A 288,358-nucleotide genomic window follows, 5' to 3' on the forward strand; every position below is an offset into this window, starting at 1 on the left:
GGAAAGAATTCTTGATCCACAGGAAGCTGCAAAGAAACGCACCGGGTCGCGCCCACCCTTCCTCTCCCCTTCCAATTAGAAATCTGGAATCACCAGGCCTATAGCGACACCAGGCCGCTGACCTTGTCCCCCAGACCCAGCAGCCCCTCTCGGGTATCCGCGCGCAGCTCGCGTCTTGAGTAGCCAGATTAATCCGAGTCCCACTCCTCACCAAACGCCAATTGCAGGTTTTATTTGTGAACTTCACTTTTGCTGAGCAATGCGCTCCCAGTCCCCGGGCCCTCCAGCCTCCCCCCTTTCGCCTCCCGCCTCCCCATCTTCTGGGCTTGGGTGCAGCGACGCGGATGACCGGCCAGTGCGTCCCCAGGGAGAAGTCAGCCTGGGTCCCACCCCAGGGTCACCCCGGGCGCGGAGGGGGCGTGGGCACCTCCCCAGAGCCGCCCCTGCCCTAGACGGCTGGAGTCGCCCGCACGCCCACGTCTCCGGCTACTGAGATGGGTAGCGGCGGCTGCGGAGCCTGCGCGAAGGTGACGCCCCTAGCCCCGCGGCTCGGTGGGGGCGGGGAGAGGCGTGACCACGCCCAGGCTGCTTCTGCCCGCCCCATCAGCGCGTACGCGGCTACCTAGGTGGAGCAGGCGGCTGGCGCGAGACCAGGAATACTCAGGACCCCCTGGCTCGCGCACCCAGAGCCAGGGCCGCGGCCCCCGCCTTTCCCGCAGCCTTCTGGCATTCGATGCCGGCCCCGCGAGGCCAGCGGCTGCTCGCTCCGGGGTCGTTGCTGTTTGTGCAGTGAGCGCCGCCCCACCATTGTCCCGGTCGCTCTGTCAACAGCGCCGGGCCGCGCACCAGGAGGCTAGGGCGCGCATGGGGAGCCTGCGTTGATGCTGTCGCCGCGCGGCCCTCCTAGGCTGCGTCTCGGGAAGCCCGGCTACCCGAGCACTCCGGCCTGGCTCGGCGTCCCGGACCTGAGTGCGTTCCCATGGAGGCGCGCGGGCTAGGCCAGGAGGCCGCAGCGGCGAACATCGCCCGAGAGGTGGCGGAGGAGACCCCCGACTGGGTGCCCGCGCTCTGCCCTAGCTCCGAGGCGCGGTCGCTGGAGCCGCCTGCCTACCGCCTGCAGGACTTCGACACGCTGGTCACCGTGGGTGAGCGAGTGCGCGCGGAGACTTGGCCCATAAGGGCGCGCGGCGCGGCCGGGACGCTATAGTCAGACAAAGGGCCCCGGGTGCTGGCCTCCTGGGTAGGGCCCTACCCCGCCGCTCTGGCTCAGGGTCCCCGCGCGGGGTTGCCCCTGCCACTGGGTCTCCTAGAGGGCCACTCAGAGAACTGGAGCGTACCCACACCCCCAGCCCCGGCGAGTCCCCCAGACCGGCCCGGCCGGGTGCGTTCCCTGGAACACCGACGGCTCCTGTCTGAGACCACCCTGCATCCACCGCACACACAGCAGTCTGGGGCTGGGTGGTCCGACGTCACCAAACTTCCTGTGGGTCCCCTCGCCTCGGCAACCTCGTGCGCCTCCCATACGGCGGCTCCAGGGTCTCGGGCGCGAGTTCTGAAGGCCCCTGCGGGTCTCCTCCAGGCCAGCCTCCCTGTTTGCCTAGTGGCAGGGTCCTCGGCGGGGAGTGTACAGGTTTCTCCACGGGCTGCGGGAGCAACTGGGCTCCAGGGAACAGGTATTCCGTGGCTTTGTGGGGATGGGGACGGCGGAGTTGGGAAAGGATCCTAACATGTCCTGACACTGCCTGTGCTTTTCGTCTTGTTCGTCTGAAGTGGATAATTATTGTATTGGGCGCTTTCTTCGTTTCCTTTGTCCTCTGTCTTTGAACTTAACCCCGAATGGGCAGCTTGACAGAGATTTCGAGTTCTCGGTGCGCTTGGATCCGGACACGCGCTGGTTTATGGGACAGCCCTGAGTGGGTCAGAATATCCCAACCGAACATGGGAGCTGAGTTTAAACAGTTGTCACCAGCCCGCCTGTGCCTCTTAGGGACTCTGTGTGGCTAAGTGGGGTGTTGGTTGTCAAGAAAATAAACGGGAGAACAGAGGGGGTGTCCTGGGTGTGTTGATGAGGCGGGGGCTCTCAGGCCCTCTAACTCCTGTTTGTCCTCACATTTTGGAAAGGAGGAAGCTGGGCTGGGAATCCCAAGGGCTCAAGGTCATACTTTATGGCATAGGAAGACCCGCGGGCATAGCCAGTGGGCCTTCAGAACCGCTGAGGAAGAGGGGACTTAGCTTCCTTCAGTGAGTTCTTTGCCACTTAGACCTTGAAGGAAGGGCCCACGAATAAAGCCTGAGTTTGGAAAGACAGTGTGGGACGAGGCTCTCTCTCTCGCTCCCTCCCTCCTCCTATCTCATTCTCTATCTCTTTCTCTGTTTTTCTTCTCTCTCCCTTTCTGTGACCCTGTTCGTGTATTTGCATTTCTCCTCCTCTGTCTATGCCTCTCTCCCTGTCCCCTTACTGTCTTGGTCTCTCTGCTCTGTTTCTGACTCCCTCCCTTCTCTCTTTCTGCTTTCCCTCTTCTCCTGGTCCTCCCCCCCGAAGGCTGTCGTGATCTAATCTTAATGCTGTGTGTGTTTTGCGGGGAGGAAGGGTGGGGCAGGAACCCTGACTGCTTCAGCTGCCACAATCGGTGGAAATACAACTCGACAATGGAAAATTGATGAGATCCAGCCTTTCCTTGGCACTCAGCACCAGAGTTTGTCATTCTTTGGGGCACCCACATGGGTCTCTTGGGAAGGAAGGGTGGAGCTGGAGCTGGAGGCCGGGGCAGAGAGCAGGAAGCGGGCCCCAGGGCGGCAGAGGTGAGGAGCTCTGGTGTGACAGGGGGCCACTCAGTTTGACATCAAGTTAGCTTAGGGTGCCCAGCGGGTAACCTCATTTTAAAAAATAGAGTGTCATTTCCTCTGGGGACCAAGCTGGCTGGGTGGGGAGGTCAGCTGTTTTTTTTTCAGTCCAGTCAGTGCTCTCTTAATGAGGATGATGCTCTTTTCTCAAGTATAACTTCCCGTGGGCTCCAAGGGTGTGACAGGAGAGGTAGGTATCCCATATTCATTGGACAGCAGGGGACCAGGACCCAGGCGGGGTGTGTGTGTGTGTGTGTGTGTGTGTGTGTGTGTGTGTGTGTGTGTCTGGAACACTCTCTCATGACAGCTTCACAGCTACCAAAGCTGTGACATTAACTGCAGCATTTTATCCGAGCCCTTTTCTTTATTGTTGATTAAAGAGCAGTCTAAGTGTGATTCACCTAAAAGAATTAGAATAAATTCTAAAATATACTAAGCGTTGTAGAGCCTTCACGATTGTATCTCTGAGCCACAATCTACAGCAGCTTTGGACTCTTTTCCAAGGCTTGATGAAGAGTGAGGAACGAGCTCGAGTCTCAGTCTGGAGTTGACACCCAGTCTGGCTGGGTGTGACCTCTCTTCATCCTAGGCTGTCCCTGCAGGAACATAAGTTTGCTTTTCAGTGCTCTTTTCCACTCATTCCTAATTCTCTCAGGCCCCAGACAAGCACCCCCAGGAGTACTGAACTTTTTGGGGGGTGGGCGGAGGGGATCTACATGCAGATTGCCAGTTGAACAATCCTATTTTCTATGACTTAAAGCCAATCACAGGCTGGGTGTGGTGGCTCTTGCCTGTAGTCCCAGCACTTTGGGAGGCCGAGGCAGGCAGATCTCTTGCACTCGGGAGTTCCAGACCAGCCAGGCCAACATGGCAAAACCCTGTCTCTACTGAGAAAATATAAAAATCAGCCGGGCGTGGTGGGAGGTGCCTGTAATCCCTGCTTCACAGGAGGCTGAGGCAAAGGAATTGCTTGCACCCAAAAGGCAGAGGTTGCAGTGAGCCAAGATCACACCGCTGCACTCCAGCCTGGGTGGCGGAGGGAAAAAGAAAAGAAAGTGTCAGTGTCCTAGATTGACCAGTTTCCTCCAGTTCAGGTAGTTAGGAAAAAGAGTGCAGTTTGCACTTGTGAAAAATCTGATAATGGATTTTTTTTTCTTCTTTGTGCATAAAGGGATTCTGTAGTACGTCTTGTTTAAAGGCTGATTTAATAGTTTTAGGAACTTTGTATCAGAACAGCCATACTACTCCTTAGAGAAAAAAATGGGTTTCAATCTGGTTCTTCACATTTCTGTTCATATAACCAAGCTGTGCTTATTTCTATGAGGGAAAACAATTGTGCTTTAAAAAAGGAAAATCTGGACCGGGTACAGTGGTACGTGCCTGTAGTCCCCGCTATTTGGGAGGTTGTGGTGGGAGGATGGCTTGAGGCCATGAGTTCCAGACTAGCCTAGGCAATACAGAGCGACCCTCATCTCTTAAAAAAAATAGTAATAATAGCTAGTTGGGCATGTTGGTGCGTACCTGTACTCTTAGTCACCTGGGAAGTTGAGGCAAGAGGATCACTTGAGCCCAGGAGGTCAAGGCTGCAGTCAACCATAGTCATGTTACTCTACTTCATCCTGGGTGATAGAGTGAGATCCTCTGTCTAAAAAATGAAACAAAATCAAATAAATATATGTTATGGAAGTGAAAAACTTACACTACATAGAGAGGATGACTCTCTGTGCAGCAGTCTACCAGCCTTATTTTATCAATCTTCCCACTTAAAATGATTACTTGAGAATTACTTTCTCTATATATCAGATAAAAAATACTTAGGTGTGGATGGGCATGATGGCTCATGCCTGTAATCCCAGCACTTTGGGAGGCTGAGGCAGATGGATCATGAGGTCAGGAGATTAAGACCATCCCAACCAGGGAGTCTGAGGTTACAATGAGCCGAAATCACACCACCACATTTCAGCTTGGGTGACAGAGCAAGACTCCATCTCAACAACAACAACAACAACAACAACAACAACAACAACAACAAAACTCAAAAAGCTTAGGTTTTTTCCCGAAAGTGTTTTTATTGAATCATTTGGCATCTACGACCCAGTGCTTGTTTCTGTGGGCACCCCGAGTGTTAACCTGTCAGGAAGGAGGTAATTCAGCAGGTAAACCGGTGGCCAGGCTTTGGGTCCACATTTCGTTTTCCTTTGCTCAACCTAGTTCGCATTTGCTTATTTAAAAAAAAGGGAAGTAATAACAGAACCTATCCTACATGGTTACTGTGAGGAAGACTTCAAAGTTCCTAGACCAATATTAAAAATGTGTGTATTTTGAAATACAGACTTCATAGGAGATTTCAAAAACAGTACCTGGAGTCTCACGGACCTTTCAGCCAGCTTCGCCATAGTGACGTCTTCATATCTGTGGGACAATATCAGAACCATGTCATTGATGTTGGTATATCCCTATTAAAGAGAACACATACCTCATTCAACTTTTTTTTTTTTTTTTTTTTGAGACAGGATCTCACTCTGTTGGCCAGTCTGGAGGACAGTGGTGTGATCTCAGCTCACTCCAGCCTTGAATTCCTGGGCTCAAGTGATCCTCTCAACTCAGCCTCCCGAGTAGCTGGAACTAAAGGCATGCACCATACCCGGCTAATTTTTGTATGTTTTGTAGAGGCAGAGTCTTGTTATGTTGCCAAGTCTTGATCTCCTGGTGTCTCAAGCAATCTTCCCACTTCAGCCTCCCAAAGTACTGGGATTGTATACAAGCATGAGCCATCGTGCCCGGCTTGTTCAGCCTTTGTTAGTTTTCAGAAGGTGCCCATTTGTGTTTGCAAGTGTGTGTATAGAGTTCTGTGCAGTTTTACCCAGTGTGTGGATTTGGGCAGCTACCACCCTCCAAACCATGGTGCAGAATGAATTCCCTCACCACAGACTACTTGGTCTTCCTCAACACATTTTTTTTTTTTAACTTTCACGTGGTATACTATCTGAAAATACTGTATATTTTTAAGAGCTAGTAGATCTTCATAATTAATGATACATGGTTCTGAAATCTGAAGTGTTTAATACTGGTAGTTTTTAATCCCGTCCTTGGTTTTTAGAAATAAAGCTTGGAGCTGTAAGGAAAACGAGCCCTTAGACAAAGGATTTCTCAGCAAAACAAATTTACTGCTGCACATGAGGGTGCCCTCCCATATGGCTGATTGCCCCAAGAGCACCCCGAACAAAGGAGAGTAGAAGTTTTTATTCGTAAGGCAATTCCTGTCCCTATGTCCTTTCCCCGTTGGCTGGGGTCAGACTGCACAATCTAAACTAGACCCGATTGGCTTAACATTTAAACTTTCTTTAATGATAAGGTGGGCACATGATGGGAGAGAGGGGAGAGGAGGAAGCGGTCGTCTGTGGTGAACTAGAGAGCCAGTCTTTTCCCAAATAAGGGAAGGAATGTGAGCTGGTGCTGATAATGCCACTGGTACTGTGGGCATGCCTGGTCATGTAGTAAAGTCAGAAAGAAGAAAAGGAGAAGAAAGAGATGCAGGGGTGGATACTGGGAATTAAAGAATAAAAGGTTCTCCTAAACTGGGCAGAATTTTCCTTTCCTCTCCTCGTTGCTGGGGTCTTATTAATACCATAAGATAGTTCATTCAGGCTGTTGTACAAAACACCACCGACTGAGTGGCTTTTTTGTTTTTTTTTTGAGACAGAGTCTCACTCTGTTGCCCAGGCTAGAGTGTGGCGGTGCAATCTAGGCTCATTGCAAGCTCCGCCTCCTGGGTTCATGCCATTCTTCTGCCTCAGCCTCCTGACTAGCAAACCACAGACATTTATTCCCAGTTCGGGAGGCTGGAGGTCCAAGATCAAGACATGGCAGATTGGGTGTCTGGTGGGGACCTGCTTCCTTGTTCATAGATGGTGCCTTTTTGCTGTGTCCTTACATGGTGGAAGGGGTGAGGGAGCTCTCTGGGGTCCCTTTATAAGGGCACTGATCCCATTCATGAGGCTCCATCCTCATGACCTTGTCACCTCCCTAGGGCCTCACCCCCTGACACCATTACCTTGCAGGTGAAGATTTCAACACAGGAATTTTAGGGGCACACAGACATTGAGTCCGTGGCATCTCCACCCTGTCTGTCACACCAGCATGCTGCCGGCACGAATGGCATCTGAACTGGTGAGATTTACTGTGTGCATAAATCAGCAGCCTTGTGGGCAGTGTTGACATAGCAATTAGGAGTGTTGTTTGTGGCCTAACAATACACAGAAAGTGGAGCTCAGCCCTTTAATCTTGTTTATCTTGTGTGGTTGCCCCGTGTGAAACCGGCTCATGCATGTGGGAATGACAGTTTCCATTTAAGTGCATCACACAAATGCCAAGAGATGAGATAAAATATTACACATCAGAGAACATTTCCAAGGATAGAAGTCCTGCCGGTTTCTCCTCTTCATTGTTTATTTCATTTTATTTTTTAAATTTAATTTAGTTTTAAGTTAAAATGCATGTTACATTAAATTTAAGTTAAATTAAGATACATGTGCAGGACTTATTTTAAGAAAGGAGACGGGGTCTCACTGTGTTGCCCAGGCTCGTCTTGAACTCCTGGGCTCAAGCATTCCGCCTGCCTCCGCTGCTGGAACATAGATGCCAAGAGTGCCGGGACCTCTGTGTGTTGGAGTCACTTTCATCTCCCACATTCAGAGAACAGACCCGGCACTTAGTGCGTGCCCAAGACCATCCACTGCATGGATAGAGAGATCAACCCTCCTCATGTGCCAGGGGTTTCCCGAGGTGGGAAACCTTCAGTGCTAGCCAGGAAAGTCGCAGTCAGAGACAGGGACAAGCTGGTCACTCTGTGTGTGAATAAAGAAATGAATGGATGATGGCACTATCGACAGTTGTTCTTATGACACTCACTGATGCCAAGTACTGGACGGGTACACTATGTACTTTAGTTTCTCTATGGGCAGAAGCTCCACCATGACAACATTAGCGTTATTTTCTTTTTTCTCTCTTTTTTTTTTTTTGAGACAGAGTCTTGCTCTGTTGCCCAGGCTGGAGTGCACCGGTGCAATCTTGGCTCACTACAAGCTCTGCCTCCCAGGTTCACATTGTTCTCCTGCCTCAGCCTCCCAAGTAGCTAGGACTACAGGCGCCTGCCACCATGCCTGGCTAATTTTTTGTATTTTTAGTAGAGATGGGGTTTCACCATATTAACCAGAATGGTCTTGATCTCCTGACCTCGTGATCCACCTGCCTCGGACTCCCAAAGTGCTGGGATTACAGGCATGAGCCACCACCTCTTTTTTCTTTGTTTTAAAGACAGAGTCTCACTCTGTAGTGCAGTTTAGGGTATAGTCGTGCAGCCATAGCTCACTGCAGCCTCCACTTCCCTGGCTCAAGCAATCCTGCCACTTCAGCCTCCCAAGTAGCTGGAACTACAGACATGCACTGCCACACTCAGTTAGTTTATTTATTTATTTTTGTAGGGATGGGTGTTGCTATGTTGCCCATGCTGGTCTCGAACTCCTGGGCTCAAGTGATCCTCCCACCTCAGCCAACCAAGTAGCTGGGACTACAGTTCATGGGCACGCTGCAAAGAAGGGAGACGTTAAAGTGTTGAAAGCAGCAGACAGCCCCCTCCAGGAAGAGACATGGTTTGTGAAAATCAAACGAGGGCGAAGGCATGACAATCGCGAGCTCAGGAGATTGACGCTGCAGTGGGCTGAGATCATGCTACTGCACTCCAGCCTGGATGGCAGAGACCTTGTCTCAAAAAATAAAAATTCATGGGAGGCCAGTTGTGGAGGCTTGCGCCTGTAATCCCAGTATTTTAGGATGCTGAGGTGGCAGCATTGCTTAGCCCATGAGCTCATCTGTCTGGGCAATGTAGTAGGACCCCATCTCAATTTTTTTTTTTTTTTTTTTTTTTGAGAACCTGGAGAACGATTCTCCAGGTTCAAGTGATTCTCCTGCCTCTGCCTCCCAGGTAGCTGGGATTACAGGCTCCTGCCACCGTGCCTGGCTAATTTTTGTAGTTTTTAGTAGAGACATGGTTTCACCGTTTTGGCCAGGCTGGTCTTGAACTCCTGACCTTGTGATCCACCTACCTCAGCCTCCCAAACTGCTGGGATTATATGCATGAGCCACCACGTCTGGCCAAAAAAAATTTTTTTAAAGTAGCTGAGTGTGGTGGCATGCACTTGTATGTAGTCCCAACTACTAGGGAAGCTGAGACAGGAGGATTGCTTGAGCCCAGGAGGTAGAGACTGCAGTGACCCATGATGGTGCTTCTGTGCTCCAGCCTGGGCAACAGAGCAAGACCCTATGTCAAAAATAAAGAAAAGGAAGTATCAAGGCACATGATTACACAATGCCTGCTACACTTAGGGTCTCCAAAAAGTGAACCTTTTCTGTCCATCAGTTTCCTCTTCTCCCCAGTGTGAAACTGCATATGCCTTCCTGGTGGCCAGGTCTTGCAGAGCTTGGTGGCAGACTTTTTTTTTCCCTGAGATGGAGTTTAGCTCTGTCACCCAGGCTGGAGTGCAGTGGCAGTCTCGGCTCACTGCAACCTTGACTGCCCAGTTCAAGTGTTTCTTTTGCTTCAGTCTCCTGAGCAGCAGGGACTACAGGTGCCTGCCACCATGCCCAGGTAAGTTTTGTCCTTTTAGTAGAGACGGGGTTTCACCACTGAGATAATAAGTTGCAGGTTTCTTGGTCTGTTTTGGAGGTTGAAGCCACAGGAGTCCTTTTGAGAATGAATGCAGGGTGTAATTGTGTTAGTTTGCTCTGACTGTCATAACAAAATACCGCAGACTGAGTGGCTTATTTAATAGAAATTAATTTTCCCACAGTCCTGGTGACTAGAAGTCTGAGATCACGGTGTGGGCAGGGCTGGTTCCTTCTGATGCCTCTCTCCTAGATAGACGCTGTCTTCTCCCTGTGTCCTCACAGGGCCATCCCTCTCTGTGTCCTCATCTCCTCTTTTTTTATTTTTGTTTTTTTAGAGATAGGATGTTGCTCTGGCCCAGGCCAGAATTCAGTGGTGCTATCATAGCTTCCTGCGGTCTTGGCTTCCTGGGCCCACGCAACACTCCATACCTCAGCCTCTTGAGTAAGCTGGGACCACAAGTGTGCACTACCATGCTCAGCTTATATATACACATTTTTCCTAGAGATGGAGTCTCCTTATGTTTCCCAGACTGGTCTCAAATTCCGGCCTCAGTCAATCCTCCTGCCTCAGTCTCCCAAAGTGCTGTGGTTACGGTATGAACCACCACACCCAACCTCCTCTTCTTACCAGGATAGCAGTCCAATTGGATCAGGGCCCACCCTAATGACCTCATTTTACCTTAATTAACTCCTCAAGGGCCCCATTTCCAAATAGCCACATGCTAAAGTCTGGGGATTAGGGCATCAATATACGATTTTTCGGGGGACATAATTCAGATCATAGCCCCTATGCAAATTGTAATGCATCCAGGGATATGTTGGAAATTCTCCTGAAGCAATATTGTAGTGTCACCGCAATTAAAACTGACTTCTTAGAAGATTCCCCTTTTTGGTTGACTTCTGATATCTCTCTCATGTTCCTTCATACTGTCTTAGTCTTGCATGGTTGCTGGAATGAAGGACCATAAATATAGTAGCTTAAAATCACATACGATGAAGAGATACCTGCACTCTCAGGTTCACTGCAGCACAAGTCACAACAACCAAGATAGGGCAACAACCCATGTGCCCGTCAGCGTCTGTACACAATGGAGTACTATTCAGCCTGTAAAGAGAATAAAGTCCTCTCATTTGCAACAGTGTGGATGCAACTGGAGGTCATTATGCTCTGAGAAATAAGCCAGGCACAGAGAGATAAATACTGCACAGAGAGATAAATACCATTATCTCCTTTTTTTGGACAGGGTCTCACTCGGATGCCCAGGCTGGAGTGCAGTGACATGGTGTCACTGTAGCATCGATGTCCGAGGCCCAACGGATCCTCTCACCTCAGCCTCCTGAGTAGCTGGGACTACAGCATGTGTCACCACACCAGGCTATTGTTTTGATTTTTTTGTAGAGATAGAGTCTTGTCATGTTGCCCAGGCTGGTCTTGAACTCTTGACCTCAAGTGATCCTCCTAGTTTATCCTCCCAGAGTCCTGGGATGAGAGGCGTGAGCCACTGCACCCTGCCTGACCTATGCACTTTAGAATCCTAGAAGCAAATCTTGTATCCTATTGGAGGAGCAAGACAGAAACACAGGTGCAGGTGCTAGAGGGAGATTGTTTGCACAGAAACCTGGGCATGTGGATGAATTTGGTAATACCCACGTGTGTGTGGGTAAACTTGGCCAGCCCCTTTTTTTCCAAGGTTCCCTTGTGCAAGAAGAATGAAACCAGTGCAACCAGTACTTTGAAGAAACTCCTCCTTTCTGGAGCGTTTTCACGCTGTGTTTCTCACGTGGGCATGTTTTCCCAGTATCTCTGATTCTGTGCTGTGTTGGTTGAGACAGGATGATGGACATTTTGTTTCCCCATTAGGATCTTAAGTGAAAGTCCATTTGGCATTTACATTGATCTGAGTAGGAGAAAACATGATAAACAGCCATTAGAGGCCAGGCCGTGGGGGCTCATGCTTGTAATCCCAGCACTTTGGGATTACTGCATCTTGAGATCAGGAGTTCGAAACCAGCCTGGCAAACATGATGAAATCCTGTTTGTATCCAAAAATTAGCGGGGCGTGGTAGTGGGTGCCTGTCATCCCAGCTACTCAGAAGGCTGAGGCAAGAGAATCACTTGAACCCAAGAGACAGAGGTTGCAGTGAGTCTGTGCCACTGCACTCCAGCCTAGGTGATAGAGTGAGACTCCATCTCAAAAAAACAAAAAACCCAAAACACATTAGATGTATTTGAAGCCGCCCAGCAGTTCTCCCATGATGGTGGAATAGGCATCCAGGAGACTCACCCTACCCTGTCTGAACACCTTTAGCGAAGATGTAAATGACTTGCAGAGGAAGGAGGCGCAGGTTCGAGGATGGAAATTCCTTCCCCTCCAGCACTGGTGGCGTCCACCTCCACCTTCCTGTGGTCTAAGGAGACCGCACAGAGACTGTCAGTGTGGGAGGCGGTTGCCGATTTGGTGAGTCTCCCTACGGAGGAATTTCCTGTGGGACGCCTCTGGGCAGTTCTTCCAGCCTTTCATGTCTTCTGTCAGATGATATAGTGGCCAAGTCAAGGGATTATGATTTTGTTTGTTTTTTGTTTTTTAGAGACAAGGTGTTGCTCTGTCGCCCAGGCTGGAGTGCAATCAATCATAGCTCAGCTGCAGCCTCAAACTACAGGGCTCAAGTGATCCTCCTACCTCAGTCTCCCAAGTAGCTGGGACTGCGGGGACACACCACCATGCTCAGCTCATTCTCTCAGAAGGTGGAGAGAAGAGAAGAGAAGAGGACAGAAAACTGTCCATATGACTAGTTTGGGTCTTTCCATCCTGCTTAATCCAGAACTGTCAAGGTTACATCCTAGTCATTTCTCTAATATGTTTGAAAAATAGGGCTGGGCACAGTGGCTCATACTTGTAGTCCCAGGACTTTCGAAGGCCAGGGTGAAAGGATCACTCGAGTCCAGGCGTTTGAGACCAGCCTGGGCAGCATAAGAAGACCCTATTTCTACAAATGGAGAAAAAAAATTAGGCAGGGGGACGCATGCCTGTGTTGCCAGCTATTTGAGGGGCTGAGATGGGAGGATTGCTTGAGCTCAGGAGGTAGATGCTTCAGTGAGCTGTGATTGTGCTACGACACTCTAGCTTGTGTGATGGAGTGAGACCCTGCCTCAATTAAAAAAAAAAAAAGAAAAATAGACCTTCCTTCTGTACAGTGTCTTCCCTGCAGGCCTCCATGCCCTTGTACCTGTTTAAAAATACTTAGCATTTTTCACCAGGACATAGAAAAAGGAAGTTGTCTCACATGGTGTCCCGTCCCGCGGGATCGTCAACGTAGACCCTAGAAGAGGGAGTGGCAACTCGGGCAGACAAGAGACACGAGAAATGGAGACAAGACAGTATCCTGATCAAGTCTGGTTTATTGGTGGCAGCGTAATGCCTTATATAGACCAGCAGGGGCGGAGGTTGGGCCAGGGCGATGACGTGGCCCTGCGGTGGGCGTGGCCAGGTAGGTTTCGGTTTCTTCGATGGGACGTCATGTTGCGCCTGCGCCGTCCGTTGGTAATTTTCCGTGGTGCGGAATGGCGCCTGCGCTGTAAGTTGATCATCTTCCCGGGTGCAGGAAGATGGGTGGTGAAGAACCCAGAAGAGTGCCATTTTGTACTGGCGTATGAGACAGCAGAACAGGGAAGAAAGTAAATCTAGGAAGGAGGCATAGAGTAGAAACTTATAGAGCTCAGGCATCAGTTGTCAATTATTATCGCTATGGCCGGGCCACGCGGCTCCGGACAGGTCCCCCTTTTTTATTATTTCACGATGAGAGATAGCCCCTCGGGAACTGCACCTGTCTTAGGTTGGGTCAACTCATCCCCACCTTTTAAGCCCGTCATGGGATTAGGCAGCGGCAGGGGTGGCCCTCCTGTCTTAGGCTCGATTGGGGGTGGTGTTCTCTTACCCGTCATTGACTGTCCAGTTCAGCTCACAGGGGAGGTGGTCTTATAAGGACAGATAAGACTCACCATGTTCAGACATCTCAAGGCGATGATAATGGACCTGTATAGGCTTGGCCTGGAAGGCCTCAATTTGTTGTCTGACGAATGCCATAAGCTTATTAAAGATTATAGGCCCAAGAGTGAGAAAGAGTAGAAGGGTAAGTAAAGGGCCCAAAAATGGTAGGAGATAAGGGAGAAGTCCGTGGAGTCCAGTCCAAAGCGGATTGGCGGCCAGGTCTTTTCTGCATGTTTCTAGCTCTTCTTGTAAGGTCTTTATCTTATCTCTGACGATTCCGGATTTGTTGGCATAAAAACAGCATCTTTCCTGTAAAGCCAAACAGATCCCTCCCTGTTCTGCCATTAACAAATCTAGACCTCTTCTATTCTGGAGAACTACTTCAGCTAACGAGTCTACTTGGTCTTGTAAATCTTGTATAGTACTGGATAAGGTTTGTACATCTGAGATTAATTGATTGGATAATTTAGTATATTGGGTTAGTGAGACTCCTAGGCCTGTGGCTCCTGTAGTAAAAGCAGTGGTGATTCCTAGTCCAACCAACAAGGGAATAAATTGTATGGCTCGTTTCGGTCTATAAATAAAATGTTCAATAGCGGGGATGGGGATAGGTTCATCTCCAGGGATGATATCAATGTCGGGGAGAAGAGTGGCCAGAACACAAAGCCCTGTCCAATTTGTAGGTAGATACGTATATGCCATGTTGTTTCCACAAACGAAAACCGAGCCATTTATAGCACACAAAGGGTTGGTGGCATTGATTATGGAAGTACAGTTGCCAAACACAACATAGCCTAAATCAATTTCTTTAGTGTTATTTTATGATGGTGAAAAGAGGCAAGTGGAATTAGAAAATATCATCGGTTGAACTAAGTGGGGGGCGGGTAATAGGACAGGAATTATTTACTAAGGATTCATTTGAGTAATTGACATAGGGCAATGAAAGGTTAGGTATGGCTAGAGGAATAGGGGGGCCCATTTTAAGATAAAGCCAACAATCGTGGGCAAGGCTTGTATTGGACGTTTGGAGTAAGTTGTAAGTAGCATTAAGGATATCAAAAGTTTGCGCATTGATCATAAGGTTATCTCTAACCTTAGGCAGGGCCAAAGGGTGATATTGAATTTCAGGATATAGGGCTTTATGAATTTCTTCTAGTTTTTTCTGAACAGTTTTAATTCTTGTGGTGTCTAATGGACCTCCCGCATCAGAGCCCGTGGTAGTGCTCCAGCAAACAGGCTGTCCTTTTTGGCCGTTACAAGGAGATTGTACAAGTTTAGTGGTGGATCCTAATACTTGTACATCACTGGTACCTCCAGTTTGTGTTTTTAATAATGTAGCCGTATAGTATGTTTTATTGCCTGATTTGCATTGTTGATATGAGGTGTAGCAAGAACTGTGTACAGAGGACTGGAAAGAACTACAGGGGCATTCTTGGAGCGGCCGGCTAGGGGAGGTATCTCTTGGGGTTGACTTACATTTCCATTGTTGGTTTGGCATTAAATAAGCTGTCTTGCCTGAGCAGGTCACTTGGGAAATCCTGTCTGACGGAGGTTCAGATGCTTGTCCCCCGCTGCAGTCACAAGGCTGGCCGTGTTGCTTTTGTGTTAGTTCTATTGCTCTACGAGGGTCATCAAAACCTGCATAGACTGTCACTATGTTCTATAAAAAGATTATTTTCCAAAGGAATCTCATATTGGGCTTCATTTTCTGAAAAACAAAAGGGAAGAAACTTCTCAGGGAGGATTGTTTTCCCTGGACTGACAATGGTTATGGTTTATTTGTCTTACCAATCTTTCAGGCAGCCATCTGGCTGCATCATTTTTTTGTGAGAAAATACATACTGAGCCCCTTCCCCAAATTAAAACTGGGTCAGGGCCATGCCATGAATTATCGAGTGGATCTTTCCATTTTACCATTGCAAACTGTTTTTGAGATTCAGGATGCCAGAACGGTCGGCAGCAGATTTTCCGTGACTGTCCAAATTTAAAAAATTAAGGATAAAGAGGGCATGATTAAGTATGTTTCTGGGGGTACCCTTCACAGGGTACCAGCTCCCCCCTTTCATTTTTTCAATAGTAGTTTTTAATGACAGATGGGCCCTTTCAACTATTCCTTGTCCTTGGGGATTGTAGGGAATGCCTGTGATATGTTTAATTTGTAGGGTGTTGCAGAATTGTAGGAAAGTTTTGGCTATGTAACCAGGGCTGTTGTCTGTCTTAATTTGTTTGGGTATACCTAAGATGGAAAAGCAATGTAATAAGTGAGCTATGACATGTTTGGTGGTTTCTCCTGTCTGGAGAGTTGCAATAATGAACCCACTATAGGTGTCTGTGCATACATGAATATATTTTAGTCGGCCAAATTCTGAGTGATGTGTAACGTCCATTTGCCAAATTTCGTTGGGGATGAGTCCTCGAGGGTTAACTCCTAGATGAGGAACGGGTAAATAAGTTATGCAGTTGGCACATTGTTTAACTATTTTTCGGGCTTGTTCTCTAGTAATTTTAAACATAAGTCTTAAGATCTGGGCGTTTAAATGATGTAGGGCATGTGCTTTTTGTGCTTGTTGTAAATTGTCTGTAGTGACTGTGGCTGTGGTTTTTGTTGCCATGTCAGCTGTTGAATTACCTTGTACTAAAGGTCCCGGTAATCCTGAATGTGCTCTAATATGTCCAAGGAAAAAGGGAGTAGTCCTTTTTTGAATAAGTTGTTGACATTGTAGAAATAGGTTAGCTGTGTCTGAAATATGTTTAATTTGCGGCACGGTCTCTAAGAGGGGTATTGAATGAGCCAGGTAGGCGCTGTCTGTGTAAATATTAAGTGGCTGACAAGGGAAAGCTGATAATGCTGCAATTATGGCTTGTAATTCGACTAGCTGAGCTGATGTATAAGTGGTTTGGAATTTGACAATTGTATTATTTTAGGTGTAAGCAGTGAGTCCTGTGGAAGATCCATCAGTGAAAATTAGTAATACGTCATTGAGAGGTTCTTTACTGGTAATATGAGGAAATACAAACGCATGAAGTTTGCAAAATTGAATGAGTTTGTTAGGTGGGTAATGGATGTCAATTGTGCCAGTGTAAGAAGCGCAAGCAATTGGCGAGGCTTCTGTATTTTGTAACAGCCAATGGATGTGTGATTGAGTGTAGGGCTGTATAATGGTAGAGGGTTCTATTCCAAAGTGTTTTCTACTGTTTTCTCTTCCCACGATAATTAGATCAGCTATGGCATCATAATAAGGCAACAAAACCTTTTTGGGGGAGGAGGACAAGTGTACCCACATAATGGGATTGTTTTGCCAGAATAAACCAGTAGGGTCATTGCTGTGTTAAAAATAATGAATATTAATGGCTGAGAATAATCAATACTGGTAACAAATTGTGTTGTAATGGCATCTTCTACCCGTTGGAGTGCCGTTAATGCTTCATTTGAAATGGACCTGGGGGATTTTGGATTAGAGTCTCCTTTTAATATATTGAAAAGAGGTTTTAACTCTCCTGTGGTAAGTTTTAAGTATGGTCGAAGCCAATTTATGTCTCCCAGTAATTTTTGGAAATCATTTAAAGTTTTTAGATGGTCACGGCGTATAACAGCCTTTTGATTAATGATTTTGGGTCCATTAATTTGAAAACCAAGATAGGTATATGGATTTTGTAGTTGTATTTTTTCTGGGGCTATTTGCAGTCCGGCTGTTGTCAACTCTTGTTTGAGTTGGGCAAAGCACTGTAAGACTTGTTCACCAATTTGTCCTGCTATTAAAATATCCATATAATGTATAATATACATTTGTGTCCATATTTTTCTGACTGGTTCTATAGCAGCGGCTACATATTTTTGACATAAGGTAGGACTATTGGCCATACCCTGAGGTAAGACTTTCCATTAACGTTTCATTGGCTGCTTAAAATTTGTGGATGGAAGACTAAAGGCAAACCTTTTCTGATCAGCAGGATGAAGGGGGATTGTAAAGAAGCAATCTTTAAGGTCAATAATGATTTTAAAATATTTTTGAGGAATCGCAACTGGTGAGGGCAGTCCCGGTTGTAAGGCACCCATAAGGACCATAGTGATATTTACTGCTCTTAAATCTTGTAAGAGTCTCCATTTGCCAGACTTTTTCTTAATGACAAAGATAGGTGTATTCCAAGGGGAATTACTTTCTGTAATATGTCCTGCTAGCAGTTGTTCCTGCACTAACTGTTGGGCAGCACTTAGCTTATCATTAAGTAAAGGCCACTGATCAACCCAAACGGGCTCATCTGACTTCCAAGTAATGGGGTCAGCGCACTTTTGGGGTGCAGGTATGTCAGTGGCCTGAGCTAAAAATTTCCAAACCCCTTTTTATCAAGTTGTCCTGAGACTGGTATAGGCTGTCGAATACCATCTTCTTTTCTCCCAAGACCTTTACCAGGGGTGTATCCCTGAGTTAGCATTTGTGCAGTAACTATATCATTTGGGCTGCACATTATAATTTTCATTTGGGAGAGCAGGTCTCGTCCCCAAAGATTAACAGGTAAGTGAGGGATGATAAATGGCTTAATGAGGCCTGAATTGTTTTCTTTATCTGTCCATGTTAGGTATTTAGAACTTTGTTTAGGATTACTGCTTTGTCCAATTCCTCTCAAGTGAGTTAAGTTTCTGTGGTAGGCCAATGAGAGGGCCAATCTTCCTGTTTAATGATCGTTACATCAGCCCCTGTGTCTATTAGTCCTGTAAATGCTTTTCCATCTAACCACAAGGTTAGAGAGGGTTTTTGGTTAGTAATTAGTTGTACCCAATATATATCTGAGGAACCAAAACCTTTTGTATTTCTATTAGAGTGTTGGATATAGTTAGCTGTTTTAACTAATGGCAACAAAATTAACTGTGCTATTCTAACCCCTTGAGTGATAGTAATAATGTTGTTAATAGCCCTGACCATAATTTTAATTTCTCCTTCATAATCATTATCGATAACTCCAGGGAGGACTTGTAAACCTTTCATGGTGACACTACTTCTTCCCAAGAGTAGCCCAAAGGTGTCAGGAGGTAAAGGCCCATATATTCCTGTATTTAAGGTTTGTGGTCCCATCTTAGGTGTTAATACTGTGTGGGAGGTGGAACTGAGGTCCAGTCCTGCACTTCCTGGGGTTGCTCTACTAAGTTTTGAAATGGATTGTTGCTGCTGGCTGGAACAAAGCTGACCGCCCCATATGCTTGTTTTGGGGCCTGGGGCTGGCCCCTCATCCAGTTTCCCTGTTGAGGTGATAAAGGGTTTCCTTGACTATCAGTTTTAGACTTACATTCATTAGCCCAATGCTTTCCTCTCTTACACCTTGGGCAAAGGCCTGGAACTTTTGTTCGGGGTTTTTGTTTTGGTTTTCTAGGCAATCTTTTGCAAAGTGTCCTTTCTTACCGCATTTAAAGCACCCCCCTTTATCTTTGCCTTTGTTATTGAGGAAGTCTTTTACTGTTTGACCGCTAAAGGCGGCGGCCATTGCTAGACCCTGTTGGTATGAGGGCCCAATATCTGAACAAAGGCGAATATATCCTGTTAAATCTGTTTCGTTTCGATAAGGTCTGATTGCCGCTTGACAGGCAGGGTCGGCGTTTTCATATGCCAACTGTTTAACATAATCTACACCCGTTTCTGCATTTCCAAAAATTCTACCTGCTGTGGTCATGAGTCTATGTATAAAATCTGAGAACGGCTCATCTGGTCCTTGTTTGACTGCCGTGAGTGAGGCCCCTGGGTCTCCTTTAACAGGGAGTTTCCTCTAGGCTTTTGTAGCAGCTGCCTGGATTTGTGAAAACAAGCCAGGATCATATTGCATTTGGGCCTCAGTGTCTGCATAGTTTCCTGAACCAGTTAACGTATCAAAATCCCAGCCGTTTCCTGCCTGTTGGTTTCTTTTAGCTGTGTCTCTGCAATTTTCAAAAAACTCTGACTTCCAAATCAAATGATCTCCCCCAGAGAGAACTGCCCTAACTAAGGTGTTCCAATCTGTAGGGGTGAGCCAGTTATCGGCTACAGATTCCACTATTGCGAGAGTATATGGAGCAGTAGCCCCATATTGAGAAGCAGCAGTTTTTAACTCTTTTATGATAGTGAAATCAAACCCAGTATGATGTCTCCAAGCCTGTCCTTGCCCATCTGTAGTTTCAGTAACTGGGAAGATGTCTTTGGGGGAGGAGTCTTCTCTATGTCGGCTAGCAACTAACCCCCCTCTTGGGACATGCTGTCCGGGCCACTGAGGTGGGCGCAGGGAACCCCCCATAACATCCGGGTTAGGTACCTTTTCATTTCCTGTTTTTAATTTTTGGAGCCTAATTATCAATGATTGATGCAACTCCTCAAGTTTAATTTGTTCTTCTAGTTGAGCAATTTTTTGTTTTAATTCTTCTTTGGGATCTACTACTGCCATAACAGTGGGTGCAGAAGCCCCATTACGTGTCCCATTATATTGGGGCGGGCGTGAAGTAAAGGGAGGCCAGTCGGGGTTATGATATTTAGCCGCCTCTTCCTCTAAGTCATCCCAATTTATGTCTGATTGATCAGGCTCATTAGTTTCTTCCTCTTTTTGAGGTTTTTGTAAAACCGGTATTTTTTCTGTTTGTTTTTGTGTAATATTTCTTTATCTGTTATAGAAGAAGACTTGACTCCCTCATCATCGCTCTCAAGGGAAATGAGGTCCTCCTCGGTATCTTGCGGAGGCTTTGTGAGGTCAGAGCGGGAACTAACCTTTAGAAGTTCTGTTTGAGCGACCGCGGCCATGACTTGTGGATCGATCTCCTTTTTATCTATCAAATCTTTAATGAGATTCCAATAAGAGAAGGCGGTCACAGGAATTTTTTCTGGCCCAAAAGTATTATAATAATCTTGAAAACAATCTCCTACTCTACGCCATCTTTTAATATCGATAGTTCCTTCCTGTGGGAACCAAGGGCAGGTGTCTTTTACAAAGTAAAAAAATTTAAACAAATCATTACCTTTAACCTTTACTCCTCGTATCTTTAAAGCCTCTTTTAATTGTCCTACATAGATTTGATGTTGACTTAATTCTTGTCCCATTTCGGACGCGTCACTTACCTTCGATTCTGACGCGGCAGGTTCCCGCGGTGATCGGAGGAGTTTAGTTTCAGCTTGACGGTCGACCGTTCTTTTGCATCCTCTTCCTCATGGAATCCCTCGTTTCCAGGCTCCACATTGAGGCGCCAGGTGTCCCGTCCCGCGGGATCGTCAAGGTAGACCCTAGAAGAGGGAGTGGGAACTCCGGGGGACAAGAGTCATGAGAAATGGAGACAAGACAGTATCCTGATCAAGTCTGGTTTATTGGTGGCAGCGTAATGCCTTATATAGACCAGCAGGGGCGGTCTATAGGTTGGGCCAGGGTGATGACGGTGGCCCTGCGGTGGGCGTGGCCAGGTAGGTTTCGGTTTCTTCCGTGGGAAGCCTGCGCGGTAGGTTGGTAATTTTCCGTGGCGCGGAATGGCGCCTGCGCTGTAAGTTGATAATTTTCCTGGGCGCGGGAAGATGGGTGGTGAAGAACCCGGAAGAGTGCCATTTTGTACTGGCGTATGAGACAGCAGAACAGGGAAGAAAGTAAATCTAGGGAGGAGGCATAGAGTAGAAACTTATACAGCTCAGGCATCAGTTGTCAATTATTATCGCTATGGCCGGGCCACGCGGGGCTCCGGACAACACGGTTCCTGTTAAATTGTGCAAGTCTACACAGATCCTTGCAACATGTGCTACCATTTACTTAGCATGCATTGTGTGTGGGCATTACATGATTCTCTGAGGTAGTTATATTGGGGAGGCACCCCATCAAAGAGATTTGGAGGGCAACCTGTGGAGGGTTCTTTTAAAATCGTTGACAACTAATTTGGTGGATGTTTTCACCTTGGTGAATCATTCCCTTGGGAGTCATTTTGCAGAACAAAGGGGTTGCATGCAGGTGTGGCCAGAGAAACCTTGGCACAGAAGAAACAAGTGCTTTGTAATGCTTAGGGCACCTGGGATCTCTTCGGATGGGCGGGCCTAGGGGGACCCTGTGCGAGCCTGCCTACATTTATTTGGGTATGCAAGCTTATATTGGAATCTTGGCAATGAGAGGACAAGAGTGGAGGGAACAGAGCTGTTAACAGAAAGGGGTCCATATCCAAAGAGCGTTCTTGGATCTTGTGCAAGAAAAAATTCAGGGCAAATCCATAAAGTGAAAGAAAGCAAGTTTATTGAGAAAGTAGAGGAATAGAAGAATGGCCACTCCATAGGCAGAGCAGCCTTGAGGGCTGCTGGTTGCCCATTTTTATGGCTATTTCTTGATTATATGGTAAATGAAAGGTGGATTATTCTTGCCTCCACTTTTTAGACCATATAGGGTAACTTCGTGATGTTGCCATGGCATTTGTAAACTGTCATGGCACTGGTGGGAGTGCAGCAGTGAGGACAACCAGAGGCCACTCTTGTTGCCATCTTGGTTTCGGTGGGATGTGGCTGGCTTCTTTACTGCAGCCTGTTTTATCAGGAAACTCTTTATGACCTGCATCTTGTGCTGGCCTCCTATCTCATCTCGTGACTTAGAATGCCTTAACCGTCTGGGCATGTGGCCCAGCAGGCTTCATCCTCATTTTATCCAGCCCTTCTTCAAGATGGAGTTGTTCTGGTTCAGATGCCACTGACAGAGCTAGCTTATGGTTGGAGACAATGTCATAGGGAATTATTCTTCAAAGACTGCAAAATTCAGCTTGGATGAGATTCCAAAAGTCAAAAGGGTGTTGAGAAAACAACTTGTCTAGAATTTCCTCTTCATGGGCTATTGATTCTCTTTATAATAACACCTTAAGAAAAAAATAGACCAGGGTGCGGTGGCTTGCACCTGTAATCCCAGCACTTTGGGAGGCTCAGCCACAAGGTCAGGAGTTTGAGACTTAACCTGGCCAACATGGTGAAACCTCGTCTCTACAAAAAAAAAACAAAAATTAACCAGGCATGGTGGTGCTTGCCTGTGGGAGAATTCCCTCAATCCAGGAGGCAGAGGTTGCAGTGCGCTGAGAGTCTTGCCACTGCACTCTAGCCTGGGCGACAGAGCAAGACTCTGTCTCAACAAGAACAACAACAAAAAGAGAAAATAGGTGACACGTAGTGGCTCACGCCTGTAATCCTGGTGCTTTGGGAGGTCAAGGAGGGAGAATCATTTGAGGCTGGCACTTCTAGACTAGCCTGTACAACATAGTGAGACCCTGTCTTTACAAAAAATAAAAAAAAAATTAGCTGTGTGTGGTGGGTCTCATACCTGTAGTCCTAACTATTCAGGAGGCTAAGGCAGGAGAATCACTTAAACCCAAGAGTTGGAGGCTGCAGTGAGCTATGATGGTGCCACTTCTCTCTAGCCTTAGCAAAAGAGCAAGATGCTGGAAGAAAAGAAAGAAAAAAAGAAAGGAATATAAAACATAAAAAAAAGAAAATAGAAGAAAATAGAAAAATAATAATTTATATAGAAAAAAATTCATAATGATGCAAAACGTTCCATGGACACAAATATAAATAGTTGTTGTGCATGATTTTGTTTATTAAAGCTTTTTTTAGTTCTTCTGTAAACAGTTTAGTATTTTCTTTTGAGAACAAATTCTGTCTTGTCAACTATATTGATTTTCAGACTGGGTGTGGTTGCTCAATAACCTATAATTCCAGAACTTTGGGAGGTTGAGGTGGGAGGAGCACTTGAGGCCAGGGGTTCGAGACTAGCCTTGGCAACATGGTGAAACCCTATCTCTACAAAAAACCAAACAACAATTACCCGCTCATGGTGGCACATGCCTGCAGTCTCAGGAACTTGGGAGGCTGAGGTGGGAGGATCACTTGAGTCTGGGAGGTTGAGGCTGAAGTGAGCTATGATTGTGCCATTGTACTCCAGCCTGGGTAACAGAGTGAAACTATGAAAGAAAAGAAAGAAAAGAAAAAAAGAAAAAGAGAAAGGAAGGAGGAAAAGAAAAAAAGAAAAAAGTAAAAGAAAAAAATATGTAGTAAAAGTCAGTAATGTCTGGAAATATTCCCTAGATGGTTGAATACAAACTGTTGTTGGATGTGATTTTATCTATTAAGGCTCTTGTTTAGTTCATTGTTAAACGGTTTAGTATTTTATTTTGAGAATAGATTCTGGTTTATCAGTTGCATCAGTCTTTGCAAAGAAACCGCTTTGGGTTTCTTTAATGTTTCTCTGTTGATTTCCTGTTTTCAGTTTCATTACATTTTGCTCTGGTTTTTCTTTTTTCTTTTCTTTTTTTTCCACTCATTTTAGGTTTCTGGAATTTTCCTGAAGCATTGTATTTTGATACAGATTCTGAGCTGGTGCTTTGGCTGTCCAAGCCAGAGGGTCCTAGAAGAAGTAGAATCATAACCGAGGAAAATTTAGGAAACCCCGCCCCTTCTGACCTTCAAAGGTCTTCAGGGCAGCGCCACAATGCACCGCCTGATTTTGGTGTTTCATAGTCTGATGTGTTCACAGTTTGTGACTATTAGACTCTGATTGAGCTCTGCTTTTTTTAAAGTTTCTGTTACCCAGCTGGTGCTGTTTTAGCTCCAGCTTCCTACTGTGTGTAATTGGCACGCTAGTTGCCTCTTTACTCAAAAAGTCACAGAAATAACTGCAGAGAAAACAAGTTAGCTGCCACCTGCTATAGAAGCATGTCATTAAATGTGTTCCTGGTCCCGTGGCTGCATCACTCTGGTCTCTGCCTCCGTCTCCACATGGGGACTTCTCCTCTGTGTCTCTGTCTCGTCTTCTGTGTCTTTTTATTTATTTATTTATTTATTTATTTATTTATTTATTTATTTTCAGTTGGAGTTTCACTCTTTTGCCTAGTATGGAGTGCAGCGGTGTGATCTCGACTCACTGCACAATCTGCCTCCTGGGTTCAAGTGATTCTCCTGCTTCATCCTCCCGAGTAGCTGGGATTATAGGCACCTGCCCCCGGGTTATTTTTCCATTTTTAATAGAGACAGGATTTCACTGTGTGGCTCAGGCTGGTCTCAAACTCATGTCCTCAGGTGATCCACCTGTCTTGACTTCCCAGAGTGCTGGGATTACAGGCATAAGCCACCATGCCTGGCCATTTTTTATTCATTCTCTTCTGTATCTTAGAAGGACACCTGTTGTTGGATTTAGCTCCCACCCTAAATCCAGGATGGCCGCATCTGGAGACTGTTTACTTAATAGAAACTACAGTGACCTTCTTTTCTTTTTTTTTCTTTTTTTTTCTTTTTTTTTTTTTTTTTGAGACGGAGTGTCGCTCTGTTGCCCAGGCTGGAGTGCAGTGGCACTATCTTGGCTCACTGCAAGCTCTGCCACCTGGGTTCACGCTATTCTCCTGCTTCAGCCTCCTGAGTAGCTGGGACTATAGGCGCCGGCCACCATGCCTGGCTAATTTTTTTGTATTTTTAGTAGAGAAGGGATTTCACCATGTTAGCCAGGATGGTCTTGATCTCCTGACCTCGTGATCCACCTGCCTCAGCCTCCCGAAGTCCTGGGATTATAGGGTGTGAGCCACCTTGCCCAGCCATGACCCTATTTTCAAGTAAGGCTCTATGCACAGGTACCAGGGGTTAGGACGTATTTTTGGGGAGCACCATTCAACCTAATCCACCCCTCAACCTAAATATGTCCACTGGGTTCAACATGAACTGTGTCCACTTCTCCCAAAGAGAACAACTTAAGAGACCCCTGTGCACCTGTACACCTTGCCTGAGTCATCAGCACTCACTGCTTAGATGCCTAAATCCTAAGCCGTGATCATCTCCACCCTCCCTCTTGCAGCCCAGTTGAGCCCATTCTCTGCCCAAGCACCTTATAAACAGGCTTTTAACCCTGCATCTCCACATGTTTCACACACTGATTTCATACATTATAGTATTTAATGTTCTTTTACTGACTTTTCCCAGTGGGGAAAATGTCAAGGAAAGTAACTGAGTTTGACAGTTTTAAATTCATACATTGTGATTCAACATTACTTTGAAACAGTTATTTAATGCAGTGCATCGGTTTCGTTTATCAATTTAACATAAATTGAACCTATGTAGATGAAATATTTCGATAGTCACATTTTAAAAGGTGAGAAAGTTATGCAGTGAAATGCATCTCTGTTTTTGTGCCTCACCTGTAGAATTTGCCCTCTCCTCCCTCCCAGGTTCCCATATTAATGTGTCTTGTATATTTCTCCAAAGTCCTTTCTCCATGTAGAAGCAAATATCACTTACGGAGAAGAGCCTCACTTTTTTTTTTTTTAAACAGATTGGGGTCCCACTCTGTTGCTTAGGCTGTAATGCAGTGGTACTATCATATTTCACTGCAGCCTCCAACTCCCGGGCTCAGGCAATTCTCCCATTTCTGCATTATGAGTAGCTGGGACTACAGGCACATACCACCACACCCTGTACATTAAAAAAAATTTTTTTGTAGAGATGGTGTCTGGCTCTGTTGCCCAACCTAGTCTTGATCTCCTGGACTTAAGTGATCCTTCTGCTTCAGACTTCTAAAGTGCTGGGTTTACAGGCATGAACCACTGCTCCCGGCCTCCACCCATCTACAGGTGTGGAACAAGAGCATGTTCTCTCCCAAGCTAATGTGGCATGTACTGGCCTCCCAGGCTGTAGACAAGATTGATGGGGACTGTGCCCACTTCCTGATTTACTTTTTTGTTTTTTTTGGAGACAGAGTCTCACTATGTCAGTCAGGCTGGAATGCAGAGATGCGATCTTGGCCTATTGTAGCTTCTGCCTCCCAGCATTCAGCATTTCTTCCACCTCAACTTTCTGAGTAGCTGGGATTACAGGAGCCTGGCACCATGTGCAGCTAATTGTTGTGTTTTTCATAGAGATGGGGTTACACCATGTTGGCCGGGCTGGTCTCGAACTCTGGCCTCAAGTGATCTGCCCTCCTCTGACTCCCAAAATGCTGAGATTACAGGTGTGAGCCAGTGTGCCCAGCTGGGTTATAACTTTTTCTTTTTTTTTTTTTGAAACGACCTTTTATTTTTTTTGAACAGCCTGTTGCCCAGGCTGAAGTGCAATGGTGCAATCTTGGCTCACTGCAATCTCAGCCTCCTGGGTTCAAGTGTTTCTCCTGCATTGGCCTTCTGAGTAGGTGGGATTACAGGCGTGCACAATGCCTGGCTAATTTTGTATTTTTAGTAGAGATGGGATTTCTCCATGTTGGTCAGGCTGGTTTCTAATGCCTGACGTCAGGCGATCCACCCACCTTGGTCTCCCAAAGTTTTGGGATTACAGGCATGACTCAGTGCACCTGGCCGGTTTTAACTTTTTTGAAGTGCATTTTCCACATAGGCATCTCTCTTGGAGTGTCCATGAGGAACACGATACTGTCCTTTTTGGTGTCTCTGCAGGGCCACTGTGACACTGTCTTCTTTCAAAGATTTCTGTCCATAATGTCTCAACATTGACTGTTTGGGTTTTTTTCTCTTGCATTTTAGGGAGAATTGGGGCTCATCCATCCTCGTCTCTCTCCCATTGAATTGGTGCATCCTGTTTTGTTAGCACCTGGGATGCCCATGTTCAAGGTTCCTTAAGCGCCTCAGTTTAAGGAAAGAAATGCACATATTTAAAATATGTGAGGTAAGTGTGCAGGGTGACAATGGACAATGCATGTGTTTACTTTGGGGACTGTTGTGTCAGCTGTTTTTGAGCCGTAGTTATTCTTTTAGGAATTTTTTTTTTTTTTTTTCTTTTTGAGACAGAGTCTCATTCTGTTGCCCAGGCTGGAGAGTATGCAGTGGTGTGAGTCTCGGCTCACTGCAAGCCCTGCCTCCCGGGTTCATGCCATTCTCCTGCCTCAGCCTCCCAAGAAGCTGGGACTATGGGCGCCTGCCACCATGTCGGCCTATTTTTTTGGATTTTTAGTAGAGACAAGGTTTTGCCGTGTTAGCCAGGATGGTCTCAGTCTCCTGACCTCGTGATCCACGTGCCTTGGCCTCCCAAAGTGCTGGGATTACAGGCATGAGCCACCGCGCCCTCCTGAGGCTTAGGAATTCTTATAGTTGATTGGCATTTACAATTTATTAAGGGACTTTTTAAGTGTATAATCCTCAAAACTTCTAAAAAAAAATGGTGATGTTTTGTTATCCAAGTTACTTTGACATCAACCATTTGCTGTCCCACCACATAATTTCTCATTATGTTACCTTATTACTGGCTGAGTTAATATGCTTACTGGGGACCTGTATATGACTTCTCCCATTAAAAGTAAGTTAAGTCTGGGCGCAATTGCTCAAGCCTGTAATCCCAGCACTTTGGGATGCTGAGGTGGGAGGATCACTTGCGCCCAGGAATTTGAGACCATCTCGGGCAACAAAGAGATCTCAAAAAACAAAATTAGCCAAACATGGTGTACATGCCTGTAGTGTCAGCTGCTTGGGAGGCTGAAGCGGGCTGATGGCTTGAGCCCAGCAGTTTGTGTTGCAGTGAGCCGAGATTGTATCACTGTGCTGTAGCCTGTGGGTCAGAGTGAGACTTGTCTCTAAAAAAAAAAAAATTATTTAATTACTTAAAAATAAATAAAAGCAAGTCCAAATGGAGATGGTTGGTGGTGTTGGTTGGAATGGATGACATTATGAATGTATTTAACACCACTAATCTGTACACTTAAAGATGGTTAAGATGGTAAATTTTATGTTGTACATATCTTACCATAATTAACAAATAATAGATTTAAAACAAACAAATTAAGTATATTCAATGCCAGGTGTAGTGGCTCACGCTTGCAATCTTAGCATTTTGGGGCGTTGAGGTGGGCAGATTGCCTAAAGCCAGGAGTTCAAGACCAGCCCTGTCTCGAGTAAAAAAAAAAATTGACTTTCATTCTGGATCGTAAATAGAGACATTCTTTCCTAGAGCTGGCACTTGAGGGAACCTGCCTACATGTCTTCAATGGACATCTTAAGACTTATGTTTTGGACATATTAGACTATTGGAATAAAGGAGCTGAGTTGGGAGTACAGACTCCTTTTCTTATCCATTTCCTTGTGTGGCAGGAGATTTTGCTCCTAGCCCGCACTTACTGCTGTGAGATCGTTGATGCTGCAAGGTGAGCTGTGCTGTTCAGGTCCTCATGAATGCCCATGTTCCGTGTCATGCAGAATAAGAAGAAAGGAATACCAGCTCTATTTCTATGAAGCTTTGCTTTTGTTGTTGTTGTTGTCGTCGAGAGGGGGTTTTGCTCTGCCACGCAGGCTGGAGTGCAGTGGTGCAGTCATGGCACTCATTGCAGCCTCTACCTGCTGGGATCAATAGATCCTCCCTGCTAAGCCTCCTGCATAGATGGGACTGCAGATATGCTCCACTACACCCAACTAATTTTTAAAGTTTTGTGGAGACACGGTTTTGCAACGTTGCCTACCCTGGTCTTGAACCCCTGGGCTCCAGTGACCCACCTGCTTTGGCCTTCCAAAGTGTTGGGATTATAGATGTGTGCTACTGAGCCTGGTCTTGCTGAATTATTATTTATTTTATTTTTTTTAAATTCCTCTTAGCCTATCTTGGGGGAGGTGAGTCAGTGTTATTCAGGTGTACTTATAGCAAAATCACCCATTTTAAGTGCACCCTGGAAGGAGTCTTTGCCAAATGGATAGGGCTTGGTAACCACCACCACTTGGGACATTTGAGGAGCCGATGTTGGAATGTTTTCACACGGATGCATTCATTTACTATGTTTATTATTCTATGTGATTTGCTTTCTGTGTGTTATTTCACTTAAACCCAGTAGGGGTAAAGATTATGATCCCTATTTTGCAGATGAATTTTAAACAGGTTAGGGGGCTTGTCAAGGTCATGCAGCTTTTAATCGTGATGGGATGATGCCTCTTGAATGAGGCTTAGAGTAGTAAGATGGCTGAGGAAGGAAAAAAGTAGAAAGGAGAGAAAAAGAAGGAGGGAAGGAGGAAAGTAGGCAGAAAGGAAGGAAAGAAGAGGGAAGGAAGGAGAAAGGAGCAAGGAAAGAAGAGGAAGGAAAGAAGAAGGCAGAAAGGAAGGATGGAAAGAAAGAATGAAAGGAAAGAAGGAAGGAAACAGATGAAAGAAGAAGGGAAGGGCTGAAGGAAGGAACAGGTCCCTTGTTCAGGTGGGTTTATTCCCAGGAACGATCTGGGAAATAGTGTGTATGTAAAGATGGAAAGTGTGTATGTAAGAGCTGTTTTAGGCCAGGCGTTGTGGCTCATGTCTGTCATCCCAGCACTTTGGGAGGCTGAGGCAGGAGGATTGCTTGAGGCCAGGAGTTGAAGACTGCCCTGGGCAACATAGCAGGACCCTGTCACTATAAAAAATAAAGAAATTAGCTGAGTGTGGTGGCTTATACCTGTAGTCCCATCTACTCAGGAGATTGACACAACAGGTTTAGGGAAAAAGAAAAACAAAATAAAAAACAGGCCGGGTGCAGTAGCTCATACCTGTAATCCTAGCACTTTGGGAGGCCAAGGTGGGTGTATCACGAGGCCAGGAGTTTGAGACCAGCCTGACCAAGATGGTGAAACCCCGTCTCTACTAAAAATACAAAAAAATTATCCAGGTGTGGTGGTGGGCACCTATAATCCCAGCTACTTGGGAGGGTAACGCAGAAAATTGCTTCAACCGGGGAGGCATAAGTTGCAGTGAGCCAAGATAGTGCCACTGTACTCCAGCCTGGGCGACAGAGTGAGACTGTCTCAAAAAAAAAAAAAAAAAAAATTAGCTGGTTGTGGCGCATGCTTGTAAATCCTAGCTACTTGGGAGTCTGAGGCTGGAGGATCGCTTGAACACAGCAAATGGTGGTGGCAGTGAGCTGTGATCGTGCCACTGTGCTCTAGTCTGGGCCACAGAGCAGAACTCCATCTCACAAAATAAAAATAAAAATAAAAACATACAAACAGAGATGAGGACACAGACAGACACAGAGGATGGCCCTGTGAGGACACAGGGAGAAGACGGCATCTCCAAGCCAAGAGAGAGGCCTCAGGAGGAACCAGCCCTGCCCACATCTGGGTCTCTGACTTCCAGCCTCCAGGCCTGTGGGAGAAGAAAGTTCTCTTTAAGTCCCCCAGTCTGTGTTATGTTATTACAGTAGTTCAAGCAAAGTACTTTATTTACATAGAAGTCTGCCAGAATTATGGGCCCTGAAATGCTTTCCAGGATGAGTTGAGGTCAGATGGAGCGTAATTTATAGGTTCTTTTTTTACATTTACTATTAGCCACTGTGTTTTTTTTTTTCAGCAGAGTAGTGAATACGGCAGAAACTGAATTAGTTGACAGCTTAAGTCAGATCTTTATGCATCTCAGAATATTTGTACTGATTAAAAGAAATAATCAGCACTTGATAGGTTGGAAGATTGAGACCCAGAAAGTAATCTCTCCCTGTGACGACCAAATTCTTGCTTGACTACCTTGTTTTTTTTTGGATGAAAATGTGTTTCTTATATCAGTAGAGATTATGAAGGTATTTAGGTACCAGTGACTAAAATATCAGCCATGGGTTTCCTGTTTGTTGTTGTTGTTGTTGTTGTTTTTGGTGGGTTTTTTTTTTTTTTTGAGACAGGGTCTTCCTCTGTTGGCCAGGCTGGAGGGCATGATGTGATCATAGCTCACTGCAACCTCAGCCTCCCAGGCTCAGGCAATCCTCCCACCTCAGGCTCCCAAGTAGCTGGGACTACGGCTGTGCACCACCACACCTGGGTAATTTTTTATTTTATTTTTCTAGCTGGCATCTTTCTATGTTGCCAAGGCGGGTCTTGAACTCCTGGCCTCAAGTGATCCCACCATTTTGGCCTCCCAAAGTGCTGGAATTACAAGCGTGAGCCACCCCACCCTGCCTAGTTTACAATTTGAACTTGGTTTTTCATCTCAGCTCCTTTGAAGACTTCTGCCTTCTCCCATGTTTGGGCTCTGCGTTGTGGACATTCCTTAGCGATCGGCCTGGGAAGGCTCAGACATGTCTAGGCTGCCTTCGTAGGAATAGGGATTAGTAGCTCTTTAGCCCCTTTCTTTCCTGGGTTGTTGCTGTTTGCTGAGGTCTGCACAGTTCAGACCACCCTGGAAGCCTCTCTCAGGTTCTCAGAGACAGTGGAATTATACCTTTGACTCTGAGCTCGCAGCATTGCTAGGGAATGTGCTTGGCTGAATTTGGTACTGATTGGTTGAATTTGTACTCCCTGGGCATATTTGCTTTGGTAACAGATACTACAGACTGGGTGCCTTGAAATAACAGAAGTTAATTGTCTCACAGTCCTGGAGACCACAAATCTAAAGCCCAGATGTGGCATGGCTGTGCTCCCTCTGGAGCCTCTAGGGGAGGCTCCTTCCTGTCCCTCCCAGTTCCTGGGGGCACCAGGCGTCCCTGGGCTTGTGGCTGTGATGTGGTCTCTGCCTCCGTCTCCACATGGCCTTCTCCTCTGTCTCTTTTTCCTGTTTTGACTCTTATGAGAACACCTGTCATTGTGTTTAGGGTCCACTCCAATCTTGGATGACCTCACATTGGGATCCTTAACTTAATTACACCTGCAAAGACCCTTTTTCCAAATGAGGTCTCATTTACAGGTTCTGTGGGTCAAGACATGACATATCTTTCTGGGAGAGCATAGTTCAGTCCACTACAGTTGTATCCAGTTCTTTCTGGAGGCTCCAGGGGAGGCTCCTTCCGGCCTTTTCCAGATCCTGGGGGCTCCAGGTTTCCCTGGACCTGTGGCCGCATCACTGCACTCTCTGCCTCTGTCTTCACGTGGCCTTCCCTCTGTCTGTGTCTCCTTATTAGTTTCACCACTCATACTGGACTGCCTCCAGGATCACCTCACCTTAATATATATCTTTTTTTTTTTTTTTAAATTTCATTTTTTAAAAGTGGAGATGGGGTCTTGCTGTCTTTCCCCGGCTGATGTTGAATGCCTGTGCTGGGATTACAGGTGTGAGCCATTGTGCCCAGCCTTTGTGTATATCTTAATTACCTCTGCAAAGACCCTATTTCCAAATAAGGTCTCATTCACAGGTACCAAGGATTAGAACATCAATGTGGCTTTTCCAGGGCACCCAATTCAACCCACACAAATGGGGAGAGGGGAGATTGGCTGTATTTAGGTGACCCATGAAAGGCTGAGCTAGCTGTGGGGTGTTGCTCTTGCAGCACAGAGGAAGAACTGGGCTCAGATGGTGTCAGCTGTTAGTGTCTGAGATTGTCCGTGAATCTACTCTCAGGGGTGTCCTGTAGCGAGACACAGTCCTTCTCTGTACCCTCCTGACCCCGTCCCATCTACCCACGGACCGCAAGGGAAAGTACTCAGGGTTGGTTGGTTTCTTTTCCCTTTTGTGACCGCGTGAAATCATGTCACAGTCCCTGTGTTTATTCCATACAGATCTCCTGAAGTGTTTTGAGTTCTAGCAAAATTTAAAAATATAACCAAAAGAGACTTAAATCCATGTTTCTCCTTTTTCTGGGCACTTCTTTAGTATGAATGGGCTTCGTGATGATTAACACGGTGGCCTGCTGTCTTCCCTTCTGTCTCTGCTGGCCATCTCTTTCCTTCCCTCCGAAGTCACAGGCAGGCGGAATTTTGGGTTTGTTGGGCTTGAGGAAAAGAGGAAAAGGGCATCTCTTTTCACAGTGAGAAACGTGTTTTTTGCGCTTTCTCATACCTCACTTTGTAAATTTTAAAATTTTATTTATTTTTCTTTAGATTTCTGAACCAAGATATTTATTTATTTATTTATTTATTTATTTTTGAGACAAAATCTCCTTCTGTTGCCCAGGCTGCAGTGCGGTGGTGCAGTCTCAGCTCTCTGCAACCTCCACCTCCCGGGTTCAAGAGATTCTCGTGCCTCAGCCTCTGGAGTAGCTGGTATTACAGGTACCTGCCACTGTGCCTGGCTAATTGGTTTTGTATTTTTAGTACAGAAGTGGTCTCACTAAAATTAAAAGAAAAGACATAAACTCCACATAGATTTTCCTCCTGAGTAACGCTGCTACTTAGCTTGGGGAAAGATGGAGGGGATTTCTAGGGCGGGGAATGGACCACTTACCTTCAAGATCTGTCTTATCAGGAAGGAAAGATCTGACCTACCTAGAAACACTTGAAAAGACTATTTTTTTATGTCTTATTGGGCAAAGCTGGGTCAGATGGCCACCCTTAGCTGCAGAGTAGGCTAAAAATAGACATTTTCTACTCAAGTGGGATAATGGTAACTGGGGAATGTGTACTGGAGAGCCTCCGAACACCAAGCAGGGAAAATCTACCAGCACCATTAAGTCTTCTGTGCACTTAAGCTACTAAACTTTAAACATTACAGCATGCCACTTCTGTCTGCTTTGAATAAAGTTGTTTACCAATACAATTCTGCAGTCTGATTGTGGCATTGGCGGCGCTGACCACATCTCCCAGGGTAGCACAAAGATCTGCTGCAGTGCACGAATAACATGTTTTGAGTTTTGTGTATTTATAACTCACACAGCTCAGAGAAAGGTTTAAAGAAGTCACGGAAGTGTAAAAAAAATGTGTCGAGTCAAAGATGTTGTTCTTAAAGTAGGCATGGAGAATTATCTCCATTGATGGTCAAATATAAGTGCTAAGAAGACCGAATGTTATGCAGTAAACACAGCCAAGTAATAAATGGGTTCCCTGGAGTGGTGATAGAGAAAGGTAAGTAAGGAGGAAGGAACCAGACAGAGGAAGAAAAGTCAAGGACCATATTCATTGCCTTACTAGAATTTTAGGGTGTGGCAAGAATTTAATGTTTCCCAGTAATCTGTATGTTCTGTTGGAAAGAAGAGCAACAGGAGACTAAAAGGTTACTCTGTTGCCCATTTCATAGGTCCAATCCCAGGCAAAGCTTGGGTAGGATGCCAGTGTTCCTGATTCCTGATTGTGTTTTATCCAGTTGAAACATCAGTGGCCATAGTCAAACACCTAAACTGGATCAGTTCACAGTCCTCAAAGCCCTTCTCCCACTTCCTGTCTTTGACCTCATTCCACCTAATTTTGTCCACACCATGTCGTACTGTAATAAAACCTATTTTATTTCCAAATTAACTAAGAGAATATACTTTAAAAATTTGTTACTATTTCATTATTTGTTTACTTTAAAAAAAAATTTAACACTTGTCGGCTATTGACATTGTTTAACTTCTTACACTTTTTCTTTATTTTGTAGTTCACTTTCTGTTTCTACCGTAATAAAATATTCATTATTAGGAACTTCTTTTAATAGCCAAGGTTACTTCTCCACCCTTCCCAGTCTGCCCTATAAGCTAGTAAATTCATCATTCATTAGCTTATATGTTTTAAAACACGGAGATTTTAGTTTATAGCAAATACTTTAAAAAATTATTTTCATGTTACCATGTACAATTAGTGGTGTTCCAGATTCTTGGAAGGAAATCCATTATATGGTTGTGGTCTTTTTTTTCTTCTCAACCCAATCAAGAATACCCAGTCACAATTTAAAAAATTATTCGCCCTTAGTGGTGCACAGCGCATAGTTCCAACTACTTGGGCTGAGGTGGGAGGATTGCTTGAGGCTGGCAAGTCAAGGCTGCAGTGAGCTATGATTGTGCCACTCTGCACTCCAGCCTGGGCAACAGAGAGAGACCCTGTCTCAAAAAAACAGACAAAACAACATAATGTGATCTACCTTCTAAGCAAATTTTCATATATACAGTTTCACTATTGTATATGTGAGATTTTTATATATAGAACTTCACATATCAATTCAGTTTTGTTAACTATAAGAACTGGGTGTATGGTAGATCTCTATGGTTTACATATCTTGCTCATCCTTTAATCAATATGTTTCCCCTTCCCCCTCAAGTCCTATCTTTTGATAACAGTCGCTCTACTTCTATGAGTTTGACTATTTTAGATTCTGCATTAGTCCATTCTCATGCTGCTAATAAAGACATACCTGAGACTGGTTAATTTATAAAGGAAAGAGGTTTAATGAACTCACAGTTCCACATGACTGTGGAGGTCCCACAGTCATGGTGGAAGATAAAAGGAGGAGCAAAGTCACATCTTACATAGCAGCAACCAAGAAGAGAGCACAAGCAGGGGAACTCCCATTTATTAAAACATCTGATCTTGTGAGACTTACTCACTATGGGAAAAACCCACCCCCATGATTCAGGTACCTCCCACCTGGTCTCTCCCATGACTCGTGGGGATTATGGGAGCCACAATTCAAGATCAGACTTGGGTGGGGACACAGCCAAACCATGTCAGATTCCTTGTATAAGTGAGATCATGCGATATTTAATGTTTGTTTTTCTGTGCCTAGCTTATTTCACTGAACATAAAGGCCTCCAATTCCATCCATGTTGCCGCAAATGACAGAGTTTCCTTGTTTTTTAAGGCTGAATGGTATTCCATCATGTATATGTACCATGTTTTCTATATCCATCTGCCCTTGGACGGACACTGAGGTGGTTTCCATGTCTTGGCTGTTGTGCATAGTGCTGCCATAAACATAGCAGTGCAGGTGTCTGGAAGATCCTGGTTCTCTTGAGTTTTGCAATCTAGCATAAAGCAGGCACAGGAGTATCAGCAAATGAATGGATAGGTAAATGGATTAATATTGATTAGTGAGCTTTGCTCGTCAACAGATGCTGGTTCCTCAGAAGGATACACTTCCAAACCGTCCTTTGTCTGAATGTCAGTTTCTGAGAAGCCTGCTCTGCTGTCTGGGGTGAATGTGATCACATAATATGGGAGGGCAGTTTTGTTTTAGTTGCTCATCTCTGTCTGAAGCTGTGAATGGGTTGTTTAAAAATATTGCTGAGGAATGACTTGCATGTCAGTAAGGGGCTGCTAACGCTGGAATCAAGGTAGATCAAAGGCAATTTAGTGATACACTAGAAATCCTGCATCAGTCGCAGTGGCTCATGCCTGTAGTCTCAGGACTTTGGGAGGCTGAGGCAGGAGGATCGCTTGAGCCCAGGAGTTCAAGGCTAGCCTGAGTAACGTAGTGTGATCCCCTTCTACAAAAAGTACAAAAATTAACCGGGTAGGCTGAGGCAGGAAGATTGCTTGAGCCCAGGAGGTGGAGGCTGCAGTGAGCTGTGATGGCGCCACTGCACTCCAGCTTGGGCGACAGAGTAAACTCGTTTGTTCCCAACCCAAGAACATTTATGCTACGTGGAGAATATTTCAATATGCGCGTGAACATATATGCACACCTTGTAGGATCAGTGTGTTACAGGAAGAAGAGGAGGATGAAGAGGAAGAAGAGGAGAAGGAGGAGGAGATAGAAGGAGGAGGAATAAGCATAGCTTGTTTAGAGATTCTGAGTTTCTTTTATATCTCATTGTCTATTAGATTTCTTCATTTAGATGCACCCCAGTGAGAGGAGGACGGTGAGGAGGAGGAGATGGAGAAGGAGGAAGAAATAGAAAAGAAAAGGAAATAGAAGAGGAGGAGGAGGTGAAAGAGAAGGAGGAGAAGATTGAGGAAGAGAAAAAAGAAAAGGAAGAGGTAGAGGAGGGGAAGGAGGAGAAGAGAGTGTTGGGATTGAAACTGTCCCAGCAGAATACTGTAGAGCTGTTGGTTTTCTCTGGTATTTGTAGTGGTTGCCGTTGTTGTTGTTGTTTTCTGTTTGTGGGCACCTACAGCACTTCATGCCAATCCACAGCAGATTGTAGAATACGGACTCCGTGCTTTGAGCAAGCCTTCGTGTGCGTTAAGGAAACAGCCGTGTTGAGGAGGGCTGTGTTTTACACCCTGTCTGGATTTCTGATGAAACCAGAGAGCCTGAAGAGAAAAAGGCATGTTGCACAAGTCCATTTACTGTTACTCTAATGCGTCTCCATGTGGGTGTGTGGGGCGTGTGGGTGTGCTGTCTGCAAAGACTGATCTGCAGATATTGTGGCCAGTTTGTCTCCAAATTGAAGAACCATTCAGAGGCAGATGGCTCTCTCTGTTTCCCTCTCTCCCTCTTTCTCTCTCTGCAATTTCTGTATTCAGTGGAAAATTCCAGGTGAGCGCCTCTCACTAAATGCCATCAGCCCACGTGTGCCGTGACACTCAGTCTCTGAAAGTTTCGCTTGGGGTCTGTGTTTGCTGTCCTGGTGCAGCCCCCCGCTGATTGCGTGGCTGCGGTGGTTTCTCCCTTTGTCAGGAGACTTAATGGCCTCTGTCAGTTTCTTTTCTCTCTAGGCACTGGGACGTTCGGGCGGGTGCACCTGGTGAAGGAGAAGACAGCCAAGCATTTCTTCGCTCTCAAGGTGATGAGCATTCCCGATGTCATCCGCCTGAAGCAGGAGCAGCACGTGCACAATGAGAAGTCTGTCCTGAAGGAAGTCAGTCACCCGTTTCTCATCAGGCTGTGAGTCCCCTCCTGAGGCCTCTCCCCACACACCCTCCCTAGGCCCCTGTGTGTCTCTTCTTGTAAGAAGCAGGGTGGGCCGAGACCGTGGCCTGCGTGCAAAGCCTCAGGCCACAGCAGTCTCCACCTGTCAGGTCTTATCAGCCTCTGATCTCGGAGCTGGAAAACCTCCAGGGCTCCTGACCTCCATGGCTGACCAGGTCCAAAAAGAAATGCTCTGTGTTCAGAAGTCCATGCCCAAGGCCCCTAGCTCCTCTCCTGGGTGAGCCAAGTATCTCTGCCTGGAAAAGGATGCAAGAATCTTTGTCTCCTCACCTCCTTGGGTTCTGCTTCTATAGCTCTCTGGAGAACTGGTTAAGTTGATTTTTAAGGGACCACAGTCTTTTGGACGGGGCTGGGCTTCAGGTTTCGTGGGTTTCTGGTTGACTGTGGATGAGAAATATCCCATTTAGATGCAGCCCACACCCTTCCAGCTGATGGTACACAGCAGTCTTATGTCCTAGGGTAGGTGTGTGAGTCCATTCGGGCTGCTATAACAAAGGATCTTAGACTCGGTAATTTACAAATAACAGACATTTGCTTCATGGTTCTGGAGGCTGGAAAGTCCAAGATCAAGACATGGCAGATTCAGTGTCTGGTGAGGACCCGCTCCCTGGTTCATAGATGGTGCCTTTTTGCTGTGTCCTCATATGGTGGAAGGGGCGAGGGATCTCTCTGGGGTCCCTTTTATAAGGGCACTCATCCCATTCATGAGACTCCACCCTCATGACCTCCCAAAGGACCCACCATCTAACACCATCACCGTGGCAGTGAGGATCCAACATAGGGATTTGGGAGGACACAAGATATTCAGACCATTCCAGCAGGGTAATTCCGTTTCCAGCCAGGTGTCTTAGACAAGGATGTCCTGCGTGTCTCTCCTTTCCCTCCATGGGTGCCTTCCATCCAATTCCCCAAGTCTTCCCTCTGCCGTCTTATTGCCACGCCTCTCCTGTCCACCTATCCATCTTCTGCTTTATCTGGGTCCCGTCTCTCTGCCCTGATTTTCTGTACTGGCGTCCCTCCTACCTGATCTTTCTCTCCCAGCCTTGCTCCCCTTGAAGACATTCCTCACTTTATAGCCTCACTAGTCCTCCCAGGTACCTCTGCAATGACCTGCCTCTCTCTGGTCATTCTCAGGGAACTCCTGAAGTATCCCATATAAAGCCCCAGCAATGCGGCATCCTCCTACCAATATCCTCATGGACTGGCTTTCTGCCAGCACCTCCCTGCAGGGGAAGGTAGAAGGTGCTGTTTACACGCTCACTATGGGGCTTCTCCTAGACCATCCCTGCTTGACAGACCTCCTTCTTTGTCTTTATTATCGTGCTTCACTTCCCCCACCTAAGAAACACACTTGTTTTCCCTCACTTACTTGCTGTCCCCGGGACACAGGGTGCCTCCTATGATGTTCTTGAAGCACCTTATGTGTAGTGGAACAAGTACACCTGCCTTCTCTAGACCCAAGGTGGCCTGAGCTCCAAACAATATCACATGCAGAGGATGGGTGCAGTGGCTCATACCCGTAATCCCAGCACTTTGGGAGGCCAAGGGAGGTGGATCACCTGAGGTCAGGAGTTCCAGACCAGCCTGGCCAAGACGGCAAAACCCTGTCTCTACTATAAATGCAAAAATTAGCCCAGTGTGGTGGCATGCACCTGTAATCCCAGTACTCAGGAGGCTGAGGCAGGAGAATTGCTTGAACCTGGGAGGCAGAGGTTACAGTGAGCCAAGATCTCGCCACTGCACTCCAGCTGGGGCAACAGAGCAAGGCTCTGTCTAAAAAAAAAAGACCAACCAACCAACTGAACAAACAAACAAAACCACAGTTCTTTCAAAGGCTGGGCTTGCAGGTGGGACCCTTCCCTTTCTTGTTTGCTTCATTGCATCTTTCTGTGGCTTGCAGGTGTCCTAAGCATGGTACTGTGGGGTATGCGTGAAATCTTGAGTGAGGGGCTCCAATTCCGGGAATTCCTTCCTGTTGAAGGTCAAATTGTGTCTCCTGAAAAGATATGTTGAAATCCTCACCCTGGCTCCTGTGAATGAAATTGGAATGCTGTTTGCAAAAAGGGTCTTTGCAGATGTAATTAAAATGCAGTTGGGCAGGCACAATGGCTCACGCCTGTAATTGTAGCACTTTGGGAGGCTGAGGGGGAAGGATCACTTGAGCCCAGGTCTCACTTGAGACCAGCATGGGCAACATAGCAAGACTCAGTTTCTACAGAAAATTAAACAATTAGTCAGGTGTTGGGTGCACACCTGTGCTCCCAGCTACCAGGAAGGGTGAGGCAAGAGGATTGCTTAAGGCCAGGAGCTTGAGGCTGCATGGAGCTGTGATGGCACCACTGCACTCAAGACGCTGTTTGTAAAAACAAAACGAAAAATGAAATGCAAGTAGGTTGGGCTCATGCTGCTGTACAGTGTGCTTTTAACTTTGTGTGACTGGTGTCCTTAAAAGAAAAGGAAGGAGACGCAGACACAAAGACGGCCGAACACCGAGAGAAGGACACCTTATGAGGATAGTTAGAGGTTGGAGGAATGGTGCATCTCCAAGCCAGGGGACTCCAAGGATTGCCGGCTACTCCCAGAACCTGGGAGAGAGGCCAGGGGCAGATTCTCCATCAGAGCCTGCAGAAGAACCAACCCCACCAACACCATCATGCTGAACTTTGGATTTGGGGTGCCAAAGTCATGAGAGAATACATTTCTTTCTTCCTTTTCCTGCTTTTTTTGTTTGTTTGTTTTTTGAGACAGAGTCTAGCCCTGTTGCCCAGATTGTGCAATGGTGCGATCTACTGCAGCCTCTGCCTCCTGGGTTGAAGCAATTCTCCTGCCTCATCCTCCCGGAGTAGCTGGGACTATAGGTGTGTACCACCACACTCGAGTTACTTTTGTATATTTAGTAGAGTTGGGCTCTCACTATTCTTTCTTTCTCTTTTGTATTCTCTCCTCCCTCCCCCTCCCCTCCCCTCCCCCTCACCCCTCCCCCTCCCCCTCTCCCTCCCCCTCCCCCCTCTCCCTCTCCCTCCCTTCCCCCCTCCCCCTCCCCTCCCCTTCTCCCTTTCTCCCTCCCCTTCCTTTTCCCTCCCCCTCTCCCTTCCCTTTCCTCCTCCTTTCCCCTTCCTCCTTTTCTTTCTTTTCTTTCTTTTGAGACAGGGTCTCACTCTGTTGCCCAGGCTCACTGCAGCCTCTACCTCCTGAGCTCAAGTGGGGTCTTCTACCTCAGCCTCCCAAATAGCTGAGACCATAGATATATGCCGCCATGCCTGGCTAATTTTTAAAAACTTTTGAGGGATGAGGTCTTGCTCTGTTGCCCAGGCTGGTCTCAAACTCTTGGCCTGAAGCAATCCTCTGGCCTCAGCCTCCCAAAGTGCCGGGTCTGTAGGTGTCAGCCACTGTACCTGAACTGAGAATACACATCTGTTGTCTGCCACCCCACTCCCCAGTTTGTGAAACTTTGTTAATGATAGTCCTGAGGAACTCATGCACACCCATTGTACTTCCTGGAGCAGGAGAGCAGCCTGCAGGATGGGCTCCCAGGTGTTTTAAAATCTAAAAGCCTACAGAAGAATTGCATAGACATGGGGGTGGTTGGAGTGCGCAAGTGAGAGAATTCCCTGAAATAGCATCCTTGAGCTCCTGCAAGTTAAAAAATAGGGAGGAGCTTGCAGAACAGAGCTTTAGTTAGATAGTTCTCCTTTCTTCAAGCCAGGATAGCTCACAGCTGTTTTCCTTAGCAGATAAGGTGGATTCCTGCAGGGACGTGGATTATGATTGTGATGTTCCCCGATTTCTTTTTTTGAGACGGAGTCTCACTTTGTCACCCAGGCTGGAGTGCAGTGGTGCAATCTCGGTTCACTGCAACCTCTGCCTCCTGAGTTCAAATGATTCTCCTACCTCAGCGTCCTTAGTAGAGTAGGTGGGACTCCAGGTGCGTGTCATCATGCCTAGCTAATTTTTGTACTTTTAGTAGAGATGGGGTTTTGCCACGTTGGCCAGGCCGATCTTGAACTCCTGACTTCAAATTATCCACCCACCTTGGCCTCCTTAGTGTGCTGGGATTACAGGCATAAGCCACTGCACTGAGCCTGCCCATTTTCAATTTTAAGGAACAAAGTCGTTTATGTTCTTTAAGTCTCATTTAAGCCCTAGAGACTTTAGATATTCTATCCAAAGTTATTTATTTGGTTTATTTTTATCTTTTTATATAAAAAAGTATATATATATATTTTTAATTTAGAGACAAGGTCTTGCTGTGTGGCTCAGGCTGGACTTCAGTGGAGCAATCAGTGCTTACTGCAGCTCCTAATCTCCCAGGCTCAAGCCGTCCTCGTGTTTCAGCCTCCAGAGTAGCTGGGACTACTGGCATGCACCACTACACCGTGCTAATGTTTTTAGTTATTTTTAATGAAAAAAAAAGTATTTTTCACAACCTCTTTGGTGAAGATAATGTTTTTGTTTTTTTAATAAACAGAGTCTTGCTGTACTGCCCAGGCTGGGCTTGAACTTTTGGCTTCAAGCAGTCCACTTGCCTTGGCCTCTCAGTGTGCTGGGATTACAGGTGTGTACCACCATACCTGCCTCTTTTTAAAATTTTTTGTAGGAACCAGGTCTCACTTTGCTGCCCAGGCTAGTTTCAAACTCCTGGGCTCAAATGATCTTCCCACCTTGGCTTCCCATGCTGAAATTACGGATGTGAGCCATTGTACCTGGTCTATTTTTGTTTCTTAAGGAGCGAAATTTGTCTGCATCATGATAGCTTTCTGAGAGGACAGTTTGGATGCTTTGTGGGTTGTCCTTTGCCAGTACAGCTCCTCCAACTACTGGTTACAGTCGAAAGTGAGCTGTTATTTGTATGTTTAGTCTGCCTGGTGGTGTTGCCGAAAAGCATGAATTCTTCCTCATCATTTAAAGTCTGCATGGAATTTAAGGCCACTTGCAATATTATTCTTGGGAGGATTATATCCAGTGTTTTGGGAAAACATGGCAGGAGCTCATTTCACAATTCTCTGATTTGGGACTGAGCTGAGTGGCTAACACCTGTAATCCCTGCATTTTTGGAGGCCAAGGCAGGAGGATTGCTTGAGATCAGGAGTTCCAAACCAGCCTGGGCAACATAGTGAAATCTCATCTCTTAAGAAAAATATTAAAAAGAAATTTTAGCCTGGCCAACATGGCAAAACCCTGCCTCTGCTAAAAATAGAAAAATTTGCTGGGCATGGTTGTGCACGCTGGTGATCTCAACTACTTGGGAGACTGAGGCACTAGAATCTCTTGAGCTTGGGAGGCAGAGGTTGCAGTGAGCCAACATTGCACCACTGCACTCCAGCTTGGGTGACAGAGTGAGACTTCATCTTAAAAACAAAACAAAACAAACAAACAAAAAACACCAGAGAAAAATAAATAAAATTATTCAGTTTTGAAATAGTGCAGAAAACAAGGCAGGCTCTGAAGTCTGCAGCTCTTGTTAATGTTTTGGATCTAGGGAAATGATTGTCAACAATGAGCCTTTAAAGACTTAAGGGTGATAGCAATTTATAGGTGACTTTTAACAGTGATAGCAATTTACAGGTGACTTTTAACAGTGATAGCAATTTACAGGTGACTTTTTCCAAAATTTACAGAAAACATGTTTGCCACTTGGGCACGTTGACTCACACCTATAATGTCAGCATGTTAGGAAGCCAAGGAGGGAGGATTCCTTGTGCTCAGGGGTTTGAGACCAGCCTGGGCAACATGGCCAGACCCTGTCTCTACAAAAAGTACAAAAATTAGCTGAGTGTGGTGGTGGGTGCCTATAGTCTCAGCTACTTGGGAGGCTGAAGTGCAAGGATCACCTGAGCCTGGGAGGTGGAGGTTGCAGTGAGCCGTGATTGTGCCACTGTACTGCAGCCTGGGCGACAGAGTGAGACCTTGTCTCAAAAAAAGAATCCAAAAACCAATATGCACTTGGAGAGGGTGACGTAACTTAGCCCATGAGACCTCCTTAGTGACTTGCTGAGAATTGATTTTTCAGTGCCCTGCAGTATTATGATAACCCGCTATAGCATTTTGCTTTTTCTGTGCATGAATGCTTGAGAGACCAAGTGGCTTTAAGAAGTGCATTAAAGTTGATCCAGGGTATCCAGGCACTTGACATTCCCTATACGTAACACGAGAGAGAATGCTTGATCTGGCTAGCTCCGTGGATAAGACGCTCAAGGGTGTCCAGCATATCCCTGTGGATAAGATGCTGGAGGGTGTCCATTGTTGCATGATGAGGAGCATGTCTTAGAGGAGAATCCTAGATCCTCTGTGAGGAATTAATTTCATCCTTCCAGCTGTGCAGCTTCTCTTCTAAATGTATGTTGCCTTGTTTAACATCTGCTTCCCTACTGGCAGTTTTAGGTCTCAGATTTCTTGATGAAAGTATAAAACAAGGACTTTCAGTGGAGGTGCTTCACAATTACGGCTGGATGAGTTTCTGTGGTGGGGACTCCCTGCACACTGTAGGGTGTTGGACAGTGTCCTTGGGCTCCACTCAGCATATACCAGGGCAACAATCCCAGTTACAAAAACTAGAAATGTCTCCAGACATCACCAGGTATTCCTTGGGGTAGGAAGGGCACAGTTATCTCCACTGGTGAACCACTGTGATAGACAGATAATCAACAAATAGAGAGATGATAGGTAGGTATGTGTTGAGATGGATAGGTGATAAGTAATAGATATTAAGATAGGTCTAAATGATAGGTGATTGATAGGTGAATAGATGATGGGTAGCTAATATTAAGATAGATATTAAGATAGGTGATAGATAATACATATTAATACAGACAGATAGCTACAGATGATGGATATTGAGATACATATTGAGATGGATATGTGATTGATAGATTGATGACATTGCAAATAGAGCTGTCATGTTATGGAAAAACATGGAGTAGGTTTTGCTTGCATTTCTGGAAGTTGCATGGAGTGCTGCTTATGACAAGAATCAAGTTGAACAGTGACTGTTTGGAGTTCAGAGTTCCAGTTGAACAACATGGTGGGTTTGCAAATGGCGTTATCAGCATGTGGTTTTTGAATAGCTGCAGGTAGTAAGTTTGAAAAGACACCAGGGAATTTGTATAGGGCACACGAAGGACCACATTCTGTTCAGTGATAATTCCATTTCCCAAGGCCATCTCAGACTCTCACAAGAGCCAAGTAACTCAGTGTCCAAGGTGCAGAAGAAATGCAACAAAGTCAGTTTCCCAGAGAGGAAGTTTTGTGCTCCTCCCAGAGACCATGACCCTTCAGCCTTGATGCATACAGGAATTTCTGACATTTAGATCCAGAAAAGGGTTTCTCAGCCTGAGCACTGCTGACATCTGGGGCTGGGTGATTCTCTGTGGTGGGGCATGCTATGTGCACTGTAGGGTGTTGAGTAATGTGCCTGCGCCCAGCCTACAGATACATTTTGCTACCTGCCATGAGGGAGAATCTGTATTCAGTTTAAAATCATCATCATCCTGGGGAGACAACGTGCCTTAGCATGGCTGAGGCCTGGCTGCTGGTCCTTTTGAATGGGGCTTCCCACTGTGCTGTTGTTCTGGGTGGCCCCGTTGCAATGCTGACTGGACTTGCATCAAGTCAGTACAGAATGGATGGGATTTGCTAAAGGTGCCCACCTGCCTCCACCTCTTACTGGCAGTTTCAGGTATTGGACTTTTTCTTGATGAACGTGTAAAGCAAGGATTTTCAGTGGAAGTGCCTCACATTTACAGCTGGATGAGTCTCTGTGGTGGGGCCATCCTGCACAAAGTAGGGTGTTGGACAGCATCCCTGGGCTCCCCCAACCAGGGGACAGAAGCAGCAACCCCAGTTCTGAAAGCCAGGAATGTCTCCAGATGTCACCAATATCCCTTCCAGGAGGGAGGGCAAAGTTATCTCCACTAGTGAATCACTGTGATAGACGACCAACAGAGAGATGACAGATGGATATGATAGTAGGTATATGTTGAGATGGATAGGTGGTAGATAATAGATATTAATATAGGACTAAATGATGGGTGATGGATAGGTGAATAGATGTTGGGTAGCGGATGTACAGACAGATAACTACCTGTGCATGTGGAGTCCCTTATTCCCTTTTCTGCCCCAGCCCCTGAGCCTGTAGCCCTACTCTTTTGTCATGATTGATTGGCTTATGGGCCAACCAGTGGTTCCAGTGCCATATTATTTATGGCACAGCAGCCAAGCCAAGCCAGTGGGTTTGGTCTGTGGTTGGCAGGGCTTAACCAGCTTTCTTCTACGGAACTTGGAAGGCAAGAGGTCTCTCCACTCCAGGCCACATCCTTCTAGTTTCTGGATGACCACTCGTTTCTCTATGCAAAGGAGTTCATGCCAGAACCTCTTCTTTGGGGAGAGTGGATGCATCTCTTGGAGACATCATTTTTATTTGTTTGTTTTTGTTTTGATTTTTGAGATAGAGTCTTGCTCTGGCGCCAGGCTGGAGTGCACTGGCGCGATCTTGGCCCACTGCAACCTCCGCTTCCCGAGTTCAAGTGGTTCTGCCTCAGCCGCCTGAGTAACTGGGACTACAGGTGTGCGCCACCACGTCCAGATAATTTTTGTATTTTTAGTACAGATGGGGTTTCCTCATTTTGGCCAGGATGGTCTCAATCTCTTGACCTTGTGATATGGCTGGAAACGTTGTTTTCTAAGTCTACAGATTTGAGTGTGGTTGCCATCTTCATTGGTACTTGGGGTAGGAGTAAAACCATTCCTTTGTTTCCTCAGAGTTCAAGAAGAAAGAACACTGTATCCTCTCCTTTTATATTATTTTTGCTCTCTATTTGAATTTTGAAAACAAAAATCTGGAGGTACTGCTTCTTTCTCTCTTATCACTGCCTGCAAAGAACAGAGACCACCGAGTAAAGGCAGGCACCCAGATCTTCTTGTTCTCTTCTGTATCCGAAACTGATACATTGCATTTTTACTATTTGAGGGCAAAGCAGGTGCTTCGAAAAGGGAGGCTTATTTTATTATCTGTAATTTTCTTTTATATTATTTTTTTACCTTCATTCCCTTTTTCTTTGTATGAAAAGGGAGGTTTAAATTCTTTCTAGAGAATACAATTGTAGCGTCTTCTGAATAGAGTTTTCTGTTTGATGCCGTGTCTTCCGGTGCCTTAGTCTAAGGAGAACTGCGTAGGTTGGGAAGAGTCCTAGTGATATGTGGAAAAGGGGCCTTACCAGCTTTGGAAGGCAAGAGGTAGGGGGTGAAGATGAAATGGACACCTAAGGAGAATTTTGCACGAGGAGTAGGGGTTTATTGACTGAAAGGGGTAGGTGGTGGAAAATCATTCTAGACAGGGAGTGACACGGAAGCCATGAGTCACTACGGGGGCAGGAGGGACATGGGGGAGAAATTCAAATCTGGGTTCATCCAGGAGGTGGACACAGGAATGCAGTGAGCTCAGATGTGTAGAAGACTGCCGTGGGGACTGGGATGTGAAGAAGGACTGGCTCTGGCTCAGCTGTGCATTTGGGCTGCTGGACATTGAGGAAATCCAAGGAGGGAGAGTGCATTCCAATTTGGGAAACTGAGGGCAAAACATCTGCAGGCAACTGTCTCAGAAGAGCGCCTGAGGCAGGGTCCTTGGAGGGAGGAAGCCACAGGTGGACGGAGCCACCTAGGGCTGCTAGGTCCCCTTGTTTAAGGGCTAGTTGCAGTGGAGCCAGGTCGGAAAGTAGAACCGTTCCGGAGCCTTGCATGGCATAGAGAGATGTTGGAGGAGATGGGATGACGACGGCTCATTTTCTTCTTCTCATGACAAAAGCCCAGCTTTATGGCAGCCTCTGGAGGGAGGAGGACCAACTTCTGTATTAGGCGTCTCCAAATTAGTGAGGCTGATTTTCCTGTTCATAAAAACAAAAGCAAAAGCGAAAAAATCCCTTAGAGGAGAAGCCATCCCCACAGACCCTGCAAATAAAAGACAGCAGATCAGCTTTGCAGATGGAAGGTGCTGCTGTCAGCTAAAGATGAGGACAGAGCAGCTCAGCCGAGGTCACTGGCGAGGAGGGGGAGGGGACTGGGAAACCTCCCTTGTCTCAGTCATTGTTGATGACATTGACCCTTTCTTTATGTTGACTTTCCCCCCTGTTCATAGATGCATAGATTGCACTCTATGCTGGAAAACATTGTTTAAAATTTAATTTTTTTATTTTGCTAACATATATCACATAACATTTTACATTTTACTATTTTAACTTCCTTTTTTTTTTTTTTTTTTTTAAGAAATGAGTTCTTGCTGTGTTGCCCAGGCCGCAGTGCACTGGTGCAATCATGGCCCACTGCAGCCTCAACCTCCTCAGCCTCCCAAGTAACTGGGACTATGGGTGCGCACTACCATGCCTGGCTAATTTTTAAATTTTCGGTAGAGACAGGGTCTTGTTGTGTTGCACAGGCTGGTCTCCAACTGCCAGGCTCAAGTAGTCCTCCTCCCTCAGGCTCCCAAGTAAAGCTGGGACTACAGGCACATGCCACCAGGCCCAGTTAATTTTTTAATTTTTGGCAAAGATGTGATCTTGCTTTGTTGCCCAGGCTGTTCTCAAACTCCTGATCTCGTTCAATCCTCCTGCTTTGGCCTCTCAAAGTGCTGAGATTACAGGCATGAGAGTCCATGCCAGCCTCATTTTAACCATTTTTGAAATGTGCAGTTCACGGCCAGCACAGTGGCTCACACCTGTAATCCCAGCACTTTGGGAGGCTGAGGTGGGCAGATCACGAGGTCAGGATATCGAGACCATCCTGGCTAACATGGTGAAACCTCGTCTACTAAAAATACCAAAAATTAGCCGGGCATGGTGGCGGGCACCTATAGTCCCAGCTACTTGGGAGGCTGAGGCAGGTGAATGGTGTGAACCTGGGAAGTGAAGCTTGCAGTGAGCCGAGATCGCACCACTGCACTCCAGCCTGGGCGACAGAGCGAGACTCCATCTCAGGAAAAAGAAAAAAAAAAGTGTACAGTTCACTACTTGGGAGGCTGAAGCAGGAAGGCAGAGGTTGTAGTGAGCTGAGATTGTGTCGCTGCACTTTATCCTGGGCAACGGAGTAAGACTGTGTCTCAAAAAAAAAAAAAAAAAAGCACGGTTTAGTGGCATGGAGCACATTCATGTTTCTATGCAACTGCCCCCCCATCCCCATCCATCTCCAGAACTCCTTTTCATCTTCCCCAGCTGAAACTCTGTCCTCATGAGACACGCCCTAGTGCCCCTCCCTCCAGCCCCGCCCTGGCAACCTCCCTTGTACTCTCTGCTCTGTGAATTTGGTGATCTAGGAACCTTATATAGGCAGAATCCTACAGCGTTTGTCCTTTTGTGGCTGGCTTCTTTCAGTTACTGTAATGTCCTTCAGATTCCCCCATCCTGTAGAAAGGAATTTCCCTGCTTTCTAAGCCTGGGTAGTAGCCCATCGTGTAGAGGATACAGCATGTTGTGTTCATCCATTCATTCATCCATGGACACTGGGGTGCCTTCCACCTCTTGGCTGTAGTGAATAATGCTGCTCTGAACACCATTCCGCAAATATCTGTTCCATTGCCTGCTTTCAGCTGCTTGGATACATTGTTTTAATTTTGTTGTTGTTTGAGATGGAGTCTCCCTCTGTCACCCAGGATGGAGGGCAGCGGTGCAATCTTGGGTCACTGCAACCTCTGCCTCCTGGGTTCAAGCGATTCTCCCACCTCATCCTCCTAACTAGCTGCGATTACAGGCATGCACCACCACCCCCAGCTAATTTTGTATTTTTAGTAAATACAGGTTTTTGCCTAGTTGACCGGGCTGATCTGGAATTTCTGACCTCAAGTGATCTACCCACCTGGGCCTCCCAAAGTGCTGGGATTACAGGCGTGAGCCACCACCTGGGCCCCTCAAATACATTTTTAGTATTATAATTAGATGCCTTTCCCACTGATGCAGGGCGCCTGTGCAGTGTTTTTAGTTATGGATTGTTTTTGAGGCTTGCCTCAAGTTTTCCTTTCTTCCACTCACCCTTCCTCATTGCCAGGTAATTATTTGACAGCCTGGTGTGGGTCCTTCTGTACTTTTCTTTGTGTTAAAAAAGCCCCCACATGCACACACACAAGCACACACACACGTGCACATGCACACACACATATATGCATGCATGCACACACGCACACGTGCCCCATGCAGTTTTGGCCTCATGCCACTAGAGTATGCATCATTTTTGTCTCTTGTTTTCTTGGAGATCCCTCTGGGGTATTTTGAGGAAGAGAAGTTGTAGTATTACTGTTGTTGTTGATTTTTAGACATTCAGGGACACACGTGGACATTTGGTACATGGGTGTATCGTGTCATGGTAAGCTTTGGACTTCTCGTGTACCCCTTACCCAAATAATGAACATTGTACCCGATAGGTAATTTCTCGGCCCTCAACCCCTTCCCAACGTTTCCCTTTTGGGAGTCCCCGTATCTGTTATTTCCATTTCTATGTCCATGTGGACCTACTGTTGAGTTCCCACTTTTGAGCGAGACTATGTGGTATTTGACTTTGTGTCTCAGTTATTTTACTTAGGATAGTGGTTTCCAGTTCCATCCCTGTTGTTGCCAAAGACATGATATTATTTTTGATGGTGGTGTTGATATACTACATTTTATGTGGCTTTTATATACTAAATTTTCTTTATCCAGTCATCTATTGGAATGGCGGTTATAAAAACTCAAAAAAATCCAGGCATGGTGGCCCACGCCTATAATCCCAGCACTTTGAGAGATCCAGGCAGGAGGATCGCTTGAGCCCAGGAGTTTTAGACCAGCCTGGGCAATATAGTGAGACCCTGTCTCTACAGAAAGCTCAAAGAAATAGCGAGGGGTGGTGTTGCATGCCTGTAGTCACAGGTCTTCAGGAGGCTGAGGTGGGAGAATTGCTGGAGCTCAGGAGTTGAAGGCTGCAGTGACCTATGATCGCACCGCCGCACTCCATCCTGTGCAACAACAGAGTGAGACCCTATCCAGGAAAAAAACAAAACAATAAGAAAACAACAGATGGTGTGGAAGTGGAGGAAAGGGGCCGTGGATGTGCTTCTGGTGCGGAGGAGGCCTTCCAGTGCATGCGGCAGGGGGGTGACCTCACTTTCTCCTCGAGAGGAGCTCCTGTGAAGGCAGAGTTGCAGAGGATGGGAGGGTGGATGTGACCCTAGGAGCAAGGCTGTGTGCCTGTGGGCACGCACTTCCTGGTGACGTTTCCTTGGACCCTGCGGTGGGAAACAGGAGCGCCTCTGCCCTCTCATTCCTCTTGCTCTGTATTTGCATTCGCTATCTTGCTGGTCTCCAGATTCCCAAGCGCTGCTGCCAACCCACGACTTCAGCCTGCCAAGCTACACGTGTATGCCCACTTCACCATTCCCTGAGCCTTCTGCTCAGATACCTCTCACCAAAAATAAGTTCCTGCTCTTCCTCCTTGCCCCTCAGCCCTAGTCAGTTCCTCATTTGCACTTCCCCATTTCGGAAGCGGTCCTTCCAGCTCTTGGGGCTCACCTAGGAACCATTTTTTTATTTCTTTCACTTTGTATTCACACTAATCCTGAGTCCTGTCCTTTTCTTTTCTTTTCTTTTTTAAAGAGATGTAATCTTGCTCTCTCATCGAGTCTGAAGTGCAATGGTGTAGTCATGGCTGACTGTATTCTTGACATCCTGGACTCAAGGGATCCTCCCACCTCAGCCTCCCAAGAAACTGGGACCACAAGTACACACCACTATGCCCAGGGAATTAACATTTTTTTTGTGTGTGAACAGGATCTCATTATGTTGCTCAGGCTAGTCTCAAACTTGTGGTTTCAAGCGGTTCCCCTGCCTAAGTAGCTAGGATTACAGGTGCACACCACCATGCCTTGCCCCTTTCCAACTCTAAAACCCATCTCCAGAGCCCGTCCACATCAATGCTGTCTTCACAGAAGCCACCATAGCTTATCTAGATGCCTTCCCCTGCTCTCCATTGATCTCCCATCTCTGCTGGACTCACCCCTTCCTCCCGTATCAGCCCAAACCTTTCTAATGTGAAAATAGGCAGGGCGCGGTGGCTCATGCCTGTAATCTCACCACTGTCAGAGGCTGAGGCGAGAGGATTGCTTGAGGCCAGGAGTTTGAGACCAACCTGGGCATTTTAGTGAGACCCCATCTCTAATTTTTTTTTTGTAAAGACAGGGCCTTTCTCTGTTGCCCAGGATGGAGTGCAGTGGTGTCTTCATAGTTCACTGCAGCCTCATTCTCCTGGGCTCAAGTGATCCTGCCACCTCCCATGTAGCTGGGACTATAGCACCAGTACCACCAAACCTGGCTAATTTTTAAATTTTGGGAGTCTTGCTATGTTGTACAGGCTGATTTTGAACTCTTGAACACAAGTGATTTTCCTACCTCAGTCTCTGAAGTAGCTAGGAGTACAGGTACACACCACCATGCCTACCTAATTTTTAATTTTTTTGTAGAGACGTGGTCTTGATTTGTGCCTAGGCTGGTTTTGAGCTCTTGGGCTCAAGTGGTCTGCCACCTTGGCCCCACAAAGTGTTGGGGCATTTTGGCCTCCAACCTTCTTTTATGTCCTTCCGCAGTCTTCCTTTGGCCTTTATCTGTGGGGACAGAGATGCCTTCTGCCTCTCTGTCTCCACCTTCTACCTGGCCTTGCAAGACTCCCTGCAGCCATCCTTCCAAGTTTACTGTGTAATGTCTGTTCCTCATTAAGCCTGCAGAGCTCATGACAGTCACAAGATCTGCCCTTCCTGAGGACATTATGTACCGAGGACATTGCTTGGCACATAAGGGGCCCTTGTCCAAAACATCTGGAAACCAATAAAGAATGTGGCTGTTGAGTAACTGATTAATGTGTTGACAAATTCATTGATTCCTGAGGCTAGTACTTACCGTAAGGGTTAGATCTTGAACATGCTTCTCATATCCGTTGTGACAAACCCTGTTATCTTCTATTGCTTTTGAACTTTTATAGACTTGATGTCAGGGGCAGAGTCCCGCAGTTAACTGGAATCATTGAACTGATGCATCGGTTTCTAATTTTCTAAACTCAGATGTGAAATTACCTGTGGTCACTAAACTCCGTCCCATTCCATAGTCCCTGCACATGATGACTTAAGTTGTGTAAATGATTTTTGGAGATAGTAAAGTCAGCATCTCTTTTAACATTTTGTTCCTTATCTTTAGTGATACCCAGCTCTGTCCAAATTCTGTCCACGTAAGCAGTCTTTTTTTTTTTTTTTTTTTTCAGATAGGGTCTTGCTGTGTCACTGAGGCTGGAGTACAGAGGTTCAGTCATAGTTCACTGCAGGCTTCTACTCCTGGGCTCAGGCTGTCTTCCCACCTCAGCCTCTTAAGTACCTGGGACTACAGGCATGCACAACCACATCTGCCTAATCTTTTTATTTTTTTCCGGAAACAGAGTCTCCCTATGTTGCCCAGGCTAGTCTCAAACTTCTTAGTCTTAAGTGATTCTCCTGCCTCAGCCTTCCAAAGTGCTGGGATTACAGGTGTGAGCCACCACACTCGTCTGCAAAGTCTTACTGATAAAAGATTTGAAGGAAGGATGTCTCAGAGAACTTTTGTTTTTCTTCTAATATTTATTTAATCTTACTGAGCTGGGGAAAGGCAAGGGAATCCCAGTTTTCCAGATTTTTTTCCTTATAGGAATATGTTCTTACTTGGCTACCTCTCTTTATAAACTGTTACTTCTTAAAGATGCTGAAGGGTGATCCCGCATTAGTGTATAGGTAAAAATGATGTGTTCACTTCATATATACTGATTAGATGATGTTGTTAAATCTTGTAGTTTGTTGATGTTGATTTTACCAAGACACTTGTGGAACAAATATATTTTCATACAACCTTACACATCTCAGTAGTTTTCCCCACTCATGCAGTAACTTTTTCTCCCCTGCTTTCCCTCCTCCTTTCCCCACCTCTTCTTCCCTCCCCTCGTCCCCTCTTCCCTTCCCTCCTCTTCTCATTTGATACAAAGCCCTAACTCTCTTCCTCTACAGATCATCCTACCTGTGGTTGAAATTGCAACTTCCAGCTGGGCGCAGTGGCTCAAGCCTGTAATCCCAGCACTTTGGGAGGCCGAGACGGGCGGATCACAAGGTCAGGAGATCGAGACCATCCTGGCTAACATGGTGAAACCCCGTCTCTACTAAAAAAATACAAAAAACTAGCCGAGCGCGGTGGCGGGCGCCTGTAGTCCCAACTACTCGGGAGGCTGAGGCAGGAGAATGGCATGAACCCGGGAGGCGGAGCTTGCAGTGAGCTGAGATCCGGCCACTGCACTCCAGCCTGGGCGGCAGAGCGAGACTCTGTCTCAAAAAAAAAAAAAAAAAAAAAAAGAAATTGCAACTTCCACTGCAAGCCAGCAGGTGACCGAACCTGAGATCTTTGTATTGTCAGGGCTTGCGTATTGTACATGCCTGCTAAATCCTGAAAGTTCTTTCATTCCTCCCTTCTAACCTACCCAAATCCTTCTAATCTCCCACTATGGTTAATTATCTCTGATGCTCCTGAAGGGTGACCTTCATTCATTTATCTCTGATGCTCCTGAAGGATTCTCCTACATTGTGACAAGGTGATGCATTGTTCCTAAGAGGATCTGTGCAGATTATTATCCCAGACTGGGGTAGATGGGGGAGGATAGAGGATATATCCAAAGAATGTGTTGATGTGTTGCAAACTAATTGACAGGAGAGAGAGAGAGAGACTTTCAGGATTTAGCAGGCATATAGAATATGCAAGCCCTGACAATACAAAGATCTCAGGTTCAGTCACCTGGCTTGCAGGGGAAGTTGCAATTTCAACCACGGGTAGGATGATCTGTAGAGGATGAGAATTAGGACTTTGTATCAAATGAGAGAGAGAGAGAATGCATCTTTTTCTTGCATATGTCAACCATTCTCTTCAACTAAATTAATTGTTGTACACAGTGGTCTTGCTATTGCTTTGACCGTTTTTGTGGCCTGAAGAAATTTAAAAAGTCACTAGCTGATAAAAAGTCACGAGCTGACACAGAAGTTTATTGTAGAAGTTCAGCAGTATGATAGTATTTGGACCTTGGAAAATATTTTGCCATCAGAACAGTGAAATTGTGGTTGTCTTCTAAGCTCATCCACAAAAGTACAGTTTGACTGTCATGCATTTGAGATCCCGTGTGCTTAATCATGAAATAGTACTGAGAGTAACACTCCTGCCCAACCAGTAATGGTGCAGAGCACAACATTAGGTCATTTAGCTAGGAGAAAATGACTTGAGACGTCAACTGTAAGATGAAAGGAGCATGGGTGTGTGGTCGGTCTTTATAACTCCAACAGATTGCTCTGGAAAACAGTCACTACATACCAAATTTTAGCCAGTCGTAGTGCCATGTGCCTGTAATCAGCTACTCAGGAGGCTGAGGCAGTACAATCACGTGAACCCAGGAGGCGGAAGTTGCAGTGAGCCAAGATCATGCCATTGCACTCCAAGCCTGGGCGACGGAGAGAGACTCTGTCTCAAAACAAACAAGCAAACAAACAAAACAAAACAAAAAACCACTCCAACAAATACCTCTCCCTCCCCAGATACTCTTCCTGGATCCCTTTTGCCTCAAGACCCTAAATTTTGAACTTGCTGAGCTGTAAGAAGTCAGTGGAGAGGTAGGACACAGGTGCACAGCCTTCAGTAACTGAAGGGAAGAAAACAAAAGAAATTTCTAGGCTGGGTGCGGTGGCTCAAGCCTGTAATCCCAGCACTTTGGGAGGCTGAGACGGGCAGATCACGAGGTCAGGAGATCGAGACCATCCTGGCTAACATGGTGAAACCCCGTCTCTACTGAAAAAAAAAAAAAAAAAATACTAGCTGGGCGAGGTGGCAGGCGCCTGTAGTCCCAGCTGCTCGGGAGGCTGAGGCAGGAGAATGGTGTAAACCCGGGAGGTGGAGCTTGCATTGAGCTGAGATCCGGCCACTGCACTCCGGCCTGGGCGACAGAGTGAGACTCCGTCTCCAAAAAAAAAAAAAAAGGAAATTTCTAACCCTGAGCTCCCTTCAGCCACCCAGCTGCTGAGGGGCAGGAATCTAGCAGCAAGGAGGACAGAGGAAGGCATTCCTACAGCCTGAATTTGTGGGTCATTAGTCCCCCAACTCCAGCATTGTTGCAGAATCTGCAAATTTTAAAGTGCATTAGGTAATTTTATGTAAGAGGCCTATATTTTGCTAATACATATAAACTCTGTTTATATGTATTGTGTTTAGTCAAATAAATGTTTATTTAAAATTGACAGTAGCATGTTGTTTTATTTATTTATTTTTTTCTTTTAGAGACAGGATCTTGCTGTGTTACCCAGGTTGAAGTGCAGTGATGTTGTGATCATAGCTCATTGCAGCCTCCAATTCCTGGGCTCAAGGGATCCTCCCACCTTAGCCTCCTGAATTGCTGGACGCCACCATGCCTGGCTGATTCTTTTATTGTAGAGATGGGATCTTGCTGTGTTGCTCACGCTGCTGTCGAACACCTGGCCTCAAGTGATCCTCCTGCCTCGGCTTCCCAAAGTGCTGGGATGACAGGCATTGAGCCTCTGTGCCTGGCCTATGATTTTCCTATCATTAATCTCTGTGTCGTTGTAAGCTGTCTCCCATGTCTTTGCTTTCATTCTACATTGTTTTGGTGGCGTGGCCTGTGCTGGCAGATGAGACTGTCTGGTCGACCTTGTGCATCGCTCCGTATCCTCAGGAAAGGTTTCCTGGGCATTGTTTTTGTTTTCTTCATACACTGACTGGCTGCAACTCATTGGAATGACATTGCAAGGGAGCATCCATGATAGTGTCATGATCAGATGAAACATAACAGTATGTTTCCTGGTCATGGTTAAGGTTGTCCTTTATGCTTCTGATTCTTTTGGGTGCCATCTCCTGGTGGCCCTCTCATGTGCTCATGGAAACACGGGCATGCTGGTGTCTTCTAGGTCTCCAAAAACAAAGCCCAGGTTAGGCACAGTGTCTCACGTCTGTAATCCCAGCAATTTGGGAGAACGAGTTGTGAGGATGACTTCAGCCCTGGAGTTCAAGACCAGCCTGGGCAACACGGTGAGATCCTGTCTGTACAAATAATAATAAAAAAATGAGCCAGATGTGGTGGCATGCACCTGTAGTGCCAGTTATGAGGCTGAGGTGGGAGGATTGCTTGAGCCCAGGAAGTTGAAGCTGCATGAGTCATGATTGTACCATTGCACTTCAGCCTGGTGGACAGAATAAGAACCTGTTTCAAAAACAAACAACACCCCAAACAAAATCCCAAAGCCCTTGGTTCCAAATCTGCCTCATTTTCCCCCACCTCTTCTTTAGGCACAAACCTTCTTTCATTATCTGTGCAAATTGTACTTATATTTGTGCTGAGATGTTGAATGCACAGATGCACCTCAGTATCTTCTGTACCTACTTTCATCCCTACCTCTTCCTCTTCCTTGATCTCTCTTTGCTGCATTTTCTTCCACTGATCAACACCTTTTTAAGAAGGCACCTCGGGCAAGCTCCCACAAGCAAGTGCTTAGGAATACCTCCTTTGGGGATTTTTAAAAGGGCTATCTTTTCCCAGCAGGTTTGGGATGCAGTCTGCTAGTTTATTGTTAATTCCCAAGCTTAGTGATAGTTCCAGGTTACTGAATCGGGTGTGATCTCTGAAGATCTGTGTGTTGTTGGTTAGTAGGTTAGGGCTGCCATAACAAAGTAGCATAGATTGGGTGGATTAAACAACAGTGGTTTATTTTTTTACCATTCTTGAAGCTAGAATTTTGAAAAGAATATTAACATGTGAGACCATGATATTTACTCTTCATTCATGCCAAGACAATGAGACATTTACCCATGTCCCAGGAGACACATATCTTAACATCTGCTGTTGTCTGAAAGCATCTCTCAAATTCATATAATGAGACAGTAACCCCAAAAGCTATGGAATTAAAAGATGGAGCATTGGGGGGAAGCAATTAGATCGTGAGGGTGAAGCCAATGAAGAGGACCAGTGTCCTTGGTGAAGGGGCCCAAGGGAGCCCGTTCCCCTTGGGTCCATGGGAGGACATCACGAGAAGCACTCTTCCCTCAGGAATGGGCCCTTACCACGCAGTTCATCAGCGGGCGCCCTGGACTTCCAGCCTCCAGAACTGAGAATAATACATGTTTCTTGTTTGTAAGGCCTCCTAGTATATGGTATTTTTGTGATAGCAGCCAGAATGTACTAAGACAACATGTATGTAAAATCTGTGCAACTTGTGCTTTAAAATCCATCTGTATGCTTCTCCCAGTATCTGGTTATACACCTGTCTTAACATCTACACACATCTTAGCATCTACCTATACTGATGAATTACACCTATCTGTATACATTAGCACCTGTCTGTACCCAGAGTCACATCTACAGACATGCAGATCCTAACATCTGTCTGTATACGCACCTTAGCATCTATCACATATATTAGCATCTGTGGACCTTGAGAGCTTGTTTGGCATTTCTAGCAGGGGAGCGCAGCTACTCGTATACCCTTGACCGAAGACTAGTCCTCCTCTATTGGGGATGGTCATACTCTTTGACTGAACAGGCATGTTTGGGAGGGATGCACACAGAGCCATGAAGGAGGAAGAGGACAACCGCCTAGCCAGTCAGATCAGCTGAATCAACCTTGGCAATCAGTGATGAGCAGACGTCGCAGCCAGATTGCCCTCACATCCATATATTAGCATCTGTCTATACCCATATCCTAATATGTGTCTACACACACAGAGTGACACCAGTATACATCCATCTACACCCATATCCTAACGTTTCTCTATACCTCTGTTAATATCTATCTATGTTCATAGTCTAACATCTGTCTTTATGTGTATATTAACGTCTGTCTATAACCATATCCTAGTATGTGTCTACACCCACAGAGCAACACCAGTCTACTTCCGCCTCCACCCATATCCTAATGTCTCTCTATACCTCTGTTAATATCTATGTTTGCAGTCTAACATTGGTCTTGACATGTATATTAACATCTGTCTACACGCATATCCTAGCATCTGTCTACACCCATATTATAAATCTGTTTCCTCCTATATGTTAACATCTCTCTACACCCATATTCTAACATTTGTATCTATCTATATTGTAACACCTATCTACATCTATATCCTAACATCTATCTCTACCTACATATTAACGTCTGTCTGCACCTATATTCTAACATTATCTATATCCATATTCTAATATTTGTCTACACCCATATATTAACATATGTCTACAGCCATGTCCTAACATCTGTAGCCATATGTTAACATTTATCTACACCTATATCCTAACATCCATCTACACCTATATGGTAACACCTGGTTATATGCATCTACACCCATATCCTAAAATCTCTCTATGCCTACATATTAACATCTGTCTACACCTGTATTCAACATTTATCTATATCCGTATTGTAATATCTTATCTACACCCGTATAATTAATATCCATCTACACCTGTATCCTAACACCTATCTGTAACTACATATTAACATCTTTATATATCTGTATGCTAACATATATCTATATCCGTATTCTATACCATATTGTAACACTGTTTACACCCATATATTAGCACCCATCTGCACCCATATACTAATGTCTGTCTCTGAGCACATAGTAATATCTGTGTGTAGATGCATTCTAACACCTATCTGTACCCATATGTAAGGACAGATGTCTTTACCCATATGCTCATACCTCCATGTCCCAGCATCTGTCCCCAGCTATTATTGCCTGTCTGCACACAACATTTTGGCATCTAACTGCATCTGTACCCCAACACCTAGCGTACGGCATATCCCGTCCCCTCTTGAGGCAGGGCCCTGAGTGTGTGCTGATGCCTAGCTCATGGCGAACCCCCGCCCTGCCGTGGTAGGGCCCTGAGCGTGTACTGACACCTAGCTGACGGTATATCCCCTCCCTTCCTGTGGCAGGGCCCTGAGTGTGTGCTGACACCTAGCTGCATCTGTACCCCAACACCTAGCTGACAATGTACCCCTGCCCTGCCCTGGCAGGGCCCTGAGCGTGTGCTGTCCCCGCAGGTTCTGGACGTGGCATGACGAGCGCTTCCTCTACATGCTCATGGAGTACGTGCCGGGCGGGGAGCTCTTCAGCTACCTGCGCAACCGGGGGCGCTTCTCCAGCACCACAGGGCTCTTCTACTCTGCGGAGATCATCTGTGCCATCGAGTACCTGCACTTCAAGGAGATCGTCTACAGAGACTTGAAGCCGGAGAACATCCTGCTGGATAGGGATGGCCACATCAAGCTCACGGACTTTGGATTTGCCAAGAAGCTGGTAGACAGGTAAGAGGAATGTGAGCTCAGACGGGATCTACGCTGCTTGGCAATAAGAAAGATCATGGTAGTTGTGGCAGGTCAGCAGGGAAAGACTGGGAACCAGAGTTTAACTTTCATGTGTGGGAGACACTTGCAGCCAGGGATGAGAGAGCCAGGTTGACCTTGTTTAAGTGGGCTGTGATTGCTGGCAACTTCAGTTGGACTGGAGGCCATTATCCTAAGTGAAGTAACTCAGAAATGGAAAACCAAATAGGATGTGTTCTTATAGGTGGGAGTTAAGCTGTGGGTGTGCAGGGCATACAGAGGAGTGTAATAGACACTGGAGAATCAGAAGTGGGAAGGGTGGGAGGAGCCAGTTACAGAGGTAATTTCCTGATGACAGATTGAGGAGGCAGTTGTATCTGTGTGTGTGTGTGTGTGTGTGTGTGTGTGTGTTTGTTTGTTTGTTTGTTTTTAAACAAAACAGTCTGGGAACCCTCTGTGTTGCAATTATTCTCACTTTTCCCCTGACAAAACTGACAAGAACTGTCTATACTCTCCTACTCCCAAGTTCCCATTAATTACTGTTTTACTGCCTCAGAATGATGCCTTGAGGGATGAGGTGTGGAGTTTTGGTGAAGTGTTGAAGTTGGCAGGAAAAACCTGTTATTGCCAAATTTGGTGACAGTGACTTCATTTTACTGTGTCAGAATAATGAAGAGTGAATTTCAGTAAAGTATTTAAATTACCAGGAAAGACTGAAGATGGATATAGTAAGAAATGAGATTTGATCAAAAGCAAGACATAGGTTGGGCGTGATGATTGCAGCATTTTGGGAGGCTGAAGCAGGAGGATCACTTGAGCCCAGGAGTTCAAGACCAGCTTGTGCAACATAGCAAGACTCCCTCTCTACAAAAAATGAGCCAGGTATAACTATAGTCCTAGCTGTTTGGGAGGCTGAGGTGGCAGGATGGGAAGTTGGGGCTATGGGTGAGCTGTGATTGCACCATTGCACTTCAGCCGGGATGACAGAGTGAGACTCCATCTCAAAAAAATAAAAAATAAAAAAGGCAAGATGTGTTCCTATCAAGATTTTGATACCATCCTCATTAATTAAAGAGTTTGATAAAAGCAAAAAAGGAAGAAGAGAGATGTGGAGTCTGTTTGCAGTTGGTGGTGTTACTTTCCCTTGAGCCCTGTTTAATTTTGCTGTACTTCGTACTAGGAAGTGTGTATTACTGTGCTGAGGTTGGTGACAGGCACCCTTCTCCCTGCTGGTCAGTGGTGTCTAGGAGCCATTGTCACAGAGGAAACCCCTCCCAGTGCCTGGGCTGGCTATTGGAAGCTGTCCCATGCTTGCAGACGTGCACCTTCTCCCTTCACGGGCCTGAAATTCTCAACTGTTTGTTTCCATCAGGCAGTTCTAGGAACTGTGATTGTGTCCCCATAAAAAACAACAATGATAAAAAATTTTCCTTTTTCTGAAAAACCCCCACACCCCACTTCTTGATTGTAACCCATGATCCTACAAGAAAAGGTGTGTAGTATTTTCCCTGTGAGTACTGACTAGCATCTATTTCCTGCATTATCAAACCTAGAGAAAACACTGTCTCATACTTTTCTGATAAAAAGGAAAAACATGCATTTGTTTCTGAAATCAAGAGTAAAAGCTCTCATCAGCTGTCCATATTCTTCCTGAGCCCCACTGTGCCCATTAGGTGAGTGACATGCTCACCACGTCATACACAAAGCCGTGAGGAGAGACAGAGAGTGAGGCTGGTGATGCCACATGTTAGGACGTAAAGGGACTGGACTGAAACTCAACTTAGAGATGTCATCCATTTCCCTCTCTTTTTCTCTTTTTATTGTGGTAAAATGCCTTTAAAATGTACCATAGTAACTGTCTTTGTTTATTTACTTTTAAAAAATTTTTTGAAACACGGTCTTGCTCTCTCAGCCAGGCTGGAGTGCAGTGGTGCAATCACAGCTCACTGTAGCCTCCAACTCCTGGGTTGAAATAATCCTGTTGCCTCAGCCTCCTGAGTACCTGGGACTAGAGGTGTGAACCACTAGGCCAGGCTAATTTTTAAATATTTTTGTACAGACAGGGTCTTGCTGTGTTGCCCAGGCTGGTCTGGAACCCTGAAGCTCAAGTGATCCTCCTACCTTGGCCTCACAAAGTGTTGAGATTATAGGCTTGAGCCATTGTACCCAGCGCATTTGAACCATCTTAATGTGCACAATCCTGTGGCATTTATTGCATTTATCATGTCGTGCAACCATCACCTCTCTCTAGTTCCAGAACATTTCGTCATCCCAAAAGAGAACCTGTACCTGTTAAGCAATTATTCCCCATCCTAAGCCAGGATGATCTCTTTTTAACTTGACTGCAGCTACAAAGATCCTGTTTGCACATGAGGTCCCACTCACAAATACTGGGGTTTAGGACTTTTTGGGGTGCACAGTTCAACCAATGCAGGTGTGGTGGAAGGTGTGGGCATTCAGAACACAGGAGTTATTGGATATCTATACTTTACAGAGAATCCTATCCTTAGCTCTGTTTCTGCTTCATTAAAATGGCCTCCTCCCTCCCCTCCCCCAGACATAATGAAACTAAGAACAGTGAGAAAACAGAACAGCAGGTGTCATCTTCCTTCTACCGAAAAGGCAGGTGAGCAAAAGGAGATAGGAACAGGGAAGTGGATAATTCACTGCCCAGACCAGTGGTGTCGACATAACACTCAGACTGTCTCATCTCATACTCACGCAGTCGACATCTCTCTATAGCAGTGTATGTCTCTTTGTACATCTAGTGAGGCATTGGGGTTATTGCAGGAAGGAGTGACTCTAATGGGGCCAAAGTCTTCCTGAGGCAAGTTAGAACCTGGAAACTTACACAACCTTAGCTGTGTGTCCTTACCCTAACATGGAGCCAAAAAGAGCCTCATCTTTCAAAAGGTAAGTGGAAGTTGCAGCTAATGCCTGTAGGATGACTTCTGGCCACCTCTGCTTGGGCTTCATGTCAGCTAAGTTCTGTGTGTTTGGCTACATTCAGGCAATTTTGGATGGACTCGCCAGGTGAAAATACAAAATTAGTAGGCCAATAAGTCAGTTGTCTTGTAGAGTAACAGAAGTGTTGTGCATCGAATCAACTAGGGTATACTTGGAGTTGTTTCTGCTGGGAGGGGCAGGGGAGAGGACATTTCTAAAATAGTGTGCATTGTACTTTCCATTTGTAGATTTAAGTCTAATGGGTGAGAAGCACTTAATAGGACCACAAGGCGATCTTTGTTCCATGCTTAGATCTAGTGTGCAGAGACCTGCACATAAAGTAAGCCTCTTCCCATATTCCTCCATGGGAAGGTAACTTAATTTCTCTCCTTATCTTCTTTGTTGACTTGTATCTGCCAGAGCCTGCAGTAATTTTTGTTTTTTTTTTCTTTGAGACAGGGTCTTGCTGTGTTGTCCAGTCTGTAGTGCAGTGGCACTGTCATGCTCCCTGCAGCCTTGAACTCCTGGGTTCAAGTGATCCTGTCATCTCAGCCTCCTGACTAGCTGAGACTACAGACACCTGTCAGCATGCCTGGCTTTTTTTTTGAGATGGAGTTTTGCTCTTGTTGCCCAGGGTGGAGTGCAGTGGCGCAGTTTTGGCTCACTGCAACTTCCACCTCCCGGGTTCAAGTGATTCTCCTGCTTCACCCTCCCATGTAGCTGAGATTTTAGGTGGTCACCACCATGTCCAGCTAATTTTTGTATTTTTAGTAGAGTCAGAGTTTCACCATGTTGACCAGGCTGGTCTCGTTGACCTCCTGACCTCAGGTGATCCACCTGCTTCTGCCTCCCCAAGTGCTGGGATGACAGGGATGACACCGTTCCTGGCCTTTTTTTAGTAAAGAAGAGGTCTTGCTATGTTGCCCAAGCTGGTCTGAGACTTCCAGCCTCAAGCAATCCTCCTGCCTCAGCCTCCCAAAGTACTGAGATTACAGGTATGAACCACCATGCCTGGCTTTGTGGTACTTTTATTTCATGGATGGCCAAGAGAATTTGAAATTTGTATGGCAACCAGTTGTTATCCCAAGGGCTTACAGATTAATGTGGAAAAGTCTGTTGTCTGAAAAGAATTGGGGTATGGAGGTGTGGTGGGGAAGGGAGGAAAAGATAACAGTAACAACATTTTGGGTGGGTTCCTGCAAGCAGGAAGCTGAGGAGCTGAAGCCAAGATACATGCCCACACCACTGCAAACAGGGCGGACTCAGGCAACATGTGCTGGATATAAAATAGGCTTTGCACGTGCTTGATATATTGTGCAAAGAACTTGAGAGTGGATAAACGTGTACATTACTAGACTCCATGGAACTTGCTTTTTGTTCGGTTTACATTCAAATTACAAAGTAGAGTTTCTTCTTTCTTTGATGTGCCTGGGGGAGGGAAAGGTCTTTTGCAAAGCCTCTGTATTTTTTTCCCCTCAAAGGATGTTGCTTCTTTCTGCCTGTCTACAGACGGGCCCCACACACCAGGACAGCAAGCACGTGTCAGGAAGGGTGGATGTGGCTTGGAGGTGTGCTACGGGTCTGAATTGCTGAAAGCCTAAAGCAAAATTCTACCCAGCAGTAGAACGCTAATGGGATATGGCCTAGACATGCCCCCCTCTCTGGGGTTAATGATACTCAGCTCCTTTCTAGCCCATGAGGCTTCCATCTTCTGCTGCAGTCCTTGTTATCTTGTCCTGACTTTGTTTAGCAGATGCTTCTGTAACCAAAACACAGGTTCAGCTGCTCACCATTTGCAGGGTGCAGTTAGCAAGAGGTATGATATAAAGAAAGTGATTTTTTATTCCAGAGCTTTCTTAGGGGAAGAAGTACAGACTTTTTGCTTGAGGCCACCAGTTTGTTTTCGGAGCACAAAGCAGGCACTTTTAAAATGGCATGCAGGGGAGGAAGTATATTTCTGTCTTTACACTTGTTTCCAGCGGGCAATAAATATTTTTTTTTTTTTGCAGAAGGTCAAGAGTGAAAGAACACATATATAAGCTCTGCAGACCATCCAGTCTGTTACAAGTATGGACTCTTCTCTTGCACTTTTTGTGTTTTTTTTTTTTTGGAAAGAGTCTCCCTGTGTCACTCAGGCTGGAGTGTAGTGGTGTGATCTCGGCTTACTGCATCCTCTGCCTCCCAGGTTCAACTGAGTCTGCTGCCTCAGCGTCCCGAGTAGGTGGGATTACAGACATGCATCACAATTCCCAGATAATTTTGTATGTTTAGTAGAGATGAGGTTTTGTTATGTTGGCCAGGCTGGTGTCAAACTCCTGGTGATCCACCTGCCTTGGCCTCCCAAAGTGCTGGGATTATAGGAATGAGCTCCTGCACTAGCCTGAATGAGTTCTTGAATTATTCTTTTCAGTGCCACACTTTTTTGTTTGTTTGAGGGATAAAGGATTTTTAAAAAACATTTTATTTATTTATTTGTATATTCATTTTAAGAACTTCTGTTTCAGGTTCAGGGGTACATGTGCAGGTTTGTTATATGGGTAAACTGCATGCCACTTGGTTTACCAATTATTTTGTCACCCAGGTAATACACATCATACCTGACAGGTTATTTTCCCATCCTCATTCTCCTCCCACCCTCCATCTTCAGGCAGGCCCAGGTATCTGTGTGTCCTCCTCTCCGTGTAAGTGTGTAGCCAGTGTTTAGCTCCCACATATAAGTGAGAACGTGGCGTATTTGCTGTGTGATGTGAGTCCACTTAGGAGAATGTCCTGTTCACCTCCATCCATGCTGCTGCAGAGGACATGATCTCATTCTTTTTCCTTTAGTTTAATTCGTTATGATTTATACTGAGACAGGTATAAATAACTCATAAAAAGTCTGAGTTTTTTTGCTTCTGAGTAACAGTGGTAACAGTACCAGCAACAGTAGCAAGGATGATAAAACCAATTCTTTAGTTTCCAAGCCAGTTAAGAAATGTTACTATGGAAAGGAATCAGCAAAAACAATGTTACTGTCTTGACACAGTAAAATGTGTGCACAGGAGGGTAAAGGGAGCGTGGTTTTACTCAACTAAGTTATTGTAACAATCAGAGCTTCTAAGGTGACTGCATTAGCCAAGCACCACTGAGTTTTGTGGGGGTCTGTCTCTGTCGCCCACACAGGACTTGGACCCTCTGTGGAACACCCGAGTACCTGGCCCCGGAAGTCATTCAGAGCAAGGGCCACGGAAGGGCCGTGGACTGGTGGGCCCTCGGCATCCTGATATTCGAGATGCTCTCGGGGTAAGTGGATTCTCCGTAGAGAATCTTCATCTTACAGGCCAGCACCCCCTTCCCCCACCCATTCATCCCCTCGGCGTTTCTGTAACCTTGAAAACAGTACGTGACTATCACAGACACACGGTGTGGCTGCACACACATCTGCTGCCCTGCTGAGGTTGGCAGTGTGAATTAGCAGTTGAGCTTGTTTGAATAAGAGGCAAAAAACCTAAACTTGTGAAGGAACCACCATGCATGCCCATTGAGATTTTTATATTGAAATATCCATATCTTCCTTAAATATAAAATTAACGTTCTGGGCTGCTCCAAAGGTGGTGAGTTATCTCAGTTGGTTTTCACAGTTAGCTACAGATTGAACTCCTTGCTCTCCTCTTTTCCCCCTTATCACTTCTGTGTTTAATTAGTCTTAAAAAGAATTTAGAAATTAAAGTAAAAATGAATCTTCTGCACTGACCCTTGCTGAAGTAACCTGCGGAGCTCAGGAGGGCACAGGTTGGGTCAAGGTAAATCAGCCAAATGCAATTGAGTGGCTTCTGCATGAACAGCCGGTGAGGAAGGTGAGAATATGTTCTCTCCTAAAACCACACACCTGTGGCACAGGAAAGGGGTGCCGACCCAGACCCCAACACAGGGTTCTTGGATCTCTTGCTAGAAAGAATTCGGGTAAAGTCCATAAAGTGAAAGCAAGTGTATTAACACAGTAAAAGAATAAAAGTGTGGTTACTGCTTAGGCAGAGCAGGCCCGAGGGCTGCTGGTTGGCTATTTTGATGGTTATTTCTTTACTATACGCTAAACAGGGGGTGGATTTTTCATGAGTTTTCCTGGAAAGGGGTGGGCAAGTCCTGTAGCTGAGGAGTTCCTCCCCTTTTTAGAGCTTATAGGGTAACATCCTGATGTTGTCGTGGCATTTGTAAACTGTCATGGCGCTGGCGGGAGTGTCTTTTAGTACCTAATGCATTATAATTAATGTATAATGAGCCGTGAGGACGATCAGAGGTCACTGTTGTCGCCCTCTTGATTTTGGAGGGATTTGGCCAGCTTAGTAGCAGCCTGTTTTATCAGCAGGGTCTTTGTGTGCCGACCTCCTATCTCGTCCTGTGACTTAGAATGCCTTAACCGTCTGAGAATGCAGCCCAGTAGGTCTCAGCCTCATTTTACCCGGCCCCTGTTCAAGATGGAGTTGCTCTGGTTCCAGCGCCTGTGATCCCTGTGTTGGGTGACATTTGGAAGTCAGGGGAGGTGCCATCCTCCCTGCCACCACATAACAGAGGGGTCGGTCATTTGTTGGGATGTCAGCATGATTGAGTGTTCGAGTCTAGCATGTGCCTGGGACAACTCCACTATGACTTGACCAGAAACGCAAAGGAAGCATGCAACACTTGGAAACCCAGGACGTGGGCGTCATCCTCATTCCGTTGTTAGTACCCAGCATGTCCATTAATTCCCTAAGACGACTCAGTAGCGTGGCACTTTTCCAGAAAGGAACCTGTAGGAAGGAGTGAGCTACGTGTGTGCAGAGGAACTGTTGCACTGTGTGGCTCTGCACGAAAGGCTCTCCTCTCTGGGATGAAGACGAGAGGAAGCCCAGCCTGCGAGGGCCCAGAACACCGGTTGGGGGATCCTCTGCCGTGCTTTGCCACAGCCGATGCTCTGCCTTCTATGTTCTCTCTTTTCCTGTTTCCTTCTTTTTTCTGCTTGCCCCTGAGTCTCAAAGACAGACACCAGCATATCCTTCCGTTGTCGCAAAAGCCAGATCCTTGCTCACATCTCTCTGATTCCCTGCAGGGGGTCAAGACCAGAGATTTTTACTGGGAAACCTTCCCTTTCAGTTGGAAACAAAGGAGGGAAGGAGGAGAGGCATTCTCCTGCCTGGAAGGCGGGTCTCAGCCAGATCCTGCTGGCGGGAGCATCCAGACCCAGCGCTTGTTCCTGGGGGTGTGGAGCATGTGACATTCTAACATCCACCTTAGGAAATCCAGGCAGTCACTGACTTTTGTTTGGGGAGCAGACAGGGGTCATAGTCCCATGTGCTTATCTCTGCCGCCTTTTTTGAAGAAAGTGCATCCGTTAATTTCCCCACTAGCTTAGGGATTGGAACGATGTCAAACAAGCACTATCAAAGAATTCCATGATGAGAAGCAAAAGGAGAAGAATGGAACCTGCGAAAACTTGTATTTCATTGTGTCTGGCTATCTGTGTATATTTATCATCCATCAATCTACCCACCTGTCTTTTTATCTAAGTCTGCATACTTGTCCGTCCATCCACACACCCACCCATTCATCCATCCATCCATCCACCCACCCACTCCTTTGTCCATCTGTCTGTCCACCCAACAATCCATCCATTTGTCCATCCATCCATCCATCCATCCATCCATCCATCCATCCATCCATCCATCCATCCATCCATCCCTGTCTATATGGTCTACCTTTTATGTATGTATATAAATATCTGTTTTTCCATTTAGCCTTATCTATCATCTGTCCAAGCTCTCATTTAGATATTTATATATCCATCTCTCTATCCATCTCTTTATGATCTTTTTATCTATCTGCCTACCTACCATGTAGTTACCTGTCATCTGTCATTCATGTATCAGTGTATCTACCTACTTCCTATTCATCTATCTTTCTGCCTATCCATCTGTTAATCATCTATCTTTCTGTGTAACTGAATACCTACTTACCTGTCCATCTGTCAATCATCTGTCTACCTATTCATCTTCCTGGTTTTCTGTGTATCTACCTACCTATTTATCTGTCAGTCATCTATTCACCTACCTACGTACCTATCCATCTGTCTCTAGCTTTCTGTCTGTCTAGCTATCAAACACCTATACCTACTTACCTACCCGTTGGTCTGTTGAATTTTCCATCACTCTTTGCTGAGACATGCCTACAAATCAGATAGAATCAAACTTCTCAATATGCACCCAAACCCATGATGTCCTAGGCAAACCCAAAAGGTTAAAAATAACTTAGGCAGGCCGGGTGTAGTGGCTCAAGACTATAATCCCAGCACTTTGAGAGGCCAAGGTGAGCGGATCACCTGAGGTTGGGAGTTTGAGACCAGCCTGACCAATATAGAGAAACCCTGTTCTTACTAAAAATACAAAATTAGCTGGGCATGGTGGCACATGTTTGTAATCCCAGCTACTCAGGAGGCAGAGGCAGGAGAATTGCTTGGGAGGCGGAGGCTGCAGTGAGCTGAGATTGCACTGCACCATTGCACTTACTATCCTGGGCAACAAGAGTGAAACTCCCATCTCAAAAAAAAAAAATAAATAAAACCACGCATATTGATTGGCATCCACCCAGGGAAAGGCACCACATTTTCCCTCTGTGATGACACTGACCACACGAGGGCAGCATTGCCTAAGGAGTGTTCATTGTATCCGATTGGGTAGAGTAGCGTATTATTAGAATAGAATATACTATTAGAACATAATATTGTTAGAATATAACAAAATTATTAGAATATAGTTAAAACAATGTTAATCTCAGTATGCTGAAGTTAAAATACATGAAAATAAATTTAAAAAGAAAAGAATATTATAATTATAGAATTGCTGTATTAGAATTGTTATATAAAGTTATGAGAATTGTTAATGGGCTATAGTATATTAGAATATTTAAATATATTAGAATACAATAGAATGAAAAATAACCTAATTATAATATATCATTAGGCTAACTGAAAATTAATAATTAGTCCTGGTGTGGTGGTTCATGCATATAGTCCCAGCACTTTGGGAGGTCGAGGCTGGCAGATCAACTGAGGTCAGGGGTTCAAGACAAGCCTGGCCAACATGGTGAAAACCTGTCTATACTAAAAATATCAAGAAATACTAGCCAGGCATGGTAGTAGAAGCCTGTAATACCAGCCACTTGGGAGGCTGCAGCAGGAGAATCGCTTGAACCTCGGAGTGGGATGTTGCAGTGAGCCGAGATCGTGCCAATACACTCCAGCCTGGGCAACAGAATGACACATGTGTCTCAAAAAAAAGAATAATTAAATGAATAACCATCTCCTAATCCAGACCCCAATCTGCTGACTGTGCCTTTCATGAGACAGGGAGCTGTTGATTCAGAGTAAACCTATTTTTATTCTCGGTTTTCCTAATTAGAGTCTATTTCTGAGTGTGTTTTTCTTCCCCGTTTCTCAGCAACCTGTGTCTCTTCGCACCAGTGGGTTTCTTGAGAGTGGCCAGCCTTGCGACCCCAACTCTCCCCAGGCATTTCTGGGCTCTCCCTCTGCTCTGACTGGCCTGAGCTCTTGCTTCGACAGACATGCAGGAGGCAGCTTTCTCACGGACTTCTGCATCCCCTTCTGCCTTCAGTACCTTTTCCTTGAAGCAGCTGCAGGCGTCCTGTCTACCTGTGTCCTTCTTCTCTTGAGAGCCCACATGTGGCTTCCTGGATGACTGGAGTAGAATTGGAAGCTCGTTATCATATGAGGTTCTGAGATGATCTGACTGTGGGTGGTCCACCCGCTTTAGACAACAGCCTGGCCCCTCCTTGTCTCCCCCCAGTTTTTTAAACATGCCTGGAAGCCCGGCCTATCCCCCTGCCTACAGGCATCCCTGGGGCTGGCCCTTTCTCTTCCACTGCACATGCAGCAGGCTCACCTGTCACCTGCTCCCACAGCCCTCTGGGGCCTCCCTGTTCTCCTGGGCCATGCCCTGTCCGATCAGCCCATCTGTTTTCTTTATACTGCTTAGCAGCTCTGAAACCATCTTGATTTTGTATGTATTGCCTGCCTCTGAGATCAATGCTTTCAAGCTGCTCTCCTCACCTCCTCCAACCCAGAAACTTCTGGTGACTAGAGGGAGGGCGTTGCTGCACACATAAGTGGAGCCGGCCTGCAGTCAGAGTCCTCCTGCTCCCTTCACAGCCCGTGTCTGCACCTTCCCTATTCCAGCTCCATTTGATGGATTCCCACTCTTAGCAGGATCAAGTGAGGCTGTGCCTTGTCTGTTTTATTGCTTTTACTGATTGAATTTTCCACTAAGAACAGGGAAAACATCTGTTTGGTAAAATCTGCCATGTGATTAGGAAGGAGATCATATCATGATGCAGATTTTATTTTCATGGAATGAGGCGTGTTTAGATCAGATGAAAATTGTGTGGCACATTGTGAAATAAAATCACTTATGCACTTTCCAGGGCCTGAGCTCAGCTCTGATTTCTCCCACCATGTTCTCTTTTCTTATCCATTTCCATGTTTTTATTCTCCCACAGTGTTTAACTAAAAAGTTAGGTAAAGGCTGGACATAGTGGCTCAAACGCCTGTCACCCCAGCACTTTGGGAAGCTGAGATAGAAGGATTGCTTGAGGCCAAGACTTCGAGATCAGCCTGGGTCACATAGTGAGGCCCTACTGGTACAAAAAATAAAAATAAAACTAGCCAGGTGTGGTTGTATGTCCCTGTAGTCCCGGCTACTCAGGAGGCTGAGGGGGAGGACTGTTTCACCCAGGAAGTCAGTGCTGCAGTGAGCTGAGACTGCACTAGTGCACATCAGCTTGGGAGACAGAGCAAGATCCTGTGTCAGGAAAAGGAAAAAAGGAAAAAAAAAAAAAAAACAGCTAAAGCATCAAGAACAAAACACAGGCACACAAGGCATAGAGCAGAGTTTAGGGTAAGAAAAAGCCTCCATGGCATCTTGTCTTAGTTATGACAGTAGGGATTCTCAAAGTGGCATCCCAGAGGAATGTGGGGTTTCTGAAGTGTGTTTTAGCAGATGAGTGAGATCATTTTTCCAAAGATAAATCTGAATAGTGATGAATTTTCTTCACAGGTGTCAACTAAGACAATACGGCATAGCAGACAGGGTGCAGAAGATTCTAGAGAAGGTGGAATCTGTCTGCAGTGGAGCCTCTTCCATGGGGAGCATTAGGCATTGTGCAGTGGTTCTCAAACATGCAGGCCTCGGGAACCCTTCATCACACACCTCAGTTATTAACAACCCGCAGAAATTTCGTTTCTGTGTGTTACAGCTGTCCACGCTGACTACATTTGAAATTAAAGTGGGACTGAAATATAAATAAACAGAATACATAAATAATATATATGAGAAGTTAATAATCACAGAGGTGAACATAAATGGCATTTTTTAATGAAAAATGTGTGTAACCACACTTTTCTAGAGTTGAAACCGTTCAGGCTGGGCACGGTGGCTCACACATCTGTAATCCTAGAACTTCAGGAGGCTGAGGTGGAAGGATCACTTGAGCCCAGGAGTTGGAGGCCAGCCTGGGTGACATAGTGAGACCCCATCTCTACAAAAAATAAAATGAAATAAACCAATTGCCCGGGCTTGGTGGTGCACACCTGTGGTCCCAGTACTTTGGGAGGCTGAGGCGGGAGGATCACTGAGGCTGGGAGGTCAAGGCTGCAGTGAGCTGTGGTCTCGCCACCGCACTCCAGCCTGGGTGACAGAGAGAAAACGTTCATGAGGAGGTTGGCCGTGTTTTGTGGGTTTTGCGAATCTCTTAGTGTCCAACTTTCACCAGGACTGCTGGCCTCTCCTCCCTTCATCTGCAGACTGTCTGCTGTGCTGCATAGCGTGTTGCTGAGTTGAGGCATAGGAAGAAAATTCATCACTATTCAAAGCTGGAGTCAGAAAAACGACCTCACCCATCCCTAAATTGGGGTCGGGAAGCCACCCTGGGACTGCACTTTGAGAGCCACTGCTGTGATGCCCACGCGAACGCGCCCGGGGCTATATTTTCAAACTCTCCGCTCAGCCCCAACCCTCACACACCCCAGTGCTTGCTCCTTCCGCTTTATCCGGCCCTTGAATTCCCCTGTCTCATCTCCCACCTCACCCACCCTGGTTCATCTGAGGAGCACAGATTTTATATGTATTTATTATTATTATTATTATTTTCTTTAGAGGGACTCTCTGTCTGCCACCCAGGCTGGAGCGCAGTGTGTGATATCAGCTCACTGCAGCCTCTGCCTCCTGGGTTCAAGCAGTTCTCCTGCCTCAGCCTGCCAAGTAGCTGGGGTTACAGGTGCGCACCACCATGCATGACTAATTTTTGTAGTTTTAGTAGAGATGGGGTTTCACCATGTTGGCCAGCCTGCTCTCAAACTCCTAACCTTGAGTGATCCGCCCGCCTTGGCCAATCTCCCAAAGTGCTGAAATTACAGCCACGAGCCACTGTACCCAGCCTAGATTTTAGTTTTTAGTCTGAAGGTATCAGGACAGAAATCTGATAGTTTAGGAGGGTGTTTTTCCGGCTGAGGTCTCTGAGTAAGAGACCTCCTCTCAACACCACCTCTGCCAGGACAATCTATTTTAAGGGAAGATGTAGACAGGTGGAATGATTGTGTTAAAATTTTACTGGCAAATGATAGAGGTAGTGGTACAATTGGCAATAATTTTTTTTTTTTTTTTTTTTTTTTTTTTTTTTTTTGGGAAACAGTCTTGCTCTGTCACAGCCCAGGAAGAAGTGCAGTGGTGCAATCACAGCTTGCTGCAGCCTCTACCTCCTGGGCTCAAGTGATCCTCCCGCTTCTGCCTCCTGAGTAGCCAGGATGACAGGCACACGTTACCATGCCTGGCTAATTTAAAAAAAAAACTTTTTGTAGAGATTGGGTCTTGCTGTGTTATTCAGGCTGGTTTTGAATTCCTGGGCTCGAAGGATCTACCCACCTTGGCCTCCCAAAGTGCTGGGATTACAGGCATGAGCCACTGCACCCAGCAATTTTTTCTTTTGAGATGGGGTCTTATTCTGTGTCCGTAGTTGAGTGCTGTGGTGCAATCATAGCTCACTGAAGCCTCTACCTCCTGGGCTCAAGTGATCCTCTTGCCTCAGCTTCCTGGGACCACAGAAAGCTATATCTGGGAACACAGGCACACACCAGCACATCCAGCTTAATTTTAAATTTTTTGTAGAGATGCGGTCTCATTGTTTTGTCAAAGGCTAGTCTTGAACTCCTGGGCTCAAGCAATTCTCCTGCTTTGGGTTCTCAAAGTGCTGGGATTACAGGCACGAACCACTGTGCCCAGTGTTTTCTTCTTTTGAGACAGAGTCTTACTCTGTCGCCCAATCTGGAGTACAGTGGCACAATCATAGCTCACTGAAGCCTTGACCTCCTGGGCTTAAGTGATTTTCCTGCTTCAGCCTCCTGAGTAGCTAGGACCACAGGTGCACACCACTACATCCAGCTAGTTTTTAAATTTTTTTGTAGAGACAAGGTCTTGCTGTATTGTCCAGGCTGGTCTTGAACTCCTGGGCTCAAGTAATCCTCCCGTGTTGGCCTCCCCAAATGCAGGGATGACAGGTATGAGCCACTGTGCCTAACTTGGACTTTAATTTTTAAGGTGAAAATCTTGAACTTGCATTCATGCTGGTTAGCAGATTGTTCTTGCAAGTATAGCTGTCACCACAGATCAATTTAACTTGTTTAATCATGCCAAATGCCATATAATGAGAATTTATTCTCCACTTGGTAAGAATTGGAAGCAGTCTGTATGTTTAGAGACAGAAATTTGAGGGTTTCAGAGGGCACTGCCCAGGCGTCCGGGGGAGTGCTGTTTCTCAGACACACACACACACGCACACGCCCCCCCCAACACACACACACACACACCACACACACACACACACACACACACACCACACACACACACTCTGCTTTTTCTTCCGATCAAGATCATCAGTTAGTGCTCACTTATTATTTATTTTTTTCTGCTTATTAAATACCTTTCTCATGATCTTATGTAATGTCTACTGTCCAAGAGCACTTCGTTTAATATTCTCCATAAATGTTTTTAGGTATGTATGACACATTTCCTCCTGGAGTTTAATGCTCCATTCCTGTATTTGTGCATTTCCCCGATCAAGTCACACAGCTGAATGTAGTCAGACAGGGTCGCCACCCAAACCCAGAGAGAAACAGGAATACAAGTCCCCCAAGTTTTGTTACAGAGAATGCTGCGGATGGGTGAGGGAGGACAGGCTCAGGAGGTTGTTCATGTCTGAGGCGGCAGCGTTGACGCAGATCGGACACGCAGATCTGACAAGTGTCCGTACTCAGAGCTCTGTTTCCCAGCCTGGCCTGGATGGTTTATCAGTACGTTGTGGTGGCTCATAACTGCAGAACCAGTGGACCAAAGAGAGACGCTATTGGAAAAGTTACTTTCATGCTAAAGTGCAAAACGAACAACTGAAATGTTATTTAAGAAGGAAGAAATGCTGTGTTAAGGCCACATTGCACATACCTAATCATTTACCTTTCTCTAGTATCTTTCATTTCCTCATGTAACCCCCACCCCCACTTCTCTGTCACCTCTGCCATTGATTTCCATTTTTGTACTTTGTATTTCTCCTCTTTGTTTTTCTTCGAATTTTTCTTCACTGCAGTGTGTTGGACAGTTCATGAGTGTAGTTCTACATATGAACGTCCTGACGCTGCTGTTAGAAACTACCACAGACTGGAAGGTTTAAACAAGAGAATTTTATCCTCTCCTAGTCCTGGAGACCAGAAGTTTGAGATCAAAGTGCCTCAGGACTGCGCTCCAGGGAAGGATCCTTCCTGCCTCTCCCAGCTCCTGGGGTCTCCAGGAGTCCCTGGGCTTGTGGCCACATCACTGCAGTCTCTGCCTCCACCCTCATGTGGCTTTCTCCTCCGTGTCTCTGTCTCCCCTTCGGTCTCTTAGAAGAACACCTGTCATTGGATTTAGGGCCACCCTAATCCAGGACGCTCTCATCTCAAGATCCTTCAATTAATCACATCTGCAAAGACCCTGTTGCTGAATAAGGTCTCATTCCAGGTCTGGGCATTAGGACGTGGATGGATCTTTCTGAAGGCCACAGTTCAATCCACTACAGGTGTATCCAGTTCCCTCTGGAGGCGTTAGGGGAGGATCCTCCCTGCCTCTCCCAGCTCCTGGGGGCTCTAGGAGTCCCTGGGCTTGTGGCCGCTTCACTGCATCTCTGCCTCTGTTCCCATGTGGCCTTCTCCTCTGTGTGTGTGCCTCCTCTTCAGTCTCTTACGATGATACCTGTCATTGGATTTGGACCTACCCTATTCTAGGATGATGTCATCTGAAGCTCCTCGAGTTAATTCTATCTGCAAAGATCCTATTTCCCAGTAAGGTCCCATTCACAGGTTGATGGGGCAGGATCACAGATGTAACTTCCTGGAGACCTCTCATTCCACCCACTCCACTGAATTTCGTTAAGGTCAGGAAGTGATTTGGAATCTACAAGAGAATTATTTTTGCTCATTGGCATTTCTGATCATCAGTGAGGGTATCATTTGAAAGCTCCATTTTGTAAGGTATTTCCATTGCTAGAATACCTGAATTGGAGTATCTAAGTCAAAAGAAGCTAAATAGAAAACATCACTTTGAGCCAATATGAGTCTCTTTCCTGGTCAGTATGAAAAAATGTCAGAAGTACAACTTGTGCCCCGGACATGTTGGTGTGTAGTATACACTTACTGGTTGATGATGTGGTTTGGCTTTGTGTCCCCACCCAAATCTCATGTTTAAATGTAGTCCCCATTGTTGGAAGCGGGACCTGGTGAGAGGTGGTTGGATCATGGGAGTGGTTTCTGATGGTTTAGCAACATTGCCCTAGTACTGTCTCGTGAGAGTTCTCAGGAGATCTGATGGTTTTAAAGTGTAGTACTTCCTCCATTGCTCACTGTCAGTCATATGCCTTGCTTCCCCTTTGCCTTCTGCCGTGATTGTAAGTTTCCTGAGGCCTCTCCAGCCATGTGGAACTATAAGTCAGTTAAGTCTTTTTTCTTTTTTTTCTTTTTCTTCTTCTTTTTTTTTTTTTTGGACCCGGAGTCTCGCTCTGTCACCCAGGCTGGAGTGCAGTGGTGTGATCTCCCCTCACTGCAAGCTCTGCCTCCGGGTTCACGCCATTCTCCTGCCTCAGCCTCCTGAGTAGCTGGGACTACAGGTGCCCACTACCATGCCCGGCTAATTTTTTTGTATTTTTAAAAGAGAAGGGGTTTCACCATGTTAGCAGGATGATCTCAATCTCCTGACCTCGTGATCTGCCCTCCTCAGCTTCCCAAAGTGCTGGGATTACAGGCGTGAGCCACCGCGCCTGGCCTAAACCTCTTTTCTTTATAAATTACCCAGTCTCAGGTAGTTCTTTACAGCAGACTGCAAATGGACTAATACAGTTGACTTCTAGGTGTTCTTGGATTTATCTTGGTCTTTGCAGTTTTAAGTATATATGTTTTTTAGTTTATTTCATGTATTTCTAAAATTTCTAGATATTACTAAAGTCTGTTGGTTTCTGCAGCAGGACTGCAATCTTTTTACTACAGTCAACAAAGCATAGCATGACAATCTTGTTTTCACACACGCACCGCTATTTTCAAGGCTGTTTTTGCATGTATTTCTGTCTTTTTCCTGGTCTTCAGGGGTCAAGAAATGGTTTTCTTGGGGCAAAGAGCTTTGTTCAGCTTTGCAGACCTCCCAGTCTCAGCTGCAAATACAGACTCTGCTCCTGCACCTTAAAAGTAGTCACATGGTAAGACCGCATCCCTATAGAAAGTCAAAAAATTAGCCAGGCATGGTGGCACACACCTGTGGTCCCTGCTACATGGGAGGCTGAGGTGGGAGGATGGCCTCCTGGGGGAGTTCAAGGCAACAGTGAGCTATGATTGCACCACTGCACTCCAGCCTGGGTGACAGAGTCAAACCTTGTCTCACAAAAAAGAAAAATATGATAAACTCAGGCTCTTTCATTTGGCCTATACACATGTATTGATCACCTGTTGCGTGCCACGTACTGTTCCATGAATGAGGAGTATCAAGAAAGTCAGTGATGGGTGTGGTGACTCACATCTGTAGTCCCATTACTTTGGAAGGCTGAAGTGGGAGGATCACTTCAGCCCAGGAGTTTGAGACCAGCCTGGGCAAAATAGTGAGATGTCGTCTCTACCAAAAATTAAAAAAAAAAGAAAAAAATCAGCCTGGCGTGGTGGTGTGCACCTGTAGCCCCAGCTGCTCAGGAGGCTGAGGTGGGAGCATAGCATGAGCACTGGAGGTCAAGGTTCAGTGCAGTGAGCCAGGATCACGCTGCAGTACTCCAGCCTGGGGGCAACAGATCAAGACCCTGTCTCAAAAAAAAGTAGTTCACTTGCAGTTTATTGAGGGTGCCTTATAGTGCTGTGCAAACCGGTTCAGTACCGAGCTCTCCAAGGCAGGACATATCAGGTACTGCTTGTGCTGTAGACTGAAGGAAGCCTCGAGAAAGGTGTTCTATTCTTGGCCATACTGGCGTATTCACCACTGTAAACTTTATTTTAACAATTTTTTAATATTTTATTTCATTTATGTACTCCATCTCACTCTGTCACCCAGGCTGGAGTGCAGTGGCATGATCTCAGCTCACTGCAACCTCTGCCTCTCAGGTTCAGGCAATTCTCCTGCCGCAGCCTCCTGAGTAGCTGAGATTACAAGCACCAGTGACAATGTCCAGCTAATTTTTGTATTTTTAGTAGAGATGGGTTTCACCATGTTGACCAGGCTGGTCTGGAACTCCTGACCTCAAGTGACCTGCGTGCCTCAGCCTCTCAAAGTGCTGGGATTGCAGACATGAGCCTCGGCGTCCAGCCTATATTTTATTATTTTATTTCATTTTATTTATTTAATTTAATTATTTATTTTTTATTTTTTATTTGACAAGGTCTCACTCTGTCACCCAGGCTGGAGTGTGGTGATGTGATCACCGCTCACTGCAGCCTTGACCACCTGTGCTCAAGCGATCCTCCTCCCTCAGCCTCCCAAGTAGCTGGGACTACACTTGTGCATCACCACACTCAGCTAATTTTTTTTTAAAGGACTGGATTTGCCATATTTCCCAGGCTTATTTTATTTTTTAAATTGACACATAATAATTGTATGTATTCATGGGGTACCTAGTGAGGCTTTGATACAAAGAATGGAGTAATCAGATCAGGGTTAATTAGCATATCCATCATTTCAATTATTTACCATTTCTTTGTGTTACAAACATTGAATATCCTGTACGTGTTTGAAACTGTATGACATGTTATTGCTAATTAAAATCACCCTACAAGGCAATAGAACACTGGAACATATTCCTCCTATCTTGTATCCTGTTTTTTTTTTTTTTTTTTTTTTTTGAGATGGAGTCTCACTCTGCCGCCCAGGCTGGAGTGCAGTGGTGCGATCTCAGCTCACTGCAAGCTCTGCCTCCTGGGTTTACACCATTCTCCTGCCTCAGCCTCCCGAGTAGGTGGGACTACAGGCACCCGCCACCTCGCCCGGCTAGTTTTTGTATTTTTTTTTTTAGTAGAGATGGGATTTCACCGTGTTAGCCAGGATGGTCTCGATCTCCTGACCTCGTGATCCGCCCATCTTGGCCTCCCTAAGTGCTGGGATTACAGGCTTGAGCCACCGCGCCTGTCCTTCTTGTATCCTTTAACAAACCTCTCCCTATCTTTCCCTTCTTCCCTTCCCAGAATCTAGTATCCTCTGTTCTTCTTTATCCTTTCAGGAGATTAGCTTTTTATAGCTTTCATGTATGAGTAAGCACAAGTACTGTTTAATGTTCTTTTCCTGGCTTATTTCACCTAACGTAACGTCCTCCAGTTTCATCCGTGTTGCTGCCAATCAGAGGATTTTATTCCTTTTCATGGCTGAATAGTATTCTACTGTGTGTAGATAGCACCTTTTCTTTACTGTCTGCTCATCTGCTGGTGGACACCTAGGTTGATTCCCTATCGTGGCTGTTGTGAATAGTGCTGCGGTAAACATGGGCATGCCAATGTCTCTCTGATATCATGGCTTCCTTTGCTCTGAACAGATACCTGGTAATGTCATGGCCGGGTCATGTGGGAGTTCCATTTCTAGTTTTTAGAGGAACCTCCATACTCTTCTCTATGGTGGCTCTACGAGTTTACATTCCCACCAACATTGCATGAGAGTTCCCTTTCTAGCCAGGCACGGAGGCTCATGCTGGTAATCCCAGCACTTTGGGAGACCAAGCTGGGTGGATCACTTGAGCACAGGACTTCAAGACCAGCCTAGGCAACATGGTGAACCCCCCGCCCCCTCCAAAAAGTACAAAAATTAGCCAGTGTGATGGTGGGCGCCTGTGGTCCCAGCTACTTGGAAGGCCGAGGCAGGTCGATCGCTTGAGCCTGGGAGGCAGAGGTTGCAGTGAGCTGAGATTGCACCGCTGCACTCCAGCCTGGGAGACAGAGCCAGATCCTGTCTTAAAAAAAAAAAAAAAAAAGAGTTCTCTTTTCTCCACACCCTCACCAGCATTTGTTATTTTTGTGTGTATGTGTCTTTTTTTTTTTTTTTTTTTTGAGACGGAGTTTCACTCTTGTCGCCCAGGCTGGAGTGCAGTGGCATGTTCTCAGCTCACTGCAACTTCTACCTTACAGATTCAAGTGATTCTCCTGCTTCAGCCTCCCGAGTAGCTGGAATTACAGACGTGTGCCACCATGCCTGCCTAATTTTTGTATTTTTAGTGGAGATAGGGTTTTACCATGTCGGCTAGACTGGTCTCAAATTCCTGACCTTAGGTTATCTACCCACCTTGGCCTCCTAAAGTGCTGGGCTTACAGTGTCTTTTTGGTAATGGCCATCTTAACTGGGTTGAGATGATTGTTACCTCATTGAGGTTTTGATTTGCATTTCTCTGGTGATTAGTGACACTTAGCATTTTTTTCATATACCTGTTGGCCTTTTCCATGTCTTCTTTTGAGAAATGTCTGTGAAGACCACCTGTCCATTTTTTAATTGGACTGCTTATCTTTTCGCTGTTGAGACGTTTGAGTTCCATGCTTGGTCACGGTGGTGGATTCACCCCGGTAAACATGAGAGAGCATTTCCGTCCAGTGTTTAGTGCACAGTTAAGGAATGGGCTGGTGGCCCCTCTGAATAAGATGCTCAAAGGAGTTGCCTTCTGCCTCAAAGGAGTTGCCTTCTGCCTCTCAAATGGTCTTTATATTCTCTCCAAGGCAGCTTCCCTTACATCGGGCTGCGGCACACGATGCCTTGCCTCTTAGAACCATCTGAGTGTCATGTGCTTTCAGATCGTGACAACTTCAGTGTGCGGGGAAGAGTGCACGTGAAATAAATTATCTTCTGCCTGTGTTAAGCAGAAATAGCTATTGTTACAAAGCAGGGATTTTTTTCCATGCTTACTCCCCACTAAATATACATGTTTCTTTTTCTAACAGGTTTCCTCCGTTTTTTGATGACAACCCGTTTGGCATTTATCAGAAAATTCTTGCAGGCAAAATAGATTTCCCCAGACATTTGGATTTCCATGTAAAGTAAGTAAACCGTTTGCCTCGTCATGGGGTGTGTTTATTTTTAAAGTGTCTAAAATCACCATGAAAACACGCACTCAGCAGGATACCATATTGTGGTATTACATGTGCTGTGCATAAACTATTTTGGACAGTTATCTTTTCCATAAGAAAAAATATTTTAAGTATTCTACTTTTCACATTTTAATGATTCTTGGCCGTATTTTATTCTTTTGGTGATATGTTATGTTTAAAATGAGCCAATGAATGAGTTTGTCATCGTATTTTATAAGAGAGCAGTTTTGGAATTTGTCAAGAAGGATCCTCCTAGTTCTGTGGCTTGTAGAACTGTTGATGGGTTTAGCAGAGTTTTATCTTTTCTCTCCTGCTTAAGTTATGCTCAACCTGTAAGTCCTTTTTAACATCAGCATTTTCAGTTCTGAGCATGTTGCTTTACGAACATTTACATAGTTGCTGGATATTGGCAACTTTGGATGCACATTTTATTAAGGTTGTTGCAATAGGGAGAAAAGATACTTTGTTAAATATAAGAATGCTTTTGGTTTTCTGGCTACCTTACCCAATGTGGTCAGCTGGTAGCCATTTTTACTGTAATAAGCACTGATTTCTGTTTGTTTCCCTGTATTTTTCAGATGAGGTGATGGGTGCACCAACCCCCTGGGCACAAAGTAGAGCTAAATCTATCTAGTTGAGAATTAAACTTTTATTTTCCATGGCCTATTTTCTTGTGAGCCAGTGGAAGTTCAGTTTGGAGAAGACTTATTTCAGGGCGACAGACCAGGTTGTTTTGAATATGCCCCTTATGGGGCCACTGGCTACGTTCAGTTGAGTTTCTTAGTGGCGAATGCACCCCATCCTAACCAGAGGTTCTTAGTCTGAACAGAAGATAAGGTTGTGTTTTATTGGCTTCAACTTGTGTTGTGTTTGACACACTAGAGGCAGGCTTTAAAAGGCTTCAGCAAGAAAACGAGGCTCTGCTTAAGAATGAATCGCTTAGAATGGACACCCTGTCCCTCAAAGACAGGGTGGTGTCAAAGGAAACAGCACCTCAGAAGCCAACTGCTCTGGAAGGAAATGGAAAGGATTGTATAGAACCTCTGTCTCAGGCCCCAAATCCCGTCTGAGTCGAGTGACATTATATCAAGTGGTTGGCAAAGCACTTTTATGATTGAGTTTGGCCAGGTGAGGTGCTCATGCCTGTAATCCCAGCACTTCAGGAGGCTGAGGTGGGAGGATTGGTTGGGGCCAGTAGTTTGAGGCCTGCTTGGACAATGTAGTAACACCCCCCATGTCTACAAAAAATTAAAAAATTAGCTGGTCTTGGTAGCCTGTGCCTGTGGTCGCAGCTACTAGAGAGGCTGAGATGGGAGGACTGGTTGAGCCCAGGAAGTCGAGGCTGCAGTCACCTGTGATTGCACTGCTACACTCCAGACTGGGTGAAGGAGTGAGACCCTTTCAAAAAAAAATTTAAAAAATAATTATATATATATATAGATGTATATGGGGTGGAAGGAGAGGGCGAGAGGTTTCCAATGTCCTGTGGAAACAAACAAACAAAAAAAGGAGTTGCAAAAATAGAACACACCAGAAGCATAATCAAAGTCTGGTCTCTTGCCACTTTTCCTTCTTTCTCTCCTAGAGAGTAGGGAACCAGCGGTGACCATCTTGGTCCTGTCTGATCTAACATCCCTCTCTTTATGTAGCTCCCAGCCCCTTCCAGTGTTCCCCACAATGTCCCTGTCTCTTTACATACCCAGTGCGGGTCCACCAAGAGCAGGAACAGTGGTAGTTGAGTAAAACTTCACTTCTTCCCATTTTTTGTTAAATCTTATCAAATTGACTGAGAAGCAAGAGCTCAATGACTCGTATCTTTTTTTTTTTTTTTTTTTTTGGTAGAGATGGGTATGGGGAGGGCCTTGCTTCGTTACCCAGGCTGATCTTCAACTCCTTGGCTCAAGTGATCCTCTTGCCTTGTCCTCCCCAAATGTTGGGATTACAGGTGTGAGCCACTGCACCTGGCCTTAGTGACACATTTTTCTTATGCAAATTGCTGTCTCTGGTTGGCCGTGATGCTAGAACTTTGATTCTCAGCTTTTAAAGTGATATGTTGCTTCCTGCAGTTTTTAACATTTGACTGGATAAACATTTTGCCTCGACATATGGCACATCAGAATTGACATTCCTTATAGAAATAAATACCATTTAAAAGAAAAGAAAAACACCAAAACAAAGCTCTGGGGCTTGTTACCAATTTAGCAGAGGTATTATCTTCTGGTGTTTTTTTCACAACTGAAAGTATCTGGATCTAAGAGGAGCCAGCTGGTGTCAGGATCACACATAAAGTTTAGAATTTTGGCTATGGTGAATCAAAAGAGTGCTGGCAGACATATCGCCTATCCTGGAGTCAAGGGACCCGTCTATAGCTGCGGACACTTGTGGTGTTTCTTTACAGGGCTTTGCATTTTTAGGGGGCCCCTACTCACCCACACTCTTTGCTTTCTGAACTGCTTTACAAGAATTTGCTTTGGTAGTTTACTTTTTCTTTTGAAGAGAAGGGTGTCTTGCTCTGTCACCCAGGCTGGAGTGCAGTGACACAGTCATAGCTCACTGCAGCCTTGACGTCCTGGGCTCAGGTGATCCTCCCACCTCAGCCTCCTGAGTAGCTGATGCTACAGGCATGCACCACCATGCCTTGCTAATGTTTTGACTTTTTGTAGAGATGTGGGGTCTTACTATGTTATCCACACGAGTCTCAAACTCTTGGTCTCAAGTGATCTTGCCACTTCAGCCTCTTGCGTAGCTGGGGTTACAAGCCACCATTCCCTGTATTTTAGATAAATCTTCATTTTCTTAGATGCCAAACTCAAAAAGAAAAAAAAACAAAAACCAAGGCCATCAAACACTTTGTTTTCTTACATGCCAAACACCAAAAAAAGAAAAAAGAAAAAAAAATGAAGTTTATTAAGGTGATCCCCAGAACATTCTGAAATAAACATGGGGCTTTTCTTCCTGTATAATTTACACCACTGCCTGCCCCATTAGCACACACACTTATAGCTGATTGGACTGGAATTATAAGGAAACAGAAGTTTATTTAAAATCTAAAAGCATAAAAAATCTTTGTTATAATTCCACTCCAGTCAGGTTTAAGTTTAGTATTGCACGAAGGGGGCAGACAGTGGTGTAAACTACATGGGGAAAAAGCCCCACATTGATTTGGGAATGTTTTGGGGGTATGGTGTTTGATGACCTTGGTATTTTTTGGCAAGGGGGAGGATGTCGAAATAATGAAGGAGAAACTCAGTAAGTACTGTAAAGCTAACTTTTCAGTGATGTTTATATTCCCCACCCTGCTCAAAGCTTTTCAGCCTTACAGGATGGATACAAAATCCCAGCCTTAGGTGGGCAGACAGATGGTCTCTGAGTTTTACTTTGAGACAGAGAAGCTGTGAAGTCTGACAAGTATCCCATCGTAATTCAGAAAGCATGGTGGCAGGAAACTGGTTAAATTTCTGATCAGACAGGACTGGCGAGATTCATAGTCTAGATGGTGGAGTCTGAGCCTGGGATGTCACCTGGCTTGTCGGAGACTCCGCAGTCCGTCACAGAACCTGGGAGTAACCCAGTCCAAGTTCGTGCTTCTTTCCCTGGGCTGTAGTTTATGCCAGGAAAGCCTAGACGCTTACACCAGGGTCGTGGGTATTGGATTATTAGGGGGGACTTCAATATATTATTATATCATATTATGTATGTTATATATAATATACTCAGTGTATTGTGTGTGTACACGCAGTCACACATGATCATTTCTACTTGCATAAATATGCGTCTTAAAACTCACCTAATCTACTGGAAGTCTTCAACATCATCTCTAACTACCCATCCTAATTGAACCAGCTTGCTGTTTTTCTTTTGTTTTGTTTTGAGACAGAGTCTCACTCTATCACCCAGGCTGGAGTGTAGTGGTGCCATCTTAGCTCACTGCAGCTTCACCTCCTGGGTCCAGGTAGTTTTTGTGCATCAGCCTGCCAAACAGCTGGGACTATAGGCATGTGCCAGCATGCCCAGCTAAATTTTTTTGTTTTTTAAAATAGAGGTGGGGTTTCACCATGTTGGCCATGCTGGTCTTGACCTCCTGACGTCAAGTGATCCATGCCCGTCGGCCACCCAAACTGTTGGGATTACAGGCGTGAGTCAATGTGCTTGGCCTCCCCACGTGCTGTACTTCTGACATGGTCTGTTATTTAAAAAGGAAGATTACAAGTGAAGAAGCAGACTTAGGAGACTCATCCTAATGTGTGTGCTTATGGGAAAGCCAGCCTTTTACAACAGGAATTCCATCAGTAAGCAGACCCCCAGGGCAGCGTGTGACTGTGGATGCTGGTGAAAGCAGATGTCTTCTATTTTGCAGGGACAGCCTGACAGGCATGTTTACGTTAAGTGTCTGGATCCTCCCTGCAGGCACATATAAATTTCACCCTTTTCTACTCAAAGGGGTAGTTTCTTTACAAACATGTAATCAACACTTTTCCCTTTACTTCAGCCATGCATGGGGCAGCCCAACCTTGCATAAGTTATTTGAGAGCTCATGATAGTATGAAATAAGCACTACAAAGTGTTTTGCCAAAGTGGAAATAGAACTGCCGTCCTCATATCAGGTAGATCTTATATCTGCTGCCATGTTGCATTTGCTGATGTTGATATAAATGATCTGCTTTTTTATTTTTGTCTCCTTTCCCTAAGAGACCTCATTAAGAAACTGCTTGTGGTTGACAGAACAAGGCGATTAGGAAACATGAAGGTCAGTATTTGATCCCATAGGTATTCAGTGGTACCCGATGTGCATGTCTGCCGTCTGACACCCACAATGATGTGTGCAGATATAAACCAAGCCTCAATGGTCTTTAAACTTTACCAAATTTAAAATCTGGTTTTTCATTTATTGTTTTTTAAATTTTACTTGAAACTACCAGGAAAGATCTATCAAATCTGGGTGTCTGGGTGCACAACGTCAAACTGGGTCTACACCGTATCTCCCCTCACCTCTGAGCAAGCTAATAGAGCAATAACAATTTATAAGTTATTATTCATTATTTTGTTTACTTATCTCATTTTTAAACAGCTTTACGGAGAGTGAATTCACACGCCATGCCATTTACCTCTCTAAAATGTGGTGCAATTCAGTGGCTTTTAGTATACACATAATTATGTAACAGCCACCCCCATGGTTAATCTTAGAACATTTTTATTAGCTCAAAAAAGAAACCCTGCACCCTTCAGCTATCACTGTGCTAGTCTTTCTTCCTCTCTTGCCCTAAGTCAGTGGTCCCCAACCTTTTTGGCACCAGGGACTAGTTTCGTGGAAGACACTTTTTCCATGGAGCATGCAGCCTAGATCCCTTACATGTGCAGTTGACAGTAGGGTGTGTGCACCTATGTGAATCTAATGCCATGGCTGATCTGACAGGAGGTGGAGCTCAGGTGGTAATGCAAATGATGGGGGAGCAGCTGTAAATACAGGTGACGCTTCACTCATTCACCTGCTGTTCACCTTTTACTGTGTGGCCCATTTTGGTTCCTAACAGGGCATGGACTGCTACTGGATCATGGCCCTGGGGTTGGGGACCCCTGGGTTAGGGACCCCTAACCTAAGCAACCACTAATCTACTGACTTTCTCTCTAGGGTTTTATATTCTGGGCTCTGCTAAAAATGGAATTGTACAAAATGTCACCTTTTGTGTCTGGCCTGTTTCACTGAGCATGACATCTTTAAGGTTCATCCATGCTGTAGCCTGTGTCAGAGCTTCATTCCTTTTCCTGGCTGCATAGTATTCCACTGTATGGGTGGACCTTGTTTTGTTTATCCATTCATCCATGGACGGACACCTGGGCTGTTTCCACCTTTGTCTTTTGTGAATAGTTCTGCCATCGATATAGGTGTATATATTTTTACGTATGCAAGCAATGATTTTAGAAGTTGTGCATCAGGTATGATTTCCACAAACTTTTTGTGTGGAAGCAAATACATAATTGACAAAAACTGTTCCATAAATAATATCATACCTTATATGCATGTTTTGGCATCCCTGAACCTGATAGAATTCATGGACTTTTCGTAGGCTGTTTCTAGCTCTGGACAACATTGGAGGGACTTATACATGGAGGGTCTTCCATGTACATCTTGACCCTGTAAATTCCCTTTTGGAGAGACACAGTATACCAGGGTGTGAGGGTTGAACCACTTGGCTCTCTTGGGTTTGTGTTGCACCCTCTGTGTGGTTTGGGAGTCTCCAGTGGCTGCCATAACAACTGACCACAAACTAGGGGCTTACACAACAGGAATTTATGCTCTCACATCTCAGTCCTAGAAGCCAGGACTCTGAAATCAAGGTGTCTCAGGCCTCCAGACGCTCTAGGGGAGGATCCTTTCTGCCTTTGCCAGCTCCTGGGGCTCCCTGGGCTTGTGGCATACCTGGGCTTGTGGCCACATCACTCTAGTCTCTGCTTCTGCCTCCATGTGGTGTTTTCCTCTGTGTCTGTGTCTTCTCTTCTCTCTCTCAGAAGGACACCTGTCATTGGGTTCAGGGCCACCCTAATGCAGGAATATCTCATCTCAAGAGCCTTCCCTTAACTACATTTACAAAGATCCCTTTTTGCATGTAGGGTTCCATTCCCAGGTACTGGGAGTCAGGACATGGGCATATACTTTGGGGGCCTCTGCCCAGTGTGTGATAATGGTGTCTACTTCCTACTAGAGGCTCTAGGGGGGATCCTCCTCTGTGTTTGTGTCTCCTCTTCTGTCCCTTATGAGGATACCTGTCACTGGATTTAGGGCCTACCCTTCTCCAGGATGATGTCATTGCAAGAACCTTAATTTACTTACATCTGCAAAGACCCTATTTCCAAATAAGGTGATATTCACAGGCACTCAGGGGAGAGGACATTCACATCTTTTTGAGAGACATTGTTTATTCTGAAACAGTAGTCAAGCCTCTGTCCTTTACATTATTTGTAGACAGCAACTGATACCTTCAGGTCTCCGAGGATCCTATCCAGCCAGGTTGCACTGTGTGGACTAATCTGCGCCGTGACTCTTCATAAGGATGGACAGGTCCTGTATTAATGCCACAGCCATTTAGAAAAGAGCTGGGTCTCTTGCCGGAACTGCAGGGAATCACAGATGACCCATATCTAGAATCTGCTGGGAGTGGTGTAGTGATTGTCATAGCTGCCCTCCTAGGGGAAAGAACAAGTTTCCTCATCAAAGGAATTGGGGAAAAACTCACAAACTGTCAAACTAGGTCTTAAAGTCTAGTTAAAGCTTCCTGATAAGAAGATAAACTGAAAAAGACTCAAGAAAACATTGATTTTATTTTATTTTATTTTTGTAAAGTTAACAAATAAAAATGGTTTTATTTATCATGTACAACATGAAGTTTTGAAATATGCACCCATTGTGGAATTGGTCCATTGAGTTCATTAACATATGCATTACCTCACATAATTACCATTTATTTGTGGTGAGAACACTTAAGATCTACTCTGAAAAAAATTGTTTTTAAGAGATGGGGTTGTGATGTGTTGCTCAGGCTGGTCTCAAACCCCTGAGCTCAAGTGATCTGCCTGCCTCGGCCTCACAAAGTGCTAGGATTACAGGCAAGAGCCACTGCACCCAGCAAGATCTACTCTTCTAGAGATTCTTGAGAGTACATCATTAGTTATAGTCACCGAGCTGTGCAAGCGACTGACTGAACTTGTTCCTCCTGTCTCACTCACTTTTGTCTCTTTTGACCAATGACTTCCCATCTCAGTCCCTTCCCAGCCCCTGGTATCCACCATTCTACTGTCTGCTTCTATGAGTTCAACTTTTTTAGATTTCCCGTATAAGTGAGGTCAGACTGTATTTGTCTATCTGTGCCTGGCTTATTTCTGTCTCTTTCTCTCTCTCTTTTTTTTTTTTGTGAGACAGTCTTGCTCGTTTGCCCAGGGTGGCGGACAGTGACGCAGTCTCCGCTCACGGCAACCCCTGCCTCCTAGGTTCAAAGGTTCTCCTGCATCAGCCTCCGGAGTAGCTGGGATTGCACCATACCTGGCTAATTTTTGTATTTTTGGGTGCAGATGGGGTTTCACCATGATGGCCAGGCTGTTCATGAACTCCTGACCTCAAGTGATCTGTCTGCATCAGCCTCCCCCAAAGTGTTGGGATTACAGGTGTGAGTTACCATGCCTGGACCTTATTTCTCTTAATACAGTATCCTCCAGGTTGATGCATGTTTTTGAAAATGACCGCATTTCCCTCCTTTTCCTTGCTGAATAGTAGTCCATGGCATATATATCACACATTTTCTTTATCCACTTCCCTCTTGATGGGCATGTAGGTTGATTCTACTACATCTTGGCTGCTTTGACCTTGCTGCAATGAGCAGAGGGTGCAAATGATATACTCATTTGTTTTTTTCTTTGGGTGTATACACAGTACTGGGATTGCTGAAGCTTACTTTCTATTTTTACATTGTCAGGGAAGAAACAGTCTGATTAAAATGGAGGTATATTCCTGTGTAGCCCCTGGTCTATGGGTGCGCTAGAGAGGAATACTTACTCTTTATCCTGCTCTGACCACCTCTCCATTCTCACTTGCACTGCCATCCTTAGCCTGGGTGTATCACTGCGTTCCCAGGCAGTTGTCATAACTGCTTCTGGCACCGCCCTCAACGCCCCTGACTTTCCCCATCAATCCCTCCTTTCTGTAGGAAGAGGGTCTGTCATTCATAGCCTGGGACCCCAGGGCTTTAGCTTGGTGCTCAGAACCTTCCAGGTTCCTCTCATCCTGTGCTTCTCTTCTGATGATTTCCTGGTCTTTCCCATGAACCTTCATGCAGCCAGGATGGATGAACCACCCAGTCACATATGTGTAACCATCATACCTTGTTGTTCTTCTCTCTTCACTTGGCCCCTCTTTATTCGGGGGTCTTCCCTTCTTCTGGAACCACATCCATTTTGTTGAACTCCTTCATCCTCTGTGGACACTGCTGTGCCATTCATGCTTGGAAAATCCCCGGCACATGGGTTCCTTTTTTTCATATTAGCTGGCCTTAAACACACATGTATTTGCACACACACTTTATATATATAAAATGTAAAATATATAGAGAATTACATACAAATTTATTTATATAATATAAAGTGTGTGTATCTATATATACACATTGCATTTTTATGCATCATATACAAACTAGCATACAAAAAGGTCAAAGGAATATAGATTTATCTATACATTATATAAATAGATAATTGCACATATATGTAGATTTATCTGTAAATTATGTATTTATATATTGATATTTATATATCTCTATAAATATATAGTGTGTATATTACATATAAATAACTGTATTTAGAAATATAAATATATAAATCTATATAATACATATATAAGTGTAAATATAGATGTACGTATTATATCTATATATGTTTATATATAGTATACAGATATACCTGTATATTTTATATATATATAAAATATAGGTATATAGATATAAAGTGTGAAGCCAGGTGCAGTGGCTCACACCTGTAATCCCAGGACTTTGGAAGGCCAAGGGAGGAGGATTGCTTGATCCCAAGTGTTCCAGACCAGTGCAGGCAACAACAGTGAGACCCCCAATTCTACACAGTATACAAAAATTAGCCAGGCATGGTGGTGCATGCCGGTAATCCCAGCTACTCTCAAGCTGAGGCATGAGAATTACTTGAACCCAGTAGGCATGGGCTGCAGTGAGCCAAGATGGCACCACTGCACTCCAGCCTGGATGACAGAGTAAAACTGCATCTTAGAAAAAAAAAAAAAAAGTAGAGTATAGTAAATAGATAAATCAGGGAGACAGTCGTTTATTATCATTACCAACTATTAGGTGCTGCAGATAACATACGTGTTAGACTGTTGTACGGCTAGCAGTGCAACAGGAGGGATGCGCTGTCCTGTGGTTACAATGGCCGTGACGTCACTAGGGGATAGGAGTTTTTACGATCATTATAATCTTATGGGAGCACCACTGTATATGTCATCCATTGTTGACTGAAGCGTTATTTCGAGACTCATGACTGTAGACACACACCCACACATACACTAACTTTTTTCTTTTTCTTTTTTTTTTTTTGAGATGGAGTCTCGCTCTGTCGCCCAGGCTGGCGTGCAATGGCCGGATCTCAGCTCACTGCAAGCTCCGCTTCCGGGGTTCACGCCATTCTCCTGCCTCAGCCTCCCCAGTAGCTGGGACTACAGGCCTTTTTCTTTTTTTTTTTTTGGAGACAAGGGCTTGCTCTGTCACCCAGGCTGGAGTGCAGTTGTGTGATCACAGCTCATTGCACCCTTGACCTCCTGGACTCAAGTGATCCTCCCACCTCGGCCTCCCGAATAGCTGGGACTACATGCACGCACCACCATGCCTGGCTAATTTTTAATACTTTTTTGTAGAGACCAGGTTTCACGTTGTTACCCAGGTTAGTCTCAAAGTCCTGGGCTCAAGCAGTCCTCTTTGAGGACTCCCAAAGTGCACTCCCAGAGTGCTGGCATATAAATGTGAGCCACTGCTCCCAACCCCCACACACTTTATATCATGCACATACACACACACACACACAGTTTGGATACTTATGTATGTAGAAGTGTGTGTATATATAAATATGTGTATATATTAACATGTGTATGTGTATATGTATATATAGATAAATGTGTATAGATTAACGTGTATGCATATAAGTATGTGAATATATAAATACATGTATATATTGTGTGTATGCGTATGTGTGTATATATAAATGTATGTATATAAATGTGTGTATGTATATAAATATGTATATATACAAATGTGTATAAATGTGTATATGCGTGTATGTGTATATATAAATGTGTATATATTAACGTGTGTATGTATATAAATATGTGTATAGATCAGTATATGTGTATATATTAACGTGTATGTGTATAAAAGTATGTATATATCAATGTGTGTGTGTATATATAAGTGTGTGTGTGTGTATATTACTGTGTATGCATGTGAGTACATACACATCTTTTAGTATCCAAATTAGAATTTTATCTGATGGATAAAATTTATTTTATTTTATTCACAACACTCTTACTTTTATTCACAACATTGCTGAAGGTAAAACTCAACAGCTATTATTTGTTGCCTTGGGAGGGATTTCAGAGGTCGTGATGGCCACAGTGTGAGCCAGCCGATGCCTGGTGCTACCCTTGAGCATGAAGCAGGCCGACTTGAATGCAGGTTGTTAATTGCCAGGCCATGCAATATCGTTCCTAAGATCTCTTAAATTGGACATCCTTAGTTTGAGTTCCCAGTCTTGTTATTTACTTGCTGGTTCCTACTAAGCAAATTAGTATCTTTCAGTGAACCCTAGTTTCTATATCTGTAAAATACTGAATAAGTTTGCAAGATGAAAACAGGAGACAAACTGGGAAGTTACTGGGTGTCCAATTTCATGTCGAGAGATGGAATCGTATTTATCATTTTCGTCTTTGGTCCGCAATACCAACGCATTGCACAGGAGCAGAATGACTGGATTTGTTTCTGCAACAAAAAAGGGCAAACAAAACACTAACAGCTTTGCTTGCAGGTTTTCCTAGCAGCTCACCCTCCAGGCACAGTTATCCAAAATGCAGCAAACTTGTTCCATTTGTTTCAATACTAGAATAATGTAGAGATTCTTTGGGGTATTTTTCTTTCCTGCCGTGTCAGAATTCCACACACTGACGACATGTGTTGTTTCTTTTGAAGAACGGGGCAAATGATGTGAAACGCCATCGGTGGTTCCACTCTGTGGACTGGGAAGCTGTTCCGCAGAGAAAACTGAAGGTACAACACATATCAGTGGGTGACTCAGTACGCCCGAGCTCTCCCGTTAACAGGGACTGTCTCTGAATCCTGGGACTTCTTTATTGATGCCTGACATGTAATTAATTTGTCTAAAACCATTCATAAGCCAAGTTCCCCACTCTGTGTCTTAGTGATAATTAGCTCCCATAAAGGGGTGAGGACATGCAATGTTTGTCTTTCCATGTCTGGCTTATTTTACTTAATATATGGATCTCAGTTCTATCCATGTTGCTGCAAGTAACAAGATTTCATTATTTTTTTTTTATAGTCAAGTAGTACTCTATCCTGTCTGTATGCCACATTTTCTTTCTCTCTCTCTCTCTCTCTCCCTCCCTCCCTTCCTTCCTTCCTTCCTTCCTTCCTTCCTTCCTTCCTTCCTTCCTTCCTTTCTTCCTTCCCTCCCTCCCTCCCTCCATCCCTCTCTCTCTGTCTCCTTCTTTCTTTCTTTTTCTTTCTTTCTCCCTTCCTTCCTTCCCTCCCTCCCTCCCTCCCTCCCTCCCTCCCTCCCTCCCTCCCTCCCTCCCTCCCTTCCTTCCTTCCTTCCTTCCTTCCTTCCTTCCTTCCTTCCTTCCTTCCTTCCTTCCTTCCTTCCCTCCTTCCTTCCTTCCCTCCTTCCTTCCTTCCTTCCTTCCTTCCCCTCTTTCTCTTTCTCTTTCTTTTTCTTTTTTCTTTTTTTTAAGAGATGAGGTCTCACTATATTGCCCAGGCTGGTCCAGAACCAAAGTGCAGGGATGACAGGCGGGAGCCACCACACCCAGTCATATATCATATGTTCTTTGTCCGTTCATTCATGGATGGACACTCATCTCAGATTTTGAAGCAGATTTTAGGAGAACTGGCCTGATTCCTGACTAGCTCCCTCCTCTTTAGTGGAAAGTGGTAAACAGGATTACAGAGATAAGCATGTGTCTAGCTCCATGGTAATCATTCAGTGATAGTGGTGTATTATGTGGAGAATATTCTTTGGAACATTTCTGGCCAAACTGCTTATTTTTAAACATCTGGCTTTTTGTCTGGGTGCGGTGGCTTACTCCTATAATTGCAGCACTTTTAGAGGCCAACTCTGGCAGATCGCTTGAACCCAGGAGTTTGAGACTGGCCTGGGCAATATGGTGAAATTCCATCTCTACAAAAAATACAAAAATTAGCCAGGTGTGGTGGCATATGCTTGTATTCCCAGCTACTTGGGAGGCTGAGGCATGAGAATTGCTTGATTCCAGGAGGCGGAGGTTGCAGTGAGCCGAGATTGCGCCACTGCCCTGCAGCCTGAGTGGCAGAGCTGGACCCCATGCCAAAAAACAAAAACAAAAACCCAGCAATCCCAGCGCTTTGGGAGGCCTAGGTGGGCAGATCGTGAGGTTGAGAGATTGAGACCATCCTGGCCAACATGGTGAAACCCTGTCGCTACTGAAAATACAAAAATTAACTGGGCATGGTGGTGCATACTGGTAGTTTCAGCTACTTGAGAGGCTGAGGAAGGAGAATTTGCATGAACCTGGTATGCAGAGGTTGCAGTGAGCTGTGATTATGCCAGTGCACTCCAGCCTAGTGACAGAGTGAGACCTCATCTCAGAAAAAAAAAAAAAAAAAAAATCTGGCATTTTTATCAGTATGCAATTCTTGTCCATTTTATAAATGAGACTACCTCAGAAATTAAGCAGCATGTTGAAGGTTACACAGCTGCTAAACGGTGTAACTATCACATGTACATAATTATGGGTGTACATGTTGTATTTCGACACATGTATAGAATGTATTAGCCAGGCATGCTGGCTTATGCCTGTAATCTCAGCACTTTGGGATGCCAAGGCAGGTGGATCAGGAGGTCAGGAGCGTAAGGCCAGCCTGGCCACAATGGTGAAACCCCATCTCTACTAAAATTAGCTGGGCGTGTCCCAGCTGCTCTGGAGGCTGAGGCAGAGAATTGCTTGAACCCAGGCAGTAGAGGTTGCAGTGAGCCGAGATCGCACCACTGTACTCCAGCCTGGGTGACAGAGCGAGATTCCATCTTTGAAAAAAAAAAAAGAATGTGTAATTATCAACTTAGGATAATCAGGGTATCCGTCAGCTCAAACATCATTTTTGTGGGTTGGGAATATTGCAAGTCTTCTAGCTATTCTGACATATACAATATATTGTTGTTAACTTTGGCCACCCAACTATGCTATCAAACACTAGAACTTATTCCTTTTATCTATTGGAATGTTTGTACCCATTAGCCAATGTTTTTTCATCTCCCCTTCATCACTCACCCACATACCCCTCCCACCCTCTGGTAATCATCATTCTACTGTCAGCCTTCATGAGATCAACTTTTTTAGTTTCCACATATGAGTGGGAATGTGCTTGTATTTCTCATTCTGCATCTGGCTTGGTTTATTTATTATTTATTTTTTGTTTTCTGGGACAGCATCTCGCTCTGTTGCCGAGGCTGGAGTGCAGTGGCATGATCTTGCTCACTGCAGCATCCTCCTCCTGGGTTCAAGCGATTCTCATGCCTCAGCTTCATGTAGCTGGAATTACAGAGGCCTGGCTAATTTTTGTATTTTTACTAGAGACAGGGTTTCATCATGTTGGCCAGGCTGGTCTCAATCTCCTAACCTCAAGTGATCCACCAGCATGGGTCTCCCAAAGTGTTGGGATTATAGGCGTGAGCTGCTGCACCTGGCCTGGCTTAGTTTACTTGACATGATGATTTCCCATTCCATTCATGTTGCTGTAAATGACAAGATTTCATTCCTTTTTATGGCCGAATAGTTTTTCATCGTGTGTATGGACCACATTTTCTTTATCCATTCATCTGTTGGTGGACACTTAGGTTGATTCCATATCTTGGCTTTCGTGCGCACTCTGCACTGCGTATGTTACTGATTGGAGTGTTCAATGATAGTGTTTTCACTTTTGCACTTCAGAGTCAAAAGAATGGAGAATGCTTAGAAATATGCTTAAAAATGCTTATTTCCAGGCCTCAGCTCAGACCAGAGTTTCTGGGGCTGGAGCCTGGGCTGTAGTGCAGTGGAGTGATCTCAACTCATTGCAAACTCCACCTCTTGGATTCAAGTGATTCTTCTGCCTCAGCCTCCCAAGTAGCTGGGGTTATAGGTGTGCACCACCACATCCAGCTAATTTTTTTTTGTATTTTTAGAAGAGATGGGGTTTCACTGTGTTGCCTAGGCTGGTTTCAAACTCATGACCTGAAATGATCCACTCTCCTTGGCCTCCCAAAGTGCTGGGATTATAGGCGTGAGCCACTGGGCGTGGGTTGATGCACATCATTTTGTTCAAAGTTTTACCTTTTCAAATACTTTATTTGTATTAAATTGCATTTAAAAAACAATTTGAATACATTTTATCTGTTCACATTGGTCAAAAACCAGGTCAATATTAAAACAGATATATTGTCAAGTCTCCCTCTTACCCCCTCCAAGCCACCTTTTATTACATTTTTCTGTGTATCCTTCTAGACTTTCTTTGGGCTAATAAAAACCCACATGGATACATGCATTGTTATTTTTGCCACTCATTTACAGTAATCTAGGGAAGCATAGTATGTACATGATTATAGTCTTGCTTTTGGCACTTGACTGTATAATCTGGAGACCTGTCTACATACCTGGGTAGCTTCATATTTTATTTTTATTTTTATTATTTATTTATTTATTTTTTTTGAGACAAAGTCTTGGTCCATTGCCCAGGCTGGAGTTCAGTAGTGTGATCTTGGCTCACTGCAACCTCTGGCTCCCAGGTTCAAGTGATTCTCCTGCTTTAGCCTCTTGAGTATCTGGGATTACAGGCACCCGCCACTGTGTCCAGCTAATTTTTGTGTTTTCGGTAGAGACAGGGTTTCTCCATTTTGGCTGGACTGGACTCGAACTCCTGACCTCAGGTGATCCACCCGCCTTGGCCTCCCAAAGTGCTGAGATTACAGGCATGAGCCTCTGTGCCCAGCCAGCTTCCTCATTTAAAAAAAAACTGCTTTGTATTCCTTCACATGACTGTACCATAGCTTAGTTAGTACTATATATGTATATATTTTGAGATGGGATCTCACTCTGTCATTCAGGCTAGAATGCAGTGGTGCAGTCATGGCTCACTTGCAATATCGACCTCTTGGGTTCAAGCAGTCCTCCCACCTCAGCCTACTGAGACTATAGGCACATAGCACCACACCTGGCTATTTTTTGTATTTTTTGTAGAGACGGGACTCCCTGTGTTCCCAGGCAGGTCTCAAACTTCTGAGGCTTAAACGACCCTCCTGCCTTAACTGCTTAAAGTGTTGGGATTATAGGCGTGAGCCCCCACACCTAGCCTTATTCACAATATTTTAATTCAAAGATTGCCGTGTTCATAAACAAAGGGAAGACCGCTTTAGTGTTTTGCAAATCATTTTCATTTTTAGGTACAGTGACAGAAGTAAAGGGGTGTGTGCAGCGTCCAAGCGTCCCATTCCTTTCTAAGCATGTCTTTGTGCTTCGACCATGTCTCACAGCCTCCCATCGTGCCCAAGATAGCTGGCGACGGTGACACGTCCAACTTCGAAACTTACCCCGAGAATGACTGGGACACAGCCGCGCCCGTGCCGCAGAAGGATTTAGAAATCTTCAGGAATTTCTGAGGTCAGGAGCTCACATCTGGAAGGTATATCTTTATATTTAGTAATTACCATAAAATGAGACTGACTCGACCCCACATCCAGGTGAGGCTGTGTTTACTGAATGGGGCTTAACCTCATGTGCACAGAGGTCAGCAGTGAAGCAGAGCAAAGGGGAATGATTCCAAGGGTCAGTGACATAAACACAGCCATGCCTGTGACTCCAGGTCAGCATGTGGTCGGAGGCATCGGCGTCACAGTTCAGAATCCATCTTCTGCGTCAGAGCCTGCACATCTAAATAAGACCCCTGGGTGGTTTGTGTGTGCCTGAACATTTGAGAAGCCCAGCTCTTCTGGTCCCTGTTCCAGAAACCCTGAGTGACAGGCGAGCTTCCTTACAATAATTAACAAGTATTTTCAAAAGTCTCTTAGGTCCCCTTTGGTTAAAAAATAAGAAGAAGAAACGTACCCTCATAGGAAATTTGCTAAGCTTTGAAGATGACTGGAAAGGGATTTTGAGTCTATTACTTCTTTGAGCCTTTGCAGGTCTGTTATTATTTTTTAAATAATAATAATATTTTTTAGGATCCCTCATGAAATTCGCTAAGCTTTAATTTCACATGACTGAAAAAGGGTTTTGACTGTTACTTCCTTGAGTCTTTGAAAGTCTATTATTAGTTTTTAAATATGGATTTAAAAGAGCTTTCAGTTACTCCTCAATTCTAAATTGCTCGGTTATATGGCTTCAATTAGATCTTTCTTCCTGTAACATATGAGCAAGAAAAATACCAGTGAAGCAAAATATTGTCAGTGATGTGTCTACTCATTGACATAGCTTGTTTTTCCCACATTGATTTCCATTCCCATAATTTTCCTGTAGTCTTCCCAGTTATGTGAAGTGGAAAGCCAGTTGGCTAACCAATACCATTTGAAACAGACACCAAATGTCACAGTTGCTGATTGGGGAGAGGAACCAACCTGCTGAAAGACAGGGTGAATGAGAGCCCTCCATCCTGGGCAGGTGTTTCCATGGATGTATCGAGAGGAAAACTGGATAAAAATTAAAATAATAGAGAACAAAATGATAGAGGAATAGGTGGCTATGACCTCGAGAAGATAACCTGTCTCTGTGGCATGGCTTCACCTCTCAGTATGTGATGAACACTTTTACTTCACCTCAGTATGTGATGAACGCTTTTACAGTGGTGACCGGTTTGTGTTAACATGAGAGCATGTAACTTTATGAACATCGTAAATGCTCATGAAATCCACTTGTGGGTTTTAAAAATCGTAAGATGTTCCTGAATGTGTTTTCCTCTTCGTGTTTCTCTGGTCTACTCTGGGGCTTACATTTTTGCTGACTTACCCATAGCATCTTATGAATTATGTCTCTCCAGGAAATCTTTGAAATGATGTAAAAACTGGTTTGCTTTAGTATGAAGGACCCCTAGTTGATCAGCCATATACTTTCTCTAATAGAGACCCCCTCAAGTGTAAAATTTACTTACATAACAAAAAAGCTTCCATTGGATGGATTTTTGTCTTATAATCAGTGAATAGTTTCATTACATTCTGTCCCCATCTGTCCCTACTGTCCCTGAAAAAGATTTCACACATGGGAATAACCTTTCTCAGTCTAGTTTGTATTCTTGAGAAAGTATGTGTAAGTATTATTTTTGCTAAGTGGAATTATCTTTTAATTAATTAATTAATTAATTAATTATTTTGAGACAGAGTCTCACTGTGTTGCCAGGCTGGAGTGCAGTGGCATGATCTCAGCTCACTGCATCTTCTGCTTCCTGGGTTCAAGTGATTCTCCTGCTTCAGCCTCCTGAGTAGCTGGGACCATAGGTGCATGCCACCACACCTAGCCAAGTTTTATATTTTTAATAGAGATGAGGTTTCACCATGTTGGTCGGGCTAGTCTTGATCCCTTGATCTTATGATCTGCCCAACTTGGCCTCCCAAAATGCTGGGGTAACAGGTGCGAGCCACTGTGCCCAGCTGAAATCATTTGTAATATAGCTTGTCTAGTGGTCAGGGCTCTGTTTAATGATTTTTCTTTTTTTTTTTAACAGAGTCGCACTCTGTTTCCTAGGCTGCAGTGCAGTGGTGCTATGTCAGCTCACTGCAACCTCTGGCTCCTGGGTTCAAGTGATTCTTCTGCCTCAGCCTCCTGAGTAGCTGGGATTACAGGTGCCTGCCACCCTACTAGGCTAAGTTTTTGTGTTTTTAGTAGAGACAGGGTTTCACCATGTTGGCCAGGCTGGTCTTAAACTCCTGAGCTCAGGTGATCCACCTGCCTTGGCCTCCAAAAGTCCTGGGATTACAGGTGTGAGCCACTGCTCCCAGCCCATATGCAATATTTTAATCTATTTCAGTAATTTTATCGAAACTAATTTGTATACCAAACACATCTCTGGCATTTTCAGTGAAGACGGATCAGGTTCAGGAATTTTATGCAGGAAGATAGTTCTTCATGAAGCCAAATCTTCTCCTGTAAATAGGACACCAGTTCAGATGAATCACTGCACTTGAGGGCAGCTTAGAAACTATGCTTTAGCCGTTCGTCTTTGTTTGAATCACCCCACATGCCTTTCTGAATGTAGAGGAGGAATTTAAGAGAACTGACTCACTATGTCTTTTATTTTACTTTGTGATAAAATATTTTCTGTCTTGCTGTAAGGTTCTCTGAGGAAGCATGTTGAACTGGGGATCCCATTTTTGTTGTGTAGCTCATCATCTATTGGTGGATAAATTTTATTTATGGATAAGATAAGCATATGATAGAACGTTCTTTAGGCTGGGTGTGGTGGCTCCTACTTGTAATCTTGGCAGTTTGGGAGCCTGAGGTGGGAGGCTTATTTGAGGTCAGGTTTTTGAGATCAAGCCTGGGCAACATAGTGAGACCCCATCTCTACAAAGAATAAAAAAGCCAGGCGTGGGTGATACATACCTGTTGTCTCAGCTACTCTAGAGGCTGAGGTGGGAGGCTCGCTTGGGCCCAGAAAGTTGAGGCTGCAGTGAGCTGTGATTGTGTCCCTGTACTCCGGCCTGGATGGCAGAGTTAGACCGTATCTCAAAAATGAAAACAGGGCTGGGCAAGATGGCTCACACCTGTAATCCCAGCACTGTGGGACGCTGAGGCGCATGGATCATCTGAGGTCAGGAGATTGAGACCAGCCTTGCATGCAAACATGGTGAAACCCTGTCTCTACCAAAAATACAAAAATTAGCTGGGCATGGTTGCAGGCGCCTGTAATTCCAGCTTCTCATGAGGCTGAGGCAGGAGAATCTCTTGAACCCAGGAGGCGGAGGTTGCAGTGAGCTGAGATTGCGCCACTGTACACCAGCCTGGGCAACAAAAGCAAAACGCCGTCTCAAACCAACCAGCCAAAAAAAACCCTTACCTTTGAAACATTCTTCATTTCCTTTTGATTGGCCTCTCCTTTTAGAATTCAGGCTTATGGGTCCTTGCCAAAGAATTACAAAGGGAAGTTTGCTTTGTTGTCACTTAGGAAAAGGAAACCTTTGTGTTATCATTGAGATGATCATGACTACGAAATTCATCCAGTTACTGAGAAACTCACAAAATCTTTCATCCTATTTCATGCTAGAAACAGGAAGATTGGAATCGGCCTGGAACAAAGAACTGCACCTAAGCAGACCGGAAGTAAAATGTCTTCTTCACGGCATAAGGACATTTCCACTTTTCTGTGTACCTGTGTGTATAGAAATAGATCAGAGCACAGTTGAAATTAATGGAACTGACATTATTTAAGCAACTGGAATTCCACACTGTAGGAAGGTTTAGAAAATTGTTTGATTGTAGATTTTGTCTTATCCTTTAGTGTTGTCTTGGTTTTTCTCATAGACTTTATAAGTTTGAACTGGACTCATTCGATTATAACCATAAATTGTGTGTGTGTGTATATATATATGTAGAAGTCATTATGGCAGATGCATACAAATTGTGCAATGATGTAAATATTCATACTTCACAGAGCCTGTAATTTTTATTTTTCAATTTGGTTTTTCAAATTTTCTTCTCTTGGGGACAACATCTGAAGGGTATGTTGCATGCATTTTTTTAAAAATCATCTCATATGCATTTTATAGTTTGGGGGAAGAAAATATCCGGGGGGTGGGAGGTGTCTACATTCAGTATCTTCAGTGCCTCCTACCTAGTAATGTTTCTCCTTTTAAAGGAGAAACATGGAGAAGAAGATGTGGGAGCGAATTTATTCCAGGAATCTACAATGACTTTGAAATTGTTGGAGCAGTGTACTGTATTCAAAAAACCTGTGTCACATTCAAAAATTTCATCTGGGCTAGGTGCAGTGGCTCGTTCCTGTAGTCCCAGCACTCTGGGAGCCTGGGCTGGGAGGATTGCTTAAGACCCGGAGTTTGAGACTGGCCTGGGCAACATAGTGAAACCTTGTCTCTACAGAATTTACAAAGATTATAAAAATTAGTCGGATGTGGTTGTGCATACCTGTAGTCCCAGCTATTCAGGAGCTGTGGTAGGAGGATGGCTTGAGCTCAAGAGGTTGAGGCTTCAGTGAGCTGTGATTGTACCACTGCACTCCAGCCTGGACGACACAGCAAGACCCTGTATTAAAAAAAAAAATTCATCCTGCACAGGTAAATGGCTACCTATTAAAGTCCCAGTTGAAATGTTTTGAACAAAATACACCTCCCATACTTCCCAAATAACTTTTAAGATCAGTTCACCTGTAAGGCTGACCTTTATGCAGATATTTTATTTCACCTGTAGCTTTGGGAAAAGCGACAAACAGATGATCTATGGGACGTGAGTAAGTGGCAGAATTGAAAGGAACCTCACCTGTTTCTAATTTCTCGTAAATGTTCATATTGAGTGTGCCTAATAATCTTCCTCAGTAGCTCATGCTGTTTTATGCGGAATAATCCAGGAGTGAGAGTCATCTCTTGGGAAGTGATTGGGGAGACACCCCGAAGGAGCAGCCTCCAGATATTCTTCTCTGGGTGTTGATGTCATGACAGCCATACAGTGAGTTTGTCCTGAAACATCTCTCGCTAAATGTGGGTCATGCTAGACACAGCATAAACTGCGGGCGTGGGATCTTGCTTTGTAAGTAACTCATTTTTTTCCTTGCTTTTTCTCTGGACCATCCTGGCTCAAAACTTGGCTGTAGACATCTGAACAGGGTGCACCTTTTCTTTTTACTCTGACTCAGCTTAAGTATGGCATTGCTCAAATCTGCTGTGTATGAGGTCGCAGGGCCCAGCTGTGGCAGGAGTGAGTAGACTTAGAGCCTTCCAGGAATTCTTCGTTGACAACAGGGATACACTCAAGACCTCCAATACTTTCTTCTCCACCTCTTCTTTTTCTCATGTCCTGCTTTCATCTGTCTCCTTCTGCACCCAGAGTGGGGGTGGAATGTGCCCTTGCCATGTTTTGGTGAAAATGTGTGCAATGAGAAGACAGTTGGGTTCCCCCTGGCTCCTTATCTCTTCTCAAAACTCAATAGCTCAGGTTCTCTGGAGCCGTCAGTGCATTCCTTGCTATTGGAGCTGTTTTTTCAAGCAGTACCTGCGAAGATATTTCTCCCTCTAGCACTTGCTACCTCTCTTCTGCACACACATCACACATCTAGTACGGTGGAGAGTGTCTATTAGGAAAAGCCATTCAGTTATTTAAAAGTAGAGAACTGTCAAGAGAAATGTAATCAGATTTGGCCAGAGTTCGCCTACAAATAAGAAGGCACTGGGTCAAGCTCACGTCTGTAATCCTAACACTTTGGGAGGCTGAGGTGAGAGGACTGCTTGAGCCCAGGAGTTCAAGACTAGTCTGGGGACACCTCATCTCTACAAAATACAAAAAAATTAGCCGAGCATAGTGGAGCATGTCTGTAGTCTCAGCTACTCAGAAGGCTAAGCTGAGAGGATCACTTGAACCCAGGGAAGTCCGGGTTGCAGTGATCTGAGATAGCACCGCTGCCCACCAGCCTGGGTGACAGAGTGAGACCCTGTCTTCTCCCTCCACACACACACACAAACACCCAAAAAACCTCAGTGGCTTTTTGCTTTTGAAGATGGCATGAAGAGAACGTACACTTTAAAGCTTTAAAAGACAGTGAAGCTGATTGTGGTAGTTCACTCTTATAATCCTAGGATTTGGGGAAGCTGAGGCAGGAAGATTGCTTGAGCCTGGGAGTTTGAGACTGGCCTGGGTAGCATAGCGAGATCCCATCTCTATAAAAAGAAAAAAAAATGTTAAAACACAGTGAAATTGCAGAAACAGAACATTGCCACTGTTTTTCATCAGTGACCTTTTCTTCACGTGGCGGTTTACTCAGTAGGTGAGAAAATTAGTAGGTTCAGTAGAATAAAGTCTTTACAATTAATCAGTCAGTGGAAAATGATGTTCAGATGGTGAAATGTGGAAATGTTTTAGACAACTGTATTTTCAGCCTGTGCGTCTCACTCACCATCTTGTTGGGATTAACAGTTGAGGGCCATCATTGTCTAAACATGTAGCATGCAGTTTCCCATCAGTTTCACCGTGAATGTGAAAAGGTGAAACTGGTGCTGACGTCGGCAGCAGGTATACTAAAATTGGAATGACACAGAGGAGATTAGCATGGCTCCCTTTGCAAGGAAGATCCGTATATTCATGCAGCATTCCAAATTTTTTTTTTTTTTAAAAGGTTATACTGTGCACTGAGATGTGGAGCTAGAAGGAAAAGCATTAGGTCTTATGTTTGCTGACTATAAAAATAAATCATAGTAATATTATTGAACATTCTACTTTAAAAATTATTAATAAAACCATAAATGAAACACTTGAGCACATTTTAAAAAGTACATAGACCCATGAGTCCATATGCCTATTTTTAGGTTGTCTGTTTTATTATCCAGGATTTCATACTCAGATGAAAATTAGCATCAGGAAAGCCTGAAATGCCTTAATTGTGAGCTGATATGCAGGAAAATGAAATATGCAAGCACGTGGATGACCTCGTTCTTTACGGACATTGTTATCAGCCTCTAGCCATACAGAACAAATGAGAAATTAGAAGCAATTCCAAGAACGTGTGATGGTGTGAAACCCACTTTTGACCGTCATGCACATTTCAGCATTTGAAGTGACACGGGCTACCTGGTAACTGCCCATGGCGGGGTCATAGTTTAAAGGGCCCAGTGTCATGTAGAGGTTAATTTAATCAAAATTAGCTAAAACATGGAACAATCACTATTAATGATTTAAAAAGAGTTTACTTGGCAGAGCGCTGTGTCTCATGCCTGCAATCCCAGCACTTTGGGAGGCCCAGGGAGGCAGATCACCTGAGGTCAGGAGTTTGAGACCAGCCTTGCCAACATGGTGAAACCCTTGTCTCTACTAAAAACACAAAAATTAGCCAGATGTCGTGGCACAGGTCTGTAGTCCCAGTTACTATGGAGACTGAGGCAGGAGAATATGGAACTTGGGAGACAGAGGCTGCAGTGAACCAAGATTGTGCCACTGCACTCCAGCCTGGGCAAAGGAGCGAGACTGCATCTCCCAAAATAAAAATAGTTGACCTGGGTGGATTTTGCAACATTTTTGCATAGATGGTCCTGTGAAACAATCACTGTGCAAAATGTGGAGGAAAATTCATTACAATAATCACATAATTTTGTATCAGAGAAACATTACAAATTTACTTTGCTTATGTAATTTTATGAGTTGGAAGTATTTTCTTAAATTGGAATACTGTAAGAGAATATCTTTAAGAAATGGATATGTTACAACAAGAAGTATATTGGGGCAAGTCTTGTTTTTCTGAAGGGAAATGCCACCAGCCTGCTTTCATAGGCATTCATAAAGCCTGGAAGGAAATAAAGTCAAACAAAATAGTATACATTGTATCTACTGAATTCTTCTAATTCTTTGCAACAGAAGTCTAAATCCTGCTTAGCTTAAACATATCTATGGCCAGCAATGGGCAAATTATATTTGCTGTCAGCATGATAGAATAAGAAGCAGAAACCACCCAGCAGTGGGGTAACATTGCACGCTTCGTCCCCTCAAAATGCTGTTCAGCCCCACTCTCTCTCCGTGCCCATCAAACAACTGCACAATCACTTGTTTGTGAATTTTTCATTCAGCTTTTTGTTTCTTTCTGTCCATACTTAAAGACCAAATCATTTGTTTGTTTTGAAGAAAAAGCAAAAACAAGAGCAAAAACACCAAATCATTTGAAATCACTACTCATTAAAAAAAATCACCAGTGGAACCAAACAGTTGAGTGGTTCGTGATGTGTTCGCCATTTCTGTGTTTGACCTACGTGGCCTCTAGTTCTTTGGACCATTGTAACTCATGTGAAACTATGGCTTAATACTGTTAAAGACCCCAAGGCTCAACTCTGTAGCCAGGGTGCACCTCAGGCTGCACAAATACCACACCAGAATGTCATAGGCATTCATGGCTCCACCTACTGAGTGAACAGAGTGCAAGACAGCACTGGCTTGGGTTTTATTTTTGTAGCCAGTTAACTTTGCATCAGGTCTACACAGTCCTTGCAGCCTTTGATTTCTCCTGTTGTAGAGATTTGAAATGGGGTGCCCGGGTTCCTCTCATCTTTCCTTCAATCTACCTAGCATGCATTTTACACACATTGGAGGAGTCGTATGCACTGTTTTTTTCTCTGTTGCTGACGGAGGCAAGAAGGCCTTCTAATTAGTCTAACTTAAAGGAATGGGATTCACTTAACAAAAGCAAGAAGAAAAGCACATGAACAGGTGTCTTAATGCATTTCGATAGTTTCTTGGGGCGGGGTGTGTGTCTTGGTGAAGGTGGGGGGGGCTGTATTTTCACCAAGCTTTTTCATAATCAAGTTTGCTTTGCAAACCTTATGGCCTTGCACCCCGCAGAAGAGTCCTTCCTAATAACAGGGGAATGCCCTGTCAGGTTCTCTGTAAATTATTGTGTGTCGGGAGGTTCTGTTGAGGCTTAGTTTGATCTTCCATGGTGGACACGTCTGTTCTGTATGTAAAAGGCATTACAATTGTGTTCTAGCGGATGGGATTTGAAGCCTTTCCACGGTCCTTATCCTGTGAGATGGCTGTTGAGCTCTGCTCAGCTGTTGTAGCTGAATTCTTGTTTTGCGCTGAACATTGGGCGGCCTCACCGTGTTGCCACCGTGCTTCTGGGGCCCTGTGACTGCCGCCGGATGCCGCACACACAAGCAGAGTGCCTTTGCAGGTTTGTGCACCCCTTGGCGAGCCAGAACTGGGAACCCCGTGGGGTGACCCCACCTTCTCATGGCGGGTCGGGGAAGGGAGTGCCTATTTTTAATCCTGTCTGTTTGTTGCACAATGGAAATCACTGTGATTTGTACATATGCCCTAGGAAAATTTTACTGCTGTCTAATTTATGTAATAATACTGTTGATTCCAGGTTTGTTTAATAAAATTTTTTATCTTTTCAGAAGTCTGAGTCTCGTCTGCTTCTGTCTCCAAACAAGCTGTGGCTTTTCTCCTTTAGTCGAATCCAGGGATGGGCAATTATCTGTAGGGGCCACATGGCAGATATTTTCCGCATTGCAGGACACACGGTCTCTGTTGCACAGAGTGCAAAAAAGCTGCTATAATTAGGCACGGAGGTGCACGCCTGTAATTCCAGTGCTTTGGGAGGCCAAGGCAGGAGGATCGCTTGAGCCCAGGAGCTTGAGACCAGCCTGGGCAATGTAGTCCCGTTTAGTGACCTGGGATCCACCTTGAAGCACTGACTCCTTCCAGGTTTACAGAATACATAGGAGAACCTACCATTTTAATCATTTGCCTATATCTTGATCCTATATCTTTATTTTCTTACTCTTCACCTGATTTGGCTATTCCTTAACACTTTCTGTCCTTTTATCTTCACTGAAGTTTAGCTTAGTTTTCTGCCTTTAAATGTGTTCTTCGAGTAATGACTGATCATCCTCGTTCTAGGCTCCAAAGATTATAGTAGATGTACTCTTTCTAGACAGAATAAATTTTGATGGCACATTTTTAAAAAAATTTATCTTTTTGAGGGTTTGGTTCTTCAAATTTGAATTAATATTTCAAATGGCTTAATTATTTTTTTAATTTTTTAATATTATGTAAATATTGTCATGTTTTGTATTGTAAATGTTACAGCATTTGTGACAATGAAAATAAGTCTTAAAACATATCCCAGAAATAAAACCACTTCATAATGTGTAAAAAGTTCTCTATCAATATCTGCTTTGGTCATTGTCATATGGGCTTCACAATTCTCTTACAATTTATAAAATTTGAGCTAGGCAACCTAGTGAGACTTTGTCTCTACAAAAAAATGAAAATATTAGCTGGATGTGGTGGTGCATGGTGTAGTCTTCACTACTCAGGAGGCTGAGGTAGGAAGATTGCTTGAGCCCAAAAAGGGTGTGTGTGTGTATGTGTATGTGTATAGATAGATGATAGGTAGATATAGATGAATAGATAGATGATAGATAATAGGTTGATAGGGATAGAGGTTTATAGGGATGGATGATAGGTGGTTAGATAGGTTGAACGATAGTTTCTCATGCAAATGCCCAGGGTTTCTCTAACTGAGCACTGCTGACATCTGAGGCTGGGTGATTCTCTGTGATTGGTGCCATTCTGTGCATTATAGGATGTTGATAGACATCCTTGGTCTCTACTTCCCAGATACCAGTATCCCCCCACTTGGCCCCCACTCCTGTGGTGACAACTAAAAATGTCTCCAGACATTTACAAAAAGCCGCTGGGAGGTAAAATCTCCCCTGGTTGAAAACCACTACTTAGAAAAATAAGATTGGGGACCATTTGGGAGCCATCAAGTGAGAGCAAAACAGAAAGAACCAGGACTTAAATGGTGATCTTCCTTTAAGCTTTCACAGCAAGAAGTAGAAAAGAAGTATAAAGATCTCTTGCAGTGGGTGTTCGAAGGATTTTTTTTTGATGTGTGTTGCCTTTCCTTTCTCTGAATTCATCTCGGGATTTTACTCAATGCTGCCAAGTCAACATTTGATCTTTGCCAAACAGAAAATATTTCTATGAACAGTGTAGTGAATTGTAAGTAAGAGCCTGGGGTGCTTGAAAGTGCCTTGAGTCATGAGTCAGAGACCTGGGTCAGGCTCTGCTTCTCACTGGGGCCATTGTGCTGGACATGTTTCTTAAGCTGTTTTCCATATTAATGGATCCATTCTTCAAATAGGGGCAGTAATTATTCCTGTGGGCTCCCTTTCTGATCAGAAACCTCCAATAGCTCTGTTGCACTCAGAGGACAAAATAATATCATAACAGTGTAGAAGCGTCTCCATGATCTGCTGTCAGTAATGTCCCAGAGTCTCTCTCCAGGGCATCCACTGTCAATGCCTGGACTGTGCTTCAGAACACATCCCAAAATCTCCTGCCATGGGACCTTTGCTCTGGCCCTTTTCTTTCTTTTAGATACAAGCATAGCGTTCACCTTTACCATCTTCAAACTCTTTGCTCAAATTCTTCTCAATTCCTCCAGCAGTTCATTTAAAATTTTAACTTCTTTCCAACACTTGTCTACCACTTTTCTGAAACTTGTTTTTTTCCCTCTCCATCACTGAGCACTTTCTACTGGTTTGTACCCTTTTCTTGTTTACTTTTTTTATTGTCTTCCTCTTCCCACTAGAATGCAAACTCCAGGCAGGCAAGGAATTTGGTCTTTGGTTGGATTTGTTGTTGAAACCCTGGCACCTAGAACAATATCTGGTACTTAGGTGGTGCATTCCTCATGTGAAACTATATTAGCGATGATTCACCTTATCACCAGGCATAGCTACCTTATATTAATTTACAGTCATGATATGACATGAATAAGATTCACTGTAATTTAGGTGTCTGAGAAAAAGAGAATTAAGTGGTTTGCCATTTTTGTATTACAAACACTACTACATAAAATAATCAGGGCTGGGCACCGTGGCTTACACCTGTAATCCCACCACTTTGGGAGGCTAAGGCAGGTAGATCACCTGAGGTCAGGAGTTAGAGATCAGCCTGGCCAACATGGCAAAACCCTGTCTGTACTAAAAATACAAAAATTAGCTGGGCGTGGTGGCATGTGCCTGTAATCCCAGCTATTCAGGAGGCCGAGGCAGGAGAATCACTTGTACTGGGAGGTGGAGGTTGCAGTGAGCTGAGGTTGCGCCACTGCGCTTCAGCCTGGGCAACAAGAGTGAGATTCTGTCAAAAACAACAACAACAACAACAACTAAACAGTTGTTATACGTAAACTATCTTTCCCCATTCCTTCAACTTCTGAACTTTGCAACTAATCACATAGTAAAGGGTTTCTATGTCATGTTAGGTTATTAATTCCAAATAAAACTTTATTAATTTTATTTGTTATGAGTGCCCATTTTGTGTTTTGTTTCATAGTCTGTGTGTAAGGTGAATATTCACTAGTGGATGTGGACCTGCCATATTTCGGTAACATTTGGAAGTGAATTAGTAGATGTTTTGGAGTAGTTTATTGTCTCTTCTGCCAGTTATTTTGAATAATAGTGAGATTACAGTGCATGTTATTTCTATATTGAGAATTATTTTTGTTTATAAGTTTACCCTTCTGCTTTGTATTGGTTAAATAAAAGCTACTCATGGAAGATATTTTTCTGTTAAAATTTACTTTTAGGCTGCTGGAAATCTCCTTTTGTCCGAACTCTGTAGTACCTCAGAGTTTTTCCTACAGGCATTCTAGAATTTTCCCCCATGTTTACTTTTTGATTTATGTCCACTATCACTGGCATACTCATCACACCTTCAAAATAAGCCTGTAGCTGGCCAGATGAAAAGAACTCCTTAAATATCAGGCTACCATTGTCCTCTCAAGACTCTGAGGGACTAAGTCTCCTGTATGGTTCAGAAAACAAGACAAAAAAAAGAGCAACATTAAGAGGATGGAAAACTGTTGTGCCGGACACAGTGGTTCGTACGTCTAATACCAGCACTTTGGGAGGCCAAGGTAGGAGAGTCACTTCAGCCTAGGAGTTCAAAACTAGCCTGGGCAACATAGCAAGACCCTATCTCTACAAAACATAAAAAAAAATGAGTGTGGCCATGGTGTGCACCTGTGGCCCCAGTTCGGAGGCTGAGGTGGAAGGTTTACTTGAGCCCCAGAGGCAGAGACTGCAGTGAGCTAGGTTGCAGCACTGCACTCCAGTGTAGGTGACAGAGCAAGACCCTGTCTCAAAAATAAAAGAGGAGGCTGGTGTGCTGGTGAGCCAGTTACCCTGGGTAAAATAAAGCCCCGATTTGTAGCCTTTGCCAGCTTCTGTGTAAATGCTTTTTCTTCCCACAATTGATTTCAAGCTGCCAACAGTTTAACAAGTAGCTCACAAAATTCTTGAAAATTTTTTTTTTTGAGACGGAGGTTTGTTCTTATTGTTCAGGCAACAATGCAATGGTGTGACCTTGGCTCATTGCAGCCTCTACCTCCTGGGTTCAAGTGACTCTCCTGCCTCATCCTCCCCAAGTAACTGGGATTGCAGGTGCCTGCCAGCAGCCCTGGCCAATTTGTTGTTGTTGTTGTTGTATTTTTAGTAGAGACGGGGTTTAACCATGTTGGCCAGGCTGTCTTGAATTCCTGACCTCAGATGATACAGCCACCTCGGTCTCCCAAAGTTCTGGGATTACAGGCATGAGCCACCATGCTCAGCTAGCTCTTGAATATTTTAACAATCACCTCGAAAGAGCTGAAACAAGTCAGAAGGCATCATGGATTTACTTAGGGTCCCCAGAGGAACCAAGAACCATTTGTAAGGCACTTCATCTTTCTCCCCTTTTCATGGTGGATTTGGGAACTAAGGGGCTTCCTTTAAGGTCTTCTAATCTTTTCCTTAGACTATCCTGCCTGCTAAGAGGGTCAGGAGGAATTAGCCCAGCCAGGAAGCCCCTACCCCAGAGCCAAGAGCCTCAGGAGCAAGGCAGAAGTGTGGCTTCTCCATCATTCATTCTTGTTCCTTCCAGTATTTTAAATGGACACTTTAGCACATGAAAAGAAGGTAGATAAATACCTCCTGCCACACCTATCACCCTTAAACTTGTTGCTTACAGGCATTTTACATTTTAACATTGGCAACCTGGCCTCTAGAAAATGTAATACTCCTCTTGTTTATTCTCCATCAATAGTTTAAAAAGAAAACAACCAAAACATACTTGTGAAATCAAGGTTAGCCTAAAGCTGCCTCCTTACATATTTTAAGTTCAGCCAAAGGTTTCTTAGTACATCGGGAAGTCCAACAAGTGGAGGTGTACAAGGACTATGTATAGCGTACTCTTGTGCCCATCACTGAGTTTCAGCCAATCAAATGTAGCCAACTGTTCGAATTGTGCCCAAATAAGGCAAAAGCTGAGCTGTCACCAGTCCAGCTGTTTCTGAATCTCACTTCCATTTTCTGTATGTCGCTTTCCTTTTTCTGTCTACAAATCCCCTGCCACGTGGCTGCACTAAAATCTCAGAGCCCACTCTGACTTGGGAGTCATCTCAATTTGCAAATTGTTTGCTTAATTCAACTCTTTTAAATTTAATGCAGCTAAAGTTGTTCTCTTAACACACTTTTCCTCAGACATTTGCTATCATAAATATTACTATATTTTTGAATTTTCTTTGCCAATTGTGTAGGTAGAAGGTATTTTTTGGTTTGCATTTTTAAATAGTTGAAGTTATAATTTAGGTTAATCATCTATTATACTTTTAAGGTTGCTGTAATTAATTTTAATTAATTTTTTTATTTCTTTGTTTTTTTTAACACCTCGAGACCATTGAGTATATTTATTTTGAGTCATGAATGCTCTGTCTCCCAGGTTGGACGGCCATGGTGTGATTGTAGCTTACTGCAGCCCCCACCTGCTGGGCTCAAGCAATCCTCCCACCTCAGCCCCCTGAGTAACTCAGCTGGGACTACAGGCACCTGTCACTACATTCCCCTAATTTTAAAATTTTTTTTGTAGAGATGGAATCTTGCTCTGTTGCCCAGGCTGGCCTCTAGTAATCCTCTCACCTCAGCCTCCCAAAATACTGGGATTACAGACATGAGCCACCACCCCTGGCCACAAGTTGCTTTCTATATTTTTATTTTTTGAGATGGTGTTGGTTAGGTCAGAAGGTCTGTTCAGTTGTAATTTTTGCAAAGGTGGTTTTAGCATTTCCTATGGTGGCCTCCCCTTTCCTTGAAACCACATCTAGCCTTACTATTTCATGAATGCATGTCTACTATTCATTTATTCAGTGGTAGCAGAGTTAGATTGGATACGTACTGTTTCCGTCCCTGTTATGGTCCCGTGCACAGATGCAAACTTGTGTCAGATGTTATTATCCTCTATGCTAAAGGAAAGAGTTAAGAAAAGGTTAAATTAGAATTCTTAGAAATACATAGAGGACTCCTTTTAGAACAGAATAATTGGAAAATTAGTATCTGTGGGGATAAGAGAGATAAGACTGTTACTGTGTCTATGTAGAAAGAAGTAGACATAAGAGACACTATTTTGTTCTGTACTAAGAGAAATTCCTCTGCCTTGAGATGCTGTTATCTGTAACCCTAGCCCCAATCCTGTGCTTGCAGAGACATGCGCTGTGTTGACTCAAGGTTTAATGGATTTAGGACTATGCAGGATGTGCTTTGTTAAAAAGTGCCTGAATGCAGTACGCTTGTTAAAAGTCATCACCATTCTCTAATCTCCAGTACCCAGGGACACAAGACACTGCAGAAGGTCACAGGGGACCTCTGCCTGGGAAAGCCAGGTATTGTCCAAGGTTTCTTCCCATGTGATAGCCTGAGATATGGCCTCATGGGAAGGGGAAGATCTGACTGTCCCCCAGCCCCATACCTATAAAGGGTCTGTGCTGAGGAGAATTAGTAAAAGAGGAAGGCCTCTTTGCAGTTATGATAAAAGGAGTCATCTGTCTCCCGCTTGTCCCTGGGCTTTAATGGAATGTCTCAGTGTAAAACCTGATTGTATGTTCTACTTACTGAGATAGGAGAAAATCACCTTAAGGCTGGAGGTGAGACATGCTGGTGGCAATACTGCTCTTTATTGCACTGAGATGTTCGTATATGTTTGTATATGTGCACATCAAGGCACAGCACCTTTTCTTAACCTTGTTTATGACACAGACACCTTTGTTTACATGTTTTCCTGCTGACCCTCTCCCCACTATTACCCTATTGTCCTGCCACATACCCCTCTCTGAGATAATAGAGATAGTAATCAACAAATACTGAGGGAACTCAGAGACCAGAGCTGGTGCAGGTCCTCTGTATGCTGAGCACAGGTCCCCTGGGCCCAGTTTTCTTTCTCTATACTTTGTCTCTATGTCTCTTTTCTCAGTCATCCTACCTGATGAGAAATGCCCATAGGTGTGGAAGGGCAGGCCACCCCTTCATCTGGTGCCCAACGTGGGTGCTTTTCTCTAGGGTGAAGGTGCGCTTGAGCGTGGTCATTGAGGACAAGTCGAGGAGAGATTCCTGAGTAAGTCTACAGTCAGCCTTGCAGTAAGCTTGTGCACTTGGAAGAACTTAGGGTAACAATGGGGCAAACTAAAAGTAAATATGCATCTTAGCTCTTTTAAAATTCTTCTAAGAAGATGGGGAGTTAGAGCCTCTACAAAAACATCTAATTACGCTATTTCAAACAATAGAACAATTCTGCCCATGGTTTCTAGAACAGGGAACTTTAGATCTAAAAGATTGGGGGGAAAATTGACAAAGAATTAAAACAAACAAGTAGGGAGGGTAAAATCCCATTTACAGTATGGAATGATTGGGCTATTATTAAAGTAGCTTTAGAACTGTTTCAAACAGAAGAAGATAACATTTCAGTTTCTGATGCCCCTGAAAACTGTGTAATACATTGTGAAGAAGAGGCAGGGATAGAATCCTGGAAAGGAACGGAAAGTTCACATTGTAAATATGTAGCAGAGCCGGTAATGGCTCGGTCAATGCAAAATGTTGGCTATAATGAATTGCAGTAGGTAATTTATCCTGAATCATTAAAATTAGAAGAAAAAGGTCCAGAATTAGCAGAGCCACCAGAGTCGAAACTACAATGGCCAACTCCTCTTCCAGCAGCTCAGATGCCTGTAACATTACAAACTCAAATGCAGGTTAGACAAGTACAAACTCCAAAAGAAGATCAAATAGAAAAAGATAGAGTCTCTGTCATGGCAATGCCAATCCAATACAGTGTCCGCAATATCAGCCGGTAGAAAATAAGACCCAGCCACCAGTAGCCTATCAATACTGGCTGCCAGCCAAACTTCAGTGTCGGCCGCCCCCAGAAAATCCATATGGACAGCCAGGAATGTTTCCAGCGCCACAGGGCAGGGCGCTATAGCCTCAGCCGCCCACCATGAGACTTAATCCTACCGCACCACCGAGTGGATAGGGTAGCGCATTACATAAAATTACTGATAAGAAAACAGAGAGAGATACTGAAGCATGGCAATTCCCAGTAATATTAGAGCCGATACCACCTGGAGAAGGGGCCCAAGAGGGAGCGCCTCCCCTAGCTGAGGCTAGGTATGAGTCCTTTTCTATACAAATGCTAAAAGATATGAAAGAGGGAGTAAAATAGTATGGACCCAACTCTCCTTACATGAGAACGTTATTAGATTCCATTGCTCGTGGACATAGACTCAGTCCTTATGATTGGGAGATTCTGGCAAAATCCTCACTCTCACCCTCTCAATTTTCACAATTTAAGACTTGGTGGATGAAGGAGCACAAGTACAGGTCTGAAGAAATAGGGCTGCCAATCCTCCAATTAACATAGACATAGATCAACTGTTAGGAACAGGTCAAAATTGGAGTGCTATTAATCAACAAGCAGTAATGCAAAATGAGGCCATTAAGCAAGTTAGAGGTATCTGCCTTAGAGCCTGGGAAAAAAATGCAAGACCCGGGAACCACCTGCCCCTCCTTCAATACAATAAGACAAGGCTCTAAAGAGCCCTACCCTGATTTTGTGGCAAGACTCCAAGATGCTGCTCAAAAGTCAATTACCAATAAGAATGCGCATAAGGTCATAGTGGAGTTGACGGCATATGAAAATGTCAATCTTAATGTCAATCAGCTATTAAGCCATTAAAAGGAAGGATCCTGGCAGGATCAGATGTAATCACAGAGTTCATTAAAGCCTGTGATGGAATTGGAGGAGCTATGCATAAAGCTATGTTTATGGCTCAAGCAATCACAGGAGTTGCTTTAGGAGGACAAGTTAGAACATTTCTGGGAAAATGTTATAATTGTGTTCAAACTGGTCATCTAAAAAAGAATTGCCCAGTCTCAAACAAAATACACAACTCAAGCTACTACAACAACAGATAAAGAGAGCCACCTGGCCTATGCCCGAGATGTAAAAAAGGAAAACATTGGGCTAATCAATGTCGTTCTAAATTTGACAAAAATGGGCAACCACTGTCGGGAAACTAGAGGAGGGGCCAGCCTCAGGCCCTGCAACAAACTGGGGCATTCCCAATTCAGCCCTTTGTTCCTCAGGGTTTTCAGGGACAACCCTCTCCCCACCCCCCCACTCCCCCACCCCCATCATGAGTGCCTCAGGGAATGAGCCAGTTAACACAATACAGCAATTGTCCCCTGCCACAAATGGCAGTGCAGCAGTAGATTTATGTACTATACAAGCAGTCTCTCTGCTTCCAGAAGAGCCTCCATGAAAAATCCCCACAGGGGTATATGGCCCATTGCCTGAGGGGACTGTAGGACTAATCTTAGGAAGATCAACTCTAAATCTAAAGGGAGTTCAAATTCATACTAGTGTGGTTGATTCAGACTACAAAGGTGAAATTCAGTTGGTTATTAGCTCCTCAGTTCCTTGGAGTGCCAGTCCAGGAGACACGGTTGCTCAATTATTACTCCTACCTTATATTAAATTTGGAAATAGTGAGATAAAAAGAACAGGAGGGTTTGGAAGCACTGATCTGGCAGGAAAGGCTGCACATTGGGCAAGTCAGGTCTCACAGAGCAGACCTGTGTGTAAGGCCATTATTCAAGGAAAACAGTTTCAAGGGTGAGTAGATGCTGGAGCAGATGTCTCTGTCATTGCTTTAAATCAGTGGCCAAAAAATTGGCCTAAACAAAAGGCTGTTTGTTACAGGACTTGTCGGTGTAGGCACTGCCTCAGAAGTGTATCAAAGTATGATGATTTTACATTGTTTAGGGCCAGATAATCAAGAAAGTACTGTTCAGCCAATGATTACTTTAGTTCCTGTTAATCTGTGGGGTCGAGATTTGTTACAACAATGGGGTGCAGAAATCACAAGGCCCACTCCATTATACGGCCCCACGAGTCAAAAAATCATGACTAAGGTGGGATATATACCAGGAAAAGGACTAGGAAAAAATGAAAATGGCATTAAAGTCGCAATTGAGACTGAGGAAAATCAAGAAAGAAAAGGAATAGGGTATCCTTTTTACGGGTGGCCACTGTAGAGCCTCCTAAACCCATTCCATTAACTTGGAAAACAGAAAAACCGGTATGGGTAAATCAGTGGGAGTTACCAAAACAAAAACTGGAGGCTTTGCATTTATTGGCAAAGGAACAATAAGAAAAGGGACATACTGAGCCTTCATTCTTGCCTTGGAATTCTCCTGTGTTTGTAATTCAGAAAAAATTTGGCAGATGGCGCACGCTAACTGACTTAAGAGCCGTAAATGCCGTAATTCAACCCATGGGGCCTCTTCAACCCGTGTTGCTCTCTCCAGCCATGATCCCAAACGACTGGCCTTTAGTTTTAATTGATCTAAAGGATTGCTTTTTTACCATTCCTCTGGCGAAGCAGGATTGTCAAAAATTTGCCTTTACTCTTCCAGCCATAAATAGTAAAGAACCAGCCACCAGGTTTCAGTGGAAACTGTTACCTCAGGGAATGCTTCATAGTCCAACTATTTGTCAGACTTTCATAGGTCAAGCTCTTCAGTTACAGACAAGTTTTCAGACTGTTACATCATTCATTATGTTGATGATATTTTATGTGATTCAGAAACGAGAGACAAATTAATTGGCTGTTACATATTTCTGCAAGCAGAAATTACCAGCGCAGGACTGGCAATAGCATCTGATAAAATTCAAACCTCCACTCCTTTTCATTATTTAGGGATGCAGACAGAAAATAGAAAAATTAAGCCCAAAAAATAGAAATAAGAAAAGACACAGTAAATGACTTTCAAAAATTGCTAGGAAATATTGATTGGATTCGGCCAATTCTAGGCATTCCTACTTATGCCATGTCAAATTTGTTCTCTATCCTAAGAGGAGACCCAGCCTTAAACAGTAAAAGAATATTTATCCCAGAGGCAACAAAAGAAGTTAAATTAGAAAAATTTCAGTCAGCACAAATAAGTAGAATAGATCCCTTAGCCCCACTCCAACTTTTGATTTTTGCTACTGCACATTCTCCAACAGGCATCATTGTTCAAAATACTGAATTGTGGAGTGGTCATTCCTTCCTCACAGTACAATTAAGACTTTTACATTGTACTTAGATCAAATAGCTGCATTAATTGGTCAGGCAAGATTGCAAATAATAAAATTGTGTGGAAATGACCCAGACAAAAGAGTTATTCCTTTAACCAAGAAACAAGTTAGACAAGCCTTTATCAATTCTGGTGCATGGCAGATTGGTCTTGCTGATTTTATGGGAATTATTGATAATCATTACCCAAAAACAAAAATCTTCCAGTTTTTAAAATTGACTACTTGGATTTTACCTAAAATTACCAGACATGAACCTTTAGAAAATGCTCTGACAGTGTTTACTGATGGTTCCAGCAATGGAAAAGCGGCTTACATTGGGCCAAAAGAGCAAGTAATCGAAACTCAGTATCAGTCAGTTCAAAGAGCAGAGTTGGTTGCAGTCGTTACAGTGTTACAAGATTTTAATCAACTTGTTAATATTGTATCAGATTCTGCATATGTAGTACAGGCTACAAGGGATATTGAGACAGCTCTTATTAAATATAGCATGGAGGATCAGTTAAACCAGCTGTTCAATTTATTACAACAAACTGTAAGAAAAAGGAATTTCCCATTTTATATTACTCGTATTCGAGCACACACTAATTTACCAGGGAATTTAACTAAAGCAAATGAACAAGCTGACTTACTGGTATCCTCTGCATTCATAAAAGCACAAGAACTTCATGCTTTGACTCATGTAAATGCAGCAGAGTTAAAAAACAAATCTGATGTCACATGGAAACAGGCAAAAAATATTGTATAACACTGCACCCAGTGTCAAGTCCTACACCTGCCCACTTAAGAGGCAGGAGGAGTTAATCCCAGAATTCTGTGTCCTAATGTGTTATGGCAAATGGATGTCATACATGTACCTTCATTTGGAAGATTATCATGTGTCCATGTAACAGCTGATACTTATTCACATTTCATATGGGCAACCTGCCAGACAGGAGAAAGTACTTCCCATGTTAAAAAAAACAAAAAACAAAAACAAAAAAACCCCACACACATTTATTATCTTGTTTTGCTGTAATGGGAGTTCCAGAAAAAATTAAAATTGACAATGGACCAGGATACTGTAGTAAAGGTTTCCAAAAATTCTTAAATCAGTGGAAAATTACACATATAACAGGAATTCTCCATAATTCCCAAGGACAGGCCATAGTTGAAAGAACTAATAGAACACTCAAAACTCAATTAGTTAAACAAAAAGAAGGGGGAGACAGTAAGGAGTGTACCCCTCCTCGGATACAACTTAATCTAGCACTGTATACTTTACATTTTTTAAACATTAATAGAAATCAGACTACTACTTGTGCAGAATATCTTACTGGTAAAAAGAACAACCCACATGAAGAAAAACTGATTTGGTGGAAAGACAACAAAAATAAGACATGGGAAATAGGGAAGGTGGTAAAGTAGGGGAGAGGTTTTGCTTGTGTTTCACCAGGAGAAAATCAGTATCCTGTTTGGATACCCACTAAACATTTGAAGTTTTACAATAAACCCATTGGAAATACAAAGAAAAGCACCTCCATGGAGATGGAAGCACCACAATCAAGCACCACTGACTCACAAGGTGAACAAAGTGGTGATGTTAGAAGAACAGAGAAAGTACCATCCACCAAGAAAGTGGAGCCACCGACTTGGGCACAATTAAAGAAGCTGACACAGTTAGCTAAAAAAGGCCTTGAGAACACAAAGGTGACAGAAACTCCAGAGAACATGCTGCTTGCAGCTTTGATGATTTTATCAACGGTGGTAAGTTTCCCCATGCCTGCAGGAACAGCTGCAGCTAATTATACCTACTGGGCCTACATGTCTTTCCCACCCCTAATTCAGGCAGTCACAGGGATGGATAATCCTATTGAAGTATATGTCAACAATAGTGTATGGGTACCTGGCCCCACAGATGATCATTGCCCTGCCAAACCGGAGGAAGAAGGAATGATAAGTAGGAGGATAACAATTGCTTAGGGAGAGCACCAGGATGTTTAACTCTTGTAATCCAAAATTGGTTGGTAGAAGTACCTACTGTCAGTACCAGTAGTAGATTTACTTATCTCATGTAAATGGAATGTCACTCAGGCCACAGGTAAATTATTTACAGGACTTTTCTTATCAAAGATCATTAAAATTTAGGCCTAAAGGAAAATCTTGCCCCAGTGATATTCCCAGAGGATCAAAAGATACAGAAGTTGTAGTTTGGGAAGAATATGTGGCTGATAGTGCTGTGATATTACAAAATGATGAATTTGGAACTGTTATAGATTGAGCAACCAGAGGTCAATTCTACCACAATTGCACAGGACAAACTCAATCGTGTCCTAGTGCACAAGTCAGTCCAGCTGTTAATAGTGACTTAACAGAGTTAGTTTAGACAAACATAAGCACAAAACATTACAGTCTTTCTACCCTTGGGAATGGGGAGAAAAAGGAATCTCTATTCCAGGACCAAAAGTGGTAAGTCCTGTTTCTGGTCCCGAACATCCAGAATTATGGAGGCTTACTGTAGCCTCATACCACATTAGAATTTGGTCTGGAAATCCAGCCACAGAAACAAGAGGTCATAAGCCATTTTGTACTATTGACCTCAATTCCAGTCTGACAGGTCCTTTGAAAAGTTGTGTAAAGCCCCCTTATATGCTAGTTGTAGAAAATATAGTTATTAAACCAGACCCCCAAACTATAACCTGTGGAAACTGCAGATTGTTTACTTGCATTGATTCAACTTTTAATTGGCAGCACCGCATTCTGCTAGTGAGAGCAAGAGAAGGCATGTGGATCCCTGTGTCCGTGGACTGACCGTGGGAGACCTCACCATCCGTCCATATTTTAACTGAAGTATTAAAAGGCATTCTAAATAGATCCAAAAGATTCATTTTTACTTGAATTGCAGTGACTATGGCATTAATTGCAGTCATAGCTATGGCCACTATGGCAGGAGTTGCATTTCACTCTTCTGTTCAGACAGTAAACTTTGTTAATGATTGGCAAAAGAATTCTACAAGATTGTGGAATTCACAATCTGGTATTGATCAAAAATACCAGATTTTTATTGGCAGATCAAATTAATGATCTTAGACAAACTGTCATTTGGATGGGAGATAGGCTCATGAGCTTAGAACATGATTTCCAGTTACAGTATGACTGGAATATGTCAGATTTTTGTATTACACCCTGAGTTCATAATGAATCTGAGCATCACTGGTACATGATTAGATTCTATCTACAGTGAAGAGAAGATAATCTCACTTTAGGATTTCCAAATTAAAAGAGCAAACTTTTGAAGCATCAAAAGCCATTTAGATTTGGTACCAAGAACTGAGGCAATTGCGGGAGTTGCTGATGGCCTCGCAAATCTTAACCCTGTCACTTGGGTTAAGACCATCGGAGGTACTACTATTGTAAATTTCATATTAATCCTTCTGTGCCTGTTCTGTCTGTTGCTAGTCTGCAGGTGTACCCAGCAGCTCCGAAAAGACAGCAACCATTGAGAAAGGGCCATGATGATAAGGGCAGTTTTGTCGAAAAGAAAAGGGGGAAATATAGAGAAAAGAAAGAGAGATCAGAGTATTACTGTGTCTATGTAGAAATAAGTAGACATAAAATACTCCATATTGTTCTATACTAAGAAAAATTTTCCTGCCTTGAGATGTTGTTAATCTGTAACACTAGCCCCAACTCTGTGCTTGCAGAGACACGTGCTGTGTTGACTCAAGGTTTAATGGCTTTAGGACTATGCAGAATGTGCTTTGTTAAAAAGTGCCTGAATGCAGTACGCTTGATAAAAGTCATCACCATTCTCTAATCTCCAGTACCCAGGGACACAAGACGCTGCAGAAGGCCACAGGGGACCTCTGCCTGGGAAAGCCAGGTATTGTCCAAGGTTTCTTCCCATGTGATAGCCTGAGATATGGCCTCATGGGAAGGGGAAGATCTGACTGTCCCCCAGCCCCATACCTATAAAGGGTCTGTGCTGAGGAGAATTAGTAAAAGAGGAAGGCCTCTTTGCAGTTGTGGTAAGAGGAAGTCTCCTGCTTGTCCCTGGGCAATGGAATGTCTCGCTGTAAAACTCGATTGTATGTTCTATTTACTGAGATAGGAGAAAATCACCTTAAGGCTGGAGGTGAGACCTGCTGGCGGCAATACTGCTCTTTATTGCACTGAGATATTTGTATATGTTTGTATACGTGCACATCAAGGCACAGCACCTTTTCTTAACCTTGTTTATGATGCAGAGACCTTTGTTTACATGTTTTCCTGCTGACCTTCTCCCCATTATTACCCTATTGTCCTGCCACATCCCCCTCTCTGAGATGGTAGAGATAATGATCAATAAATACTGAGTGAACTCAGAGACCAGTGCTGGCATGGGTCCCTGTATGCTCAGCACTGGTCCTCTGGGCCCACTTTTCTTTCTCTATACTTTGTGTCTCTTTCTTTTCTCAGTCTCTCGTCCCACCTGACAAGAAACACCCACAGGTGTGAAGGTGCAGGCCACCCCTTCAATTATCCTTCAAAGAACACAGTCCAGATAGTATGGGTTCCAAGAAAGAGTACAAAATGGGAACATTTTTCTTTGTAACCAGATCATTTTGGGTCAGTGGGAATGATTATATGAGTTTTGGTTCTCTCAAGGCAGAATAATATGTATTATGTGTTTTCATGTTTTTTTTTTTTTTTTTTCTTTTTCATAGGACTGACAAATGTAAGGTCTGTTCATTTATTTTGTAAATGCCTAGGACGGGATCATTTAGAATCTGCTTCAGGGTTATAAGGTAGTGGCTGGAGCATCTCATAAACTTGTATGTTTTAATTTTATTTCAGAAAATCCGGAAGTGGAAAGCAACCTTTATTTCTAATTCATTTCAATTCTATGGCAAGTCTTTCCTTGCATGTTTAAAAGACATGTTTTTGGCCAGGCGCGGTGGCTCACACCTGTAATCCCAGCACTTTTGGAGGCCGAGGCAGGTGGATCGAGGTCAAGAGATCCAGACCATCCTGGCTAACATGGTAAAACCCCGTTTCTACTAAAAATACAAAAAAATTAGCCAGGTGTGGTGGCAGATGCCTGTAGTCCCAGCTACTCAGGAGGCTGAGGCAGGAGAATGGTGTGAACACAGGAGGCAGAGCTTGCAGTGAGCCAAGATCACGCCACTGCACTCCAGCCTGGGTGACAGAGTGAGACTCTATCTCAGAAAAATAAATAAATAAAAAATAAAGACATGTTTTTTATTTTCAGATAATTTAAATAGCTGAACCCCATCACATTCCACAAGGTCATATGTTTATTTCAATTTTATTTTTTGAGACAGGGTCTTGTTCTGTTGTCCAGGCTGGAGTGCAGTGGTGCAATCTTGGTTCACTGTAGCCTAGACCTCCTGGTGTTAACCTATCCTCCTGCCTTAGCCTCCCCAGTAGCTAGGACTATAGGCACAAAACACCACGCCTGGCTAATTTTTACATTTTTCTTGTAGAGATGAGGGGTTTCTCACTGTGCTGCACATGCTAGTCTCAAACTCCTGGCCTCAAGCAGTCCTCTTACCTTGGCCTCTCTAAATGCTGGGATTACGGACGTGAACCATGGCACCAAGCATTATATGTTCAATGACAAATTGCGGGTATGAACTTTTAAAGTTATAGATACCCTCAGAACAAATTGTCATTGTTGGAGAGGTAAGAGAGAACCCTAAGCAGACTGTAATGCAAAAATGTTTGGCCTTCTTTAGAAGGCCAGTGGTGAAATATTTCTCCCAGACCACAATGGTATCATTATCATCATAATGACTGGTTCCAATAGTTTCTTCAGAAGGCCAGTGGTGAAGCATCTCTCCCAGACCACAATGGTATCATTGTCATACCCTTCAGTACTTTAACAACAAAACAGAACAGCAGTAGTTTCAGTTCATAAAGTTGGTTTGCCAGATAAAATACAGGATGCCCCGTTATATTTGAATTTGGGGAAAACAATAAATCTTATCTTAGTGTAAGTATATCCCATGCAACATTCGGGTCCTACTTATAGTGGTTTTTTTAATTTGCTACACTGACAGCCCTACCTAAAGGGCAGTGTTGCAAATTGTGACAGATGAATAATCAGCTAGTGTTCCCCATATGCTTTTACTAAACAAGAAGACGAAATACAATTGACTTAAAGAAAACAAATGACAAACGTTAGCAAATAAGAGAACACACTTCCCATTTATGGAGTGGAAGGATTGACAATGAGAGAAATTGGATTTTAAAATAGTCTAAAGAGGAAGAAAACTAGCTGTTTCCAGGATGCCTCTGTGGTTGTTGGCTAACAGTTACATTCTTCCCTGCTACGGCTTTATCCTGACTTGGCAAAGCTCCGCATATTGGAGAGGAAAATTATATTCAGCCTATTGGAGAGGAAAATAATAATCAGTTTGCATTTGTTTCAGGACTGGACATTTGCTGAGCCCATGCTCTGCAGACATACAAGCCTATGTATAAGACATCCTCAGTGATGGGAAAACAACTGCCTAGAAAGCAAATGTCTGACTTTAAGTATGGCCAACAGAAGAAAACCATGTCAGTTTTCAATTTTTTTTCCCCCCTTGAAACGATCACTTAGTGTAGTATCTGCAGACACCACAGGCGTGCAGTCAGTACTCATTCCTACATTACAAAGAAAATGCGTGCGGCATGTGCTGTGTCAACAATCACAACCAATAAAATGTGCACATCCACCAGACTTTTCAGGACAATTGCATTTTTATTGAGATTCAAGAAAAGCGAGAAACCAAGAGGTAGTGGAGAAAGCAAGAGATAGTGTATATCTTGCCATCTTGGAGAATAAAAAGAGGGAAAAGAGACACATGTTTGTGAGACATTTCCAGGGTCCCATGACAATGCTGGTGATGAACTGAGAACCATTAAAATCTTCCTCGGAATTCAGATTCTGAGAAAAAAGAGAAATAAAAAAGAATTGCCAGAATCATAGGATGCACAGAAGGCAGTTTCACTTGAGTTTACTAATGAGAAACTGGTGTAAAAACAAAATTTCCCGTTGTGGATTTAGGACATCAACACCTTGGACTCAGGGATAGGCTCCAGACTTACATCAACACTTTCGAGGGAGTAATTAACTGGGTTTTATTGGTAGGAATTTACACATTGCAATCCCATGTCAGAGTAAAGGGAACTGGGGTTCACTGCCTCTCTCCCTTGCCTTGCCCTCTTTTCCCCTTTCTTTCCTTCTACTTCTCTCTTCCCTTCTACTTCTTTTCTCTCTTACCCTCTACTTCTCTTTTCCCCTCCCCTCCCTTCCCTTCTCCCCTCCCATCTTCTCCCTTTCTCTTCTCCGAGCCCCTGTCTTCCCCTTCCCTCCCCTCTCCTTCATTCCTCCCTCCTCTCTTGCCCTCCTCCCCTTTTCCTTCCTCCCCTAACCCTCTGCCCTCCTCCCCTCTGTCCTTTTCCCCTCTGCCCTCCTCTTTCCTTTTCCCCTCCTCCCTTCTCCTTCCATTTTCTTTCCCTCCTCCTCTTCATCCCTCCCTCCTCCTCCCTTCTCCCCTCTGCCCTCCTCCCCTTCTTTCCCTGTCTTCCCCTCCTACCTCCTTCCATCCCTCCTTCTCTACCTGTCTCCCCTCCCTTCTCCTTTCCTCCTCCCTCCTTCCCTTCTCTCATTTGCCCCCCTCCCTTTTTCCCTCCACCCTTCCTCCCTCCTTTTCTTCTGCTGCCTCCCCCCTCCTCCCCTCTCCTTTCCTCACTCCTTCCCTCTCCTTTCCTCCCCTCCCTCTCCCTTTCTCTCCTATCCTCTGCTTTCCTGCCCTCCCTCTCCCATCTCTCCTCCCCGGCACCCTCTTCCCTCCCCTGCCCCTCTCCTCTCCTCCTGAAGTTTCCTAATCATGGAGACATCTGGATTTTATGGCTCTGTCACACACAAATGGTTTTAATTAACCAAGAGAAAGTTTGAACCTGTGATAATAGTGTAAACCAAGAACAGAACTCTAAGCTCCTCAGTCAATTCACTCAGCCAAGGGCATACTAGAGTTCATCTGAAACTGTTTAGGATCTGATTCCAAGTGTGGGTCAGATATGCCTGATACCCTCCTCCCTTTGATGTTCAGACCCCGCTGACCAGCATCCACATTAAAACAGAGACCTTAGTGTGTCTGGAATTGGTTCCTTCCGGTGGGTTCTTGGTCTTGCTGACTTCAAGTATGAAACTGCAGATCCTTATGGTGAGTGTAACAGCTCTTAAAGATGGTGTATCCGGAGTTTGTTCCTTCAAATGTTCAGCTGTGTCCAGAGTTTATTCCTTCCACTGGGTTTGTGGTCTCACTTGACTTCAGGAGTGAAGCTGCAGACTTTCACAGTGAGTGCTCCAGCTCTTAAAGGTGGTGTGTCTGGAGTTGTTTCTTCCTTCCTGTGGGTTTTTGGTCTCGCTGACCTAAGGAGTAAAGCCTCAGACCTCAGTGGTGTTACAGCTCTTAAAGGTAGTGCAGACCCAAAGAATGAGCAGCAGCAAGATTTATTGTGAAGAGTAAAAGGACAAAGCTTTCACGGCATAGAAGGGGATCCAAGCAGGTTGCCACTGCTGGCTCTTGTGGCCAACTTTTATTCCCTTATATGGCCCCACCTACACCCTGCTGATTGGTCTATTTTACAGAATGCTGATTGGTCCATTTTACAGAGTACTTATTGGTGCGTTTACAGTCCTTAGCTAGACACAGCGCCAATTGGTGCATTTTTACAGAGGGCTAATTGGTGCGTTTACAAAACTTTAGCTAACACAGAGTGCTGATTGGTGCATTTTTACACAGCCCTGATTGGTGCATTTACAAACTTTTAGCTAGACACAGAGCACTGATTGGTGTGTTTTTACAGAAGGCTGATTGGTGCATTTACAGTCCTTTAGCTGGACAGAGTGCTGATTGGTGTGTTTTTACAGAGAACTGCTTGGTGTGTTTACAATCCTCTAGCTAGACAGAAAAGTTCTCCAAGTCCCCACTTGACCCAGGAAGTCCAGCCAGCTTCACCTCTCATTAGGACTGACAAAGTAGACACCAAATTCCAGCCTGTCTCTAGCACATCACCCCATGACAGATAGCACGCCCTAAAGAAATAAAAGCATCTCTCTCCAAATCGTACTTGTTTGACATATTTTGAAATAGTCCTGCAAGGCTGTCTCATATGGGAAAAATCTATATTCTGAAGAGAATCCCATTCCTTTTCTAGGCCTGTTTCCCAATTCAGGAGAGAATCAACTCTGACAAGACACATTTACAATCTAGGCTGGGAGTGGTGGCTCACGCCTGTAATCCCAGTATATTTGGAGGTTGAGGCACACGGATCACTTGAGGCTAAGAGTTCATGACCAGCCTGACTAACATGGTGAAAAGCATTTCTACTAAAAACACAAAAAATTAGCCAGGCATGGTGGTGCATGCCTGTAATCTCAGCTGCTTGGGAGGCTGAGGCAGGAGTATTGGTTGAACCCAGGAGGCAGATGTTGCAGTGAGCCGAGATCACTCCTTTGCAGTCCAGCCTGGGCAACAAGAGTGAAACTCCATCTCAAAAAAAAAAAGGAAAGAAAGAAAAAAGAAACATTTACAATCTATTCTTCCCTAAGTCTGCTGCCTGAAAGTTTCATCTGTATCTGTGGAACCTGGGGCTCCACAACTCCTCATAATGAAGACTACGTTCTGATTTTTTCTTATCTTGCCCAAATTCCTATCTAAGCGGTCTGGGGAGCCATGCCTGCATATCAAAAATTCTCATCAGATGAGTTGTATTTAACCCTATATACCGTCACTTGCTTTCCAATCTGACTCTGGTATAACATTATATGACAAAGAAAATCAAATTATTATGACCCAAAACATATTTCTTTGCCATTTTTTAAAATGGCCCTACAAAGCCATCCTTTGTGGGGGAAATTTTGCATCTATCAAGAATCTCTATTTACATAGCTGGATGTTTTTCTTCCAGGCCCTCCCAATTCTAAAGAGAGTAACTTAGAGTCTAGCACGTTTTTGAAGATCTGAATAGGAAATATTTGTTATCTATTATCTCTAAGGACAGCAACTATAAGACTTCAAAAGAACTTGGTCTTCACAATCTTTTATCTTCACCTGAACATTTTCTTTCCATCAATCCCAGGTCTTTAGACAAACTCAACAAATTGTCAACGAGAAAATGTTTACATTTACCGATAGCCTGGAAGCCCCTACACCCTACTCCCCTCTTTGAATTTTTCTGCTTTCCTGGTCCAAACCAATGCATTTTCAAATGTATTTGGTTGATGTCTCATGCCTTCCTAAAATATATAAAGCCAAGATGCACCCCAGCCACCTTGGGGACATGTTCTCAGGTCCTGCTGAAGGCTGTGTTGCAGGCCATGGTCACTCATATTTGGTTTAGAATACATATCTTCAAATATTTTACAGAGTTTGACTCTTTTCATCGACAATAAGGCACACACTCCCTCCTACTGATTCCAGGTCTTTAGATAATAACTCAATCAACTGCCAATAAGGAAATCTTTCAATCTATGATGTGGAAGCTGCCCACACTTCCAGTTGTTTTGACTTTCCAAACCAGACCAATGTACATGTTACATGTTTTGATTGATGTCTCATGTCCCCCTACAATGTATAAAACCAAGCTGTGCCCAACCACCATAGGTACACATTCTCAGGGTCCCCTGGGGCTGTGTCACAGGCTACTGGTGACTTATATATGGCTCAGAACAAATCTCTTCAAACATTTTACAGAGTTTGACATTTTCATTAGCAATAGGATACATATTTATACAATCTTCCATTGGTTATTTTCAGCTTACATTACTTATGCACCAGAAGACCCTGTGTTTGAGGGTGTTCACATGATGATGCTATCCTTGTAGGCAGGGCAAAGAACTGCAGATCCAGAAGTGAGTGAGCATGGGATCCATCAACATGGGCCAAGGAGGAAGTGTTACAGGAAAAAGGTCCAGACCCCAGGAGAGGGTTCTTGGATCTTGCATAAGAAAGATTTCAGGGTCTGCAGTGCAAAATAAAAGCAAGTTTATTAAGAAAGTACAGTGGTGAAAGAACAGAGCCACTGCATAGACAGAGTAGGATGCTCCTGACAGTAAGAGGATGATAGTGTCCACCTTAGATGCAATGCTTGTGTTGGGACAACTAAGTTTCTCTTCAAAGACTTCCTGATCATAAGTTGTAAAAGTTGTAAATCAACCCTACCCCCTTTTTCTTCCTCCTCTTTTTCTCACAAATCACATGTTTACCCTATTTGGACAAAGTTTAGGTCTAAGCCATTGTGAGATCAGCTTAGATTTTGCAGCTCAACTCTGGCCAACAGGAGAAGGACACAGAAGCAGGAACTGTGTTAGTGTTAAAAACCCCTTCCTTCCTTTGTTTGGTGTGCTCTTGCAATTGGATCAAGCACAAGTCCTTCTGCAGAAGTAAAGTTGCCTTGCTGAGAAATTTTCTGTCTAGGCTCTGGTTTTCCTTTGTGGCTCCGAGCACTTGTTTATAACAACTTACGGGCTCATCTGGGATCTCATTCTCTTTCAGGAAGGAATAGTGATAATCTTTCATGGGGAGATGCATCCCACTGCCTCATTGTGGTGGCCCCAGGGTGGCTTTCCTGTCAGGTGACTATACTGACCTGCCAATTCTAAGAGGGACCTAAAGTTCCCACAAGGAAAGCAGCCAATAAGGATGAAGCAAGTGCTCAGAAGAATGTAAGAAACCTCCATTGGGAAAAGGGGGCATTTAGCCTCCAAGATACAAAAGTGCAAGAAATCTCTAATATGAGAGATTGAACTTACCAAAAGGGGAGGTTTAGCCTCCAGGATATGGGAGTACAAGAAATCCCGAATACGGGAGATTGAGCCTCACCAACCTCCAGGTTGGGAATTACCTCAAGTAAGACAGAGACTATGAAAGACCAAACAGACAATAAAATTCCCCCTGACAGTCCCCTAGGCCTTATGTAAAAATACTGGAAAGATAATGAAAGGACCAAACACAAGAAAAGACAGCAAATGATAATAAAATATTGCTGTTTTATTTTGACTAAGGAACCCATCTTGAAACCTTCGGTTTTTTGGTCACAGTTAGTGTTGAGTGGGGACTGGATATGACAACTCCTAATCCAATATGTAAATGATAAAAGTCCAGTTTCTCAATAGGAGATAGATTATGCTTTATGTTGGAGATAGGGACTTGTCCTCCACCCCCAAAGTTTGAAAAAGCAAAGCTGAACTCAAACTCAAAGTCCACAAGAGAAAACCTAGCTAAGTCATATTCTATATCTAAAGATGCATGGGATCCTCTAGACCGCCTCCCCCAACCTACTTCTCTGCTCCAAGCTGAACACTCAGCCCTTCCCCCACCTAACCTGCTGCCTCAAGATGAACACTCAGTCCCTTCCCCATATAATCCTGCCCTGTGGACCTTAATACTCCACACCCCTTCTGGGCAGCTACTCAAACATTCCCCCTCCTTAGAAAAGCTCCAACAGGAAACAGAACAATCCCAAAGGGATATTGAACACTATTCTTTCCCCTCTTCCTCCAAGAAGTCTGGTCCAACCCTTTTTCCCTTAAGGGAAGTACCACTGGGAGGGGGTAATATTGGCTTTGTAAATACCCACTTAACTAGCTGAGAGGTTAGGAATCTAAAAAGGAACTCAGATCACTGGTAGATGATCTTTTTGGGGTTGAAGATCAAATTAACCAATTTCTAGGGCCACAACTGTACACTTGAGCTGAATTAACGTCTATCCTAGGTATTCTCAGGAAAGGAAAGAACTATGATCCGCAAGGCCACTATAACAATCTGGGAGCATGAACACTCTCCTGGTCAAAATGTCCTTGCAGGAGAGCATAAATTCCCAGCCCAAGATCCTCAGTGGGATAACGACAATGTAGCTCACTGAGAGAACATGAGAGATCTCAGAGATATGATAATTAAAAGGATTAGGGCATCAGTTCCTCAAACCCAAAATATCTACCAAGCATTTAATGTACAACAAGGGAAAGATGAAGGGCCTGTGGAATTCTTAAAGAGACTTAAGAAACTGATGAGAAAATATGCAGGTTTAGACACAGAGGACCCACTGGGACAAGGGTGCTAAAGCTCTACTTTGTCATCAATAGTTGGCCGGACATCATAGATAAATTACAGAAGATAGAAAATTGGAAAGACCACCCAATAGAGGAATTTTTAAGAGAGGTCCAACAGGTATACATACAGAGGGATGAGGAAAGGCAGAAGCAAAAGGCAAAAATTATGCTGTCCACCTTACAACAGAGAACTCTTCAACAGGGAGACCAGGGAAACATAACTTGAAACCTCCTAAGTACCTGGCTACCACACCCTATCCAGGAGGTAAAAGGATAAAACATGAAACTCAGGAAATAGGGAGGGGAAAACAAATATATCAGGTGTGGAAACCCAGGTAGTTTAAAAAGGGAATGTCCCAAATGGGAGAGAGAAAAGAAAATCCTTCCATTCATGACATTTGAAGAATAGTAGGGGGTCAAAATCTCTGTATCTTTCATTTCGAGTCCCACCTAGAGCCCTTGACAAATTTAACATGGGACCCAAATCAAAGATAGTCACTTTCATAGTCAATTCAGGAGCAGCTCACTCCTCCCTAGGTTTTCTCCCTTCAGGTTTAGCTTGCTCAGCAGTGGAACTTTCTGTCTCGGGAGCTAAAGGGGAAGGATTCCCAGGGCAAAAGTTCTAGAGTAAACCAAAGTCAAATATAATAATAAGTCACCCACTACTAAGTTCTTGTTGATTCCTGAAGCAAAAACTAACTTATTAGGAAGGGACTTGATGTTAGGGTTAGGCATTGGTCCATACGTTAATCAGGGAAAACTCCTTACTTCCTTAAACCTACTCGCCACTTCTGAAGAAAGCCCAATCCGTTGTGATGTATGGTCAAAGGAAGGAAATCAAGGAAAGCTATGAGTTCCTCCAATCCATGTCAAATTAAAAACTCCCAGGGAAGTGGTAAAAAGAAAACAATACCCTGTTCCCTTGGAAGCCAGGATAGTTTTAAAACCTAAAATTGAAAGCCTTGTCCATGACAGACTCCTTGAACCCTGTATGTACCCTTATAACACACCAATATTGCCATAAGGAAGCCAGATGGGTGATACTGGCTAGTGCAAGACCTCCGGGCTATTAATCAAATAGTTCAAACCACCCACCCTGTTGTTCGCAATCCTTACATCATTGTCAGTAGAATCCCACACAGCCATCAATGATTCACGATGATAGATTTAAAGGATGCATTTTGGACTTGCCATTTAGCAGAGGACTGCCGGGACATGTTTGCCTTTGAGTGGGAGGACCCTCACTACCATCAAAAACAGCAGTATCAATGAAGAGTCTTGTAAAGAATCCCCAAATGTGCCCACCCAGCAATTGTCTTGCTAACAGAAGAAAGCAGGACAATAACCTTTGGGGGAAATCTGATAATAAGTATCCCTCACCAAATGAGAACTATTCTTAATCAGGAGGCAGGGAGGTGGCTCACTGACTCAAGAATTTTAAAATATGAAGCTATCAAGAGGGATGACCTAACACTAACCACTGATCATTCACTCAATCCTGCTGCTTTCCTAACAGGAAATCCAAACCCAGAAGAACCTGAACATAAATGCTTAGATCTAATCAGTTACCAAGCCAGAGTCAGAATAGATCTAAGCGAGACCGCCCTCCAAACAGGGCGTCACTTCTTTATAGATGTCTACTCCCAGACCATTGAAGGAAAAAGGCACAATGGGTATTCTGTAGCTGTTGGGAAACACTCACAGAAGTAGAGTCAGGAAGACTGCCAAATAACTGGTCTGCCGAAACATGTGAACTCTGCATTAAACCAAGCCTTAAAATCTCTGCAAAATCAGGAGGTAACCATTTACACTGACTCCAAGGATGCCTTTGGAGTAGTCCATACCTTTGGAAAAATCTGGACTGAATGAGCCCTCATCAATAGTAGAGACCAAGATTTCATCCACAAGGAATTAATTACATGGGTACTAGAAAATCTTCAGCTGCCAGAAGAAATTGCAGTTGTCCATGTTCCATCTTCCCCTTCCAGATGCAATCTCCATCTTCTCCCATGCAGACCATGAAAAACTAAAAAAATGAGGAGCTGAAGAAAGCCCAGAGGGAAAGTGGGTATTACCAGATGGAAGAGAAATGTCTAAACTCCTCATGAAGGAAATGCTGTCACAGCTTCACCAAAGAACTCACTGGGGCCGTCAGAGCCTATTGGTGTATAGGGATATATACCCCCGTTAGTCAAGTGGTGGATGGTTGTATAGCGTGCAGAAAAACTAAAAAGCAAGTCCTAAAAAGACAACCTTTTGGGGAAGAAACCCAGAGTTAGGGCCATTCCAAAGCATCCAAGTTTACTACACTGAAATGCCCCCCAATAGGCCATCTCAGATATTTACTAGTAATAATAGACCATCTTACCCACTGGGTAGAAGCCATCCGCTTCCCAAGCACAACAGCCAGTAAGGTAGTAAAAGCCCTGTTGGAATATATCATAGCCAGTTTTGGACTAATAAAGAACATTGATTTAGACAACAGAACCCACTTCAGTGCACACATTGTTAAGGGGCTAACCCAAGCATTAGGAATAAAATAGGAATATCATACCCCCTGGCACCCACCCTCATCAGGGAGGGTAGAAAGGATTAATCAAACTATAAAAAATCACCTAACCAAATTAATCTTAGAAACCCAGTTACCATGGACAAAATGCCTTCCCATTGCCTTATCAAGAATCTGAGCTGCTCCTCAAAAAGATCTTGGCCTGTCTCCTTATTAAATGCTCTATAGGCTACCTTATCTAAATTCCATTATTGACATCCCTACATTAGAAACAAAACATCAGTTTCTTAAAAACTATACATTTGATCTGTATTCTACCTTTTCCACCGTCAGGATTCAAGGCCTCCTCACGCAAACTCCAGCCGTTGAATTCCCAGTTCACCAACACCAGCCTGGGGATCATGTCCTTATTAAAAGTTGGAAAGAGGGAAAACTCAAGCCAACCAGGGAAGGACCTTACCTGGTATTCCTAACAACCGAAACAACACAAATGGCTGAAAAATGATGGACTCATCACACATGGGTAAAAAGGCACCCATCCTTGTGGGATCATGGACCATCACTCCAGGACCAACACCTTCCAAATTACATTCAAAAGAGTTTAATCTGTCTCTTCCTCCTCCCTCTAGTTTTCCAAGGACATTTCATTATCAGTATAACCTGAATACCCTTTACCCAAGCAGTTTTGTTTGATGCCTATCTCGTCATTCCCTATGGAGATCTCCAAAGCCAAAGACAGCTAGCCTCTTTGGAAAAAATATCTTTGCCTGAACCCTTGTAGTAAACAGTTCTCTGGAGTCGATTCCTGTTCTGTGCTTCTTGGGTAAATGTTTGCTGGACTACCGAGTATCACGGCTGGACCTCCACACAAGGTTCCTGCACCATTCTAAAGCCCCACATCCTCTTTACCACAGGAACTACCCCCTCTAATTACCAACTCCAACAATGTAACCCAGTGCAAATCTCTATTAAAGTTCCCACCTCTATTAGTTCTAATCCTATTTTAAGATGCTTCTATGTAATGGGAGCCAATGATGCTGGGTGGGACCCATAGGCTACTATGAAATGTGCTTCATTCACCCTCCTCTAATTCTTACTGCCTCCCACTCCCCAAGCCCACCAAATCAAACCATTTCTCTTTCCATGCCCAATGATAAAACCAAAGTAGTTGTAGTAGAAGTCAAAAACTTAAACTCTAGCCATTAAGGGTAGGTACCAAGATGTAAAGATCTGGCTGAAATGGATTAAATATTCTGTCTGCACCCTAAATAAAAGCAATTGTTTCCCTTGTGCAATGGGTAGGCCAGAAAACCAGATTGTTCCCTTTCAACTCAGATAGTCTAACTGGCCAGGTACAGTCAGTATGGTGGCTCTCTTTCAGCACCCCACAGCCTGGGGAAACAAGGCATGCCCTACATTTTCACTACTGTTTCCACAAGTCAAGAGCCCTGTGGGTCAGCCCCCAAGGGCCATTCGAATTATAGCTTCTGATGCCAATTTTACCTCATGTCTGTCATGAAAATGGGAAAATTTGACATCCCTTGGAAATCTAGTGGGGTGTAGTGATTCCAAGCCTTTTCAAGAGCTCACCAATCAGTTGGCCCTTGTCCACCTGGAGCAGATGTATAGTGGTATCGTGGAGGACCTTTACTGGTACATAGGCAAGCAATTCGAGCAGCACTTGCACTCTAATCCAATTGGCTATCCCTTTCACCCTGGCATTTCATCCACAAGAGAATAGAGAACTAACCTGGAAAAAGAGAGAAATTTCTTAAGGGTCATTTGACCCCCATATTTATATAGATGCCATCTGGGTCCCACGAGGGATACTAAATGAATTTAAAGCTGAAAATCAAATAGCTGCTGGGTTCAAATCTGTTTTGTTCTAGTGATCCACTATAAATAAAAATGTAGACGGGAAAAACTATACACTATAATCAACAGCGATTCATAAATTATACCAGAAATGCCATCTAGGGAATGGCTGAGCAGTTAGACCCCACCCAGAAAATGGCCCAGGAAAATCAGATAGCCCTTGACATGATGTTGGCAGAAAAGGGCAGGGTCTGTGTCATGATTGCAGCTCAATGTTGTACTTTTATCCCAAATAATACAGCCTCCAATGGAGCAATCACAAAAGCCTTACAAGGCCTTACCACCGCAGCAAATGAATTAGCCAAAAACTCTGGAATAGATGACCCCTTTAAGGGCCTGATGGAAAGTTGGTTTGGAAAATGGAAGGGATTCATGACCTAATATTTACCTCCCTCACAATTGTTAGAGGTGTATTTATCCTATGGGCTGCTGTACCATACCTTGTATTTACGGGTTAACCCAAAGACTCATAGAAGCAACTCTCACAAAAACCCCCATTACCTCTTCCCCTTGGTACTCAGATAAGCTCTGTTCCTACACAACCAAGAAGAACAATAAAACCAGATCATGTTAAAGAATTTTGAAGAGGAAGAACTACAAAAGACAAGCAGAAAGTTGTTGGGACAACTAAATTCCCTTTCAAAGACTCAACTTCCTGGCCGTAAGTTTTACAAGTTGTAAATCAATCTTCCCCTCTTGTTCTACCTTCTTCTCTTTTTCTCAAAATTGCATGTTTACCCTATTTGAAAAAAGTTTAGGTCTAAGCCACCCAGGATCAGCTTTGATTGTGGGGTCTAACCCCAGCCAATAGGGGAAGGACACAAAAGCAGGGTATTAGGGTTAAAAACCCCTTCCTTTGTTTGGTGTGCTCTTGTGATTGCATCAGACCCCGGCAGCACTGTTCTGCAGAAATAAAGGTGCCTTGCTGAGAAATTTTCTGTCTAAGTGCTGGTTTTTCTTTGCAGCACTGAGCACTTGTTTCTAACACTTGTGTATACATAGGATAGAAATAGCTCTTGTGGAGATGTGCTCTGCTACATGGGTTTGTGATGAAATATTAATTTTCATAATTATTGTATTTTGCAAGAATCAATATTGTTATCTTTAAAGCAAAATTAGGAATGCCCTTTTTCTCCAGCTAACAGGATACCTGGATGCTTCCAAGTCTGTGTCTGTTTCAGTAAACATCATAAAATTATTTCCTCAATCATAAACATCTAGAGTCTAGGAGTGCCTAATTTTCTGCGAATGCAGCAAGACTCAGCCTTGTTTTCATAGTCCCCACTCAAAATGGAGTTGCTGTGGTTCGAAGGTCCCCAAATTTTTGGTACCAGAAACTGGTTTTGTGGAAGACGGTTTTTTTATGGACCAGATTGGGGGAGAGGGTTTCAGGATGATTGAAGTGTATTACATTTATTGTACACTTTATTTCTTTTTTTTTTTTTTTTTTGCTTTTGCTTTTTGAGACAGAGTTTCACTCTTGTTGCCCAGGCTAGAGTGCAATGGTGTGATCTCGGCTCACTTCAACCCCCACCTCCCAGGTTCAAGTGATTCTCCTGCCTCAGTCACCCAAGTAGCTGGGATTACAGGCATGCACCACCACACCTGGTTAATTTTTTATATTTTTAGTAGAGACGGGGTTTCTCCATGTTGGTCAGACTGGTCTCAAACTCCCAATCTCATGTGATCCACCTGCCTCAGCCTCCCAAAGTGCTGGGATTACAGGCGTGAGCCACCACATCCGGCTATATTTCTATTATTATATTGTACTATCTAATGAAATAATTACATAACACAGCATCATGGAGAATCAATGGGAGCCCTGAGCTTGTTTTCCTGCAACTAGACAGTCCTGTCTGGTGGTGAAAGGAGACAGTGACAGATTATCAGACATTAGATTCTTGTAAGGAGTGTGCAACCTAGATCCCTTGCACATGGAGTTCACTGCCACTGATCTGACAGGAGGCAGAACTCAGACAGTAATGCAAGCAATGGGGAGTGACTGTAAAAACAGATGAAGCTTTGCTTGCTCATCTGCAGTCACCTCCTGTTATGTAGCCCAGTTTCTAACAGGTCAGGGAGTGGTACCCATGTGTGGCCTAGGGCTTGGACAGTAGGCTAGGGCTGCCCTGATGTGGGGCAGTAGAGACAGGGTCACATGTTGGTGGAGACAGTTCGTGCACTAGAGAGACAGAGGGGAGGAAGCAGTGAGTCCTAAAGAGGAGAGGCTGTGGGTTGCAGGTGTGGTAGTGTTGAACCTGCCCTAACTTAGTGCACTCTGTCTTCTGTGGTGGCTCTTTTTCTTCTGTTCTCTTTCTGATCTTAGATAATGTCATTAGGGCTGAGCTTGTGCCTAAACTATATACTGCCAAAGCCTCTATTGCTTGAATAAGATAATAATTGTATCTCTAACTTAAAAAATATTTAGTGTAACAGAGAGAAAGCATGACATAATGAATTGAATAAATTTGAAAAACTAAGCAGTCATATTTCACTCCTATTTTAGGAGATAAATCCATCACTGCATGTAATGTGTCTATTGGCTTGGTTGGGAAAGGTGGAACAACTCAAAGTGCGGGCTTCCAGGTCATAGGTAGCTATATAATGTTATATTAATTATTTTTTTAAAGATTTTTTTCCTTCCTCCATTTTTCCTTCTTCCTTCCTCTCTCATTCCCTTCTTCCTTTCACCGTTCTTTCCTTTCTTCATTTGTTCCTTTCTGTCTTTTCTTTCCTTTGTTTCTCTCTGTTCCTTTGTCTTTCTTTTTCATTCTTTTTCTTTTTTCCTGTTTTTTTCTTTCTCTTTCTCTCGCATCCTGTTTCTTTTTTCCCTCTCTCTTCATTCTTTCCTTTGTCTTTCTTTTTTGTTTCTTTTTTCTTTCTTTCTCCCTCTTTCCCTTCCTCCTTCCCTCTCTTCCTTTCCCGACTCCTTGCAATGTCTCCTACAAAATAGTATGAAAGACTGTTGTCTGTGTGAGAGTACATCTGCTGTTGTCTAGCAAAATTTGAGTTCAAGAAACTCAACACTAACAGGACCATCTGGGAATGAAAAGAAATAAAACTGGACCAGCCCTTGTGTGCAGTTGGAGGGTGGAGGAGAGAAATGACTTCAGTAGAAATTGTTGAGTGTTTGATTGCAGGAGACAGAAGATGTCACATTGGAGAAAAGAGGGGATCTCTGGACATTCATGGGAACACAAGGTTTTTATGGACATCATTTGAGGATTGAGGGGAACTTGTAGGAAGAAATAATGGAGAAGCTAAAGTCACTTGACTCCCTCTTCCTGTGTTGGAAGGGCAGGTGCTACAACTAACAAGCATCACCTAACAGAGCAGATGGGACAGGGCTGAGATGCAAAGAGGGCTTAAAAAAAAAAAAAAGACAGGAGCCAAGCTTGGAAGAAAAAACAAAACTGATAGCAGCAGTCAGTAATAAATAAGCTTCCCAGGAGGTCCTGCTTGCACATGACTCAGGCTTTGCTTTTTTATTTTTATTTTTTGAGAGAAAGTCTTGCTCTGTTGCCCAGGCTGGAATGTAGTGGTATGATATTGGTCTCACTGCAAGCTCCTTCTTCCTGACTCAAGCAATTTTCCTGCTTCAACCTTCAGAGTAGGTGGGACTACAGGTGCATGCTACTGTGTTTTAGTAGAGACAGGGTTTCACCGTGTTGCCTAGGCTGGCCTCAAACTCCTGACCTCAAGTGATCCACCTGCCTTGGCCTCTAAAAGTGCTGAGATTACAGCTGTGAGCCATTGCACCCAGCATCCTTTGCATTCTTATGCTTGACCTTCCTCTTTCCCTGTGTTCTATCTCATTCTCCTGCTTTGCTCCTGGGGAGCACTTCCCCCAAATACACAGAGATTGTTGTCTCATGCTTTTTTGTGTGTATGTGAGAACCCAAGCAAAAACGAAAAAGAGAATTCCCTTGCAAATTAATATACAATAAGATACACAGCCATCGAAAATATTATTTTTTAACTAAGTTTAACAGTGTGCTAAACTAATTCTAAAAGATATCTTAAAAAACACTCCTAAACAGAAGTAAGTTAGTTGTAGAGGAAAAATAAAATTCAAGAAAAGGGATTTGTATAATGAATGTTATAGGATAGTGAAACATCAGAACAGCCAGAGAATCTACACTCCTGGTGGTAAAGGTCACTGATATGGTTTGGCTGTGTCCCCAACCAGATCTCATCTTGAACTGTACTTCCTATAATCCCCACATGTCATGGGAGGGACCCAGTGGGAGATAACTGAATCATGGGGGAAGTTTCCCCCATGCTGTTGTCATCATAGTGAGTGAGTTATCATGAGATCTGATGGTTTTATAACAGGCTTTCTCCCCTTTTGCTCAGGACTTCTCTCTCCTAGCACCATGTTAAGAATGACATGTTTGCTTCCCCTTTCTCCGTGATTGTAAGTTTCCTGAAGCCTCCTCAACCCTGTGGAACTGTGAGTCATTTAAACCTCTTTCCTTTATAAATTACCCAGTCCTGGGTATGTCTTTATTAGCAGTATGAAAATAGACTAGTATAAGCCAAACATAAAAATACAACAGAATGGAACGTCCCAAGTTACTGCCTTCTCTATATGAGAAAAAGGGCATTACACATTAATAGGGAATAGCATTGTGGAAACTCATTCATTATATGAAGGAAAAGAAAGCTGAGTCTTTGTGTCACCATTGCTTAGAAAGATGATCTCTAGATGGATTCAGGCTAAACTATTAAAGATCAAATCATAAAATCTGTAAAATAAAATGAAGAAAAATGCTTCTCCAGCCTTAGAAGTGGGCAAAGATTTTTAAAACAAGATTCTAACAGCACTAATTAATAGGTATAACATGGAGTAATTTGAAGATGTCAGAATTAAAATGTTCTGTACTGGGAAGAGTATCACAGGCAAAATTTAACAGTTGAGAGGATGAGAGCAGTTCTTTGTGAAACCCAAATTAAAAAAAAAAAAAAAAACCCTGAAATTGTTATCTAGACTGTAGATGGGGCTTCTGCAAAGTAATGGGAAAAAGAATGGGAAACCCTATAGAAACAAAAAAAGGCAATAGGTATGAATAGTCAATGCAAAGAAGAGTAAACCCTATCAACAAGTAAGATCATATAATTGCAAATTAAAGCAACAAATGAGAGACATTTTGTACCTATAAATATTGCACACTCTATAAAACTGAAATATACCTAGTGTTCTCAAGAGTATGAGAAGATGGGAATTTTTCTGCTCACCTCATGAGGATTAATGTTGGGATGGCTATCTGAAGAGCATTCTTGCCAGGCCTTAGATTTCTGTGAAATAAGTGGACATCTCGTGACCCAGCAATTATAAGGTGCACCTTATAATTTCATGCACCTAGAGGTGCATGAAGGGGCACCTTCCAGATATTCCATGTGGCATAGAATATGAAGGTCAACTCAGGCAGTCATCACTCTACAAGCTCATAAAATGTGGTAGATGCTTACCATGCACCAATAAGCAGCACAATTGTTGCATATTCAGCAACATTGAGTCTTTTATTGTTTAAATGTAATATATGTATATGTTTGCATGGGTATTATAATTTAAAATATTCGTATATATTTGTGGTTACAAGAAAGTTTAAAAGATACTGGTTCAGAAGTCTTCCTCTTTCACCTTTCTTTTTTCACTTAATTAACACTCTTTCCCATCTTTTAAATGTCAGCTCAAATGTTACTTGCTAATGAAAGCCGCCTTCATCATACTCACGTAGATTTGGCTCTATTGTCAATTGCTTTCAAGATTTATTTTCCCTTACTTTCAAGCCTTCATCTCAGGTTGTAATTGAAATTTCATAGTGATATTGTTTGACTGATGTTTGTTTCCCATAGCTGACTGTGCGCTCTGTGAAAATAGACTCTCCATAGCTATGTTCATCCTTGTATCCCCAGTGCCTAACACAATGTTTGAAGCATAATAGGCACTTAATAAATATGTGTTAAATAAATGAGTTTATCTTCTCACGAAATCTTCCCATATGATCTCATTTTAGTGATATCAGCAATATTGAAACACTGTATGGGGTATGATGAGCAGACTAAGGGCATCTTGTTTCACAAGATGGGCAAGCTCTTCTGTGAATTAACTCTTTAAAACACAAAAGCACATTCCTAGTTTTCAGAAAACTGGGACAGTGATTGAATACAGACAGAATAAAAAGACTTCCCCTATTGAAACTGACAGCAGCTAAAAGTGAAACTTGACAACTCTTTATTTATTTATTTATTTATTTATTTACTTACTTATTTATTTATTTTTGAGACAGAGTCTTTCTCTGTCCTGCAGGCTGGCATGCAGTGCTGCGATCTCAGCTCATTGCAACTTCTGCCTCCTGGGTTCAAGCAATTCTCATGCCTCAGCCTCCTGAGTAGCTGGGATTACAGTCATGTGCCACCATGCCTGGCTAAGTTTTTGTGTTTTTAGTGGAGATGGGGTTTCATCATGTTGGTCAGGCTGGTCTCTAACTCGTAAGTGTAAACAAAGCTGTGGGGAAGTTTGAACTATGTAGAACCCACCACAGCTCAGCAAAGCCACTGTGACCAGACTGCTTTTCTAGATTCCCTCCTCTTGGGGTAGGGCATCTTAAGGAAAAAAAAAAAAAAAAAGAGGCAGCAACCCCAGTCAGGGACTTATAGATAAAACCCCACCTCCCTGGGACAGAGCACCAGCGGGAAGCAGTGATTGTGGACTCAGCTTCAACAAATTTAAGTGTCCCTATCTGTCAGCTCTGAAGAGAGCAGCCAATCTCCCAGCACCGCATTCAAGCTCTGATAAGGGACCAATTGCATCCTCAAGTGGGTCCCAGACCCCCATGTATCATCACTGGGAGACAACTCCAGTAGGGACCAACAGACATCTCATACAGGAAAGCTCTTGCTGGCATCTGGTGGGTGCCCCCCTGGGACAAAGCGTCCAGAGGAAGGGAAAGGCAGCAATCTCTGTTGTTCTGTAGCCTCCCCTGGTGCTACCCAGGCAAACAAGGCCTGGGTGAACCCCAAGCAAACTCCACAAACAGACAGCAGAGGAGCCTGACTGTCAGAAGGAAAACTGACAAATAGAAAGGAATAGTAGCAACATCAACAAAAAGGACATCCACTCAGAGACCATATCTGAAGGTCACTGTCATCAGAGACCAAAGGTAGATAAATCCACAAAGGTGGGGAGAAACCAGTGAAAAAAGGCTGAAAACTCCAAAAACCAGAATGCCCCTTCTCCTCCAAAGGATCATAGCTTTTTGCCAGCAAGGGAACAAAACCAGACAGAGAATGATTTTGATGAATTGACAGAAGTAGGCTTCAGAAGGTGGGTAATAACGCACTACTCTGAGCTAAAGGAACATGTTCTAACCCAATGGAAGGAAGCTAAAACCTTGAAAAAAGGTTAGACAAATTGTTAACTAGAATAAGCAGTTTAGAGAAGAATATAAATGACCCGATGGAGCTGCAAAACATAGCACGAGAACTTTGTGAAGCATAAACAAGTATCAATAGCTCAATCAATCAAGCAGAAGAAAGGATATCAAAGATTGAAGATCAACTCAGTGAAATAAAGTGAAAAGGCAAGATTAGAGAAAAAAGAGTGAAAAGATTGAACAAAGCTTCCAAGAAATATGGGACTGTGTGAAAAGACTAAACCTACATTTAATAGGTGTACCTGAAAGTGACAGGGAGAATAGAACCAACTTGGAAAACACTCTTCAGGATATTATCCAGAAGAACTTCCCCAATCTAGCAAGACAGGCCCACCTTCAAATTCAGAAAATACAGAGAACACAAAAAAGATAGTCCTCAAGAAGAGCAGCTCAAAGACGCATAATTATCAGATTCACCAAGGTTGAAATGAGAGAAAGAATGTTAAGGGCAGCCAAAGAGAAATGTCAGGTTACCCACAAGGGGAAGTCCATCAGTCTACCAGCAGATATCTACAGAAACCCTACAAACCAGAAGAGAGTGGGAAACAATATTCAATATTCTTAAAGAAAAGAATTTTCGGGCCGGGCGCGGTGGCTCACGCCTGTAATCCCAGCACTTTGGGAGGCCGAGATGGGCGGATCACAAGGTCAGGAGATCGAGACCATCCTGGCTAACACGGTGAAACCCCGTCTCTACTAAAAAGTACAAAAAAAACTAGCCGGGCGAGGTGGCAGGTGCCTGTAGTCCCAGCTACTCGGGAGGCTGAGGTTGGAGAATGGCGTAAACTCAGGAGGCGGAGCTTGTAGTGAGCCGAGTTCGCGCCACTGCACCCCAGCCTGGGTGACAGAGCAAAGACTCCGTCTCAAAAAAAAAAAAAAAAAAAAAAAAAGAAAAGAAAAGAATTTTTGATGCAAAATTTCATATCCAACCAAACTAAGCATCATAAGTGAAGGGAAAATAAAATTCTTTACAGACAAGAAAATGCTGAGAGATTTTGTCACCATCAGACCTGCCTTAAAAGAGCCCCTGAAGGAAGCACTAAACGTGGAAAGGAACAAGCAGTACAAGTCACTGCAAAAACATACCAAATTGTAAAGACCATTGACACTATGAAGAAACTGCATCAACTAATGTAAAAAAAACCCAGCTAACCTCATAATGGCAGGATCAAATTTACACATAACAATATTAACCTTAAATGTAAATGGACTAAATGCCCCAATTAAGAGACACAGACTGGAAAATTGGATAAAGAATCAAGACCCATCAGTGTGCTGTATTCAGGAGATCCAAATCATGTACAAAGACACACATCGGCTCAAAATGCAGGGATAGAGGAATATTTATGAAAAAAAATGGATAGCAACAAAACAAAACAAAAAACAGGAGTTGCCATCCTCGTCTCTGATAAAACACACTTTAAACCAACAAGATCAAAAGAGACAAAGAAGGCCATTACATATTGGTAAAGGGATCAATACGTAAGAAGAGTTAACCATCCTAAATATAAATGGACCAATGTAGGAGCACCCAAATTCATAAAGCAAATTCTTACAGAGAAATTTAGACTCCACACAATAATAGTGGGAGACTTTAACACCCCAGTGTCAATATTAGATCAACGAGACAGAAGATTAACGAGGGTATCCAGGACTAGAATTCAACTCTGGACCAAGCAGAACTAATAGACGTCTAAAGAACTCTCCACCCCAAATCAACAGAATGCATATTCTTCTCAGTACCACATCATACTTATTCTAAAATTGACCACATAATTGGGAGTAAAACACTCCTCAGCAAATGCAAAGGAATGGAAATCATAACAGTCTCTCAGACCACAGTGCAATCAAACTAGAACTCAGGATTAAGAAACTCACTCAAAACCTCACAATTACATGGAAAATGAACAAACTCTTCCTGATTGACTACTGGGTAAATAACAAAATGAAAGCAGAAATAAAGATGCTCTTTGAAACCAATGAGAACAAAGAGACAATGTACCAGAATTTTCATGACTGCAAAATAATTGCTAAAAGTTGTGTAGTGAATATATCTTAACGCTTCTTTATAGCGAAGCCTTTCTTTGCCTTCACAAGAAGTTATAAACAGAAAGTTTTTGGGAAGACCCTAGTTCATATTTCTACTATTTAGTGTACCTGGCATTCACACTATTAGAAGGGCTAAACTCAAGATCTTTATTAAAAGAATTGTCAGCTGGGTATGGTGGCTCACTCTTGTAATCCCAACACTTTGGGAGGCTGAGGCAGGCAGATTACTTGAAGTTAGGAGTTTGAGACATCATTGAGTCTTGCAAACATTTTTTTGAGTTAGCGACATTAAGAACCAGAATGCTACTTATAGCACAATACCATTTCTCCAAATGAAAAACATACACTCACAAGGCAACACCATCCATTTTACAAACCACAGGCATAGTTAAGGGCATGTATCAAACAGATTTCATGGGGGGACTGTGAGTTGCCAGGAGTGGGGATCTGGGGGTGAACAGGGAAGAAATAGATTAACAAGGAAAGGGTCTCAACATAAGTGATGGCGATTGTGAATAAGAAGCACAGTCAACTCAACTCTAGCTACTGATATCCAAATTGGAACAACCACCAAAAAAGTATGAATAATTAGGATTTACCCAGGTGAACACAAAGGGATAGGGAAGAAAAGAAGGGTCTGTCATTGGTATAAGGTTAGAAAAAATATGCTGGATGTACTTCAAGGTTTATTCATGTTTGTACTACCACCACTTATAGCTGGATAATCCTTTGTCCTGGGGCACTAGCCTGTGCATTCTAGGGTATTGAGCAGCATCCTTGGGTTCTACATACTAGATGCCACTAGCACCCCCAGTGTAAAACCAACACTGTCTCCAGACATTGTTTCCTGTCCCCTGTGGGTGATGGAGAGGAAATCTCTCCTGTTGGGGATGACCAATCCAGGGAAATCAAGATGACATAAAGAGAGGAGACTCAAGAGTAGAGTCTTGGGTGTCTTATAAAAAACTTGGGATTTTATTTTGAACCATCTGCAGAATCCAAAGAGGGGATTTCATCAGATTGGCATTGGGAAGTGTTGCCTGAGTGCTTAGAGCTCTTCAGTCACTTGAGGTCACGTTTCCCTTTTCTACCCAGATAAAAGAGCTGAAGTCATTCTATTGCAGCAAGAACTTTTTCATGACTTTCCCAATACGGCCAAGGCTATCTGGAAGTGAATATTGGCAGCAGTGGCACTTATATTCTCCAAGACACATCCTTTCGAAATTCTGCTTCTTGGTGCAACCACTGTGTCCTTCCATCATCCTTCATATTATCTGTATTCAGAAACCTCCCTTCGTCATTCTCCTTGTTTCTCTTTGCCCCTTCTTTGTTAAACCTGTAGGCATTACATTCTTGTTAGTGACACAGTGAGAGCACTGTAGACATTGCAACACTGAACACCAGACCTTGCTGATTGTAAAACTCCCTTCACTGTTCCTATCAAGGGGAATCACTCCATAGTTCTTTTTCTTTAAGACCTGGGGTGCTGTTGCCATCCTGATCTCTCTATTTGAGGTTCTTTCCCATTTACCTTCTCCCCTTTCAAGGACTGCTGCCAGGCAACAACCCCCAAATTCCTTTGCTCTGTCAGACAAAGCAATTCTGCTCCCTTCGATGCATTTCCTGACATAGACACTGGGATACACATCTTATTTTTATCTTTCTTCCCTATTGTATTAGTCTGTTTTCACACTGCTATAAAGAACGGTCTGACACTGGGTAATTTATAAAGGGAAGAGATTTAATTGACTCACAGTTCCACATGGCTGAGGAGGACTTAGAAAATTTACAATCATGGAGGAAGGGGAAGCAGGCACCTTCTTCACAAGGTGGCAGGAAGGAGAAGTGCTGAGCATAAGGGGAAGAGCCCCTTATAAAACCATCAGATCTCATGAGAACTCACTCATTATCATACGAACAGCTTGGCAGAAACCATCCCCACAATCCAATTACCTCCACCTTGCCCCTCCTTGACATGTGGGAATTATGGGGATTACAATTCAAGATAAGATTTGGGTGGGGACACAAAGCCTAAGCATGTCACCTTCCCTCTTTTGTCTCTGCTGGTCCTAATGTTACAAATTTAGGTGGCAGACAGAGAATGGAGAAAGTCAACAGGAGAGTGAAATCATGGGGCATACATAAAGATATGGTACAGCCTTCAATATAAGGAGAAAAGAGGAAATGCGCAGGTGAGTGGGTATCAGGTGGAAGGAAGCTGGGCATTTTTTACAGGTGTGTGGCTTCGGGGAGGCAGATGCACAGAGCTGAAGTCATTACCCAGTAGTTGTGAGCAAAACAAGGCTTGCCAGCCTATATATGTGTGTTGCAGAAAGTCAGGGACCCCAAATGGAGGGACTGACTGAAGCTGCAGCAGAAGAACATAAATTGTGAAGATGTCATGGGCATTTATTAGTTCCCCAAATTAATACTTTTATAATTTCTTATACCTGTCTTTACTGCAATCTCTGAACATAAATTGTGGAGACTTCATGGATACTTATCACTTCCCCAGTCAATACCCTTGTGATTTCCTATGCCTGTCTTTACTTTTCTTATGTCTGTCTTTACTTTAATCTTTTAATCCCATCATCTTCGTAAGCTGAGGAGGATGTATGTTGCCTCAGGACCCTGTGATGATTGTGTTAACTGCCCAAATTATTTGTAGAGCATGTGTACTTGAGCAATATGAAATCCAGGCATCTTGGAAAAAGAACAGGATAACAGCAATATTCAGGGAACAAGAGAGATAACTGTAAACTCTGACTGCCAGTGAGCCAGGCGGAACAGAGCCATATTTCTCTTCTTTCAGAAGCAAATAGGAGAAATATCGCTGAATTCTTTTTCTCACCAAAGAACATCCCTGAGAAGGAGAATGGCCCCTGAAGATAGGCCTCTGAAATGGCCAATTTAGGGGTGGCTATCTTTTATAGTCAAAGCCGAAGGGATGAAATAAGCCTGGTCTCCTGTAGCACTCCCAAGCTTATTAGGATGAGGAAATTCACACCTAATAAATTTTGGTCAGACAGGATATCTGCTCTCAAACCCTATCTCCTGATAAGATGTTATCAATGACAATGCGTACCCGAAACTTGATTAGGAATTTTAATTTCACCCCGTCCTGTGGTCCTGTGATCTCGCCCTGCCTCCATTTGCCTTGTGATATTTTATGACCCTGTGAAGCATGTGATCTCTGTGACCCACATGCTATTCATGCACTCCCTCCCCTTTTGAAAATTCCTAATAAAAACTTACTGGTTTTACAGCTCAGAGAGCATCATGGAACCTGCCAATATGTGATATCTCCCCTAGACACCCAGCTTTAAAATCTCTCTCTTTTGTACTCTTTCCCTTTATTTCTCAGACCAGCTGATGCTTAGGGAAATAGGAAAGAACCCACGTTGAATATTGGGAATGGGGTTTCCCCCGATATATGTGATCTTTTAGATGCTGAATTCTCCAAAATGTAATAAGAATTTGTGAATTATAAAACTGTTGTATTGGGTGATTTCCCTTTTAAAAAATCCCACCATCTCTGGCTAACATCTTGGAGTAAGAACTCTCAGCTAAAGTTGATTCAGTATGATTCAGCATGCAGTTCTAGGTACTGGCATTCACACCTGCATCTCCTTAGTCCATGCTGCTTCAGCCATTAACTCACTGCTAGACATTTGAGTGTGCAAATCCTCAGCCACTTCCATTCACTATCCAGAGTTTATCAATGTGAACTTGCATATAAGTTCATTATTTTAGAATTTTAAATATTGCCTATCATAATTACTTTTATCATGTGCTTTTTGTTCAAAATGTATGCATCTCGTCCTGTCTTCAGATTCATTGGTCTGCTTTCATCTGTTGACTTAGATCTTCCATCAATTCAAGAAACTTTTATTTCTTTTTGTAATTTCTTTTGGTTGAATATACTTGTCTTCTTGGATAACTTTTTTTATATAGTCTTGCTGAACAACAAACCCATTATCATTTTCATTACATTAAACTATTCTCTTGAGTTTTGAACTTCCTGACTTTTCTTCCATTTCTCAGGCTTGATATTCTGCAGGATGTAATCTGACATTTGCCACTTCCTAAAAAACTTTATCCACATCAGTGTAGGTTTTCATGTCTATGCAATTCACCATAATTTAGTATATTCTGCATGCTTTCACAATAAACCTATTTCAGAAATAGCATTTTGTCTTTCTCCCAGAAGTCCTCATCCCTCTTTTGGATGAGCAGTAGTTTTTCCTGTTGACAGGATTGGTTAAAAAGGAATATTAGTGGTGTGGAAGTCACTCACAAAACGATTGTTCTTTATCTTTCCTTCCTTTTTTTTTAGACAGAGTCCCGTTCTGTCTTTCAGGCTGGAGTGCAGTGGCAGTCTCAGCTCACTGCAGCCTCCATCTCCCAAATTCAAGCAATTCTCCTGCCTCAGCTTCCTGAGTAGCTGGGATTACAGGTGCCTGCCACCACACCTGCCTAATTTTTGTATTTTTAGTAGAGACAGGGTTTCACCATGTTGGCCAGGCTGGTCTTACTCCTGACCTCAAGTTATCTATCTTCCTTAGCCTCCCAAAGTGCTAGGATAACAAGGTGTTAGTGACAGTACCTGAGCCACTGTTCTTTTCCTAGTCTTCTGGTTGTGTAAGTGTTCACCCCATAGACAGTCCTTCATTGCAACTTCTTGGGCATTAGTGAGAATCCATTTTATTTCTCTTTTCTACATTTCCCCCCAACCCTGACAGCTTTCTTGGTCCATTCGGGCTACAATTATACACTTCCATAGACTGGAAAATGTATAAACAATAGAAATTTATTGCTCACACTTCTGGAGGCTGGAAGTATAAGATTAAGGTGACAAAAGATTTGGTATGTGATCCAGGTTCTCTGCTTCAGAGATGGTGGCTTCTTGCTGTGTCCTTCCATGATGGAAGGGACAAAGGAGCTCTCTGGGGTCCCTTTTATGAGGGCACTAGTCCCATTCATGAGGCTCCACCCTCAGGATCTCATCACCTCCCAAAACCCCATCTCCTAACACCATCTCTTTGGGAATTAGGATTTCAGTATCTGAATTTAGGGGTAACACAAACTTTCAGACCATAGCACTGGTTTACTGCTCTTTAGGATTAGGGGGAAGTGGTTTGCAGGTTACTTCTCCATAGCCTTTCATTTTCCTTCTGCCAAATTCTGAATGGGATAAATTCTGTGAAGTTTGGGTAATATAGTGGCATTCTGCCTAATGACATGGGTTTTCCTTGGAGACCTGTGGGTTTATATGCCCAGTTTCCTGCTACCTTCCTACCTAGAAGTTTGTTCATATTTTTATATGAATGTTAATTTGTATTACACATGGAAATTTTATTCTTATTTTTATCCAGTGTCAAAAATACTGTGGAAAGCCCCAAACATTTGTCTCTTAATTTAGCTTAGAAAAGGCTTATTTCCAGAATGAGACAAATTTTATTTGCTCTAGAAGTAGCACCAACCCTTCTTAGTGCTATCTGCTTTTCCAATATTTCTTTCTTTCTTTTTTTCTTTCTTTTTCAGACAGAGTGCTGCTCTGTGGCCCATGCTAGAGTGCAGTGGTGTGATCTTGGCTCACCACAATCTCTGCCTCCCGGGTTCAAGTGATTCTCCTGCCTGAACCTCCCACATAGCTGGGATTATAGGCACGTGTCACTGCACCCAGCTAATTTTTATATCTTTAGTAGAGACGGGGTTTCACTATGTTGGCCAGGCTGGTCTCGAACTCCTGCCTCAACTGATGTGCCCGACTCGGCCTCCCAAAGTGCTAGGATTACAGGCATGAACCACTGCACCTGGCCTTTTCCAATATTTTTTATTAAATCTTTAATAGTTTTTATAAAATGTTCAACCCTAAAAGAAATAAATAACAATTTTTAAAATTATGTGGTGCGAATAAACAACATACTGATGAAACACCTTGTTCTAGCTTTTCTGCCTTCAAATGTATATATCTCATGAATTTATTTTTGTTTATTTCCCCTGTGACCATTTTAGTTTAAGCCTCCGTCCTCAGCTTCCTGGCTCTACTGGAAGAACTCCCTGTTCCTCTCATTATAAACTTCCTCCAAACTATTCTCCACTTATCATCCATCAAAGCCTCTGAAATCATCAATTACTCTCTATAATCTCTTCTTTTTGCACTTAGAATAAGAGAACAATAATAATAACAATAAAGTGCCAACACTTATCCAAGTCTCACAAAGCCCTGTATAATTCTGTCCTTGTCCAACCCTCTGGCTCATTCTGTGCTACTCCTCTTTTGTTCCCAGAGAAAAGGTAATTTTCTTGAACAGTAAATAACAGAAAAGATGAATGGGAAAATATCCCATTACACCCTCATGCCCAAGAAAAAATACGACAAGTTTTGATGAGATCCCTCTAGCTAAAAATTTGCTAATGATAATGAAAACAAAAGAGGAAATTACTTCAACAAATGCAATTTGCTAAAGAGAAAAATGAAAAAAAAAATTTTTTTGCAAGAGTGTTCTTTTTTTTTTTTTTTTTTTTGAGACGGAGTCTCGCTCTGTGTCACCCAGGCTGGAGTGCAGTGGCGCGATCTCGGCTCACTGCAAGCTCCGCCTCCCGGGTTCACGCCATTCTCCTGCCTCAGCCTCCGAGTAGCTGGGACTACAGGCGCCCGCCACCACGCCCGGCTAGTTTTTTTTTGTATTTGTAGTAGAGACGGGGTTTCACCATGTTAGCCAGGATGGTCTCGATCTCCTGACCTCGTGATCCACCCGCCTCGGCCTCCCAAAGTGCTGGGATTACAGGCTTGAGCCACCGCGCCCGGCTAAGAGTGTTCTTTTCTCCAAATTGATGCAATATAGATGTAATTTGGCGTGTCCAATGCAGTGACCTCTGTGGGCCAGGACACTGAGATGAAGACCTTGGGAAAAAGAGCTCCAGGGCTGGATCCCTGACAAAATGATTACACAACATATAAATGTGGTTAATGCCTTTAACCGCAAACAGCTGTCTCCTACATCTGTCCCTCTCCAACCACTGGGTGATGGTCAGCGGCTTGCAAATCCTAGGTGTGGTTTGTTCAGACAAGGACATCCATCTGGCTTTATTACAAACTAATCTTAGGAGGAGCAAAGGCCATATTGAAACAGAAAGCCCCAATATCCGAGAGGCCGCTTTCAAATATTTCCCCGCCTTGGCTTTTGTGTTGTTTCCAGCGATTTTATTCTCCTGAGAATGTGGCTTCCACAGTACCATCTGTTTCCCTACCAGTTGCAACGCCAGGGCATGAAGCATGCATACATCTTTCATCGATGTTGCAGGAGGCTCCCAATTGCACAGGTAATGTGAATGAATTCCCTACCCTGGAAAATCTAAAAACGTGAATTCTCATTTGCAGAATGAAGCGTGCGTTGCTAGATAGTATCAATACAAAAAGTGAAATCCACAAAAACATTTCAAAAGGCTATTTGTACTGGAGTCATCTATGACCAATAGTGCTGGTTTTAGGGATGGAAAACGTTCGTGCATTCTCAAGCAGAGAACATTCATCTTTTTTTCAAGAAGGGAACATTTAGGAGAGACTGTCTTAAAGCTCAAGTTAATTGGGCTTGAAATGATTAATGTGAAATGATTAATAAAGGCAATGAACATAAGAAAATATGTAACATGTGGGTTTCAAAAGTACAATTATGTAGAATAAAGTTTATAGAGATATGGCTCAGCAGCATGGCTCATACCTGTAATCCCAATATTTTGGGAAGCCAAGGTAGGAAGATGGCTTGAGCCCAGGGGTTCTAGACCAGCCTGGGCAACATAATGTGGTACCATCTCTACAAAAAATAAAAATTAAAAAAAATTAGGTGGAAATGGTGGGATGTGCCAGTGGTCCCAGCTACTTGGGAGACTGAGGCAGGAGAATTGCTTGAGCCTGGGAGGTCAAGGCTTCAATAGGCTATGATTGTGCCACTGCACTCCAGCCTGGGTGACAAGAGTGAGACCCTGTCTCCAGAAAAATTTAAAAATAAATAAATAAAAAGGTTTATAGAGATAGAAGAAGGCAAGGTGCTTGGAATACAATTATTTCCCTTTAGCGTTTTCTTTCAGTTTTATAATGGTTTTGATATAGGATGTGCTAAATACCTTATTTCCATTTGCTTTAAGGAAATGATTCTCATATGTTAATATGTAACATATTTTCCTACCTCATATGTTAATATGTAACATATTTCCCTCTCATATGTTAATATGTAACATATTAACATATGAGAATCATTTCCTTAAAGCAAATGGAAATAAGAACCGTAACACATTGGCATGTGTTCAAAGAACATATACTTCACCTTTCAAAACATGTGACATTGAAACAACACAAGCAGCCTGCATTCTTAGCTGTGGTTGCACCTGCTTATAAACCCACAGAACTGGAAGTCAATGTAACAAACACATGGTCAAGCCTCCCACAAGGCCTATGAGCAGTGTTCACTAAAATCAGCATGGCTTGAGTTACCAGTACCTCTTTTGAAATTTGGTTGGCCTCCCAAGTTATGGAACTGAATATGTTTGCATCGATTTATAGAACAACAGGACTAGGAAAAAACCTCAGGCCAAGCCATGTTTTTCCTAATTCTGTCTAGAAATAAATGCATAAATCCTAAAATGCTTTGAGAGTTTGCAGTGCCACAATTTCTTATTAGGAGCTTGGACTTCTAACCACCTTCAAAAGATGTCTCTAGTGTCATGGCTGATCCAATACAGGTCAAAACACAAAACAAGCTTAAAGAAAGCAAAAACATGTCTACAATATCTTAAGATTCAGTGTAGAATTAATACTTTATTTATACAAGTAAAAATATATATTATTGGTAATTATGTAAAATTTATAAATTAAATATAAGTATATATACATATATATGTGTAATTATAAATACATATAAATATATAATTATAAATATTTATATATAATTGTCTATAAATATAAATACATTTATACATAAATGTATGTATGTGTGTGTATATATATGTAAATACAGAAGGGAAAACAGTGTCCCATCTTTTTTTTTAGGTGCTAAAACTTGGTTTTGATATTTTATTAAAAAAATTCACAAACATAAAAAATTTAGGATTAAAAAACACTCATTTTAAAATGTAATAACTTAATATTTGAAAACATACACAGATGATATAAAATCCACACCATTAAAAATGTTAATGATACAGTATTGTGCTCATGGAACAAAAACCTTGCTATAATTCCAGAGCTGCTCATCCCCACCTTTCAGGGAGCTGAGAATCTTTTACAATGAAAGTCGTGAGAGCCACATGGCCAAAGCAGTAATACAGAATAAAAAACCATTTAGAATTTTATTTTAAAAATTTTAAAAACATGTTTCTTAAGGAATCACATGGATAAAAAGGAAACAAAATTCTCCATTTTACCTACTTTGAAGTGAATGATATCGCATCTTTGCATTTTAAATGAAGGTGTCAAATACAAAACCAAGGGAACCACTGCACACATCTGCTGAATTTGCTGAAAAACAGGCTCCTCCAGGCCCTGGTCCACTCGGAAATGTTCTCAAGCACAGCTGTAAAAAAGCCTCGTGTAAGCTGCTTGACTTAGATCTTAACATTTTAGAGACTTGGAAACACAGGGCACGATTGGTTCCAGAAGATATACTGAACGCAACTGAAGAAAACCCAAGGGAGGCAAGAAAGAAAAACGTGCTCTGCTGCAAATGTGCAGCAGAGATGCAGGAGGCGCACCCCGGTGATTCCTCAATTCTCCTCACTCACACCGGCTGAGCCCACTAGTATCTGTGCCACCTCTCCTTCCTCTCAGAATTAAAGTATGATGGATGATTTTGTTTCTTGAGCAGTTACGCACCTTCAATTTCATGTTACATTATTAGTAATACAAAGGGAGTTCACGTGGTCCTATTAAGGTTTCGATCAACACTTTTTAATGGCTTCTGGTTTTCAACAAATCAAGTGCATGCTTCCTGCTTTTGCGATAAAGTCCTCAAACATGCACCCGTGCCTACGTTCATGACTTAACGATTTCTGTACCCCGCCCTTAACAACACCCACACTAGGTGGCTTGTCTTTCCACCAGCCGGCCCCACACCTTGCTTCCTTTACCACATGGATGTCCTCACGCTATTTGCTGTCTATGCGTTTGTGTGCAAATAAAATCCATTCTCTGATGCTGGGCATGCATGGGTCTTCCTCCATGAGATTTCGTGAAGGAAATCTTACCTACTGCTGATGTTGATTGCATTGATTGATCAATTTACAGTCCCAGAGACATATTCTATAGAGGAGATGAGTAAAAGACCAATTAACACGGACTTGCAGACCATCTACCCCAAACGTTGCCTTGTTGAAAGAAGGATTTCGTAGAGAAAACTCTCCCCGCAGCTCCCTCTGTGTGTGGTTCATATACCTCCTAGCCAGGTACAAGGCATGCCACCTTGTAATGCTCCTTCCTGCCTTATTTCTCCCACACTGTGGCATGCACCTGGCTGATGGACCACGCCTCAAAGCTGCTGAAACGCCAGCCTAAGCCACACATGAGGTAACCCATTTTCAGAAGGGTCGTTCCAGACACGTGGTGCCCAGATGGGAGCCGCAGTTTGAGCTTTCATTTTTAAAATTTGCTTCCACTGCAGAAATTAACATTCACATAACCGAAGCTTACAGGGAGCCTGTTTATAGTCAATACCATCGGTTAAGATTAGAGATGATGTAATTCCTTAACCATAGACATACTCTCCAAATGCATGAACACAGAGAGGAAAATAGTGTGCAGGCAGCTGTTAAATTGCTCCCTGATGACTTCCCCTCTGCCACGTGGACTCTCTTCCTTTGACATGGTCTGTCTAGTCTTGTATTAAAAATAAAATCTATTATAAAATATATTAACAAAATACAAAATACTCCTTTTTCTTTCTCTGTCAAGAGCCCTCTGTATTTTGTGTTAACTTTATTTAAGAGATTTTTCTTCCTTTTGTGGCACAATAATCAGAGTTAAGATTGAGATTTACATTAAATTACAAGATTTACTAAAATGTAGATTATCATGTACATCATATATATATATATATGATAGAAGAAATTATAGCCAGGTGCAACAGCTCATACCTGCAATCGGAGTTTTGGGAGGCCAAGGCGGGAGTGTTGCTTGAGGCTGGGAGTTCAAGACCAGCTTGGGCAACATCCCCAACTCTACAAAATAAATTTTATTATTTTTAAAAATTATCTTTTTTTTTTTTGAGATAGAGTTTCATTCACTCCAGCCTGTTGCCCAGGCTGGAGTGCAGTGGTGCGATCTCGGCTCACTGCAACCTCCACTGCCCAGGTTCAAGTGATTCTCCTGCCTCAGCCACCTGAGTAGCTGGGACTATGGGCATGTGCCACAATGCTCATTGAATTTTTGTATTTTTAGTTGAGACAGGGTTTCACCATTTTGGTCAGGCTTGTCTTGAGCTCCTGACCTTGTGATCTGCCCGCCTTGGCCTCACAAAGCGCTTAGATTACAGGTATGAGCCACTGTGCCAGGCCCAAAATAAATTTTAAATATTAGCCTACCATGATGGCATGCATCTGTAGTCCCAGCTAAGTGGGAGGCTGAGGCAGGAGGATCATTTGAGTCCAGGAGGTCAAGGCTACAGGAGCCATGATTGCACTACTGCACTCTAGCCTGGGCAATGGAGCTAGACCCTACCTCTTAAAAAAAAAAACTACAATGTCTAAGTATTAAGACAAATTTAATTCTTCACAAGGAATCATATTGCCTTAGTGCTCATGACAATGATGTATTAATAGCGTTGGCTTATTAGAGCTGTTCAAACTTGAATGGAAGAGGTACAAGACTAAAGTCAATGATTGTGGGTTTTCACTTCTCCTTTTCATGAGTGATGGCTATACCAAAAGCCCAGACTTCTCCACTATGCAATCTATGCTTGTTAGAAACCTGCACTTGTAACCCTTAAATATATTTAAAAAATAAAAAATAATTAAATGAAAAGTGTTGAAGTTTTACTCAAATTTGACTTTTCTTCACAGGATTTCTCCATAAGATCTTTGGCACTTATGATCAGTTTATCCAAACTTCAAACATTCCAGATTTCTAAGGGTACAACATGGAATTTCTAAGGGTACATCAAGGTTATTTTATCCAAACTTCAAATATTCCAGATTTCTAAGGGTACATCATGGAATTTCTAAGGGTACATCAAGGTATTTTAAGTATGTGGTCCTGTCCCTAAAAAAGAAATACACAGCTGAGATGACAACTTTTGTAACATACACATATAAACACACAAGTCCATAGTATGTCTATACATATTATAAGCATACAAATCTATATAGCAAAAGTACATCTACATCAAAGCAACCCATGAAACAGTAGATTATAAGCATACACCTGTGTCTATACATGTTGTAGGCATACAAATCTACTAGCAAAAGTGTATCTACATCAAAGCAACCTGTGAAACAGTAGATTCAAACAAATGAAGGAGTACATTTTTTTGGAGAGGATGGGAAGTGGGGTTGGGGATGGTGTATTTGTCAGCTTGGGGTGCTCTATTAGCCTGTTCTTATGCTACTAATAAAGACTTTCTTGAGACTAGGTAATTTATAAAGGAAAGAGGTTTATGGACTCACAGTTCCACCTGGCTTGGGAGGCCTCACAATCATGGCAGAAGATGAAGGGATGTCTTACATGGTGGCAGACAAGAGAGCTTGTACAGGGCGACTCCCACTTGTAAAACCATCAGATCTCATGAGACATATTCACTACCATGAGAACAGTGTGGGAGAAATATTCACTACCATGAGAACAGTGTGGGGGAAACTGCCCTCCATGATTCAATTATCTCCTCCTGTCCCTGCTCTTGACATGTGGGGATTATTATAATTCCAGGTGAGATTTGGGTAGTGACACAGCCAAACAATATTAGCTGCTGTAACAATATATCATAGAGTGAGTGGCTTGTAAACAGCAGGCATTTATTGCTCACAGCTCTGGAAGCTGGAAGTTCAGGATGATAGCATGGCATATTTGGTGTCTGGTGAGGACTTGTAGATGCCTGCTTTTTTCCTATGTCCTCACATGGCTTTTTCTCAGTGTGTGTGAAAGGGAGAGAGCGAGAGAGAGAGAAGGAGAAAGAGAGAGCTCTGTTGTACTTCCTATAAGGACACCATAATAGTTCATTTTATAGGTCAATTTGAGCCACAGGATGCCAAGATATTTGGTTAAACAGTTTCTGGGTGTGTCTGTGAAGGTGTTTTTAGAAGGGATATTAGCATTTGAATTGATGGAATAATTAAGGCAGATTATCCCCTCTTATGTGGGTAGGTATTCAATCTGTTGTGGGCCTCACTAGACCAAAAGTTGATGGGAAGTTGAGTTAACTATCTGTGTGCTTGTCTTAAGACGCTGATCTCTTCGTTAGCTCTCCTGGTTCTCAGACCGTCAGGATCTGACTGAAATCTACCCTGGAATCTATACCACAGGCTCTCCTGGGTCTCCAGGTGTAGACAGCAGATCAGTTTTCAGTGTCCATAATTGCCCAGGCTGGAGTGCACTGACTCAATCATAGCTCATTGAAACCTCGACTTCCAGGGATCAAGTAATCCTCCAGTATTAGTCTCCCTGAGTAGCTGGGACTACAGTCATGTGCCTGCACACCCAGCTGTGTATTTCCTCTTATAGGGATATAAAATTATGTCATTCATCTTCTTGTTGACTTGTAACCACCATGAAAGCATGACTCTTGTCTGTCTTATCCTCTTCCCCATCTCCAGAACTTGGCACATACTAGCAGCTCTACAATTAGTTGATGCATAAATGGCAAAAGAAGGAGTATTGCATTTTCCACCTAGAAATCCCTGCCCCCTGTCCCTTCCCCAGAAGAAAACTTCTTACTGGCTAAAATGCTGTTTTAACCTCAGTGCTTCCAAAGGAGCCTCTGCAAGTCAGGGGCTATCACTTCATATGTATTTATCCCCAAATTCAGATATTATTTGGCTCATGGAATGCACTGCAGATATTTACAGAATGAACCATTGAAGCAGTAAAAGAACCTGGTATGAGCAAATTCTCTGTTTCTGTTATAAGAGGCTGTGTCAGTCAGCTAAAGACACATAACAAAGAATCTGAAAATGCAGTGGGTTAAAAAAAAAAATCTATGTTAAATACTCACCATCCTTTAGGACAAAAATTCAGGTTGTAGTCAGTGGGTGCTTCTGAGATCTACCAACTGGAGGCCCAGAGTGATGCTGAGAATCCTACAATGCACATGGCAGTTTCCATGACAAATAATTTTCTGGCCCCAAATGTCAATGGTTCAAGTGTTCAACAAAAACAAACACCTACCTCTTCTAAGTCCAAATTTATTAGGTACATTTCTTTTCTTTCTTTTTTTTTTTTTATTATACTTTAAGTTCTAGGGTACATGTGCATAACGTGCAAGTTTGTTACATCTATATACTTGTGCCATGTTGCTGCGCTGCACCCATCAACTCGTCAGCACCCATCAACTCGTCATTTACATCAGGTATAACTCCCAATGCAATTCTTCCCCCCTTCTCCCTCCCCCCTCCCCATGATAGGCCCCAGTGTGTGATGTTCCCCTTCCTGAGTCCAAGTGATCTCATTGTTCAGTTCCCACCTGTGATTGAGAACATGCGGTGTTTGGTTTTCTGTTCTTGCGATAGTTTGCTGAGAATGATGATTTCCAGCTGCATCCATGTCCCTACAAAGGACACAAACTCATCCTTTTTGATGGCTGCATAGTATTCCATGGTGTGTATGTGCCACATTTTCTTAATCCAGTCTATCACTGATGGACATCTGGGTTGATTCCAAGTCTTTGTTATTGTGAATAGTGCCGCAATAAACATACGTGTACATGTGTCTTTATAGCAGCATGATTTATAATCCTTTGGGTATATCCCCAGTAATGGGATGGCTGGGTCATATGGTACTTCTAGTTCTAGATCCTTGAGGAATCGCCATACTGTTTTCCATAATGGTTGAACTAGTTTACAATCCCACCAACAGTGTAAAAGTGTTCCTATTTCTCCACATCCTCTCCAGCACCTGTTGTTTCCTGACTTTTTAATGATTGCCATTCTTACTGGTGTGAGATGGTATCTCATTATGGTTTTGATTTGCATTGCTCTGATGGCCAGTGATGATGAGCATTTTTTCATGTGTCTGTTGGCTGTATGAATGTCCTCTTTTGAGAAATGTCTATTCATATCCTTTGCCCACTTTTTGATGGGGTTGTTTGTTTTTTTCTTGTAAATTTGTTTGAGTTCTTTGTAGGTTCTGGATATTAGCCCTTTGTCTGACGAGAAGATTGCAAAAATTTTCTCCCATTCTGTAGGTTGCCAGTTCACTCTGATGGTAGTTTCTTTTGCTGTGCAGAAGCTCTTTAGTTTGATTAGATCCCATTTGTCAATTTCAGCTTTTGTTGCCGTTGCTTTTGGTGTTTTAGACATGAAGTCCTTGCCCATGCCTATGTCCTGAATGGTATTACCTAGGTTTTCTTCTAGGGTTTTTATGGTATTAGGTCTAATATTTAAGTCTCTAATCCATCTTGAATTAATTTTTGTATAAGGAGTAAGGAAAGGATCCAGTTTCAGCTTTCTACTTATGGCTAGCCAATTATCCCAGCACCATTTATTAAATAGGGAATCCTTTCCCCATTTCTTGTTTTTCTGAGGTTTATCAAAGATCAAATGGCTGTAGATGTGTGGTATTATTTCTGAGGACTCTGTTCTGTTCCATTGGTCTATATCTCTGTTTTGGTACCAGTACCATGCTGTTTTGGTTACTGTAGCCTTGTAGTATAGTTTGAAGTCAGGTAGCGTGATGCCTCCAGCTTTGTTCTTTTGACTTAGGATTGTCTTGGAGATGCGGGCTCTTTTTTGGTTCCATATGAACTTTAAAGCAGTTTTTTCCAATTCTGTGAAGAAACTCATTGGTAGCTTGATGGAGATAACATTGAATCTATAAATTACCTTGGGCAGTATGGCCATTTTCACGATAATGATTCTTCCTATCCATGAGCATGGTATGTTCTTCCATTTGGTTATGTCCTCTTTTATTTCACTGAGCAGTGGTTTGTAGTTCTCCTTGAAGAGGTCCTTTACAACCCTTGTAAGTTGGATTCCTAGGTATTTTATTCTCTTTGAAGCAACTGTGAATGGAAGTTCACTCCTGATTTGGCTCTCTGTTTGTCTGTTACTGGTGTATAAGAGTGCTTGTGATTTTTGCACATTAATTTTGTATCCTGAGACTTTGCTTAAGTTTCTTATCAGCTTAAGGAGATTTTGGGCTGAGACAATGGGGTTTTCTAAATATACAGTCATGTCATCTGCAAACAGGGACAACTTGACTTCTTTTCCTAACTGAATACCCTTTATTTCTTTCTCTTGCCTGATTGCCCTAGCCAGAACTTCCAACACTATGTTGAATAGGAGTGGTGAGAGAGGGCATCCCTGTATGTGCCAGTTTTCAAAGGGAATTTTTCCAGTTTTCACCCATTGAGTATGATATCGGCTGTGGGTTTGTCATAAATAGCTCTTATGATTTTGAGATACATTCCATCAATACCGAATTTATTGAGAGTTTTTAGCACGAAGGGCTGTTGAATTTTGTCAAAGGCCTTTTCTGCATCTATTGACATAATCATGTGGTTTTTGTCTTTGGTTCTGTTTATATGCTGGATTACATTTACTGATTTGCGTATGTTGAACCAGCCTTGCATCCCAGGGATGAAGCCCACTTAATCGTGGTGGATAAGCTTTTTGATGTGCTGCTGGATCTGGTTTGCCAGTATTTTATTGAGGCTTTTTGCATCGATGTTCATCAGGGATATTGGTCTAAAATTCTCTTTTTTTGTGTGTCTCTGCCAGGCTTTGGTATCAGGATGATGTTGGCCTCATAAAATGAGTTAGGGAGGATTCCCTCTTTTTCTATTGATTGGAATAGTTTCAGAAGGAATAGTACCAGCTCCTCCTTGTACCTCTGGTAGAATTCAGCTGTGAATCCCTCTGGTCCTGGACTTGTTTTGGTCGGTAGGCTATTAATTAATGCCTCAATTTCAGAGCCTGCTATTGGTCTATTCAGGGATTCAGCCTCTTCCTGGTTTAGTCTTGGGAGAGTGTAAGTGTCCAGGAAATTATCCATTTCTTCTAGATTTTCTAGTTTATTTGCGTACAGGTGTTTATAGTATTCTCTGATGGTAGTTTGTATTTCTGTGGGGTCGGTGGTGATATCCCCTTTATCATTTTTTATTGCGTCTATTTGATTCTTCTCTCTTCTCTTCTTTATTAGTCTTGCTAGCGGTCTGTCAATTTTGTTGATCTTTTCAAAAAACCAACTCCTGGATTCATTGATTTTTTGGAGGGTTTTTTGTGTCTCTATCTCCTTCAGTTCTGCTCTGATCTTAGTTATTTCTTGCCTTCTGCTAGCTTTTGAATGTGCTTGCTCTTGCTTCTCTAGTTCTTTTAATTGTGATGTTAGAGTGTCAATTATAGATCTTTCCAGCTTTCTCTTGGGGGCATTTAGTGCTATAAATTTCCCTCTACACACTGCTTTAAATGTGTCCCAGAGATTCTGGTATGTTGTATCTTTGTTCTCATTGGTTTCAAAGAACATCTTTATTTCTGCCTTCATTTCGTTGTGTACCCAGTAGTCATTCAGGAGCAGGTTATTCAGTTTCCATGTAGTTGAGCAGTTTTGATTGAATTTCTTAGTCCTGAGTTCTAGTTTGATTGCACTGTGGTCTGAGAGACTGTTATAATTTCAGTTCTTGTACATTTGCTGAGGAGTGCTTTACTTCCAATTATGTGGTCAATTTTGGAATAAGTGTGATGTGGTGCTGAGAAGAATGTATATTCTGTTGATTTTGGGTGGAGAGTTCTGTAGATGTCTATTAGGTCTGCTTGCTGCAGAGATGAGTTCAATTCCTGGATATCCTTATTAACTTTCTGTCTCGTTGATCTGTCTAATGTTGACAGTGGGGTGTTGAAGTCTCCCATTATTACTGTATGGGAGTCTAAGTCTCTTTGTAAGTTTCTAAGGACTTGCTTTATGAATCTGGGTGCTCCTGTATTGGGTGCATATATATTTAGGATAGTTAGCTCTTCCTGTTGAATTGATCCCTTTACCATTATGTAATGGCCTTCTTTGTCTCTTTCGATCTTTGATGGTATAAAGTCTGTTTTATCAGAGACTAGTATTGGAACCCCTGCTTTTTTTTGTTCTCCATTTTCTTGGTAGATCTTCCTCCATCTCTTTATTTTGAGCCTATGTATGTCTCTGCATGTGAGATGGGTCTCCTGAATACAGCAGACTGATGGGTCTTGACTCTTTATCCAGTTTGCCAGTCTGTGTCTTTTAATTGGAGCATTTAGTCCATTTATATTTAAGGTTAATATTGTTATGTGTGAACTTGATCCTGCCATTATGATATTAACTGGTTATTTTGCTCGTTAGTTGATGCAGTTTCTTCCTAGCCTCGATGGTCTTTACATTTTGGCATGTTTTTGCAATGGCTGGTACCGGTTGTTCCTTTCCATGTTTAGTGCTTCCTTCAGGGTCTCATGTAAGGCAGGCCTGGTGGTGACAAAATCTCTAAGCATTTGCTTATCTGTAAAGGATTTTATTTCTCCTTCACTTACGAAACCTAGTTTGGCTGGATATGAAATTCCGGGTTGAAAATTCTTTTCTTTAAGAATGTTGAATATTGGCCCCCACTCTCTTCTGGCTTCTTCCATTTGTTTATGTCCTCTTTTATTTCACTGAGCAGTGGTTTGTAGTTCTCCTTGAGGTCCTTCACATCCCTTGTCAGTTGGATTCCTAGGTATTTTATTCTCTTTGAAACAATTGTGAATGGAAGTTCATTCCTGATTTGGCTCTCTGTTTGTCTGTTACTGGTGTATAGGAATGCTTGTGGGTTTTGCACATTAATTTTGTATCCTGAGACTTTGCTGAAGTTGCTTATCAGCTTAAGGAGATTTTGGCCTGAGAAGATGGGGTTTTCTAAATATACAATCACGTCATCTGCAAACAGAGACAATTTGACTTCTTCTTTTCCTAACTGAATACCCTTGATTTCTTTCTCCTGCCTGATTGCCCTAGCCAGAACTTCCAACACTATGTTGAATAGGAGCGGTGAGAGAGGGCATCCCTGTCTTGTGCCAGTTTTCAAGGGGAATTTTTCCAGTTTTTTGCCCATTCAGTATGATATTGGCTGTGGGTTTGTAATAAATAGCTCTTATTATTTTGAGGTACGTTCCATCAATACCGAATTTTTTGAGAGTTTTTAGCATGAAGGGCTGTTAGATTTTGTCAAAGGCCTTTTCTGCATCTATTGAGATAATCATGTGGTTCTTGTCTTTGGTTCTGTTTATATGCTGGATTATGTTTGTTGATTTGCATATGTTGAACCAGCCTTGCATCCCAGGGATGAAGCCCACTTGATCATGCTGGATAAGTTTTTTGATGTGCAGCTGGATTTGGTTTGCCAGTATTTTATTGATAATTTTTGCATCGATGTTCATCAGGGATATTGGTCTAAAATTCTCTTTTTTGTTGTTGTGTCTCTGCCACGCTTTGTTATCAGGATGATGTTGGCCTCATAAAATAAATTATGGAGGATTCCCTCTTTTTCTATTTATGGGAATAATTTCAGAAGGAAAGGTACCAGCTCCTCCTTGTATCTCTGGTAGAATTCGGCTGTGAATCCCTCTGGTCCTGGACTTGTTTTGGTTGGTAGGCTATTAATTAATGCCTCAATTTCAAAGCCTGTTATTGATCTATTCAGGGATTCAACTTCTTCCTGATTTAGTCTTGGGAGAGTGTAAGTGTCCAGGAAATTATCCATTTCTTCTAGATTTTCTAGTTTATTTGCGTACAGGTGTTTATAGTATTCTCTGATGGTAGTTTGTGTTTCTGTGGTGTTGATGGTGATATTGCCTTTATCATTTTTTATTGCATCTATTTTATTCTTCTCTCTTCTCTTCTTTATTAGTCTTGCTAGAGGTCTGTCAATTTTGTTGATCTTTTCAAAAAACCAGTTGCTGGATTTATCGATTTTTTTGAAGGGTTTTTCGTGTCTCTATCTCCTTCAGTTCTGCTCTGATCTTAGTTATTTCTTGCCTTCTGCTAGCTTTTGAATGTGTTTGCTCTTGCTTCTCTAGTTCTTTTAATTGTGATGTTAGAGTGTCAATTATAGATCTTTCCTACTTTGTCTCGTGGGCATTTAGTGCTGTAAATTTCCCTCTGCATACTGCTTTAAATGTATCCCAGAGATTCTGGCCTGTTGTATCTTTGTTCTCATTGGTTTCAAAGAACATCTTTATTTCCGCCTTCATTTTGTTATGTACCCAGTAGTCATTCAGGAGCAGGTTATTCAGTTTCCATGTAGTTGAGCAGTTTTGATTGAATTTCTCAATCCTGAGTTCTAATTTGATTGCACTGTGGCCTGAGAGAGAGTTTGTTATAATTTCTAATATTTTACATTTGCTGAGGAGTGCTTTACTGCCAACTATGTGGTCAATTTTCGAATAAGTGCTGTCAGGTGCTGAGAAGAATGTATATTCTGTTGATTTTGGGTGGAGAGTTCTGTAGATGTCTATTAGGTCTGCTTGGTGCAGAGTTGGGTTCAATTCCTGGATATCCTTATTAACTTTCTGTCTCGTTGATCTCACTGACTGTGGGGTGTTAAAGTCTCCCATTATTATTGTGTGGGAGTCTAAGTCTCTTTGTAAGTATCTAAGGACTTGCTTTATGAATCTGAGTGCTTCTGTATTGGGTGCATATATTTTTAGGATAGTTAGCTCTTCTTGTTGAATTGATCCCTTTACCATTATGTAATGGCCTTGTCTCTTTTGATCTTTTTGGTTCAAAGTCTGTTTTATCAGAGACTAGGATTGCAACCCCTGCCTTTCTTTGTTTTCCATTTGCTTGGTAGATCTTCTTCCTTCCCTTTCTTTTGAGCCTATGTGTGTGTCTGCATGTGAGATGAGTCTCCTGAATACAGCAAACTTGTCTCTTTATCCGTTTGCCAGTCTGTGTCTTTTAATTGGAGCATTTAGCCCATTTACAGTTAAGGTTAATATTGTTATGTGTGAACTTGATCCTGTCATTATATTAGCTGGTTATTTTTTTCATTAGATGATGCAGTTTCTTCCTATCATCTATGGTCTTTATAGTTCGGCATGTTTTTGCAGTGGCTGTTACCGATTGTTCCTTTCCATGTTTAGTGCTTCCTTCAGGAGCTCTTGTAGGGCAGCCCTGGTGGTGACAAAATCTCTCTGCATTTGCTTGTCTGTAAAGGATTTTATTTCTCCTTCACTTATGAAACCTAGTTTGGCTGGATATGAAATTCCGGGTTGAAAATTCTTTTCTTTAAGAATGTTGAATATTGGCCCTCGCTCTCTTCTAGTTTGTAGAGTTTCTCAGTTGGAAATGCAGAAATCACCTGTCTTCTGTGTCGCTCACACTGGGAACTGGAGGCTGTAGCTGTTCCTATTCGGCCATCTTCCTCACTCCTATATGTGTAATTAGTTCCAATGTGGAAAAGAAAATCACTATTGATTCTGTGAGGCTAAAACTGATGTGATGGTATTAGAAAGCCAGTGAACAAGTGGTGGCTGGTTTGAGCTAAAGCGCCTCCTCAGGGGAGCCTACGCTTGCTAAATTGCTGCATTATGGGTTTGGACCAAGGTGAGCTTCGGTTTCTGAGGCAAGTTCACTTACAGTAGGGGAAGTTATACATGGTGAAATAGACTTACAGTCACTCGTTGCTTATTGATGAGATTCATTCTGAGAAACGCATCACTGGGCAGTGTTGTTGTGGAGATTTTAAAAATTGTGCACTTACACAAACCTAGATGGTCTAGCCTACTACACATCTAGGCTATATGGTGTAGCCTGTTGCTTCTATGCTAGAAACCTGTACAGCATGTTTCTGTACTGAATACAGTAGGCAATTGTAACACAAATCACTAGGCAACAGGAATTTTTTTTTAGCTCCATTATAGTCTTGTGGGACCATGGTTTTATATGCCGCCCATCATTGGCCATACATTCTGTGGCGGTGCATGACTGTATCTGTTTTAGATAGGATTTCCTTTGTTTGTAACTTTGTTACCGGGAAGGGGGTCCCAATTCAGACCGTAAGAGAGGGTTCTTGGATCTCGTGCAAGAAAGAATTGGAGGCGAGTTCATAAAGTGAAAGCAAGTTTATTACAAAAGTAAAGAAATAAAAGAAAGGTTATTCAATAGGCAGAGCATCCCAACAAGCTGCTCGTTGCCCATTTTTATGGTTATTATTTGATTATATGCTGAACAAGAAGTGGCTTATTCACAAGTTTTCTGGGAAAGAGGTGGGCAATTCTGGGAACTCAGGGTTCCTCCCATTTTAGATTATATAGGGTAATATCCTGACATTGTCATGGCATCTGTAAGCTCTCATGGCACTGGTGGGAGTGCCTTTTAGCATGTTAGTGTATTATAATTAGCATGTAATGAGCAGTAAGGATGAGCAGAGGTCACTCTTGTCATCATCTTGGTTTTGATGGGTTTTGGCCAGCTTCTTTACTGCAACCTGTTTTATCAGCAAGGTCTTTATGATCTGTATTTTGTGTCGACCTCCTATCTCATTCTGTGACTTAGATATCAATATCTGTCTGTCTATCCAACCATTCATCTACTGAATCTATTATTGGTCATTATCTATATCTATAGGAGTTAAAAATCACCACCTTCATTTATCATTCCTTCATTGGCAGTTGTAAAGGCAACTAAGTAGTCTATTCATTTACTCAAACATTTATTCGGTGCTACCATTTACCAGCATTGCGCCAGGAAACAGAGGAGGACCTCTGAGCCTCCAGGTGCTTTTGATGTGTGTGGTGGGTGAGTGGACACATAAACAACAGTGTCCATACCTCACCTCTGGGAATGTAACCCAGTAGGTCTCAGCCTCATTTACTCAGCCCCTATTCAAGATAGAATTGCTCTTGTTCAAATGCCTCTGACCACTTGAAATTGATACAGTAAAATACCTTTGCTGCATAATCTGTGGTGGTTTCTCAGATAGTACAGTCTCATTGGATTTTCAGACAAAGCACTAATCATGTACATAGTCAAGGCTTAACATTGTGTGAAGAATGAAGGCATTACATGATGTGTTTGCATATCACATTTTGACTTTGTTTTTATTTTTATTTTTATTTTTTTTTTGAGACGGAGTCTCGCTCTGCTGCCCAGGCTGGAGTGCAGTGGCCGGATCTTAGCTCACTGCAAGCTCCACCTCCCGGGTTCACGCCATTCTCCTGCCTCAGCCTCCCGAGTAGCTGGGACTACAGGCGCCGCCACCACGCCCAGCTAGTTTTTTTTTTTTTGTATTTTTTAGTAGAGACGGGGTTTCACCGTGTTAGCCAGGATGGCCTCGATCTCCTGACCTCGTGATCCGCCTGTCTCGGCCTCCCAAAGTGCTGGGATTACAGGCTTGAGCCACCGCGCCCGGCCGACTTTGTTATAAAATACCAATATGAACTGTAATGGAGATTTTAAAATTTTTTCTTCAGGAGTAATTGATTTTCTTTCATTTATCATCTGTCTTGCATCCCTTATTCTCCTAGAAGTTAAAAGTTTATATAATCAAAAGAAGATTCAGTCTATTTTTTATTTATTTTATAGGAAGTCACTGAATACTTTTTATATGTACAAGTCTTCTGAGACTACTTAATATACTATTTTGACCTTTCTTCTTTTAAAGCATGAAGTCATATTTTTTTTCCTAAGGGTAGAAATATGGAAGAGATTTAAATGATGATCAAAACAGCAAATCCATGAATTTTGAATGGCTTCTAAGCTTGAACGTTTTCTAAACTTGTTTCTAAAATCAGATTTTGACTCGCTGGCCTTGCACAAATTCTTATTTTTTCTTCAACTCACCTAAGATTTAATTTTATATGATGGATAGCTTTTCCTTCCAATTATACTTAACGTCTTTGGAACATTTCAAATATACGCAAATAATCAAAAAGATCATTTTAAATTTTCTTTCCCCTGGCCCAGGACATACTTAAAAAATATGATTTAAATTGGGTGATGATTTTCTAGAAAAATTTCATCTCTATGAGAAGGAAGGAATTGAGCAAATTGAGGGAAACATAGGGAAATAAAAATTAAGTTTACAGTCCTTTCTACATAAGTAAATGTAAAATTAAGTTTACACTTCTTTCTACATAAGTCAATAAAAAGTTAGCAAATATTAGTAAAATTCCCTCAAAGGTCCCCACCCCAAGTAAATGCATATGTGTGTGTGCAAGAAGCATTATAATGAAACACTTAACTTGCCTTACCCTGAACTGGAACAGGATGCCTTGGGAAGGAGGTTGAGGCAGGCTGGCTGAGGGATTTCTATTGTATTGCAAATTTTGCTGAAGGGACTTTCAGAAATGAACTATTTTTTTCCCATCTCCTTTCAGCAGTTTTCTGGAGCTGGAAATAAAGAAAAACCTCTTCTCCTGACTTACTGTACCTTAGGAGTTAAAAATCACTACTTTCATTTATCATTCCTACGTTCGTAGTTGTAAAAGGAACCAAGAGTCTATTCATTTACTCAAACATTTATTCGTGCTACCATTTACCAGCATCGCGCCAGGTAAGAGAGGAGGACCTCTGAGCCTTCAGGTGCTTCCGATGTGTGTTGTGGGGAAGTGGACATGTAAACAAGTCATCATGGATATGGTGTGTGATGGGTGCAGGGGACAGCGAGGGGCCTCAGAGAAGCTGGGCTGACCAGGGGACAGGCATAAAGTGGTGTTGGAGTGAAGAGACAGAGACGGCAAAGAAAGCTGTTCCCAGAAACACCCACTAGGAGTGATTAGATTTAGAAAGAGCCACTAGGAGTGATTAGATTTGAAGGGTGGGTAGGAAGTGGATGAGACCAGTCAGTGAATGTCTTTGTTTACCATGTCACTCATTTTCCAAAAAAAAGTGTTTCATTTAAAATATTTGTACATTTTAAAAATCTCTATCAGTCTTTCTCTGTGTGTATCAGCATACATATAATAATAAAGAGATGAGAATAAATAGAATAGATAAAAATATAATAGATGACAGATAGCTTAAATTGATCAAGCAGATAGATAATGATAGATGATACATAGATCCACTAGATAGATAGATGGATACACAGATAAATAGATAAATATATAGATAATGACCAATAATAGATTCAGAAGATGAATGGTTGGATAGACAGATAGATATTGATAGATGATAGATTCAATAGATGAATGGATGGATAGATAGGTATCTGATAGATAAGGATAGATGACAGATTCAGTAGATGGATGGACAGATGATAAATAGCTAGCTAGTTAGATAGGTACATTCAATAGACGAATGAATGGATGGATAAATGGATGAATAGATGGATGGATAGTTATAGCTAGATAATTTTACCAGTTTTAAAAAATTTCAGCAAATATCTAGCTTACCATTTTTATTTTTCATAAGGTTTATATGATAATTTATATGTTTTCTGGATGGTTTAAACAGCTTTTGGAGATTTCAAGTAAATACTCATTGACTTTCAAATTTTGTTTTTCTAGTAGCTTTCGGAGGAATGTCGAATTTATCTGCTTTCCCATAGTCATTACAGCACTGTTCACAATAGCCAAAATATGGAGCCAACCAAAGTGTCCATCAGTGGATGAATGGGTAAAGAAAATGTGGTTTGTATGCACAATGGAATGGTAAAGAGGAAAGTGTTAGCATTTGCAACAACATGGATGAACCTGGAGGACATTATGTTAGTGAAATAAGGCAGGCATAGAATGACTGCTCTGTGTGGGAGATGTGCAAGGGGAGAAGAAAAGACACACACACAATACCCTTAAGGGTAAACAACCTTTATCCCATGTAAATGGCAATGGAGATATAATAATCAAATGATATAATAAGCAAATTGATATAATAAACAAATTTCAATGGGAAGGGGAGAGGGAAAGATATATATATCATACATATATACACTCATATATATGTGATATGTTATATATCACATATATCATATGTATGATACATATATCTTTTCCCTCTCCCCTTCCCATTCCATATCATATAATATATATATTTACACTCACCAGACTATAGAAAATTCATCACCAGCCAGGGAAGCAACAGCCTGGGCTCCAGAGTCAGCCACCTGTCTGTGCACAGACAGCAGCGGTCTCATGAAACTTTGGCATGGTCTGGGACCCTAGCTCATTTTGTAATGAGTTGTTTGGCATGAGGCCCAGTCATAAGGGCTGCTCATGACTGGACTCAAGGAACACAAAAAAGTCAACTTGCTTTTGCAATTCTCTGCTGTTTTTCAATAACTATTTCTCCATAACAGCACTGGATGAATGCCTCAGGGGACTCACACAACCTGTTCCAGGACTTGGTGACCATTGTTTGTGTCCATGTTTAACTGAGTTCAAATTTATATATTCAACTTTTCCTCCACAATGACATATACTGCATGATCTCATATATGGAGTCTTTGTATTATTTAGTTCAAGATGCTCACTGTGAGCGCCGTTGACACTTGTGGCTGGAGGAGTCTCTATGGTACGGCCGTACTGTACACTTGTACGATGTTGAGCAGCAACCCTGGGCTCCACCCACTAGAAACCAGCAACATCCACTCTCCAATCATAACATAAAATGTCTCCAGACATTGCAAATGGCTCATGATGGTTTGAAAGTCAAAGAGAGTACAGTACCCATGACTTAACATGTGTTTCAAAATGACTTAGAAAGAAAGTCAGCCTCCCAAAGTGCTGGGCTTATAGGCGTAAGCCACCATGCCTGGCCTAAATATTTTTATTTTTAATCATTATGAGTACATAATAGTTGTACTTATTTACAGGGTGAATGTGATATTTTGATACAAGCTTACAATGTGTAATAATCAAATTATGGTAATTGGGGCATCTATCCCTTCAAGCCTTTACCATTTCTTTGTGTTAGGAACATTGCAATTCCACTGTCTTAGTGATTTTAAAATATACAACGAATCATTGTTAACTATTGTCCCCCTGTTGTAGCACCAAATACTATACCTTCTTGCTTCTATCCAACTATATTTTTGCATTCATTAACTATCCCCACTCTATCGCCTCCTCCTCGATACTCTTCCCAGCCTCTAGTAACCACCATTCTATTTTATCTCCATGAGTGCAAGTTTTTAACATTTTTACCTCCAATGTTTAAGTGAGAACATGTGAAATTTTACATCAGGAGTACTTTAATTTTTTTTAAATTTGAATAGCTTTAGGGGTACACGTGGTTTTGGTTATGTGGATGAGTGAAGTCTAGGACATTAGTTTGCCCATCACCCGGGTGTTGTACATTGTACCTAATAGGTAGTCCTTCATCCCTCACCCCACTCACACCCTCCCACTTCGGAGTCTCCAATGCCCATTACAGTACTCTGTATGCCTTTGCATGCCCACAACTTAGCTCCCACTTCTTTTTTTGAAGCAGGGTCTCACTCTGTCACTCAGGATGGATTGCAATGGCATGATCATAGCTCACTGCACCTTCGACCTCCTGGGTGCAAGCAATCCACCCGCTTTAGCCTTCTGAGTAGCTGGGACCACAGGTGTGCACCACTACTCCCAGCTAATATTTTCTATTTTCTGTAGAGATGAGCCCAGGCTGGTCTTGAACTTCTGATTTCAAGTAATCCTCCTTCCTTGGCCCCCCTAAAGTGCTGGCATTATAGGTGTGAGCCACTGTGCCCGACCAGCTCCCACTTGCATAAGTGAGAAAGTATGGTTTTTGGTTTTCTATTCCTTAGTTACTTCCCTTAGAATAATCACTTCCAGTTTCAACCAAGTTGTGGCAAAATACATTATTTCATTCTTTTTTTTATATCAGGAGCTTTTAACATGGGTCATTTGTCCCCTACATAACATGTCTGGAGATATTTTGGTTGTCACAGCTGGGAATGGGTGCTGTTGGCATGGGTGGAGCCCAGGGATGCCGCTCAACACCCTGCAGTGCACAGGACACACCACCACATAGAGTCATTCAGCCCTGAATTACCCAAAATGCTCAAATTTAAGAAACCCTATACTAGGCCAGGTGCAGTGGCTCACACCTGTAATCCCAGCACTTTGGGAAACTGAGTCAGGAGACTCACTTGATTTCAGGAGTTTGAGATCACCCTGGCCAACATGGCGAAATCCCATGTCTACTAAAAATACAAAAATTAGACAAATGTGGTGGTAAGTGCCTGTTGTCCCAGGTTCTCAGGAGTCTGAGACAGGAGAATCACTTGAGCCCAGGAGGTAGAGGTTGCCCTGAGCTTAGATTATGCCACTGTACTCCAGCCAGTCTCCATCTTGAGATACAAAAACAACAACAACCACTACCCTCTAGGGTCCAGCCCCATAGGGTCTGTGGGTTTTTCTCCTTGTGTGTGCAGATGAGAGATTGCAGGAATAAAGACACAAGACAAAGAGATAAAAGAAAAAACAGCTGGACCCGGGGGACCACTACCATCAAGACACAGAGACTGGTAGTGGCCCCGAATGCCAGACTGCACTGATATTTATTGGATATAAGACAAAGGGTCAGGGTAAGGAGTATGAGTCACCTCCAATGATTGACAAGATCACATGAGTCATGTGTCCACTGGACAGGGGGCCCTTCCCTCTTTGGCACCTGAGGTGGAGAGACAGAGAGAGAGAGAGAGGAGAGAGACAGCCTACGCCATTATTTCTGCATATCAGAGACTTTTAGTACTTTCACTAATTTACTACTGTTATCCAAAAGGCAGAGCCAGGTGTACAGGATGGAACATGAAAGCGGACTAGGAGCATGACCACTGAAGCACAGCATCACAGGGAGACGGTTAGGCCTCTGGATAACTGCGGGTGTGCCTGACTGATGTCAGGCCCTCCACAAGAGGTGGAATAATAGAGTCTTCTCTGAACTCCTCCAGGGAAAGGGAAACTCCCTTTCCTGGTCTGCTAAGTTGTTGGTGTTTTTCCTTGACACTGATGCCACCTCTAGACCACGGTCCGCTTGGCAAACAGGTGCCTTACCAGACGCTGGTGCTACCACTAGACCAAACAGCGCTCTGATGGCCCTGCCCGGGCATAACAGAAGGCTCACACTCTTGTTTTCTGGTCACTTCTCACTGTGTCCCCTCAGCTCCCATGTCTGTATGGCCTGGTTTTTCCTAAGTTATAATTGTAGACCAAGGATTATTATAATATTGGAGTAAAGAATAATTGTTGCAAACTAATGATTAATCATATTCATACATAATCATGTCTATTATGTATATCCAGTATAACTATTCTTATTTTACATATTTTATTATACTGGAACAGCTCGTGCCCTCAATTTCTTGCCTCGGCACTTGAGTGGCTTGCCGCCCACACTCCCCTACCTGGAAAAAAAAAAAACCCACAAAATCAGTGTAGATGCACACACACACAAGCACACACATCCATCTACAACATTCAATAATTAAGTTGCTTAGGGCAAAATGGCATCATTTATGAAACACTTGTGACCCATTTATCTAAGAAAGCCTATTTTGACTTAGAAATCATCTTTGAAAAAATTTTCCAGCCTTATTGAGGTATGATTGCAAAAGTAAAACTATAAAGTTGTACAACATGATGTTATTTTGACATAGGTGTGCATTATGGGAAGATGACCTCAATCAACATATCCATTACCCCACAGTTACTTTTTTTTTTCTTTTGAAATGGTATTTCACTCTGTCACCTAGGCTGGAGTGCTGTTGTGTGATTTCACTCACTGCAACCTCTGCCTCTCAGGTTCAAGTGATTCTCCTGCCTCAGACTCCTGGGTAGCTGGGATTACAGGTGACCACCACCATGCCCAGCTAATTTTTTGTATTTTTAACAGAGATGGAGTCCCACTGTGTTGGACAGGCTGGTCTCGAACTCCTGACCTCAGGTGATCCACCCCTTGGCCTCCCAAAGTGCTGGGATTAACAGGCATGAGCCACTGTGCCTGGCCTACCTATTTTTTTTTCTTTCTGTGTGGTGAGAACATTTGCAATCTACTCTTTTGCAAATTTCAAATACAAAATTCAGTATTGTTAAGTATAGTCACCATGCTATATATTAGGTGTCCAAAACTTAGTCATCTTATAACTGCACGTTTGTACCTTTTGACCAACATCTTCCCAGTTTTTCTAGCCCCGAACCCTTGGGAATCATTGTTCTGTTCCCTGTTTCTCTGGTTATCTACGTGCAAAAAAATAAAACTGGACTCCTGCCTTACTTCATACACAAAAACATCAACTCAAAATGAATGTAAGACTTAAAGTTAAAACCTAAAGCCATAAAAATTCTAGAAGAAAACATAGAGGGTAAGTGCCTTGACATAGATTGGCAAGGATTGTTTGAATATCATGCCAACAGCATGGACAATAAAAGCATAAATAAATAAGCAGAACTACATCAAACTAAAAAGCTTCTGCACAGTCCAGGAAAGAGTCAACAAAATGAAAAGGTAGACTGAGGATTGGGAGAAAATATTTGCCAACCACATTTCAGATAAAGGGTTCATATCTAAAACATATGAGGAACTTGTACAACTCAATAGGCAAAAACGAACAAATGAAAAACCCAAATAACCAATTAAAAATGAGCAAAACACTTAAATAGATATTTTATCAAAGTAGACATGAAAATGGCCAACAGATGTACAAAAAGGTGCCCCAAATCACTAATTGTCATGGAAATGCAAATCAAACTTACCACTACTGCTGGGAGTGGTGGCTCATGCTTATAATCCCAGCACTTTGGGAGGCTGAAGTGAGTGGATTACCTGAGATCAGGAGTTCGAGACCAGCCTGGCTAACATGGTGAAACATCATCTTTACTAAAAATACAAAAATTACCTGGGCATGGTGGCATGTGCCTGTAGTCCCAGTTACTCCAGAGGCTGAGGCAGGAGAATTGCTTGAACCTGGGAGGCGGAGGTTGCAGTGAGCCGAGACCATGCCACCGTGCTCCATCCAGCCTGGGAAACAGACCAAGACTCTATCTCAAAAACAAACAAACAAACAAATCAACAAAAAACCACCATGGAATGGCGTTAGGATCCTAACCACCTGTTCGGGTGGCTAGTGTCAAACAGTGAAGAGAAATTCTCTTACATGTAAGAAGGAAAAAGCGATCTGTGTTTGTCTTGCAGATGGACTGAAGTGTGTCCTCAACAAATAGGAAGGTGTTTTCTTGTCTCTGCAGGAGTGCGTTTATGCTAACGTCAAGTTACACAAGGTGAAAAAGTAAATGTACCTGTTATTATCACCATTGATTGAGTGGATTAAATTTAGAACTGAAATATGTCTCACTATAAATGACAACAACTACAATTCCAGACACTTGCCTTGAAATCTTTACAGAAATTCCTCATTGTTGTTTTATTTTTTTAGCTTCTCTCTAAATGTCTTAATAAACCATTTATCTATCAGATAATCACAGGTGGGGAGATATGTGTATTTTTCTGTTTCCTTAACTTCAAATGCTGCCTGAAACTGATGGCTGTTTGTCAAGACTAAATTCCAGCATTCCATTTCCTGGCATTGTGTAACACAAAATAGGTTTCATAGGGTTTTCTTAGATCTGTTTCCCTCTGTTTCATAAGATTTCAAGAGTCCTATATTTATTATGTGGCTGGTAGAAGACAAATACATACAGAGTAGATTGGTGTGTGTAACGTAAACATTTAGCACTGTCTTGGCAACAATTAAATCTACAGAGATGCTTTGGGGAAGTAGGCAGAATGTCCCACTATTGGGAATTTTATAAGATGGGAACCTCCCAGTTTCTTTCAATTGCACTGAGTGGGTGAATATACCAGGAAAGGAAAGAAAGAAATAAAGAAAACATGAAAAAGACCCCAGATTGAAAGCAATGCTGTTTTTGCCATCCTCATTAAATCAAAGCATGTGGTGACAACAGGTCGTCTGAAGTCAGCGGGCACCCAACCAGGAGGTTGATATGTTTTCCTCATAAAACACAACTAGAAGATAATGGCTTCTAGTTTCATCCACGTTCCTGCAAAGGACACAATCTCATTATTTTTGTAGCTGCATAGTATTTCATGGTGTACATAGACCACATTTTCTTTATCCAGTCTATCATTGATGGGCATTTGGGATGATTCCGTGTCTTTGCTATTGTGAATAGCGCTGCAATGAACATATGCATGCATGCATCTTTATAATGGAATAATTTACATTCCTTTGGGTATGTACCCAGTAATAGATATTACTGGTATTATATATTATCCCAGTAATTATTGAAATCACTGGATTAAATGCGATTTCTGGTTTTAGATCCTTGAGGAATTGCCACACTGTGTTCCACAATGTTTGAACATTCCCACCAACAGTGTAAAACCATTCCTATTTCTCCACAGCCTCAGCAACGTCTGTTTTTTCTTGACCTTGGGGGAGGGAAACGAACACATGGGGGTCTGTGGTTAGGTGGGGAAGGAGAGCCTCAGGAAAAATAGCTAATGCATGCTGGGCTTAATACCTAGATGATGGGTTGATAGGTGCAGGAAGCCACCATGGCACATATTTACCTATGTAACAAACTTGCACTTCCTGCATATGTATCCCTGAAGTTAAAATCAAATAAAACTAAAAACATCTAGCATATTTTCAGATGAATGACAAAGAAACTTTATGGATCATGACAAGAAAGTTTCAGGGCTAAGTACCAAACACACACAAATTATACCCTAGACTTTGTTTCTGTATTGGTACTTGACCAACTGTCATGGATGGTATATGCTGGCATGCTTGGAATTTAGTCTGAATAAATATTTGTATTAGTGCTGAAAAAACACACTGCTCCTTCTTTTCCAATAACTCTTTTTTTTTTTTTTTTTTTTTTTGAGACTGAGTCTCGCTGTGTCCCCCAGGCTGGAGTGCAGTGGCCGGATCTCAGCTCACTGCAAGCTCCGCCTCCCAGGTTTATGCCATTCTCCTGCTTCAGCCTCCCGAGTAGCTGGGACTACAGGCACCCACCACCACGCCCGGCTAGTTTTTTGTATTTTTTTTTTTTTTTTAGTAGAGACGGGGTTTCACCGTGTTAGCCAGGATGGTGTCGATCTCCTGACCTTGTGATCCGCCCGTCTCGGCCTCCCAAAGTGCTGGGATTACAGGCTTGAGCCACCGCGCCCGGCCCCCAGGTGGAGTTTTAACTGGTATGGGGTGCTCCCATATCAGGTTCCAGTTATATCTGACAAGTTCTTGATGTTTAGGGGCAAAGCTATCAAAGGGGACCCCAGGATGGTGAGTTCAGGATCATCATGAAGCTCCCTAGTTTTGGTGTTATTAAAATGAGCAAATTGTTTAGGACAAGCCAGGCAATTAGTTTTGTTGTATACATGGGCAATGGCTGACATTGTAGGGGCCAAGGGATGAGAAGCATTGCTGCTTCTAACAGCCTGATAGCAATAAAGTCTTCACATTTGCCTCTTACCTGTTACTACTATCCCTGCAATAAGAAGAATAACTAAATAAAATATTATAGCAGTGAGAGTTTCTGTTTGATATTCCACTCAGGAAGTACCACAGTGTATAACCCCAGCACAAAAAGCAAAGTAAACAAGATAATTCCTGCAATTAAGAAGTAGTAGATGATTTCCATCTGAACTTCTACTTCTCAAAATATTGGATTTCCCTGTGGGCATCTATGAAGTCACAAATTTGGTCCCACAGATAATTAAAGTTTTTCTGCAAATATGCATCAAAAAGAAGCTGCAATGCCTGATAGCGGCTCTCAAAATGAAAAATGGAAATAGCTGAAAGAATCTGTTAAAGGTGGTAAAGGTGAGATTGAGGACAGGTAGTCCTCAATCATTTACTTATCTTTTGTAATTCTCAGTTTGAAGTTCCCAGGTCCTTTACCCTGATATCGAGAATGTTCTTCTGGACCATCAGGGGTTGCTCCTTCTGCATTCCAGGCCTTGACTTGAACGTGATAAATCCAAGAGTTGAGTCCCACAACCTTCACCACCAAGGGGGTAGAGAGGAAGATGATGTAAGGTCCCTGGAGTAGAGAGGGGAGGAAAAAGAGGGGAGAGCCTTCACCACTACCAAGTCTTCTGGGTTGAATAAAGATAGTCCTAATTATTGGGGTTGGGCTTCTGATAGTTGTTTTAATTCTTGCTGGAAGTGGGCCACAGAGGTTATATGTTTACCCAATTTAGAAGTTTACTGGTTTAATAGAAGAAAATTATTGGTAAGGAAAGGCCAACCACATGTTATTTAAAAAGAGCTTAAACCCAATTAGAAGGTATGTTCCTCACCACAGTAAGGTCATGGGAAGGAGAGTAACCCAAGGGAGGTGAGTTTCTTGAGGCAGCTTTCTGAGGTTCCTCTTAAGGACATTATTTGTTTTTTCTGCTTTTCCTGAAGTCTATGGTCTCCAGGCGCAATGTAGATGATATTGTATGCCCAGTGGTTTTGTTACTCAGAACCTCTGAGTAACAACCTCCTTGAATGAGGGGCCACTGTCACTTTAGTTACTTGGGGAGTCCAAATCGAGTTATCTCATTAATTAGCATGCTCATCACCTCAGATGACTTTTCTGTTTGGTATGGAAATGCCTCCACCCTGTTAGTAAAGGTATCTGCCCATACTAAAAGATATTTAATGCCTTTTACTTTGGTATACGAGTGAAGTCTATCTGCCGGTTTTCCCGCAATAACTCCCTATCCATTGAATTCAGGGCTTGAGGGAGGAGCTGCCTGAGTTTTTTTTTTGTTTTTTGTTTTTTGTTTTTTGTTTTTTTTGAGGCGGAGTCTCGCTCTGTCGCCCAGGCTGGAGTGAGTGGCGCCATCTCGACTCACTGCAAGCCCCGCCTCCCGGGTTCCCGCCATTCTCCTGCCTCAGCCTCCCGAGTAGCTGGGACTACAGGCGCCCGCCACCGCACCCGGCTAGTTTTTTGTGTTTTTAGTAGAGACGGGGTTTCACCGTGTTAGCCACCATGGTCTCGGTCTCCTGACCTCATGATCCGCCCGTCTCGGCCTCCCAAAGTGCTGGGATTACAGGCGTGAGCCACCACGCCCCGCCGAGGATATTATTTTTAAGGCAAGTTTCACAAGCATTAGCAACCTGTTCGGTCTTTAGTAGTCTTTCCCCAAAACAACTATCTTGGGGCACCCTGATAAGCTTTGTCCCTACCTAGGTGAAATGTTTGGTGGTTGAGTTTAACAACTTTAGGCTGACAGAAGGCTGGCAAATGTAGTTTGCTATCCTCTAATTGTAACCGTCCCAAGGGCTAAAGAGTGTATCCTTGAGAGGTGGCCCATTCTATCTTTGCAGGAGAATACTGAGGTCTTATTTTTCTTATAGAGCTCTCCCAGATTAGAGGGGTGTCAAGTGTGTCAGACCTCTCGGGTCTTTTTGCTGCTGATTTGGCTGCTTGATCTGCTAGTCTATGTCTGGCGGCCATGTCATCAATCCCCTTCTGGTGTCCTCTTCGTGGGTTACTGTCACTCTCCATGGAAAGAAAACTGAAGATAACAGTCTACCTATTTCCTTGTGGTATTGAATGGGAGATCCATTAGCCATGAGGAAGTGTTTTTTCTTCTAGATAGCACCATGGGCATGAAGAACAAGGAAAGCATACTTAGAATCAGTATAAATGTTAACTGCCTTTCCTCAAGGGCTTAATTCAAGTATTCTGTGAGAGTGACTAGCTCAGCTAGTTGAGAACTTGTGCTCGGTGAGAGGGGCATGCTCTCAACAATGTCATCCTAGGTGACTACTGCATATACTGCCATGTTCTGCAAAGGAACTTCAGTCTGTAAAGAGAGTCCAGTCTGAGTTTTCTAGGGGACTTTCTCCAAGGTTCTCCCTGACTGCATAGGCATGCACTACTATCTGTTTACAACCTTGTTCAGGTTCTTCAGTTTCCTCTGGGAGGAAAGTGGCAGGGTTTAGGCAAGGTCAGGTGTTTAACTGGATGGCAGATCCTTCTAGCAGCAAAGCTTGATATTTGAGGAGGCAATTTGTCTATTAGCCAGAGACTCCCTTTAAAAGATAGCAGTCCTGCTATATTATGTGGAGTGTAAACAGTCAAGTTATTCCCCATGGTTAATTTGGTGGCCTCTGGCACAAAGTCACTGCAGCAACTGCTCAGAGGCAGGCTGCCCGTCCTTTAGCCACCAGGTCAAGCTGTTTCCTTGGTAACCAACTGGCTGCTGGGCTGGACCTCGGGCCTGAGTTAAAACTTCCAAGGCTACTCTTTTTCTTTCTGAGACATAAAGTTTGAATGCGTTTCCTGTGGGAAAACATAGGACAGGTGCTTTAAGTAAAGCTTGCTTTAGCTGGTTAAAGTCTTTTTGGGCTTCAGGTTCCCAGGTCAAAGAATGAGTTTAACTGCTTGAGTTTTTTATATGGTGATCTGTTTCACCATACCCAGGAATCCACAATCTGAAAAATCCTGTATTACCTAAAAATTTCCTTAGCTGTTGGAGAGTTTTGGGAAGGGGGAAAGAAGGAATGGGCTTAATCCTCTCTTCAACCAGCATTCTTATTCCCTCTGACTGGAGAAAGCCTAGCTACTTCACTGAGCTTTGACAAAACTGGGCCTTCAATTTTGAAACGTTATACCCTCTGTCAGCTAGAAAATTAAGAAGAGGTTAAGTGCCTTCCTGAGAAGCACCCCTCAGATGAAGAACAAAGGAGAATGTCATCAGCATATTTTATTTTAATTTTAACTTAAGAATGAGAGAACTCAGCGAATTTTAACTTAAGGATGAGAGAACTCAGAGATGTCTCATGACAATGCACAATCAAACAAGCGAGGGCTGCCTCAGAATCTCTGAGGCAGTACCATCAAGGTTAACTGGGTGGTCTGTTGGGGGGTAGTCCTTGAAGGCAAACAAGTATGGGATTCAGGGTACAATGGTATACAGAAAAAGGCATCTTTCAAGTTTAGAACTGTGAAAAATTTTGTTCCCTCAGGAATTTGAGTTAGCAATATGTAAGGATTAGGAACCACTGGATGAATTGGTTAATGGGACAGAGGTCCTGAACAAGCCTCCATTCCCTATTGGGTTTCTATACCCCTCACACTGGGGTGTTACAAGGGCTGTTGCAGGGCATAAGGAGGCCTTGCACTTTTAGATGATCAGTGACGGCTTCCAGCAATTTTCTAGCTTCTGGCTTTAGGGTACATTACTTCTGGCTAGGAAAAGAAGTAGGATCCTTAAGGTGAATTTGGACTGGTATAACTGTTGTAGCCTGGCCAGCCTTTCCCTGAGTTGCCCATACATCTGGGTTAATAGTGGTTTCTACTAAGGGAAGGTAAAGAGTTTGTTCTGGAGTCATTAGGATGGTGGCTCCCGTACAAGCAAAAATATCCCTGCCTAGCAAAGGAGTGGGACTTTCAGGCATAATTTAAAATGCATGGGTAAACAGCAGGTCTAACTGTTGGATAGTATTAAAGTTAACACTTCCGTAAAGAGGCTAGGCTATTCCACCCTGGCCCTGATAAGAAGGCCATGCCCTTATACAAAAGAATATGAGTTACTTTTTCTTCAGGGTCTGAGGGTCAAAGAAGCCCCAGTGTCTCAGGATGCATGTGAGAGGAGTACAGGCTGAAGAGGATTTGTTACACATTTAGAAAAGAAAAAGAGAAGGCATTCATTAGTTTCCTCCTTCTTTTTGGAGTGACCCAGGTTGGAGAGAAAAAGGCCAAAAGGGCATCCCCTTTCACCCCTTTCCTCCCATCCTCTGGGTCCTGGTGACCATTACGGGTGCCACCCATGGACGCCTGTATGACCTTCATTCATGGATTTGGAGAAGTTAGTCAATAGGAATAGTTATGGTTATCTGTACAACAGTCTAGTCACATACTAGTGTATGGTTATCTGTACAACACCGTAGTCACACACTGGTGCTTCCCCTTTAATTACCTAATTTTGCATGAATGGTATGGTCCCCAGGTCCCCCAGGTAGAGGGATCATGGAAAAAAACATGTAATAGTTGTGCTTGGGCCAGGCCCCCTAATGAAGGGAAGGTTCTGCTTGTAACATGTTAATTATTCTTATTTTAAATTCCAGGTCTCATAGTTCCAAAAATCTTGAGTTTTATCTAAGTCTAGTTTCAATGCTTACTTGCTCTCCTCAGACCGCTTTTTCTTGCTGCTTGTAATGCTTTATAATTTTTGGTTGAAAGCCAAACATGACATATGTGATAATAAGTTTTGAATTAATTAGACCTTTAAGTGTAAGGTTTTGTTTGGTTTTGTTTTTGAGACAGAGTCTTGATCTGTTGCCCAGGCTGGAGTACAGTCATGCAACCTCAGCTGACTGCCACCACCACCTCCCAGGTTCAAGCAATTTTCCTCCCTCAGTCTCCCAAGTAGCTGGGAGAGTTTAACCTTACAGTGTTAAAAGAATTTTGCGTGTGTGACTACATTAAAGATCTTAAAATGGAGAGGTATCCTGGGAGATCCACAGTCAATGCACTGAAAGACAATAATTTTTTTCTTTCTTTTGAGGCAGAGTCTTGCTCTGTCGCCCAGGCAGAGTGCAATGGCAAAATCTCAGCTCATTGCAACACTCTGATCCAAGATCAAGGTGTTGAGATCAAGCAATTCTGCCTTAGCCTCCCAAGTAGCTGGGACTACAGGCACATGCCACCATGCCTGACTAAAGTTTGTATTTTTAGTAGAGATAGGATTTCACCATGTTGGCCGTGCTGGTCTCAAACTCCTGGCCTCAAGCAATCTGCCTGCCTCAGCCTCTAAAAGTGCTGAGGCCCAAACCTGGGCCATGTGTAAGGTTTTATGTTAAACTGGGTAAGGATTGAGCTATGTTTAATGTTTATTGTAGCTCTAGATATCAGGAGCTTCCTCTAGTATTCTGTTTTTCTATGCCCTTTTATATTTGTGTTTCCCCAGTAGCTGCTTCTTCCTTTTCTTTTTTTCTCCATCCTTAGCTCCTTCTAGGAGTATACAAGTGCTGCTTCTTCCTTTTCTTTTTTTCTCCATCCTTAGATAAAACACAACAGCTAAAGGAAGATTGAGCATGGTGGCTCAGGCCTGTAATCTCTGTCACTTTGGGAAGCTGAGGAGTTTTGAGACTAGCCTTCCTAGCTGACCCTGTCTCTCAGGAAAAAAAGGGAGTAAAACCAAAAAACCAAAAACAAAACAAATAAAACCACCACTAGGCATGATGTCATGCACCTGTAGTCCCAGCTACTCAGGAGGCTGAGGCAGGAGGGTCACTTGAGATCGGGAGGTCAAGGCCGCAGTGAGTTATATGATCACATCACTGTACTCCAGCCTGGGTGACAGAGCAATTCCATGGCTCAAAAACCAAAACAGGAAAACAAAAGGCTACTGGATTTTGGTAGTTGCCCTCTGCCTAAGTAGAATAAGTTTCTGTTAGTCTTTTCACATGACTATAGATCTCTGTGATGGAAAATGTCCTAGATATTTTTCCATTTTTCATGACAAAACCAGGAGGTCCTTTTTCTGAGCTATTGAATTTTAAAAGTTGATGGGATTTCTGTGGCCAAAATCCATGAAATTGAAGCCACTTTCCCCCACTCCATTCACTGTAAGACAGCAGTTCCAAGAGGTTTCTCACCCTTAAGCTCGTCTAGACATAGCCTCCAACAATTCATTAAAATTTTTATTTAATTGTTTCTACAGTTTTATAGCTCCAATAGCTTCTGCTTCAAGTAAACTGAACTCACATTTTCCTGCATTTGCCTGTAGATCCAGATTTTAGGGTCACAGTTTGCCCTGCAACCTTCTTTTTCTAAATTGAGAACAGTCATTTATTTTCAGGTTTTGGGGGCCTTTTTCTTGTTGGAAGGATGGAGTGACAACTTCCAAGCTTTTTACATGCTGGAGGTGAGACAGTAAATTCTTGAAATCCATTTTATATGTCCTTTATAGCACACAGACTAACCTGTCTCACATTATGTGTAATAGTACACAACTCTGTTTTTGCCAGTTACATATTGACTGACAGCAGAAAGTATTTTTATGTTTTTATCTCTGTGATAATATTCTCTTTATAAGTTCTGTCACTGATACATAAATTTTTTTGCCTTACTGTTATTACAGCTTTGCAGGTACATTATAACTATTATTTTGTATTATTAAAAATTTAAATTAAAAAATCTTTAACTCAACTTGTTGGTTCAATTTAGTCAACAGCCCATTCGTTTGCATTCTCTTTTGTATTAGGTTGGACAGATTGTAATACTTGCAGATTAAATGAAAGTTTGTTTCTATAAACCTTAATTTAAATAATGTTTACTTATGTGTTACTTTATGCTATAAATAGAAAAAGTAAGCAGAGCTTTGTTTCTTGTAATAATTGCGTTAGAAAAGGGAAAATGTTGCCATTCACAAGTTGGTACTCCATTCTTCTTAAAATATTTCAAATCATATATTTTCACACAATTTAATCTATAAGAGGAAGTGCTTAAAAATGTAACTTTTTAGTAATTTTGATAAAATCTGAATGTAAGTAATAATAAGACATAATTTTATCATAGCACCTAAGAGTGCTATGTAAACATGGCACCATAAAATTATGTCTATCTTTCATGTATGAAGCTGGAAATCATCATTCACAGCAAACTGACACAGGAACATGAAAGCAAACACTGCGTGTTCTCACTCATAAGTGGGAGTTGAACAATGAGAACACATGGAAACATGGAGGGGAACATCACAGACTGGGGACTGTCAGAGTGTGGGGGGCTAGGAGAGGGACAGCATTAGGAGAAATACCTAATGTAGATGACAGTTTGATGGGTGCAGCAAAATACCATAGCACGTGTATACCTGTGTAACAAACCTGCGCATTCTGCATCTGTATCCCAGAACTTAAAATATAATTTAAAAAAAGAGAAACAAATTATATCTATCTTTATTTCCAAAACCATTCAATCTACATTTTAAATAAAATTAAAAATAAAGTATATTTGGATGAAGAAAAGCATCAATGATTCACTAAGTGTCTGTAACAATTTATTGCACCATTGCTTCTTCAGCTTCCCCCTCTATACAATAAGGATAATGAGAACTATTTCATGACATAATGAGAAATTTGCTTATGTTCGTGGTAGAAAAATCAATTCAGATTACTGTTGCAAGCAACAAAAAGATTTTTATAAACATTATGGTAGAGGAGAAACCGGTAAGTTTAAAACATTGCTTTTCCATCATAAAACTGAGAAAACAAGATATATAAGCATAAATAATATTTAAAGTACTATGAGGACATATGTGGTAAATGTCATCTAGATTGAAAACAGTTTTATATTGAAACCTGCATCTTATTTACCTTTGTAAATGTAAGAAATGTATAGTAGAAATTACAGCTCTTTAAAAGAGGAGGATATATCAATCCACTGGGCAGATAGAAAAGTCTTATAGTTGTTAAGATTTTAGTCAAACCTAAAAACACCAGAAGGATTCAGGTTTTTAAGGAGAATGAGAAAGATTAGTTTTAAAATGGTGGCAGTGGAGATGAAGAAGACACTGGGATGTGCAGAAGGAGGGAGAAAGAAAGGGAGGAAAAAGGGAGGGAGAAAGGGAAGGAGGGAGGCAAGGAGGTAAGGGAGGAAGGGAAGGAGTGGGGGGAGGGAGGAAGGAAGGAAGGAAGGAATCTTTCTATGCACATGAAGATATATCATTTCTAAGGTACCTACCCTCTAAGGCCTTCAATATCACTGCTTTTCAAAAACAAATAATAACATCACTACTCACTTATAAAACTCCTATTCAATATAAATCTGAGAACTTTCTGGAACACATTGAGTTGAAAAGCCAAACATAGTGCAAATAAATTGACCACAGGCTTTTGCTTAAAATTGTGGTCCTTCTTTAAATGTCAATGTCGCTGATCTTCCTTCTGGCTGTTGTGCTAGTTTTTTCAATGAGCAAACCTGCTACTTATTGTTTTTACCACTGTTGTTTCTTAGGAGGGAAGAATTTAGGAACAAATGCTGGATTTTTTTCACATAAGGTACAACAAAGCTCATTTCACTAAAATTTCAAAGTATACATATAATACATTTATTTATATGTATATTTAAGTTTGATATAAAAACATGAAAATGGTTATTTTAATTTTTAATTTTTTGAGACAGAGTCTCATTCTGTCGCCCAGGCTGCAGTGCAGTGGCATGATCATAACTCACTGCAGCTTCAAACTCTGGGCTCAAGCAATCCTCCCACCTCAGGCTCCCGAGTAGCTGGGACTACAGGTGTATGTCACCAAGCCAGTTTTTTTTGTTTGTTTGTTTGTTTTTATTTTTAAATGTATTCTCACTCTGTCACCCAGGCTGGAGTGCAGTGGCTGGATCTCAGCTCACTGCGAGCTCCACCTCCCGGGTTCACGCCATTCTCCTGCCTCAGCCTCCTGAGTAGCTGGGACTACAGGCACCCGCCACCTCGCCTGGCTAATTTTTTGTACTTTTGGTAGAGACGGGGTTTCACCTTTTTAGGCAGGATGGTCCTGATCTCCTGACCTCATGATCCGCCCGCCTCGGCCTCCCAAAGTGCTGGGATTACAGGCGTGAGCTACCATTCCTGGCCCCCAGTTAATTTTTTAAAGTATTTGTAGATACATGGTCTTCTTGTGCTGCCCAGACTGATCTTGAACCTTTGGCCTCAAACATTCCTCTCACCTTGGCCCCTCAAAATGCTGGCATTATAGGCATGAGCCATTGTGCCTCTTTTTAAAAAACATTTTATTTTTTATTTTTTAGACAGGGTCTCATTTTGTTGTCCAGCCTGAATGCCATGACTCAATCTCAGCTCACTATACTTTCTGCCTCCTGGGCCCAAGCAATCCTCCTACCTCAGCTTCCGAAGTAGCTGGGACCACAGGTGCGTGTCCTCATGCTGGCTAATTTTTTGCAGTTTTGGTAGAGATGGAGTTTCACCGTGTTGCCCAAGCTGATCTCAATTTCTTGACTTCAAATGATGTGCCTGCCTTGGCCTCCCAAAGTGCTGGGATTATAGGTGTGAGTCACTGCACCTGGCCATGTGTCTCTTTTATAAGGGCACGAATCCCATTTGTGAGTCTCCACCCTCATAACCTCATCACCCCCCAAAGGCCCCACCTTCCACCATCATCACCTTGAAGGTTAGGGCTTAACACATGAATTTTGGGAGGACACAGACATTCAGACCACAACACTAGGGCTGCCGTGAGAAAGTGTCACCAACAAAGTGTCTGCAGAATCACAGACTTCTGTGGCCCCAAATAACATGGGAAAGGGTCTTCTGTTACCTGTGGGACCTTCTCCTGCCATCTTGACCCTGGTGTGCAGACAGTCCTATGGCCAACCTCTGCTCATTCTCTCCTTTGTCTGTTTTCATGGGATCCTCCTGGGACACTGACCAAAGCTGAAGCTTCAGTTGACTGCAGACTTCCTGTATCTCATTTACATGCCTGATCAATAGTAAAACCATCACAGCATCTGTCAGGACCAACTAAGGAGGCAGAGGTCAACATGGTGGACAAACATCCCGACTGATGAGAACAGTGTAACCCCACAGGGGATGATTTAAAGCCTCGCCACCCCAAGACAGCATTGGCCACTTCACTGGGTACAGTGGGGTCTACATGACCTACCACACAGAATCCTAAATCCCTGCACTGGACATGAATCCTCCTGCTGTCCACTAGGTACTGGATATTTGGGGTGACTGTTTGGAGATGGCTGGAATGATGGGGAAATCGAATGAAGATGCCTGTCTATGTCTTGGTATACACAAAAAAATTATTGCTATGTAGAATTTCTAGTTCATTGTTTTTTGAGACAGGGTCTCACTCTGTTGCCCAAGCTGGAGTGCAGTGGTGCAATCACGGCTCACTGTACCTTTACCTCCTGGGCTCAAGGGATCCTTCCACCTCAGCCTCCAGAGTAGTTGGGAATGCAGGCATGTGCTGCCACATGCCTGGCTAATTTTTAAATTTTTATTGTAGAGATGAGGTCTCACTGTGTTGCCCAGGCTGGTCTTAAACACCTGGGCCTGAGGAATCATCTGATCTTGGCCTCCTGAAGTGCTGGGATTATAGGAGTGGGGCAACCAGCCTCATTTCTTTTTTTTTTTTTTTAAATCTTAGGCGAGGAGATGCGGTAATCACTTCTAATTCCAGCCCCCTGGGGTGAGCCAATCCTTATAATCTTGGACTTGGAGATGAGATCTTCTCAGTGCCATAGATAATCCCTGAGCTATTTATAATTATAAGGTTGAGAAGAAACTTGGAGCTCTGAATAACATAAAAATAGAAGCCAAAAATCATAAACAGGTTCTCATTCATGCCTGACCACATGGAGATGCAATTTGTAGGTTTCATCATGGACTCAAGACTTAGGATTCCACCATTTCACAGACTGGGAAGACTCCATTGCTACATCTGTGACCAGATATGATGAACACAAAAGTCACTTCCCAGATGGACATGAATGTCCCAATGCTGAATTCCTCCCCTGCAGTGATCTTGTATCCTCACTCAAATAGCTTAAAAAATAGACAGCTGTCATGTCTTCACCCTGGTCCTTCTTATCACCACAACATCTGTATTATCTCTAAAATCTTACATTTCACAGCAGTCAGCATCTGACCCTAATACTTTAGCTTTAGCCCTCTCTCCCCAAGACCCTCATAATCCTTCCCCATCTCTTTGATCTTATTCTACCATCCCCACCTGACTTTCTTCTTTTCTTTGATGCCTCAGGCCAGTACCAGCCCTTAGACTACAATTCTGAAACAACTCTGCAAAACACATCGTCTTGAGGCTACCCCTGGCCTCTGATCAATTACTTACTGATGGATATGATTTGTTGTGTCCCCTCCCAAATCTTGAATTGTAGCTCCCATAATTCCCATGTGTTGTGGGAGGGACCTAGCGGAAGGTAATTGAATCTTGGGGGCAGGGCTTTCCCATGCTGTTCTCACGATGGTGAATAAATCTCACAAGATCCGATGGTTTTATAAAGGGGAGTTTTCTTGCACGCGCTTTCCTGTCTGCTGCCATGTAAGATGTGCCTTTACTCCTCATTCAGCTTCTGCCATAATTGTGAGGCCTCCCTAGCCATGTCAAACTGTGAGTACATTAAACCTCTTTCCTTTGTAAATTATCTAATCTTGGGTATGTCTTTATTAGCAGTATGAGAATAGATTAATGCCCTTATAAATGTTGGTGCCTCACCCTGCCAGGTCTGTAAGCTGCCTGGGAATTGTGTCTGCATCCAGGAAAGTTCTTGCCCAGATGTCAGATTCAGGAGCTTCAAACCTTTGCAAGTCATTTTTACTTCCTCTCTGCCCAGCAATTTCCTTCCCCTGAAGAACTTACCCTCTAGGCCTTAAAGGAAATTTCAGCCTTCCATAATTATCTCACACAAGAATTCCTATCTTATACCCCTATGCCCCATCTCCCTTGAGGTTTTCTTCTAACTGGTACGTACTTATAGTTCAATCCCTACAGAATTTCTTGGGTAATTACAAACAAAATTACAAATATGAGTGTGCCATGCTTTCAAATAAAATTCTTTCAAATCACATCCCATCATTTAGAGCAGGAATTGGCACACTTTTTTTTCTTTTTTTTTAACCTGGCCAAGTGTCTTTGGCTTAGTAGGGCATCTGGTCTCCATAGCGTCTATTCAACTCCACCACTGGGTTGAAAATACACCCACAGAAAATATGTAAATGAATGGGCATGGCTGTGTGCCAATAAAACTTTTTTTTTACAAAAACAGATGATGGGTCAAGTTTGGCCAGTGGACCTTACTTTTTCAACCTCTGATTTAGAGGATTAAAAAACAAATTTTAAAACATGGTGCAAGGGGCCAGGCATGGTAACTCTTGCTTGTAATCCCAGCACTTTGGGAGGCCAAGGTGGGTGGATCATGAGGTCAGGAGATGGAGACCATTCTGGCCAACATGGTGAAACCCAGTCTCTATTACAAATACAAAAATTAGCTGGGCGTGGTGTTGTGTGCCTGTAATCCCAGCTACTTGGAAGGCTGAGGCAGGAGAATAGCTTGTATTAGGGAGTTGGAGGTTGCAGTGATCTGAGATCCTGCCGCTGCTCTCCAGCCTGGCAACAGAATAAGACTCCATCTCACAAACAAACAACCATACAAACAAACAAACAAAAACATGGTGGAAGAGTGATGCTCTCTCTTACTGTGCATTCTGATGCTCAGTGCTAGTGCCTGAATTCTATCTCTCTCCATCAACATATGCCAAGCAGCTGCTAGTGACTTGTGCATACCATTTCAGCATGAAACATGCTTTGTCAAGAAGAGGCACTGTGATGGGCTGAACTGTGTCCTCCTCAAATCCATATGTTGAAATCCTAACCTGTAGGAATCTTAGAATGTGACTATATTTGGAGATGAGGTCTTTGAAGAGGTGACGAAGGTAAAAAAAGGTCAGTAGAATGGCCCTTGATCCAATAGAACTGGAGTCCTTATAAAAACAGGAGATGAGGACATAGATACACATAGAGGGATGACTGCATGAGGACACAGGGAAAAGACCATGTCTACAAGCCAAGAAGAGAAGCCTCAGGAGGAACCAGCCCTGCCCACATCTAGATCTCAGACTTCCAGCCTCCAGGACTGTGGGAGGGTATATATCTGTTATTTAAGCCACCTGGTCTGTGGACCTTTGTTACGGTGGCCCAAGCATAATGCAGGCACCTTGTCTGTACCCCAGACATTATACTGCTTTCTCCTTTCTTTGCTTATTTGGTGATAGAGCCATCCTCAAAATACCTTGTGGAATCCAGTGCTCTTGGGTTGGAAAAGGACAGTGTCTCAGAGATTCAAAGCAGTATGTCCCCCATTCCAGCTTAAATGAGGACCAGAACTTAACTCTGCTTGGAAATCTCAGTCCCCTTCACCCCCACCCCTTCTTTCCTCTGCACTTGGGAACCTGGCCTACGATAATGGGATGGCTCTGATTTTTCCATTCTGCTTTACTCTAGCAGATGCTACAATGAATGTAATTTTCTTGGTGCAATAGTGTTCACTACTTTTTATAATCAATGCTGTTTCTAGCCTGGCTGAGGGGAGTGGAAAATGGAGGCAGTGGTTCCAGGGTTTCAGACGGTTCCCAAGTTCCGGCTGTATTAAATAAAAATACAGCGTGTTCTCCTTTTCTGAGAGCAGTCCAAAGTGACTTTATGTTTTCATCAAGTTATGTTCATTTCTATTTTATCTCTGCTTCCTTTGCAACTTGTAAAGCATGTGCTGAGCTTTGTGACTTTTAATGATACTTTATGAGCCTTTCACAGACTTGGTGTGTCGACATTCTTCATGAGCCAATGTACACATTCTCCGAAGGGTAGAGACACTTGGCTGCACCTGGTTGTTGCCACACCTGAGATGTGTTTGTGTTGGCTGAGATGCGTAGACATTACCAGGAAACAACTCCAAGTCTGTGCCGGTAAAATAGCTCCGTGTGTCTTTAAAGTTCACTTGCACATAGTTTGAAGTTGAGTAGCTTAAGATGTCTTGTCCATTCTTGTTGCCTATGAGAGAGGAGAGAGACATTCAGTGTGTGCACTGGAATATTGTCATGTGATTGCAAACACCAAATAATGAAGAATAGAATGTACTTAGATGCAAAGAAATGGTTTGATTTGCTTTGAGTTGCACCCCTCTTGTTTCTAGTGTTTTTCTTCCTAGAACTTGCTAGCGTTAATGTCTGTAGTTGTGTCTAACTTTACTTAGCTCTTGAATATGAGTGTTCTTATCCTCAAGTTACATGTACCTGAGATAAATAAAATGCAATGGAACTTCTGTTTGTAATTTTTTCAATTGTTTTTATTTTTATTTTTTTGCAACATAGTCTTGCTCTGTCACCCAGGCTGGAGTGCAGTGGTGCAATCTTGGCTCACTGCAACCTCTGCCTCCTGGGTTCAAGCGATTCTCTTGCCTCAGCCTCTTGAGTAGCTGGGATTACAGGTGTGTGCCACCACACCCAACTCATTTTTATATTTTTAGTAGAGAAGGGGTTTTGCCATGTTGGCCAGGCTGGTCTTGAACTCTTGACCTGAGGTGACCTGCCCGGCTCAGCCTTTCAAAGTGCTGTGATTACAGGCATGAGCCATTGGGCCCAGCATATCTATTATATTATTCTTCGTTCACCGTTAGATACTGAATATTTGATAGCTGTTCTCTAAAGAGGAATGGAAACAGATAAAGACTGGCTCACAAATCAGCATCTGCAATGGGTCCTTTTTGTTAAATGCTAAACTATAGATCTTACTAATTATTCAGCCAGTCTTTGGGTATTATTTTGCAAACTGACTTTGTAAAACTCTATCTGTATTACCTTAATTCATGTTCTGATAACTTACTGTGTTCCTTACCTTGAATTTTGGCCACATTCCAAAGGTTAATTTTACCCTTTCCACAATTACAACGTTTCTCCACTTCTTGTTCTCCTATGTGCAGCACACATTTACTTTGAAGCAAACTCTACCTGCTTAATTTTCTCTTTAAAGTGAAATGTCACTGGCTTATTCACCACGTAATCTTCTGAGGGCTAATGAAAACTACTTCTTTTCTCTTTATAATATTTATGTGCACAAGGCATTCTAAACATCAGTCAGTCTGCAACAGTGGTTCTTTCTTTGAACACTCAACATATTTAAGCGCTGTCATACGAACGTGGTCACATATATTATAATGTGATCAAACAGGGGGCAATGTAATGCTTTAAGATTTAAATGGGGTTTAAAATCAGCATGGCCAGGTTTGGTAGCTCACTTGTAATCCCAGCATGTTGGGAGGTTGAGGTGGGAGGACCACATGAGCCCAGGAGTTCTAGACCAGCCTGAGCAACATAATGAGACCTCGTCTCTACTAAAATCTTCTGCAAAAATAAGCAGAGTGTGGTAGTGCACACCTGTTGTCACAGCTCCTTGGGGGTTTGAGTGGGAAGGATCACTTGAGCCCAGGAAGTCACTGCTGCAATGAACTATGATTGGACTACTACATTCCAGCCTGGGCAACAAAGCAAAAGCCCATCTCTATAAATAAGTAAATAAAATCCATTACCTGAAACATTCAGATAACAATCATCAAAACAGTAAATATCTTTTAGAAAAATAAATTGTTTTTTAAGTAATTAATGTAATAATTAATTAATTTTGAGACAGAGTCTTGCTCTATCACCCTGACTGGAGTGAAGTGGTGCAGTCATAGCTCACTACAGTCTTGAACTCCTGGCTCAAGTGATCCTCCCACCTTAGCCTTGTGAATAGCTGGGATGACAAGTGTGAGTCATTGTGCCTGGCTGACCTTGTTGTTTTATTTAGAATCCTAAAGTGGTTGCCATGGGCTGCAATGTGGGTGCCCCTGTCCCCAGATATTCATGTCCTAATCTGAGGAACCTGTGAATATTTTACATTACATGGCAAACAGGACTTTCCAGATTAAGGCTCTTGAGAGGGGAGATTATTCTAGATTATTCAGATGCACTTAGCATAACACCAAGCTCCTTGGAAGAGGGCAGCAGCAAGGAGTCAAAGACATGTGAGGAAGAAAGCAGAGAGACAGAGAGAGAGAGAGAGAGAGAGAGAGAGAGAGGTGAGACAGAGAGGGACAGAGAAACACACACACACAAAGAGAGAGACACTCAGAGACAGAGGCACAGACACAGATAGAGACAAAGAAAGAATGAGAGACACAAGGAGAGACCAATAAAAAGAAACAGAGACAGAGATAGAGTGACAGGGAGAGACAGAGAGACACAGGGAAAGTGAGAGAGACAGAGAGAAAGAGAGAGAGACAGAGATGCAGAGAGGGAGACATAGAGAGACAGTGAGATAGAAAGAGGCAGAGACAGAGACAGAAAGACAGAGAGAGGCAGAGACAGACAGAGACAGAAAGAGAGACAGAGAGAGGCAGAGACAGAAACAGAAGGAGAAAGAGACAGGCAGAGTCAGAAAGAGTGACAGAGAGAGGCAGACACAGACAGAGACAGAAGGTGGAGGTGAAGCAACACTCCTGGTTTTGAAGACAAAGGAAGGAGTCATGAGCCAAGGAATGCAGGCAGCCCCTAGAGGTTAGAAAAAAGCAAGAAACAATTTCCCTGGGGCCTCCTGAAGATAGCAGCCCTGGTGACTCATTTCAGATTCTGACCTCCAGGGTGACTGGGGATATGTGGAGAGAGCGGAGCAAGGGACAGGAGACCCAAACGCCACAGTGAAAAATTGGCTTGCTTGGGAATGAGCCTGCAGAGGGGTATGCACTGCTTTTCTAGGAGCTGGTGCTCATGGCTCACAAATCTTCATTAACCCATTTCTAAGATGTCATCTCTAAGCTCTCATCAAGTAGGTTATTCCATGACATTTGGAGCAGAAACTAGTATTTCGTAACTGAAGTCCATTTTCTCTCTATCTCTCTTGCTCTCTCTCTCTCTCTCTCTCTTTTTTTTTTTTTTTTTTTTGAGACAGAGTTTTCCTTTCATTGCCCAGGCTGAAGTGCAGTGGCACAGTCTTGGCTCACTGCAAGCTCTACCTCCTGGGTTGTCCGGAGCTGCGCGCCCCGGCCATAGCAAATAATAATTAATGATTAAACGCCCGAGCTCTATTCCTTTCCACCTTCTACCTCCTCCCTAGATTTGTTGTTTCTCTTTTGTATCAATACCTCATAATAGATGGCGCTCTTCCTGCTTCTTCTTCACTTGTTTTTCCCCTGCGGCTGCGAAAATTGTTACTTTGTAGCACAGGCACCATCCCGTGCCCGGGAAAATTACCAACTGACAGCGCAGGTGCAACATGACGTTCGACCAGAGAAACCAATACCTACTTGGTCACGCCCTCTGCGATGAGATCATCTCCGCCTCTGGCCCAACCCCTTCCCCTCCAAGTGTATATAAGGCACTGCATTACTGCCATTAAACGAGACTTGATCAGAGCACTGTCTTGTCTCCATTTCTCGTGTCTCTTGTCCCCCAAATTCCCACTCCCTCCTCCAGGGCCTGCTTCGACGATCCCGCGGGCCGGGATACGTGGCGCCCGAACAGGGACCTGGAAACGAGGGACTCCATGAGGAAGAGGACGCCAAAGGACGGTCGACCGCTAATAAAGACAAAAGGAGTCAAATTCTTCCGATCACCGCGGGAACCTGCCGCGTCAGAATCGAAGGTAAGTGACGCGTCCAAAATGGGACAAGAATTAAGCCAACATCAAATATATGTAGGACAATTAAAAGAGGCTTTAAAGATACGAGGAGTAAAGGTTAAAGGTAATGATTTGTTTAAATTTTTTGATTTTGTAAAAGACACTTGCCCTTGGTTCCCACAGGAAGGAACTATTGATATTAAAAGATGGCGTAGAGTAGGGGATTGTTTGCAGGACTATTGTAATACTTTTGGGCCAGAAAAAATTCCTGTGACCGTTTTCTCTTATTGGAACCTCATTAGAGATTTAATAGATAAGAAGGAGGTCGATCCGCAAGTCATGGCTGCGGTCGCTCAGACAGAGCATATTTTAAAGGTTAGCTCCCGCCCTAACCTCGCAAAGCCTCCGCAAGATATGGAGGAGGATCTCATTTCCCTCAAAAGTGATCATGAGGAAATTAAGTCTCCTTCTGTAACAGATAAAGAAATGCCACACGAAAACAAACCAAAAAAATACCCAATTTTACAGATGCTTCAAAAGGAGGAGGAAATTAATAAGCCTAATCAATCGGACATAAATTGGGATGATTTAGAGGAAGAGGCAGCTAAATATCACAACCCTGATTTGCCTCCCTTTACTTCATACCCACCCCCATATAATAAGAAGCATAATGAGGCTTCTGCGCCTATTGTTATGGCAGCAATAGATCCCAAAGAAGAATTAAAGCAAAAGATTGCTCAACTAGAAGAGCAAATTAAACTTGAAGAGTTACATCAATCATTGATAATTAGGCTCCAAAAGCTAAAAACAGGAAATGAAAAAATACCTAACTCAGATGCTATGGAGGGTTCCTTGCGCCCACTTCAGCGGCCTGGACAACATGTTCCAAGAGGGGGGTTAGTTGCTAGCCGACATAGAGAAGACTCCTCCCCCAAAGACGTTTTTCCGGTCACGGAAACCATAGATGAACAGGGACAGGCTTGGAGGCATCATACTGGATTTGATTTTACTATTATAAAAGAGTTAAAGACTGCTGCCTCTCAGTATGGGGCTACTGCTCCATATACTCTTGCTATAGTGGAATCTGTAGCTGAGAATTGGCTCACTCCTACAGACTGGAATATCTTAGTTAGGGCAGTCCTTTCTGGGGGAGACCACTTAATTTGGAAGTCAGAGTTCTTTGAAAATTGTAGAGATACAGCTAAAAGAAATCAACAGGCAGGAAACGGTTGGGATTTTGATATGTTAACTGGTTCAGGTAATTATGCAGACACTCGGGCCCAAATGCAATACGATCCTGGATTGTTCTCACAAATCCAGGCTGCTGCTACAAAAGCCTGGAGAAAACTTCCTGTTAAAGAAGATCCAGGGGCTTCGCTCACAGCGGTTAAACAAGGACCCGATGAGCCATTTTCAGACTTTGTGCATAGACTTATGACCACGGCAGGTAGAATCTTTGGAAATGCAGAAACGGGTGTAGATTATGTTAAACAGTTAGCTTATGAAAATGCTAACCCTGCCTGCCAAGCGGCAATCAGACCTTATCGAAAGAAAACAGATTTAACAGGATACATTCGCCTTTGTTCAGATATTGGGCCCTCATATCAACAAGGCCTAGCAATGGCCACCGCTTTTAGCGGCCAAACAGTGAGAGACTTCCTCATTAACAAAGGTAAAGATAAAGGGGGATGTTTTAGATGCGGTAAAAGGGGACACTTTGCAAAAGATTGCTGTGAAAACCAAAATAAGAGTCCAGAAGCAAAAATCCCAGGCCTTTGCCCAAGGTGTAAAAGAGGAAGGCACTGGGCAAACGAATGTAAATCTAAAACTGACAGTCAAGGAAATCCTTTACCCCCCAGGCAGGGAAACGGGATGAGGGGCCAGCCTCAGGCCCCAAAACAAGCATATGGGGCAGTTAGCTTTGTTCCAGCCAGCAACAGCAATCCATTTCAAAACTTAGTAGAGCAACCCCAGGAAGCGCAGGATTGGACCTCAGTTCCACCTCCCACACAGTACTAACACCTGAAATGGGACCACAAACCTTAAATACCGGAATATATGGACCCTTACCACCTAACACTTTTGGGCTACTTTTAGGAAGAAGTAGTGTCACCATGAGAGGCTTACAAGTCCTCCCTGGAGTTATCGATAATGATTATGAAGGAGAAATTAAAATTATGGCCAGAGCTATCGATAGTATTATTACTGTCCCTCGAGGAGTTAGAATAGCTCAGTTACTCCTGCTACCTTTGGTTAAAACAGATAATAATATCCAACACTCTAATAGAAATATAAAAGGTTTCGGATCATCAGAGATATATTGGGTGCAACCAATTACAAATCAAAAACCCTCTCTAACCTTATGGTTAGACGGGAAGGCATTCACTGGACTAATAGACACAGGGGCTGATGTAACGATCATTAAACAGGAAGATTGGCCCTCTCATTGGTCTACCACAGAAACTTTAACTCACTTGAGAGGAATTGGACAAAGCAGTAATCCTAAACAAAGTTCTAAATATCTAACATGGACAGATAAAGAAAACAATTCAGGCCTCATTAAGCCATTTGTCATTCCTCACCTACCTGTTAACCTTTGGGGGCGAGATCTACTCTCTCCAATGAAAATTATAATGTGTAGTCCAAATGATATAGTTACTGCACAAATGTTAACTCAAGGATACACCCCTGGTAAAGGTCTTGGAAAAGGAGAGAACGGTATCCCACAGCCTATACTGGTTTCAGGACAACTTGATAAAAAGGGGTTTGGAAATTTTTAGCTCAGGCCACTGACATACCTGCACCCCAAAGGTGCGCTGACCCCATTACTTGGAAGTCAGATGAGCCCGTTTGGGTTGATCAGTGGCCTTTACTCAATGATAAACTAAGTGCTGCCCAACAGTTAGTGCAGGAACAACTGATAGCAGGGCATATTGAGGAAAGTAATTCCCCTTGGAATACACCTATTTTTGTTATTAAAAAGAAGTCTGGTAAATGGAGACTCTTACAAGATTTAAGAGCAGTAAATATCACTATGATCCTTATGGGTGCCTTACAACCAGGATTGCCTTCACCAGTTGCGATTCCTCAAAAATATTTTAAAATCGTTATTGACCTTAAAGATTGCTTTTTTACAATTCCCCTTCACCCTGCTGACCAGAAAAGATTTGCCTTTAGTCTTCCATCTACAAATTTTAAACAACCAATGAAGCGTTATCAATGGAAAGTTTTACCTCAGGGTATGGCCAATAGTCCTACCTTGTGTCAAAAATATGTAGCTGCCGCTATAGAGCCAGTCAGAGAAACATGGGCACAGATGTATATTATACATTATATGGATGATATTTTAATAGCAGGAGAAATTGGTGAACAAGTCTTACAGTGTTTTGCCCAACTCAAACAGGAGTTAACAGCAGCCGGACTACAAATAGCCCCAGAAAAGGTACAATTACAAGATCCATACACCTATCTTGGTTTCCAAATTAATGGACCTAAAATCATTAATCAAAAGGCTGTTATACGTCGTGATCATTTAAAAACTTTAAATGATTTCCAAAAATTACTGGGAGACATAAATTGGCTTCGACCGTACTTAAAGCTCACCACAGGAGAGTTAAAACCTCTTTTCGATATATTAAAAGGAGACTCTAATCCAAAATCTCCCGGGTCCATTACTAAAGAAGCATTAATAACACTCCATCAGGTAGAACATGCCATTGCAACACAATTTGTTACCAGCATTGATTATTCTCAGCCATTAATATTCCTTATTTTTAACACAACAATAACCCCTACTGGCCTATTTTGGCAGAACAATCCCATTATGTGGGTACACCTGCCCTCCTCCCCCAAAAAGGTTTTGTTGCCTTATTATGATGCAATAGCTGATCTAATTATCTTGGGAAGAGAAAACAGTAGAAAATACTTTGGAATAGAACCCTCTACTATTATACAACCCTACACTCAATCACACATCCATTGGCTGTTACAAAATACGGAAGCCTGGCCAATTGCTTGTGCTTCTTACACTGGCGCGATTGACAACCATTACCCACCTAACAAACTCATTCAATTTTGCAAACTTCATGCGTTTGTATTTCCCCATATTACCAGTAAAGAACCTCTCAATGACGCATTACTAATTTTCACTGATGGATCTTCCACAGGACTTGCCGCTTACACTTACAATAATGTAGTCGTTAAATTCCAGACCACTTATACATCAGCTCAGCTGGTCGAATTGCAAGCTATAATTGCAGCACTATCAGCTTTTCCTTGTCAGCCACTTAACATTTATACAGACAGCGCCTACCTGGCTCATTCAATACCCCTCTTAGAGACCGTGTCTCAAATTAAACATATTTCAGACACAGCTAACCTATTTTTACAATGCCAACAACTTATTCAAAAAAGGACTACTCCCTTTTTTCTTGGGCATATTAGGGCACATTCAGGATTACCGGGACCTTTAACTCAAGGTAACGCAACAGCCGACACGGCAACAAAAACCATAGCCACAGTCACTACAGACAATTTGCAACGCGCAAAAAGCACATGCCTTACATCATTTAAACGCCCAAACCTTAAGACTTATGTTTAAACTTACCAGAGAACAAGCTCGACAAATAGTTAAACAATGCGCCAACTGCATAACATATTTACCTGTTCCCCATCTAGGAGTTAACCCCCGAGGACTCATCCCCAACGAAATTTGGCAAATGGACGTTACTCACCACTTAGAATTTGGTCAAGTAAAATATATCCATGTGTGCATAGACACCTATAGTGGATTCATCAGTGCAACTCTCCGAACAGGAGAGGCCACCAAACACGTCATAGTTCATTTATTACACTGCTTTTCTATTTTAGGAATACCCAAACAAATCAAAACAGATAATGGCCCCGGTTATATAGCCAAAACCTTCTTACAATTTTGTAATACCCTACAAATTAAACATACCACAAGCATTCCCTATAATCCCCAAGGACAAGGTATAGTAGAAAGAGCTCATCTGTCATTAAAAACTATTATCACAAAATTAAAAGGGGGGAGCTGGTACCCCGTGAAGGGTACCCCCAGAAACATACTCAATCATGCCCTGTTTATCCTTAATTTTTTAAATTTGGACAGTCATGGAAAATCAGCTGCCGACCGTTTCTGGCATCCTGAATCTCAAAAACAGTTTGCAATGGTAAAATGGAAAGATCCACTCGATAGTTCATGGCATGGCCCCGATCCAGTTTTAATTTGGGGAAGAGGCTCAGTATGCATCTTCTCACAAAAAAATGATGCAGCCAGATGGCTGCCTGAAAGATTGGTAAGACAAATAAATCATAACCATTGTCAGTCCAGGGAAGATAAATCTCCCTGAGAAGTTCTTTCCTTCTTGTTTTTCAGAAAATGAAGTCTAACATGAAATTCCTTTGGGGAATAATCGCTCTATATAGCATAGTGGCAGTCTATGCAGGTTTTGGTGGCCCTCGTAAAGCAAGAGAATTATTACGAAAACAATACGGCCAGCCTTGTGATTGCAGAGGGGGACAAGTATCTGAACCTCCATCAGACAGAATCATCCAGGTGACTTGCGTGGGCAAGACAGCTTACCTAATGCCAAACCAGTTATGGAAATGTAAGTCTACCCCAAGAGATACCTCACCTAGCGGGCCGCTCCTAGAATGCCCTTGTAGCTCTTTCCAATCTTCTGTACATAGTTCCTGTTATACATCCTATCAACAATGCAAATCAGGCAATAGAACATATTATATGGCCACGTTACTAAAAACACAAACTGGAGGCATTAATGACGTACAAGTATTAGGATCCACTAATAAACTTGTACAATCGCCTTGTAACGGCCAAAAAGGAAAGCCTGTTTGTTGGAGCACTACCGCCCCCATTCACATTTCTGATGGAGGAGGCCCATTAGATATTACAAGAATTAAAACCATCCAGAAAAAATTAGAAGAAATTCATAAAGCTTCTTATCCTGAACTCCAATATCACCCTTTAGCCCTGCCTGAGCTTAGAGATAATTTTAGGCTCGATGCTCAAACCTTTGATATCCTCAATGCTACTTACAATTTACTTCAAATGTCCAATACAAGCCTGGCCCACGATTGTTGGCTTTGTCTTAAAATGGGCCCCCCTATTCCTCTAGCCATACCTAACCTTTCATTGCCCTATGTCAATTACTCAAATGAATCCTTAGTAAATAATTCCTGTCCTATTATCCCCCCCCTCTTAGTTCAACCGATGATGTTTTCTAATTCCACTTGCCTCTTTTCACCATCATATAATAACACTAAAGAGATCGATTTAGGCTATGTTGTGTTTGACAACTGTACCTCCATAATCAATGCCACCAACCCTTTGTGTGCTATAAATGGCTCGGTTTTCATTTGTGGAAACAACATGGCATATACGTATCTACCTACAAATTGGACAGGGCTTTGTGTTCTGGCCACTCTTCTCCCCGACATTGATATCATCCCTGGAGATGAACCTATCCCCATCCCCGCTATTGAACATTTTATTTATAGACCGAAACGAGCCATACAATTTATTCCCTTGTTGGCAGGACTAGGAATCACCACTGCTTTTACTACAGGAGCCACAGGCCTAGGAGTCTCACTAACCCAATATACCAAATTATCCAATCAATTAATCTCAGATGTACAGACCTTATCCAGTACTATACAAGATTTACAAGACCAAGTAGACTCGTTAGCTGAAGTAGTTCTCCAGAATAGAAGAGGTCTAGATTTGTTAACGGCTGAACAGGGAGGGATCTGTTTGGCTTTACAGGAAAAGTGCTGTTTTTACGCCAACAAATCCAGAATCGTCAGAGATAAGATAAAAACGTTACAAGAAGAACTAGAAAAGCGCAGAAAAGGCCTGGCCGCCAATCCCTTGTGGACTGGACTCGATGGACTTCTCCCCTATCTCCTGCCATTTCTTGGTCCTTTACTTACTCTTCTACTCTTCCTCACTCTCGGGCCTATAATCCTTAATAAGCTTATGGCATTTGTCAGACAACAAATCGAGGCCTTCCAGGCCAAACCTATACAGGTCCATTATCATCGCCTTGAGATGACTGAAAATGGTGAGTCTTATTTACCTTAATAAGACCACCTCCCCTGTGTGCTGAACTGGACAGTCAATGACGGGTAAGAGGACACTATCTCCATTGGAGCCTAAGACAGGAGGGCCGCCCTTGCTGCTGCCTTATCCCATGACGGGCCTAGAAGATGGGGATGAGTTGACCCAGCCTAAGACAGGTGCAGTTCCCGAGGGGTCATTTCTTATCATAAAATAATAAAAAGGGGGACCTGTCCGGAGCTGCGCGCCCCGGCCATAGCAAATAATAATTAATGATTAAACGCCCGAGCTCTATTCCTTTCCACCTTCTACCTCCTCCCTAGATTTGTTGTTTCTCTTTTGTATCAATACCTCATAATAGATGGCGCTCTTCCTGCTTCTTCTTCACTTGTTCACTTGTTCACTTCTTCACTTGTTTCCCCCCCCCACCAAATTCCCACTCCCTCCTCCAGGGCCTGCTTCGACGATCCCGCGGGCTGGGATACTGGGTTCAAGTAATTCTCCTGCCTCAGCCTCCCAAGCAGTTGGGACTACAGGTGCCTGCACCAGGCCTGGCTAATTTTTGTATTTTTGGGGAAGACAAGATTTCGCCATGTTGCCCATGCTGGTCTTGAATTCCTGGTCTCAAGTGATCCTACTGCCTCAGCCTCCCAGTGTTGGGATTACAAGCGTGAGCCACTGAGCCCAGCCTGAAGTCCATTCTCAAGTGAATTCAAATTTTTTTCGGGGTTGTAATGTTTCAAATTTAACAAGCAAATGGTAGTTACTAGCCTCTCATTTAACTAGTTTGAGCCAAGTAACTAAATTCAATGGGATTGTAGCAGAAATGTAATGGGACATTTAGGAAGAATGCAGAGAAAGATCTAATTCACTTGGCACAGAGGCCATTTCCTTCCTCACTGGTCCCTCATCTGCTTTCTGTGATGTAGAAACCATGGCTGGAGCCTCAGCATTCACACTGGGTCATGAGGCAAACTTGAAGATGAAAGTCATGTGTTAGGGTGGTAGAAGAGATAAAACTAATCCAGTTCCTGAGCATCTTGAAACCAGATATTTTTGGAACATTCTTTTTCCAAGCTGTTTGTAGCTTTCAGCTTTGTCATTTTTACTTTTGCCTTTTCTGAACCTAAAATTCATCTGTTATTAATTTTCTCAAAAACAACTACCTGGTGCATCTTGCTGAAATATGTGGCTGTCAGTGAGTAGTTACTGTATCTTTTCTAAAAGTCTTACACTAAAAGTCTAAAAGTTGTAATTTTTATTTCATAGTCACCAGGCTTCTCTAGTTTATTTGCTCTAAATAGTGAACTACCAGCGCAAACTTGTTATTACTGGAAGAAGCCAAATGTTTCTATGCTTTAACCCCAAATAGGATTGTATAATTGTCAGTTTATTGAACTGTTTGGTAGATGAATGTGAACTTACTCTGTTGATGCACACATCTGTTTGCATACTTGTTCGGAGTAAGGGGTAAATGGAAAGACATTCTCCTTCTCTTCCTAGAGCTCTTGGTCATCCTGCCTCAGGCACACAGCATGAGCATGGAAAGTGTGAGAAAATTAGCATTTCCCCAGCACACTTCTTAGTGTTAACTCTCTATCTTTATCAGGTACCCTGTTGAGCATTGTTTCCAAGCTAGGAAGAGTGTAAGCTTCCTGTTCCATTCCTACTGCAGATGTTTGCTTCATGACACCTGCTTTGTGACATCAGTTATTGGGTGACTGATATTCATCTTTGCTGGAGAATCAGAAAAATTCACAAGCCTCCTAAGATTACAGTAAACACCAGCGATAAAGTTAAGCTGTCGTTTTGGGCAAGAAATGCCCTCATAGGTGTCTAAATATTTTGAGTGCCAGGCTACTTCTACTTATCTGCTACTTCCTCAGTTTGCTGAGGAATTGAAGAAAAAGATTTCTTCCGTATTGGAAAAGTGATGATGATATCCCTGCATTCTGAAACTTTGGCCAAATCAGAAAAATGAAATCATCAGATCAAATTTTGCAAGTTGTATATCATAGGTGATTTTCCCTAAATTTATTTTTGGGAGATGGTGGATCCACAGGCGTTTCAGCAGGATGGTGGAATATGAGGTTGGCTTTGTTTTTGTTTGTTTTTTTTTTTCTTTTTTGGAGACAGAGTCTCACTCTTGTAGCCCAGACTGGAGTGCAGTGGCATGATCTTGCAACCTCTGCCTCCCAGAGTTTAAGCAATTCTCCTGCCTTAGCCTCCTGAGTAGCTGGGATTACAGGTGCCCACCATCACACCAGCTAATTTTTGAATTTTTAGTAGAGATGGGGTTTCTCCATGATGGTTATGCCAGTCTCGAACCCCTGACCTCAGGTGATCTGTCCACCTTGGTGTCTCAAAGTGCTGGGATTACAGGTGAGCCACCACGCCTGACTGAGGCTGGGTTTAAAAAGGCAAATTGAACAGTGAACAGGGTTGCAAGCCTCAAGTTGCTTTATAGAAACAAACGAATTAAAATGGCATATCCATCAGAGCCCCACAGGGAGCACATTTCACGTAGGATGTCCAAGTGTGGCGATGTTAATAAAAGCACTGATTATGAACGAATGGGAAGAAAAGACAGAAAAAGGAATTCCGATAAGGCTGACCAGAGAGGCTGATTCTAACCTCTGCCTGCAGTGAAGAGGCAGGAAAAGAAAGTTGTGGAATCTTGTGAGAAATATAATTTGGAGGACATGGACTGTGAGTGAGTGAGAGCTTGGAAAGATGTGGAAGCCACTCTGAGCTTGGGAGAACATGGGGGATATTGTCAGCTTGGAAGGATGGTGGGTGTCCCTGTAAGCTTGAAGGATACAGGAGGGCCTTTGAGTCTGGTGTGGTGCAGGTTTTTTGCAGGATGAGATCAGGGACTTCCTCGTCCTGCTACGTGATAGCCATGTTCCTCATTTTCTGTTCATATTAATTTGTTCTCACGTTGTTGATGGCTGTTGTGATACCTTGATTCTTGTCTTCCTGGTTTAAAAGAATTTAAACACAGACACACAACCAAAAAGATGCAGCATAAATTATTGCAAAACAAAAAGAGTATCTGGAAGGTCAGGGGCAGAGTAGACAATACACCCTGAGAGAGTAGATTCAGGGCAGACTGCTAGTTACGGTGAGACAGTATTGATTATTGCTGGGGAAACTCCCTGGATGATTCATAAGGAGGTGGGAAGAGGTGTTGTTAATAAGCATGTTCTGAGTGGTCCTCCGGGAGCACACATGCACTGGCTGTATATGCTTGTTCATGCATTGTAGGTCTCATTAGTGTCTTACATCTCAACCCACAGGTGTGCTTTTTACTATTAAAATGAGGCAAGGGTCAGTTTGAGAACAGGTAACATCAAAATGCGCATACTCTGTATAAGGGAAAGTCCCTACTGAAGAATTGTTTTGCTTAAATGAGCTCAATGACAATGCAAATGCTGAAGCTTAGTACTGTCATTGTTACTGTGCTTGCTGCACACAGAGAACATGGTAATTTCCTTGATTACCTATCCTGCCTCAGCACTGCTAAGAAGAAATACCAGAGACTGGGTACTTTATAAAGAAAAGAGGTTTAATTGGCTCACAGTTCTGCAGGCTGTACAGGAAGCATGGTGGCTTCTGCTTCTGGGGAGACCTCAGGAGCTGACAATCATAGTGGAAGGTGAAGTGGGAGACAGCATCTTATATGACTAGAGCAGGAAGAAGAGAGAGGAAGACATGATGGAGGTGCTACATACTTCTGAACTATCCAAAGACTTTGTGATTACTTACTCAGTCACTCAGTATGATGAGAATCGAACTGAGCAAAGGGTGTTAAACCGTTCATGAAGGACCCACCCCTACGATCCAATCACCTCTCTCCAGGCCCCACCTCCAAAACTGGGGAATACAATTTGACATAAATTTGGTGGGAACACAGATCTAAACCCTATCACTGACTCTCCTTGAGTGCCCTTCTAATTTGCCCTAAGAAGCTCATTTTATGTCCCTGACCTGGGTAGAGTGGCATCTGGTTGGTGGTGCCCATCTCATATCACCAGGGACAAAGTAACCCCTTGTTCATCCCAACTTGGCTAAAAAAAAAAGGAATACTCATTTTAAGGGATAACAGCATGGCAGAAAAAGGGGCAAATAAATGGGGAATTGGACCACCTGTGTAGAATAAACAGCGTAGACTTGTGTACAAAATTAGAGTTTGCATAAGGCAATCAATCATGAAGCCACACACACAGGTCCCCAACAAGTGAGGACGAGTGAGGATGACACATGAAAAAGTGACTTCCAAATCTTTGGGGAAAAATATGATTCAGAATCCCTCTTCAGAAGTCACTGGTTTTTACTGTGGAGTCAGTCTGTGCTCTGGAAAATCTTGATGTGAGAGAGACTTGTGTTCAGCTTCCTGTTAACCCCTTTTTGGAGTCTGCCTTCTCCTTTAGCAGATAAACATCTGGTAATCCCAGGCTCTCTACGGACGTAGGCTGTTTGTCCTTCTTGGAAGTAAATCAGCCAGGTTTTCAAACCTGACAACCCACTTACTGACAGTTTACTAATTTATTAATTCTTAGTCAAGTGTCAATGGCTACTTAATTATGGCAACAGGCAAACAGCCCTGGCATTTTACCAGATCTAATGTCATAATAGTGGAACACCTGCTGAGTGGGAATTGTCATTACATCCACAAGAGCAAGGGGATGCTATTTTATCTACAAGTTGGCTGTGAGGAGAAACTGTCTGATTTGCTGTTTTCAAACAGCATTTGTATCTACTCTCTCCCTTTTTTTCCCACTCCAAATTATTCTCTCCTGGTTTCCTATTCTCTGTCAATTATCTAATACTAACACCCTTTCCTCCCTTCCCCTCCCCTCACCTCCCCATCCATCTTCCTTTTGCCTCCCCCTCCTCCCCTCCCTTCCCCTCCCTTGTCCTCCCTTCCTGTCCCCTCCCTTCCCCTCCCTTCCCTTCCTCTCTTCTCCTCTTTTCTTTCCTTTCCTTTTGACAGGATTTTCCTCTGTCACCCAGGCTGCAGCGCAGCGGCACAATCATAGCTCACTGCAGCCTCCAACTCCTGGATATATGTATTACATATATGACAGTCATTCCTTAAAATTATAATGAATCTGCCCTATACTAATGTACCATTTTTAAATTTTTTGTACTATATTTTTACTGTACATTTTAATGTTTGGATGAATTTAGATACAGAAATATTTACCATTGTGTTACAATTGCCTGCAATATTCAGTACAGTAACCTGCTATACAGGTTTGTGGCCCAGGAGCCACAGGCTAGACCATATAGCCTAGGTGTGTAGTAGGCTAGACCATCTAGGCTTGTGAAAGTGCATTCTATAATGTTCACACAATGACAAAGTCACCTAGGGACATAGTTATCAGAATGAATCTCTGTTGTTAAGTGATACATGACTGTAGCCTTTACTAATACTGTAGCCCAAATGTTCATGTATTCTCCAACATTATCCTAATCCCCAAGGTTATAGTATTAGAAATTGGGACTTTGGGGAGTTGATAAGGTCATGGGGATGGAGCCTTATAGGTGAAATCAGTGCCCTTATAAAAGGGACCTCAGGGAGCTCCCTCGCCCCTTCCACTATGTAAGAACACAGTGAGAAGGACTGTCTACAAACCAGAAAGGAAGTCCATACCATACAGTAAATCTGCCTTGTCTTGATCTTGAACTTCCAGAGTCCAGAACTGTGGGCAATTAATGTCTACTGCTTATAAGCCACTTGGTATACTGTATTTTGTTATGGAGGCCCAACCTGAGTAAGACAGTTACAGACTGAGATCTGAGAAATCCCATGGTTTCGGGCATGAAAAAAAAAGAGACATGACTGGTGGAGGTTTTTTCCTTGAAATTTAGTCTTTAAAAATAGAGTTCCATTCCAGAGGCCATTTCTTACTGTGATTAGAAATATCTGAGTAGCCTGTGTTCTCTTTGTTTGTATTCCTGCTCTGATCTTATCTTCCAGTCGCCAACTAGGAAGTTTAATCTTGACAGGTACTGACAGAAATGAAAAATGTGACCATTTCCTTCAGGGCAACCATGTATTTTAAGTTCTCTGAAAAAACTAGCATGCATCATTTTGTATATTCTTTTTGTTTTTTTAAAAAAACCCTCTACTTTCAAAGAATAACATGCTGTAGATGAAGAAGCCTCTTCAGAGCATGATCTGACTTTTGTTTACTGTAATTTGGTGATTTGATGATAATTAGAGAGAAATCATAGCCTTGATATACCTGCTGGGGACATTAAAATGGGATTGAGACAGAGTGAATTCCCAACTGGGGAACAATGATGCAATGTGTGAAAACCGTGCCTGTCTACAACAGCTCTTGGGCTTAGGAAAATCTTCACATAATTTCTTGTAGAAATGGCTGCCTAAGGGTGGCAGGCTGTTGAGGTCTGCAGTTTGTCTGGTTTTCTTCTGACAGTTTATAACAGATTTTTTTCTCAGCATATACTGCCTGCACACCCACATTTGGGCAGGCAGATGTCTGCACATGGAAGATGGTATTTTGCTTAAGGGATACCATGCAAACAGTGCCTCATCTTGCACCCAGCCAGGAAATATACATCAGTAATGGTGACCACATGTGTATGCTATTTCGTGATGTCATGAAAGAGTTGCTTGTGTTGTAGTTAGAAAAAAATGGGTGAGGTTAACGGGCTGGGGGAGTTTTAATCTTGGATAGCCTAACAGTTTGGTGAACATAAAGGCAGTCTGGATAACCCATTGAGATTATTTTTTGTTGTTGTTGCAGAAAAGCATCTAGATGCTTGAAATACACATCTTTGTTATAGATACAGAGAATGTGAAGGCTTTCTGTCTTCCTAAGCATGGAGAGCTAAGGCTACATTTTCTAAATCCCAAATAAATTGAGTGCAAAGAAACCCCAATAGTAAGAAATAACACTAAAGGATATCATTATAGCATATGCTATACCAGTTAAATGATCTTCAGTGTGGGGGTTCACAGTAACTGAAGAACAAATCACAATTTTGTTACATGATAGTTAATACCACTATAGCATACACTAAGTTCTTCTTCTGCTTAGTCTTGTTAAAGCAAATAATTTTAATTCACAGGTGGGTGTCTTGAAGGTATCATCTCTGTTTATAGACTGAGGCTTACAGAAATTAAACAAAAATAAATATTGTTATCTACAAGCAAAATCAAAGATGATAAATTCAGATTAACTGTAATTATCTCGATGTTTTATGCAAAAATGTCTTTCTTTTGAAACAACCCAACATGAAAAAGCAAACATGAACTATAATTGGATTATCTTAGTATAAACCTAGTTTTCCATTTAACTGGTACTCTACTAAGTTGTTTAACAGATGACTTACTCATAATATGCCGGGTTTGATGTTTATCTTTTCAGGATAGAATTATGAAGATTTTGTTAAATTTTAATTTTTTATTTATTTAGTTTTTTGAGATGAGGTCTCACTATGTTGCCTAGGCTGGTCTTGAACTCCTGGGCTCAAGCAATCTTCCCACCTTGGCATCCCAGAGTGCTGGGATTACGGGTGTGAGCCACCGTGCCTGGCCTATGATGATTTTTTTAAAAGTCTATCAAATTTTGTTTGCAATCTTTTGTTCCCCTCAAAATATTAGATGGAATATTGCATAATATATCTAACTTGTTAAAAGAAGTCATTTAAAACTCAATAGTGTAAATCGGACAGTGTTTGAGCTGGCTCAAGGTTTTGCATTAAATAGAAAACAGCCCGATGCACACTCCAAACATCTTACATTGGGGTTTCAAGCGATAGAAGCAAGAGTTGACCCAACTGTGTTTGAAAATTTCCAGAATCTCTTATCTCAAAGGTATGCTGCTTTGATGTTTTGACAATTCTGATGGCAAGATGCTTTCTAGTAGGTTGATTTATGCTTGGGCTGTTCCCTCAGCTCCGTCTCCTCAACTCAGGGAGTTTTGCAGGCTTCTCTTAGTTTCTGCCTTCCAGTCATAGCCTGGAAATGCTCTCAAGGCAGTGAGCTGGGACCACCATAGGTCTTTGGTTTTCTGCTTCTAGAGAATCACTGTCCTTTTATTTTCTCTCTTTTGAAAATTTATTTATTTTCCCTTTGTTTTTAAAATTAATCTTCTTTTGAGAATTACTGTCCTTAACTACCTGGTATCCAGTCCTGAAAATGTTGCTCCCTTAAATAGTTAACTCTTTACTTTTTGGTCATTTGAGGCTGGAGGGAAAACTCTATTTACGTTACTCCATCTTGACTGGAAGAATAAGTATGGTGGCCAGCTTACAATGGTTTGCCTGTGGCTTTTTTGGTTTTAGTATTGAATGTCCTCATCACAGGGTGTATTCAGCAATGAACCTCTAAGTTCTGAGTCAACTAGATGTTGGCCACCCTTGGTGGATGTCCAGATAACATTCTTTCACTCTACTTCTTTGATCTCTTTGGTTTTCTAGTAACGGTAGTACAGTCCGTGTTATTCTGTTTCTTTATTAAACTTATATAAAATTTATGCTATTCCCAATATCTAAGAGCTAAAGGTGTTGTCTCTTTCAGTGGACATCCTTACAGAGTTTATCATTTTTTATGGTTTGTGAACTTAAAAAATGACATCTAAGAGGTGATCAATTAAGTAACCTGAAACTATATGTATATATAGTATGTGTATATACATATGTGTATATACGTGTGTGTGTACATATTACATGTTTGTGGGTGTATATATACATATGTGTATATATATATACACTGCATCAGACAAATCTGGCTTAACTTTCATTTAACAAAATTGTTATTTGTTCTTCAGTTGCCATGAACCCCTACATTGAGGATCACGTAACTTGAATGTGCCCAGATGAACCTAGCATGCAACTTGAGAGAAACCTAACTGAGGAGTAGGGACTGAATTAAGAAGCAGATACCACATTTCAGGATTCAGGATCCAATCAGATTGAACCCTGCCATCAACCTATGGCAGGATCCAATCAGATTGTGCCTCTTGGCATCATCCCATTGCAGGATCCAATCAGATCATGCCTTTTGGCATCACTTCATTGCAAAGTCCAATTAGATCTTGTCTAATTACCTTGTGCTTATAAAGCCTGACCTGAAGCCCAGCTCACAGACACAAATTTGAGCATTACTTCCTGTCTCTTTGCCAGCTGACTCACAGTAAAGCTTTTCTTTTGTCAAAAGCCAGTGTCATGGTATTAGTCTCTATGTGCATTGAGCAGCGAGTTCATTGATTGTATGGTCATCTATAGCTCTGTCTGTAGCTATAGATATTCAGCTACAGAAACATCATGGCTGCGTGCTGCTAGTAATCATGCCAAACATGTGCTATAAGACCATAAGGTCTTTCCGGATTCTCTGATCACCATAATCCAATACAAAATGTTCTTTTTTGAAGTTGAGCAGAAAGAGATGATCAGAAATCACTTAGTGAGTTGAGGAGAGTAATGCAAAAGATATTTGGAGAGTAGGAGGAGGAAGTGGGCTGGATAAACACAACAGGGACTACATGTTGGCAGCTCCTATAGAGACTGTTTCTGAGGTGAATGCATTTATGCCAGGAAACAAAAATTTACTTTGTGAGTGTATCTACTTTCCTAATGTGCAGCTATTTATTGACATTAATGGATATCTCAGGTTTTTTTTCACTCCATCCAAATTTAAAGCTTCATAGTATCCTAATTTATTCAGTGTTGGAAGAAGCCCTTAACCTTGTCACCCCACTTCTTTTACGGAGAGTTCTTATCCAGGACTATAAATCAAAATCCCAGGGAGAACATTCGCAAAATTCATGCACCCTATTCTTTTTCAGTAGGCTGGGGGAGGGGAGAAAATCTGAACTACCTGTTTAAAAATTTTTTTTAAAAAGATCTTTCTGACATGTACCCTTAAAGACTCACCATTGTATGGAAAAGGAGGACCTTAAAAATAGTTACATTTTCCACTTGATCATGCCAAACAATTATGTAAATGAGAAAATGACATATTTTGCACCTAACTTGCCAACCTGAAAACACTTTTTCCTTTTGTATATTCACTAGCAAATTGGGACAATTTAACTTGCATCCTAGCCAATTTCTGCAGAAGCTGGGGCTCTGTGTCTTTAGCTGGTTTGCAACTGATACAAGCGGCTGTATCTCCACTGGACGGAAATTGCAGTGTGTAACCCATGGCATGAAAAACAGGTTATGAAAGCATTTTGGAAAGCAAAGGGACTCAGTTTCAGAAAGTGCTGGGGCTCCTCAGTTAGCATTTACTCTGCTCCCACTACCTGCTGACAACTCACATCAATGCCTGGGTATATGGATCTTGCTGGAAAATCAAAATGTAACTGGGAAATAGAGATGCAGAGGTTCAATATTGTGCAAGGTAGGAGGAAGGCAGGAAGGAGACTTGCCAATGAGATAAATGTTGAATGAATAACTGTAGATAATCTGCCTATGGTTGGGCTGATGGTAAAAAGTATGAGGGAAGTTTGCTTAGACTGACTCCTCAACCTGGAATTGAAGCAAGTGCATGATGGGGAGATGCTGCCATTCATGGGAGGAATGGTGTTGAAAAGTTAAAACATAGAACAAACTTATCTCATCTCTACTTGGGTTCATATCCTTACCCTTTGCAAAGCAAGCTGTGATTCAGAGGCAGTGAAAGACATCACTTGGGGCTTCAATTCTTTGCAGACTTATCCTTCAGTGGATCAAAGTTTTGTGTCTAATCCGTTATGGAGAGATTGACTTTTAAATTTTTATCTTTTCTCCCTTTTTCCTTCTTCTTTCTCTTCTTCTTCCTTCGCTTTTCCTCATCTTCCTTCATCTCTTGCTTTTTCTCTTTTCCTTCTCTTTTTTTCTCCTTCAACTCTTCTTCTTATTCTTCATGGCTTACCCTTCATGTTAATGTGAAAACAATATGACTTGAGTCAAACTTGGACATTGAGGAAAAGTTTATTAGTTATGAGTGCCTTCACTAGTACTTATGATATCAGTCCATAGCATCCAAAATATGACATTAGGCTCTCCATTAATTCTCCAAATGCAGTTAAATCTAGGTGGTGACATATACCACAATCTTAATGTATTGGCTAATGAGAGGCTGAACAAGCCAAAAAAAAAAAAAAAGAGAGAGAGAGAGAAGGAAAGACCTTAATTTGGAAACTGCCAATGACAGCTTTTACTGTTCATTGCTCTAATTCCTACTGGTAGGTCCTTGAAGGCATTCTTGATGTGGTACAATGAACATGGCATTTTGCTTCCATGGTTTTACCAAAACCTGTAAGCCATCTGAATGTGAAAAAAAATCTTGACAGATCCTAATTGAGGGATATCCTAGAAAATACCTACCAAGTTGTGTCCTCAAGACTGTCAAGGTCATCAAAAACCAGGAATGTCTAAGAAATTGTCTCATCCAAGAGAAGCATAAAGAGATGTGATAAAATGTAACATAAGATCTTGGAAGATGCTGGAACAGAAAGAGAATATTAGGTGAAAACCAAGGAGATCTAAATAAAGTAGGAAATTTAGATGGTGATGATGGTGATGATCATGCTGGTGATGGTAATGGTGGTGTTGGTGATGATGGTGTTGGTGATGAGAGTCATGATGATGGTGATGATTGTGGTGGTGATGATGGTGGTGATTATGGTGATGGTGGTGGTGGTGATGACATGATGGTGATGATGATGATGGTGATGGTTAAGATTATGGTGATGGTGATGATGCTGACGATGAGGTGATGAGGGTGATGATGATGGTGATGGTGAAGGTGATGATGGTGATGATGGTGATGAGATGATGATGGTGATGGGGATGATTATCATGATGGTGATATAAGCTTCCAATGAGAAATAATGTTGTTTCTAAATATAGGTCCAATGTAGGTTAGTAGACACACAGGAAAGCCTTTTCAGGAAACCCAGCTCTCACTGCTGTCTTCGCTATCCAAAGAGTGTTATACTTGCCCAGCAAACAACATCTATAGGAACTAGCCCTCAGGAAAGAAAGAAAAAAAAGGCAGCAGAGGTTCAGTCCATTCTTCTCATAGTTCATTGATATACTTGGTCACATGCTGCCACTACCTGCAAGGGAGACTTGGAAAAGGTAACACTATAAGGGCAGATATGTGCTCAACAAAAACTTTGGTGGTGGGTGGAGCGGGGGAGTTCTCTGACAGAAAATACAAAGGAGAGAATAGAAGTTACCAATGTCCATCTTAGTCTTCAGGGAGATGATGAATTGAACCAGGGAAACTGCAGAGGGACTAAGGAAAAAGGGAAAGATTAGAGAGGTAAGTTATCCACAGACTTGGTGGAACATTTTGCCAGGTCTGACGTGAGGATGATGATTGGACATGGAAGCTAAAAAATATGGTCATGATTTATCACTTGGATAAAAAGATAGTGACTCCTTGAGATATGCCATATAATGGTGGTACAATAGTGATGAAGGGAATGCTATGGTTTGAAGGTTTTTGTCCCATCCAAAATGCATGTGTTGGATACATAACTTCCAATGCAACAGTTTTGGGAAGTGGAGCCTAAGAGGAGGTGTTTGGGTCATGAGAGCTTCACCTCATGAGTGCATTAAAGCAGCTATAAGAAGAGCATGTGTGGGGGTGTGTTCTCCTCTTTCTGTCTTTCTCTCTCCCACACAACCCCCCATGTTTCATTGGCACATGAAGAAATAACCTTTCTCCCCTCTGGAGGGCCCAGCATTCATGGCACCATTCTATAGGATAGGAGAAAAAGTCCTGACCCCTGATACGTTGTTTTTGGAATTCCCAGACGCCAGAACTTGGAGAAAATAAATTTCTTTTCTTTATAAGTTACACAGTCTGTGGTAATTTGTGACAACAGCATAAAATGGCCTAAGATGAGGTGAGGGGCTAATAAATATGAGTTTGAGTTAAATAGAGGCATCCAAGTAAACAGATTCAGTAGATCAATGACAATTTGAGTCTCACCAGGGAAAGGCCAAAGACCCAGGGAGCTATGTGTGTATGGGAGATATTTAATGGAGCAGAAGTAGATGAGGTCTCAGAGAAAAAGAAAGGGACCAAGTGTAAACTTTTACAAATATGGGTATGTGGAGGAGAGAAAACAATAAAATATAATGATAGACATGGGACGTATGATTGCTACCAGGAAGAGGCAAGGAGAACACTGTGGAAAACAGGGGAGGATAGATTTCAGAAGAAAGAGACAAAGCGGTAAAGAAGAAAAACTCCTGAGAATGGGTTCCTGGGTGGAAGTGAGATCTCAACCATGTTTCCAAGGGTGGCATCACAGAGCAATGAAGATGGCTGGAGCCATGACCCTTGGGAGAAAATGAGTGATCCATGGGTGAAGATATTTGCTAGTGATAGGAAGAAGAGAGAGTGGACAGTACCTTTTGAGAAAGAGGCAGTTCAAGAGAAAACTTAGTGAAGGCAGGAAATTCTGAGAACATCTGCCATTTTTTGTTTGTTTGTTTGTTCTAAAAACGTCTAGCACTATCTGGCATCTTTGATTCACATAAAGTTGTTGAAAACCAAGGAGAAGAGAGATACTAAGAGAATGCCAGTGAACTACCTCATTGTGAGCAGGAAGAGGAGGAGGACATGAGTGTTGGCCTGGTTAGGTAGTATCTGTGGTCAAGATATGACCAATGAAGAGGCCAACAGGGACATTAGAATGGGTGAACAGAGCAGGGTTTTGGGAGGGAGGAATGAACCCAATACCCTGGAGATAAACATTCCCCTGAGGATATGATAATAGCCTTGTATCTAAGATGAATGTGGCTTGCCATGGGTGATGCTACACATTCCATCACAATAACACCATACATATAAGCTGTCTCAGTTCTTGTTAGTCATTGCCTCATGTCCCCTGATATAGTGAGAAGACATTCTTATTAATGGCCTTTTATTCTCTTCTCTCTGTTCCCCTTGATGTAAATTATGGTTCTGAGGAAACTGTAAGGCTCTTTTTTGTTGTTGTTTTTTCACTGCCCAGAATTCTCAAATCCCATCATTCCTTAGGAATCCGACTGATGTCATCTAAACCTCAGCATACATTTTTTGTTACTGATGGAAAGTTTCTCTCACCATCACCAAGGGAGTTTGCTGAGACCTAAGGGTATACACTAAACTCTTTATCATGTAAAAAACAAAACAGAATTACCAGTGTCATTGGGGTGAACTATCTGGAAATATGAAAAATATAGAAAATATTAATAAAAAAGGAAATTCATAAGTCTATCTCAAATGCCTCCTGTGCTATAATTTATTTTTATCAAGCTATGAAAAGAATCATATGATGTTTAATGGCAGCACTTTGATTGCATATGGATATGCTGAACATGAGTCAATTATTTTTTTTAGATGCTAAATTGACAGAATTTGAAAGCTCCAAATGTGAACAGTTAAAGAAAAAAGTTGATCCCTTTGAGTTTTGTTGGAATTCTCTCGTGTTTATTCATGTTTCTTACATTAGTCAGAGTACTTATTTGCTCATTTGGGAGAAGCTAGTTATGTCAAAGCTTTCTAGTTACCAATGTTTAAATAGCTGTAAAACATTCTTTCTCTACCTGGAGAGCTGAGATTTGCTTTTTTTCCCCCTTATACATGAGTACTTTGGAACCACTTGAACATGAGCTTTTTCAGGAGTCTTTTGCCTCTTGAGCAGGGTCTACTTCAAGCTGGTATGGTTGTCCTCCTGCAAAAGACTCCAAAGGCTCCTCAAGCACAGCCCACGCATCAGGTCCCCAGCTGACAAGAAAGTCAACAATTTACATGCAGTGCAGTCTCATTCTGTTTTACAGGAGGGGGAAGAACAGAACAAACATGGAAGAGAGAATAATTGGCAGGAATCTGACTACAGTAAAAGATAATTCAATTTTATCTTGGTCAGGCAGCAAGGGTAGAGAAGATGCTGGTGGGGGTGTTGTCCCTGTTCTGTCCTGTGACCTCCCAGCACCTGGCTGAGATCTTTGTAAGATTTCCAAGATCTCTTTCAGTTTTAACACCACTTCTTTATTTTCCAGCAGAGAAACAGCATTACACTGCTGACCACAATGTAACCACACTCCCAGTCTTTCCCAGGGATACTTGGGACATACATCAACTTAAAAATTCATCATTCCTGGCAACAATAGACACCAGAATTACTAGAGCAGGAGGGAGGGATGGCAGCAAGGGTTGAAAAAGTACTTATTGGGTGCTATGCTCACTACATGGGTAACAGGATCAGTTGTACCCCAGACCTCAGCATCATGCAATGTATCCAGGAAAAAAACCTGCACAAGTATCCCCTGAATCTGAAATAAAAGTTGAAAATGTTTTTGAAAAATGCATCCTTCCAAAATGGTGACAACTCATTCCCGGCCATAGTCTGAATAATGTTCCCCAAACAGATCAGCTATTCCTCTCTGCACCCTGTGAATGGAACCTTATTTGGAAAAACGAATTTTTGCAGATGTGTGTAAGGTACAGATCTTGAGATGGGCAGATGATCCCGCCTGTAGGGGAAACAACTAGATGATTAATAAATGAGTTGTGGCTTTGTGCACTGAATGTGGAGATCTGACACATTTGCAAAGTTATTTTTGGGGGGCTGACCTCACTCATCTGGGCCGGCCTTGGCAGAGGCCGTGGAGGAGATGCCGGTTCCACTCAACTAGATATGCCAGATGGAAAAAAAAAAAAAGTACTTTCAACAAACCCAGAAGTGGTGACTCCTAAATTGCCAGACATGGATCCTAATGTGAGGAAGACACAAGGAGATCTGACACACCCACAGAGGAGAAGAAGGTGCGAGATGGAGCACAAAGAGAATTCAGAGAGGCTGGCCTTGAGGATTGGATTGATGACTGTGGAGCCACCAGAAGCTGGAGGAGGTAAGGAAGGATCCTCCCCACGGGCTTTCCAAGGGAGCACAACCATGGAGATACCTTGACTTCAGCTCGGTGGTATTGATTCAGGACTTCCAACTTCCAGAACGTAAGAGTATGTATTAGGCTGGTGCAAAAGTAATGGCACGTTCAATACGCGTGTTGTTGGAAGCCCCGACATTGGTGGCAGTTTGTTACAGCAGCCGTAAGGAATAAATGCATTCCCCTAACAAATGAGTGTCAAAGGAAAGGATATTAGAAAAAACCAGGTCTGGGAGTGGTGGCTTATGCCCATAAACTTTGGGAAGCCAAAGCAGGAGGATAGCTTGAGCCCAAGAGTTTGAGACCAGCCTGGGCAACACAGTAAGACCCTGTCTCTACAAAAATTAAAGAAATAAAATAGCTGGGTGTGCTACTGCACACCTGCCATTATGTCTCTCGCGTGGCTGAGGTGGGAGGATCACTGGAATCCATGAGGTCGAGGCTACAATGAGCTAGGATTATATCACTGCATTCTAGCCTGGACAACAGAGTGAGACTCTGTCTCAAAAACAACAAAAAAAACAAAACCCAGATGTTCCATTATATTCAAGATACGCAGTATCCTGAATACTCATCCCTCATTCTTTTTCTGTTTATGGAATTGGGCAAGAGCTTTCTTTGTCAGAGCTCACCCATGCTTGTAAATGCATTTACTCAAGTGAAAAGCAGAGAATGGTGGCCAGGTTTGGTGACTCATGCCTGTAATTGCAGCATTTTGGGAGACAGATGCACATAGATTGCTTGAGCTTAGGAGTTTGAGATCAGCCTGGGCAAGGTAACAAAACACTGTCTCTACAAAGAAATACAAAACAATTAGCCAGGCATGATGGTTGGCGCCTGTAGTCTCAGCTAGTCTGGAGGCTGAGGTGGGAGGATAGCTTGACCCTTGGAGGTCAAAGCTGCAGTGAGCTGAGATCGTGCCACTGCACTCTAGCCTAAGCGACAGAGTAAGACGCTCTCTCTCTCTCTCACACACACACACACACAAACAGAGCACAGAATGAAGACCCGCAGCAGAATTTGGAGTGCAATCCTTTTCTAACTCATGCTGAGGGTAGAGCGATGCAATTACCCAACACCCACCCCCCTGTCTGATTCCTGAGTCATTATCTCTCAGGCAAGCCCTGTCCTTCCAGAACCCGGCCTTTGCCAGGACTGTGCCTCAGAACGGGAAGGCTCTGACCAATGACAGAATGAGGTGAGTCACCAGCGGACACTGGAAACAAATGCTCATTCTTTATATCTGGGTCACTGCTTCTTGGTTTGTTGAAAGTACTTTTATTTTTTTTCCATCTGGCATATCTATGTGAGCAGAACCAGCATCTAAACATACCCTCTGCCAAGGCCGGCACAGATGAGTGAGGTCAGCTTCAAAAATAATTTTCCAAACCTGTCAGATCTCCAGATTCAGTGTACAAAGCTAGAACTCATTGATTTATAACATAGTTGTTTCCCCCTATAAGCAAACAAAGAGAATAAAATCATTAGCTCGAGGCAAATGACAGCCCCAAAGAGTGCCTGTTTCCAGGGAATGCAGTGGAGAAGTTTCTTCAGAGAGGCTGTGGGTTTCTCTCAACTGCATCATTACTCTCCAGAAATTATTTGGAATTGGAGGGTAGTGAGTTCTTTTTAACTCAGGATTCTAGTGAATTGAGAATTTTAAAAGGTTTAGATTATTTAGAATTTGGCTTGTGACACTTAAATATACAAAGTACAATTGTAATTCAATACAAACTGCTAACATCTAACTATTCCTCTACATGCAAACCTCAACTGTGTGGATGTGAGTATAAGTATAAATTCATATCATATGTAATAACTATTAGATTTATTAGTTTAGCTATCATTGTCTATCTCGTATCTATCTCTATCTCTTCCATTTTATCCATCTATCATCTATCTACTCATCCATCTATCAAGCTTTCTGTGTACCTACTTCCCTACCTATTAAACTCTCATGTCTCTCTGTATCAATCTGTGTATCTATTTATTATCTATCCATTTATCTCATCTTATCCATTTACCCGTTGTCTTATGTGTCTATCATCTGTCTCATCTATCATCTCTCTATTCATCTACATCCATCTATAATCGTCTATCATCATCTATGTCTTCTGTCTTTATCAATCCATCACTTAGTTATCTACTCATCCATCTATCATCTATCTACCTACTTTCCTACCTGTCAAAATCTAATCTCTGTCATCTACCTAACTATAGATCTTTCATCTGTCTATCTATCTGTCTATCTATCTATCTATCTATCTATCTATCTATCTATCTATCTAATCTATCTATCCATCATGTATCTGTTTGTCTATCTATCATCTATCCATTCATTTATCCATTGAGCATATTAGCTAAGAAATTTCAAATATTCTGCCCTTATCATTTTTCATATGAAAACCACATGATAGAACCATAAGTTGCTTCAGGAAGAAGCTATAGCTATAAGAGATGGAGCAGAAACATAGCATCTTCTCTTTCTTTCATTACAGATGTGCTATCCCCAAATGATGATTACATATGGCTTAAGTCACCGTTGCACATATTTACTTTGATATTTAATTATATTCAAATTTGTTATTGTTCTATACACCATCTCACAGTAACTCAGAATGATCATTATAGGTGTCCATTGCATTGGATACTTAATTCTACTCAACCTTATAATGGTTGTGTAGAATGCCTCCAACACACCTTTTAAGCAGATTTTTGGGATTTGTGTAATTGCTCTTTCAGATGAAGGACAGAAGACAAATTTCATCTGCATGAGGTTCCCAATCACAGCAATATTGAGTGAATGGGAATTTACAGTAGAGTCACTTTCTTCTTAAACCCATTGCAATGAATCTTTTCATGCCTGCCTTTGTGAGATTCACCAGTTTCTTGTCATGGCTAAATTTGGCTCTTTATTGAACGGGTTATGTGGTCATCCAATATGATCTGACATGTACTAAACTGTTTCCTCTCCTTTCAGGAGTTGAGGCCCAATTTAATTGATGTCACCATGTAAAATAGCCCAGGAGTCAGGATTCCTGTTTCCATAACAGGTGAGAGAGGATGTGAAAAATTCTGTAACTTCTCCAACACTCTGAGTATAACAAACACACCCCAAGAGTATATTAATGTATAGTTAATACACATATATTAACTATATATAAAAATATATATTAACTATAATGTATAGTTAATATACATAATATATGTATAGAGTATACGTACAATGAACAATGAACAATGTGGGAGTTGGGGTGCCAACCCTCCATGCAGTCAAAAATCCACCTGTAGTATGAGCACAGGGCTCACACCTGTAACCCCAGCACCTTGGGAGGCTGAGGTGGGTGGATCACTTGAGCTCAGGAGTTCAAGACCAGCCTGGCCAACATAGTGAAATCCTGTCTCTACTAAAAACACAAAAATTAGCCGAGTGTGGTGACGTGTGCCTGTAATCCCAGCTACTCAGGAGGCTGAGGCAGAAAAATCACTTGGACCCAGGAGCCCGAGGTTGCAGTGAGCAGAGATTGAGTCACTGCACTCCAGCTTGGCCAACAAGAACACAACTCTGTCTCAAAAAAAAATCCACTTGTAACTTTTGACTCTCTCAAAACAAATAATGATAACCTACTTTTGAGTGGAAGCCTTCCTGATAATATAAACAGTCAATTAGCACATATTTTGTATGTTATGTGTATTAAATACTCTATTCTTACAATAGAGCAAGCTAAAGAAAAGAAAATGTCATTAAGAAAATAATAAGGAACAGAAAACACATTTACTATTCATGAGTGGAAGTGGATCATCATAAAAGTGTGCATCCTCATTGTCTTCATGTTGAGGAGGCTGAGGAGGAAGAGAAGGGTTGGTCTTGCTGACTCACTGGTGCCAGAAGTGGAAGAGAATCCAATCCCCTTCTAATTGGACCACATAGTTCAAACCTGTGTTGTTCAAAAGTCAACTGTACTGTAGTTAAGTGATGACTCAATGAACAGTGGTTCCTACAATGAAGCCATTGTCCTAACAGTGGCTTATGATAAATTTTTGAGAATACATATAATTATTTTTGGTAGATGGTCACCAAGATGAAATGAGTGTATGCATAGCAAATCCATACAGTGGTTCGGGCTATTTTAAGTTATATTTTGCCTAAAATGGATCCTCATTCTTCACAAAGAGACTGCATTGCTCAGTCCGTGTTCTTTGTGATGGAAATATTTCTGTGGTCGGGACCAGTGACTTCTTTGTTTTCCTTGGACACATTTCCTATAATAAAATGATCTAACTATATTGCCCAAGGGAGCAGAAGATTGGAGATCTGTCGTGTGTGTGTGTGGGTGTGGGTGTGTGTGTATGTAGGAGATGGAAATACAAAGGGAGAGATAGAGAATAGAAAAAGAGAAAAAAATAGATGATAGGTAGATGATAGAAGGATGATAGAGAGAGATAATAGGTGATATGTAGACAGATAGATGGTAGAAAGATAAAAGGATAATAGATGATGGATGATGGATAGAAAGCTAAATAGATATACGGATAGGTAGATATAGTTATAAATACAGATATATATAGTTAGAAATACAGATAGAGATAGATAGATAGAAATATAGAAAGATAGATAGATAGATAGATAGATAGATAGATAGATAGATAGATAGATAGATAGATAGATAGATAGATAGATGGGAGTGGAGAGGACTTTCATTTTTAAGAAATATATTAGCTGCACTGAGGGAAGCCGAGCAGCCATTCTGCCATGAACCTTCCTTTGCAGGATTGTAACCATGCTCTTCTCATCATCTATCATTAGGGTTTATGCACATGCCCTTAAACAACCGCAGAAAAATGCAGGTTGTCCATGCTTCTGCCAGATGATATGATCCTAAAATGGAACTACTTGAGAGACACGCTATTGGAGGAGCATTTTTGAAGGACTCATGGTCCTGGATAGCATAGATTTTTTTTTCAGTAAAATAAAATCTGGACCATCCAAAAGCTGAGCTCTTAGCCCACTTCTGTTGTAGTTCTCCACAGAATTGCTAATGCTGAGCGATACCTTCTTATTGTGCATGGACCTCTAAAATTAGAATATCTGTAACAGATTGCACTTTTCAGTTGTGATCCTGTCTTTCCTGCAGGGGTACTGTTGAAGACATTTTTGGTATGAATGACCCAGATATGACTGGAAAAGCTTTGCATAATTTCTTACCAAAGAAATGTATTATTAATAACACAGAAGATGTCTCACTTTTTTCTTTTGGCTTCCAGGAAGCTTGTCGCTATGTATCTGCGATTAATATTAATTTTATTTTTTAATTTTAATTAATTAATTTTTTATTTTTTTGAGATAGAATCTTTCTCTTGTTGCCCAGGCTGGAGTGCAGTGGCATGATCTTGGCTAGCTGCAACCTCTGCCTCTTGAGTTCAACCATTTCTCGTGCCTCAGCCTCCCAAGTTGCTTGGGAGGATTACAGGCACCCACCACCATGCCCGGCTATTATTTCATAGCACTTTCTGAGTTCATCCCTAGCATCTTATTTTGTGTAAGTTTTTGGACAATGTGTGACTCTGAGGACAGGGATCATGTCCTCTTGGTGCTGTTGCTACTGCAAAGATAAGCACGATAGATCTTGGTTAAATATTAATAGAAAAATGCATTCTGTCTTTCCACCTGTGCTCAATAAGATTGGTCCTTTCCATCCAGAGCTTGATTACAGCAGCCTTTTGACCTCACATCTGATAAAAATTTTGATTTTGTGTTTTGAAGTCACCATTATTGATAAATATTTCATTATTTATTATATTGTGTATATACATAATTATTTGCATATGTATTTTATAGATAATAAATTATGTTATTAAAATTTAATGTTATCCATAAATATGTAATAATTTGAATATATAAAAGTATATAATATAAGTAGTTTAAAATAGTATACATAATAAAATAATAATATAATAATAAAATAGTATAAAATGTTATGTATGTCATAAAATATATTTATAAAATATAACTATGTATTATATATAATTTATATCATTTTATATTATATATAACTATATTATCTATTACATAATTTATGCTATAGTTATATAATATATAACACCGTTTACAATATATGACATATTATATATAAGATATATGATATATATTACATATAAAACATTTAATTATAATATATACTACATAGTATATAATATATATTACATAATATATAATGTATATAACATACAGACATAACACCATGTTATATAACACCTTATACTATAAAATATATGACATTTACATTATATTATGTATATGATATATATTACATATAACATATTTATGTCATATATTACATAGTATATATTACATAGAATATAATATATATTACATAGTATATTATATATAACATACATAGACATATAATGGTATATTATACATCATATAGTTATATACTACATATTATTAAGTTGGTGCGAAAGTAAAAAAAGGTTTCTGCCATTAAGAGTAATGGCAATTTAATATATAATATGAAATAACATATAATTTGGGTTTTCTTATAATAATATAATATTTGAAATACTATATATTATATATTATATATAGCATTTAAGTATTATATATTACATATAGTATTTAAGTATTATATATTATAATATTTAAGATATTATATTATATATAACATACCTATTATACATAATATATAATGTATACCTCCAAATCCAAAGTATATTCAATTTGACTAATACTTACAAGGCACCTTCAGCATCTGAGGTATTCTGAGGCCATTTCCTGCCATTTTGACTGGGTGAATTTTTGGCGATCAATTGTTGATTCCCAATGGTGTCCCTGCTTCTAATCTTTTCCTGTCTAGGGGAACCCAAACCACAGGCCAGCTTCTGTCTGAGAAACTCATCTCTGCTCACACCTCTCTCATGCTCAAAATCCTTCAAATGCTTCCAGCTATCCCAAGAAAAGGGAAAGCCAGACTCCTTTGCCTCGTTCTCAGCACATCCCCTCATCAGCCATTTTCTCATATTTCAGCCTTATTTGCACTATAACATATTAGGAGAGTTAAGTTTGGGGCTGGAAGAAAACCCTTCGGGTCCTGGCATCGTTTGCCCAGAATTCCATCTGCTCAGGCTGCTTCTGAGCAAAGCAATGCTTATGACCCCATAGAAGGTCCTTCCTTCCCATGGACACTCCAACCCTTCTGAGCTCATGGTGAGGTGAGGACCAAATGCTTTGCAGAAGAGTAATGCATGGAATATGTCAAAAAACCCCTGTGAAATTGGATGGCGTGCAAACTAAACATTAGGCGCCCCACAAACCCTAGCCAAAATCGAGCTTGACTTCTTGCACAGGGAGTTGTGGGTTTAAGGATGATATCAGATACTTGAAGAAACTGAGATTTTTTTATGAGAAACTTTTTTTTACATTTACTGCATTTACCTTTTTTCTATTATTGATACATACTATTTTATGTATCTACGGGGTACATGTGATAGTTAGTTGCTTGCATAGAGTGTGTAGTGATCAGACCAGATGTATTTGGAGTATTTGTAACATGAGAGTTAATCATTTCTATGTGCTGGGAACATTTCAAGTCTTCTAGCTATTTTAAAATACACAATACATTATTGCTAACTATACACACCTTACCCTGCTATCAAATAATAGAACTTATGTCTTTTATACAACTGTATAAAATTAGGATTTGATGACCATCTATGATATATGCCAGCAACAGAGTATCAGGCTAATGCTTTTACATCTCTGCCCTACAGGGTCTTTTGATGTACATTGGGAATAATAATCTTTATATTACAGAGATTTGGGGGGAAAGATTAGAGATGATATATATTAAAACAGGGTTCCCTATGTGGCCTGTTAGGAACTGGGCCACACAGCAGGAAGTGAGTAGCAGGTGGACAAGCAAAGGTTCATCTGTATTGGCAGCTGCTCTCCATCTACCTCCTGAGCGCCATCTCCTGGCAGATCAGCGGTGGTATTAGATTCTCGTAGGAGCATGAACCCTATTGTGAACTGCACATGGGAGAGATCTAGGTTGATGCTCCTTATGAGAATCTAATGCCTGATGATCTGTCACTGTCTCCCATCCCCCCAAGATGGGACTGTCTCGTTGCAGGAAAACAAGGTCAGGGCTCCCACTGATTCTACATGATGGCGTGTTGTAAAATTATTTCATTGTATATTGCAATGGAATAATAAGAGAAATATGGTGCACAATAAATGCAATGTGCTTGAATCATCCTGAAACCATCCTGCTCCCAACCCTAGCCATGGAAAAGTTGTCTTCCACAAAACCTGTCCCTGGTGCCAAAAACGTTGAGGACTGCTGTGTTTAAATACTGTTTGCTTTACTCAGCAAACTGTCATAAGTTTGCTGTGATGTCAGCGTGACCACAGATAAGGCTCTCAATAAATGCACCAGTTAAGTTTTTGATGAAATTGAATATATTTTTCTTGGGTTTCCTAGAAGCACCATTCTAACGCTGGAAAGACAGTCCCATAATATCAAGAAGAAAGACAAGCCAAGGATTGCGTACTGAAATTATTTTAACAGCTGAAGTTCCTCGTATATATGCCACTCTTTTGCAAACACCCATTAGAAGAGAAAACAAACAGACATTTGAGGCTTCATTTCTTGCCATCCTCCTCTTCAATTTCCTTTATCCTCCTAATTCACAAACGTAGCCACTTGGATGCAGCAGCATCCTATTACAATTTCCTTTATTTATTTTATTTCATTTTTTGAGACAGAGTCTTGCTCTGTCTCACAGGATTGAGTGTAGTGGTGCAATCTCGGCTCACTGCAACCTCCACCTCCTGGGTTCAAGTGATTCTCATACCTCAGCCTCCTGAGTTTCTGGGATTACAGATGCATTTCACTACGCCTGTCCAATTTTTGTATTTTTAGCAGACATGGGGTTTCGCCATGTTGGCCAGGCTGGTCTCGCACCTTGACCTCAAGTGATCTGCCTGCCTTGGCTTCCCAAAATGCTGGGATTACAGCTGTGAGCCGCTGTGCCCAGTCACAATTTCTTGGATCACAATTTTTTTCTGCATATAGTTGGAGGTTCTTTTTTAAAAAAAAAAATCTAAGAAAATTGTATGAGTAAAAGAAGAATTAGAATAAGAACATGATACACTTGAGGGTGCTTTTTAGATGATTATAACTGAATTTAGTTTTTCCTGTTGTAAAAACTATTGTTACATTGAAAATCTAAAATGAACTTTCAGCGTTTGGTGGTTAAGGCCAGTTTTATATGTTAGGTAAAGAACTTTATTGGTAAGACTCTACTCATAGTTATTACCCTGAGAAAAATAGACATAAGAGATGGGAATGCATTTTTATGATTTAGGGTCTTACCATTTTAAAGGAAGGTGATTTACCCTGAGATATGGTAGAGAAAATAATGCTTGCTGTGTTAGTTTGCTAGGGCTGCATAACCAGGTCCCCCAGAATTCTCCCATGGTCCTGGAGGCTGGAAGTCTGAGATCAAGGTGTGGGCAGGGCTGGTTCCTCCTGAGGTCTCTAGCCTGGGCTTGGAGATGCTGTCTTCTCTTGTGCCCTCACAGGATCGTCCCTCTATGTGTGTCTGTGTCCTTATCTCCTCTTCTTATGAGACGTCTTAGTCCATTTGAGGCTGCTATTACAGAATACCACAGACTGGGAGGCTTATAAACAACAAACAATGAGTCTCTCACAGTCTTGGAGGTTGGAAGTCTGAGATCAAGGTGTGGGCAGGGCTGGTTCCTCCTGAGGCCTCTCTCCTGGGCTTGGAAATGCTGTCTTCCCCGTGTATCCTCACGTGATCATACCTCTATGTGTGTCTGTGTCCTAGTACAATTGGAAATAAAAACTGTTTTAAAAAGAAATACCAAATGTCTGCAGAAAATATTGAAATACTAATTCAATAAAAATGGTAAAATGAAAACTAAAATGGTTATTTATAGTTCTTAATGAAGTACCATTTGCAATAAAAATATATCTTTTATTATTATACTTTAAGTTACAGGGTACAAGTGCACAATGTGCAGGTTTGTTACATATGTATACAACATGTGCCATGTTGGTGTGCTGCACCCATTAATTCGTTATTTACATTAGGTATTTCTCCTAATGCTGTCCCTCCCCACTGCCCCCACCCCATGACAGGCCAGGGTGTATGATGTTCCCCACCCTGTGTCCAGATGTTCTCATTGTTCAATTCCCACCTATGAGTGAGAACAGGCAGTGTTTGGTTTTCTGTTCTTGTGAGAGTTTGCTAAGAATGATGGTTTCCAGCTACATCCATGTCCCCACAAAGGATGTGAACTCATCCTTTTTATGGCTGCATTGTATTCCATGGTGTATATGTGCCACATTTTCTTTACCCAGTCTATCATTGATGGGCATTTAGTTTGGTTCCAAGTCTTTGCTATTGTGAATAGTGCCACAATAAATATACAGGTATATGTGTCTTTATAGCAGCATGATTTATAATCCTTTGGGTATATATTCAGTAATGGGATGGCTGAGTCCCAAAGTATTTCTAGTTCTAGATCCTTGAGGAATTGCCACACTGTCTTCCACAATGCCTGAACTAGTTTACACTCCCACTAACAGTGTAAAAGCGTTCCTATTTCTCCACATCCTCTCCAGCAGCTGTTGTTTCCTGACTTTTTAATGATTGCCATTCTAACTGGTGTGAGATGGTATCTCATTGTGGTTTTAATTTGCATTTTTCTGATGACTAATGATGATGAGCATTTTGTCATGTGTCTGTTGCATAAATGTCTTCTTTTGAGAAGTGCCTATTCATATCATTTGCCCACTTTTTGATGAGATCGTTTGATTTTTTCTTGTAAATTTGTTTAAGTTCTTTGTAGATTCTGGATATTAGCCCTTTTTCAGGTGGGAAGATTGCAAAAATTTTCTCTCATTCTGTAGGTTGCCTGTTCACTCTGATGGTAGTTGCTTTTGCTGTGCAAAAACTCTAGTTTAGTCAGATCCCATTTGTCAATTTTGTCTTTTGTTGCCATTGCTTTTGGTGTTTTAGTCATGAATTCCGTGCCCATGCCTATGCCCTGAATGGTATTGCCTAGGTTTTCTTCTGGGTTTTTATGGCTGTAGGTCATTTAAGTCTTTAATCCATCGTGAGTTAATTTTTGTATGAGGCGTAGGGAATGGATCCAGTTTCAGCTTCCTACATATGGCTAGCCAGTTTTCCCAGCACCATTTATTAAATAGAGAATCCTTTCCCCGTTTCTTGTTTTTGTCAGGTTTGTCACAGATCGGATTGTTGTAGATATGTGGTGTTATTTCTGAGGCCTCTGTTCTGTTCCATTGGTCTATATATCTATTTTGGTACCAGTACCAGGCTGTTTTGATTACTGTAGCCTTTTAGTATAGTTTGAAGTCAGGTAGCATGAAGCCTCCACCTTTGTTCTTTTTGCTTAGGGTTGTCTGGGCTATGCAGGCTCTTTTTGGGTTCCATATGAACTTTAAAGTAGATTTTTCCAATTCTGTGAAGAAAGTCAGTGGTAGCTCAATGGGGGTAGCATTGAATCTATATGTTACTTTGGGCAGTCTGGCCATTTTCACAATATTGATTCTTCCTATCCATGAGCATGCGATGTTTTTCCATTTGTTTGCATCCTCTCTTATTTCCTTGAGCAGTGGTTTGTAGTTCTCCTTGAAGAAGTCCTTCCCATCCTTTGTAAGTTGGATTCCTAGGTATTTTATTCTCTTTGTAGCAATTGTGAATGGGAGTTTACTCATGATTTGGCTCTCTGTCTGTCTGTTACTGGTGTATAGGAATGCTTGTGGGTTTTGCACATTGATTTTGTATCCTGAGACTTTGCTTAAGTTGCTTATCAGCTTAAGGAGATTTTGGCCTGAGAAGATGGGGTTTTCTAAATATACAATCACGTCATCTGCAAACAGAGACAATTTGACTTCCTCTTTTCCTACTTGAATACTATTTATTTCTTTCTCTTGCCTGATTGCTCTAACCAGAACTTCCAATACTATGTTGAATAGGAGTAGTGAGAGAGGGCATACTTGTTTTGTGGTGGTTTTCAAGGGGAATGCTTCCAGTTTTTGCCCAGTTTGTAGTTCTCCTTGAAGAAGTCCTTCCTATATCTTGTAATTTGGTTTCCTAGGTATTTTATTCTCTTTGAAGCAATTGTGAATGGAAATTCACTGATGATTTGGCTCTCTGTGTGTCTGCTATTGGCATATGGGAATTCGGCTGTGAATCCATCTGGTCCTGGACTTTTTTGGTTGGTAGGCTATTAATTATTGCATCAATTTCAGAAGCTGTTTTTGGTCTATTCAGGGGTTCAACTTTGTCCTGGTTTAGTCTAGGGTGGGTGTATGTGTCCAGGAATTTATCCATTTTTTATAGATTTTCTAGTTGATTTGCTTAGAGGTGTTTATAGTATTCTCTGATGGTAGTTTGTATTTCTGTGTGATTGGTGTTGCTATCCCCTTTATCATTTTTTATTGCATCTATGTGACTCTTGTCTCTTTTATTCTTTATTAGTCTTGCTAGCAGTCTATGAATTTTGTTGATCTTTTCAAAAAACCAACTCCTGGATGCATTGATTTTTTGAAGGATTTTTTTTGTGTCTCTATCTCCTTCAGTTCTGCTCTGATCTTAGTTATTTCTTGCCTTCTGCTAGCTTTTGAATGTGTTTGCTGTTGCTTCTCTAGTTCCTTTCATTGTGACGTTAGGATGTCAATTTTAGATCTTCCCTGGTTTCTTGTGTGGGCATTTAGTGCTGTAAATTTCCCTCTACGCTCAGCTTTAAATGTGTCTCAGAGATTCTGGTACAGTTTTCATGTAGTTGAGTGGTTTTGATTGAGTTTCTTAGTCTTGAGTTCTAGTTTGATTGCACTGTGGTCTGAGAGACAGTTTGTTATAATTTCTTTTCTTTTTCATTTGCTGAGGAGTACTTTACTTCCAACTGTGTGGTCAATTTTGGAATAAGTGCGATGTGGTGCTGAGAAGAATGTATATTCTGTTGATTTTGGGTGGAGAGTTCTGTAGATGTCTATTAGGTCTGCTTGGTGCAGAGTTGAGTTCAATTCCTGGATATCCTTGTTAACTTTCTGTCTCGTTGATCTGTCAAATGTTGACAGTGGGGTGTTAAAAGTCTCCCATTATTATTGTGTGGGAGTCTAAGTCCTTTGTAAGTGTCTAAGGACTTGCTTTATGAATCTGGGTGCTCCTGTATTGGGTGCATATATATTTAGGATAGTTAGCTCTTCCTGTTGAATTGATCCCTTTACCATTATGTAATGGTCTTCTTTGTCTCTTTTGATCTTTGATGGTTTAAAGTCTGTTTTATCAGAGACTAGAATTGCAACCCTTGCTTTTTTTTTTTTTTTTTTTTTTCCATTTTCTTGGTAGGTCTTCCTCCATCCCTTTATTTTGAGCCTATGTGTGTCTCTGCATGTGAGATGGGTCTCCTGAATACAGCAGACTGATGGGTCTTGACTCTTTATTCAATTTGCCAGTCCATGTCTTTTAATTGGACCATTTAGTCCATTTACATTTAAAGTTAATATTGTTGTGTGAACTTGATCCTCTCATTACGATATTAATGGGTTATTTTGCTCGTTAGTTGATGCAGTTTCTTCCTAGCATCAATGGTCTTTACATTTTGGCATGTTTTTGCAATGGCTGGTACTGGTTGTTCCTTTCCATGTTTAGTGCTTCCTTCAGGATCTCTTGTAGAACAGGCCTGGTGGTGACAAAATCTCTAAGCATTTGCTTGTCTGTAAAGGATTTTATTCCTCCTTCACTTATGAAACTTAGTTTGGCCGGTTATGAAATTCTGGGTTGAAAATTCTTTTCTTTAAGAATGTTGAATATTGGCTCCCACTGTCTTCTGGCTTGTAGAGTTTCTGCTGAGAGATCTGCTGTTAGTGTGATGGGCTTCCCTTTGTGGGTAATCCGACCTTTATCTCTGGCTGCCCATAACATTTTTTCTTTCATTTCAACTTTGGTGATCTGACAATTATGTGTCTTGGAGTTGCTCTTCTCAAGGAGTATCTTTGTGGTGTTCTCTGTATTTCCTGAATATGAATGTTGGCCTGCCTTACTAGGTTGGGGAAGTTCTCCTGGATGATATCCTGCAGAGTGTTTTCCACCTTGGTTCCATTTTCCCCGTCACTTTCAGTCACACCAATCAGATGTAGATTTGGTCTTTTCATAGAATCCCATATTTCTTGGAGGATTTGTTCATTTCTTTTTACTCTTTTTACTCTACATTTCTCTTCTCACTTCATTTCATTCATTTGATCTTCAATAACTGATACTCTTTCTGCCAGTTGATTGAGTCAGTTACTGAAGCTTGTGCATTTGTCACGTAGTTCTTGTGTCATGGTTTTCATCTCTGTCAGTTCATTTATGGTCTTCTCTGCATTGATTATTCTAGTTATCCATTCTTCCATTCTTTTTTCAAGGTTTGAGTTTCTTTGCGCCGGGTACATAGTTCTTCCTTTAGTTCTGAGAAGTTTGATTGACTGAAGCCTTCTTCTCAACTCGTCAAAGTCATTCTCCATCCAGCTTTGTGCCGTTGCTGGTGATGAGCTGCATTCCTTTGGAGGGGGGAGATGTGCTCTGATTTTTTGAATTTCCAGCTTTTCCACACTGCTTTTCCCCATCTTTGTGGTTTTATCTGCCTTTGGTCTTTGATGGTGATGACTTACTGATGGGGCTTTGGTGTGGGCATCCTAGTCAGGACCCTCAGCTGCAGGTCTGTTGGAGTTTGCTTGAGGTCCACTCGAGACCCTGTTTGCCTGGGTATCAGCAGCGGAGGCTGCAGAAGATAGAATATTTCTGAACAGCGTGTGTTGCTGTCTGGTCCTTGCTTTGAAATTTTCGTCTCTGAGGTGTACTGAGCAGTGTGAGGTGTGAGGTATCAGTCTGCGCCTTGTGGGGGATGTCTCCCAGTTAGGCTACTCAGGGGTCAGGCACCCACTTGAGCAGGCAGTCTGTCCGTTCTCAGATCTCAACCTCCATCCTGGGAGAACCACTGCTCTCTTCAAAGCTCAGTTGAAAATGCAGAAATCACCCATCTTCTGTGTTACTCACCCTGGGAGCTTGACGTTGGAGCTGTTCCTATTCAGGCATCTTGGGTGCCCCCCTCTCTTTTGATCTTTTTTGGTTTAAAGTCTGTTTTATCAGAGACTAGGATTACAAACCATGCTTTTTTTGTTTGTTTGTTTGTTTGTTTGTTTGTTTTCCATTTGCTTGGTAGATCTTCCTCCATCCCTTTCTTTTGACCCTATGTGTATCTCTGTACATAAGATGAGTTTCCTGAATACAGCACACTGATGGGTCTTGACTCTTTATCCAATTTGCCAGTCTCTGTCTTTTAACTGGAGCATTTATTCCATTTACATTTTAGGTTAATATTGTTATATGTGAATTTGATCCTTTCATTATGGTGTTAGCTGGTTATTTTACCCATTAGATGATGCAGTTTCTTCCTAGCGTCAATGGTCTTTACAATTTGGCATGTTTTTGCAGTGATTGGTACCAGTTGTTCCTTTCCATGTTTAGTGCTTCCTTCAGGAGCTCTTGTAAGGCAGGCCTGGTGGTGACAAAATCTCTTAGCAGTTGCTTGTCTGTAAAGGATTTTAATTCTCTTTCACTTATGAAGGTTAGTTTGGCTGGATATGAAATTCTGGGTTGAAAATTCTTTTCTTTGAGAATGTTAAATATTGGCTCCCACTCTCTTCTGGCTTGAAGAGTTTCTGTTGAGAGATCCATGGTTAGTCTGATGATCTTCCCTTTGTGGATAACCCAACCTTTCTCTCTGGCTGCCTTTAACATTCTTATCTTCATTTCAACTTTGGACAGTCTGACGATTTTGTGTCTTGGGGTTGCTCTTCTCAAGGAATGTCATTGTGGTGTTCTCTGTTTCCTGAATTTGAATGTTGATCTGTCTTGCTAAGTTGGGGAAGTTCTCCTGGATAATATCCGGAAGATTGTTCTCCAACTTGGTTCCATTCTCCCCGTCACCTTCAGGTACACCGATCAAAAGTAGATTTGGTCTTTTCACATAGTCCCATATTTCTTGGAGACTTTGTTCTTTCCTTTTTACTCTTTTTTCTCTACAATCCTCTTCTCACTTCATTTCATTCATTGATCTTCAATCACTCATACCCTTTCTTCCACTTGATTGAACTGGCTACTGAAGCTTGTTCATACATTACGTAGTTCTCATGCCATGATTTTCAGCTCCAGCAGGTCATTTATGGTCTTCTCTGTGCTGCTTATTCCAGTTAGCCATTCATCTAATCTTTTTTCAAGGTTTTAAAGCTTTCTTGCAGTGGGTTCGAACATCATCCTTTAGCTCAGAGAAGTTCGTTATTATTGACTTTCTGAAGCCTACTTCTGTCAACTCATCAAAGTCATTCTCTGTCCAGCATTGTTCCATTGCTAGCAAGGAGCTGCTATCCTTTGGAAGAGAAGAGGTGCTCTGGTTTTTAGAGTTTTCAGCTTTTCTGCTCTGGTTTCTCCCCATCTTTGTAATTTGATCTACCTCTGGTCTTTGATAATGGTGACCTACAGCTGGGGTTTTGTTGTGATTGTCCTTTTTGTTGATGTTGATGCTATTCCTTTCTGTTGGTTACTTTTCCTTCTAAGAGTCAGATCTGTCAGCTGCAGATCTGTTGGAACTTGCTGGAGGTCCACTCTGACCCTGTTTGCCTGGCCAGCAGAGCCTACAGAACGACAAATATTGCAGAACACAAATATTGCTGCCCAATCCTTCCTCTGGAAGCTCCATCTCAGAGGAACACCCAACTGTATGAGATGTCAGTCAGCTCCTACTGGGAGGTGTCTCCCAGTTAAGCTACATGGGGGTCAGGGACCCACTTGAGGAGGCAGTCTGACCATTCTCTGAGCTCAAACTCGACGCTGGGAGAAACACTGCTCACTTCAGAGCTATCAGACAGGTATGTTTAAGTCTGCAGAAGTTTCTGCTGCCTTTTGTTCAGCTATGCCCTGCCCCCAGAGATGGAGTCTACAGAGGCAGGCAGGCCTCATTGAGCTGCGGTGGTCTCCACCAAGTTCTAGCTTCCCAGCCACTTTGTTTACCTACTTAAGCCTTAGCAATGGCAGATGCCCCTCCCCAACACAGGATGCCACCTTGCAGTTTGATCTTGGACTGCTGAGCCTAGCGGTGAGCAAGGCTCTGTGGGCATGGGACCCATTAAGCCAGATGTAGGTTATAATCTCCTGGTGTGCCGTTTGCTAATACCATTGGAAAAGCACAGTATTAGGGCGGGAGTGTCCCAATTTTCCAGGTATAATCTGTCACAGCTTCCCTTGGCTAGTAATGGGAAATCCCTGGACCCCTTGTGCTTCCTGGGTGAGGTGATGCCCCAACCTGCTTTGGCTCACCCTCCATGGGCTGTACCTACTGTCCAACCAGTCCCAGTAAGATGAACCAAGCACCTCAGTTGGAAATGCAGAAATCACCTGTATTCTGCATTAATCATGCTGGGAGTTGCAGACTGAAGCTGTTGCTATTTGGCCATGTTGGAACACACCCAAAAAATATATTTGAATAATATGAAATTCAGTGATTTCTTTGACTCTCAGCTTCTGGTAGTAATTAAAAGAAGCCCCTTGGTGATCTCCAGAAGAAGCCTGGAGTTCAGATAATTTGCAGTTACTAAACAAGCATGTGATTAGGCAGAAACGAACTTGGATTTCCTGGTGGAAATTAGGTCTTTGTTATGGTAGATTCTGCACTTTGCACTGTGTTTCTGTCTGCATTAATACATACTTATTCATCATGATGCCTCTTTTGTTATTATACTTTAACTTCCAGGGTACATGTGCACAACATGCAGGTTTGTTATATAGCTATCCATGTGCCATGTTGGTTTGCTGCACATATCAACCCATTATTTACATTAGTTATTTCTCCTAGTGCTATCCCTCCCCTAGCCTTCCACTCCCTGACAGGCCCCAGTGTGTGATGTTCCCCTTCCCATGTCCATGTCTTCTCCTTGTTCAACTCCTACTTATGAGTGAGAACATGCGGTGTTTGGTTTTCTGTTCTTGTATTGGTTTGCTGAGAAGGATGGTTTCCAGCTTCATCCATGTCCCTGAAAAGGACATGAACACATGCTTTTGAATGGCTGCATAGTATTCCATGGTGTATATGTGCCACATTTTCTTTAACCAGTCTATCATTGATGGGCATTTGCGTTGGTTCCAAGTCATTGCTATTGCGAATAGTGCTGCAATAAACATATGTGTACATAAGTCTTTATAGTAGCATGGTTTATAATCTTTTGGGTGTATATCCAATGAGATTGCTGGGTCAAATGGTATTTCTAGTTCTAGATCCTTGAGGAATCACCTTACTGTTTTCCACAATGGTTGATCTAATGTAGACTCTCACCAATAGTGTAAAAGTGTTCCTATTTCTCCACATCCTCCCCAGCAGCTGTTGTTTCTGACTTTTTAATGATTACCATTCTAACTGGCATGAGATGGTATCTGATTGTGGTTTTGATTTGCATTTCTGTAATGACCAGTGATGATGAGTTTTTTTCATATGTTTGCTGGCTGCATAAATGTCTTCTTTTGAGAAGTGTCTGTTCATATCCTTCACCCACTTTTTGATGGGGTTGTTTGTTTTCTTCTTGTAAATCTGTGTAACTTCTTTGTAAATCTGGATATTAGCCCTTTGTCAGATGGATAGATTGCAAAAGTTTTCTCCCATACTATAATACTAGAGTTTCCCTGTTCATTCTGCTGATGGTTTATTTGGCTGTGCAGAAGCTCTTTAATTTAATCACATCCCATTTATCAGTTTTGGCTGTTGTTGATGTTGCTTTTAGTTGCTGTTGTGTTTTAGTTGTGAAGTCTTTGCCCATGCCTATGTCCTGAATGACATTGCTTAGGTTTTCTTCTAGGATTTTTATGCTTTTAATTATTTAATCCATCTTAAGTTAATTTTTGTATAAGATGTAAGGAAGGGATCCAGTTTCAGCTTTCTGCATGTTTTTTCCACGTACTTTTAAGATTATAGTACCCACTGAGTTTCAGAGGACAAGGAAAAGAGCAAGTTGTTCATGCATCCATCTATAGGAATACTTTAAACATTTTAGGATCTAAAACGTTCTTATTTTGCCTTCCTTAAAGTTTCCCCAGCTATCATCAACCAAAAATCACTTCTGTCTTATACTTACATTTCTTTATTTTTATTTTAGGAGACACAGTCTTGCTCCATTGCCCAGGCAGGGGTGCAGTGGCACCATCATAGCTCACTTTACCCTTGACTTCCCTGGGCTCAAGTGATCCTCCCGTTTCAGCCTCCCAAGTAGCTGGGATTAGAGGTGTGTTGCAGGACACTGAATATTTTATTTTATTTTATTATTTTATTTTATTTTGATATGGTCTCTCACTGTGCTGTGCAGGTTGGTGCTGAAGTCCTGTCTTAAATCAATCCTCTCTCATTAACCTCCCAGAGCTCTGGGATTATAGCTGTAGGCCACCATGCCCAGCTCTTCTTACACTTATATTTCTAAACACTCATATATTCAAAATGTACCAACTAGGCAGCCATGCATACGTGCAAATATTTATATGCCATCATCACCCACTACCTCTTACCTCGCTCCATGATTACTTCTCAAAGTCTAGCATCTTCATAAAATATACAGGAATGGGGACTCACGCAACTCACTGTTTTGGAAATGTTCTGTGTTAGAAAGCATGCCTTGCCAGTACCCATTCTTCTGGGGTCAGCTCACAAAATCCCCTCATCTCTTCCAAGAACCTGCCCTGGACTCACCCTACTGGCAGGTGCTGCTTTTCTGTGTTCCCACGGTCCACTGGCTCAAATCTGACGTATGCCACCTCCATTATGAAACACAATGATGTCTACAAACCTTGGAACCATTTGCAGAAAGTATTCGTGGGAGTCATTCTACATGTCCTGGGGTCTGAGAAAAAGGCTGCTCGACCAACGCCTGATACTTCAACGGCAGAATCCTAATAGTAACTCGGTCGCAGTGTGTGCAAGTTGGATTGTAAATACTTTCAGCCATCTGGTGATACATAATGTCTAATGTCCTCCTTGGCTCCTTGATCTGGGGATGATGGAATGTCACTTGCTTTCTGAGAACAAATGGGCTCAAGTGGCAACAAGAGAACAGGGAGGCAATATGTGAAAGATTTTTGTTGACAAAGAGAATAAAAGCAAGATGAGGCCGGGGCAATGGGTCATGCCTATAATCACAGAACTTTGGGAGGCTAAGGCAGGAGGATCACTTGAAGCAGGGGTTCGAGGCCAGCATGGGCAACATAGCAAGAGCCTGTTTCTACAAAAAATACAAAAAATTAGATGGGTAGTGTGTACCTATAGTACCTATAGTCCCAGCTAATCAGAAAGCTGAGGTAGGAGGATTGCTTGAACCCAAGACCTTGAGGCTGCAGTGAGCTATGATTACATCACTGAACTATAGCCTGGGTGACAGAGTGAGACACAGTCTCTAAGGAAAAGGCAAGATGCAAATGTGCTTCACCTAGATGAAAGCCTGTCAAGGTTTGCAGCACATGTGCTTCATATTGGAAATCTGTAGCATGTGCACACTTGATGAAACTCAGTTATTCATTTGAATGCATTTCTCTCTTTAGAGAAACCATGTTATGTGACTCCCCTTTATGACTCATAAGCTGCATGGTGGAACACAATACTGCAGAAAGTGTAGAGTATATTTTTTATTAATTTTGGAAACTGAATAAGTCGTAGCTTGTTTTCTGGAACACTGATGACTTACACACTGGAGAGCTGCAAATAAACAGAATAATATTGTCTTCATTGGACCTAAATGTCCATCAATGGATGACTGGATAAAGAAAATGTGGCAGTCCAGGTATACCACAGAATACTATGCAGTCATGAAAAAGAATGAAACCATGTCTTTTGCAACAACATGGATGGAACCAGAGGTCATTATCTTTAGTGAAATAACTCAGAAACGGAAAGAAAAATATCACATGTTCTCACATATAAGTGGGAGCTAAGTAATGTGTACACATGGACACAGAGAGTGGAATAATAGACACTGAAGACTTGAAAGCGTGGGAGAGTGAAAGGTGGGTGAGAGAAGAGAAATTACTTAGTGAGTACAATGTTCATTATTCAGGCAATGAATACAAAAAAAGCCCTCAGTTCACTACCATGCAATATATCTATGTAACAAAACTGCACTTGTATCCCTTAAATACATTTTAAAAATTTAAAAATCAAAAAGAATAGTGTTTTATTCATTGGATGGTGGACAGATGCCAGTCAGGTTGCTCTGCTCAGGGAAGTTCCAGAAAGCAGAAGACAGGATGAGGTTGGGATATCTGTATGAAGGAACTCTCTGGGTCAGCAGATAAAAAATTTCAATTTTTGGAATTGTTCTTTTCTGATGGTCAGGTTCTGATGGGCATGGATGGAACTTGTGCAAATTTCTCTACAACTGATACAATGCTCTCAAACCTGAACATGCTCCCGAATGAGTCTGATGCAGTAAGTCCTGAGCAGGACCTGGGAAATTCCATTTCTAGCTGCACCCCAGGTGAAGTGGATGTTGCTGCCTGACCTTTTGAATGGCAAGTTCCTGTAGATCTGGTGCGTTGTCCAACATCATACCTCTAGCCATCTGTGGCTAATTACATTCAAATTTAAAAGATTTAAAATAAAATAGAATTAAGAATTTACTTCGATATGTACATCTAGTATGTATCCACAAAAGGTAAAATTAAAAATTAAAGAAAAGAATTCACTTTCTTGGTCAAACTAGATGCATTTCAGTGCTCAGTAGTCCCAAATGGCTAGAGGCTACCACTTGGCAGCCCATTTCCATTATTACAGAAAATTATATGAGACTTTGATAATGTAGAGCCTGGTTATCACCCAGAAACATTCAATTACAAAGGAGTAAAAGTAATTTTAATATTCAGAATTCACCTTTTTTGCTCAGAAGGTTCCGGTTTCTATAAATTTCTGTGCAACCGGTATAACACTCTTCAAAATCATGGCACAAATATACATCTCTCATTATGTGCAGCCCCGTGGATATTCTTTAAAGTCCTGAAATAAAAGAAATCTTAAATTCTAAACAATTCCTAAAATTTCCATATTTCTGAACACATTTGTGCATGTATGCCCATATTTGATGTGCATGACAGCTATAAAAGTCTACAAATATTTATGTACACATACTCACATATTTTCATCCTTTCTTACAATTATTTTTACAGTCCTTCGATGAACAAAGGTCAAAAACTGCAGGGCTTTCCAACAGAGGAACTATGACAGCTGAATAACCCGGTGACAAGTTGGCCATCACATTAGACAATAAGAAATGAACATTGCCACCAGAGAATGCTGTCATTTTAGATGCACAAGGTTGATCCCATTCAGAATCCTGGAGTAATGTCCACCGATATAAAAAAGGCACCACAGGATTTTATTGGCTTAACAAATCATAGTTTATTTTTTCTACTTTACTAGCCCTTTGCAAGTGTTCCTGCTTGACTAGCTTTTCTCCAAGTGGTGAGGAGACACTCAGGTTTATTGCCAAATGGGTACTCTGCCATCTCCAACACCTGCCTTGCAAGGTATCCCGTTTTTGTTTGTTGATTTTTTTGGTCACTGTTTCAGTTTTATCAGTTCCAAGGAAAAAGCTCATGGAAGCTTACCTGTGGGAGATTTCCATGGGACACATGCTTATAATCACATTTCCTTGGCTAGAACTCAACCAGACACTGAATTCCAAGAGCAGATGGAAAATGTGGTCAAGCTCTAAAGAGGGAAAAACTGGTTTGGTATCAGTGAGCAGTCTCTAATTATGGCTAAATCTATCTGCTAATGTACATGTCAAACAATGAGAACATTCACCCACTGCTGCTGGGACCATAAATCAGTACAACTATGTTGGAGATCCCTTTGGCACCAACCTTTAAGTCAGAACACGACCCACCAATTCCCCTCGCTGGTATATAGTTTAGAGGAACTCTTGCATACTCTTGTATATAGATAAGCATGCTCTTAGCAGCAATGTTTGCAACAGTAAAACCCTGCAACAACTCAGATGTTCACTGTCAAGGGGATGGACCTATAAAGTGTGAAATAGTTAAATAATGAAAGATTGTACAAAGGCAAAATGAGTTAACTAAATCTATGTGCAGAGTCGTGGCTGAATCTCAGAAATTTCAAATTTTTGGAAGGGAAAAAAATACAGAATATGTAGTGTGTTCTAAGTGAATATGATTCAAAAGTTAGCCTAACTAAACCATAATATATTAATTAGGAATATAGAGCTCTTAGGCAAAATTGTTATGTTATTATTTCACAAAATATTCAGGACAATATTTAACTTTGACAGTGGGATTTTCACGACAGTATAGAAGGAAGCCTTGAGAGCAACAATGAGTGATAAATATTCTCCATTTTTTATGTGGGTTGTTGGATCCATGCTTATTTTATTGGCTTGCTTCTTAACATGCTTTGCATATTCATCCTTTCACACCAATGCATGTTTTCCTTTAAAGATACCCAACACTTCACACACAAAGCAAATTAGTTTTAGGTGCAGTGAATCCTTCCTGCATAGTTTCCTATCTCCAACAATTCTTTAGCCCTGAACGCATCTTGCTGATGTGAGAGTGGATTCTCTACCACTGCACTATGCTGCCACCACGGTTTGCTGGTTTTACGCCTCAGAGGGTGGAGACCTCATTCAAACTAGGTCAGTAAGATGGACCCTGGAAGGAAGAGGCTATAGGAATTTTTTTCAGATGAATTGCTTTCAATCCCAATTTGATCCCTCTCTCCTCACTGCTATTTTATTAAAAGTCCTGTCTCGTTGGTACTCTCTTAAGACTAAGAAAACATGGATGAACCCAGAGGACATCATGCCAGGTGAAATAAGCCAGGCACAGAAACACAGCCTATGATCTCACTTCTATGTGGAATCTAAACAAATTGAACTAATGGAAAGACAGTAGAACAGTGGTTCCCAGGGGCCTCGGCATTGGAGATTGGGAAGATGTTGATCAAAGGGTACAAAGTTTTAGGTAGAAAGGAGGAATAAGTCTTAGGGATGTATTCTACAGCATGGAGACCAGTTAATAATAACATAATATATATTTCATAGTGGCTAAGAGAGGGGATTTTAAATGTTCTCACCACATATACAGAAATAATAAGTAGTTGATGTGATGAATACAGCAATTAGCTCAATTTAATCATTCCACAAGTCCGGGCAGGGTGGCTCACGCCTATAATCCCAGCACTTTGGGAGGCCAAGGCGGGCAGATCACTTGAGGTCAGGAGTTCAAGAGCAGCCTGGCCAACATAGTGAAACCCCGTCTCTACTAAAAATACAAAAATTAGTCAGGCATCGTGGTGCACACCTATAATCCCAGCTAATTGGGAGGCTGGGACAGGAGAATAGCTTGAACCCGTGAGGCAGAGATTGCAGTGAGCCAAGATCCCACCACTGCACTCTAGCCTGGGCAACAGAGCAGGACTCTGTCTCAAAAAAAGCAACAGAAACCAAACTGGCTAAGAGAGTGGATTTTAAATGTTCTCACCACACACACAAAACAAATAAGTAGGTGAGGTGGTGAATATGGCAGTTTGCTCAATTTAATCCTTCCACAAGGTATGCATATATCAAATATCACACTGTACTCCATACATACATACATACATTATTTATAAATTAAAAATTAAATTTATCTGGGTACATTAAATTTTATGGTTCACTTTTGCTCACTTTTGAACATAGTTATTGCTAACATAGCACATACTCTTCTATGTATATTTTTTCTGCCAATTTTGAATTTCTAAGGTTCATCCATGATGCTGCCTGTAGATTTAGTTATTAGGCCTGGAGACTCAGGAGGTATGAGTTCCAGTCTGAAGGTCTGAGACCCAGGAGAGCTGAGGGTGTGAGTTCCAGTCTGAGTCTGAAGACCTGAGACCCAGGAGAGCGGATGGTGTGAGTTCTAATGTGACAGCCTGAGATCCAGGAAAGCGGATGGTGTGAATTCCAGTGTGATGACCTGAGACCTGGGAGAACTGAGGGTGTGAGTTCCAGCATGATGATCTGAGACCCAGGAGAGCTGATGGTGAGTTCTTGTGTGAAGGCCTGAGTCTAAGAGCCAATGATGCGAGTTCCAGTCTGAGTATGGAGGCCTGAGACCCAGGAGAGCTGAGGGTGTGAGTTCCTGTGTGAAGGCCTGAGACTGAGAAGAGCTGAGGACGTGAGTTCCAGTCTGAGTATGGAGGCCTGATACCCAGGAGAGTTGATGGTGAGAGTTCCAATCTGAGTTTGAAGGTCTGAAACCCCGGAGAGCTGAGAGTGTGAGTTCTAGTCTGAGTCTGAAGGCCTGAGACCCAGGAGAGCTGATGGTGAGAGTTCCAGTCTCACTCTGAAGGTCTGAGACCCAGGAGAGCCAATGGTGAGAGTTGCAGTCTGAGTCCAGTGTGGAGTCAGGAGTAAAACTATTGTCCCAGCTCAAAGACAGGCAGAGAGAGCAAATTCTTTGTTACTCCATTTTTGCTTTGTTCTATGTCCTCAAAACAGAGGACAATTCTTTTTCATATAATGACTTCTTTTCCTCTGGGTAGATACCTGGGAGTGGGATTGCTGGATCAAATTGTAGTTCTACTTTTAGTTCTTTAAGGAATCTCCACACTGTTTTCCACAGTGGCCAACAACCTTTTCTGTTTTCTTGTCTTTCCTCCTTGTTCCCTAATGACACCACCATTGAATCAATTGCTCTGTTACCCACAAAACAGAAGACAATCCACTCTACTAAGTCTACTGATTCATTCGTTAATCTCAACCAGAATAATATTCATAAACATATCTAGAGTAACATTTGACCAAATATATGGGAACCCCATGGCTCAGCCAGGTTGACACATATAATTAACCATGACAATGCCTATGTACTTACTTGTGTATATGTGTATGTATGTATGTATGCATGAATCTTACTATGAAATAAGCACTGAACTAGCACAGAATAAAAAATATTATACCTTTTGCTGGAAAAGATTCACTGTGGTAATATTCTGTGGTCATCTGAAAGGAGCGTTTGCTGTTTCCAAATACAAATGAAAGAATGAAGGATCAGAAAAAAATAGATAATGTAGCTATTTTGCCAGCAATATAGAATGGATAACTGTGATTCCGTGTAAAAAAATCCATGCTTAAATATTGATAAAAGACAAATGCGCTGCTGTCTAAGGTGTTTCTGTGTTTTCTGGGCCCCTCATTGCCCAGGAAAGGATGCCACTCTGGTCATCCTGCTCTGCCCATGGCCTTTGGAGTGCCTTCCTCCTGGTAGCCTTGCTGCTAGAAGGGGTAACTGAGACTGCTTCCTCCCTCATGTCCCTCTCTTGAAAACCTCTGTTCCCTGTTTATTTATTTGTCACAATATTTGGGCGTGTTTACGTATTGCTTAAAGATTCTTTGCACCTTCTGCAGGGTAGATTCAAACTCGGCTTCCTTGGCAAAGGTGACAGCCCTTGGCAAAATGCAGTTATTTGTTTTAAATAAGTTTTTCTTCTCCACCACCAATGAAACTGTCAGTCTCATCACTCAGATCCCACCCACCCAGCGTGGGAGAGGATGCATTCTTGCTCTGTTTCTTGAAGCCACAATTGTTACTGTCACTTCACCCAGGCATTCCTTTCACCTTGGAAAGGCAGTGGATTGTAAAATTGTCTCTGAATTTGTAGAAACTACCGAATAACCTTTAACTTGGCAGAAGATCAAAGACATAACAATCAATTAATCCAAGAGGCACAAGTGCCAAAGAATCTTTATGCTGTATATAAACATGCCCAAATATTGCAATAAATATTATGCAAAACATATGCCTTTGGGCTGGTATGTTTTTGAGAAACAAACTTTGCTACAACTCTAATATTTCAAACCACAGTAGAATTTCTGTTTGACAGGGTCACCTAGGCATCTTATCAGTCAAAAGTTGATGAGGTAAACCAACAGGGCATGTCTCATCATCTGCGAAATCCAAATACGCATATTTCCCACTAATGAATCCCTAATTAGGTCTAATAAAACGTTATTCTGGTCAACAATCCCATGGTAAGACGTACCGTGAAGTGCCTCAACACAGCTTGCTCATGTTTTCTGTCGAGAAACCAACAATTAATTTCAGCTATGGAACTTTGCATTTAAAGCTGGGCAGAGAAAATTTATAATAGGAGTAGACTTTTTTTTTTTTTTTTTTTTAGACGGAGTCTTGCTCTATCGCCCAGGCTGGAGTACAGTGGCACAATCTCAGCTCACTGCAAACTCCGCCTCCCAGGTTCACACCATTCTCCTGCCTCAGCCTTGGGGGTAGCTGGGACTACAGGTTCCTGCCACCACGACTGGCTAATTTTTTTGTATTTTTAGTAGAGACAGGGTTTCACTGTGTTAGCCAGGATGGTCTTGATCGCCTGGCCTCGTGATCTGCCCGCCTCGGCCTCCCAAAGTGCTGGGATTACAGGCGTGAGCCACCGCGCCCGGCCAGGAGTAGACTTTTAAACTCAAATTGACAAGCACCATTTGGTCTGTTTCTTGAATACTAGATTGATAGTTAATGAGCTGGAGTCTTCCCTCACCCTGACTTTCGGGTAGGTCATTCAGTTGTAAAGAAGAACTGCCTCCATGTTTACAATAGCCATAGCTCATAAATGCATGAGTAATAGTAAGTATTAATACATTAGTATTAGTAGGTAGTGTCTGTCATAATAGACAGATCTCTCGTTTAGGTTGATTATGGTATGCCTGTGCTAAACTCGTATTTGCCATGTGAAGTATTGATGAGTATTGGTGCTGACAAGATAGAGATAGTAAAGAGTAGAGAGTGGTCCCAGAAAGCTACATGCACCAGCTAACAACAAGCTCCTTTCTGTCGGATTATTTCTGTACACTCTGCTTCGCCTTCCACTCTCTATTGCAGCAGTCCCCAACCTTTTTGGCACCAAGGACAGTTTTCATGTAAGACAATTTTTACATGGATCTGGGGCAGGATGATGGCATCAGGATGATTCAAGCACATTACATTGATTGTGCACTTTATTTCTATTACTGTTACAGTGGAATAGATAATGAAATAATTCTACAACTCACCATCATGTAGAATCAGTGGAAGCCCTGAGCTTATTTTCCTGCAACTAGACGGCCCTATCTGGGGGTGATGGGAGACAGTGACAGATCATCAGGCATTAGATTCTCATGAGGAGTGGGCAACCTGGATCTCTCGCATGTGCAGTTCACAATAGGGTTCACGCTCCTATGAGAATCTAATGCCACTACTGATCTGACAGGAAGCAGAACTCATGTGGTTATGTGAGCGATGGAGAATGGCTGTCAATACAGATGAAGCTTTGCTTGTTCGCCCACCCGCTGATCACTTCCTGTCATGTGATCTGCTTCGTAACAGGCCATGGACTGGTACTGGTCCATGGCCTGGGGGTTGGGGACCCTTGCTCTATTGGATGGAAATAAATATTACCAAAGTGACCATAGAGGAAGAGATTGAATGCCAGCTCTACACGCAAAGAACACCAAGGGATTAATGAAATTCACCAAAAGCGAACACAGCAGCCGATTTTTTCAGAGCCTCCAGAAAGAACCAACCATGCTTGACACCTTGATTTCAGACTTCTGCTCTTCAGAGCCATAAGGCAATAAACTTACGTTGTTTTAAACCACTCATCATACAGAATTTTGTGATGGCAGCTCTAGCAAAACAAACAAACAAACAAAAATGCACCCAACTTTTTGGTAAATTGTGTTGTGGAGAGAGTGGAAGTTTTGGGAATTTTCACAACCCATCAGACACAGGGGGAGATTGTCCTAAACATTGTGAAGTGCACCCCAACATTGCAGGTGCCTGGAAATACTTAGCAGCAGCACCAGTTGGGGATTGCTTGCTCTTACTGACTCCTTAACATTCTTTCCAGCCTTATAATTCAGTTATGATGATGTTTTATGATTTATTATTATAAGTCTTGAGTTAATAAGCAAAAGGGCCAATCAAAATATCTCCATCCAAAGCCTTGCAAAATTACAGTATCACACAAGCTCAAAAACATGTAAACATTAGCTCTGAGCTCCAAAAATTTGCTGCCAAACACAAAAGATAAATTATTCCTGAATGTGGGCCCATATGTAATCATCAGCCAATTAGACTTTATCTTGCATTTCTTCCATGGCCAAAAGGTCTCTTAGTAGCAATTAAGATTCAGTTCCTCCAGTGAATGTTGCAGGGAGGGAACTTCAAGAATCTTTTCCAGGATGAGAGCAGAGGATAAGATTTCATGCTTTCATGGAGGCACTTTCATGGATGCCAACGTCAAGATGGATTCGTGCACTACAGGATGAGATGTGGTCTTCATTGCTCTCACCTCCCTAGTCCTATCTGTTTCGTGTGTGCATGTTCTCAGCCGCTCTTTCTGATTTCATGCCAGTCAGCCTTTGTTCCCATTGACTGCATCATCGTGATTGCAGTGGGTACTCCTCTGACTCAAATGGCCCTGAAGGCAGTAGACCTTTCTTCCTCCTCCTCCTTCTCCTCTGCCGCTTCCTTTTCCTTTTTCTTCTCCTCTCTTCATCTACCTTCCCCTCCTCCTTTCTTCCTCCTCCCTCTGCTCTTCTTTTTCCTCCTGCTCTTCTCTTCCTCTCTCCCTCTGCCTCCTCTCTTCCTCCTTCTCCTCCTCATCTTTCTCCTCCTCCTCCTCTTCCTCCTTCTTTTTCCCCTCCTCCTCCTTCTTCTCCTACAGTGATACCCTGCAGTTTTCCTTCTAATCAGTCTGCCTACTTTATCCTTCGTAAAGCTATCTTGTCTGTTAAATGTTGCAACTGAATTTTAAATATGCTCCAAAGAAGACTTACAACAATAATGCAAACCCTCATGGGTCCACCATTCAGCTTAAGTGATAGAAGCTTTCTAGTCTCCAAGAGAATGCTGGCATTTTCATGTCCTCCCTGTAGCAATCCCAAGTTTCCCTGTATTTCTATCTCGTCTCTCTCTACCTGAAGCCATCCACACCCACAATTTCAATGACCACTTATGCATAAATGATTCACATATGTACACATAGAAATATATTCACATTTTAAAAATAAAAAATGATATTTTCCAAAACAGAAGAAAAGAGTTAGCAGAATGGCATGCCAGTGAGCTCTACGATAGGATGAAGACAGAGCCTGTGAAAGGACCTCAGTGCTGTCTGTAAAATCCAGGGTTCTGGAGAGGATGCAGCAAAGACCCGCTTCAGTTCTAAACGTCTGCAATGAAGAAGCAGAAGCCCAACTCATGCACGTCCAGGTTGGATGCGAACAGCGAGTGGTTCTTGGTCATTCTGAGTCAGAGACTTCAGTGAACCTCTGCAAATCCGTCCACTTGCGACCAGATCAAGCTCTGCCACCCACCACCTCAAAGTTAGAGTCCATTCGCGGCTCGAGAGTGTATTCACCCTCAAGTCTATTCACCCGTGACCTTGCAGAAGTGAGACCTGGTGGGGATTCCCTCTGCATCCCCCACCGGGGGAGGAGGAGAGGGTTGCAATGACCTGGGAAGGCTTTTGCAGAGCTCAGGAGCAGGACCAAGAAAGGGAGCTGAGAACCCAGAGTGGCCCCTGACTGCACTGCTGGCATTCTTCCCCCGAGTCTCAGGAGCCTGGGAATTAATCGCATTCCATTTCATTAACCTAGGATCCTCTGCTTCCCACTCAGGGGAGGTCATAATAGGCAAAATTAAAGATGGCATATGATGACAATTTGAAAATAAAATATAACTTATACAAGTAAAACTGCTTGGGGAAACATTTGGCCATTTTCATGCAAAAATTTACCATTCTTTGTTTCTTCCAGGCAAACCTTAGCAAATGGTCCCTGAAAGTTTTAGGCTGTATCTGTATCAAACAAGTGTAATCACTATATGGTTTCAATCAATCCCAAATTTACTTGGTTATTGTGGCATCTACTAGATTGCACTGTTCAACATGGAAAGTGAAATTTCCACTCGAAAAACCACCTTCATTTGTACTTCTGTGGATTTAAGGGGAAGAAGAAAGAGAGCTGAAATAACAGTATCTGTAATCATGCAGTGCTTTAAAAGGAAATAAACTTTTCATAGAATCTTGCATTAGTTTTGCAGTCATGAAAGTTCTTTTAACTTTTGTGAGAAACTAACTATAAAGATGAGGATTGCAAACATATTCCCACAGCTCTCTATGTGGAATCACTGCAGGGCATAGATCAAGGAAGCTCAAATCCAGGGAAGGCATAAATAATAGGGAAATTTTCTTTCCTGAAACTCTCATTTTTCATATTGAAAACTTCTCCTAAAAGTTTCTGAAAAATATTTGGTGCAGAAAAACCCATATTGAGTATTCAAAAAATAATCTCCAAATCTCAGCAGATTAGTACAAAAAAAATTTATGTCCTGCTCCCAGGAAGTCCAGTGGCATATTCTTCATTGGGTGGCTCTCTTGGGAATTCCGGCCATCAACAGAGAGTTTCCCAGCAACTTCATGAGACACCTGCCCCAGAAACATCCAGCTAAGCCTCTCCAAGAATCCTGATCTTTGGAAACTGCATGATATAATAAAGTCTGTTCTTTGAAGCTGCTAAATTTTGGGGCGATGTGTTACAGAACAAGGGATAATCAATGCAACTTTCAAGCAATAAATCAGGAAAGTAACTCATTCTATTTGGGGACACCACCATTTAAGCCTCTCATCGTTGGCAGGGAAGGGACACGGTCAGTGGTATATCTACTATATCTGACATCGGGGATGAATTATATTATAATATCCCTTTCTTTATAAAACAAAAGGATTTTCAACAATTGTTATAGAATTAGAGAAATAATAATAATGATGGGACAGAAACACAGTAAATATTGTCATTTATGGGACTGGTAGGTATGGTCATGTCAGTAAAATGTAATACAAATAAAATAACACAGGTAACAAAAGCAAAAATAGACACATAGGATTGCATCAAACTAAAATGCTTCTGTACAGCCACTGAAACAGTTAACAGAGTGAATAGACAACCCGTGGATTGAAAGATAATATTTGGCTGGGCACGGTGGCTCACGCCTGTAATCCCAGAAGTTTGGGAGGCTGAGGCAGGAGGATCACATGAGCCCAGGAGTTCAAAATCAGTCTGGGTGACATGGGGAGACTCTTGTCTCTACAAAAAATAAGAAAAACTGTAGGCAGGCATGGTGGTGCATGCCTGTAGTCCCAGTTATGGGAGGCTGAGGTGGAAGCATTGCTTCAGCCCAGGAGGTAGAGGCTGCAGGGAGCCGTGATCCCAGCACTGCACCTTAGCCTTGGTGCCTGAGGAAAACCCTGTCTCAAAGAAAAAAGAAAAAGAAAGAAAAAGAAAGAGAGAGAGAGAGAGAAGGAAAGAAGAAATAAAATATTTGCAAACCACACATGTGATAAGAAGTGAATATCAAAAATACATAAGAAACTCAAAAACTCAACAGCAGGAAAACAAATAACCCAATTTAAAAATGAGCCAAGGACCTGAATAGGTATCTCTCAAAAACAGACACACAAATGGCCAACAGATATATGAAAAAATGCTCAACATCACTAATGATCAGAAACGCAAATGAAAACCACAGTGAGACACCACCTTATACGTGTCAGAATGGCTACTCTCAAGAAGATAAAATATAAGTATTGGTGGGCATGCAGAAAAGAGGGGACGCTTGTATACTGTTGGTGGGAATATAAACTAGTACGGTTATTATGGAAAACAGTATGGAATTCTCTCAAAAAATTAAAAATACAACTACCCTTTGGCCCATCAATCCCACTGATAATATATAACCAAGGGAATTGAAATTAGTATGGTTAAGAGATAGCTGCACTCCCGTGTTTATTGCAGTGTTATTCATAATAGCCAAGATATGGAATCAACCCAAATGCCCATCAACAGATGAGTGCATAAAGAGAATGTGGTACATATACACAATGAATGACTATGCAGCCATAAAAAAGAATAAAATTCTGCCGTGCGGTGGCTAATGCCTGTAATCCCAGCATTTTGGGAGGCTGAGGCGAGAGTATTGCTTTAACCCGGGAGACAGAGGTTGCAGTGAGCTGAGATCACACCAATGCACTCCAGCCTGGGTGACAGAGTGAGACTCTGTCTCAAAAAAAAAAAAAAAAAAGAATAAAATTCTTTCCTCTGCAGTCTGCAGCCACATGGATGGAACTGGAGGATATTACGTTAAGTAAAATAAACGAGGTACAGAAAAACAATCATCACACAATCTCAGTTCTACGTGGGAGCTAAAGAAGCAGCAGTCCTAGAAGTAGAGAGTAGAACGGTGGTTCCCATGGGCTGGGGAGTGGGGTAGGGAATTAGGAAGATGTTGGTCAGGGGATGCAAAAATCTCCGTGACACAGGAGGAATAAGTTGGAGATCTACTGTACAGTGTGGTGGCTACAGTTAATAGCATGGTATACTTGAAAATTGATAAGAGAATAACAAATTTTAAAATATTCTCACTACATATACAAAAATATGTCGGGTGATAAATAAGTAGCTTGATTTAATCATCCTGCAATGTGAGCAAATATCAAAACATCATCTTGTGCCTCATAAATCTCTACAATAAAATTAATATTATTGTATAAATGGAAAAGTAATGGATTAATACATTCTAATTATGTCAATTTTTTGAGAAAAGGGAAAAGCCACCTGCAGAAATGCTTGCAAGTAAGTGAACTCTACATGGTTGAAAGATTGATTAGGGTCAGGCGTGGTGGCTCACACCTGTAATCCCAGCACTTTCAATTTGTATTTGGACGCCAAGGCAGGCAGATCACTTAAGGTCAGGAGTTCAAGACCAGCCTGGCCAACATGGCATCTCTACTGAAAATGCAAAAATTAGCCAGGTGTGGTGGTGCACACCTGTAGTCTCAGCTACTCCGGAGGCTGAGGTAGAAGAATTACTTGAACCTGGGAGGCAGAGGTTGCAGTGAGCTGAAATCACGCCACTGCACTCCAGCCTGGGTGACATAGCAATTCTCTGTCTCCAAAAGAAAAAAAAATTGGCCCCTAAGTGCTGTTATTTTTTCATTACGTTTCTCAATGTTGCTTTCCAGCCCACACTTTAAACCCAAGAGTATTTAGAAGCATGGGAAATGGAAACCTAAACTGAAGATTCTGCGCTCGTGCAAATCTATTCTCAGAAAGAGTACGAGGCTTTGAGCCTGTCTGTGTTGCCGGTTGACTGTGACGGTTCCCTGATCTTCCTGTGGAACGCAGGGCTCATTGAAAGACAACAAATATATTGAAGCTCTGATACACAATATTATTATTAAAATGCAAAAGCAACTGTATCAGTTTGCAATAATATCAGCTTTGTACTTTGTAAATAAAATTGTGAAGAATGGCCGATGTGTGGTGATAACTACAAACAAGCCCACTTGGGTTTGTTTTAATATTAGGTTAAAATTCCCTATAGATGTGGATCTGCTTCTTACCTATTTCTGAAAAAGAGGGCTGCACCTTTAGGATAAACCCTTAGGATGCCACTGCTTGGGAGAGATTTGGTTATTTTTCTGTTTTCTTTTCTTTTTTTGGGGGGGTCAAATTCAGGAGAGATACATATACACACACATACACGCACACACACACATATATGTGTACATATCTCATTATATACACTTATCATAATATATATATTTAATTTTAATTAAAAAGTAAGGCCAGGCATGGTGGCTCATGCCAGTAATCCCAGCACTTTGGGAGGCCAAGGCAGGCGGATCACCTGAGAACAGGAGTTCAAGACCAGCCTGGCCAACATGGTGAAACCCCATCTCTACTAAAAATACAAAAATTAGCTGGGCATGGTGGCAGGTGCCTGTAATCCCAGCTACTCAGGAGGCTGAGGCAGGAGAATCACTTGAACCCAGGAGGCGGAGGTTGCAGTGAGCTGAGATCGTGCTACTGCACTCCAGCGTGGGTGACAGAGTGAGACCCTGTCTAAAAAACAAACTTAAAATTGACAAATAACAACAGCACATAGTCATGGGGAACGTAGTGATGTTTCAATATGTATAATGTACAGTGACTAAATTAGGATAATTAGCATATCAAAAGTGATTTATTTTTAATAAGGCAGGTCTTGTAGCCAAACTCCATTGGCCTTAACTAGGTCCTGACCACTTGGTCCTGACTGCAGGTTTGGGTCCAGGAGTGGTGAGTCTGAATTGTGTGTGGTTTTCCTGTGTGCCCAGGACAAGAATGCATTATTTCTGTGTGAATTCTCCAAATTTTTATCATCAGAACTCTCATATCTCTGCAAGATTTCATGTCTTGATCAAGAAGATATATTTTCAAATTCTGCACACAATCCTCTAGGCTTTTACTAAAATTCAGAGTTTCTGGTCAGGCTCAGTGGCTCATGCCTATAATCCCAACATTTTGGGAGGCCAACATGGGAGAATAGCTTGAGCCCAGGAGTTCCAGACCAGCGTGGGCAACATAGCAAGACCCCATATCTAAAAAAAGAAAAATTAGCTGGCCATGGTGACATGCACCTGTAGTCGCAGCTACTTGTGAGGCTGAGGTGGGAGGATCACTTGAGCCCAGGAGGTCAAGGCTACAGTGAGCCATGATTGCGCCACTGCATTCCAGCCTGAGTGACACAGTGAGACTCTCAAAAAAAAATATCTGAATTTCTAAATATTACATTACTTTGAGATTCAGAGTCAATGGTGCTCCAAAATGTTAAATGCCTGCTACTTCTCAGGGGCATTTTATTATTAGGATAATCAGAATACATTTCCTATTTTTAGGAACTCAAGTGCCTTGTGTATATTCCAAAATTCAGATTCAAGTTCCCAATCAATTTCATAATTTAGATGACATTAGATTATGAGGAAATCTTTCAGGCTAGTTGAACATAATGATATAATTGTTTTGGGACCAGGCATGGTCGCTTACCCCGGTAATCTCGGTATTTTGGAAAGCTAAAGCAGGAGGATTGCTTGAGTCTAGGAGTTTGAGACCAGCCTGGGCAACAAAGTGAAATCCCTCTATCTCTACCAAAAAAAAAAATCAAAAAAAAAATTGTTTTGGGAAAATTTTACATATTGAAAAGCAAATAATAACTACCATTTTAATTAATGAGGATTATCCTATAAATTTTCTATTTTTTCCCACCTTTATATCATTTAGAAATGTCCTTCATAGAAGAAGTTCAGATCAATGATTGCTTTGCAGAAATTGAAGTTACAGTTGGAAAACCCGCCTTAACTCCAATTGCAAGGTTAAGTCTAGGTCTTGTTCTCAGTAGTGCTGCCATTGTGTTTTTGCCAGCAGACATGCTGGTAGAAGAGAGTGAAGGCTGTTACATTCAGGCCAAACACAAAAAGCAAACAGTGAATTCCTTATTCCTTATTTCTCCATAAAAACAGCTTTCCCCCATACTGTTTCAATCAGGCATTTACACAGTAAATGATGTATCATACTAAGTTAAATATTTGGGTGAATGTGTTAGTAAATTTTCTCCTAGAAATATAGACAACCTCTTAAAATCCATGTTGCTCTATGGACGTACACATTTGAGTGATTTACAATCGTCAGATCATCGGTTTCTCCATGGCCTGGCATCATAGTGTCTACAACAAACATTAATAAAGTGTTACGAAGCACTTCAACCCAGCTTCTGTAAGATTTTGCACAATAGATTGTGGTTGGACTTCTTCCAGTTCCCCCCTCTCTATTTTTTTTAACATACAACCATGCTTTATTTACCCATTGGACAGCCTTACAATAACAAAGCAGAAACTGAATTTGTGTGATACATTTTTAAGCAATAAACAAATTGATTTATTTGTTTAGTGAGTTGTATGATGCTATATGCGATTTCTTGCAGGCTAAGAGGTTACACTTTCCTCTATATCCAAATAATCAAAATATTATAGATGGTGCAATGATGGAAAACGCAGCATAACACAAAGAGATTTAAAGCTCTGACCCACAAGGCAAGCTTTCTATTCTCCTAATTGAAAAGTTTCCATTTACTCTAATCCATAGGCTGCACTGTATTTATTCAATTGTCACTGGTTTGAAAGACTTCTTGTGGCTCCACTGGATAATATCCCAGGTCATGCATTTATCTCCATTTTTTTTCCACATTAAATTTATTCTGCACCATTTTACTGTTGAGGGAGGAAGAAGGCATAGCTCTTATTCTCATTCACAATTCTGGCCACTCCTGTGGGGAAAGATGGAGAAGGAAGATCAAAGGGATAGTTTTGTATGATCCTCAGGTCTGTCTTATGTTTGCTACCCTAAATCCAGTTTTTACTTCAACTGTTGGATTTTCTTAGATTTACTTTGTTAGTTTTAGATTGTTAAGATTTATCACTGCCCAGTAAATATAAAGGGATATCATTGTTGCTGATACTACAATAATATATGATTGAACTCCTTAGCTTTCAGTAGTAGAGTTTTATTCTTTCCATTAGAGGAGATTTTCCTAAACATAAACACCAGTTCAGAAAATTACATGGGAGCATGGGATAAGAGAATAGAACAGCTCAGAATCAAAATAGCCTCCTACAATGTTGTTAGAAAGCAACTCACCTGAAATTAAGTGAGCAGTCCTCTTATGTCTGTGAACCAGTTTTCTCACTGTAATCTTCCATTTTCCAGTATAGTGAAAATAATACTACCCTATACTGAGATTATGGCATACTGTTAGTGATAAAATGAACAGAGATTTGACTATAAAAATCCTGAATGATGGGGCTTTTTTTTTTTTTTTTTTTTTCCTTTTCATTATAACCAGCAACTATATAAGTGTCTCTATTCTGGGAAAATTAATGGCCATCAGAAACCTGGTTTATATGATGCAAACTAGAGAAAACAAGGGTAATAGTCACAAACCCATTTTGCCTTTGATGAGAAATTTATTGTCTGCATTTACTCAGTGAAAAAGCTCCTTCTGGAAATCTGTCAAAGCAAAGAATAGAAAGCAAAGAGAACATTTTGCTATGGATCTTTGGTCTAAGATGAAAGCTAGGCTCTAGGAGCTAGCCAAGAGTCTTCCACTCTTCAGCTTCTACGAGAGTCCAGATTTCCATCCACATGAGAAATGAGGTGTGATGTCCCTGTTTTCCTTTCACTGCAACGTAGTCACTTTGCAATAGGCTCTCCCGATCAAATATGCAACTCCAGATGTTCCCGGCTCAGAGCTCAGAGCTCTTTGCCATAAAGGGCCACAGCAGAGCAGCCCCCTTCGCTTTATCGGATTGATTGAAGCTCCAGACGTCTGACAGTGAGCAGATGTTTGTGACGCAAACAAGAACTATAGAACGTGGCATGGTTGGAAGACACGAATTTCCAATGATGTGCTTTATTACAAAAGCAGAGGCATAAACATCAGCAGGGAGTCATAGTACTACCTCCTCCTGACCTCACTGTGGGTGGAAACGGTGTGCTGAAAGACCGTGGGAAGATGGGGCCATGGAGAAGAGAGGGAAAATGATTTTGCTTTAGATGAGAAATGGAAAAAAAAAAAACATTACAGTGGAATGGAAGGGACACAATAGAATAAATTCATAGTTATATTTGAGGGTGGAAAATGGAGTGACACTATTCACAATGGCAAAAACATGCAATCAACCTAGATGCCCATCAGCGGTGGACTAGATACAGAAAATGTACATAGACACCCTGGAATACTTTGCAGCAGCATGGATGCAGCTAGAGGCTGTTATTCTGAGTGAATTAATGTAGGAACACAAAACCAAATACTGCTTGTTTTCACTTCTAAGTAGGAGCTAAACCTTGGGTACTCGTGGACATAAAGATGTGAATGACGGACATTGGGGGCTACTTGAGGGTGCAGGCATGGAGGAGGGAGAGGATTGAAAAACTACCTACTGAGTTCTATGCTTCTTCCCTGGATAATGAAATAATCTGGACACCAAACCCCCTCAACATGCAATTTACCCATGTTACAAACCTGCACATGGACATTCTGAGCCTAAAACAAAAGGTGGAAAGAAAAAAGAAGAGAAGGAAAATGGAGTGACAAGTGCAGTACGACAGCCATGTAGTGGGGTTGGAAGCTGTGTCTTGAATTGGAGCTTGGTAGATGCTTTGCAGTGAAGGCCTAGAGAAGCTCACTAGAGTGAAAGTGGTCGTGTATTGATGGGGTCTTTAAGTGACCATTGGAGTGACTGATGCTCACCTGGACTCAAGAATCTCTACTGCAGGGTCTCAACTCTTGTCCCTTCCAACTGTGATAGTTTCCCTCATTTTGCTCATCTTATAGAAGATAAATAAGGGCTTTGAGTTTTGGATGAAGAAGCTGAGAGTAATAAAGTTCTATAACTTTTCCAAGATGATGTAGCCTCAAAGTAGAGGAGTTAGAATCAGCTGGGCCTTGGTAGATGTTTGGTTACAAAAAAGCATTGCATTTCCAAATTTTATGTCGCTCATCCCATTTTCTACTTTTCTTCTTTCCCTCTCCTCCTCCACCTTTCCACTCCTATCCCTCCTTCTCCTCTTCCTCTTCCTTCTTCTTTCTCCTTCTTTCTTTCCTCTTCCTCATCTTCCTCCTCCTCCTCCTCCTCCTCCTTCTTCTCCTCCTCTCCTCCTCCTCCTTCTTCTTTCTTCTTCTTCATCTTCATTTTTTAGAGACAGAGTCTTGATCTGTTGCCCAGGCTGGAGTGCAGTGGCATGATCATAGGCTACTGCAGTGTTGAATTCCTGGGCTCAAGAAATACTCCCCACCTTCACTTCCTGAGTAACTGGGCACTACAAGCACAGCCATGATACCCAACAAATTTAAAAACCTTTTTTTTTTTTTTTTAGAGATGGGATCTAGCTGTGTTGCCCAGGCTGCTCTCAAGCATCTGGACTCAACTGATCTTCCTGCCCCAGCCTCTGAAAGTTCTGGGATTACAGGACTGAGCCACCAGGGCTGGAAAACCACATTTTCTTTATCCATTCATCTGTACATGGACAGTGGCATGGTGTCCACATCTCACCTATTGTAAATAATGTTTCAGTGAACATGAGAGTGCAGATATCTCTTCAAGTCAATCATTTCAATTATCTTGGGTCTATACCCAGAAGTGGGATGGCTAGATTATATGTGTAAGGGTGTTAAACAGAGCATGGCTTCTAATACAACACAATCTCAGCCTCAGGACTCAATGAAGGCTCATGGAAATAAATATTTGTCAAGTGGAGATGTAACTGCATGATGGGTTTCTTCTTCCCACCCTGCACAGACAAAACCAATTTTCTGAGACCATTATGTTACAATAAAGCAAAAGCTTAATAGACACAAAGTCAGGAATGCCACATGGGAGATGGAGTTATTACTCAAAAATTGGAGGCTAGGATTTTGTGAAGGCAGTTTGGGAAAGGAGTCTGTGTGGCTAGGCAATGGGTGCCTGCTGCTGATTGATTGGGTCAGAGATGAAATCATAGGGAGTTGAAACCATCCTCCTGGGCTGAGTTCCTCCTAGATGGCACCATAGGAGTGTGCGGTCCTCGGTCAGTGGGTCCAGGTGTAGCCATGGGTGTCAGACATGCAAAAACAACAGAAAATACATCTCAAAAGACCAGTTCTTCAGTTCTGCAATGGTGATGTTATCTGCAGGAGTAATTGGGGAAGTTGCATAGCTTGTGACCTCTGGAATAATGGCTACCAATCATTTATAATCACTTTAGCAGAATTCAGACTCCTCTGGCCTAGCCTGGTGGTCTCTCATTTGCTTTAGAAAGGTGGTTGAGTTTTGTGGAAGTCCTATTATGATTTAAACTCTAAGCTAAATGTCTTGTAGGTTGGAGGCTAAAGGCAAGAGGGGGGTTGGCTAGATCAGATCTCCCCCACTGCCATAATTCTTTTCACTGATACAATTTTTGCAAAGGCAGTTTCAGAAACCTGAAGCGTCATTCTCTTTAAAGATTCTGGCAGGCCTCTGAGCCCAAGCTAAACCATCATATCCCCTGTGACCTGCACATATGCATCCACATGGCCTGAAGCAACTGAAGATCCATAAAAGAAGTGAAAATAGCCTTAACTGATGATATTCCACCATTGTGATGTGTTTCTGTCCCCCACCCAACTGATCAATGTACTTTGTAATCTCTCCAACACTTAAGAAGTCTCTTTGTAATTCTCCCCACTCTTGAGAATGTATTTTGTGAGATCCACCCTGTGCCCACAAAACTTTCCTCTTAACTCCACCGCCTATCCCAAAACCTATAAGAACTAATGATAATCCCACCACCCTTTGCTGACTCCTTTTTCAGACTCAACCTGCCTGCACCCAGGTGGGATAAACAGCCTTGTTGCTCACAGAAAGCCTGATTGGTGGTCTCTTCCCACAGACGCGTGTGTCATTTGTTGCCGAAGACCCGGGTCAGAGGGATTCCTTTGGGAGACCAGTCCCCAGTCCTCACCCTCACTCTGTGAAGAGATTCACCTACAATCTCGGGTCCTCAGACTAACCAGCCCAAGGAAAATCTCACCAATTTCAAATCAGATAAGCGGTCTTTTCACTCTCTTCTCCAGCCTCTCTTGCTACCTTTCAATCTCTTTGTCCTTCCAATTCCAGTTCTTTTTCCTCTCTAACATAGACGAAGAGACACATTTTATCCATGGACCCAAAACTCAAGTGCCAATCATGGACTTGGGAAGATAGTCTTACCTTGATGTTTAATCACTGCAGGGATGGCTGCCTGATTATTCACCCACGTTCCACTGGTGTCTGGTCACCATGGGGACAGCTGCCTTGGTCATTCACCCACCTTCCCTTGGTGGCAGGTCAATTGTGGGGACGCCTGCTTTGGCTGCTCATCCACATTGCAGCCCAGGGCTGCTCCCCACCCCTCTTCTCTCTGTCTCTACCCTTCTCTTTAAACTTGCCTCCTTCACTATGGGCAGCCTTCCACCCTCCATTCCTCCTCTTTTCCCTTAGCCTGTGTTCTCAAGAACTTAAAACCTCCTCAACTCTTGCCTGAGCTAAAATTGAAGCATCTTATTTTCTTCTGCAATACCGCTTGGCCCCAATACAAACTTGACAGTAGTTCCAAGTGGTCAGAGAATGGCACTTTCAATTTGTCTATCCTACAAGATCTAGATAATTTTTGTGAAAAAAATGGGCAAATGGTCTGAGGTGCCTGACGTCCAGGCATTCTTTTACACATTGACCCCTCCCTAGTCTCTGCTCCTGATGAAACTCATCCCAAATCTTTCCTCTTTCTCTTCTGCCTGTTGCTTCAGTCTCCACACCAAGCTCTGAGTCCTTTGAATCCTTCTTTTCTACAGACTCATCTGACCTCTTCCCTTCTCCCCAGGCTGCTCCTTGCCAGGCTGAACCAGATTCCAATTCTCCCTCAGCCTCTGCTCCCTCACCCTACAATCTTTCTATCACCTCCCCTCCTCACATGTGGTCTGGCTTACAGTTTTGTTCCATGTCTAGCCTTCCCCCACCTGCCCAACAATTTCCTCTTAGAGAGGTGGTTGGAGCTGAAGGCATAGTCAGGGTACATGTGCCTTTTTCTCTGTCAGACCTTTCCCAAATCAGCCAGCATTTAGGCTGTTTCTCATTAGACCCCACTAAATATATACAGGAATTCTGATATCGAACTCTGTCCTACGATTTAACCTGGAGTTACTTAAATGTCATCCTAACTTCTACCCTCTCCCCAGATGAATGGGAAACAGTTTTTTCTCTAGCCCAATCTCACACTGATAACCAGCAGATTCATGAGCCAGACCTCCAGGAAGGCATTAGAGCAGTTCCCCAAGAAGATCCCCAATGGAACTATCAGGCAGATTCCCCAGGTATAGCTAGGTGAAATTACATGGTTTTCTGTCTAGTTCAAGGGCTTTGAAAGGCAGCTTACAAAGCTGTTAATTACGACAAACTTAAAGAAACTACCCAAAGTAAAGATGAAAACCCAGCCCAGTTCATGGCCCACTTAGCAGCAACCCTTAGGTGCTTTACCAGCCTAAACCCAGAGGGGCCAGAAGGCCACATTATTCTTAATATGCATTTTATCACCCCATCAGCTCCTGACATTAGAAAAAGACTTCAAAAATTGGCATCAAGCCTTCAAGCCCCACAACAGGAATTAATCAACCTTGCCTTCAAGGTGTACAATAATAGAGAGGAGGTAGCCAGATGGCAACGCATTTCTGAGTTACAACTACTTGCCTCAGCTGTAAGACAACCCACAACCATGTCTCCAGCATATAAAAACTTCAAAACATCTAAGCCACAGCTCCCAGGGGCTCCTTTAAAACATCCTCATGGACCTTGCTTCAAATACCAAAATACCAAATACCAAATACCAAAGCCTGGCCACTGGGCATCCAGAATGCCCACAGCCCGGGATTCCTCTTTGTCTGTGTGGGTCCCCACTGGAAGTCAGCCTGTATGACTCACATCACTGCCACTCCTAAAGCCCCTGGAGCCCAAACTCAACATTCCTTGGCTCACTCCTTCCCAGATCTGGCTTAGTGGCTGAAGACTGACACTGCCCAATAGCCTCAGAAGCCTCCTGGACCATCACAGACGCTTTGGGCAACTCTTACAGTGGAGGGAAAGTCCATCCCTTCCTAATCAATACAGAGGCTACCCACTCCATATTACCTTCTTTTCAAGGGCCTGTTTCTCTTGCCTCCATAATTGTTGTGGGTATTGACGACCAGGCTGCTAAACCTCTTGAAACTCCCCAACGCTGGTGCCCACTTGGACAATGTTCTTTAATGTACTCCTTTTTAGTTATCCCCACCTGCCCAGTTCCCTTATTAAGTCAAGGCATTTTAACTAAATTATCTGCTTCCCTGACTATTCCTGGGCTGCAGCCACACCTCATTGCCGCCTTTTCCCTCAGTTCAAAGTCTCCTTCACATCCTCTCCTTTTACCTCCCCACCTTAATAGACAAGCGTAGGACACCTCTACTCCCTCCTTGGCGATGAATGATGCACCCCTTGCCATCCCATTAAAACCTAATCACCCTTACCCTGCTCACTGCCAGTATCCCATCACATAACAGGTTTTAAAGGGATTAAAACCTGTTATCACTTGCCTGCTACAACATGGGCTTCTAAAACCTGTAAACTCTCCTTATAATTCTCCCATTTTATCTGTCCAAAAACCAGACAAGTCTTACAGATTAGTTCAGGATCTGTGCCTCATCAACCAAATTGTCTTGTCTATCCACTCCATGGTGCCAAAGCCACATACTCTCCTATCCTCAATACTTCTTTCCATAACCCATTATTCCATTCTAGATCTCAAACATATTTTCTTTACTATTCCTTTGCACCCTTCATCCCAGCCTCTCTTTGCTTTCACTTGGGCTGACCTAACACCCATCAGGCTCAGCAAATTACCTGAGCTGTACTGCTGCAAGCCTTCATGGACAGTCCCCATTATTTCAGTCAAGCCCAAATTTCTTCCTCATCCATTACATATCTCAACATAACTCTTCATGAAAACACATGTGCTCTCCCTGCTGATCATGTCTGGCTAATCTCCCAAATCCCCCAATCCCTTCTACAAAGCAACAACTCCTTTCCTTGCATTGTTAGATACTCTGCCTTTGGATACCTAGTTTTACCATCCTGCCTAAACCATTATATAAACTCACAAAAGCAAACCTAGCTGACCCCATAGATCCTAAATCCTTTCGCTACTCCTCTTTCCATTCCTTATAACAGCCCTAGAAGCTGCCCCCACACTTGCTTTCCCTAATTCATCCCAACCCTTTTCATTACACACTGCTGAAATGCAGAGCTGTGCAGTCAGAATTCTTACACAAGGACCAGGACCATGCCCAGGAACTTTTTGTCCAAACAACTTGACTTTACTACTTTACTGTTTTAGGCTGGCCATCATGTCTCTGTGTGGTGGCCACCACAACCCTAATACTTTTAGAGGCCCTCAAAATCACAAACTATGCTCAACTCACTCGCTACAGTTCTCACAACTTCCAAAATCTATTTTCTTCCTCAAACCTGATATTTTCTCCTCCCCAGATCCTTCAGTTATATTCACCCTTTGTTGAGTCTCCCACAATTACCATTGTTCCTGGCCTGAAGTCCGGCCTCCCACATTATTCCTGATTCCACACCTGACCCACATGACTGTATCTCTCTGATCCACCTGACATTCACTCCATTTCCCCGTATTTCCTTCTTTCCTGTTCCTCACCCTGATCAGACTTGGTTTATTGTTGGCAGTTCCACCAGGCCTAATTGCCACTCATCAGCAAAGGCAGGCTATGCTATAGTATCTTCCACATCTATCATTGAGGCTACTGCTCTGTCCCCCTCCACTACCTCTCGGCAAGCTGAACTCATTGCCTTAACTCGGGCCCTCACTCTTGCGAAGGGACCATGCATCAATATTTATACTGACTCTAAATATGACTTCCATATCCCACACCACCATGCTGTTACATGGGCAAAAAGAGGTTTCCTCACTACACAAGGGTCCTCCATCATTAATGCCTCTTCAATAAATACTCTTTTCAAGGCCGCTTTACTTCCAAAGGAAGCTGGAGTCATACACTGCAAGGGCCACCAGAAGACATCAGATCCCATTGCTCAGGGGAACACTTATGCTGATAAGGTAGCTAAAGAAGCAGCTAGCTTCCAACTTCTGTCCGTCACAGCCAGTTTTTCTCCTTCTCTTCGGTCACCCCCACCTACTCCCCCTCTGAAACTTCCACCTCTCAATCTCTTCCCACACAAGGCAAGTGGTTCTTGGACCAAGGAAAATGTCTCCTTGCAGCCTCACAGGCACATTCTATTCTGTCTTCATTTCATAACCTCTTCCATGTAGGTTACAAGCTGTTAGCCTGCCTCTTAAAACCTCTCATTTCCTTTCCATCATGAATATTTATCCCCAGTCCCCACGCTTGACTCCCTCTTGGAGTGGATAGATGATCTTTGCTGACAGGACGCACTCCAGTACTTTCACCCTGATGAAGTCCTATTTTTTACTTTTATACACACTCTTGTTCTTGTTCCCATTCTTATGCCACCCTCTACCTCTCCCCAGCTATCTCCACCACACTATCAATCTTACTCACTCTTTCCTAGCCATTTCTAATCCTTTCACAAACAATTGCTGGCTTTGCATTTCTCTTTCCTCCAAAATCACCGAGGTCTCAGTATACTCATGGCTGAAAAAGGAGGACTCTGTATATTTTTAAATGAAGAGTGTTGTTTTTACTTAAATCAATCTGGCCTGGAATATGATAACATAAAAAAACTCAAGGATAGAGCCCCAAAACTCGCAAACCAAGCAAATAATTATGGAGAATCCCTTTGGGCACGCTCTAATTGGATGTCCTGAGTCCTCAAAATTCTTAGTCCTTTAATACCTGTTTTTCTCCTTCTCTTATTTGGACCTTATGTCTTCCTTTTAGTTTCTCAATTCACACAAAATCACATCCAGGTCATCACCAATCATTCTATACAACAAACGCTCCCTCTAACAACCCCACAAAATCACCCCTTACCTCAAAATCTTTCTTCAGTTTAATCTCTCCCACTCTAGGTTCCCATGCCACCTGTAATCCCGCTCAAAGCAGCCCTGAGAAACATCGCCCATTATCTCTCTATACTATGCCTAACATTTTTTGCCACCCCAACACTTTACCACTATTTTGTTATTTTTCTTATTAATATAAGAAGACAGAAATATCAGGCCTCTGAGCCCAAGCTAAGCCATCATATCCCTTGTGACTTGCACTTATACATCCAGACGATCTGAAGCAACTGAATATCCACAAAAGAAGTGCAAACAACCTTAACTGATAACATTCCACCATTATGATTTGTTTCTGCCCCACCCTAACTGATCAATGTACTTTGTAATCTCCTCTACCCTTAATAAGGTTCTTTGTAATTCTCCCCACCCTTGAGAATGTACTTTGTGAGATCCACCCTCTGCCCACAAAACATTCCTCCTAACTCCACCACCTATCCCCAAACCTGTAAGAACTAGTGATAATCCCACCACCCTTTGCTGACTCCTTTTTCAGACTCAGCCCACCTGCACCCAGGTGAAATAAATAGCCTTGTTGCTCACACAAAGCCTGTTTGGTGGACTCTTCACACAGATGAGTGTGTCAGCTTCTATTTCCATACTATGATTTCATCATTTTCTCTTCCTATGAGCTTTTACTTGATCTTTCTTTTCTTTTTTTCTTTCTTTCTTTTTTTCCTTTTGAGACGAGTTCTCCCTCTGTCACCAAGGCTGGGGTGCAGTGGCATGATCAAGGCTCACTGCATCCTCAATCTTCTGGGCTGAAGTGATCCTCCCATCTCAACCTCACTCCCCAAGTAGCCAGGACTACAGGAGTGCACCATCATGCCTGGCTACTTTTTTTCTTTTAATTTTATTGTAGAGATGGCAGTCTTGCTATGTTGCCCAGGGTGGTCTTGAACTCCTAAACTCAAGTGATCCTCTTGCCTCAGACTCCCAAAGTGCTGGGATTGTAGGCATAAGCCACTACATCTGGCTGGTCTTTCTTTAAGCTCCTTTGTACTTTCATAGTATTTAGCAATAGATTTATACCCAAACATTCACTCTTCTCTAGTTTACTAACAAACATGTCATGCAATGCTTCTTAATGCTCTGTTTTCCTAATTTGCTTTTAGTACTTATTGCTCATAAAAGCATTCCTGACTTTAATCACCATTTTTTTTTCCATCTTTCCTAAATGGGCTTACTTCACAATGTTTCTTTCCAAAATGACTTCAATATCACCTTTAATATGATAACTTGTAAACCTAAATCTCTAGCCCTACCAATTTTTCTATATGGAAACCCACATTTGAACAGAATTATTTGCTGCCATTGTTACATAATAGCCAATCTTACTCATCGATTGAGATTGATCTTGTTGACCAATAATGCAAGGTGATACGTTATGGGGTTTGGGGGAATAGGAGTATAGAGGAAACAATAAACCATTTCCAAAGACAAAGTACATTACCAGCTAATTTCAGTAATTTATATATTAGTACAACTCTCTCCAATAAATATTATTTTTTAAAAAACACATGAGAAGGAATGCCTTATGCTCTTTTGCAGCAGTGTTGAATCTATCATGATTTAAAAATTCAAAGTTGAAAAGTGTTTACTGAGGAAGCAGATTAAAGACAGGGAAAACAAACCCATTTAGAGTTCCTCTTTTGCTCGGATATTAAGTAATGGAATCATATGTGGGTCACTAGAGTTGGAAAAACTTTAGAGGTGATCTGATCCAGATGAGGAAATTGAGACCAAGAGGGTTTCATTATTATTATGTAAGTTCAAATGCCACAGAATTGGTAGAAAAATCAGTTTTTTTTATTTTTATTTTTTTTAAGGTGAGGGTTTCAGTCTGTCATCCAAGCTGGGGTGCAGTGGTGCAGTAATAGCTCACTGCAGCCTCGACCTCCCAGGCTCAAGAGATCCTCCAACCTCAGTCTCCTGAGTAGCTGAGACTACAGGTGCACACCACCATGCTGAGCTAATTTGTGTATTTTTAGTAGAGATGGGGTTTCATCATGTTGCCCAGGCTGGTCTTGGACTCCTGGGCTCAAGAAGTCCTCCCACCTTAGCCTCCCAAGGTGCTTGGATTATAGGTGTGAGCCATGGTGCCCAGCCAAAAAATTAGCTCTTGACAGGCTCTTAGATTTGAGGCATAGCTCTTTAACTGCTTAATAACAGATAAAGATTGAGAATGTGTTTTTATAAGTTAGAGTCTGATAACTCAAATGATGCCTTTATTTTATGTTTTATTTTTTATGTATTACAGCTAAAAATTTTATGAAAAGTTGGGATGGATGATAATTAGCCAGACCCCATAATATATACTTTTTGGGGGAATGTATCAGAAAACTGGTACAGAGACCAAGGGGAAAGTAAGGATGACAGTCCAGAGATTGGGTGGAAAAATGAAGTTTTCAAGAAACTATAGATAGTCCTGCTCTTGTAAGGAGTGTTCATCCTGAAACAAGTTTCCAAATAAGTTAGGAAGCCAGCAATTCTGAACAATAAAAAGACCATGTGGAAGTTAAAGCTGCTATAGACAGTGCATGTCCCAGAGGAAAACCACAAGGTTATCTTAATTGACAGATCTTTTATTCTATCACTCTCATTGCTAAAACTTTATTGTGGCATTTATAAACAAAAAATAAAATTCTGAGACTCCCCTAACACCTGAATGGACTTGCTCCTCCAGGGCACTTTAAAATGTGACACAGGCTGGGCATGGTGGCTCACGCCCATAATCCCAGCACTTTGGGAGGCTGAGGCAGATGGATCACTGGTGAGGTCAGGAGTTCAAGACCAGCCTGGCCAACATGGTGAGACCCCATCTCTACTGAAAATACAAAAATTTGCCAGGTGTACGGCACTTGTAATCACAGCCACTAAGGAAGCTGAGGCAGAAGAATTGCTTCAACCTGGAGGGTGGAGGTTGCAGTGAGCCTAGATCACACCACTGGACTCCAGTCTGGGCAACAGAGTGAGACAACATCTCTAAATAAATAATAAACTAACAAATAAATTAATTAATTAAAATAAAATTTAACCTGAAAGACTGGTTCAAGCCATGATGAGAAGTGGAGTTGGACATGCCTCATTAGAGACCTTCAGTATTAACATCAAAACAGACCTTACTTCTGATAAGAAACATTTATAGTCTATTCTCTCTGAAGCCTGCTACCTGGAAGCTTCATCTGCATGATAGAACTTCAGTCTCTTATCCCTTATCTTAATCTAGATATTTCCCTTCTATTGATCCCAGGTATTTAGATAAACTCAACCAATTGCCAATCAGAAAAACATTAAATCTACCTATAACCTGACTCCTGGCCCCCAGTTCCCAGATCACATCAAGTTGTCCTGCCTCTCTGGGTACAACCTTAAATGTGTTTGACCAAAGTCTCATTTCTCCCTAAAATGTATAAAACCAAGTTATACCCCGATCACCTTGGGCACATATTCTCAGGAACTCCTGAGGGCTGTGTTATGGGTCATGGTCATGCATGCTAAAAATAAGTGTCTTCAAATAATTTTGCAGAGTTTGACAGTTTTTGTTGATGAATTTTTTAGAAATGTTGTGTTATATAATTTTCCACTGCTTGAAAATATGCTCCAGTTGTCACTGAGTTAATGATTCTCCAGTTGCATATTTCTCTGCTCCCAATTCCCGCAAGTGCATGATTCCACCAGTAAACACACTTAACCCAGCTTTATTAAAAATCTCTGTTGTAGATGTGTGGTGTTATTTCTGAGGCTTCTATTCTGTTCCATTGGTCTATGTATCTCTTTTGCTATCAGTACCATACTGTTTTGGTTACTATACCCTTGTAGTATAGTTTGAAGTCAGCATGATGCCTCCAGCTTTGTTCTTTTTGCTTAGGATTATCTTGGCTATGCAGCTCTTTTCTGGTTCCATATGAACTTTTTTCCAATTCTGTGAAGAAAGTCAATGGTAGCTCAATGGGGGTTGCATTGGATCTATAAATTACTTTGGGCCACTTTCATGATATTGATTCTTCCTATCCATGAGCATGGAATGTTTTTCCATTTGTCTGTATCCTCTCTTATTTCCTTGAGTAGTGGTTTATAGTTCTCCTTGAAGAAGTCCTTCCCATCCCTCGTAAGTTGAGTTCCTAGGTATTTTATTATCTTTGTAGCAATTGTGAAGGGGAGTTTACTCATGATTTGGCTCTCTGTCTGTAATTGGTGTATAGGAATGCTTGTGATTTTTGCACATTGATTTTGTATCCTGAGATTTTGCTGAAGTTGCTTATCAGCTTAAGGAGATTTTGGCCTGAGAAGATGGGGTTTTCTAAATATACAATCATGTCATCTGCAAACAGAGACAATTTGACTTCCTCTTTTCCTACTTGAATACTTTTTATTTCTTTCTCTTGCCTGATTGCCCTAGCCAGAACTTCTAATACTATGTTGAATAGGAGTAGTGAGAGAGGGCATCCTTGTTTTGTGGTGGTTTTCAAGGGGAATGCTTCCAGTTTTTGCCCATTCAGTATGATATTGCTGTGGGTTTCTCATAAACAGCTGTTATGATTTTGAGATACATTCCATTGATACCTAGTTTATTGAGAGATTTTAGCATGAAGAGTTGTGAAATTTTTTGTCAAAGGCATTTTCTGCATTGATTGAGATAATCATGTAGTTTTTGTCATTGGTTCTGTTTAGGTGATGGATTACATTTATTGATTTGCGTATGTTGAACCAGCCTTGCACCCCAGATATGAAGTCAACTTGATCATGATAAATAAGCTTTTTGATGTGCTCCTGGATTTTGTTTGCCAGTATTTTATTGAGGATTTTTGTGTGTTGTTCATAGGGATATTGGCCTGAAATAGTCTTTTTTTGTTGTTGTGTCTCTGCTAGGTTTTGGTATCAGGATGATGCTGGCCTCATAAAATGAGTTAGGGAGGATTCCTTATTTTTCTATTGTTTGGAAAATTTCAGAAGGAATGGTACCAGCTCCTCTTTGTACCCCTGGTAGAATTCAGCTATGAATCTGTCTGATCCTGGACTTTTTTTTTTGGTTGGTAGGCTATTAATTACTGCCTCATTTTCAGATCTTGTTATTGGTATATTCAGGGATTCAGCTTCTTCCTGGTTTAGACTTGGGAGGCCGTATGTGTCCAGGAATTTTTCCATTTCTTGTAGATTCTCTAGTTTATTTGTATCAAGGTATTTACAGTATTCTCTGATGGTAGTTTGTATATCTGTGGCATTGGTAGTATGATATCCCCTTTATCAGTTTTTATTGTATCTATTTGATTCTTGTCTCTTTAGTTCTTTATTAGTCTGGCTAGCAGTCTATTTTTTTGATCTTTTCAGAAAACCATCTCTGATCTTTGACGAACCTGACGCAAAGGAGCAGTGGTGAAAGGATTCCCTATTTCATAAATGGTGTTGGGAAAACTGGCTAGCAGATGCAGAAAACTGAAACTGGAACCCTTTCTTACAACTTGTACAAAAAATAACTCAAGATGGATTAAAGACTTAAATGTACGACCTAAAAGCATAAAACTCCTAGAAGAAAACCTAAGCAATACAGTTCAGGATATAGACATGGGCAAAGACTTCATGACTAAACACCAAAAGCAATGGCAACAAAAGCCAAAACTGACAGGTGGGATCTAATTAAGCTAAAGAACTTCTGCACAGCCAAAAAGAAAAACAAACAAACAAACAAACAAAACTATCATCTGGGTGAACAGGAAACCTAAAAAATGGAGAATAATTCTGCAGTTCTATCCATCTGACAAAGGGCTAATATCCAGAATCTACAATGAACCTAAACAAATTTACAAGAAAAAAAAAGACCCCATCAAAAAGTGGGCAAAGGATATGAACAGATTCTTCTCTAAGGAAGACATTTATGCAACCAACAAACATTTGAAAAAAAGGTTATCATACTGGCCATTACAGAAATGCAAATCAAAACCACAATGAGACACCATCTCATGCTAGTTAGAATGGCGATCATTAAAAAATCAGGAAATGGCTGGGCACCATGCCTGTAATCCCAGCACTTTGGGAGGCTGAGTCAGGTGGATCACAAAGTCAGGAGATGGAGACCATCCTGGTTAACAAGGTTGGGAACAAGCGCCCCAAAATCTGGCCATAAACTGGCCCCAAAACTGGCCATAAACAAAATCTCTCCAGCACTGTAACATGTTCATGATGGCCATAACGCCCATGCTGCAAGGTTGTGCATTTACCAGAGTGAGGGCAAGGAACACCTGGCCTGCCCAGAGCAGAAAATCACTTAAAGGCATTCTTAAACCACAAATAATAGCATGAGCAATCTATGCCTGAAGAGCATGTTCCTGCTGCAGATAACTAACAAGATCCACCCCTTTATTTCAGCCCATCCATTCGTTTCCCATAAGGGATACTTTTAGTTGATTGAATAGCTATAGAGACAATGTTAATGACTGACTTGCTGTTAATAAATATATGGGTAAATCTCTGTTCAGGGTTCTGAGCATTGAAGGTTGTGAGACCCCTAATTTCCCACTTTACACTTTGATATTTCTGTGTGTGTGTCTTTAATTCCTGTAGCACTGCTGGGTTGGAGTCTCCCTGAATGAGCTGGTCTCAGCAGTGAAACTCCATCTCTACTAAAAATACAAAAAAATTAGCTGGACATGTAGTCCCAGCTACTCGGGAGGCTGAGGAAGGAGAATGGCGTGAACCTGGGAGGTGGAGCTTGCAGTGAGTCAAGATTGCGCCACTGTACTCCAGCCTGGATGACCAAGTGATGTTCCATCTCAAAAAACAAAAAAAAGAACACAAAAAAGAAAAAAGAAAAAAAAATGTGAGGAAACATCAGATGCTGGAGAGGATGTGGAGAAACAGGAATGCCTTTACACTGTTGGTGGGAGTATAAATTAGTTCAACAATTGTGGAAGACAGTGAGGTGATTCCTCAAGGATCTAGAACTATAAATATTTGGCCCAGCAATCTCATTACTGGGTGTATACCCAAAGGATTATAAATCATTCTACTATAAAGACAATATAAAGACACATGCCCCAATATGTTTATTGCAGCACTCTTCACAAGAGCAAAGATTTGGAACCAACCCAAATGTCCATCAATGATAGATTGGATAAAGAAAATGTGGCACATATATACCATGGAATACTATGCAGCCACAAAAAAGGATGAGTTCATGTCCTTTGCAGGGACATGGATTGGGCTGGAAACCATCATTCTCAGCAAACTTACACAAGAACAGAAAACCAAACACTGCATGTTCTCACTCATAAGTGGGAGTTAAACAATGAGAACACATGGACACAGAGAGGGGAACATCACACACTGGGGCCTGTTTTGGGATTGGGGGCTAGGGGAGGGATAGTAGGTGACATGTTGATGGGTGCAGCAAACTGCTATGGCCCATGTATAACTATGTAACCAAACTGCACATTCTGCACATGTTCCCCAGAACTTAAAGCATTAAAAAATAATCTGTGGCTGTGGAGGCTGAGTTGACATTAAGCATTTTGTAAACATTCTCCTTGAAAGGAGAACCCTTCACCTCAGATTGTCTGGCATCCATTCTTTAAGGGGAGCATTTCATCAGTGAAGTGACATATATGTCACTTTCAAGGGAAGATGGAAGATTCTGAAAATATTTAAAGAAAATATTTAAATATTTAAACCACAGCAAATTGGTGTGGTTTTCTACTCTACAGGAAGGACAAAGAGTAAATAACAGCTGACCCAAACAAGACAAAACCATACACATGTGCATAAAAGAATCATTTTTGGCTCGGTGCAGTGGCTCATGCCTGTAATCCCAGCACTTTGGGAGGCTGAGGCAGGCAGATCACGAGGTCAGGAGATCGAGACCATCCTGGCAAACATGGTGAAAGCCCATCTCTACTAAAAATACAAAAAATTAGCCAGGTGTGGTGGTAGGCACCTGTAGTTCCAGCTACTCAGGAGGCTGAGGCAGAAGAATGGTGTGAACCTGGGAAGTGGAGCTTTCAGTAAGCCGAGGTCGTGCCACTGCACTCCAGCCTTGCTGACAGAGTGAGACTCCATCTCAAAAAAAAAAAAAAAAAGTAAAAGAAAAAGAAAGAAAGAATCATTTTCTAGAAAAAATACATTGAATATACTAAATCCTCTAGCACTGAAGAGAATACTTGCAAAGACTGTACATTATTCCAGAGTTAACATCCTTGACAGGGATTGAGTAACACGGTCCCTATCAAGTTAATTACTAAAGGACGCTCAACAGCAGAGAGGGAGGGCCACCAATTGCTCCCCATCTGCACCAACTGTCCCAGGGACTCAACATTTTTGTGATTATGACACATTCACCATTAATGCATGGAATACTCTAGACCAAAATACCTGTGCATTGATGTCTTTAATCACCATTCAAGACCATACTCATCCTAAATTGTATTCTGTAGGCATTTCTCAGCCATCTCTCTCTTTTCTGTTGATCAAAAGCCAATGTGAAATAATTCCTAAAAGAACTCTAAAATCTCCAGGACATAACATCAGCATTGCTTAGATCACATTGTCTTGTGATTTCCACCTTAATTAGTTGTGTGTTCTCTACTCAGTGAAGACTGAGAAGTGTCTGACCACAGGGATGTTGCATCACACATATTTGTGCTGAGAGGTAGGCTATACAGAAATACAGTCAGATGCTTTTTCATACGGTGGGAATGCTCTTTCTCTCAGGGCTTAGAATGCATGGAGGCAAAGAATTCCAGAGCTTCAAGAGATGGGTGGACACTTCCTTAGAAAAAAGCAACATTACTCTGCTTTGACTCTTGAATTATTAATATTATTATTATTATTGGTTTGAACCCCTTTTAAGATAGTTGGCTTGAAAGCCAGCATTTGTAGAGGAAAAAATGTCTAATATCTTTGTGTATATTGAGACTAATATTCAGTGAACTGATCCATACATTTCTTTAATCTTCAAAACTTTAAGAACTTTAAAGAAATTGACCTTTTAAATTTGAGGTAGTTTTAGGTTCACACATAGTCATAAGAAATAACACAGGGATTTGGGAGGCTGAGGCTGGCGGATTATTTGAAGTCAAGAGTTTGACTGCCTGGCCAATATGGTGAAACCACATCTCTACTAAAAATACAAAAAATTAGCTGGTTGTGGTGACAGGTGCCTGTAATCCCAGTTACTCAGGAAGATGAGGCAGGAGAATCACTTGAGCATGGGAAGTGGAGATTGTGGTGAGCTGAGATCATACCACTTCACTCCAGTCTGAGCAAGAGAGTGAAACTGTCTCAAAAAAAAAGAAAAAAGAAAATAAAGAAAGAACACAGGGAGATACCTCATATTCTTTTCTTTACTTTTTCCCCAGAGGTAATGTCTTGCAAAACTGTTACCAAAAAGGGGTCTCAATCCAGGTCCCCAAGGGAGGGTTCTTGGATCTTGTGCAAAAAAGAATTCAAGGCGAATCCATAAAGTGAGAGCAAGTTTATTAAGAAAGTGAAAGAATAAAAGAATAGGTATTCCATAGGCAGAGTAGCCCTGAGGGCTGCTGATTGGTTATTTTTATGGTTATTTCCTGATTATATGCTAAGCAAGGGGTGGATTATTCATGAGTCTTCTGGGAAAGGGGTGGGCAATTCCCAGAACTGAGGGTTCCTCCCCTTTTTAAACCAAATAGGGTAACTTCCGGATGTTGCCATGGCACCTATAAACTGTCATGGTGCTGGTGGAAGTGGCTTTTAGCAATGAATGCATTATAATTAGTGTATAATGTGCAATGAGGATAATCAGAGGTCACTCTTGTTGCCATCTGGTTTTTCGTGGGTTTTGGCCAGCTTCTTTACCACAAGGTGTTTTATCAGCAAGGTATTCATGACCTGTGTCTTGTGCTGACCTCCTATCTCATCCTGTGACTAAGAAAGCCTAACCTCCTGGGAATACAGCCTAGTAGGTCTCAGCCTCATGTTACCCAGCCCCTATTCAAGGTAAAGTCACTCTGATTTGAAGGCCTCTGATAAAACTACAATACAAGCTCACACCAGGATATTGACCTTGGTACAGTCAAAGGATAGAACATTTCCATCACCACAAGATCTACCATGTTGTCCTTCTAATATGGCCACATACACTGCTATGCTTGATGACAGGCTTTAGGATCTGATGAATGAGGCAAAAAAAAAAAAAAAAGTCCCACTTCTCAGAGCCAGCTGAGCTCAATTAAATGTTTGCAAGAGACTGCTCCAACACTTGCACTTATAGGGCGTGGCATTGACTTTGGGTTTGATATCTGTCTTAATCTGTTTGGGCTGCTGTAACAAAATGTCTTAGCCTATAATATGGTTTGGCTGTGTCCCCAGCCCAATTCTGGTCTTGAATTGGAGTTCCCGCAATTCCCATGTATCATAGGAAGGACCTGGTGAGGCAGGAGGTAATTGAATCATGGGTCTTTCCTGTGCTGCTTTCATGGTAGTGAATTAGTCTCACAACATCTGATGGTTTTATAAGGAGGAGTTTCCCTGCTCAAGCTTACTTCTTGCCTGTGGCGGTGTAAGACGTCCCTTGGTCTTTCATCATGATTGTGAGACCTCCCCAGCCATGTGGAGCTGTGAGTCAATTAAACCTTTCCTTCATAAATTACCTAGTTTTGAGAATGTCTCTATTAGCAGCGTGAGAACAGACTAATACAGCCTGGATGGTTTATAAACAACAGACATTTATTGCTGACAGCTCTGGAGGCTGAAGTCCAAGGTCAAGGCATGGCAGATTCAGTGTCTGGTGAGGACTCACTGTCTGCTTCCAAGATTGTGCTTTCTTGCTGCATCTTTACATTGTGGAAGGAAGTCTCTTTTATAAAGGCACTAATCCCATTCATAAGGCCCCGTGATTTCACCCCTTCTCAAAGGCTTCAGCTCTCCATACTATCACATTTCAGATTTGTATTAGTCAGGATTCTCTAGAGGGACAGGACTAATAGGATAGATGTGTCTATGAAAGGGAGTTTAGTAAAAAGTGTTGACTTACATGATCACAAGGTGAAGTCTCACAAAAGGCCACCTGCAAGCTGAGGAGCAAAAAAGCCAGTTCAAGTCCCAAAACCCCAAAAGTAGGGTAGCCAAGGGGGCAGCCTTCAGTCTGTTGCTGAAGGCCTGAAAGTGCCTGGCAAACCACTGGTGTAAGTCCAAGAGTCCAAAAGCTGAAGAACTTGGAGTCTGATGTTTGAGGGCAGGAAGCATCCAGCACCAGAGAAAGATGGCGGCCAGAAGACTCAGCCAGTCTAGTCTTTCCACGTTCCTCTGCCTGCTTTTATTCTGGCTGTGCCAGCAGGTGATTAAATTGTGCCCACCCAGATTGAGGGGGAGTGTGCTCTCCCAGTCCACTGACTCAAATATTAATAATCTCTTTTGGAAATGCCCTTACAGCCACACCCAGAACAATACTTGACATCCTTCAATCCAGTCAAGTTGACACTCACTATCCAGGATTCAATTGCAACATGTGCATTTGGGAGAGGACACAGACATTCAGACTGTAGCAATATCACTGCAGGAATGTTCAGCCGCTTCCTTTTCCCTTTCTCAGGCAGAGAACAAGGGGATCTGGAAGGCTGCAGAGCTTGACATGCAAGGTAGCAAAACGCCCAGAAGGTACAACCCACTTTTATGAGCTCCATTACCTTATGGGGCATCAGTCCTGTGGACCTAGAGCTGGTGGTGGTAGGCAGGTTATCATGAAGAGCTTGTCTTCTCTCTTAGGTTCCACAATCAAGTCTTGGCTTATACCTCTTTGGGTTGTGCAAGAGGCAGCAGCAGCAATTAGCTGGGACCAGGGGTGTCCAATGTCTTTGGAGTAAGAGCTCCAGTCTTGATGGGGTGGAAGGTGTGGGGACCTCATATGTTCATTTGAATGTGGATCTGTTTGGTAAGTGGGATCTGCAGCAGCAGCCAATACAGAATGTGCCTGAGAAGTCATGGATATGATGGCACCAAACAAAGGAGCTGGCACCAACCATGTACCCATGGATTCATTCTAAAGCCACATTCATGCTGGAGCCGTTGCTCTGGTGTGAATTGCTCATGTCTGGGGTATGTGCATTAGGGCTGGTTCTGTCTTCAAGAACATCCCCACTCCACATTTAGCTTCTTTATGTATCCCTTGGGCTGCCACCATTCTCCATGTGACAGTTGTCACAGCCTGGACCATGCAATTGCTCAGCTCAGTTCTGGAGAAGTCAAATGAAAGCATTAGCCCTTCACTGCCATTCCTAACAAGGACAGATGAATTTTAGTGCAGATTTTCTGATGCTCTAAGAACTTAGAGATATTCATGAATTCAGCACAGCATTCCTACTGGAGAGGTTGCTTTGTATTCGAAGGACTCCCTCTCAATTCAGTGACATTTTTCTTAGGGTCCATCCTGCATATTTGCAACAGGTCTGGCCCAGAGGGGAACTGGAAAACAGTCAGGATCCAGAGCAGTAAGGTCTGCAGATGTCTGGGCAGTTTGCTGGAACACAAGTGGGGTCATGTCTGCAAATTCCAGGGAAGAGGTATCCCCCTGGCCAAGTTCAACAAAAGTGCCTGAGCTTGGTCTCTCATGGTTCAGCCCATGCAGACATCCAAGCACTGGTAGAACAGTGAGGATTTTGCCCCCTTTCCACAAATTCCTGGAATTGGGATAATTCTAAAAAAATTTTTTTATCAAACATTGGGGCTTATACTCACCAATCTTTCTTTATTCTGCCTCCAACCCACACATCCTTTCCAGCCTCTGGAATCTATCATATTGCTCTCTATCTCCATGAGGGTTTTTTTTTTTTTTTTTTTTTTTTTTTTTTTTTTTTTTTTTTTTGACAGTCTTGCTATGTCACCCAGGCTGGAGGGCAGTGGCACGATCACAGCTCACTGCAACCTTGACGTCTCCAAGGCTTAGGTGATCCTCCCATCATGAGGTCAATTTTTAAAGCTACCACATATGAGTAAAAATAAGAGGCATCTGTCTTGCAGAGTGGGGTGACTGTAGTTAGCAATAATATATTGTATATTTCAAAGTAGCTGGAAGAGGAGATGACAATACAGGAGATTACCAACACAGGGCTGGGCCCAGTGGCCCACACCTGTAATCCCAGCCATTTGGGAGGCTGACATGGGACAATCCCTTGAGCCCAGGAATTCAAGACCAGCCTGAGCAACATAGCAGGACCCTCATCTCTACAAAAAAATGTTTTAAATTAAAATTTAAAATTAAAAATTAGCTGGGTGTGGTGGTGCACACCTGCAATTCCAGCTACTCAGGAGGCTGAGGCAAGAGGATCACTTGAGCCCAGGAGGTACAGGTTGCAGTGAGCTATGATTGAACCACCGCACTCCAGCCTGGGCAACAAAGTGAGACCCTGTCTCAAAAAAAAAAAAAAAAAAAAAGAAAGAAAGAAAGAAATTAAAAATACTCCTGGTGATGGATACCCCCAATACTCTGACTTAATCATTATACGTCAGTAAAAAAATTTAAAAAATTTAAACTTGCTTTTTCAAACGTGAAAAACATGTGAACCTTGCACCCTTTTTTGACTTTGTTTCTTGCAACCTTGCAGAGCCCATCTACACATGGCAAAAAAAATCTCACAATGAGTTCCCATCCACAACCTCAGCAAAGGGCAGGTGTGTCCCCAGAGAATGTCAGCTGATTGGACAGCAGTCTGCAGCAGAAGGTGAAACCCCTAATTTGGAAGGAATTGAAACATGAAAAGATGCTGAGATCACAGTGAAAACAGAGACAAAGTCCTCTGGGGAAAAAATATTAAAAAGGGGAGATGTACAAAGAACACAACATTTCAGTTAGGAAGAGTAAGTTCAGGAGATCTGTCATACAACATGGGGATGATAGTCAATAACAATGCCTGGTATATTTAGAAATTGCTAAAGGAACACCCTTTAAAGATTTCCACCTTTCCCTCAAATGATAAGTATGAAAGGTGACGGATATATTTCTTGCCTTGATGTAGCAGTTCCACAGTGTGCACATAGCAAAACATCATGTTGTATCCCATAAATATATATATTTTAAATTTGTTAATTGAAATAATAATAAAGAACAATGGGATTTTTAAGACAATCAAGTGTATTTGTAAATACATAGGTATATAGGTATATACACATATGTATTTGTAAATTATATGTATGTATACTTACATAAATATATCAGTATAAACACATATGTACATCCATACTGACAAATACACATATTTGTATAATGTGTATACATACATATTTGTAAATATGCAGGCATATATATTTACATAAGCATATAAACATAAGTATTAACATATGTACACATATGCTTACAAATACACGTATGTGTATATATGTATATATGTAAACATATATATGTATTTCTAAATATATAGATCACATAAGTATATATACACATATATTTACAAATACTGATGTCTAAATGTACAAATATATGTATTTGTAAATATATGTATATATACTTATATAAGCATATAAACATACAAGTATATATACACATATGTACATATATACTTAGAAATACACATGTGTAGATATGTACACATACCTATATATTTGTAAGCATATATATACTTAAATGATCATATAAACATATGAGTATATATACACTTATGCACATATATATTTACAAATACACGTGTCTGTGTATATATATTTGTGTGTACACACACACATATTTGTCAAAATAACCAAATAACTCAAAGGATTACGTGAGCCAAAAAGCAAATTCAGAAGCCGGGAGATAATTCCAAGCTCCAAGAAGTTCTGACATGGCAAATATGAAAATGAGTTTCAAAGCCACAGAACAAAGGAGGTGATATTGCCAAAACTTTTACTCAACGCCCCTGAAGGGCTGTTGGGAGAGGGCAGGGCTCAGCCATATTTAAACAAACAATGGTTGATTATTTTCTCAGATCCTCCACAGAATTTCTTTCTTCCAGTCAAAGAGTATACCTAAAAGCCAATACACAACACTCAGGAAAAATATGGGAGCCCCCAAAACAAAGAAAAATCCTTCAAAAAGCCAGACAGGTGGCCCCCAGACATCCTGCATGACCTGGAGAAGACACCCCAGCAGGGCTGGGAGGGCCCTGGGAACAATGCGAAAAGGTCTTCAGAGCCCTCAAGGGGAATTCCTGACTGTGGAGAGCTCTACGCTGCGCTCAGCTCTTCCGGAGTAAGCAGGAAATAAATGCACCACCTTGGAGCCAGAGCGTTTTCCACTTAGCTGGACTCACTGTTGTAACTACTCAAAGATGTTCTACAGGGAGAGAGGTACCGAAGCGGGAGGACGGCAGAAGATGCAGGGAATACGGGGCATCCATGGCATCAACCTGATATAGCTAGGCCCTGTGCCCCCACCCAAATCTCACCTCCAACTGTAAACCCCATAATCCCCACATGTAGAGGGAGGGCCCTGGAGGGAGGTAATTGGATCATGATGGCGGTTTCCCCCATGCTGTTCCCATGATAGCGAGGAAGTTCTTATGAGATCTGATGGTTTAAAAGTGGCAGTTTTCCGACCAGGCACAGTGGCTCGCGCCTGTCATCCCAGCACTTCGGGAGGTCAAGGCAGGCGGATCACTTGAGGTCAGGAGATCGTGATCAGCCTGGAAAACATGGTGAAATCCGTTTCTACTAAAAATACAAAAATTAGCTGGGCTTGGTGGTGAGCGCCTGTAGTCCCAGCTACTCAGGATGCTGAGGCAGGAGAATCGCTTGAACCTGGGAGGCGGAGGTTGCAGTGAACTGAGATCGCACCATTGCTCTCCAGCCTGAGCATAAAAGTGAAACTCTGTCTCAAGAAAGAAAAAAAAAAGTGGTAGTTTTCCCTGCACTCTCTTTTTCGTACGGCCTTGTGAAGAAGGTGCCCTGCTTTCCCTTTGCCTTCCGCCATGATTGTAGGTTTCCTGAGGTCTCCCCAGCCATGCGGAACTGTGGGTCAATTAAATCTCTTTCCTTTATAGATTACCCAGTCTCAGACAAGTTCTTTATAGCAATGTGAAAACGAAGTAATATACAACCTAAATGCCCTCAATGATAGACTGAATTCAGAACCAGATCATATCCTTTGCAGGATCATGGATGGAGCTGGAGGCCATTATCCTCAGCAAACTAAGGCAGGAACAGAAAACGAAATACTGCCTGTTCTCACTTACAAGTGGGAGCTAAATGATGAGAACTGATGGACACATACAGGGGAACAATGGACACTAGGGCCTTTTGGAGGGTAAGAGTGGGAGGAGGGAGAGGATCAGGAAAAACAGCTAATGGCTACCAGGCTTAGTACCTGGGTGACAACAAATCCCTATGACACAAGTTCACCCATATAGCAAACCTGCATCTGTACACCTGTACTTAAAATACTAGTTAAGTAATAAAAAAAAAAATACTGGTCATCAGAAAAACAGAGGAACCAGAGTTAAATCAAAACTAGTGTCAGCCATATAAAACACCATCACCATGCTGCACTAATAATAAGAGGAGACCTCCATTGGGGGTCCATTTTTTTGTGATATTTTTAAAATTTATTTTTTGAGATGGAGTCTCACGCTGTCACCCAGGTTGGAGTGCAGTGGCCCAATTTTGGCTCACTGCAACCTCTGCCTCCCACGTTCAAGTGATTTTTCTATTGTAAGGAAGGTGGAACTAAAATTAAAGGTCACAGTAGCTTGTAGGAGAGAAATGTAATGGTCAGAGCTAAAATAAGTTATTTCTTTGTTTGGGAGGAGAGTATAAATATTAGCTTTATTTTATTTCCTGTAAATGTTACTATGCACTTAAAATTTATTGCCAGTCAGTAAAAGAATAAAAACTGAAAACAGCTTTCTCAAAAAAGAAAAAAACTTAAAAAAGCCCCACTTATGTATCAGAAAAAAGAAATTATCAAAACAAAGAAAATGAATGGTTAATAGAATGTACAAAACTGAACACAAGAAATACATTGTAAAACTGTTATCAAATATAATAAATAGAAATGGTCTGAAAATATATCTTAGTAGACATGAACTCTCAGATGAGATTGAAAAAAATCTAAGTCGTTGCTGTTGCAAGAGTCTGAAACACAAAACAGAAAAAGGCCAAGATCAAAGGTATGAAGAAAAAATAACATAGGTAAGTAAATATAACATTTCTGTAGTTTGGTTAGCAAGAAGCCGAAAATAAAGGAAAAAGGCACAGGAGTTTGAGAACAACTTGGGCAACATAGTAAGACCTCATCTCTACAAATAATTAAAAACATTATTTGGGCATAGTGGCACACACCTGTAGTCCCAGCTACTTGGAAGGCTGAGACAGGAGGATCTCTTGAGCCTGGGAGGTCAAGGCTGCAGTGAGCCATGATAGCACCATTGCATTTCGGCATGGGCAACAGAAGGAGACCGTCTTAAAAAATAAATAAATAAAAAATAAAAATAAAGAAGATTGTGGTTAAGTTATAAAAAAAATTCAAAAATAATAAAATGTTGAACTTTATAAAATTATAAAACAAGATTATAAAAAATGCTGAACTTTTTTTCGGCTAGTAGCATAGCATCCAAATTCATAAAGTAACATTTGGGAGAACTATAACACATTATCAAGTCTGGAGCCTCATCTTCTGCAGATCTCTGCCTATGGGGGCTAGCTTTCAAAAAAATGAGAAAACTTGTATTTGTGTGTGTGTGTGTGTGTGTGTGTGCGCAAGCACACACATGCATTTGTAGCTTAACTTAAATTTCTGTGTCTATTTATCTTCCTAAATTAATGTAATATTCTTGAATACCTGCAGCTTGTCCATATCTCCTCAAATTCCTATTTTTAAACGTTAACTCCAAAGGTACTAGGAGGTGAGGACTGGGGAAGTAATGAGGTCATGAGCATGGAGCCTCAGGAATGGGATCAGTGCCCTCATAAATGCACCCCAGAGAGCTCCCTCACCCCTTCCACCATTTGAAGACACAGTGAGAAGGTGCCGTCTATGAACCAGGAAGCCCTCACCAGACACTGAAACTGCCCCACTTTGGTCTTGGACTTCCAGCCTCCAGAACTGTGAGCAATAAATGCCTGTTGTTTATAAGCCCTGACTATGGTATTCTGTTACACAGCCTGAAATGAATTAAGGCAGCTTCCCTCTGTGCTTGAGAAGAGGAAAAAGTTAAGTCTAATTATTGTAAAGATTAATATTTCAGATGCAGTATAAACTGAATGAAGCTTCTGTTTATTTTTACTGACTGACTTTCTGGGCACTCCTTGCAAATCTGAAGGACTTGCTGTGCTAAGTAAAGCCTGGGGTTGGGGGAACGGAGAACTGATACTACTCCAAGTTCCATCTTAGTGCTATGAAATATTGATACCTTAGCCACACTACAACACGTGGGATCAATTAAAAAAGATTTTTGCAAGTGTCTGAACAAAGTAAGAGACAGAGGGTTTCTATTATCGATGCATTTTTAGAGAACCATGTGACATGGTTTCCGGGATGAGTACCAGGACATTGGAAAAATGTTGCATCAGTTAAAATGTTTCACCCACCAGCTGCTTTGAAAATGAAAGCTACCGGCCGGGCGGCCGGGCGCGGTGGCTCAAGCCTGTAATCCCAGCACTTTGGGAGGCCGAGACGGGCGGATCACGAGGTCAGGAGATCGAGACCATCCTGGCTAACACGATGAAACCCCGTCTCTACTAAAAAAAATACAAAAACTTAGCCGGGCGAGGTGGCAGGCACCTGTAGTCCCAGCTACTCGGGAGGCTGAGGCAGGAGAATGGCGTGAACCCGGGAGGCGGAGCTTGCAGTGAGCTGAGATCCGGCCACTGCACTCCAGCCTGGGTGACAGAGCAAGACTCCGTCTCAAAAAAAAAAAAAAAAAAAAAAAGAAAATGAAAGCTACCAAAGAAAAAGAAAAATACAGACCCAAATCAAAACCAGATGTATGCAGCTTTGAGAATTTCTCAGCCCTTCATTTTCTCTCCATTTTATTTCACGTCTTCTAAAATGGATGTGACTTCTGAAAAGGACTTTCCTCCTTTGTTTGGGAAAACCCAGTTAAATAGGCAAATAAACAAACTGCCTGATGATGAGTCAGTGGAGGGAGATTGAAGTGTATTGTTTGTTCAAGGAAAGTCTGGAAGAAATTAGACAAATTGATGTGTTTGTAAGTAATACCCGTGTGGGCAGTGGCTTAAGAGAAATTTATGCATCCCTCCACCCGCTGCACAAATTCTTCTCTGTCTTAGCCAGCCCCACTCAGTGTAAATCTTTAACCCAGTCAGCAAGCCCTAGAATTTTATGCATTTGACATTTTTGTGAGATTTAGCTCACCTTGACTTTCTGTTGTTCTAGAAGACGGTTTGCTGGATAGACAGCAATATGTCCACTCAATAAAAATCATTAATCGAATTAGACACCAGCAGGGGACATCTTATTGTCATTTGATGTTTTTTTATGTTTCTGGGCATGACTACTTATGTAATGTTTGTTCTGAAAATCAAGTTAAATGAAAGGATACTGTCATTTCAGGATGACAGTAAATACAGGCAGGTCAATACCTTAGACAAACCCTGAGTGGCACACATTTGGATTCAGTTCTGGGGTTTGACACTTAGCTGTGTAATTTCAGCTTTCTCACCTGTAAAACCAGGAACAACAAAGAGAACACATTGGTTTGCTGCAAGATTCCATTAAAAAAAAAATAAGGAAATAAAGCACCCAGCCCTCTGAACAAATGTTTGCTCTTTTAGTTTGTGCAAAAACAAACAAATAAACAAAGTAACAAACAAGCAAAAGAACCTTCCTTCTAAAATAGACCTCATACTGTGATCTACTTGATATACTTCAATTTTCTTAGCTCTGAGGAAAGGTGACATAGTTTATAAGATGTTTTCCTTTAAAAACAAAGTAATCCAATGATGCACTCACACAGCTCCATCATTTTAGCTTTGTTTTAATAAAAGGCAGCTGTCAGACAAACAGAAACTTGTTTTAATGACATTGCTTTGATGTTATTTTCTTTGTTAGGCGATTTCTATTACCACACTGTCAAATGCACCAGCATCCACTGAAACATAAAGTACATTCCGTGGTAGCATATTAATACATATTAACCTTGGCAGTCCATCTGATTCCATCGTCAAATCCAACAGGGAGGAAAAGGAAGTACCAGTTTTCTGACTGCAGACCCCAGCAACAAAGTAGCAGGAAGTCAGAGAAAAAGGAATGATTCCTTTGCTATGTTCCCATTTTAGTCTGATGTTCCAGGAACTCTGAGTTTTCTGCTTATTGCCTGCATATCCATGAAATAAGGCACATGTTGAGCTGAAGATGAAATATGTGATAGCCTTGAGCCATTTATGTCTAGCATTCCAATAATGGAACATGTGGGAGTTATTTATATCCTACTGCTCAGGTCATTGCCAAGGTCTTATTGCAAAAATTCAAACTATTGCAACCTCAAGCATAAATGGGTTAAGTTTTGGGGTTTTTCATTGGAAATGGCCAGCTCCTTTCTGCTGTGACATGTATTATAGAGTTTATTTGCATAGGTGAGATCCTACCAAGGCTCTAAATGAAAACACGATCTCCCATCACACTAGAGAAGCTGTTGCAAACAACACTGTTATTATTACATCTCCCATCACACTAGAGAAGCAAGATGGATATTTGCAAATGGTAAGTAATTATTTCTTGATTATTATTGTCTGGTGAGCAGAGAACACAGTTAAGTGATTCTTGATTTTCACCAGACCTTTGCCCTGATATATTCTTTTCTCCCTCAGCACAAAACCCTGACTTTGCAACCCTGGGATTCTTCAGAGTCTTTTTTTCTTTTAGGTTTTAAATTTATTTTCTAAATTAATTCTTTAAAATTGATATGTCATAGTTGTACATATTTCAGACGTACGTGGGACATTTTGATACAGGAATACAAAGTGTAATGATCAAATCAGAATGATTGGGATGCTCAGAACCTCACACATCTGTCTTTTCTTTCTGTTGGGAGCCTCTGAATTCTTCTTTTCCAGCTATTTTGAAATATACGATGTTACTGTTAATTCTACTTTCTCCAGTGTACTGTTGGACACTAGAACTTATTCCTTCCATCTAGCAGAATTTTCTTATGTTACTACGCCTGCACCCGACCTACATTATGAGATATGTAAATCTCATTCTTTTCAAGGGACTGGACTCAGCTGGTTTTAATTGGGTCAGTTCACAAAGCCTGTTCTAAAATCCAGTCATCCAAGTTATTGTTCAAAATACTTAACAATCCAGGAGTGAGGTCGTTTAAGTTTTCCTGGGCTGTTTGTACAGACAGAACCCACAAAGAGGGCTTCATTACAAACTCCGTCAGGGCTCTAAACTGTCTAGGCAGGACTAGGCATTCATTTGTTCTTGTGTTTGTCTATAACATACTTAGAAATACCCTGCTTTAATGTACATTTAAACATAAAGACAGCAAATAGATTAGCGCTTTGCAGGGGTTGCAGAGAGAGGAGGATGGGGAGTGACGCTTAGCAGGTACAGCTTTGGGGTGATCAAAATGTTCTGAAACCAGATAATGGTGATGGTTGCATGATGTTGTACAGGCACCAAGTGCTGGTGAATTATATAATTTAAAATGGTTATGATAGTATTATGGGTTGAATTGGAACTCCTGCCAGATTTATATATTAAATTCCCAACCTCCTGTGCCCAAGGATATAACCTCATTTGGAAATACAGTTGTTGTAGATATAACTAAGTTATAGTGGAGCATG

General features: G+C 42.4%; 1 protein-coding gene, 1 non-coding gene and 2 pseudogenes across 7 annotated transcripts; all 4 read left to right on the plus strand.

The window, feature by feature from the left end:
* The first annotated feature begins 576 nt into the window (after positions 1 to 576).
* On the plus strand, positions 577 to 102,941 carry LOC141409539 (cAMP-dependent protein kinase catalytic subunit PRKX-like). Of its 6 annotated transcripts, none has more exons than XM_074030575.1 (9): positions 577 to 1,145; positions 37,651 to 37,819; positions 59,964 to 60,227; positions 66,354 to 66,473; positions 81,673 to 81,768; positions 86,509 to 86,566; positions 93,561 to 93,638; positions 98,149 to 98,297; positions 101,868 to 102,941. In XM_074030575.1, the coding sequence occupies exons 1-8, from the start codon at positions 980 to 982 to the stop codon at positions 98,272 to 98,274; spliced, it is 1,077 nt and encodes a 358-aa protein (XP_073886676.1). In that variant the 5' UTR covers positions 577 to 979; the 3' UTR covers positions 98,275 to 98,297; positions 101,868 to 102,941. The 6 variants fall into 6 exon arrangements, with proteins under 6 accessions (XP_073886676.1, XP_073886677.1, XP_073886679.1 ...); XM_074030576.1 differs by having other exon boundaries at positions 98,149 to 98,275; XM_074030578.1 differs by lacking the exon at positions 93,561 to 93,638.
* A 1,880-nt stretch (positions 102,942 to 104,821) lies between these two features.
* On the plus strand, positions 104,822 to 104,928 carry LOC141409592 (U6 spliceosomal RNA). Its single transcript, XR_012430518.1, has one exon. It is a non-coding gene; the product is annotated as a U6 spliceosomal RNA (small nuclear RNA).
* Positions 104,929 to 115,205: 10,277 nt separating this feature from the next.
* Positions 115,206 to 122,307, plus strand: LOC141409563 (endogenous retrovirus group K member 25 Env polyprotein-like; annotated as a pseudogene).
* Positions 122,308 to 208,042: 85,735 nt separating this feature from the next.
* LOC141409590 (small nucleolar RNA SNORA48) lies at positions 208,043 to 208,194 on the plus strand (annotated as a pseudogene).
* The last annotated feature ends 80,164 nt before the right edge of the window (positions 208,195 to 288,358 follow it).

The sequence above is a fragment of the Macaca fascicularis genome, chromosome Y, assembly GCF_037993035.2.
Source record: "Macaca fascicularis isolate 582-1 chromosome Y, T2T-MFA8v1.1".
NCBI lineage: Eukaryota > Metazoa > Chordata > Mammalia > Primates > Cercopithecidae > Macaca > Macaca fascicularis.

Coding starts and splice junctions, on each gene's coding strand:
- LOC141409539 (XM_074030575.1), top strand. CDS start 980: ATGGAGGCGCGCGGGCTAGGCCAGGAGGCCGCAGCGGCGAACATCGCC. Junction 1,146..37,650: donor CGACACGCTGGTCACCGTGG/GTGAGCGAGTGC, acceptor TTTTCTCTCTAG/GCACTGGGACGTTCGGGCGG. Junction 93,639..98,148: donor TTCCGCAGAGAAAACTGAAG/GTACAACACATA, acceptor CATGTCTCACAG/CCTCCCATCGTGCCCAAGAT.